General features: G+C 45.1%; 1 protein-coding gene and 1 pseudogene across 1 annotated transcript; both read left to right on the top strand.

The window, feature by feature from the left end:
• The first annotated feature begins 19,513 nt into the window (after window positions 1–19,513).
• On the top strand, window positions 19,514–147,552 carry LOC144790876 (uncharacterized). The gene is made up of 4 exons (XM_078665530.1): window positions 19,514–19,931; window positions 135,396–135,571; window positions 144,324–145,508; window positions 147,502–147,552. The coding sequence occupies exons 1-4, from the start codon at window positions 19,514–19,516 to the stop codon at window positions 147,550–147,552; spliced, it is 1,830 nt and encodes a 609-aa protein (XP_078521656.1).
• Window positions 147,553–150,988: 3,436 nt separating this feature from the next.
• Window positions 150,989–154,693, top strand: LOC144790874 (serine/arginine-rich splicing factor 5 pseudogene; annotated as a pseudogene).
• Window positions 154,694–237,336: the final 82,643 nt, after the last annotated feature.

Raw genomic sequence — 237,336 nt, 5'->3', positions numbered from 1 at the left:
GAAATATAATATATGTCATATTTCATTTATTTATATGTTGACATATATATTACAATTTTGTATTAGTGTTGGCCAGGGCTTTAAGTGGGATGAAAAACTGGGGGGTCTCTCAAAGGGGCGTGGTCAATGTAATTAGGGGCGTGGCTTAAACACGTAAGGTAAAAATCTGTGCTTACCATAGTGTGCCGTCACAGCTCGACTTGTATTTTGCTGTTTCTGTCATTGCATGCAGGTTTATGATTCAAGTAACATCATACCTACAACAGTTCAGAATATTGGCTTTGCCAATGGTTGTTATTTGCATAAGATAAACAAGCATTTACAATGCAATGGTTTCGCCTTTGGAAAAGTTAGAGCTATTGGCATTGTAAATGACAACATTTGTATTTATGTGTTGGTTTTGAAAATAGATAAATAAATGGCATTGTCATTTACATTGCCATTAGCTTAATCTCTGCAGTCACTCTGCACTCCCTAGCACTCTGCACTCCCTACTCTGCACCCCCTACTCTGCACTCCCTACTCTGCACTCCCTACTCTGCACTCCCTACTCTGCACACTCACTTTGCACTCTGCACCCACTAGTCTGCACTCACTAGTCTGCACACTCACTACTGTGCACTCACTACTCTGCACTCTGCAGTCCCTACTCTGCACTCTGCAGTCCCTACTCTGCACTCTGCAGTCCCTACTCTGCACTCTGCACTCACTACTCTGCACACTCACTCTAAACACTCACTCTGCACTCTGCCTTGCATCGCCTTGTGCAACGTACAGACAACGCAACACCTTTTATAAATCCGGGCCTCGGTATTCAATTTTACACAGAAATCAACTCAGCAAACACATTCTGCAAAGTCTGCCTTCCATCCAACATAAACAGCTCCACGCCGACTGCTGCCCCACAGCATGCAAATTAAAAGGTCCACTGGATTGTGGAATAAGTGATTGACTCTGGACAGTCACCGAGGGAAAAAGGAACTCAGCCACGCTGTCTTGTGACCAGCACAACACCGGGGATGCAAAATCAGCAGAGCAATACTTCCGCGAAAAGAAAGCCGTTCAATTCCTGCCCGATTGTAGGAAGGTGCCCGATTTCATACGCTATCCCTTTTCCCTGATGCGGCGGATATGTAAGAGTGCTATTTGCGTTATATTGAAAAACAAATATTAATAGCGTGTTCTTCACTGAGGGGTCTGGAGCTTCACTGCTCGACTCCAGAAGCCCCAAACTGATCCGCCGAATGCACACTCCTTATAATATTTCAACCACACAGTCGAAAACGCTCTCTGAAACTCACGACCGAGATAATACAACCTCAATAAAAACAAGAAAAGTGAAATGGCGCAGCCCACCCCTGCTCGGAGTAGGGAGCGGGTTGGGTCTGCGTCCTCACAGGGAGAGCGAGCAGGCTGGTGTGACGAAGGATGCCGGCCTGGAAAAAAAAAATTACATCCGCCCACCGCCGCATGACGTGGTGGAAAGTCTAAAAATCTCAGGAACGCCCATGAATCTGCTCGCAGAATGACGAGCAGATCTCTGTTCCAATGGCTAGCCTCCGTTTATGGAGCTAGCCAATGGAACAGAGGGGCGGGACTATACACACATACTCTAGACAAAAGATTTCGCCTGCGCGAAACGCTGCTTGCGCAGCTTTCGACAGGCGAAACCTAAAAATAAGGGGTCACATCCAGAAAACGAGAATAAACCACGACTTCCCTGCTTAACTCGTGTGATCTTGGGCTACATGGCCAAAAGACATTAACATAACAAAGCCAATAGCTCTCCCATCAGTGAGACCTAGTATTGGCTTTGCCAATGCGCTTTAATTGTAAGAATAGCATATTGTTAATACTTGCTGCCATCCCTCCTCCCCCCCCACACACATTCAGCTGGTATTTTTCTAGGCAACACGAATACACGTCATCAACATAAAAAGACTGGGAAAAGGCTGAGTCAGCCTGCTGGGATTCGAACGCGTGCACTGCAGGTTGCACACTCATCTCGTGAAAGGCACAAACACCTGAATGCTGTATCTCGCTAGCAATGAAAGAAGCACAGAAGAGCAGAGGAATACATCACTTTTTCAGATCCAGGCTTTCTGGAGCGGTGGATGTAGGTCAGCGGTGCAATTTGAAGCCCTGGTTTCAGGGCGGATAATGCTCTCCACGTCCACATAATCCCGTGGAAGGAGCTGGTCCGATTAAAGACATTATTCCACTTGGGCCTGAGCGAGGGTACACGCAGCAGAGACGGGGTGGGGGGGTTGTAAAGAACGCCTGAGAGTGCGTCACAGAGCCAGGCTCGTGCCACGGAAACTGACGCTTGCTGGGCGCTAGCACAGTCGCACAACACCTTCCGGTTAATCAGATCTGTCTGTACCTGGCATCATCCTCGATTCTAAGTATTCAATGCAATAAATTGTATATTTTATGCAACTACTAGAAAAAAATGCACTGTGACGGCATGCCAGGTTCTGGATAATCGTGCCTCTGCAAGGCTGATAGTTCTAGGACGAAGTCAGTCACATGCAGCGTTCGAGGGAGTGTGCAGGTTTCGAGACAGCTTGCAACTCCTGAAAGAGGGTACGATTGAGGCGCAGCCAGTCATGTGTCCGGCTGGAAATCTGGACATTACGCAACAGTTCCCTTCTGAATGGCTTCTAGGGCTGGGGCCGAGCCATTCATATGTCCAAGTCACGGAGCTCTGAAGATATTGAGTCAGCCACTACCTGAGAATGGCTGATGGTTGGTCGCCCGTGGTAGTCTGAAAATTGTGTAATAGGCAACTGCCTGTGCAGGACAGGGAGGGCCCGAGGACGTATCTATCACTCGTCCACCTTGGGAACGCAGGAGATTCTGTGACAGGCTGCCGGCTGGTAGGGCTGGGGTAGAGTCCTTCACATGGCAGGCTCACCAGGCTGTGGTGGTAACTCCTGCGCTCCCTATAGGTAAGCCAGGTATAGTGCACTGTCTGGCACCACCGTGAATGCAGGGACCTAATTCTGTGCAGGGAGCCCTACATATGCAGCTCTGTATATGCAAGCGGAGGAAGGGTGGGGGAGGGCAGATTCTGGAGTACAGGGCTAATGGAGCAGCAGATGGCCCACTCTGTCAGCCTCCCATCCCCCGGCCACACCGCGGGCAGAGGCGGCCAACCTGCTTTAAAATGGGGGGTTTGTGACGACCTCAAGGGAGGGTCGGTGGTCATCTGCAATGCGATTGACCCCTCCGCTTCGAAGGGCAACCCCCCGGAGGAGGGGTACACGCGTCCAGTCCACGATGACTTATTCGAGAGACTTAATTGGTTACTATAGCGCCACATTCTGCGTTCCTGCAGCTTCAGAGCGCTTTGATGCAGCACAGTACATACACAGAGGCATCGTGCGTGTACCGGAAGGAAGATGAACAGACAAGGGGTAATTCGGGACAAAGCAGAATTGCATATACCAATAGCCCATGACAATATATACAACGCAAGAGCATTCAAGTGTCTCATGAAGGATGTGGTGTAGCTAGGCCTTAGGCCGCCCTTGGCACCCCTCCACATTGCTGCGGTGGCCGGATCTAAAAGCGGGGGAGTTCTGGCGATTCCTGTGGTCACAGGTAGGAGTGGGGGGCGGTCGTAACCCCTTGCTACACTCCTGATCTGGCTCTTTTCACACTTCCTCAGCAGTTCACGTATGTGTGCATACCTATTACATACTTTGTCCTCTGATTCTTTTAGCTTGCTATGGGAAACCTCCACCTCTCTTACTAGCTTTGAAGATTGAATATTCATCGTGTTTACATCATTCTCAATCCACAACAATCTCCTCTTTAACTTACCAAGCCCAACCCCTCCCTTACTACTTTCAGATTGTTAGGAAAGTTGTTATTTGTCCCCAAATTATTTCAAACATTCTAGGTCCACCAAGGTATCAGCAACAGCCCTAGGTTCAATGCAGCTTCTGCCATAGCCTGAGACTCCTCATTCTAAAGGCCACAAACCACTTGCCTCCCCTTTGCAACGCTGTCCATAATAGTGGCTGCCGATTTGGGGGGACATTAAAGCAGGCTGTGGGTCTCACCCCTTGCCAGCACAAGTGGTCATAACTTAAGGTACAGTCAATCTAGATGCCTCGTAAGGGCTGACATGTTACATCCACAGATCACTAGAAATATCTTCTTAGAAATTGCACTTACACACATGCCAACGATTTTGATAAGTTAGGGTGGTGCACTGGCTCTTCCCTTCCCAAACCAGACATTTATTATCTGGCTTGCCCGTCTCTCTAGCAGAAAGCAATGATGTGAAAGACTGCAAACTTTTTCTCCGACCAGAGCTGCAGTTCCTTCTGTCCCCATTAGGATATTTGACACGAGTTGAAGTCCAAGTAGGCGCTCGAAAAAGGTAAAACCGTGTTCTTTCTCTTCCGGACGGTGATGGAATTTTCTTTCTGACATAGTGCACTCTTTACGGATCTTTAAATAAGAAATAATTTAAATAAAAAAGCCCCTCGTAATATGACCTGTAGAGCACCAATCACAATAGCCTCGCTTCCCCATTGGCTCCTCTTCCGGTGCATCACTGACCCACGAGACTGCAGCCCTCCCTGATAAAATACAATGCATACAATGCAGTGGCAGCGCAGCTATGTGACCTCAGGGTTGACCATCCATCACTGACAGTAGAAGCACCCTTCCTAGACGGGCCCCTCCCCCACTACCTATTTTATTTTAGGAGTTTTATATAGCGCTAGCTGGACCCGAGGGTATCAGAGCGCTTTACATCAAGTAAATTATGTCCAAATAGGCAGTACATAATATATTCAAACACGGGGGTCGCTACTAAACCAGAGGGTCGTGTCCCCCTCTCTACAGCTACAAACCTGTTGAAAACAGACGTTTTTTATACAGGCTGAGACCCTAACTCTCAGCTGGCTATTCCTGAGTAAGTTTACATCGGATGGAAGCCACACTGGAGGCTCGCACCGCTCACCACGCGCCCCTGGAAGTGGAAAGACAGACACTGCTATGCACAAGTAGCGCCCACGGGCCGGTGCACGCACAAAAGTTGCGCGAACAGCTGCGAGCGCCTTACCATCTTGTTAATATCCATGGTGGGAAAATGCGCCGGAGTGAAGCGCGGTGACTGAAGCTGCACAGATGTGCTGTCCCAGCAGAGCGGCTCCTTCTCCCCAGCAGCCTGGTCTTTATCCCATCTGTTGAGCCCAGAGGCCCCGGAGCGCGCCCCGAAGCATCAGATGCGGGACGAGGGCGCGGGATGCCTGTCCCCTCCTCGCATGGGTACCGACAAGCGGCACCGACTCCCAGAGACACTGGGGTGTATTCAAGCGCCTCCTGCGAGGGGCTGCAGCTCTAGCCACTCGGGCCCTCTTCTTTCCTCTGGGTGGGTCGGTCCCTATGCCATTTGTGGAGAGGGCAGACCCCAGCGACGGCCAGCAGGCTGCTCCGTGCCAGCCTCAGATGCGGTGCCCCTCAGCACCGCGGCTCTCCTCTCCTCTCTGCCCACCGAGGGGGGCCCAGTTGGCATCTCACCCGCTGAACCGAAGGAGGCCGCCGAGGGTCCAAGCGTGGCCCCCTTGCACTGCCCCCGAGAGGGACCCGCTCACACGCCCATTGTCATGAACTAGCGGATGAGCCCCGACTGATCCCAAGATGCGGAGCATGCAACGATCCCTACGCTCCTCAGGGCGCCACGGATGACTGGCGCCTAGAAACCGCTCCCGGCGCTGCCGAGGAGCACACGGCGTGTCTGCGCGATGAGCCGCAAGTGTCAGTCGCCTGGCTACCCGAGCCCTGTCTGAGCGGTTCATAATTTAAAACTGTTCACTTTTTGCTTGAAGTCAGAAGACTTTGATCCACTAAATAGCTAAACATTGTTGCTATGCAAACAGAACGTTTAACATCTGCAAGATGTATAGGCACTTTTATTTACATTTAAATTAAAACTGAAATGCATTTGTATTATGTTTCTGAAAGGTGTGCGCTACATCTGCGGAGGGCTATTGTTTATTCATGCTGCAAAGCCTTTGAAATGTGCTAAAATGCTTCACACTCATTATAAAGATCCGCCACCCATGGATTAGGACTTTGATGTCACCAATCCTGCTTCAAAGGCTTCTTTCACTGCTATTAATCACAGGACAATTGTGTTGCAATTTGCACCATCGCTCGCACTGAAGTTAAAATTAATAGTAAGTACTACATGCTGTTGGAAAGCCTCTCACAAGGAGCCTTCTACATTTTTTGGGGGTGAGTGGATTCAGAAAAAAAACCTAACTATTCACACGTTCTTGTGTTTTCAAAAAGCTATTAGGTTTAAGAAGTTTGGGAGAAAGTTTTGTGAGCATATACAAACAAGTCAGGTCCCGGGCCGGCCAGCCAATCACAGCGCGGCCCGGGGATGACGTCACGGGGGTTTCCCGGGCCGGCAGCCAATGACAGCGTGGCCCGGGACAAAGGATATCCACATGCCTTCTGCGGATATTCACTGTGACTTGCAGTTAGCAGACGGCAACATTTGCAAATAAATAACAAACGCATGTTATTTGCAGATCTGGGGTACCACTGTAGCCCCCAAACAGTGTAAAGTCTCCATAGGCACTTAGGGGTCGTGGGATGCAGATCTCGACATGTCAGAGGCAAGTGTTTGATCGGGTTTTGCAATTAGTTGGTAGCTAATTGTAACCGCCAGCCCACTGCTAGGCAGATCATTTAATAACTATTGAGTATTGGACGGTTCTTTGCTTGGCTGGTGACATATCAAAGTAGCATGAAACTGAGTGCAGTCCGGAAACGCATTGCATTTATGCGGCACGTAGCCTCAGCGACAGAAAAGGGACAATTGTGTTGCAATTTGCACCATCGCTCGCACGGAAGTTAAAATTAATAGTAAGTACTACATGCTGTTGGAAAGCCTCTCACAAGGAGCCTTCTACATTTTTTGGGGGTGAGTGGATTCAGAAAAAAACCCTAACTATTCACACGTTCTTGTGTTTTCAAAAAGCTATTAGGTTTAAGAAGTTTGGGAGAAAATTTTGTGAGCATATACAAACAAGTCAGGTCCCGGGCCGGCCAGCCAATCACAGCGCAGCCCGGGAATGACGTCACGGGGGTGTCCCGGGCCGGCAGCCAATCGCAGCGCGGCCCAGGACAAAGGGGCGGGGCTTAAAAAAGCACCAGAAACGCCCCCGAATCGCGTTTTCAAGAGAAAGCGCGATTGACAGCCTCTGTCTCCCAATGGCTAGCCTCCATTTATGGAGCTAGCCAATGATAGACAGAGGCGGGTCATCACCCGACATAGAACTCAAGAGGTTTTGCTAGAGCATGCGTACTTCATACGCATTGCTAGGCAAAACCTAAAAAGCAGCAACTATGGCTTGTATATAATATTGAAAAAGCTTCCATTTAAAGCCCTGGTGACACCACTACAACGTTGCTGCTCCTGAGTTTCAAAAAGAGAAGGGAAATCCAGAGAAAAAATGACTCTCTAAAGGATTTCCCTTCCCCTACAACGCTCACCTGGCATGACGTCATGCCGTAACTTCTCCACCAGAGAGAAGTGAGCAATGTGAGCATGCGGACATGATGTGCCTGCTGTCACTACAGTCTGGTAAAAAAAGGCTGGCCTGTGAGAGGGCAATAAACAGAGCCTGATAGAGACCCGTTTCGAGGCCCCCTTTAAAAAACTGCTGGTGCTCAGCACCGATGTGACCCGGCCACCTAACCCCTTCGATGCTGATGACAGAACCGTTCCGTCATCAGTCACGGCTGAGCTGTGCTGATGACGGAACGGTTCCGTCACGACCGCGCCCTGTTCTGGAATGTCCAGCACAGGGCGCGGCTACGGCGCCGCGGTCAAGGTGTTAAAGCCCTGGTGTCGACACACAAACCTCTCCTAAATGATCATGGCGAAATCATTCCAAGGGCTGGGAACAGGAGTGGTGTAGTTCTGAAATTAACTTTGGTGCTCTCCGATTGCACATGTCAATAAAAAATGTAAATAATTAGCACTGAGGTGTTCTAATACGAATGACAGACACCAGTTATAGTTTGACATTTTATATAAGGAGTTAATAGACAAAATCCATGAAATGTACCATCAATACGTCTAGCAGCAAAGCATACAATTGGTAAGTAAAAAAGTACTTAGTAAAGTTCTATATGAAATCCAGCTCAGATTCACTCTTCTAAAGGTGAGAAATAAGGTTCCCAAGATACAGAGAAATACACATCCTTTTATAGTGCTTTTGACAAATACCTTCATACATCTCTACACAAGTACATGGTTCTCAGGATATGCATCAATGAGGAGCAAGAAGAAACAATTTACTGCAGAATACATTTGAAGATTCCCTCATAGTAGTATTACAATGGGTTTTAGTCATTCTCACAGTTTATTCAAGCCTACTAGTTGATTGATACATTGTACAACAATAGCCTGAGACAGTTGGGATGTCATTGGTTAGGCACACCGCTCAAAAAGTCTCTGGGACCGCTTTCCGTTTAAGGTGTAAAGGTCGCAACTCTTTATTTAGAACAAGAAACAACAGTAGTAGTGATCATGCAGTGTATTATGACATTGATTCAAGATGGAGTACAGTGTAAACACAGTTTAGGTTAGCGTCAGCTCGGTTTCTAATCCATTTAAATAAGGGAAAGAAAAGCAGCTCTCACGTTAATTATATCATTTATATAAGTATATAAGTAAAATATACTATGCATATTCATTTGATAATTTGAATACAAGAAAATTGATTTTATATATGATATATTTGATGTATTATGTATTTAATGTAAAATTTAAAACAAAATATAAAAATCACCTGTTATGTAATTAATTACATTACTGATTCCATGCAAGTTTTAAAAAACATAGAGGCCCATGTGTAGGTGCCAATTTATAAAAAGAGCTAAGACGGAGATGTAAATATAAACGAGCATTGGGAAAGAAAATAGAACTCACCTCTATATTGCAAGTGCAGCGCTGTTGACTTTGACCATTTTATTTCTGTAAAGCTTTGTTTAAAAAAGAGAAAGAAAACATTTCAAAATATTGGAGGAAATGTTAATACATATCTTATTGCTGTACACCCCCTCTCTGAACCCGCCCTTGCTCTCCATGCATCAAATAAACCCTAATCTTTGAACAGCCCCTTTAACTCCGGCTACCTTGACCTGGTTAACTCTCTGTTTAGAGGAAGTATCTAAAGCCGTATCTAAGACAACATTAAAGTTGCCACCTATAACCACCGACAAAGGAAACTCTCCTATAGATAAATGGAGTGTCTCCATAGGGCCGAGTCATCACAATTTGGACCATAGAAACCCATACATGTAAACACGATCCTATCACATCTAAGCTTTCCAACTACCGACCTGCCGTCAATATCAGTTTTATACTCCAACAGCTCTATCCCAGAGTTTTTCCTAATTAGCAAGGCGACACCTATGGATTTGATTGACTGATCAGTGCATGCCATCTGCTGTGTCCATCCCTGGCTCCCAAATAATACTGTTTTACTTTCTGCCAGGGTCAAGTGGGTCTACTGCAAAATTAGAATCTCGACCGAGCTATCTCGAAGATATTGCAATATTAATTATTTTTTATATTTTGTACGCAGCCCGTTAGCATTCCAGGTAATTATCTAAATATCCTTTATTTACTCACTCGATAATGTTGTAAGTGCCTCATCTCTCACACCATCCCTAATATAAGTACTAATTTTGTCTTATTTCCCCATTGCCTACCACCCAGTGCTCCCCTTCACCCCACCCTCTAATCCTTAGGGGAACTCACCCCATACTAAATGGCATGTTCCTATATGCCCCAATGGATCATTGTATGTTGTGGTGTTATTCAAACTATTATAACTGACCTGTGAGGAGACTTGCAGAGACTGACAATTACTTGCTCATCTGTTAAGCTGCATGCCCTTTTTAACAAGATCATCAGCCTGTTCTGTCTTCTGCATATTGAATATTTAATTCCTCCACATTACTTTTAAAAAACCCGTGAACTTTAATTGAACCTTTGCACCTGCCTCACCACCTCATCCATCCTCTGCCCTAGTTCCCACTGGTTCAGTTCTATTAGACTGCTTATATTTAATCTGATCTTATATGTATGCTCTCCAATTATTAATGCTCATGATTTAAGCACCAAACCTAATATCTGTTCCTTAATAGCATATGACAGATTGTTCAAGGGGATCTTCCTGGGTTTCTTCTCCCCTCTCTTTAGTTTGAATGGATCCCTGTGTACCATCTGGATATCCCTTTCCAAATGTATCTCCTGCTTCTTTTAAAGGACTCCTTCTGTAAGAAGTGATTTCAAAGCCCCTTATGTCGGTTACCCTCTGCCCCCCTGGGACATTCATGATTCTCAAATTGTTTCGCATATATTTAACAAGGACCCCCTGAGTACACGAAAATGAGGTTCCTAGACCAGGGAAAAATAAGCGATTGATATGTACCAATCTAGGCAACAAAGAGAATAGGAATTTGGAAGGGAACTGAGCTACAACGTTGGTTTTTGCTAAAAAATCCACAATTTATTCAGAATTGACAAAACACATACAATATCACATTTCAAAATCAATATCAACAATAACAAATTTTACACAATAAAAAAATCAGAACATCATATAAAAAAGATCCAATTGTTTATATGGATACATATAAGGTTAAAAAAGGTTTAAAGAGAGTGTGGCAAGTTATTTCTCTACGCGCGTTTCGGCGAACCAGCGCCTTCTTCTGGAGCAGCCACGAAAATTTCTAAAAGGAAAATTATATACAAGGAAAAATTATACATAATATCAAATATATTCTTTAAAGCACGGTTTTAAGACATGCAGTTTCCAAATTCTAGCATTCTAACAGTAGTCTCAGTTTTTCCTATTTACATTAGTCATAATATTTTGACATATCCACATTTTTGATTTCGTTTCCTTGCTTTACTGGCAGTGACAAAATTGAAAGGCATATGAAGATATAGTAACAAATACGGGAACCTATAGTTAGAAAAAGCTGGCGAATATTATTGTGGAGCCATGCGATTCCAACTATAGCATGCATTTACAGGAATTGATACACTGTGTGGAATTAGTGATTCCGAAGGTCGGAATCCAAGAACTTTAAAAAGGATATATAATAGGAAGTTTCTAGAAATAGTTGTGAATAGACTTCTACGTTTCGTTAGATGTTAAGATGTATCTCACAGTTATAAGCCACTTATATGGAGATAGAAGATTATATATAGAGCCCAAATGGCTATAACTGATTCTAGGCGAGAGGTTATACTCTCCTATTTTTTGGAAATAGATGGACTTATACGTTTCGTAGAATAAACAGATGTATCTAATAATTGTAAGCACTTACATAAAAACGGAGGATAATATATAAAGCACGATGGTTGAATCTGGTTCTAAGTGAGAAGTTATACTCTCCTGGTTTCCGGAGATAACACTATAGACCAAAAGAAAACAAGGGGGAACAAGGTAATGTCATATATAAGTCAATGGTTAGTATCTCGAAATCAAGGTATTTATAATGATAATTTTTACCTATTTCAATTTGTGTCCTGGATAGATTTCCAAGTTCAGTCTTTGATATTTGATGCTTTTAAGTCATAGTTTTTTAGTTTTATATTTCCTATAAACATACATTTTGAAGTTTTATGAATTTATTTTAACTAAATATGTGCAGAATTCACGTTTTCTCTACACATTATCAAGTGAAGTCGATTAATTACCTGAAAGATTTAATAGAATATCATTTAATCCCGCCGACCGGAATCAATGAAAGAATCAAGAGAGTGCTTGGTTACTTGATATTACGGTAATGCAATCCTCATGATGTGGGGATCTTGTTAAAGGTAATCTCCTGTATGTTAAAGGGAAATATTTTAAAGTGAATGTTTATTTAAATTTGAAACAACAGAAACTTAGTTAGTTTTTGTCAATGCAATAACATATAAGCTTTGGTTACCTTATTGATTTACTTCCAATAGGGTTGATAAGGTAAGGTTTAAAATAACTCCCTGTCTGAAAAATAAAGAAAAAGAGGGATAAAGTTGAAACGACTTGTAAATATGAGTAGTCAGTCAGAGGTGAGAATATCACACTAAGTGATGAGAAGATCTTACCCAATCGAAATTAACAGGGCTCTCGATTTCCGGCGGCGGGATGCGGGGTTTCTGCAGTCTTGTCAGGATCGATAGTACCTGGATGCGCCGAGAGTTGCGTTTTTATACTGCGACGAATAGGTCGATTTGGTTCAGCTGTGCTCCGTATAGAAAGAAGGAAAGGACTTACTATTGGGCGCGAAATTGTTTCGACCAGAAAGATTTTCCAATCTCTCTAGATCTTATATAAGGTGTTGATTCTGCCCGTATCAATGCCAATATTCCAAGTAGTTATCTCTAAGTTCGCTGCTCATCTTGTTCTTTTTTGCCTCTAGAGCTGCAGTTTACTGTGTGACATCACCCAACTCAGCCTCCAAAGGCTGACACATACTTTAAATGTCTCGTTGATTAGTTTCTGAGACGCCAAATCTTTTCTGAATTTCCTTTTGTATGCCCAGTAGCAACCCCTCCAGACTCAATGGTGCCAGCCTCTTTCCCTCCGTCAGTAACCTTTATGTTCCCCCTCGCAATGCATGCAGAAGGATCCATCTCTGTGCTTTACTCTGACAAATAGTCCAACACTTCATATCTTTTCTGCTGTGGCATACCATTGTAAACAGCACCTGCACCAGTCCCAGAAGTCACCAGATTCTGGGTATCTGCACTCATATCACAATGGTAAATGATAACTGTGGCAACAAGGACACATTATCTGCTGGTTATAGGACTTGCGGAGCTTGTAGAACTTGCCCATTAATCAACGCTCCTTGAGGCTCAAAACTCTTTCCAGAAGCATTCTCCTGGGACACGACCTTAAAGAAGGAGTTTAGAGAGGGTGTAGTTATCACGTTGACATTTTATTTTGTTTTTGCTTTACTACTCCCCCCCCTTGCTGACTTAACGTTAAAGACCACCAGGAGTTCTTCTCTTGGTGTGAGCCTTAGGAGTAATGGGCCTCACTACTTGCAAGGGTTGAGCAATTTCGAGGTACTGGAATGTCTCACCCTGTTCCCCCCCCTGTAACTGAGGTACTCTGGCTTGTACAGGATATTTTTTTTTCCTGAGAAACGCCTACCTTTTCAATCTGAGAAGTGGGGGCTTTTTCACTGTTTCCAGATAGCTCAGTTGCTCCCGTAACGATGATACTGCCCTTTGACTAAGTTTTCAAGTCACCACTTCCAAATCCCCTAAAGAAATAACATCTGCAGGGGGAGACAGGACAGCTGAGGCCCGAACCATGAAAAACCGATACCTTGAACCTGTTCTACCTGGTATGGCTCCAAGGTCCAGTAATGCTCAGGCACCCCTGCACTGCACTACACTCACTAACCAATGCGGCGATGTATCAATGACTTCCCGCAAAGTTGAAACTGGCATCAGCTCATGCTCAAGTTTCATGCTCCAGTACCTCTGCCACACCTTACTGTCCCCTTCATACACTCAGGGATCCCTAGCTTCCCTTGGCCATTGTCTCCTCCTCACAGGCATAATTCACAACGGGGTATTCTCTCTACAGCAAAAAGTATCATCGTTACGCAAGAGTTAATTTGATTTTGGTAGACAATATTTGGAGAGACAAAATCATAGGTGCAAGGCATATCCTGGTGCACTATTCAGACCATTCAGCTGTTGAGCTAACTTTCAGATTAACTGAGGTGTTAGTAAAGAGTAGGTGGACGGTAGATAGAACACTATTTAGTGATAAAGTGGATGTGAAAAATCTTAGAGAGCACAGTAGATTATTTTTCGAAACAAATAGAGGTACTGCATCTTTAGTTAATGTATGGCTACACTTAGGGCTTATATAGGGGACATTTTGCGTAGAATAGCCTCATATAAGAACAGGCAACTAGAGAAGGAAGTTAGGAGGAAAGAGCAGGCATCATGAAATTAGGGAGGGTGATATTGGGAATAGATTGTAGAGTTGAAGCTCGGACTATGCGTGATAAACTGAGTGAAAAACCAGAAGAACTGAGATGTCTGCTTGAGTACAGGGTAAAAGCAGAACACCTGGCCTCTCAATTAGTGTATTATCAATATGGAGAAGCGAGTGGTCCACTGCGTGCTTGGAAGGCAAGAATTACATCAGTAAACTGAAGGTAGATGAGCAAGGAAACACCTCAGTTGATCACACATTTATACAGGCTGTCATTAGGGAATATTTTATATCATAATACACAGAGAGTAGTGAGCCAGACGGCAGGGTGTGGGAGAATGGTTGAAGGATAAACAGTTGTTATCTTTGGAAAAGGAGGTTAGAGAGTCCTTAATGGGGGGGATAACGGTAGAGGATGTAAATAAGCAGCAGGTAAATAAATTGAGCAGCGGAAAGCTGCTGGCCTTGATGCTCTTCTGGCAGAACTCTATAATGTCTTGAAAGAGGTGCTAGCTCCAGTGTTAGTGGAGATGTTCAATCTTATATATAAAGGAGGTGAAAATACCCTCCAACTGGAATGAAGCCACCATCAATATGATTATAAAACCTAATAAAGACCCCAAAAAGGTTAAGTCCTGATGGCCAGTATCCCCGTTGGACTGTGATTATAATATATGTTATGGGATATTAGCAAACAGATTGGTAAAGGCCACAGCAACAGTTATACATTCAGATCAAAAGGGGTTCCTTTCTAGAAGACAACTGTATGGTCTCACCCATCAGTTGATATCAATTACTGATCTTTCAGATGTAAGAGGGGATTTGTTGGCAATGGTTACATTGGATGCTGCTAAAACATTCAATAGAGTGTGCTGGGTTTATCTATGGGAGGAAATTAAGGCATCCTGGTTCACCTCCCTACTAATTGAGACGGGTAAACAATATATAAAGAACCATCAGCTAGGATCCTGGTTAATGAGGTTTTAGCACGCAGATTTAAAATTACTAGAGGGACTTGGTAGGGCTTTCCCCTTTCATCAGTTTTGTTTGGCTTATACATAGACCCTGGGCGCAGGCTTTTATGAAAGATACATATATTGTGCCCTTTCATTCAGCGAATCATGAAAAAAAGGTGGATTTATATGCTGACAACATTATCCTTTACACAAAATACCCAGGGAAATGGCACCTCAGAAGGAAGAGCTAGCTGCTGAGTTTGGGTCATTTTCAGGGTATGAAATAAATACGTCAAAAACTGAGGTAATGGGTTTGAACATATCAAACTATGGAGGTCTTGTGCAATCTAGTTTTAGGTATCTTGGTATCATAATCATAGAGAAATTAGAAGATTTGTCAAGCATTTATTTTAGGAGTGTGATAAGTGAGATCCGTGTGGTGCTTAATAGATGGAGAAACATCCCCTTGATGATATAGGGTCTTACAAACTTGATTAAAATGTGGATACTCCAGAAGTTGACATATTTGTTCAACAATATACTGTTATCTTTCTCAAATGACATTTTATCAAAGACTCAGGGGATGATGAGCACTTTTGTACGGCGAGTAAAGGAAGCAGACTCAGCTGTAAGAAGCGTTGAATGAGATTGGATAAAGGTGGTTTATCCCTTCTCCATCTGTGGATGTATAATGCAGCCTACCAATTCAAAATTTGTAGAATACTTCTTTCTCGACCTAGCAACTAATGTAAAGGCAAAAAGTTATTAGCCTTACTAGAGAATAATGAGCAAGAAGGGTTCTTATACAAGCCTGGAGACCTGAGTTTTTTTAAAAGTGCGACTAAAAGTTCTCATAGCCGCCTTGAAAGTTTGGCATCGCATGAGGAAAATCTTAGGGATCGATTATTATACAATGTACGCCTCCATTTGGGATTCTCCCGGTATCCCAGACTGTTTGAAAGACAAGTTTAGCCTCCCAATAATGGAGGCAGGAGTGTTACACTGGGGTCAGTTGAAAGATTTGTCACAATTACTGCCATGGGAGGCATTAGTAAATATCATAGGAGGGGCAATTTCTAGATTTACATTTTATAATAAATAACAAACGATTAACAAAAGGGTCTAAGGGAAATTTAAAGACCTGCCCAGAATAATATCCCCAAAATTACAAAGCTAACAACAAGAAAAACTGGGGGTCTATGTTGGAGCTACAAGTACTCCAAAAAAGCTACAAACTCCTATCTAAGTGAGTTGGCGCTAACAGGGCTTAATATGTCTTACTGTCTACATATGTAACAGGATAAACCTAAAAACTGGACATAATTAGATTGTTGGTAAGACCCATACAGAGAATTACTGGATTCCCATCAAAGTTAGATGTAGATCAAATGTTCTCATTTGGTCATCCAAAGTGGGATGGTATGTCCCTTGATCAACGGGACTAGTCCATTACCCCAACTCATTTGGGTCAAACCCTCAATCGCTGTAATGACCATGAGTAAAAAATCGTGATGGGATCATGTGCAGTGCAAAAAAATAAAAAGTGGTGAGTTAAAAAAGGGTAAAGAGACAATATAAAAAACTTTCATGGAACTGTCCTTTCCCTCGCTAAAACCAAGAACAGTGCAAAGGAAGCAGTCTAACCATATAACTGCATGTACTGGGCCAACATGTTTCAGCCAGTAGGAACAAGATTCCACGGCTTTCTTCAGGGCCAAAGTTCTAAACGTTTGCGACTGCAAAAAAGTGAATCTTAGATCAATTTGTAAAGGATATACGTGAATTATCCAGTTTCATGTTCCTCTGTATCAACTGGTGTATCTTACATCTATAAAGAAAACAAAAAATTATATAAACAATATGTCCTGTTTAAAGGGAAATCCTGTATATGGCTCCTCATAAGTGAGCCAATATACTTATCAGATGTTACTCACCCGAATTTTACAGGGAGTGTACCTCCCCTCTCCTGGGACCCAGCTCAGGAAGAAAGAGGCCCGCTCTGTGGACAGGATTTCCCTTTAAACAGGACATATTGTTTATATAATTTTTTGTTTTCTTTATAGATGTAAGATACACCAGTTGATACAGAGGAACATGAAACTGGATAATTCACGTATATCCTTTACAAATTGATCTAAGATTCACTTTTTTGCAGTAGCAAACGTTTAGAACTTTGGCCCTGAAGAAAGCTGTGGAATATTGTTCCTACTGGCTGAAACATGTTGGCCCAGTACATGCAGTTATATGGTTAGACTGCTTCCTTTGCACTGTTCTTGGTTTTAGCGAGGGAAAGGACAATTCCATTAAAGTTTTTTATATTGTCTCTTTACCCTTTTTTTTACTCACCACTTTTTATTTTTTTGCACTGCACATGCTCCCATCACGATCGTTTACTCATGGTCATTACAGCTATTGAGGGTTTGACCCAAATGAGTAGGGGTAATGGACTAGTCCCTTTGATCAAGGGACATACCATCCCACTTTGGATGACCAAATGAGAACATTTGATCTACATCTAACTTTGATGGAAGTCCAGTAATTCTCTGTATGGGTCTTACCAACAATCTAAGTATGTCCAGTTTTTAGGTTTATCCTGTTACATATGTAGACAGTAAGACGTATTAAGCCCTGTTAGCGCCAACTCACTTAGATAGGAGTTTGTAGCTTTTTTGGAGTTCTTGTAGCTCCAACATAGACCCCCAGTTTTTCTTGTTGTTAGCTTTGTAATTTTGGGGATATTATTCTGGGCAGGTCTTTAAATTTCCCTTAGACCCTTTTGTTCATCGTTTTTTATTTATTGTTTAGAGCAGCTGTGGGCTGCGGGTCTTTCCTAATGAACTACACTTTAATAGGTAGTTAGCGACTATGGACATTGCGTGCTTTACTTTTGAATAGTGAGTCTTCTCAGTGAGGTTTTTAGGTCTAAGCTCCCTCGGAGTACTGGGTCATCTTCCCTTATCCTAAGGATGGCAGAAATAAGTGGCCTAGCCTATGATGACTCAGTCTTTCAATCTATACTGGACAGTATGCCCAGTATTTTAGAAGTCCTTCCAACACCCAGTGGAGGCACAACTGATGACTGGGCTAAGGTTCTGACACTTAAAAAATCCCATTCGCGCACATCGGTGCACGGCATAGCCATGGCTGAGTACTTGAGGGCCAGCTGTGCCCCGCCCGGTTTAATAGTGACAAACGCTCCTAGGCTATTCCTAAATGATAAAGCATTTTTGAAAGATTGGTCACTTATTGCGTGGCGGTGCACCCGCGATTGGCTAATTTTAATAAGTAGCACGGCCAAGCGGGTGGCTGACCAAATTCTTATTGAGATACAAGTACTAGAGGCACAGATAAAGACTACTATTACATCTACCGTGTATAAAAAACAACACGATGAATCTAACAAGAGCAACATTGAATTCAGGGATTCTATTTTGCAGCTGAAGATTGACAAATTTAAAAAAGATCTGTCAAAGTTTAAGCACGAGCGTGTATACCCTTACACCAGTGACTCGTACCAGGCACCTGAATTTAGAAACAATGGAAATAGATATGGGTCCAACTATTCCGGTTCCAGCTCAGGATCTGACAGTGATCCAGATCCATCTAATAATCCTCCACCTATGATGAGAGGCAGAGGCCGATCACAAAGATTTCAGAACTATAGAGGCCAAAAAATGGCACAATTTCAACCCTGGTGGCCACCTACTCCCTGGGGACAATTGACGCCTCCTCAATTCCCTTTTCAACCACAGATGGGATCTTTTCCAGGCTATCAGTCCAACTACGGGAATCAGCCTTTTTTATCGCTTGGCCCATGACGGACGCGAGGAAAAAGAAGAAACGCTCAGCCCCAAGTTCATTGGGATGAGTCGTTGGGACCACATGCGGGCACCCGGAGCCACACGAGGAGGAACTCTGCTCAGACAGGGAACGAACACCTCCCAGCCTCGTAGTGAATTTGCGCAGTAAAATACTGACTACCATTGAGGAGACTGTTCTAAACAAAGGGCTCGGTTATGTCATGACTAACCAGGGGGACCCCTCTCAAGTACAAGTGGAACTGGCCCAGTTTTTTCGGAAACCCCGACTGCATTACTTCTTTCGAGACAAAGTCACTACAGTAGACCCTCCTATTGATGAGAAAACTGGTCTCAAAAATAAATCAACCTTTGAACCTCCAGCTCATTTAATACCACCTCAAGCAGTTACCTTTGAAGAGGCTGTAAGGGATGACATCGACAGATTGTGGAATACTCCAAAGAATCATTTCAATAATCTGTCCAGGTTGGAACATCAAGCCCTGCGAGCTCTTATACAAGATTCTTCTATCACAATTAAGCCTGCAGATAAGGGCGGTTCTATCGTGATACAGAACACCAACGACTATAGAACAGAGTGCCTACGTCAGTTGGGTGTTCAAACTATAAACCTCTGACGGTGGATCCCACTGAGAGGTTGACTATTGAGATTAAGATTTTGGTTGAAGAGGCACTTAGTGAAGGCTGGATTACCAACCACGAGGCTTTGTTTCTTCAGACCTCATATCCCACGATGCCTTACTTTTACACTTTACCTAAAGTGCACAAAGCCCAGAGACCACCGCCTTGGAGACCTATTATATCTGGTCAAGGCTCACTTATGGAGCCATTATCTGCATTCGTGGACCATTTTCTAAGGCCTATTGTCCAAACCATGCCCACGTATTTGAAAGATACGACGGATGTCCTGAGGGCTATACCGGAGATTGAGTACAACGCCGAGACAGATTATCTAGTCTCGTTTGATGTTGAGTCGTTGTACACATCGATTCCTCAAGATGAGACCCTGGACACCATTCGGACTATCCTGAGTGAAACTGTGTTGGATTCCATTACTCCAGTTCCCTTTATAATGGCCCTGGCTAAGCTAGCAATGAAGGAGAATTTCTTCAGATATGAGGACACCATCTATCTCCAGACCTCGGGGACCAGTAAGGGCAGCATTTTCGCGCCAAGTTTGGCGAATCTTTATGTCCCTACTTTTGAACAGCAAATCGTCTTGACACCGACTAACCCGTTCCACCCTTACATCAAATGGTGGAAGAGGTATATAGACAATATCCTGGTGGTATGGAGAGGTGATCGGGAGTCGATCCTTTTATTCCATCAGTGGCTCAATACTCAAAATCAATATCTGCGATTCACAGTGGAGATTGATAAAAATAGATTATCTTTCCTAGACCTCTCAATTTATGTTACTGAGACTGGCCTGGAGAGTGAATTGTTTCGCAAACCCATGGCCAGGAACTCTCTGTTACTATATGAGAGCCAACACCCCAAAGCCCTCCGAGACAATTTGCACTACGGGCAGTTTCTCTGAGTGAGGCGCAACTGTTCTGCCAAAGAAACATTTGTGAAACATGCACAGGTTTTGTGTCAACAACTCTCGGAAAGACACTATCCTAAAAAACGAATTAAACGCTCTCTCAAACGAGCAACCAACAATAATCGACAAGCGCTCCTTGACCCTCCGGTAGTTAAACCACCTCTAGAGCGTATGAGTTTTGTTAGTACCTTTAATACCAGATCCAACCAAATACAACAGATTGTGAGGCGACATTGGAGGCTCTTGAATGCAAGTAATGATAAAATTGAGCCTCCTCTATTCGCCTTTAAACGCTCTACGAGCTTGCGTGACCAGTTGATACCAATTGGCACCCTTTGGGATTTACCAGCGCTGACAGGGCATCACCCTTGCGGATGTTGTTCTGTCTGTTTGCAGACAACTCGTTCATCTCAAATTGACATAGGGACAGACCGCCCATGGGTACAGAAACAATTTACTAATTGTAATAGTACCCATGTTATTTACCAGGTTACTTGCCCCAGTAACATCAAATATGTGGGTATGACCACCCGCAAGGTACGAACCAGGATGCTTGAGCACAAAAGTGCATTTAGGTGTAAAAAAACTGTATCCAAACTCACTAAGCATTTTGTAGATTTTGAGCACTTGGAGACGGATTTTATGTGGACCATTTTAGAGAAACCACATATTCCGTCCCATATAGGCGATGTTTCAAATTTTCTGTTCTTAAAAGAACAGAAATGGATATATAGGCTGTCCACCAATACCCGGGGTCTTAATGATGAGATCCCCTGGGCGATCCTTAAGTGAACCTTGGAGTACCCACTGTATATGTTAGGAGTGGTGAGTGATACTAGTACCCATCTAGTGCTGGCTGCGTACTGGATCTACCCAACAGAATTACTTGTTTCCAGTAAGGAGTTTGTAGCTTTTTTGGAGTACTTGTAGCTCCAACATAGACCCCCAGTTTTTCTTGTTGTTAGATTTACATTTTACCAGCTATTGTCTTGGTAGGGTAAAAGCAAAAGCGCAATCAGGAATGAGTGGAGTATGAAGAAAGACCATAAGATCCCACACCTTTAAGGAAGAAGGTATCGTTGAAGCGCTAGGAGCTGATAAAGGTGGATGATAAGAAAGTGAAGATCCTGGCTCCAACTTGGGAAGAATACTTGCAGACGCCAGAGCAACTAAATTTAAATATATGGCCAGTATTATTGAAACTTTGTTATACTCCTGTGAAAAGCTGTAATCTTAAAGAGGAATTATTTCTATACTCTTCCCAGAATTTATATGACGCCAAGAAAAAAGAGTACATTTACGAGAGAGGAGGTTTCTAGATGTAGGAAGTGCGATGCAGAGAATGCCAGCGACATTCACATGATATGCCCAGCATTAACAAGTTTTTGGGTAGAAGTAAGTTCTAGCTTACCAGAGATCTTGGCCAAGCAATTAAGATAAGCGTGTATCTTATATTCTTTGGTGTGGATCTTGAAATTGCAAAGGCCCTCTCAAAACTGAAAATACAATTATTGTTTCATCTTATACTCTTAGCAAGGAAGGAAATATGTAGGAAATGGGTGCAACCTCATCCCCTGCCTGGCCAAGATTGGTTAGCGGCTGTTGAAAAGACTAGTAGACTTGATCCAGGTCTTAAGCCTCACAGCAAAGAATTTGGAGATGTGGTCACATATCTTGAGGTGATGGCCCAGCCCCCTTAGCCTGTAACATCTGTTGGTGAGTCCTATGATTAAACCATGATTGGTGGGACCAGTGAGGCTCCAAAGGAAGGATACCCTAAACATTTTTTTACATCTTATGATATCTCAAACACTTTTCACTCAGGAAATTCTGAACTGAATTAAAAAAGAATAAGGAAGTGTCAAAATGTAAATGGAAACAGTTTCCAAGGTTACATTTACTTTCCACAGGATTCAGCCATTTCACTCCTCTGCAGTGATCTACGGAAAAAGAGACTGAGTGAGTGGAGCAGATGGCCCTTTCCCCAGTGCCATGAAAACCTGTGTGTGTCAAACCTTGTGTGTAATGCAATTTGTGGAATGGAGGAGATGAAACAAAACAGCCCTTTTCAGCCATGTCCTAGCAAAAATATCTCAGTGGCTCTAAATTTACAGACAAACTGGGAGGTGTGGGGAGCAACACAGCGTGGGGGGGGCATCTTGAGAGGTTAAGCACCACAAGATGGAAGGAGCTGGCAAACACTTCACTCTTATGGAGTACTGTATGAAAACAAAAAAAGTGAGCTCCGTAAATATGAACAGTGGAAGGATAAAAGTCAGCCAAACAAATGGATCGTAAAGGCATTATGCTCTAAGGAGTGGGGGAAAACACTAGAATAGGAAGGCAAGTCATAAAAAAAGAAGCAAGCAAATTAGATTGTTAATAAAGCCAACCAACACTAAGCAGCAGGCAGGGTCTGAACCCGCTGTAAACGTGAAACACGTCTTTCTCAATCAGACAACGTGCAATGTCTGGTAGTGCTAAGCGTAAAAATAAGCAAATATAATTTCCGCGTAAAGTTGTAATGCATTGAGGATATTTTAAGTGCAAGAAATCTAATAGTATCATTGTAGGTTAAAAACTGTGGGGTCCCCAAAATAAATGTAGATTGTTCACTTGTGTCAACAGACCATTAAGTGTTCTATTGTATTGCCATTACATACCACCTCATACCACAGATGAGGCGCCAAAGCACATAAGCACATGGGTAGCATGGCACAATGGCGGGGGGTGGTGCTTAGGAGGAAGTGTGTTGAAACTGCTGTGTGGTGAAGAAAGGGGTTTGGTGTAATGCATTAGTGACCAGAGTTATATCTTTTCAGTCTAGACTTAGTGAGTTGAAAACTTATTCAGCACTTATATGTGTTTAATCTACCCTAGTTATCCAAATAGTATGATATCACTTTAGCAACAGGTTGCACCTAACATGTCACATCCCCTTGTTTGAGTCAATGTTGTTTTACCATGCTTTTTGTAATTTTATGTGAGATTGTTCTGAATATCTTTCATGTAAGAAATTACCCCAATATCTTGTCACTGAATTACCTCATGTTTTATATTTAGAAGCAACATGCACAGGGAATCGCAGCGCTAATCTCATTTGTTATCTTTGCATCATTGATTATATTTTACATGCTCTCCTTCTTTGTTCATGTCAGTAATTCTTTTTCAGACTTCCCCAATTGTATTTGTTGGGTTAATAACTGAATGATGTCATTGTTATGTTGTAGAGACACACAGCTCGTGACATGGATGCAGGCAACAGCACCATCCTTAGATGTATTTCATACCCTCCTACAGGTGCTGATAAACACTCCCTTCATGCACGATGGAGTAGAGGAAGTGAGATGCACTCTGTAGTGTGATGCGAATCCTCCCAAATGCAAAAACAGTTTTTTAAAGTCTCACGTAAAAAACTGCTTGAGATGCTGATGCTAGGACGATGAGCGGAGTTATCTCACAACGTTATGTATTAGGTTGAGGCCATGTTTACAACCTCAAAGAAAGGGATCCAGACTAAGTCAATGAGAAATCAATCAGGAGAAGGAACCCCAAGATGGACTTCGAAGAGATACAATATCAGTATACTGAGGAAACACATGTATTATCAACCATTCAAAGATGAGAAGGGTCCAAACGGAACAGCACTAAATTCTAGTCTCGAATCCAGGCACTGGGAGCACACTAATATACACAAACACTATGGTCAATGTATTTACCCTCGTACAGTATAAGCAGCACAGACTTATGCTGGCGCCAAGTGGTACCAAGACTTGCATAGTTGCGCATGGGAGCTTAAAGCTAATCCTGCTGGGAGGATGCTTGGAGACCACCATACAGCATGGCAACCTCCAGGTGAATGCTTTCAGCATGAAGTGTACACCAATGCGAATATAGCAGCCTAGTCTAAAACTATAGCTCACTCTTTCACAGTTCAGGGCACCTCAGCGCGCTCTCTCTCTCTCTCTCTCTCTCTCTCTCTCTGTCTCCCTCCCTCTCTCCCTCCCTCTCCCTCCCTCTCTCTACTTCTCCCTCCCTCTCTCTCCCTCTATCCCTCTGTCTCCCTCTGTCTCACTCACTCTGACTGTCTGACTCCCTCTCACTCCCTTTCTCCCTCTGTCTCACTCCCTTTCTCCCTCTGTCTCACTCACTCTGACACTCTGACTGTCTCACTCTCTCTCTCTCTGTCTCAATCTCTCTCTTTGTTTCCCTCTCCCTCTCTCTGTTTCCCTCTCCTTCACTCTGTTTCCCTCTCCTTCACTCTGTTTCCCTCTCCTTCACTCTGTTTCCCTCTCACTCACTCTGTCTCGCTCTCTCTCCTTCCCTCTCCCTCCTTCCTTCTGTCTCCCTCTCTCTCCTTCCCTCTCCCTCACTCTGAGGTCTCCCTCACTCTGAGACTGTCTCACTCCCTCTCACTCCCTCTCTCCCTCTGTCTCACTCCCTCTGTCTCACTCACTCTGACACTCTGACTGTCTCACTCTCTCTCTCAATCTCTCTCTCTGTTTCCCTCTCCCTCACTCTTTTTCCCTCTCCCTCACTCTATTTCCCTCTCGCTCACTCTGTCTCCCTCTCTCTCCTTCCCTCTCCCTCCTTCCCTCTGTCTCCCTCTCTCTCCTTCCCTCTGAGGTCTCCCTCACTATGAGGTCTCCCTTCCTCACTCTGTCTCCCTTACTTTGTCTCCCTCACTCTGTCTTCCTCACTCTGTCCCCCTCACTCTGTCTCCTTCCCTCTCTCTTCCTCTCTCTCCTTCTCCCTGTCTCCCTCTCTCTCCTTCTCTCTGTCTCCCCCTGTCTCTCCTTCCCCCTGTCTCCCTCTCTCTCCTTCCCTCTGCCTCCCTCACTCTGAGGTCTTCCTCTGTCTCCCTCACTCTGAGGTCTCCCTCTCCTTCCCTCTCCCTCACTCTGAGGTCTCCCTCTCTCCTCCCCTCACTCAAGGTCTCCCACACTCTGAGGTCCCCCTCTCTCTCCTTCCCTCTCCCTCACTCTGAGGTCTCCCTCTCTCTCCTTCCCTCTCCCTCACTCTGAGGTCTCCCTCTCTCTCCTTCCCTCACTCTGAGGTCTCCCTCACTCCGAGGTCTCCCTCTCTCTCCTTCCCTCTCCCTCACTCTGAGGTCTCCCTCTCTCTGAGGTCTCCCTCTCTCTCCTTCCCTCTCCCTCACTCTCAGGTCTCCCTCTCTCTCCTTCCCTCTCCCTCACTCTGAGGTCTCCCTCTCTCTCCTTCCCTCACTCTGAGGTCTCCCTCACTCCGAGGTCTCCCTCTCTCTCCTTCCCTCTCTCTCACTCTGAGGTCTCCCTCTCTCTCCTTCCCTCACCCTGAGGTCTCCCTCACTCCGAGGTCTCCCTCTCTCTCCTTCCCTCTCTCTCACTCTGAGGTCTCCCTCTCTCTGAGGTCTCCCTATCTCTCCTTCCCTCTCTCTCACTCTGAGGTCTCCCTCACTCTGTCTCCCTCCCTCTCCCTCCCTCCCACTCCCTCCCTCCTTCTCCCTCTGTCTCCCTCTCCCTCCCTCCCTCTCCCTCTGTCTCCCTCTCCCCCCTCCCTCTGTCTCCCTCCCCCTCCCTTTCCCTCCCTCGGTCTCCCTCGCCCTCCCTTTCCCTCGGTCTCCCTCTCCCTCCCTTTCCCTGCCTCCCTCTGTCTCCCTCTCCCACCCTTTCCCTCCCTCTGTCTCTCTCCCTTTCCCTCCCCCTCTCCCTCCCTCTCCCTCCCTCCCTCCCTCTCCCTCTGTCTCCCTCTCCATCCCTTTTCCTCCCTCTGTCTCCCTCCCTCCTACTCCCTCCTACTCCCTCTCCCTCCCTCTGTCTCCCTCCCTTTTCCTCCCTCTGTCTCCCTCCCTTTCCCTCCCTCCTACTCCCTCTCCCTATCCCTCCCTCTGTCTCCCTCTCCTTCCCCTTTCCTCCCTCTGTCTCGCTCCCTTTCACTCCCTCCTTCTCCCCCTTCTCCCTCGCCCTCCCTCCCTCTCTTTCCCTCTGTCTCCCTCTACCTCCCTTTTCCTCCCTCCTTCTCCCTCCCTCTCTCCCTCTGTCTCCCTATCCCTCCTTTTCCCTCCCTCTGTCTCCCTTCCTTTCCCTCCCCCCCTCTCCCTCTGTCTCCCTCCCTCCCTCTGTCTCCCTCTCCCTCCCTTTCCCTCCCTCTGTCTCCTTCTCTTTCCCTCTCTCCCTCTCCCTCCCTTGCCCTCCCTACCTCGCTCTCCATCATTCCCTCTCCCTCCCTATCCCTCCCTCTCCCTCCCTTTCCCTCCCCCCTCCCTCTGTCTCCCTCCCTCTCCCTCCTTCCCTCTGTCTCCCTCCCTCTGTCTCCTCTCACTCCCTTTCCCTCCCTCTGTCTCCCTCTCTTTCCCTCCCTCCCTCTCCCTCTCCTGCCCTTTCCCTCCCTACTTCGCTCTCCCTCCCTATCCCTCCCTCTACCTCCCTCCCTCGCTCTCCCTCTGTCTGCCTCCCTTTTCCCTCCCTCCCTCGTTCTCCCTCCCTCTCCCTCCCTTTGCCTCCCTCCCTCTCTCTCCCTCTGTCTGCCTCTGTCTCCCTCCCTTTCCCTCCCTCCCTCTCCCTCTGTCTCCCCCCCTTTCCGTCCCTCCCTCCCTCTTCCACCTTCTATCTCCCTCACTCCCTCTGTCTCCCTCTCCCTCCCTTTCCCTCCCTCTGTCTCCTCCCTTTCCCTCCCTCCCTCTCCATCCCTTTCTCTCCCTCTGTCTCCCTCCCTTTCCCTCCCTCCCTCGCTCTCCGTCCCTCTCCCTCCATTTCCCTCCCTCCCTCTGTCTCCCTCCCTCTACCTCCCTCACTCTCCCAATGTATGCCTCCCTTTCCCTCCCTCTCTCGCTCTCCCTCCCATTCCCTCTCTCGCTTTCCCTCCCTCTCCCTCCCTTTCCTCGCTCTCCCTCCCTTTCCCTCTCTCGCTTTCCCTTCCTCTCCCTCCCTTTCCTCGCTCTCCCTCCCTCCCTCTCCCTCGCTATCCCTCTGTCTGCCTCTGTCTCCCTCCCTTTCCCTCTGTCTCCCTCTGTCTCCCTCCCTCTCTCACCCTCTTCATCTCACCCTGCCTGTGTGTGCCTGGGCTGAGACAGTTTCCGGGCACACTCACACACACACACAGCCACACCCGAGCACTTCACAGGTCTTTAAAAGACCATTAACATGTTAATGAGGCTTTGTTCACCTCTTAGTGCCCCTGCAGCTCCACTCTGACTATTGCAGAAATCGCCCGGCCCCCACAGAGCAGCAGTCTCTGCGTCGCGCTGGTGCAGGGGTGTTTGCTGACACTCTTTAAAAAAAAATATTTAAACACGGGTACAATGTCTGCAAAGTCCGCGCGCCGCCAGGGAAGGCTTGCCGGGCCGCTGGCGGCCGGCCGGCCGTACTATGAGTACCCGTGCTCTATATCCTACAATGAGCACAGAGAGAAATAGAAAAATAGAAAGAGAAAAAAATACCCATTTTGACAGGGGAATTACCTTCCTTTTAAATATTAATATCCCACCCCTATGTCGGCCTTGAAGTCCACAAGGTAAGGGCAATAGCATTCAATGACATGTATAAAATTAATGTTACCATGTCCCCGCAGTGACAAGCCACGAAAAGCTATTGTCACTGTGGAGGACTCCAGTTGGCCTATGAGGAAAACTAGAGAACATATTAATATACTAATTCTGTCATCTTGGGTTTGTGAAAAGATAGGAAAACAGTTCAACCACCGTTTCCAATATTGATTAAAATCCAATTCAAAGGTCAAGTTGTATTTGTGCTAAGTATTTAGAAAAATATGACTTATAGAAAGTGGCCTTTTCCCTACCTGAAGCACCTAAAGGCTCACTTGCCTTAGCCTGCCAACAGCTGCCCTGTCAGTGCTTGGCCTTAAAGAGGTGTGAAAACTGCTTCCAGACCAGGATAATGGCTTAGGCCTGGTGAAAGAGGGGCCTGGATTTGGGGCAGGTGATCCATATCAGCTCAAGATTAACACATTGGGAGGTTCCAGGAACTACATTAACTTGAAAAGGAACAGAGGTGAAGCCTGCTCATTCATAGTTTTGTACAAGAGGAATCTTTAGGAAGGGGGAGCCTCTGTTCTTTTGGCCTAGGTAACCAATTGAGCTCCAGTCCAGTTTGAGTAGGAGCTGGTCCGAGAACCAGTTTAGTGTAGCTTAGGAGGATTGTACTGCTCATTTCCCTAAACACACCCCTCCCTGGCACACAATCTTCCTCCAAGGTCAGAAGGCCCGTGGTATCTTAAATTTCACTTAGAGTAGTGCATTCTGGTAAAGTTTGCTGTAAGGGAAACTGGATGTGCTTTTGATTAGGGAGTGTCCAAGAATCACCCCCACACACTGGATAGTGAAATCTACAAAACTGCCATCTTACCCATAGCTACTGAGAATACTTTCTGGATCTATGGAAGAACAGTAAAAAGACTACACCTGCTTTTTGAGACCTGTGAGGAATACAAAAGGCATGGATCTGCTCCTGCTTGTACCTAGAACAAATAAACGGACTTCAAGGCTCAATTGGCTGACCTGTGTGACCACTGGGTCACGAAATAATACATGGGGTTGTGCCCAAGACGGCAATTGAGTGAGACATGCATTGTCTCTGCTCCAGATACCCCTGGTCCTTTCATGCCAAATAACAGCACTGGAACCTACCTGCATTGCCTCCTCTTACCAGGACGGCTGCCCAGGAGTCTGCCAGAGGCAGTTGCTGATCCGACTTCCGGACTTGCAGCACTTCAAAAGAGGCATTGAGCTCTGGCGTTGAGATAAGCCCAATCGGCCCGCCATTTTGAGTTTCAGGCTTAGGCTAAGAGCTCGACCCGGCTCCACTCGGAGCCCCTGGGGAATAACTGACGCCATCCCATCACACCACTCGCTGGGGGCACCTATTGGCTACTGCACTGCCCCAGATCAACTGCCTCCCTCTTGCCAGCCCCATGGGCCCTCCAACAGATGGCCTTAGCCTTCTGCAGCCCCGCTTTGTGACCTGGAGTAGAGGGGGCTGGGCCTGGTATGACCCCACACCACAGCTGGTCAGTTTTGCGGCCTGGACCCTGGCAGTGTGAGGTCATTTCTGAACCACTGGGGCCAGACATTGTGAAATGTGACAGGGGCACGGAGACTCTCTGGGTTCAGGCCTGAACTGGATAAGACAAAAAGAAAAGGAAATACCTGCCAATAATGCTCAAGTATAGGCCTAAAAATGGTCCTTACATAATTATACTAATCCCTGAATCACGCGAGTTACCATAGAGTTGTAATGGGAACTTAAAAGTTATAAAGTAGTTGATTCAGGACACTTCCGGATGGACTACGGAAAAACCCTTTTAAACTAGGACACTAGAATAGTCAATACCCACGGGAGCACCGGAGTACTCGAGTTATCTCACCTAGGGAAGCCGGGTGCATAGGTGTCTTTTTGTGTCGGGTTTCGTCGCTGTTTCCTATGGAGAGCTGCAAAGAAGTACTGCAGGCGACCAGGAGAAAAGTGTCCGGGTGGGTCCCAGGGTGGATCGAGGATGTGAAGAACCTGAAAGCAGAGGGGACAGAGTCTGGGTCACTAGCCAGTGACCAGGAAGGAACCAGGAAGGAACCAGGCGATGTTGAGTGCAGTCAGGTGAAGAAGGTGAAGCTTGTCTCTGCAGCCACGATGACCAGGAGCTGGATGCGAGCTGTCCCACGAAGGATCTGGATGTCTGCGGTGTCGGTATCTGGATTGGACCCAACGAGCCTTGGCAAATGCAATCCACGCAGGAAGAGAAGATTGGCTTCAGTTCAGACCAGCTAGGTCTGGGGAGCTTCTCCTTTGCAGGGAAGCTGGAGCATGCCCGGAGAAACGAGGCAAGCAGTGTAGTTTTCAAAGAAACTCTTCGGAGGGCTAACTAGCCAATGGGCTAGCAACCGGGAAGACGCGTCGAGCTGAAATGCAAGAGCGAGCCCCACGCGGCACTCGTGGAATGTGGAGGGCTGAGCTTCGGTACAAATGCTGCTCGGGTCTGGGGCTTCTCAAACCCCAATGCACAACTTCGAGGGTGCCTCAGAAGCTGCACAGTTAGCAAAGAGCAGGTGGTCCAGGGTGTCCGGTCCCACGTCTCTCGTGTCCGCCACGGGTTTCAGCTTTGCTGTGGATCGGAGTCAGAGAAGTCTGGAAGTCCAGTTCCTGAGTCGATAAGTCTTCGGGTTCCGGCAGGAGCGTCGACCAAGCAAACCGGCAAGTTACTGGTGGTGCCTGTTTGCACAGGGTGGTCACTCCTTGACCACAAGGGAGTTGTCTTCAGTCTTCCAGTCGATATGGAACGTCGAAGGTCCAAGAGTTTTGTTTCAGAGTTTCTTTCCAGAAAAATCTAATGTCTCTAGACACAGCTCCTTTCTTTATACTAAACTAAGGGGCTGGATTACCTGCTAGGTCCCTCCTATGGGCAGAACCTGGGAAGGGGGTGGTTACACCCCTTTCCCTTTGTCCAGTTTCGCACCAGAGCTGGGGCTGGAGTGCCCCAGCAACTGGTTTGAACCGGGCTATGCATGGAGCACCTTGTGTGCCCCAGGCAGTGTCTGGAAAAGCATCTTTCCATTGAACCCACCCTGCCCCAATAGACTACAGGCTGTCTGGGGAGGTGCTAGCACCTCCCTCGACAGGAAACCTATTGTCCAAGCCTCCCTTGCCGGAGTTTGGTCCAGCTGCAGGAGGTCAGACTCGTGTCTGTGGCAGCTCCATCAATTTTGTGATGTTGAGGCTCTGTTTAACTTTAACCGGGTAAAGCAGTAACTACATGTCTTCTCCCTCTAGAAGGGTGGAATGCTACCCCCGCCGCCAGCACTGGCGAGGGGGGGGTAGTATTCCAAAGTGTTTGACACCTTACACAACATGTTTTGATAAAACCAAACCAAAGTTAGCATTAACCGCGAGGATTATAATGCACTTAAGAGTATATGGTATGGCTATATCATAGAACAGCTATAAGGAGATGGTTCCGAAAGCTGCAGAAGGGCTCAGCTCATGCTAGAGCACCCTCTCACATAAAACCAAGCACTCTGCCTCCAGGATTGTTAAGATCTGCCATAGGAGTGACATATAGGTGCACATGTGTTTATATATAAGGTAGATATAGATATACTATATCTAAGTAAGGGCTGATTACACCACCTTACCCCAACTGAGTGATCAGTCAGTGGTGTCAGTTTGGATGGCCAGCCAGGGGTGGCATAATACATGCTGCAGCCCCTGGTAGGCCTTGGATGCACCTATGCCCTGGGTACCTATGGTACACTATACAGGGGCTCACAAAGGTGACCCAATCCCAATTAGGTATGTACCTAAAGTACATGGAGTCCATTTTACAGAGAGAGCAGATAGCCTGGGGCCCTGAATAGCAGGATCCCAGGCCAACTAAGTCGAAAACCAGCTAAACACTAGGCAAAAAGTTGGGGTAACCATATAGTCAGATATCCACCTTCCTACAGACACAATGGCACCATATGCTTAGCTACCCTGCCGACCGGTCACACGTATGGGACCTTCCAACCTCCCTTTCCCCTCACTCTCTCACTTTGTGAATAGTCAGGGCAAATTATTGGGCCATGCTGGACTATGCCATACTGCTTACTGGATCAGGAAGAACCAAATGCTTAGTATTATGTTTATCTTCCTCACCTCCCTCAACGTATTGGGCTTGAACTTATCCAAAAAGGGTAAGCAAGTCTGGCATTATCTTTCACAACATGACCCAGACGTTATCTTTCTCCAGAAAATGCACCTCCTTGGGATAATTTTCATTGTATGGGGCATCCAAAATACCCCCTTCGCTTCTGGGCGCACACCTCTACCAAAACCCTTAGAATAGCTATCATGAGCAAAGCTGACTTTTGCTCTGAGATTTTAAATGTCACCAAAGACAAGGCAGGGTCCTTTCTGAAAATGAACATCCTAAAGGGCACTCACAATCTAACCCTGCTTAATATTTATACCCCCAATCAAGCGCAGATTCCTATATATGAGTTATACTCAAGAGCAACTTGCTGATTTGGTGGGAGACTTTATCATGGGTGGGGACTCTAAACTTGAATGGGACCCAGAATTACGCCGCAGTGCTGCCTCATACCAGGGCACTGGCTCAATGTCCGCTCCACTTAAACAGGAGCTTATGGAGCTGGGGTTGGTGGACGCTTGGAGTTATAGACACATCAACCCAAGAGATAAGCTTTCTATTACCATGTCCATGCCTCCTATTGCCGTATTGACTATGTATTCCTTACACACACTCTTCTCAGTGACCTTAAATCAGTTGCCATCTCTGATATCTCGATATCTGATCAAACACACGTGGAACTCATCTTGGCCAACAGCAGGTCTTCTCAGCAAGGCCCCCCATGCTGGCACCTTCCCCTGAAGCTATTCAGAGACCCAGTGAACATGAAAAAATACAAAATGGAATTGTAGAATTCTTTGAGCTAAACTCCCTCCCAGACATGCCTCCCCAAATATTCTGGGATGGGTTCAATGCCTCGATCTGAGGTTTAATTTTGTTCATTTCCTTTGTCAAAGCGGGGGAATCCCAATTCGTAGAGGTAGGCCTCACAGCAGAGACCAAAACCCTTGAACAAATCAATCAGACTACTTCCACCAGTTTCAACAAATTGCAGCTCACACTGTTGTGGGGACAGCTACGAACCCTTAGGAATAGTAAAGCATAGTGTTTACTCCAAACCCTGAAACAGAAGTACTTTGGGGGTGGAACAAAGTTGGCTACCTACTTGCTCATAAACTATGCCATCAACATTTTAAAACCCACAACTCTAAAATATGGATGAGAGACACGACCTGGGTGACCGAACAGTGGACAAATAGCAAGCTTTTCATAACTATTACCAAAGAGTTTGCATGCAGGACAAAATTCCTCAGGCCCTGATAGATGCTTATCTGAGTGAATGCAATTGGGTTCCAATTGACCCTCGTCATGCTGAAATCCTAGATGCTCCCAGCCAGGCGCGCAACACCCATTGGGATCACGGGGCTTCAGCCCCCCCGTCGTGTTTGTCAGCCCAGGCGAAGACAGCTTCGGGGGCTGGCGAGCATCAAATTGAAGCCGCACCTGAGTACTTGACAGGTCTTTAAAAGACATTTTACTTGTAAATGAGGCTTTTGTTGTGCGTTCACCCCTTCTAACAGCCACTCTGCCCGTGGTTGGAAGAATCAGCCCCCCGAAATATTTTCCAGCCCTTCCCCCCCCCCCCCCCCCCCCGAAATTTGGCTCTAGTTGCCCGCCTGCTCCCAGCAGCTTAGCAGAGCTTCAACGGGCCCTCAGGGAGCTTACCATTGGAAATACTCTGGGCCCTAGAGGTCTGCCCATAATCTTTTACAGAATGTTCCTCTCTAGCCTCCAAGATCGCATGCTAATCCTTTTAACTCACTCAACCAGGACAGTGGTTCTCCCTCACCATGGCTGCCACAGAAATGACCCTTATACCCAAGCTGGGGAAGGACCACCTGGTTGAAAAGTTCCATTGACACAACATCGCGGCCTGCCTTATCTTGCTAGATGCACAGGAGACATTTGACAGGGTAAGATGAAACTTTCTCCACGCAGTTCTGGGCAAGTTTTGACTAGACCCTAGAATGATAGCCAAAATCATGGTGTCCTACGTAACTGTGACAGCATCCATTTGTCTTGATGGACAGCACACACAGCCCATCCCACCTACTGAAATGTGATTAAAAGGGGAGGAAAAGAAGAACACTGGTACCTAAGTAAGAGAAATTACTAAGGAGTTACTAGGGTGAGGTAGTGTGGCAATAACCCAAACCTAGAAAGGAAACTCTGAGCTTTATGTTTTTTTTCTTCTTCCTTTGTTTGGCTTATTAATTTCCACACACAATGTTCGAAACATGTGCATGGAATTGTGAAGGGATATAGTGAAACGGTGAGAAATAAGGTGTTAATAAAGAAAAGAGAGAGAGAAATACATAACCTATATCCCACAGAAAAACCTACCTAGATCTTCTGGTTGTGTCCCAAAGGTGATGGTGGCATCAATCCTGCGAACCTGAGAAAGAGAGGAAATAAGTTAACACCTTCTCCTGAGACAACATCAGAGCGATACAAGGCAACATGAACTTTCCTAACAATTTTTGGGGGGGTTTTTAATACCTCTTGTTTTAGAGCCACATTATAAAGCAATCATTTGGAAATCTGACGAGCCTCTGCAGCATTATTTCCAGCTATCCCTCCACATGCTTTTTCTCTTAAACATTTACAAATGTATTTTGTATTTTTGTCGTCTTGATGTCATTTTGCAAATTACATTTTTTTCTCTTTTTCAGAATTTCTGTGGCATTTTTATTGTGTTTTGCTTTTCATTGTTTAACAGTTTAGATACTTCTAAATGCTTTACACATATTCTCTAAGTTAAGTCTGTCTTCTTTGTGCATAGCTACCAGGGAATGAGCTCGGGTTTAAAATACTGAAACCTTTGCCTGGGCCTAAAAGTTTAGTAACTGTATTACCTTTGGTGGAGTACCATTCACTCGAATTAATAATTCACTTTGTTACAATTAGCATCTTGTTTAAGGCCATAATATTACAATGTGTTTTGCCTAATCCGTTTTTCTAATATTCAGTCAAATGATCACTCTAAAATGGATTCTCATTTTGAAGATAGGATAGGTGTTGGTAATTTTTCTATATGGATATCAGCAACACAATGTGGAAACCAGGCACCACATCAGTCTAAAGAGACTCAGCCACAAGCAGGCTAGCAGGTGTCATGGTGTTCCATTGACCAAAAGGTATCCTCTTGGTAACACTGGTTGCAGTTCACTTCATCGGTTTATGACTTGTTTCTGCTTAGCTTAAGTAGAATCAAGATCCTTGTGTTATTCTCCTGTTTCCACGAGTGTGTGATAAACTGATTCTTTCTATAAACGCCAAAGAGCATTTCCGCTCAATGCTCCACTTAACTTTCACTTGTCTCCACTATTGACTGGTAACGCCTCCAAGCAGAATGCTTAGCGAGATAATAATGAACTCTTAGATTAGTTAGGCTGAGTTGGTTAGTAAAGACCTTTGCCTCTATAAAATTGTACACACCCACTCTCCTGTTTATAAGGGCCGCAGAAACTCCGGAACTCACTTGTGTGCGCTGTTAACACTTCATACTCCTCAACGTTGTATGTGGCAATAAGAGGTAGGAATGTTCGCTTGCACAATTAGGGGCTCATGTATAAAGAAGTCATGCAGTGCAGTGCAGCGTCACCTTGCTGCGCTGCACTGTGTGACAGGGAAAGGGCAAGAATGCGCCGTATTTAAGGCAATATGGAGCATTCCTGTTTTTTCACATGCACTGGTGTTCTTTTGGCTGCCTACCACCATGCAATCACTCTTGCACCATGGTACAAGGGTGCCTGCGTTAGCAAGATTGTTTTTGTGCAGGGAAGTGCACATTCCTGTACAAAAACAAGGCATGCTCCTCTTTCTATGTGGGCTGCATAATGCAGCCATATTTCTCCTTGTGATGCCTCCCCTGGGAAGGCATACATTTTTGGTGCATTCCCAGGTTTACAAGTTCTTATAAATCTGGAAATGCATCACAATCCACGAGAGTTGCATGGGAACGCCCACGCAATGCCCATGGAATGCCTTACCAGGACATAGTAAAAAAAAACAGTGATTTGCGCTGCTTAGCGTTACTCAAGATTTATGAAGCCACTCAGAGCTACACAAAATGGCTGTATGTGGCTCCAAAAATCTGACTTAGAAGATTGCGTCACATATGTACCACATTGCATGGTGCAAACACGATGCAAGCCTCTCATAAATATGGCCCTTACTACTTAGCATAGTGTGGATCCTGGTGATTAGGTCTGCGGATAAACAGGAGAGAATAAGTGCAGAGTTTAGCTAAGTATTAATGTTGAAAGGCACCAATACTGGGCGACTGCCGATGCTGCCATCTCTCAAAACTTTGTGGTCCTTTGCACTGCGCCCACGCAAAATACAGCTATAGTGTGTCTCTGTACACTGGACATTGCTTTATCCACTGCTCGAGCCCCACTCACCGAAACACACTAATAGACATAGCTATCTTCTTGTGTACTGTGTGGTGGCACCAGTGGCACAGCAAAGGTACCACGGGCCCTAGCGCAAGCACAGAAAATAGGTCAGACTACTAGTACGGTTGTAATTTAGAGCAATAATCAAGGTTCAGTGGGCCCCTCATACCTCCGAACCCCTGTGCAACTGCACCTGCGGCACCACGATAGTTACTCCCCTGGATGACACCTGGGCTACTCTGTCTTCACAAGACAGCTCCAGGTTCCAAAGCCCCTAATCTTCAGTAAGCATTTTGGTGGTATGGGTGGGCTGCTTGTGTGAGTCCTGGTCTCGCGAGGTTGCAGTTGAGGATTGTGATGCACAGAGAAGCTGCAACGATTATTTGACCCAGATCACCAGTTCACATTTTATTGGATATTGTAATATTGCAGGCTATGTGGCTAGGATGGGCATGAGAAACTCTCAAGAGGCCTCTTAACTTTTAATGGCAATCTTTTTTATATATTTTTAAAAACATTTATTTATTGCCATTTAAAGATTCAAATACAGTACTACACACTCTACAGTTTTAAACTACGCCTTGAGTTCCTTGTAAGGCAGGAACACCGCTGTCGTGAGTGGCCAAGGGGAGGCTTGGTCACATTCTATGGCTAAGTGTGGCTGAAATGGGCTAGAGTGAAGCCAGTATTGCTGAAATTGAGCCTGTGCGCATAAAACATAGAGTTGCATGTCGGATGTGCCCAAACCCCCCTGCGAGAGTGGCAACTTGAGGAGTTCATAAGAGTCCTGTGGCTGTCTGCCCGCCCATACCAGCAATATCAAATTTGACTGTGGGCACTTAAAGAACTGTGTGGTGAGTGGGACATTTATAAAAAAGGTAAAGGTACTTGGGGAGTATATCATTTAGCGATAGTGATGTGACCTCCTATAGATAGCTGGAGTTTGGACCATGCACGGATTGTGGGCCTCCAGTCAATCAATTGCACGACCATAATTGGACCACCACAATACCTCTGGATCTCTGCTAAGCCATATTCTGTCTGTTGCCCACTTCATCGGGTATTCTGTATGAAAGGGCAATGTAGTCTCTGTTAGGGGAAATAGAACAGACTTGGAACAAATTATGGCAACACCGGAGTAGGCCCCGAATCGCACAACCTTACATGTCAGTGGGACCAAGTTCATCGGGGGAGCGCATATATAGAGGGTAATATCGTCTGCGCACAGCAATACAATTAAACCCCTGGATGTCTAGCCTATACCCCTATTTGTGTGATACTGACAGAGCCTATCTGCAATTGGTTCCATGGCAATGGCGAACAATAGATGCGATAATCGACACCCTTGCTGAGTGCCACATTAATCTGGGAATGGGTCAGAGATAAAGTCTGTTTAGTTGCACTCGAGCAGTGAAGAGAGTATGTAGGAGCTGAACTTGTTTAATAAACTGAGGGCTGAAGCAACGGGAAGAGATAGGCTCATTCTAAAGAATCAAATCCCTTAGTGGCATTCAAGAGCGCAGTGGCTGCAGCAATTTGAGGGTGTATATGTACAAAGATTGTGTAAGGTAGATTGACTGGGAATCAAACCTGATTGGTCCAGTCTCACTATTAGCGGCAGCTGGGGTAACAAGCATTTTCCAACCCTTTTGGCGCATATCTTATTATCTACATTTACTAAACAAAGAGGGTGATAAGAGTTGGTCAAACTTGTTTGTCCGGTTTTAGCAGTGTTATAATAACTGTTTCTCCCAGTGAGGGGGCATCCAGAATCCATGGAGGCCTGATACATCTCCACCAGGTGTGATACCAGGAGTGGGGCATACTCCTTGTAAAAGGCTATTGTCAGACCATCGAGGCCTGGGGCCTTATCAACAGGTAGGGTCATGATTACTAGGAAAAATTCCTACATCATTAAGGGTGAATCCAAAAACTCCCAATGGGAAAGGTCCAGTCATAATAGTTGTATGGTGTCCAAGTATGGCTTGAGTTCATCTGAGCCAAGTATCGGGGTGGCAGTATACATTTGAGTATAAAAGGAGGACATGACGCCCAGAAGTTCAGAGGGGGAAGAAATGAGCTCGGAATCTGCATTCCAAAGCTCTGCCACACATGCTGAAGAATGTGATTTACGAAGAAGCCCTTTCAATGTTTTACCCTGGCTGTCTCGTTCACCGTAGTGGCACGCCTGAGCCTCTTTGTCCAGGTAGTGTGCATCCCATGTCACCTGCTCTTGATACTCTGATAATTTGTCACAGATGCTATCCAAGGTAGAGGGGCCTTGTGAATGAGAAACCTCTAACCCTAAAGCACGAATATCAGCTTCTAATTTGGATAATGTCCTGCGGATCGCTTCGATTATTCCAGATTGTTTAGCAATGCAGACCCCCCATATTACCACCTTAAAGAACCCCCATAGTGTGGAGGGTGACCTCACTGATCCAGCATTATGCTCAAAGTAATTGATAATGGCCATTCGTACCTCGTCCCTGAATGCCACATCTTCTAATGCATACGGTGGGAGACGCCAGGTGAATGCTCAGGATAGAGTTTGGGGAATTTTGCACAACAAGTTTACTGGTGCATGGCATTTGAGTTTCTGACTTGGTCCAGTTTTGAGCACCTTTGTATATCAACCAAAAATCAATTCTGGACCATGCATTATGGTGGGATGAGAAACATGTGGCCTCACGTGCATCGCAAAGTATGAGATGACAAATATTGTGTTGATGATTATCGAGGATCAGTGTGTTTGGCTGCCTGGATGTGAGAGGGTCTAAAAGTTCCCGAACAGTCCAGACAATCACCATCCCATATCAGAGGCCCAAAATCGAATATTTGCTGCCAAACTTTCAAGAAAACCCCCAGATCATCAATGTTGGGCCCGTATATTGCGACCATGGTCATGGGTTGCTTGTAGAGTTTACCTATGAGAAAAACATACTGTCCATCTTTGGTGCTAAGGGAGTGATGTTCACTAGGGGAGGCCCCTCCTCAGCGGTATTGTGACTCCTCTGGCTTAGTTTGAATACGCAGAGGAGCGGGTCTCTCCACACCAGCATGCGCAGAGCCCAGGTCTGGAAACAGTGACCAAGTGGGTCTCTTGTAGAAAACAAATGTCAATATTGTGGCGGTTGAGGTAAGTGTGTACCAGTCTTGTCTTTCTGCAGTCATTTAGTCCATTTATATTCCATGTGAGATAAGATATAAAACCTATATTATCTGACGTTGTCTAAATCTGAGCTGGAGAGGTATGTGCATTATAATATATGGTGGGTCTGTAGTAGCTGTAATCATAGGGTGCAGGAAATGAATCTTGAAACAGAACAGCAGAGCATGACTTTAAGCGAACAATACAGTGTAGGACCCAAACCACCTCCTACCCACTCGGAATGAGCAAATCATATAACCCAGGAATCACCCCTCCCACCACAACTCCCCAATCAATATATGAACTGTCCCAATGTGAAAACGTAAACTTTCCCCCACCCACAACAACCCCTCCCCCCTAATCAGGTTGTGACATTTTACCCGCCCCACTACCTGACTACCCGAAAAAACAAAAACTAAGGTCTAAAGGAACAGATTATAGTAATAATACAAATTGGTGGTAGTGTCCTCCCCAATGAGGAGAAATGTCCGCACATAAAGTGACACAATTCCAAATCACAAAAATATTCGTGTAGTTAAAGTTTAGATTTTAGTCAAGGTTCTTAGGTGCTTCTACAGCCTGATGCACACCCACCACCAAGAGTGTTAAATGGCACACAAATGTACCTGACAAAACAGTAAAGGAACAGGCTACTAAAGCACTCTATGAGGTATCAATTTAGTATGGTCTAGGAAATCCTAGATATCTCGTTTGAGGAAAGATAGTCCCTGAGTATTGACTGTCATAACCATTATGTCTATAGATTCAAATCAAAATCTTGTATCGAATAACACCAAATTCAGGGATCCAGACAAGATGTTCTTTCAGTTCTTTATTGAGAATCCAAATGTGTAAAAACTTCCCAGCTCACACCGCCGACACGTGTTTCGTCTCTTACTGAGACTTTTTCAAGGCAAGAGTAGTATAGAAACGTCCCCGAGTTAGAAAACGAAATGACGAATCCTCCAAAGATGGTACCACCTTCTAGACTGTTGAGTAAACAACAGTCTGGCTAGACAGTGCAGTTCTTGTATAAAGTATCAGGTGGGGGAAAGTAGTATTCCGAATTGTTCCATTCAGTAAGGTTCAATAGAATAAGATGTACGTTATAGACCCTCAGTCGATTGACGGCGGCCGCTCTCTTCTACTATTCGGGATTCTCTGTTTAAGACTTATCATGGTCTAACATTCTTACTATTGACTGAAAGGGGACCCCGTCTTATTACACGTTTTAGTGTACTTTAGGGGGCGTGATACTTACAGGGCCCCATATTGGACAGGGTGTCCATACCCTTTTCTTGGTTTACTTAAACTGGGGGTCTATAACGTACATCTTATTCTATTGAACCTTACTGAATGGAACAATTCGGAATACTACTTTCCACCACCTGATACTTTATACAAGAACTGCACTGTCTGTACAATGTTTTTTTTTAAATGCAAAGATTTGGCAGTCTACAATATCTAGGAATTCTCCAAGACTGAATGGCCCATCCACCAATGGTCAGAAGGTAACAGCATTCCTAAAGACCCTCTATGAAAAAACCGAAGATAACTTGGAACATTTTACCTGAGAGGCAGTGGCAGCTGGTGGATTTTAAAAGTGGTGAGACAGAAATTATAACCAGAGGATAAGGAACAAGCAAAGGGAGCAAGCTGGAACTGCATACAGGATCAGTCGGGGGTTCTCACCTGTAGGATGTCGTTTTCTTTTAACACATTACAAAATATAAAAAATAGCATATAAACAAGCACAAATGAAGCAGTTTTTTTTAGGTTTTGCCTAAATGTCGCTTGCGAAATATCTAGTGATAAAATAAAAATCTTAAAAGGGGCTTAGAGCTCACCAATTACATACCTTTACTTACCATTGGTTGGCGCCCACGTCACTCTCATTTCCTGTCTTCCTATTAGTCATCGCCTCCTCCTGCTTCCAGCTTCCTGCTCGGCTTCATGTCTTCATCCTTGCTGTGGAGCTTAGACCAAGTACTGCTTCTGGTGGCCAGTGTCCTTCCACTGGCCGCACACTTGTGACATACTTTATTACTTATTTATTTTTACTTTCCAGTGTCCACATTCTGTTTGTTGCATCCCCGTCCCTAGTAACACCTAACTTTCATTGCTACATGCCCCTTCCCCGTCCTTTGCTTGGATGTCCCTTCCACCAACTCGCTCCTGTCACTGCATGTCCCTTCCACATCCTGTCGCTAGTTGCCTCTCTCAAGCCTGCATCCTAGCTTGTTTTATATAGTGCAAAGTCAACTGGACAGGGGCAGGTGGCACAGGTAACAGCGGTGGTGAAGGGAAGTGGACAGAGGATGGGATAGGGAAATTAAATAAAAAATAAAATAAAACCACTTAACTTGCGCTCGCCACATCGCCGACTCAGATGTTTATTTTGTTTCACTTTCCCTATGCCTTTGTCTGTCCACTTCCCAAACCACCAGCCAACCCCGCACTGGCTCACCAGCTCTGTTACCTGTGCCGGCCGTGCCTGCGACTGGAATGACTTGGAGCACTTACATGAGCTCAAGTAACATTCCACAAGGATACATTAATCTTTGCAGGCACGAGGAGATTAAGTGATTTGCCCAAAATCACAGCATGTTGAGCTAGCGCCAAGACTCGACCTGGTTCCCCAGCTCCAAAGTCAGCAACTCTGGCAGTAACGCCGCAGCCACTCCATGGTCAGTGTTTCAGATAGCTATACTTTGACATGCTGGTAACTGCAATACGCATTTGTTCAAAAATATAAAGTATTAAGTATAGGGAAAATAACAATGTTAAGTTATTTGTGCATGCAAATGTGGTTGGTTGCTTTCCCGTCACTACCTCCATCTCACTGCATGCCCTTTTCCCCTCTGGCCTGTCCTTCCCACCACCTCACTCTCATCAATGCATGCTCCTTCCCCAGCCCCATTGCTTTTTTTATATTCATTCATTCATGTTTATTTCGATACACTGTATCATAAAAGTTACATAAAATAACATAAAATAACACGGGTCATACGAGGGATCATTACCTCATTCCACTATCATAAATGGATATAATACAGCCATTAGGATTCATAAGAGGGAACAGTCAATCATATATAAAAGCCATCCATAAATAATTTAAAAAGGCACAGTAAACTCATATTTCTTAAAATTACGATCTGATCTTAACAAATGTAAAAGATAATTACTACAAGGCAATAACAGTTCTCAATAAAATCCTAGAATTTTTCACCAACTTTTTTTCTAATAAAATTCACTGCTAACAAGAACCTGCTAATACCAAAGACGATGACCTGGCGTGAATCTGTTTTTAAAATTCTTTCTGCTTCTCTACATGTTCGCACACCTATGTTTATACAAAGGGGTTTGATCCATCTTTTCCTTGGAGTCATATAAGCTGGGCAGAAAACAGAACATGTGAAGTATCTTCCCTAGCCTTCCCTGTGCTCATCATGCATTTACCATCGCTATCATTAGGCCACCTTGCTATGCATGGTTTCAACATTAATACTCCGAATCTAAATTTTAAGTACAATGTTTTCGCCAACGGTGGATTTACTTCATTTAGGAATGATTCAAAGCTGGGGTTTACTTTAAATAAAATAAATTCATTTTTTTTATATGCAAAGTCAACCAGAAAGACTTGGATCCCCTTACATTACACATTCATTTTTATAGGCACAGGAAGAGTAAATGATTTGCACAGAATCACAGGATGTTGAGGCAGCAGCCCGACTCGAACCTGGTTCCTCAGCTCCTAAGTCAGCAGCTCTGGCTGAAACCCCGCAGCCTCGCCGTACTCACTTCCACTTACCTACAAATTGACACACAGGTAACTGCAATGGGCATTTGTTCAAGAATATAAACTGTATATTATATATAGGAAAGGTAACAATTTAAACGTGTTTGTACGTGGATTGATTAAAGTACAAAAACGTGCTTTGACGTGATCTAGCCACATCATATAGCTTTTGTTTTTTACTTTAAGCCATGTAGCACAGCAGCTCGCACTGCTGTGCAACATTTAAAAACACATTTACAAAGTCAATAGATCTTGTATAGGTGCAATATAATGGCTTTGCCAATGTTTTTTTCTAATTCTAAAGTGTAATACTTAAGACTCGATATTTATTTCAAACGAAATCCTGACCACGATATTGTGGTAGGAAACATCGTAGAACAAATGTTGCGATTCTCAGGTACTAGTACTACCCAAAAAGAGCAAAAACAAAAACATTTTTGTCTCTAATTCTTTCTTTCTTCCTCCCCATAAATTAGATGCTGTATACTTACTTTCTTTGTCCACTTGTACATTATTTTCCTGGCTGACTGCCTTCCCCCTATCTCTGCTCCTCTTTCACACAATTCTAAAGGTCTCCCAGCAAGAATCCATCGAGCGGAGGAAGTAAACTTTGGACTGGGAATGATAGCATTAGTACGTTGGGCAGTGAGCTACCAAGTCAGAGGCCAAGTTAGCATTGCTGGCTCTGTACACAATTAGTCGAAACTGCATTTGAAGAACACTCACTGAAATAACTTGGCTGACGTTCCACACTCCAGTTTCTTTGATTGGAGGAGCTTCCTGCAGTGAAACAGTACGATCTGCTATGGGATCAGATTGATCCTGTTACTCAAGAGGCAGTGGCGGCTGGTGACATTTGAAAGTAGTGGGGCGAACAATTACTGTCATACTAAAATTAAAGAATTGCGGGCACTCAATACCTGACAATATGTCTAGTGGTACAGTACAGTCTGACTCTGTCAGGACCGGAAGTCCAGTTCTGACGACGCTCCGCCGCCTAAGGAAACACATAACAAAGAGGCCCCAGCCTCCGTTTTCCGACGGTGCGCCCTTGCCGAGTCCCAGATATTGGCTGCCAACTCAATTTCTCATAATGTGAGATCATTATCAATAACTTATTTACTGGATAATTAAGTGACAGAAGGGGGATATAATTACATCAAATGCTTTCAACTTTGGCGCCTCTGTGAAGCTGCTAATTGCCGCATTATCCGAAGGAACCCTGCTGCCCGGGCCTGCCCATCATTTCAATTAGCCGGGCCGTTAATATTCCGAGCCTTATGGTAACTGCCGGGCCCTCTTTCCGCTGCCTGCTGTAAAGTGGTGATGTGTTTATGGGCTTTCAATTATCCATTTATTAACAATATAACTCCGCATGCATTAGCCCCGCGCTCCGGTCTGCCTCTTGTACAGTTTTATATTGATTCGTTTGCACAGTTCACACGCTGCTGCGGCTGCTCCCACATTAATAAATCAAAGGAAATGAGGAACAGTGAAGCAAAGAGATTTGCCTAATATCACACAAAGCTGCCCTGTAACGTCCCCTCTGCCCTCTTTCCCGCATGGAAGAACCGCCACTGAAAGCACTACAACAACAACAACAAATATATTTAAAATAAAATAAAAATAGTAAACTTACCATCCGTAGAGACTCCGTCCCGACTTCTGCCGCCATGGTTCAAGTCCTGCAGGCAGCACGTCATCAGGAAGGCGGCACGGCAGACAGCCTCCTTCTCCACCGCCGCAGGTTGATTGGTGCGGCCGGCTGCCCCAGGCTACGTAATTTTCTCTCCGTATGCTGCTGCTGCAGCATACAGAGAGTCAGGGACTGGGTGCATTACTCGAGGGCAGGGGGGAGTGGCTTGGGGGAGTGGCTTTCCCACTGTAGTTAATACTGTCTGTCTGGGCGGCCTCAGGCTGCCCAAACAGTCAGTATTAACAACAGTGGGCAAGCCACTCCCCCAAGGCACTCCCCCCTGCCCTCGAGTCAAACTCTAAACCAGGAAGTTCTACTTTCTCGCCGTGCGAGAAGGCAGAAACAATGGTAGTTATATTAACGGCAATAACTACACTACCATTTGTTTCTGCCTTCTCGCACGGCGAGAAAGCAGGGGGGGCGGCGCCCAAACGCCCCCATGGAAGAACCGCCACTGTCAAGAGGAGAGGATGTAGCCTTGGCTAGAGCTGCCGACTTTGAAACTGAGGAACCGGTTTGACCCCTTGCATCGGCTCAGCATCCTGTGATTCTGGGCACATCACATAATCTCCCTGCCCGTAACAAATATGAATGTCTCCTTGTGTAACGTAACTGGTGCTCATGTAAGGCGCGCCAATACATTTGAGTCGAGTTCGTGCCCTATAAATCTACAAAACAAGCATTTACAATGGGGCTCGCAGCATTAAAGTTTGAGTTATTGGCATTGTGTATGACAATGCGTTGCATAAAATGTTTACCAAACTTTGAATTGGTGAGCAGTGAGAGTGTGTGCAAGAGTATGCTGTTCTTGAAAGCAGTGTGGTAGAGAGTGCAGGAATTTGGGTAACCTGAGCAATGTGGATGATGCACCTCACGCACGGGGCTGATGCAGTTATTATTCACACAGCTCTAAAGCGCTGTATTCACCCCTCCAAGAGCCTGGAAGCGCTTTATTTCACCTAGGGCTTAGGAGCGCTCTACTGGCTAGAGCCGGTGCCCACCCATCTTCTTTGCTTTAAATTGCTGTCTTTGGTCCCTGGAAGGTGCCCACCCATCCAGGGACCCTGTGCCTCCCAGCGGCTGCCACGCCGCATACGTGGCTGTATTTTATTTAGTTCCTGGGAGCCAAACCCGAGATTGTCCCTGCCGCCGCCCGGCCCTCAGTAGGAAGTCAGGCAGGCCGGGGGCGGGACCGAGGGACAACAGGAACTCACCGAACTTCCTCCGGAGGAGATGAGCCCCGCCCGCGGCACCAGAGCAGCTACCGGAGGAGTGCTGAAGGGAGCGAGGCTCCCGCCTGGAAGAGAGAGTCTCGCCGGTGCAAGAAGCCAGGTGACAGCCTCCAGCCTCAACAGGAGTCCCGGTGAGTGCGAGCATCAGGAGGGGGGTCCCAAGTGTGATGTGTGTGCCCGTATGAAGACCTTTCTAAGAAACAGTCCTGAGGTTGTATTTCAAGGGGTCCCAAGTTAGCGCATGCGTGTGTGTTACAGCAGCTTTCCAGGAGACAGGAGCTGGCTACAGCGAGCGCGTTCTCGTGCGCATGGCCTGCACAAATAGACTTCTGGCAGAGGAAATGCGCGCGGCCAGGTGCTGTCTCCTGGAAAGCTGAGCCGGTAACAATAGGGTCTCTGGCGAGACCGCGCTTCGCGCGGTTAACGCCACAAGCCCTAAAAAAAATAAAAGAGTTTAAGTGGTCCCAGAAGAGTGTGCTCATGCCAGTCACAAGTGAAAAGCCAAAATGTATCAAAGCGAGCACAAATAGCCGAAACGTAGAAGTGGCTCTGCATTGTGAGTGCTTGTGGAAAAAAAGAAGTACAACATTATTTATAGTGAGCACTGTGTGCTCTTGGGAACATGACCCCAGTCAGACCAGATAATGGAGTGAATAAAGTCTGTTCCACCTCTGAACGTTCCACCCATTCATAAGGGAGGACACAGTGGGGTGGCCCACCGCGTTTCTGCTACATTTTTTCCGTTCCAGAGGCAAGCTTCTTTTATTTGTTCCCAACATGCAATGCACAAAGTGTGTTTATTATAAATGATTCTGGACTTCTTTTTAATTGCGTGAAGACTGCAGTGGAGGGTGGTACTGCTTTGGCTGGGAGGAAGGGTATCTTAAGTTTTAGGAGTGTTGGCCCCCACCGACAGGCAGGAAAATAGGTATATGGAGTGGTGAGAAAAAAAACAATCTATGAAGGAGTGCATCTTGTCAAGTAAGAGTATGGACCTTTGCTTCATAATTACTCATTATATAATATTTGCATCACACCTGTTTTTGGTGCACAATACATGTGTTTCTGAATATTTCGAATTCCATAGTGCTTTAATCATCTACAAGGCATCACGCCTCACATTGTATTTAACTGTACACGAGATTCTACTCTACGGAGTGGCCACAGGCGACAGGTGGGCGCTGAATAAAGCATACTAATAGAATACAATAACATATATTATACACTATTCTATTCATGGGAATTTGTAGAGTGCATGGCCACCCATCCTAGCCTCCCAGTGCTAAAATAGCTTACAGATAGCATTCCCATCTGGCCATTTAGTTAAAATGTTTTGCAGTTTTAAGCAGTGGAGTAGCGGGGGTGGGGGTCTGCCCCGGACGGCACAGGTTTTGGGGGCAACGACTTCCCCTCCCTGACCTGGGATCTCCAGCACCTCCCCCGCTCTTTCATACGGCCGCCGAAGGTCTAGCTGCACCACTGGTTTTTAGCAATTTTCTAAATTGTTGTTCTGACTCTGTTTTCCTTATTTGCAGAGGAAGGGAATTCCAGAGTTTTTGGGTCAAGAACACAAAAGAGCATCCTCCATTCTTTGGTCTCTTTATTCTTGGTTTTGTAAAGAGTTTCTGGCTGGAGGAGAGCAGCATTCTTGTAGGATCATAGGTAATTAGTAGTCTTTGGATCCGCTTAGGACCCTTCTTCTATGTGACTTGGTGCGCGCTGCAGAACTGAATTTTCTTGACTATTGGGAGCCAGTGCTGGTTTGCCAGAGCTGTGGTTACCAACTGGTATTTGGGGATTTTCTGTAGTATGTGCCTTGACTTGAAGTATTTTTATGACTGCCTTGGAACTACCCAAGTATCTGGAGTTCCTGTAATCAAGAGGTGAGAGGACTAGACCTTGCACTACCACTCTACATGATGGGTCAGGTAGCCTTCTAAAAAACGTTCTCAAAGATCTTACTAGGGCAAAACAAGTTGCAGCTAGTGTTTTTTTTGCCTGTGTTGCCATTGAGGGCTTGTTGCCTAGCCAGAAGCCTGGCCTCTTGACCTCCACCTTAGGGATGGGTTGCTCTCCCATAAAAGTTGGCCAATTGAGTGCCATCCATCTGGCAGTGTTGTTGCCTAACACCACAACCTCAGTTTTGTCCTCGCTTAGTTTAAGACTGCTGGATGCCATCCAGTCTACAATATTTTTTTAATGTTTTTTGACACTACACGTTTCGCAGATACATTTTGCTAACAGATTGCTGAACCTGATTGTTGATTTCGATTGCTCTACATAATTTTGTACTGCTCTTTATTACGCGGAGTAATCCATCAGATCCATCACCTGATATAGTATTCCCACTCCATCCGAACTTATTTAAACATTTTATTTGTGAAAAAAACATTCTTTGTGTTGTCCCTCTTTTCCTGCACTGATTGTGGACATGGTTTTCTAGCTTCATTCTGATTAAGCTTTCTTATTTTTACAGTGCATTCAAGCTGGCGCATGGGGCAAGTACCATCACCCAGTGTATTTTTCGCAAGGGTTCAGCAAACATTTTGCTATATAATAATATATGTTAACATATGATTTCTCGTGTTTTCTGAGTAAAAGAGCATTACTCCACAATGTCCAGGAGATTCATGTTTTTCTGGTGTTATCTTTAACACCAGAATACTTTTTAGGCTAGTGCGAAAACATAAGTAATCCCGGATGTGAAACCTGGTTTAAAGAATAAGAATGGCCTGGAGTCTAAATATCCAACTGCAGTACTGCCGCCCCCACAGCAACTGCAAGAACCCCAAACAGCACCAGAAGCATGAACAGAAGATTGTTCCATTGGGGCCTTATTTCTCAATGACACTGAGAGGAAAGAAGGAGTTGATCAAGTTGACAAAAGTACGTTGTATGAGGGAACCACGCTACCCTCATCACCATGGTCAACTATCCAAATTGCAACCACCCACTCAGTGTCAGCAGCATACTGTTTATGGGATCTTAGGCAAGAACAAGGGAATAGACAGAAAGTTACAATACCCCCACCCCCCACTTTGAAGCAAAGCTCTTATGGCACCATGTAAGAACGTGCTTGTCTCTTCCATCCAAGCATCTATTAATTCATCCTTCCATACACCCACTAATCTCTACCATTTGATCTTTACAATCTATCATCCATTCAGTCTTTCATCCATCATTCAGTCTCTCACCATTTCGTCCACTGATCCGTCCACCCATCCATATGCAAACCTATCTATCCATCTTCAAACATATCCATACATCCATCCTTCACTCATCCGTCAATGCTTTCACTCCATCCATCTTCCCTTTCACTTCTCCATCCATCCACCCTTTCACCCATCCATCCTTTCACTCATCCATCCACCCTTCGACCCATTCATCCATCCACCCATCCTTCCATCCATTTACCCTTTCACTCATCCATCCATTCTTTCGCTCACTCATCCATAAACCCTTTCACTCATCCATCCATTCACTCTTTCACTTATCTGTTTGTCCATTCTTTCATCCAGCCATCCATCTACCCTCCCTTTCACTCATCCATCTAACCTTTTACTCATCCAGCCTTACATCATCCATCTTTTTGCTCACCCATCCATCCACCCTTTCACTCTGTTAATTCATCCAAGCTTTCAGTCCATCCAGCCACTTTCTCACTTATCCATCCATCCTTTCACTCATTTATCCTCCCACACTTTTGTGTTAATTATAAGCCTTTGTCTGATGAGCTGCAGACAGAAGAGGCCCATCAAGAACTCCACTCCTGCTGGAGCTGGTAAAGCAGAGGGGGAGAGGCTGCGGGGGAGGGGGAGGTTGGTGACGCCCCTGGGCAAAAACATACAATCTGTGGGTTGGAAACATCTCTAGCCAAATGTGCATAGAAAAAGAGGGCAAACCCTCAATAAAGTGCTATGGCAGCACATGGGTTGATGCAAGTTAGGTCACTGTGTCTCACTTCCACACCTTAGGTCATCTGAAATCTGTAGGATGAATTTACGTATGGGTGCAAACAGCTTACAAGAACACTGCTCTTTGTAAGGCGAATCATAAGACACTCTGAATGCAAGCCACAAAGTTTATAAATTCAGGCATACAGGCTCTGGCGAGTACCCAACCTACAAGCTGGGGGCTCTGAGGCAGCGACTGGTCAATGCCAAAATGTGGGCCATCTTTTTCAATGCACATTGACATTAATCAATGTTCCTAGCATCAGTGATAAAAAGGATAAGGAGATGTCACAAAGATTGCCTGCCTGTTATAGCAGCCTGGTGAGGAGGGATTGTGTCACAGCCTAATATAGTTTAGACACAATAATACAATACTACTGCAGGTAATATGCTTTTGAGCACAGCTAAAAACAAACTCAGAGAGATGTTTGTTAGACCTGGCACCATTGGTATGGGTCTCCCTTCCATTTGTTTTCTGGTGCCTCCTGTGTTTTTGCTATGTTTTTGCTGGTTTAGATGCTTTGGGCACTTTGCCACTGCTATTCAGTGCCAACGTACAAGTGCTCCCTATTATAATTCATTGTAATGGATTAGCGACTCCATGATTGGCTAGTTGATTTACTTATCAGACCCTAGTACAGTGCACCATGTGTGCCCAGGGCCTGTAAATCAAATGCTGCTGGTGGACTTGCATGACTGATTGTGCCACGCACAGAAGCAGCTTGTAAAATGTGGCTCAAGCCTGCCATTGCAGAGCCTGTGTGCAGTCTGGGATTGCCATGTCGACTTGGCAAGTGCACCCACTTACCAGTCCCTAAACCTTCCCTTTTCTGTATGTTTGTCACCCCTAAGGTAGGCCCAAGGTACCCCTGTGGGCAGAGTGCATTGAATGTGAAAGGTAGGACATGCCCTGATGTGTGTGGCATGTCCTGATAGTGAATTTTAGCCAATTTCGTTTTTCACTATTGCAAGGCTACCTGTTCCCATAGGCCAGAATGGGCAGTTTGATTATAACATCTTATAATCCTAACTGACCCAGGGAACAAGGTAGGAAAACAAGTTTAGCATGCCGAAACTCAGAATGATAAAATACATCTTTTAGTGTGGGTGATTTTCACATTCTGTGTTTGAAAATACCACTTTTAGAAAGTAGGTGTTTTCTTGTCTAACCATCCAGTATGCCTCTGCTAGGTTTGTGTATTCCATGTCTGGTTTGTGCGTGACAGGGGGCTGGAGAGGGTCATCCATTACAACGCATGCATTTACAGGGCAGTCATTACAACGCATGACACTACAACGCACACCACTACAACGCATGTCATTACAAAGCAGTCATTACAACGCATACCATTACAACGCATAGCATTACAACATATAGTACCCCTACACTATCCAACACTTACCCTACTGTTGCACCCCCTGGAGTTAGAATAGTAATTTTTACCCCTACACTATCCAACACTTACTCTACTGTTGCACCCCCTGGAGTTAGAATAGTAATTATTACCCCTACACTATCCAATACTTACCTTACATGCAAAGTAATGTTATGCGTTGTAATGGTATGCGTTGTAAAGGTAGTATGCGATGTAATGGAATGCGTTGTAAAGGTAGTTTTTAAAAATTTGTTGTAAATGCATGCGTTCTAATGGAATGCGTTGTAATGGATGTTGCGTTGTAAAAAATGCGTTGTAAAGGTAGGCGTTGTTAAAGTATGCGTTGTAACGTCATACATTCGTTCTGAAGTCTCAGGGCCACAAAGACTTCACCACCAGCTCCCCTGAATTCCCTTGCTGGGAATTCTACCTGCAGTGGGGTGCCTGCTGTTGTTTTGGGCCCTCTGGAGTCTGCGTGACGCTGGGAGCTGGAAGCACGACGCAACAAGGAAAAAGCGTGCCGCTGCCAGAGCAGTTGCCGTCGCACCGCCGAAGAAGGGTGCCGCAGCTGTTTGCCGTCGCATTGCAGACGAAGCATGTTGCATCACCAGAGAAGCATGCCGCCACTGCAGAGGTTGTCGTCGCATCACCGGAGAAGCGTGTTGCAGGGCTTGTTGCGGCTCCAAAGTTCATTGATTTCGCCGCACGGCCATTAGGCATGCACGCATTGCATCCAAGTTGTCGCATCGCATTAAAGACGCCATTTTGTTGCATCGCACCGGATCCTCGCGAGGCATCGAGGCACCATCTTGTCGCATCATAACCGGAACACAGTAAGAAACAGACGCTGCGCCTCCTCTCCGATAAGAAACAGACACATCACCTCCCATGCGCTGCAGTAAGGAACAGGTGCGCCGCCTCCTCCGAAGCAAGGAACTGACGCACCGCCTTCCCTGTGACCCTTTTGTTTATTTTGCGTTACGCATCCAAGGTACTTTGAGAGTAAAGTGTTGCATTTACCATCTACATTGAACTAAGCTATTTCTACCAAGTCTTATTTTTTAATACTGTATTGTGGATTTTTGTTGCTCGGTCTTATGTTAATTCTAGATAAAGATTAGTTATTTTTCTAAACTGGTGTGGTGTCCATTTGTACTGATTTCACTGTAGTACTGTATGTGTTCACAAATGCTTAACACACCGTCTCTGAGATAAGCCTGTCTGCTTGTGCCAAGCTACTAAGGGGGTAAGCAGGGGTTATTTTAGGAGTGTATCCCCCTTTCCCTGACTAGAAGCAAGGGTCCTTATTTGGACAAAGGTGCAAGCCATTGCCAACTAGAGACCCCCATTTCTAACAATGTGGAATGTTGATCTGCTTCCTATTACACTGTGAAGGCCCTAGACATCATGGCCTACTGTTCTCCACTATGGAAGGGACCAAGGCAAAATATTTTCACTGTGACAGAAGCTCCAATGCACACCAGCAGGTAATCATGTAGCTAGGATACCGTCAACGTGATCTCCCTCTATGCAGACGACGCTCTGTTCTACTTGACCTCCCCGAGTGACTCGCTCCCCGCTTTACTGCGGTTGCTGGACCGCTTTGGTGCTGCCTCGGGGCTGCACATTAACCCTGGGAAGTCCCTGATTTTTCCTCTGGGGGGATGTGCTGTCGACCCGGGAGTGAGCCTCTCGTGCCTGGGGCTGAGATGGGAGTTGGAGGCCTTCGGTATCTGGGCATTCAGGTGGCTTCGACTGACGAACAACTGCTGGTCCGCAACGCTGAAAGGGTGCTCCGCTTGAAGAACTGTAATCTTCATTCTCAGGGGTCTCACTAATACAAAGAACTTGGCACAGAAGCTGAAATATGAAAAGACATCTTTATTAAACTTAATTAAATGAGACTACGTCACACAGGAGCCTTAGCAACTGATTGAGGCAGTCTAAAGAGTACAGAACACAGAGGCCTTTATATGCTTAGGGTTACAAACTCAGCACAAACGTAAGGGGCAGTCCTAGCTTTTGCAAGCATGCAAAATACCTAATATGGACATACAAGATCTGCAAAATATTAGCCAATAGGAAAACATTCAAAACAAGGCATCATGTAACCAGAACGTCCCCCTTAAGTGTGTGTTCTGCCCAACCCATAAGTAAATCAATTACAGCACCTATAGGTCAATCAGTAATGGCAGGACATGTCTGTATGCAGTTAGGCCAGCTGGTGTCTGAGATTGGTTTTCAAAACAAGGACAGAGGGGGTTTTCAACACGTTGCAGTCCAAAGGGCAGAGACACTTTAGACATAAACAGAAAGAGGTCAAACACTCAGGACACACAATTCGACGCGCTTTAGCCATTTATTTCGTGAATAGCGCCATCGCTATTCACTAACAGAAATTGCACTAATGGGAAAACCACATAGACATTTGAACACACGTTTAACCCACAAGTCAATACTCAGGACAAAAGAAACGGACAGCCCACAGACTGCACTGAAACCAAACCATTTGTAAATACTAGTTGTAAGTCATATTTACAAGAAGCGCTTCTCAATTGTGTTCCAAAATACTGTAAAAACAGCCCAACAGACTGATGTATGTCCAAGAAGCGAAAATACACTCAATTCACTAGCTTTGGCTGGCAGAACACCAAAAATCGCTCTGCATATCTTCATTCATAAAATTGCACAGAACAAAGGATCCTTGTATGTATTATGTCCATATTTTAATTCCCTGGGGATGCAGAATCACCAAGCAAGAAATATGTTTGTATACCTAAACCTATTTAGGTATTCCTTCTAGGAGAGCCGGCTAATTAATTTCACATCACATCACATTGATACCTTCCAAATAAAGCAACACATTCTTTGATGTGAGCTTGAAAACAGGCATGCCAAAAATACTGCAGAATATAAAGGTATTATAATCAAAGTAGTGCTTAATGTACTTTTTGTACGTGCACCGTTCAACAAAACCAAATAGAGAAAAATCTCCTCATTACCTGTCTACACAAATTGCAATTCGCATATACAAACCTATACAAATCCAAAGTTGGCCAACACAAATTCCAAAATTCCAAAGCTACAGCAAGCGTAACTAAACTACCTTACTTTTACCAATCAAAAGGTTGTCCAAATTCTAACTGCCAAGTTCTAAATGACCTAACGGTCCTTTTTTTAGAATACTCACGCCAAAAAGGTTCTCAGTCAGGAGTGACATCATGTGGAGGATCAAAATCAGGAAGATCAGAAATATACTGGGCTGCAAAGACAAAGAATCTCCAGAATCCTTGTGCACAGAGTAGTAGAGTCCTGTCCTGTCCTCCTCAGTAGATTTCAGTCTCCTGACAAGATCACTCCTTCAGAAAGTCACTTCTCTGATGAGGCCCTCGTTGTTGAGCGCCATTTGAAGAACTGTAATCTTCATTCTCAGGGTTCTCACTAATACAAAGAACTATAGGTCAATCAGTAATGGCAGGACATGTCTGTATGCAGTTAGGCCAGCTGGTGTCTGAGATTGGTTTTCAAAACAAGGACAGAGGGGGTTTTCAACACGTTGCAGTCCAAAGGGCAGAGACACTTTATGAATAGAGCAGCCTGTGTAAAGGCAACACAAAATGACGACAAATGTAATATGGAGTCAAAATTAAAGAACCTCACGCTCTTTGCACCAGTCTGTGTTCTTCTGGAATGCGCTCCCCCTTTCCCTCATGGGGCAGTTAGCGGTTGCTAAAATGGTGATGTTGCCTAGAATATTGTACGCCCTGCAAAATATGCTATGCCCGCATCCCCCCCGAATATTTCGTACACTCAACTCGCTGCTCACATCTTTACTCTGGGCAGGCGGACGCAGTAGGGTTGCGCTGCATACTGTGGTCCGGAGCTGGGAGGAGGGAGGCCTAGAGGCCCCGAGGTTTGACCTCTACTATTACGCAGCCCAGCTCCTGCCAGCCGCAAAGTGGTTCACGGACACAGATAACTGGGAGCTGCAGCTCCTAGCGGGCAGAGCGGACAAGAAGGCTTTGCAGGTGGCTTTGATGCAGGGACGGGGGGCAGACGATGCCCTGCCTTATGTGGTGCGCCATGCGGCGGGTACCTGGCAGCGGTTTGTTGAGAAGGTCTTGCGGCGGGCCCCTTTTCACAGGGAGCTACCGGTGTGGATTTTGGCCCCGGTGCTGCTGATGGAGGAGAATGGCGAGACGGCGGGTGTGAGACTCTGGCGGACCTTTATAAGGACGACTCCTTTGTGTCCTTTGAGCGTGCTACGGAAGCCTTTGACCTAAGCAGGGGACAGTACCTGCACTACCGGGGACTCCGGGAGATGGCACGGGCGACCTGGCCCCAGTTCCCGGAGCACCTCCGTTGACACACACCCTCAACATCCTCCTTTCCTGCGGTAGAGGAAAGCGGCTGATCTCCTTATTGTACTCAGCAATGCGACGGGACTCAGCCTCGCCGATCGTGCCGTCCTGGGTGGCCTGGGAGGCGGACCTGGGGGTGGCCCTGGAGCCGGGACGGCGCAACCGTATTGGGCTCCTGACCCGGAAAGTCTTGTGCAATGCAAGGTTTAAATTGATCCACTTTAATTTTGTGCATCGCACCTACATGACCCCGGTCTCCCTGAACCGAATCTCTGCGGATAGGCGGGACGACTGCCCTAGGTGTGGGGTGGAGAGAGCTGGATTCTTCCACTTGGCTTGGGAGTGCCCGCAGGTCGGGGGATTCTGGGGGGAGGTGGTGGAGCACATTGGCCGTGTTACGGGCCTTCGGATTGCCCTGGATCCGCTTCATTGTCTCTTGGCCCTGGTACCCAAGCCCAAAAAGAGGAACTTGTCCTACAAGTTCCTACAGTTGCTGCTGGTATTGGCAAGGCGGCGCGTGGCTATCACTTGGATGGGGCAGAGGGTCCCTGAGTTGTCCCTATGGCTTAGGGATGTTAGAGAGTGGTCCTTGGCTGAGGAAACTCACATGCAGCGCACACGCCGTGATGAAAGGCTTCAGGAGGACCTACTAGCTTGGAGGATGATGTGTGCGGAGGGGTTGCCTGATGATGACTCGGATGCCACCAGTGCCGAATTGTTTACCCCTGAGGAGTCTGGGTCCGAGGAGGATGTGGCGGGAGGAGGGGAGGGGGGACCTGTTTCGGAGTAGTGACCTGATGGGCGCGCACTAATGTTCCCTATTGTATAACTATGTGATTTGTCTTGATTCCCAGAGGATTGCTTATATCTGTGATGTCTGCACCCTATAGGGCCACGCGGAGGTAACCTGCCTTTTTTTGCACATACTCTGTTAACGATGCCATGTTTGGGGGGGATTTGTTCTGTTGCTACATGTTAGAATGTGTCTATATTGGAAAACTTATCTGTACTGAAGGATGGGAGATGGGATCAATGGAAGAGGTAGGGGGGAATGAACGTAAAAAAGCGGATATTAGTGATACACGTGTTCTTTATGCAATAATTCTGTTTCTCCCTGTGGCACTTTCCGACTTTACACCGCCCGGCCTCTGGGATGTGGGCCTGGTGGCTGTGTATTATCCTGTGTGTTGACTATGGTCTTTTTCATCTCCCAGTGCCTATGAGTAGTTATGTTTGACTATGTCTTCCATGTTTTCCGCAATAAACATATTTAAAAAAAAAAAATCATGTAGCTAGGATATGCACTAATACAATCAAAAGAGACACGCTACACATGGCATGAACACGTGAGCAGGAGAAGTAAACACAAAATGCACGAAGGACCCCATTACTAGGTGCACCTTACTCCTATCTTACTTCACAATTACTCCAGAAAGTAATGCAACAGAGCTAAACATCAGATAAACAGATGCACAAAACACTAGATAGCTGTTTTCTTGTTGAGGTTGTGTTGTATGGGTTGTTGTTGGGCATTCCACAATGGATGGCATTGTGCCAAGGGACAATAGATTCTCAATTTCTGCTTGAAATTGTCTACTCTGGAAGAAATAAGGCAAATACTTAGAAGCAAAGAAACCTCCTTAAGGCGTCATTCTTCTTACACTATGCATATTTCTCTGCACTGCAACCTCAATTATGGTAGTGAGCTTACACTCAAAACTGCTCTACTGCCCCTCTAGTTATTCAGTGCATTATGGTACTTTCCATTTTTCTACTCATGCTATAAAGAGTTTCAGTATATTACAAAAACCAGACTGTAGTGATGGTCCTTTCTCGTAGATACAAAATTACATTTCATATTTGCTATTGCAGATTTCAATGTTTTGTTGTTTATATAATTTCACATATCGTACTTCCAGTCATCTTGAAGCCTGTGAAGTTCTCTTTTATTCCTTGAGTTTTCCTTATTTTTATATATACTTTATTTGTTTCTCTTTTGTTATACCCTACATCCCCTGTGGAAGTTCTTCCCCGTTCTTTTCTTGTTTCACCATTGGAGGTTGTGCTACAGAATCCGTATGGGACTGGCAAGGGAGAGCCTTCTACTGCCGCTGTACGGACTTTGAGATATTGAATTTGCTGTACGACGCTGGAACTTTACAATTCTTGCTCTGCATGCGTTGTGCTTTTTTTCATAACTAATTTTATTGCTTTTCTTGCCTTCAAACAGCCCAAGGGGCTACATATAAATATATGTATTCTGGCATATAATGGCATTGCAATGTCTCAGACGATGCCTATGATCCTCGAATGGCGTCTGATAACGAATATCACCCAACTCGACCGTGTATCTGCCCTTCCACATTTATGGCATTCATAATTACCATCGAACGTTCTAGCTGAGTTCTGTTTTTTACCTATTGAAGGGCAGTGGCCTGCTTTGCTGGCTGTTAGCAGAGAGCCCCAGGCTTTCGGGTTTCCTCTACAGTGGGACCTTATTCCACGTGCTGGTGATGTTTATTACACCAGTTGAGCTAACCATATGTTTTCTACATTTCTCATTTGAATATGAACCTAAAGACTTGAACTTGTGATTTGTAATCATACAATTGTATTAAACTTGGAGTACCTATTAGGGTCTCACTGAGAAGCCCCTGCTGGCTCCACTTAGTAAACCCCTCCACTGGCAGGCTGTTCAGTGTCCACCAAAAAGCAGCTGCCATCAGAGCATCAAAAACATTCCCTATTTAAGGCATGACTTCTGATGCTCTAGTGCTTTCTGCAACCACATTGAAAGACACAGTAGTTACTGACAGGAAACATAACAATGCCCACTTGTGCAGGGAGAGAACTTCATGTGTGCCATGGCCATTAACTTTTTTATTTTGCTGAAAGAAATCCTCACTCTGGATGCTTGTTTCTGCAAAACAAAAACAAAATTATGAAGATCGACCACAATTTCAGTTTTGCAAAAAGAGCTTATACTACCCTGGTGCAGGCACTTCCGCTAAAGTGATTTCTGCTGACATCAGGACATGGCAGGTATCTATACATTTTGCAGGCATTTTTCATCTGGAGATAGAAGGCAATGACCTCCGCCGATCTGGCGGGACCTGCAATGTGGTCTAAATGAGCTTAATGGCAAAATGACTATTGAAATTCCACAAATAAAATGAATAAATATATTTTGTATGTTGAAAAGCCTCCTTGAGTATTATGTTTCCCTGACAGAGTACCAACGAAAAGCACAGTGCAACAAAGCTTTGTAAAGAATTGTATTGACAAGTCAGTGATGCGGATGCGATGCGGCCAGTGTGCAGCCTTCTCAAGACGTAACCCCTCCCAGACGTGCGAGTGACCGCCTCCACTTATGGCCTTCCTCAGGCACCAAACCTACCCCCCTTTGGGTAATCAGAGTCAGGGCTGGTGCATAACGGTTGCAGTTTATTTGTAAACCTGAAACATAAACAACACATTCTTTTCACCATCTGTATGCTCCATGATTTAACACAATATCATCTATAAAACATCACATTCTGATGTCTTGGTTCCTCGCTTCTTCCAGCACATCCATGGGCATCCGCAGAAATTTTTCCAGGGGGGGGCGCTAACCTGGCAAATGAAGGGACGTGGCTAATGTTAATCAATAGGGGTGTGGCTAAAATGGCAGACAATCAGGATCGGGTAATGCTCAGGCCAAGCTGAGAAAAAAAAAGTGGCGAATTCTGCATTTGAAACTGGACAACAATTAGAGCACACATATGAACCCTAATATTACACCCTGCCCCCTTAAAACTCATACATTCCCTAATCCCTGAAATTAGCCCCCTGGCACCCCAAAACCCATAACCCATACCCGCCCTGACCCCTAAAATTGTCCCCCTGGTACCCCAAAACCCATACCCGCCCTGAACCCTAAAATGTCCCCCCTTGCAACCCAAAACCCATACCCACCCTGAACCCTAAAATTATCCCTGTCACCCCAAAACCCATACCCACCCTAAACCCTAAAATTACCCCACTGCATGCCAAAAGCTGAACGCTATGGGGCAGATTTACAAGCCCCTGCGCCACTTTTGCGTCACTATTAACATGGGAAAAGTGTCGCAAAAGTGGCCCAAGGGGCTTGTAAATCTACCCTTACAAGCTTACACTACATTCGCATATTCGTAGGGGACTGTCCTCCTTGAGGTTTCCATGCATGAGTTGACGTGAGGTTTAAAAGAGGGGTGAACAAGGGATTGAAGACACTGAGTGGTGACCGTGATGGGGCAGACATTTAATGCAGTTTCCTTTACAAATAGGTTTATTGTACAAATCTAATTTGACAGACTCGCAGACAGCAAATGCTGCTGCCTTTCCATGGTGTCTGAAAGTTTTTTTCAGGAAGTTGGGTCAACGAGCTGATCGGGTTATTTTCTTCCTTCATGTGGTGGTGATGAGTGGGTTGCAGGGCGCCTGCACATGTCGCCTCTGTCATTGGTAGCCCCCTCCATCTGAACGCCAAGGATCACCGCCCCCCCAACCACCGGCACCTGGAGGGGTCGCTGTGATGCCTAGAGTGACCAACTAGCATGGGTGCAAATTCAGGAGAGTGAGTGTAAAAATTCAGGACAAAGGGTCAAAATTCAGGACAAAAATTCAAGACATGAGGTCAAAATTCAGGACAAAAGGTAAGGTTTAAAGACACATCAAAGAAGGTTGCGCAATAGTATATAAATAAGTAAATAGACAACCACTAAAGTACAAGTGAAAATAAGTTTATATTAGGTTGAGACAATTGTGCACTTCATGGTTTGTCAGTATACGCGCAGCTTTAAGCAAATGTGCAGGTCTTTTTATGGTAACAAAACCGGCCCCACCTTTCCAGCTCCCAGAGAAAACGCCTGATGCCCGTTCTGGCCTGTCTGGTCTTGATACCACCCTCCAATGGCGCCCCTCATCTTCACATAGACCCGCTCTGATGTGTATTTAATTTCTTGTATAGTTCTTCTCATCCCAAATATGTGGGGCAGAGTTTTGGAGTGCGTTACAACACACACATATTATATAGAGACAATCACTCATATAAATGAGAAAGTCAATATATAGGAAATGTTGCTTAAGATAATGGGGCTTACAATGTGTAATCATACTTTCATCCATCATTCAGTCTTTCACGATTCATTCTGTCCTTCCATATGTGTGCTGATCCATGTCCATATTCATCCATTTACAAACCTATCCATCACGTTTCCTTCCATCCATCTGTACACTCATCCATCCACTCTTCCACACATCATTCCATTAACTCATCCATCCAGCCATTCACCTGTTCAGTCATCCATTTACACATCCCCCTTCCTCTTTCAATTCCCCTTTCACTTAGCCATCCATCCTTCCATCCACCCACCCATCCATCTACTCATCCACTCATGAATCCATCCATTGAACCTATCATTCATCCATCCTTTCTCTCATCTATCCACCCTTTCACTCCTTCACTCATCTATCCATCCTTTTGTCCATCTACCCGCCCTTTCACTCACTCATCCAGCCTTATATCCACCCTTTCACTCATCCGTCCATCCATTCACCCTTTCACTTATCAATTCATTAATCCACCCTTTCACATATCAATTCATCAATCCATCCATCATTTCACTCATCCATCCACCCATTCACTCGCCCGTCATCCACCCTTTCACTCATCCATCCATCCATCCATCATTTCACTCATCTATCCAGCCATCCATCCATCCACTCATCTCTTAACTTACTTACTCACTCACCTTTTCACATTAATTATGAGACCCATCAAGGACTCCACCCTCACTGTAGTTCCTAAAGTAAGGGGTGGGGTGGAGCAGGGTTCACTATGCCCCTGCACATAGGCAATCTGAAAAGTGGAAGGCATGAGTCATGCATGATGCGCAGGGCCTTGACGTGGGGCGACTGTGACATGGTGTTGTTTCCAGAGCTTTAAGTGGGATGAGAAAACTAGGGGGTCTCTTCAAAAGGGTGTTTGATGTACAAAATGCGTACCTTAAAACACATAAGCTAAAATTCTGTGCTTAATATAATGTGCCGCCTGACTGGTATTTTTGTTGCTTCTGTCATTGCATCCAGATATATATAATACAAGTAACGTTACACTTAGAACAAGTAACGTTACACCTACAACAAGCCAGAACTATTGGCTTTGTCAATGGTTGTAAGTTGAATAAAATAAAAAAGCAGCAACCATGGTTGCTGTACTAAAACTATAATCCTTTCCTTTCAACTTCTTTCACCGCCTTCCTTTGGCTAAGTGGATTCTCACCTAGCAGCAGCATGGGCGTTTTTGCACTTCCATGTGACAGAATGCCCTGCCCTGGACCGAGGCTGGATGAGGCCACCACATGCTGTGCCAGCCCAGACTGACCCATTGTCATTCTGTATGGTGCAATCAGCCCCACACAGAATGATAATGGGCGGGGTGGGGCTGCTCTTGTGCTCAGAGGAGTGCGAGGCGCCCCATCAGGGAGTTGAGGCCTTTTGCAGGGGAACAGCTCTGTTCCCTGCAATGCTTAAAAGCCCCGGCGTCAGGCCTCACTCCTGGATGCATTTGTATAGATGGGCTTGCGCAGGGGGGGGCAAGGAGAGGCACTCCAGGGGGGGGGGGGCAAGTGCCCCTCCTTGCCCCCCCCTGCGGACGCCCATGAGCACATCCAGCCGCCCAATGTGCAACTGCGCCCCTACCCCCACCCCATTTTGGTATCTAGCACTTGTGGCCTCCTGGCTTCCCTTGCTACCGATATCCGAGTGGGTGGCTGTCATGCCCGACCTGGGCAGCTAGTGCCGTGGCCGTCTCGGCAAACCTTAAGCTGCCCATTTGTCGGCATCCCCCAGTGTTCCCTTCTGAAAGGCATCCCTAGGACTCTGTTTGTATGGCTCACCATCCAGGGCTAGTGGGCTTTCTAGTCTGTTCACATTCATTGTGCTGTTTCCGCTGGCCTCATTGCTCTCTCCCAACTTGCGGCTGCGTGGTAGTTGGGTTTGCCAATGATGAGAGATCAAGGTAGGCCTTCCTGTCCCTTGTCCCCTTCCTTTATCATAGCTTCAACCCAGGTGCCTCACTCTCATTGGGGGGTTCAAACCCCTACAACCAATAGCCTGCCTGCTTTTTCCTAGGCTCCTGGCTCCTTTCGCAGGCGTTTGCCTCCGTGCTCTGGCAGACCCTGCCCTCGGGAGGCATTCCTCGCGGGCCCTTAATGCCCAGGCTTTGCCTTCCCGGCCCACGCCATGAATCTAAGGCTGAGTTTAGAAGAATTGTCTGAATGAGTTTCTGTTAATGATAGACTTGCTGAAGAACATCTTTTTGCACAAGTAACATCCAGTACACATGTGACATAAGAAGGGAGGCCAAGTGAATGATGGTGAAGAACTTTCTCATTTCGGAAATTAAATGCTGTCTTGTTTACATGCAAACCCCCCTCCGCCTCACCCCAGTCAGGTATTTGAAAGGCAATTGTGAGTATTTATGGACCTCATTTTTAAATATCGATTTTATTTGAGGTTATAGAAGGTTTTTCACAAACGTGTCACTCCTGTAAAAATTCCTTTCAGTGTGGCCAAAAACGGATTGATTTGGTTGTCTCGACTACATTCTCATATGCTTGCGTAGATTTGATCTACTGGATTGTGCCATGCCAAGACACTTTATGACCATCAATGCTGGTAATAGAGAATATCCTACGACGAATATTCAAAACAGAAAAGTCATTATAGCTATGTTGGTGTTTCCCAGCAGCATTGATGGCTAATTTTCAATGTAAAAAAGATAAAGAGCTGAGCTATAATGGCATAATGGCATGGATTAGGTTTTGGGGGGCTGAAAGACTTAGGGTAAGGGTTAAGTTTGGAAATGGGGGCAGGAAGAACAAAACAATAGTTGTTGGTAAAGGGCTAGAGAATGGACTAGGGAAAATGATAATATAAGGTTTTGGGTGGGTTAGTTAAAAAAGGTTATTGAAAAAACGTCAGGGTTAGCATTAGGATTAAAGTTAATCAGCCTGATTCATGTACAGGCCGTTTTGCGTGGCCCTAATAGCGAATCATAGCGACTCGCTATTGAGGACACGCAAAACGGCATTCATGTAGGAATTGCTAATTAAATAGCGATTCCTACATGTTCTTTATTTGCGAGTAGCAATTTGCTACTCGCAAAAACTCCCCATTCATTCCTATGGGCCAAGAGGCCCATAGGAATGAATGGGGAGTATCCCTTAATTGCGAGTAGCAATTTGCTACTCGCAAATAAGATAGCGATTTTAAGGGTGCCAGGGGTGTCCAAAGGACACCCTGTAGCACCCCTAAAAATCACATTTGAACAGGTGTTGCGCACACACATGTCCAAAGGACATGTGTGTGTGCAACATGCAACTTAGAAAAATGCTTTTAAAAGCATTTCTCTGAGTTTTTGCTATTTACCGAGAGGTCTGACCTCTCGGTAAATAGCGGCCCCAACAGTGCTAAATCGCAATTTCTTGATGTGTCATGAATAGCATTTAAGGAATCTCTAATAGAGATTCCTTAAATGCTACTCCTCGCAAATATGCGAATTCTTACATAGCTATTTTTGCATTTGGGATTGTGAATACCAAATGCAAAAATCGCACTCGCAAAGGGCCAGATTCTCAGAATCTGGCCCTTTTGCGAGCGCTATTGGCTACATGAATCAGGCTGAATGTCCCCACATCTTTGGTCTACAAATGCATAGTTCAATCTGCTCAGAAACATACTTTGGGTACCTATGAAGACCAAAATCCACCCAAATCCCTCTGCCTCACATACAGAAGTTCTTAGAAGGTTCACACATACCTGCCCTATAAAATTGAAGGCTATACACCCACTTTACCACTACGTTTCAACCAAGCAAACCTGCTTATAGTCCCCAGGACCAAACAAAACAAGTATTTGCAATGCAATAGGTATTGCATTTGCAAGAGTTTAAGCTATTGGCATTGTAAAACACAATGCCTTTTATCTGTTTTGATAATGAACACATAAATAAAAGCCATTGTCATTTACAATGCCAATAGCTCAAACTCTTGTAAATGCAAGACCTATTTCATTTCAAAGAAGCTGCCACGATTGTCCTGGGCTGCTTAGAAAGTGAAAACACACATGAAGTGCTGAATGTTGCAGGAAAGCATGTTGCGCCTGCAGTAGGTGAAACTCATTGAAGAAAATAGTGCATACAGACTAAATAAGACTTACCGTGTTACAACAGAAGTAAAAGGGCCAGTCCTCATGGGAGGTTACAAATGAAGACAAGGCGGTACTAAGGCGGTACTAAAAGCCTAATAACGAATCAGAAGCCAACATTTACAATGGACAATTACACAAGCCAATGAAAAATATGGGAAGAGAGTGGACGGAGCTTCAAGTATATACTCGAATACAGCATGCCTTGCAGAGCAGCGCATGCGCTGCCCAGGCTCAACCTAAAAAGCATAAGAATTAGGCTCTTCTCAATTGCTGGGCCTTGCCTTGGGAACAAACTTTTCTGGTGTTGTGTCATGACATTTAGTGCAACATGTTCTAACTCTCTTTCAGACAGGAATACACACCGTTAATGCCCTCTCTAGCAACACATCATGTAAGTGGAGATTAATGTAATCCAGACCTAATGGTATACGTAATGCCATGAAACTGTATGGTCAATGTGACCCACATCCCAAGACAGGGACATGTGAAAACAAATGCAATTGCCAACATTATTTTGCCTAATGATAGCCTGCTTGCAGAACTAGCTTGAAGCAATCAAGTTATGGAGTTTGCACCGTTCAAGCAAATAAACATAGTGGGCGCTAGGATGAGGGTAGCAAATGCCCTGTCGTACTGTAGGTCCCCGCTGTGGGCGTAATGTTGTAAAAGACATTGTAAAATATGAAACTGTTGCTGGAGTCATGAAAAGGATAGGGCTATGGAATCATGAAATCAGTATCAAAGTAATTTGGTTTAATGACATTCTTTGTCATGATATAGAGCCACAGTGAGAAGCAATACATGAAGAACAAACTCGAGGACATAGTTATGTCAAACTGCCTCCAGATGCTCAATTCTCCCAGGCTACCAGGATTGATTCAACTGCTAGTGTGAATTATGGGTGCAATTGTATCTATGCTTCGTTAAAAATGTAAATGCATATATTGATATGTTGTGCTCTACCTCAACAATGGTTCAGATAATGTTCCTAATGCCTTCCTATATTTCGCTTAGGCGCAGTGCAGCCCAAAGTTAATCGGTGGCCCTATGTTTGTTTACTTACTCCTCATGTTACCCTGTGAAAATGTATCCAAGTATTCTCATATTATTATATATTCACTTATGCTGTCACTACCTCATTACTGTATCAGCCACTGACACTGATACATTCACTTATTCTGCTTACATACTGCCATTCGTGTCTTCCTCAGAAAAGTATTGCTATTGGTCCTCCTTATACCCTCTTACGTATCGCTGATGTACTGCAGTTTTGCCTGAATGTCTATCCTAACATGTTTTACGTAATCTACATATGTGCTACCATGTATACACTGTGAAGCGCTCTGATGCTCTCGGGTCAAGCTAGCGCTATATAAAACTCTACAATTAAATACATAAAAATAAAATAAAAGAACTTTTGCAATGTGCACGAGCTCAGCATATCTGTCGAACTCTACATTTGCATCACATTAAGGTTTGCCAGGGAGTAAGTGGCGTCATAGTAGTGAGGCGGAGAAGTCTTGACTAATTGTAAGACAGGTTCTCTCGCCCTTGTCTCTAGAAGAACTAACCAACACCACAAATTATTAGTTACTTCCAGTGCACAAAACATGTCCATGCAGGTAGTTATCATGACACTCCCTTTTTCGCCGAGTTACAAACCTGCAAACGTGAATGCAAGCCTGGAATATCATAGCTTCAGAAGCAGTGTGAGGTAATGTGGGAACTTCTGCGAAATGTGCTTTTGACAATGGGGCAATAAAGCTGTATGCAAATCGATGAGACTGGGATCGGCTCAAGAGGTCCCAGACAGAAGTAAATCAACAAATTTGTGGTGGTTTGCACAAAAACTTCCAACAGAAAGCCTGATGAGGTGCGGCCATAAAATATTTTTCCTCTCCAATTAAAAATTTAATGTGGGTGGAGTAAGGGCAGTCTGGGTCAGGGAACACAGTGAATAATTCTCTGTAGGGAAGCTGGAGGGCGGATGCCATTGGCAGCTGACGTTGACTGCGGCAGAGGCTGTGGCGTTGCGATGGTGCTATGAACCTTGGTGAAAAGAAGGAAAATTAGCCCTCAATCTCTCGTTGAATATTAAAACAAAACAATAATCATAGTTCAGTGGGCCCTGCAGGGCTCTGAGCCGCGGTGTCTCTGTACCTGCTGCACCAATTGATAGCTGTACCCACAGGCAGAGTCACTATGTTACTGATACATTTCCTGTCAGCGCCTACCCTTGAGCTGAGAGTAAGGCTGGAGCGAGGGTCAGTCTCTCGATGGCTGTATCTGACAGTAAACTACGGGGCATATTTACAAGGAAATGATGGAGAGCGGCACTGCAGCAAATTTCCAAAATGCAGGGCTGCACCGCATTTACAAAAAATAGCTTCCTAGTGCCAACACAGACAACCTTGCGCCCTAGGGCATGGGTGCCTGCGTTGCAGGGAATGATTGTTTACGTGCAGGAAGGTGTTCCTTCCTGCACATAAACAATCAATAAATGCTGCATTTTGCAGCACATATAGAAGTAGCAAATCACCATTATTTAATGATTGTTTATGTACAGGAAGAGCCACCTTCCCTCACATAAACAATAATGAATGACGTTTTGCAGCACACATGAAAAGGCAAAAATTAGGAGAAATAAAAGTATTTCTCCTCGTAGCGCCAATCTAACTCCTACTTTTTGTTGGCATTAGTTTTTGGCACTGCCTCAGGTTTACAGATCCGTGTAAATCTGGGTCATTTCAAAAAGTAATGAGTGTTGCGGTGCAACAGCCAATGCACGCCCTTTTCATGCAGACAACTGCGTGAAAGGGTACCATATTTACAAAGCACCTACGTCTCTTTGTAAATATGGGGCAGGGCATTGTGCCACAGGAACGCCAGCAAAAGTGATACTCCTTTGGCGCAATCTCCTTATAAATATGTCCCTAAGAGGCATAATATTACATTAAAATTCTCCAGCGCCAAAACTGGTGACATTCCTAACATGCATCTTAAGCTGGGTATCTTTCTGATATTGGGGAGTTGGACCTCCTTCATAGATGGGGCGGGTCCTGCTGGGGCTTAACAGGCACGCCCTAATCTACCCTAGCCCTGTTGGTCTATCAACCGTATTATCGTGTCAAAACAGCCAACCTTTGCTTGGAATGGAAAACTGTACCCAGGGGAGCCCATGGAGACGAGCTCGGTGCCTCAGGCCTCAGGAGGCCTGCTGATTGCGCGGCAAAATGAGTTATCTTCCTCGAGCGTGAAGTAATCGGAGCTCAGCTTATGCTATGTCACACCCATTTGTGGTTACTCATCGTGACTTGTTTGTTTCAGCTGCTCGCGAGGACCTTGTATGAGTCGAACCTTCAGTTTGAAACGGTGTGTGAACGTTGGAGGAAACCGAAACATTTTCTCTGCGAAATGTCGTAGGTGTGAATTAAGTTGAGGGTTTCCTCACTGACAATTTCCCAGATTACTCAATTTAACTCAACTCTCCCCAGACGCTCAGGGTAAAGTATCCGGAAAATGTGAACAAAAACACCAACAATGCCTCTTCTGTGCCGAACTGGCTTTTAGACAAACCCTTTTTCATCACTGCCTGGTCATCTGATCCAGGGTTTCATAATACGATTTTAGAGACGGGGAGATTCAAACAATCTCTTCGCAAGCTAGAAAATAGTACACACTGGATGCAGAAAGATCACGTTTTGAGAGGATAAACTTTGCCTAATAGTCCCCCACGTGTGGTCCTCACCTGGCCAGATCATAAGGCAGCGCTGTGCTCGTACAGCGCCTCTGTTGCGGCCTAGCTAGGTCTTTGCTGCAAGTACTAACAGTTTACAGGGGTTGTTCGCAAGAAGTGGCAGGAATACTGCCTCATGAATATTCATGAGATAGGATGCGATTTCGCATTCATTTTAAAGACGTGCAAATGTAGAGAAGGAGGCCTGAAAAGGACAGCAGACCAACAAGGCGCTCGACCTCGGACCTGGGGAACTTGGTTCGAATCTCGGTAACGACGCTAAAAACCGCCTGTGATTCTGGGCAAATCACTTAATCTCCCCGTGCCTGAAATGAAAGTGTGTCCTCATGTAACGTAACTGGTGCTATGTAAAGCGCTCTGATAACTGATTCGGTTCGGTTCTAGTTCGCGCTATATAAAAAAAAAAAAAAATTACTAACAGTCATCGGAAGTCCGTAACCAAACCATGAGTTACCTCTGCAAGAGTAGTCTCAAAATACTTGTACATTTTCTTTTTAGTGGAATAGACTATCACCTGCAACTTTCTTGGTCTGTCATTGTTGATGTGACAATTCACACATATATTTGCAGAATATTTATCACTTTTGTCAATTGGAAATTGGGATTTTTGCTTGCACAAAACCTGCCACGCTCTTTTTCACATCCAAAACCTTGTAGCACATATGATTCAGAAGTAACGTGTGTCACTTTCTATTTTTGGTCCATCGCGTTGCAAACTACTGTTATCTGGCACTTTCGTCCAATTGGTTTAGTAGAAGTCATCTGAGTTTACAGCTCACAGAACGCATTAGGATGCTTAAATGAAAACGGAGGACTGATAACATGCATGTCAATAACACTGAATCACAGTATCACCTTACTTTCCCTTCTTAATATATGTCAGGATTGTGATCAATGTGTTACAAGGCCCTGATGGGTTACAAGGCCATACATCGCAGCGCAGGCCACAGGGAAGGGAGAGTTGTCACTCTTGTTAATGATTCAAGGCATTTACAGGCCCTACATCTTTCGGCGTTCTCTTAGGCAGAGCTTCTTGGATTCTCTGTGTAGTTCTCAGGGTCCAATATCCTTGGCGGCCTTGTCTCTTATCACCTTTTCGGCACATTCACACATTTTACAGTCCATAATTGATTTTATTATGTCTCTGCTTCTCTCTCATTCCACCATTATACTTTTGGGGCACTTCAGTTTATGGGCCGAGACGAAAGTAAATTTGTATGCCGCAGATCTAATCAATTCCCTGGAGGTGGTTGGGCTGGAACAGTTCATTGTCAGTCATATGCATGAGGAGGGTCATATGCCTGATTTTACAGTTGGCTTGGAATATCTGGTTACTATATGCCGCATTCTGCCACAAATCTTATCAGATCATTACGTGATCCATTTTGTCATGATCTCATTGTTCGACTCTGGGATTATCCAAACCCTGTGCTGAGTGATGTGTTTCTGGGCTAAGCTAGATACGGATGCTCTGATGAATTCATTAGCCGAGACCAATCTTATGTTACCAGCTGATATGGCGGTGGATGGTATGGTGGAGGCCTTCAATCAGTGGATGAAATAATTTCTGGCTGTGGTCACCCCCAAGAAGTGTGTATTTTATCTGAATCGACCAACGGCTCCCTGATATATTGATATGCTAAGAAATACTGAGACTAACTGTAAAAACTTGAAAAATTGTGGCGCATCCTTTGCACCCATGAAGCTAAAGTCATGCTCAATACTCCTCTTGTAAAAAAGCTCAATGCCACTACTAAATCCATTTGTTTTCTCTAATGCAATTCTCTCTTCATCAAATCATTCTTGTAAGATCTTTGCTATTGTGCAATCCCTGGCCAACCCGAGGTGTGTGACTCCAGCCATAGTACATTCTCAATCTCCCTGTCACAACCTAGTCTCCTATTTCGAGGATAAGATCACAAATGTCATGAATAGTCTAGAGCTTACTGCACCTGGGTCTTCCCTGGCCAGCTATCAAAGTATAGGCCAGCAAGTTCCGCTTCCCCCTATGTGGAACCTGCTATCACTGCTCCTAATTGAGGGCTTGTGGCCAAATATCTCCTACCAATCCTATCCCCTCGAGAATGTGGCAACTTCTCACTAGTGTTCTGTGCGATGTTTTACACACTATTTGTAATGTATCTCTGACATCTAAGATAGTCCCCGCTGAGTGGAAGAAAACCTGGGTGGTGCCACCATTAAAAGAGCCTATGAATGATCCTTCCACTCTCAGCAACTTCCATCCGATTTCACTGCTTCCTTTCCCAGCAGAAGTCTTGGAAAACTATGAATTGAGCCTAGTCAGGTTTTTTGCTTATTCATGGAAAGGAAGCAGTCTTTCCCTCTGTCGGAAATTGCCCATTCTATGGTGCTTTCCCTCAACATTTAGCTTTTCTCCTTCACAGTTTTCTGCCGCTCTGGAGCTAGCCTTAGGTCTTGAACACATTTGGCACTGCCGTGGGGTGTCAAAGTACTGTGCTCATAATATACATACTGTGGATCAGTGTATATATGAATGGCTGATTCGAGTTAGCTGCAAGTCCTTTGTCATGGTTAACCATTGGGCGCAATGCTACGCTCCGCCCACGGAGTGTACGTAGTGCTGCCTACTTCGCATTTTGCAAAGTAGGCCTAGTAGGCAACACTACGCACGCTCCGTGGACGGAGATAAGTTGCCCGCCACCCGCCTCCCTCCCGCCCTCTTCTACATACCTAATTTCAGCTAAAAAATACTTGGAAAGTATATTAAAGGCACTTACCTGGTCCGCGGCGTCCCGGGGCTCCCTCTTCTCTTTCGCGCCGCGTCTTTCATCCAAATGCACATGCGTGGCCGCCCGCGGCCTCGCATGCGCATTTGGATGGAAGACGCATCGCAAAAGAGAAGAGGGAGCCCCGGGACGCTACGGACCAGGTAAGTGCCTTTAATATACTTTTCAAGTATTTTTTAGCTGAAATTAGGTATGTAGAAGAGGGCGGGAGGGAGGCGGGCGGCGCGTAGTGGGGCTACGTGAAGTGCGTGGGTGGGCGTAGCTTCATGCCCACTTCGCGGAGCTTCGCGTAGCCCCACTACGCATACTACGCCCACCCTTAGTCATGGTGTAAGAACAATACCAGGGACATGTATCTTGAATGTGCCTCTGTGGGCATTCCACACTGGTTGTGCTATCCACAGAGGTTCCGCATCGATTGTGCTACAGTTTGGCCCTGGTGGGGCCTGTGTGCACAGGTTACTGTTACTCAACTTGGCATTTACAAAGCTGCTTGTCAAGGTTTTGCATGTTTCGTGCTATAACGGAGTTCCTCCTGGTGACAGGGTGCAGTGTTGTGAAGAGGTTGGGCAGGTGTGTGTATGTTTTACCTACCAGAGTCGTGAATGACACCAGATTGTGCGTTCGGTGCGGTGGGGCCTGATTCTCTAATTGGATTAGCATGAGGGGGTGTAGGGAAGGGCTATCAAGCATTATTTGCTACTAGCACAATAGTAACAGTATAGTGTTTGGTTTCAATGAGTTCGTAATGGTGAATGCTCTCAGTTAGTAGGAGTGGGTTCAGAATTATGGTGGTGGGAATATCACTTTCGGAAAATAGGCATTTCGATGTGCATGGCTCTGTGTGCCTGGTGACCTGTTTTTGGAGTCACAACTGGATGCTATGAGGAGAGCCACATCTGTGTATTCCTGATAGAGGACCATAAACTAGGGGCTCACATGAAACTGTAGACCTTTGATTCTCAAGGGCCTTTCCAGGATGGTTATGTGGGGGGTGGAATTGGCACCAGCATTCCAAGGGGCATGGTCTTCCAAGGGGCCCCACTAAAGATTGTGATCTAACCTCCCGGGGTAGTATGGCAGAAAGGACAACATTTAGAGAGGGTTTTGCATTTCAATGGGGGCCTTTTGAACTGTTCATATCTTCAAAGGCCATGGTAGGTATAAGTAATGGGGCTTCGACCTCCAAAAGTAGAGACACTTTTGCATTTGGAACCATACTACCCTGGTTCGATACTGGGGCGTTGACGTGAGGAATCATTAGGGCAGGAGGGACTGCAACTGGACTATCCACAGACTTGTGGTGGCTTGGAGCTTGTCGTCCTCTAGGAAGGAGACTATCACTTTGTGGTTTTTACATGGGCGTTGCTGGCCTGCAGCTAGTGCCAACTGTCATGGCCTGGGTCTCGAAGTACTCTTAAAGGGACAGTGAGCTGGCCTCCTGTCCACGAGGTCCCAGGGACAAAACGGATCTCACTGTCTCAATGAGATTGTAAGGACCACGCTGGGTGTGGTGGAGACAGGTAGAAGTGATTGTGGTTTAAACAAGGGCCATCCTGACATACACCATCATCTCACTGTGCAAGAACAGTGTGCGCAGACCAGCAACCATCTGAGGTGCCGGACGTGAGGAGTTCAAGGAGTGTAGAGGAAGCTTGCAGAGACCAAGGGAGCCGTGCTTGCAAACAGGGGACCTGTGCCCATTTGTGCTCCAGAGCGTGTGGTATTAGAGGGGTGTTGTGGGATCCTGAGCCAGGAGGTGAGACTGTCTTCAGCCTCCAGATCGGGAGGACCACAGTGCATGACATTGCGGCCTCTGTCCAAGGTTGTTGGCTCCCTCTCCCAGGACCCACGCCAATGGGTGCTTTGTTGTGGAAAACATCGGGACAAGACTCAAGGGGTCTTGGGTGCCTTGTAGGCGTCTGCAGCTGACTGTCAGGAGTCTACGGCAGGTCACACCTTCACTTGTGGGGAAACATTTCTCCAGATGTGGAAGCGCACCGGCTTTCTGGGTCACAACCTGTGGTCTACGGGGGGATAGCGATCCCGTACTCCTGCAGGTGCCGTCAGGTGCCTGGAGGTCTAATCTGGATGAACAAAACTAAGGGACTGTTTCTATCAATGATAGGTGGTTCCAACTGTGTAGTCAATAGGGCTCCAGCAGGGGCAACTTATATCGTTGGCTAGTGGAGTTAAGGGACTGAGAGGCTGGGTCATGAGGAGTAGTTATAGACTGATGACTGTTTGACCTGTCTGCAATGGTAAAGTCAGACAATTGCATATAACTTTGAAGTGTATATACAACGTGTGTTTCATTTTGATTTCAATAGAGAGGTTTGACAATTGCATATAACCGTAGAGTGTATATACAATGCATATCTCATTTTAATTTTAGTGTGTTTGTGTAATACAAAGACAAGTGTTTTGATACATATGTTGTGGAGTCTTTTGTGGTGAACTCAGTGTGTTGCAAGGGGGTGTATTGTACAAATACTTTACACTTGAGCCCTGAGGATAAGCCTAGCTGCTTGTTGCCAAGCCACCAGAGAGTGACCACAGGTTATCGGACAAGTGTATTGCATTAATCCTATATATAACAGGGGATTCTGACTGGCTACAACGCATCTTATCCACCCTGAAACCCCAGGGTCTAACAGTCTCTGTTCTTGAGGATTCAAGAAGGCAGCAGATCAGGGCATCCTTATTGTCCTAGTATTATTACATTGTTGGCTGACTTTGACACAGTCTCCCATGAGATCTTGTTATCAAAGCTGGCCGAAATAGGCGTTGAGGACACAGCATTGAAATGGTGCAGGTCTTATCTCAATGACAGAGCTCAACAGATTTCTCTCCCTCCCTACTGCTCTGGGTTTGACCCATCAAACCGAGCTCGTCACTAAGCCCTACTCTCTTTTATCTATTTGAGACCACTGGCTCAGCTGATGAGCGATCAGGGAATCGTCTTCATGAATTATGTGGACGACACAGAGCTTGTCATCTCGTGGCTTCTGCTGTGCCTGCTTGTTACGAAAATGTGCATCTATATATTCATAACATCATGAGCTGGTTATCCTTAAATGTCTTCACATTCAATGGGGGCAAAACTGAAGTACTCTTCTGCACTAGGAATACAATTCCTCACCAACTTCCTGTTGACTTTTGGCCCTATCAAGCCTCTGCATCTTTAGCTGTCAGGAACCAGGAGTTCCATTTTGAAAGCGATTATCTTGGCTGTTCAAGTGAACAGGTTATCCACCTGTTTTTCACTTTTGAAAATACTTCAGAAGATATAACCTTTACATCCAACATGCCGACCGTTGATTGTTCAGGTCACAATCGTAAATCGTTGGACAAGGGAAGCTCTTTATTCCTTAAAGCCTCTGACTATCTTGTTAAGCAAAACCAAAGGGGATGATGGACGGAGTGTTGAACATTGGAAGCACTCACCCCCAGTCAACAGATTTGGGTTTAATCCATCATCATTCTTTAGCTCTCTCCGCCACCCCAGTTCAGACATGGCCAAATGCAAATCAGTCTGACCCTGTGCTTCATGGGAACAGTCCAGCCCGAACTGCCAAGCCATATCTTCCTTTGACCGGAAACAAGCACCTGGGACCGGTTTCTGGCTAATCAGCCATCATCTACCAGGCTAGCTTAAATCCAGTGGCAAAGTGAGCAAGGTATCCACGTCTGGAAATATCCTGCCAACTTAGGGCGAACAAAGCAAAACTAAAGGAGATGATGGACAGAGTGTTGAACATTGCATGCACTCACCCCCAGTCAACTGATCTGGGTTTAATCCATCATCATTCTTTAGCTCACTCCGCCACCCCAGTTCAGACATGGCCATGCTGAGGGCGGCTGATTAGCCAGAAACCGGTCCCAGGATGCTTATTTCCGGTCCAAGGAAGACTCTTGCATAGCACACAGCAATGTTGAAAAAATCGTCCGGTAAGATAAAAAAGGATTTTGAAGTCCATTATCGCCATTTAAGTTGTAGTTTGGCGCCGTTAAAGCGGCGACAATTTTAACGCCGACCTGTAAATATGCCCCTAAGTTTTGTAATGTCGAGAATCCCGTCTCCCGTTTAAATAGGCACGAAGTATTTAGTGAAGTGCATTGTGAATCGTGAAGCAACACCGTCTAATTGTGATCGATAAAGAATTCAAACAGTTGTGTACTTCTTATCTTATTAACGTATTATAGTTTATTTTGAACGCATTTAATTGGAGGCATTGTGTATCTAGGCCGCTCTGCTCACCTTGTGTAAACACTGTGGCGAACAGAGTTCACAACTTGAATTTTGCTTTGGTTCTACAATGCAGACTGTATTAAATTCAGCCTTGATTTTTTTATCGGCAGAGTGGACAGCAGCCTCCATAACTTTAAAAGAGAAAGAGAAACAATGTGAGAGAGAGTGAGAGAGAGAAAGAGAGAAAACGACATTAAAAGTGTGAGAGAGAGAAAGTAATAGATGGAGCAGGAGAGGTAGTGTTAATACTGACGAAAATCTTCGTAGCTCACCTTTTTGCCTCCGTTGTGTGTCCAAGCATGTGCCGGTTCATAGTGCACCCTCAAGTTTAGTGATTTGAAAGATAGTATAGAGTTAGTAATTGCACACTACATACAACTGCACAAGTATATTTCTGCTTTATGTCTTTGCACACCCAGGATACTGTATTACATCAATTTCCACTGCAAGGAGGTGTCTGTGCGCTCTTTTTCTCCCAGAGTAGTATACCCCAAGCACTCACACTGCATAGCGGTGAGTTCTCATTATTGCGTACCCAGACTGTTGCACCCCATTGACTCCCAGAGTCCGGAGGTGAGTGCCTTTTCTTGCGCACCCAGGGGCAGATTTACAAGCCCCTTGTGCCACTTTTGCGTCACATTTCCCATGTTAAAAGTGATGCAAAGGTGCCGCAAGGGGCTTGTAAATCTGCCCCTCAGACTCTTGCAACCTATCCATTCTCACTGCCCGGAGGTAATTGTATATTCCTATGCAGTCAAGCTGCTGCACAGTACCCACTCTCTCCGCACACAGGTGACTTCTGGTTGCTTCGGAAACAAGCTTCTTTGCTTACCTTGTGCCATTGGTGTGATTCAAAGAGGGTGCACCACGTGTCGGAGCAGCCTTCTCAGACATAGTTACGATGGCCATGCATCATTGCAGAATCCTCGAACGTTGAGCTTTGCCTGTGTTGGGGGGCGCCAATTTGTGAAACACAACCTGTTAGATAAAAAGGAAGATAACATTGTGCGTCATTTCTTTATCAAAGGAGAGAGGAAGTGAGAGAGTGACTGAAAAGAATATTCGCAGCTCACCTTTCTGTCACCGGTGTGTCTTCCACCACGTGCCGGGACATAGCACTCTGAAGCTCTACATCTAAAAGATAGTAAAAGAAAGATGTTATGATTGGTAATTGTTACTATCTTAATGTGGAGTAGAATTACATCGCCCTTTCACACACCTACCCTCCCGCATTAAAAATACAACTATTTTTACAGTTCCAACTTGTTTAATAGGCATCGATTTATGAACAATTAGTATAGTAGTAATGTTTTTTATCCGGTTGGGAAAGCAAGTGGTGCGCAGTGATACACGTTTTTCAATCATCAAGAGTGGCAGACATTTGACCGATTATAAAAACTTTACTGCTATTGGAAAAAAAATACAAATGGAATAAGATACGGTATATAGGACTGCGTACGCCTAAATCGGTGCGTCGCCTTTTTGTATGCAGTCTGCTGCACCCCATCTACTCCCTCCACTGCGCACCCAGGCCTCACTGCTCACCTTTTCGTGGACAGGGCACCTTCTACATCATGCAGTCCCGCTCTGCCACCAAGAAGTCTCACATATGGTGCTGAGTCTTGATATCGCTATAGCTAAGGACATACTCGTGCTCCCATCATCATCGCAGGTTGCTCACACGCTGAGTCCTTGCGGTACCACTAACTCAGTGACCAAAGAGGCCACGCTCGTAGTGGTGGGCCCCCCTGCTCGATGGTTCAGGCCTACCTGAGGCGTCCGAACCACTAGGACGGGCCATCACAGCGCTTGCGATGGGAGCAACTCTAAAATGGCTTGGAGCAGGTGCGCCCCATCTTTTTCTTTTTTATTGGTAGGGGCACATGTGTAGTGACGGTTGTGCTGGATAGGTGTGGTGTGGGTGTATACCAGCCATGAGGGAGTGTGTGTGTGCCATTCTGACAACTAGACTTGGAAGTAAGAAATCACTGCAATAAAAATCTGGGCCATGTAGCGTTCTTGTATTTTCCTGGAAGCGTAAGCGGAGTGGGCTGGACTGACGTATGCCAGTGCTGCGCGAGGCTGTGAACGATGACTCCGGAGCTATGGGCGTGGTTCGTCGTGAGCTATATGAAAAATCAACTGATTCGGGTGTCCATGTTGTAGTGCTGCTGTCACCTGGGTCTTACATGCAAATGTGTCATTATGTCTGTAAAGTCCCACAATATGGCTAACATGGAAGGTACGGGGTATCATTGACCTTATATTCATCCATAGTTACACATATTAAAGATGGTGGACATGACGCATTTCTGCGAATACAAATGTTTGTTGTGCATTCAGTGGAGTGTTTTAGCTGTAGTAATACAGTGCTGTGAAAGGTTTAGGTTGCAGTTTTTGGCACATGAAGGGCAGATAATATATATACGTATGTGGTCATTCAGGTATACTGTCGAACTTGGTGCTGGAAATCAGTGTTCGAGGCTTGGAGTCGCGTCCACATCCTGTTATTGTAGAGTAATGACGTAATCTACGCGTGCCTGAAAATGTACTGTAAATACGGTGCTCATATAAATTGTTGATATAGTTTTGGGTCGACTTCGCGCTATATAAATATGCTAAAAAAACAAGAAATGGCACGCACTTCTAAATTGACTATAGAGTATTTTTTGCAGTATTGTAATGATCCACTTTTATACATTCGTACTTGTAGAATGAGTGAGAGAAAGTCATTTAATCAAGTTTTTGTTACAGGCAGAGTTAAGATGGTTGCATACGCATACGCTGTTTATAGTACAATATAATGTGGTAGGGCACAGGAGCAGCATTTCAAAAACATAATAAGTACACAGACAGATAGATAGTTGAAGTGGGTACGGGCAAGTGTGCTCGACTCCATTTTTGGTAACAAGCAGAATAGTAATCATGATATCATACACAGATATTCAATTATAAACGGTTTATCACTTCTGCTGTACAAAGGTAATAGCACTGTATGTGAAATAATACACAGAAGATTCTATCGTAAAGGGTTCATGAGTTGTGGTGCACTAAGATAGGATTGCTTTGTGTGGAGCCTGCGATGATGCGTGGTTCAGGCAGAGCGCACTGGTAAGAATGTCTTTTGGCAACTGAATTTTACCTTAATAAGGCCACGTGGCGATTATTTAAGATGTACTGAGTTAGTGGTACGTATGGTGCTCAGCGTGTTGCCTACTGGACTGCATCATTTGTAATCACGATTGAAATAAAAGATGAAACATGTATGGAATACATTGTCCAAATATGTATGTTTCAGGGACATTATTCTTCCAGTTGTGACATGTGGTGTCCACAGTGTAGACTACCATTGAGTGTGTCTTTGCACTTGCAGCGTGAATTTTGTTTTTCAACTAAACCTAGGACTGATATAAAATACGTTTTTGAAGGAAGGCTAGTAAAGGGATATTGTGTAAGTTTCAGGGATGTTATACTTTGTTTGGTACTGCACTCTATAAATAATGAATAAAGAGTCAGTTGAATTCTGCTTGAATGTCATGTGGGGATGAATTATTGTGCACTGAGTTACTAGTACCTTTGGGACTGAGCGTGTACATAACCTGTGATGATGCGTGGTCCGGGCAGGCCGCACGGGGACAAATGTTTTTTGACTACTGAATTTTGCCTTAATAAAGCCGTGTGGCGATTATTTATGGTGTACTGAGTTAGTGGTACGTCTGGTGTTTAGCGTGTTAACACCCTGCGATGATGCGTGGTCTGAAAGGGCTGCACTCAAAGCATTGACTGTTGCATACTGGACTGCATGTACTTTGAGGGGGAAAAAAAAGTACCATCGATGGTTATCAATTCTTCAGCAACAAAATGATCAGAATCAGATGATTCTTCCAGTGGTGTAGCTGTTTTTGTCTCCAAAAAAGAAATTCAGGTTTCCAATGAAGAGAAAGTGAGGTTCAAATTGTGATCTGTGCTGTCAGCAGTGTAGATTGCCATTAAATGTGCCTTTGCACTTGCAGCATGAATTTTATTATTCAACTAGATATATAACTGATATAAAAGAAGTTTTTGAAGGAAGCATAATAAAGGGATTTTGTATAGGTTTGATAGGTGTTATACTTAGTTTGGTATTGTACTCTGCAAATAAAGAATCAATAGTCTATGTAATTGTGAGTTCTGATTACTGCAGTGAGGGCAGGAGGCAGCGGTTAGCAAGAGCCAACAGCCACGTGGCGTTGAGTAGAGCTGCACAGTATTGGTAATTTAGCGTGTGTGCAACCAGCAATGATAAGTGGTACACAGAGTTAGTGGCAGCTGAAGCAACAATGTTAATAAAATCAAGTTTTCTTATAAATACTTTTTGTCCTTTTACGGGACTAAGTTGCAGTAGATCTCCAAAAACTATGATATGTTTTTATTTAAATAAGACATCTGAGTCAATACGGCTATAGTATAGATTCAAAGCTGAATTGAAGTTGTGAACTCTGCTGTCCTCACTGTAGATCGAAGGCAGTAGTCAGCAGAGATATCGACGAATGATTTTTGTCACTTATTTTAACAAAATCAGAACACATACAGTACAATTGTCTCTGCATTAAATAAATCAAAGTTGAATTCCCTACTGTCCGTAGTGTACATGCAAAGCTGAATTCAAGTTGTGTACCCTGCTGTCCGCTCTGTAGATGGAAAGCAGTAGTCAGCACAGATGTCGACGAATGATTATTGTCACCTATTTTAACAACATTTAAATACATACAGTACAATTGTCTCTGCTTTAAATAAATCAAGGCTGAAATTCCTACTGTCCGTAGTGTAGATGCAAAGCTGAATTCAAGTTGTGAACCCTGCTGTCCGCAGTGTAGATTGAAGGCAGTAGATCTGGTCCATTAAATGGCGCTGGGAAGAGGCCCCTACTAGGGATACAGTAGGGTTCTAGTAAGAGGGCAAGAAGTAGCACAGTGCTGGTAAATCAAGGAATAAACCGGGTGCAGCAAGAACTTCCCTGAAACATATGGAAGCGTGTTGGAGGTGTGTACATTATCCTGTAACTTCTGAGAATTGCAGTGTAACTCACTCGAGGCGAGGACACATCATTTACATTCTTTCGAGAATTATTTTTTGGTTTTTGGTATGACCCATGGGTTTTTGTCAATAATATGTGAGACGTGGATTGAACATGCTAACAAAGAATGGAGGGAAAGTTGACAAATTAAGATGGAAAATATAGTGCTACAAGTCCTTTCATTTTAAAACAAAATGCAACCTCACACTTCAGCCACAGAATGTTATCTGCAAAAGAGTATGTGAGACTTTTAGGAAACGTAACGGAACCGGTAAAATGGAGCCTATTGCTCTATTTAGGCCGTCAAAGGAAGTCTAATAGGTGAGGGTTTCTCCTTCAGCCGCGAGAACACGGAAATTGAAAGCATTGATATGTAACGTTGCCAATGCCAAGGCGACAGTCAGATATAATAAATCTGCCTTTCCAGGCTGTTGCCGCCTGCTGCTAAATTCGATATGAATGAAGGCTCGCCATCCCCTCATTCCAAGACATGCCCTATCCGACAGTCTATTGCACGTTGTCTTGTCGAGACCCCTCCTCCTCGGAACCCTTCTTCACACCCTTGATTGGGTGCATAATGGCGCCGCCGCCGCCCGCCCTTGCATTTTAAATCACTGAGAGAAAGGAAAATGAAAATATATGTGCGGATATTAAAAAAGTACTGCTGATTCACGACGAGGCTTTTCGCTTTCGCATTTACAGTGCCATCTGCTGCTGCATTTCTGTCAGACTGCTTTTCCGGTCTTGAATTCATTCTTTGTAATAATTTACAAATCCCTTCCTGCTTGATGCTTTCAGAAATGTCTGTGCCCGGAAATTACCGCACATATTGTTTTTATTTACTGTAATTAGTTTGAAAAGTAAATTTACATAGGACCCAGTAAGTATGATGCCATTGCCACCCACCACCATACACGCACACCGGTCCATCCACAGCTCCGCACACACCACACACGCATTCAGTGAGTCAACTACTTATGTGCTTTCATCAGAACTGTCTGATGACACAGAGTCTCATCTCTCACACTTCGTCACCAAGAAGACAATGACTGCACAGGCACGACGAGTCACGAGTTCTGACCTGACGAGGTCTACGCGCTCACCTCACTCTCCTCGTGACTCTCAGCCACCCACCCACGCGTGGCGGCACCCCCATTCTCGTGCGCGGTAAGTCAGCCAATCCTGGCGCAGCATTAACATCGCCACTGGGCCAGGATTGGCTAAAGAGCAGGGCTAATACTGCCCATAATGAGACCTGGCTCCCCCGGGTCTCTGCCTGTGTGAGTGCTAGGGGAGGAGGAGGAGGGAAGGGGCTACTATGTGTGTGCGCATGCATGGGCAAGTCATAAAAATGACTTGTCCTAAATGCGCCCACACTGCTGCTGCCCTCCGCTGCCACGCTGACGCTGCTTCTATCTGCCAGCCTGCCAATCATTGCCGCAGGCCCACCCCCCACACCAGTCCTTCCGCGATCGTGATGACGTCGGTCCCGACCGACCTCAAATGCATTATTATGATTGTCGGCAGTGTCGATAATGGTAATGGGTATGCGCAGTGTCAGTGACGGTCGTCCATGGCTAGTGGGGCAACGCCCCAACGCCCCCAATGGACGCCCCCATCCGGCGTTGTACCGCTGAGCGTAGAGGTCGCTTAGGCACGTAGAGAGCGAACCGCTTCCTAAGATAGGTGGGACCCAGACCGTGCAGAGCCCTATGGGCCAAAGTGATTGCTTTAAACTGCACCCTTTGGGCCACTGGGAGCCAATGTAATTCCCGGAGAAACTGCCGCGCGCTAGATCTCGAAGGGGCATTGAAGAGAAGCCTGGCTGCGGCGTTCTGGATGATTTGAAGCCTGTGCAACAAATAATCAGGCAGCCCCAAGAACAAAGCATTAGCGTAATCCAGTCTGGACAGGATCAGAGCACAGGTGACCGTCTCTTTAGCTGCTCTCGAGAGGAAAGGAAAATTTTCTTAAGTGTTTTGAGAGTGCCAAAGCAGACCCGTCAGTTTTTTTATGTGGTCACTGAATCGGAGGTCCTCGCTAAACCAGATACCCAGATTTTTAGCTGGCCCTGCTTTGGGCACCGGGCAGGGGTAGCCCGGGGGCCACACGCAGATTTTAAAGTCGTCCGGGAACTGGCCATAGAGAAGGACCTCCGATTTATCCTCATTACATTTGAGGGAGGCTTGGGCCAGCCATTGAAATACTGAGGCCAGACACGCCTGGGCGATGCCAGTATTCAAGTTAGAGCCACCCCAAGTAAAGAGAAGCTGCGTGTAATCCGCGTACGCTATCACCTTAGCGCCCATCTCCTCTGCCAGGCAGACTAGCGGCGTCAAATAAATATTAAAAAGAAGGGGGCTGAGGGTAGAACCTTGTGGCATCCCAGTAGCCAGATTTCTTACAGAGGAGGTGCAGGAGGCCATACAGACCTGTTGTGAGCGGGAGTCCAGAAAGGATTCAATCCATTTCCATGCCAGGCCAGAGATCCCTACAGCAGAGAGCCTGTCCAAAAGCCGCTGGTGGGGCACCGTATCGAAGGCGGCAAAGAGGTCAAGTAAGATCAGGGCTGCCCTGCCGCCCCCATCTAGACACTCTCTAATGGCCTCCGACATCTCAACCAGGGCAGTCTCCGTACTGTAGGAAGATCTAAATCCTGACTGGGCTGGGTGAAATGCTCCTGATGCTTCCAGAAATGCCTCAAGCTGCCGGAAGTAGTGTTAGCATTGTAAACATTATTGTTGACGTGCGAGTTCCTTCCCTTATACATAGTTGGTTGCCACATCTCCGAACATTGAGCTAGTGTGCTGTTGAGGGGATATATTATTTTGGGAAGGTGTTGTCCTGTTTTGTGCTGCCTCTGAGGTAGTAGAGGGGGAGGGTTCAGGAGGGGTGGTTGTACTGGTGGTGGCGCTGTGTATTGTGATTTTGTTGGATGTCGGAAGTGAATAATTAGTAACTCTATCACATATTCCTCTTTAAATGTGGGTGTGAGTTGGATGTAATTCACACAGTACATAGTCGACGTCCTTACACTAGTTAAATGTTGATGTTAATGTGTTAGTGGTAAGTGGAACTATTGCCTGTTTTTTTAGGTAGCATTGCAGATTTAGCTTCGTGTTGAAAATATGGGGAAGTGGTGAACATTATAATTAGGAATTATCATAAAAAACTTTGAAATTCACTGAAAAAAACATAGGTTTCAGGCAGGTTATAGTTAGGAATTATCATTTAAAAAACCTTTGACATTCACTGAAAAAAACATAGGTTTCAAGCAGGTTATAGTTAGGAATTATCCTTTAAAAAACCTTAGAATTTCATTGAAAAAAACATAGGTTTCAGTGGTGTTATAGTTAGCTGGACATTTCACTCATACAAAACCATTGAAATTCCTCCGTTCGTTATAGTTAGTTGTACTAACTGTAACTCTCGCGCCCGCAATCCACTGGTGATGGTGTCAAATATTACATCATTAATGACATGGTTAGTGGCATCACTGATGACATCACTGATGACATCTCAAATTACATCACTGATGACATCATCCATGTGACAATTAAATAGACCTCATCATAAAGTACTATAACATTTTATCACTCACTGTAAAATACAGAGTACCATATTTGAATCCATTGACACAGCAATGAAAGTATCTAAAAACCCTCTCAGTGATTCCTAGATCTACACACACATCTAATCAATTAACTTTAGATTTACTCATACATGTTGTCAATGATCAATAGAACACTATCAAATATACGTATACACCTATAATGACATTACACACCAACACACATCCTATTCACTTATGCAGTTATCCTACTCACTTTTGCAAACAATGTATCATATTTACATTAACTCAACTACACACTTATACAAATAGCACTTTATTTATTCATATAGCTAGTAACTCATACTCAGTGTGTTATGAAATCACTATTACAAGTATACAGTTATCTATATAGTCACTCATGCAATCAGTGAGTTTTATGTATACTTATTTATATACAACAACTGTCACATACACTGCTTTTTATTTTTTCTACTTTGTTCGACATGTACCATTCAGAAATATATTTGTTCACCACCACACCCATAAAGATATCCACTCACCCAAACAACTATTATAACATGTAGTCTTAACATCATATACCTACTGAATTAACTATTCACATATCTTTGTGCAGTCACAGATCCCTCACCGAAACACACACACATTCACTCTCCCATACAAATAGTCAGTTAACTACTCAATAACTAATATAGACTTTCACGTAGCTAGTAAACAACTGGTGCAGCAGTTTACACAACAACTGACCAAGTAATACAGATATTCACACAGTTTAGTCACTATCCATTATATTTAGTGAGACACTATAAATTACTCAAGCAAACAATCAATCACACTGCTACTAAATCCTCTATCCAGATATTTATATATCCACTGATTCTTCAATGCAGATTGGTGTATATATAATACATATTTAAATAACAAACCAAAACACATTCACTGGGTGATGTTATCAGTGATGTCAATTGAGATGTCATCAGTGATGTCACTGACCATGTTATGAATGATGTAATATGTGACATCATCACCAGTGGATTGCGGGCGCAAGAGTTACAGTTGGTGCAACTAACTAAAACGGAGAAAATTCAATGGTTTTGTATGAGTGAAATGTCCAGCTAAATATAACACCCCTGAAACCTATGGTTTTTTCAATGAATATATATATATATTCACAGAAAAAACCATAGGTTATAGACCATATATAGTTAGGAATTAGCATTTACAAAACCTTGACATCACTGATGACATCACTGATGACATCTCAAATGACATCACTGATGACATCACTGATGACATCTCATTTGACATTACTGATCACATCACTGATGACATCCTTCATGTGATAATACGATGAACCTCTTCAGACTCTAATATAACCTTAGATACACTCAGTGTAAACAGACACTCACAGACTGTCACTCATCCATGGAGTTACTCACACACCTAGTCAGTCATGCAAAGAATCAATCACACCTCCATTTCCTCATCTATACAGTTATACACACCTTACTTATTCAAACATATACTAACACATATTTACTCTCTTATACAATCCCTGATACAAGTTCACAATGATCCATACAGCCACTCACACATTCACTGGCTCTTATGCACAGTTATTTATATATGTCAACTCACATGTACTGTGTTTTACATATGTACTTACTTTGACATGTAGCACTGAGATATCCATTCACTCACCAATACACTCATGCACACAGTCAACCGCCCATACAGCTGTTTCCACATGCACTTTTGAACCCATACATCTAGTGAATCAACTGCTCACACATCTATGCACAGAGTCATACACCTCCCAGCCACCCACACACACACTCAGTCTCCCATACAAATACTTGGGCAACCAATCAATAACCCATATAGTTACTCATATAGCTACTGATCAACATATGCAGCAGTTTACAGAACAACAGACATAATGATGCACAAATTAAGACAGTTTAGTCACTAACCCATGCACTCAGTGAGACACATTTAATCACTCACTCATACAGTCAGTCATGCACCTACTAAATCCTTCATCCAGACACTTATACATCCACTCATTCTTCAATATGTAAGACATATTTCAACTTTACAGAAACATACAGTCACTGGATGTTGTCATCAGTGATGTCATCAGTGATGTCATTTGAGATGTCATCAGTGATGTCATCAGTGATGTCATTTGAGATGTCATCAGTGATGTCATCAGTGATGTCACTGACCATGTCATGAATGATGTAATATGTGACATGATCAGCAGTGGATTGCGGGTGCGCGATATATAGTTAGTGCAACTAACTATATATGGAATTTCAATGGTTTTGTGTGAGTAAAAAACGTTTCTTAAATGCTAATTCCTAACTATATATGGTCTATAACCTATGGTTTTTTCAGTGAATTTTCAAGGTTTTGTAAATGCTAATTCCTAACTATATATGGTATATAACCTATGGTTTTTTCTGTGAATTTCAATGGTTTTTTAATAGCAAATATCAAAAGCTTTAAAATGTATTCTTCTTTAAATCAAAAAATATATTTTATATGTTTATTAATAATTTTTTTTTTATTATTATGTTTTGGTTCGCTCTTGGTCCGCGAACCGGGTAGCTTCCCGTTAGCTCAATTTGGTGCCGCGACTCGGTACGCGAACCGGTAAACGTTCCGTTTGCGCAACTGCCGCGTTAGAAATCAACATCGTGACGCGTCGCGGAAGCGCGACGTATCGCGTTGTCGCGTAATGCGTCTTATGACGCGCCATGTTAGCGCACCCGGAAGTGCTACGGTACGCGAACCGAGGCGCGAAGCGCAGCTCCCCGGAAGCGATCCGGGGCGCGTCGCGTAAGCGCGACGTATCGCGTTGCCGCATAATGCGTCTTATGACGCGCCGCGTTAGCGCACCCGGAAGTGCTCCGGAGCACGAACCGAGGCGCGAAGCGCAGCTCCCCGGAAGCGATCCGGGGCGCGGCCCGCAGCGCGTAACGTAAGCGTAACAGGTCATGTGACGCGTTAATAAAACTTTTTATTGGTTCATTTCACTTTTGGTTTCCTAATGATGTAAGGCTAGGTCATGTGACCTAAAAATAACACTTTTCATTGGTTTAGAACTATTTTTTTTCCAAAATGATGAAAGCCCCCACCTTTTTTCTCACTCTGCTTTCAACTTTGTGAAAGGAAGACCTATTTTGCTTACTAGAAAATGGCTTCAGTAGTAGCTGCAGCTGGTGCACCCCCACCACCACCACCACCTCCTAGGAAGAGAGGACCACCTCCACAGTTCCTTCCCAACACAGAGGAGGAAGAGGACGAAGAAGAGGAAGAGGAAGTACAGCCAAGACAGTTTTTACGTGAGGAGCCCCGGATATCTCACCACAAAAATAGTTTTATTTGGCAGTTTTTTTCTTTTCCTCAAGGCCAGAAAAAAGGGAATGCTCGCTATGTGACATGCCTCATATGCAAAGAAGATTTATCTAGAGGCACAGATAAAAAGTATAGTTACGGCAACTATACTATGCACCGTCATATGCAGAGGTGGCATCCACTGAATTACAGCATGGCAGAGATGCGTGACCTCCAAGACAACCCACCAACTCCTGTGGCCAGTACATCGGCACAGGTAACTCTGTCGGGGCCAGAGGCACGGGAAACAGTGCCAAACATTCAACAGAATTTTGTGCACATGAAGATAGTGTGCCTTTATTGTGGTAACCTACTCTCATGTGCAAATATGAGTATCAATTTGATAAACAGAGCATTTGAAAACCACAAGTGCTCAAAACGCCCCAAAAAATAAAAAAAAAATTTGCTCCTGTTGAGCCCTTTCTAATGCCTGTTTTTCATTGTTTCCCCCCCAAAAAACCAAAAAAAACATAAAATTGTTCAAAAAATACAAAAAAAACAAAAAATGTTCAGAAAAATAAAAAAAATATATAAAACAACAAAAACATAAAAAAAAGTTCTTTTCTGAACTACCTCCCCTTTATAAAAAAATTGCTAGAATGTTTAGCACTCTGGCAACCTCTATTTCTTTTGGTTCGCTTCCCGGTTCGCTCCCCGGTACGCGAACCGGGAGCGAACCAAAAAAAAAAGAAGAGTAAGTATAAGGGAAGTAAACAGAGAGTAATGTTAAAAGAAAGACAGCTATAGGGACTAAACCAGAGATACTGTTTAATAGATCTATTTACCGAAGAAAAGATGGAAGAGGGTATAATTGAGAAAAACAAAATAGATAAGGAAGTGAAAGAAAAAAAGGAGAGTAGAAGAATAACAAAGAAGAGTTTCTTAGAGAATGTGAGTGAATGTTCAAAATAAGATTAAAACATGTGGAATAACACAGAGAAAAAACAGAAAGCAAAAAAGAAGAAGTAACAGAAAAGGAATAATTGAAACAGCAAAGAAATGTAAATAACATAGGGGCATATTATCAACATAGGCGATAAAAGTTTCGCAGCTTTTATCGGCAGAAATGTGTCGCTAAAGCCGCTTTTGCGGCAGAAAACTGCCGCTAAAGCCGCTTTTGCAGCAGTTTTCTGCCGATAAAAGCAGCAATAATTTTATTGGCTGTGTTCATAATATGCCCCTTAGTGTGCTTCAACTACACAGAGAAAGCATAATGAACAAGTAGTGAAAGAGTGATCAGTCAGAGACAGTAAGAGTAATAGAGACGGAGTGAGTGAACAAGAGTGAGGAACTATGAGAAGAGAGGGACTGAGAAAAGGAGTGGAAGGAGTAGAGTAAGTAAGTAATAGAGAAAGGAATGAGGGAAGTAGCAAAGGCAGGAAAGTGAGGGTTAAAGAAATGAAGCAGTGGAACTAATAGTAGTTAAATGTGATAGAAATGTAACGAAAAGAGTACAAAACATTTACCTTATAATTGTCGTTAACTTAGTCACTTGTTATTTTTATACTTTCAATTTGTGAAAGAGAGAACAAACATTTGAAAAATATTAAAACATGTATTTAAAAATTAGAAAAGACAAGGGAAAAGATTGAAGGACAAACAGTTTTTCAACAACTTTGACACTTACAGAAGCCTCTGCTTCTCCAGGCCCCCTACACAGTCCTAAAAATATACATTTTAAACTAACAGTATCTTGATGCTGATGAAGTGAGGCCTATCTTGGAACATGGTGCATCTTTTGCACTGCTGTTGTCTCACAAAAGTGACGCAATGGCAGCGCAAAAGAGGTGCACAATCATCATAAAACTGTTCCTAACATTTTTAATGATTGTTTCAGGATGGCAATAAGGTGTGTCCTATCCAGACGTTTGTTTCAGGTGAGGCCTACTCAGGGTTGCAGATGAAATTTAGGCTTGTTGAAGAGTACAGAGGAGATAATACATGTGCAGGCCTACCAATAAAGTGAGTCATGTCCACTGCACTCTTGAACAAAGTTCAGACCTCCTCTGTTTCCCTGGACAGGCCTAAACTTCATCTGCACATGTGATTCGTAATGTTAGGAAACACAGGTAATGTATTTGAAAAACTTGCAATTTCTTTTGCTCATTTCACAATCACATCACTTGTGTTTCCTTTGGTTAGGTATCTCATTGTGCAGATGTAGTCTATCATATGAAAGACTACGTAGAATGTGAGCACTGTATGCAACAACTTTGACACTTACAGAAGCCTCAGCTTCTTCATGTCTACTACACATTTCTAAATGTATATCATAAATACAAAAAGTACAGAATTAATTATACATGTTAAATGGTTTATTTTTGCTGTTCTCAGAATTTATCAAATTTCACTAAAAACAGTGACTTGAAGGTATTCATCATATAACAGCGGGGAAAAAATACACAATCAAAATGATTGTGTTTAAAAAACCCATACAACATGACAAATCAGAAATCAGAACTCCTTAAAATTAACTTACTTTCCATAACGTCGAAGGAAGTCCTATGAACAGCTTACACTCTGTTGTGCTGTTATTATTTTCAGCCCGCCACTTTCTGAAAGAAAACTTCCATCGTTTTGAAAAATATGTTACATACAATAAATGACTTCTCGCTCTCTACCACACGTTTCCACAAGGCCAAATCGTGTAAGAGCCATTTATAACTCTTGGAATTCTTCTAAGCAAATCCCGTCATTTTGTATTTCCGCAACTTTCAGAAAGAAAACGTTCAAGATCACTTTCACCATCCTGGACTAGTAATATCTTACCCTTCTTGCTCACTCATGTTCTACATTTCCTATGACACTGACACTGATACTGCTTACTATGAAGCAGACTTACACTACCTCTATGACTACTACAATTATTTAATTCTCTACATCACTTTTAATCACAAAGCAATTTAAAAGAGTAGATAAAATTATATCAACCCCTAGAATCATTATAGGCCAGTTACCTACCCTAAATTCTCTTTTCTGAAAACAGAAAGTAAGAATATTTTTAAGTAAAAAGGCAACATTGTATCGTAGTCAAATAGGAATCATTTACGAAATAGCAGCTTTTTTACATTTTCAATAAGCTGTGTAATAAGCGGATCTTGTCAAAGGACCATCATGTCATATAATAGCTGCAGTTAAAAATGTTCTTCCTAAAATAAACGACTGTGTAGCCACAACATTTGTAATTAAAGTTGAAGACTTACTTTCATCAGGTTTATATAGTTGGAATTTTAAAATGACATTATAACCAAAAGTTTGGTCAAATAATCTAGACAGCATTGCAGACTTACATTACCTCTACTCCATGTTTTTATTGGCTGCTTGAATTAGCTTATAAAAAGAAACAGTTTTTCTGAACTCATTCAAAGTGCAGTTATTTTTCCATGACGTCAAGTGTTATGGTAAGAACACCGTTTGCTTTGGGAAATACTCTGTTGTCCTTTAACTAATCCGTGCCCACCACTTTCTGTAAGAAAACATTCTTTTTTTCCAGGAACTATTTAAAACTCAAAAATAACTTTTGACTCTGTACTACACTTATCCTCAAGGCCAAATTGTGTAGGAGCCATTAGAACCTCTTGAAATTCCTCAGAGCAAATCCTGAGATTCCTTCCCTAAAATTTTGGTTTTAAAAACACCAGGTAAGAATTTTTAAGGTCAAAAGGCAATTTTTTTTTGAAAGTTAAAACAGAATCGTTGCAGAATGACCAGCCATTTCTAGACTTTAAATAAGCTGTGTAATGTCCTGATGTTATTGAAGGACCGTCATGATATATAATTGCTGCAGTTATAAAAGTCCTTCCTGATATTGACAACTGCGATGCCACAACATTTTTAATTAAAGTTGTCAATTTTGTTCCATCAGGCCTACATCGTTGGAACATTAAAATAACATACTGGCCATATGTTCGTTTAAATAATGTTGACAACAATTCAGACTTACATTGGCTACACTCCATGTTGTGATCAGCTGCTTTTACTAGCTTATTAAAGGACACTGATTTACTCTCTGGCAAAGTTAAATATATAAATTTTTCTGAGTCTACACTAGTAGTACTTGATACCCTACAGTTCTCGCAGTCATGCTGCCATTGATAAGAAAGCCCAAACAGGTGATCTACATCTACACCTTCAGCATGCAATACATCAAGCATATACATTAAAAACTCCTGACAATCTTGCTGAATATTTTGAGAGAATTGTGTTTGACCTGAACATCTGTCTAACAGATTTCGAATTTCAGACACACTTTCTATTTTTGTTCTATCAGTGCTACATTTCTCTAACACAGAATTTAACAAACTGCAAAATCTTTGATCCGAATTGACCACAATCTCTTCTTTTACATTTTCTAGAGAAAACAAAACATTAACCACTACATTAGCATAGCAGTTGACACCAGAACTGTTTTCAAATTGAAAACCAACAACATCTTCAACAGAATCCTTTTTCTTTCTGCTTATAATTTCAGGTTCATCGACTTTTCGTCTTTTTGCTACAACCTCCCTACTATTGGTCACATTTCTTCGTTTCCGGCCTACCACACGTTTCTCAAACAAAGGATATTGAGGCAAATGTGGCGCATACTCTCTTCTCAACCTATTGTATTCCTTAAAACAATCTAGATCCGCACAAGTGTTTGTGACATCACACTCAATCAAGTACAATCCCGATAAAGTTCTGACTCGTGACAATGCCACATATGCCATACCCTCCTTGAACACAGAACTGCCAATATTCACCAATGCACTGTCTACACTTAAACCTTGCGATTTATGGATTGTCACCGCATATGCCAAGCAAACAGGAAACTGCTTACGGCGAACATATAAGTCTTTCACAAGCAAAAACCTAGCAGAGCAACGACCAATTAGCTGTACTTCCTCAATGCCATCAAATTTAATTTTTAAAAATTCAATTTCATCCCTATTTTTGTATTTCACAAAATCAACAACATTACCCATTGATCCATTTACCAGACCTCTTTCAACATGTAAATTCCTTCTTAAAATTATACGGCAATTTAAGCACACATTCAGAGTCTTTTCAAAACCCCCAGTTTTAGATATACTCTTCTCTAATGAATCCAATTTTGATTTCAAATTCTCAGACAAAATAATTGTTGATCCCATATGCTCTACTCTGTCAATAGCTTCCAGTTTCACAATCTCTTGGTTTTCTAAATACAACATTTTGTTGTTGAAGATGGCACATTCTGCAAGAGTTGGCATCAAACATATTCCAGATTTCTTCTCAGTAATTTTCTGAAAAATATTCTCAGGCACAACGTCTTGTTCTGGATACAAATTTGACTGTAATCGTGCATGTAAAGCTTCTTTCCCATGCTCGGTCACTTTTCCGATTCTAACATCTTGTAGAATATTCTTGTAATCTTCATCCTTCGCCTGACGCATATTTTCATGCAGTTCAGCATAATTGAAGTTTAACCATATATTGACGTTGCCAATGCTCCCTAGGCACTTCCTGGTATCTTCATGCGTGAGCATTTTGAACACAGGTTGTCTTTTCACTGGTGTCAGCTGCAGAAGATCTCCGAAAACAATGATGTGTTTGCCACCAAATAACACATCATACTCTGTTTTGAGAACTTCTTGCATTCTCAAATGCACAAAGGCAAGCATGACATTGGAAACCATGCTTACTTCATCAATGATAAGAAGTTTCATTTTCCTCAAGACTCTTGAAACTTCACAACAAGCATCTCCAGATAACTTGTGGTATTGTAATTTGTTATCATGCTCCACTGGCAGCATCAGTAGACGATGCAAAGTAATACCTTTAATGTTATGTGCTGCCAGTCCAGTTGGAGCGGTGACAAAACAAGACAGCGATGACTCAGTCCTTTTCTGCAAATAACATGAAATTGCTTTAATGAGGAAACTTTTTCCAGTTCCCGCTTCTCCACTCACGTACAGTCGGACAGGCTTCAACGACGTACATGAGCACTCTTTCTTCTCATGACTTAATCCATGATCAATTTGGTTGGTAACTTCGTCAAATATTTTCCTCTGCTCAACGTTGAGTTGTCTTTCCAAGTCTTCTAAGTTAACCGCATCCTCCTGAGCATGTGCCATGGCTCTTTCCACTTCATTCATGGCAGTGGCAGCATCATTTTCGATAACTGGTCCTCCTAGTGGATCCTGACTCAATGAAACAGAACTCTGACTGTCCTGAGAACTGTCTCTAGCAATCTCGGCTGCAATCGTTGCTTCCTGCTCGATTTCCGCATTCAACATTTCTAGATATTTGGGAAAAACAGGACATTCTATGGTCTCCTTGGCGACAGTGAAAGAGTCTTCGTAACAGAGGAAATCTCCAAGCAGTTCCTCTTCTGCACGCCAAGGCTTGAAAAGTTGCAAAAGTGCTAAATAGAAAAACTCTTTTTTTTCAGGAGATTCGCCACTCAATTTTCGATGGTTTACCAAGTGGCATTTTCTTTGCTTGACCAGACATCCCTCAGTTCCAATTACAGCATACACTCCTTTATCAATATCTTCTTTGATGTTCCTCTTGAATATGTAATTTTGTAGGACCTCATACAGACAAACATTCTCGAGGTGTCTGCTTCTATTTGGATAATATGTATCCAACATGTTGGTCTTCAAAATATCAGTACTGTTTGGCTCCTTTTCCGCCAAATACTCAATTTCCCGCACAGGTTTCAGAACTCGATTACGCGTTGCAGCAAGACCAAGACTCGCCCAAACGATACTCCTGGATTTGGTATAGAGACTTGCTGAAGACAACCGGTCAGAACATTCGTAAGCTCCGATTTCTCGATGTGACAACATCTTCAGACTGAAACTGTACAACTTCTTACTGAGGCTCTTTTCATGGGAAATATCCTCCCACATATCCTTCAATTTTGTCTTTTCTTTTTTGGTGATGTAAGATGTCACATACCGAGCCACAGCCATACAGTTATCAGCCACGAACTGTATATCCATGTTAGCATTCCACATGGACAAAATCACTGGGTTGTAGTCGTTGATATACTTGGACTCTTCGTTCCTTTTCAAATTGTATGTGTTTTTAGGTGATTTCTTCATCACATTATGTTGCAGTGAAGACATCAAACTGTTCACTCTTCCTTTAGAAATCACCGGTCGTGGAAAGGCGAAACGACATTTGGTGTAGAACTTGTCCTTGTTTCTGAATTTACGACGACAGTACTTTCCACAACGATGGCTTTGGAAGCGTAGAACTTGTTCTCTTAGGCTTTTGTCCTCCTTTGCGTTTGGAACAGCACACGTAGAATACTGTTGTATGAAACTCATCACTAAGTCTTCTGGATCTGTTCCAAATTTAGGTGCATCCTTGATCCACAGCAGCATATGTATATGAGGAGCACCTCTTGCTTGGTACTCCTTTCTCCAGAAGAAATCCAACACCTCTCCAAGAGGTGGATTTCTCTTGTTCATGATGAAAGACATCATAGCTTCAAATCTATGATTGAAGTACCTGCATACATTCACTGGATCCAAAGAGCACAGTTCTCCGGGTGTCTTGAATTCGATATTTTCAATGTTTCCATTTGCCTCTCGTAGAGATTCAAGTAAGTCTTCCCAGCCATACTCGGCACAGCTGAGAGTAAGGAACCATGTGGGAGTTCGTAAGTTCCTCAGCATACATTTTAAATCACCATGACGACGGTACCAGTACTCATTAGTACCACGCTGACACGCCATGAGATTAATCAGGTGAGAATCCAAAATACTGTCTTGCACATTGACTTTATCCATAAAGTCACTTGCCGAGATGTTTTGCATCTGTATACCACTTTTCAAGATGTGGTTCACTGCATATGACAGTCCAGACAGATCGCTTTCAAACAGGAGATGAAACAAATAGGGAATGCATTGTCGAAACCTAGGATCTTCTGCATACAATCGTAAAGTCCGGTATTCAGAAGCAGGAATTTTATGAGGTCGCTCATCATATCTTCCTCCTTGACCTGTTGAAAATAGCTGTGGGAAACACCGAGCTTTCAAACTTTCCTCCCAAACACTAATGGGACTCCCTTTGGCTTGTTTCATTTGAAACAACTCAATAGCATTCCCCATGACTTCCTTGGAATGCAAAGGATGAACACTATAATGTTCATATATTTCTTCACTTTTAGAGGGTTCTACTTTCTCAATTTGACCAGCACACAAATCGCTATCCTCTTCTTCACTTACTTCCTCTTCTGCAACATATACATTCTTATAGTACTTATTGTTTTTTCTCAAATACAATGTTGCCTTTTTGACTTTCCTAACATCCACTAAATCTTGCCATATTTTCTTACTCTTTGTCGGAACCCCATTAACTAAGATAACCAGAGGTTCCTCTTCCACTTTTTCTACTCCAATTGTATTAATGTTTTTCTTCAAATCTAGAGGCAAATAAACAACTCTTTCCTTTAATCCTCTCTGTAAATCTGATGGAGGCAATTTCCCTGTCTTTGGCTCCATTCTTACAATAGCCTGAAAGGGATGGATACTTTGAATCAAAATAGATTCATAAGTATTTAAATCCTTCAATTCAGAAGGAATCTCAACCAATTCCAGATTATTATGAACCGCTCTAGCAGGCATCTGGTTTTGATTTGATTTGTTACAACAATAAGTACACACACGTTGATCCAATCCCAAATCAAAACAATTTTCTACCATCAAGTATGTTGCGAAATCCTTCCATTCACTATTATTTTCCCTTTCACTTTTTGCATATAAATCCACTAACTTAGTCTGATTCTTATAATAAGTGCGTCGACAACACACACAAGTGAAATTAGGCCTCTCACTTGATTTCACCTGAAACGTGGCAATTTCCTTCTGAAAATTATCTGTACTGGAAACCTGTACACTATCTTCCACATTACCCTCTTCTTCTGGGTCAATTTCAACATTCTCCTCTTTACTTCCAAAGTAACAAAACTCAATTTCTTCACAAATATTCTTCACATCTATTTCAGAACCATGCAAAAGAGCAGTGCATAATTGTTTAAGCATAACTGCTGGACTCTTAGCATAATACAACATTCTAACTAATTTCCTCACTTTATTATGATGCACTGCTAGCATCCTGAAATGATGAAAAACACTCTGGCATACTCTCCTGGAAAGACAAGCCAGTGAATGACCATGCAAACCTGTCACTTCTCTCACTCTGCAAGGATCTAATTCTTGCAACAACATCATTTTCTGCTTCAAACTTTTCTTTTTAAATGTCCGTACAAAATCACAAAGCAAATTGATGGAATCCTGTCGCACACTGCAAATACTACTACACTTCCAGGTGTACACAGGTCCCTTAGGACGTCTTCCTAAAACCTCATTACCTAACACCTCTTCTGCCTCTGTTGTCACAAGTTTTTCTTTTTCAACTGGACAACCATCTTTCACCTCATAAGCTCGACCACTGGTGTCAACTGCATGCACCAAATCATTATCCTGGAAATAACTCTCCTCATTAAAAAATGCCTCACAACTTGAACTATGCATCCATTCTCCTGAAAAAACTTCACAAAAATTACTACGATTAACTATTCTCTTCCATCTACTATTTCTTTTGAAATCATAAATTGCCTTGTTAAGCTTCCTAATTCTATTGATTATCAAAATAAATAACTTTCGCTTAATTTCAAATGCCTGATCAATAACTTTCTCAACTTTTTTTTTCTCTTATAAAAAAACACTTTCTGTTGACCTTTCTTAATATTTTTTAACAAATTGCCAATTATCCTGTTGCGGAACATTCGTCTACGAATGTCCCTAAACTGATTTTTCCTTCTACTACCATGCACAGAGTCATCTCCTGCTCTAGCAGTAACATTTTTGATGTGCCTTCCCTTTTTTTGCATCACTTTTAACATGGCTTTGTAACACAAAGAAACACAATCTATTTGTAAAACACTTGACACAAAGCAACATTTTAAATACACAACTTTCTTCATAATTTTCTCCCTAAATCATACTATTCTCTATCTAAATTAAATGAATCTTTTCTCACCTTAGCAAATACTTTATGAGTTTCAAAACAGTCTCAGAAACACACCAATTTGTCTTTAGCAGAGCAAAAGGTATGCACTCCAGAGTCTGCAGCCATAAAAAGCACAGAAATGCTGTAATTCATCACACATATCTCACATGTCACCCAATCAAAACTCTTCCCTCACTTTTTTCAAATCAACACCCTTCCCCCCTCTGCCCTTTCTGCCTTTTTTGCATAGCAACCACCTCATGAAAGACCTCTGGTGTTTGCAAGTTCACACAACAATGTTTCAATTGAACTCTGAACTCTCAGTGCACCTGCGTATCCAGTGCAATGTTTCATTAAATGATTTTTTCTTGACCATTCAAATTACATCTTTGAAAGAACTCATCCATGCACCCTAACTTTCTGTTTTCAGCAATCAAAATCCACCAATCACTGCTACTGCTTCATTAACACAGAAACTCCACAGTTTTTTTCATTTCAAACTCTTATTTTTTTCAACTGCCATTTCATTGCCACACTTCATCTGACTGCAGCAGAACCTTCTCTCACCATGTTTTCTGTCTGGATTGTTGGACATAGTTACATCTACTGGGCTCAAAGGTATACTGATAACAGAAATTTACCTAACCTCAATTTACCAAATGTGGAAATTAAGTGGATTGGCCACAGAGGATTAAAATGTCACCAATTGATACCATTGGTGAAAACCTTTTTGCATTTGCCAAAACCTGACCTGTTAATTGTGCACTGTGGAGGTAATGACTTGGGCACTTTGACTGGGGTAGGTCTGGAAATGCTTTTAAAGGACACCTTTGAGCAATTTATGGCACTTTTTCCTCAAACTGCCTTGGTATATTCAAATATATGCCAAAGACAGAAATGGAGGTGGTCGAACCAATTTTGTCCACAAATTGAGAAATCGAGGAAGCATGTAAATAAGTCTGTTTCAGCTTACATGAGAGACCATGGAATGGGCTCCGTGTACAACAATAACTTGCGTTACTACATGCAAGATATCTACAGAGGAGATGGAGTTCACTTCTCAGATGAGGGGAACAGAGTTTTCATTCTGAATTTAAGACTCTGCATTGGTACCTACTTATAAGTACCTAAATCTACCATAAACCCAAAAGCTCTTCTCAGAGCTACCCTAACTATGATCACCATAAACAAATTTTAAATGTAACTTTTTTTTACAAATTTTCACCAAAGTACGCTCCCCGGAGCGCTACCCGGTACGCGCACCGGACGCTAACCGCGCGAAAATTTAAAAAAAAATGTTTTTTTTCGCACATATGGACCTCCTCAGCCACCCTCAGAAAACCTAGGGGGTCAGGATACGTCTACCGTGCCCCCTTCTACCCATTCTGAACATTTTTAGCCCTCCATCTTGTATCTCAATTCTACCGTAATACAAAATGGAGGACTCCCGTAACGCTGCCGGTTCGCGTACCGGGGCGCTCACCGGGAAGCGCTCCATTAAAAAAGGTGGGAAAGTAATTTACATAAAAACGACTGGAGACTCTTTCATCAAATATAGATTAGCTCATACTACATACCAATCCCTACCATTTTCACAAATTTGATAGAAATTCCATTTAGCCATTTAGCCTGTAGACCTCTCTAAATACCCTGAGGTAAATTACTTCACAAAACACATCTGAAATGTTGGAATTGACAACCAATTAAAATGTTACTTTCATTTTCTATTTTTTTTACCTGACATTTGATTGGTTATGTACCTGAATATATGTAAAAAAAGAGAGAGAAACACAGCCATTTTGACTACTACTTCCTGAACTACATTGCAAGATTATTTTCACTCACAATTTAAACTTGTTTTTAAAAGGTAAGATGTTATTTTATAAATTTGAAAACATTTTCGGATAGTTATATACTATCCCTCTGTAAGAGTTAGACATTGAGAAAGGCTTCTTTATTATAATTATGGATTGATTTAGGTTTCTGTGGTATAATTATGAATTTACTTAGGCTTTTTCACAAGCACTTTTTAATAGTACTACTTCACGCCAGAAAAAAGTACCCGTCTGAACTTAAACCCAACAGTGCCCTATCTCTACTGATATATTTATTTTTTATGCAAATTACAGCAAGAAAATGGAAGGAGAACAGAACGTTTCCTTTGAAATTGTCCTAGACATGAACAATGAGGAAATCATTGAACCCATTGACTTGGAATTCATGGATGAATCACGAGACCATGAACTTCTACAATGTGTAGAATCTGTGGATTATTTACTTCATTATGATGACGGTCAAATGTGGGAAGTTATGTTCACTCAACAAGAGGACATATCGGACAGTCAAATGTTAGACGTTCTATTAAATTTTGAAAAAGAATCAGAAAAATAAAATTATATTTAATATTAAAAAATTGTTTGAGTCTTTAATCATTTTTATATGTAATTCATAAAGTAGTACCAAATTGATTATAATGTAAAGTTACACTTATAGTATACTGTGCACAATTCCAAAAATAAATTTGTATTTAATAATCATTAATACTGCTACTTAAATAAAATAAAAATAAAAAAACAACAAAAAGAACAATCAATAAACATACAATATTTCAAAATATCATAGTCTATCATTCTTTTTTCCTTATAGTACGCTCCCCAGACCGCTTCCCGGTGCGCGTACCGGGCGCTCCCCACGCAAAAAAAACTAAAAAAAAATTATTTATTTTTTGCCCCGCGGGGCCCTTTTAAAGCCTCCACATCAAACCTAGGGGGTCAGGGAGGATCTACTATGCCCCCTTATAGTCATTTCCCCCTTTGTTTTGGCCTCCTCTTGTCTCTCGATCCTACCGAGAGACAAGATGGCGGCCGCTCCGGACTGTTTAGAATGTTGACAGACACCGGAGAGCCAATCAGCTTCGCTTCGCGAAGTTCCGTTACGCGTCAAGTACGCGAACCGGGGCGCTGCCCGGAGCGCGCTTACAGATATATTTTTTTTTTAACGTTAATTTCTCAAAATCCACTGGAGCACATATCTTGAGACCTAGCAAAGGCACATCGGGCTAACAGTCCCTACAATTTTGCCAAGTTTCGTGCAAATCCATTCAGCCATTCGGGCTAAAAGTGAGGCCAACCGCCCTATGGAAATTAACATGGGAAAAACGCGTTTTGGGACCCCCTTTTTTCTCGGCCCCCCCTTGACGAACCCCCCCCCAAATTTTCAGGGGCTGCTCAGAAACAAAATGTTCCATTTTCCTGAAAATTTCAGCCAATTCCGTCCACAAACGCCAAAGTTATTAGACATAGAATTTTCAAAAATCCCATAGAGAAAAAATCCTAACTATATATACCTACTGGCGACCGCCAGTAGGTAATATATGTATATATATATATATATATTACCTACTGGCGGTCGCCAGTAGGTATATATAGTTAGGATTTTTTCTCTATGGGATTTTTGAAAATTCTATGTCTAATAACTTTGGCGTTTGTGGACGGAATTGGCTGAAATTTTCAGGAAAATGGCACATTTTGTTTCTGAGCAGCCCTTGAAAATTTGGGGGGGGTTCGTCAAGGGGGGGCCGAGAAAAAAGGGGGTCCCAAAACGTGTTTTTAACATTGAGTTTTCCATAGGGCGGTTGGCCTCACTTTTAGCCCGAACGGCTGAATGGATTTGCACGAAACTTGGCAAAATTGTAGGGACTGGTAGCCCGATGTGCCTTTTGTAGGTCTCAATATATGTGCTCCAGTGGATTTTGAGAAATTAACGTTTAAAAAAAGATATATATCTGTAACAGCGGACCTGGCAGCGTCCCAGGACGCGTACTTTTCGCGCAACGGAGCTTTGTGAAGCGAAGCTGATTGGTTCTCCGGCGTCTGTCAACATTCCAAAAAGTCCGTAGCGGCCGCCATCTTGTCTCTCGGTAGGATCGAGAGACAAGAGGAGGTCAAAACAAAGGGGGAAATAACTATAAGGGGGCATAGTAGATCCTCGCTGACCCCCTAGGTTTGATGTGGAGGTTTTAAAAGGGCCCCGCGGGGCAAAAAAAAAACAAAATAATAATAATCGAACGGCTGAATGGATTTGCACGAAACTTGGCAAAATATTAGGGACTGGTAGCCCGATGTGCCTTTGCTAGGTCTCAATATATGTGCTCCAGTGGATTTTGAGAAATTAACGTTCAAAAAAAGATATATATCTGTAACAGCGCTCCGCTTCGCGTACTTTTCGCGTTACGGAGCTTTGCGAAGCTGATTGGTTCTCCGGCGTCTGTCAACATTCCAAACAGTCCGTAGCGGCCGCCATCTTGTCTCTCGGTAGGATTGAGAGACAAGAGGAGGCCAAAGCGAAGGGGGAAATGACCATAAGGGGGCATAGTAGATCCTTCCTGACCTCTTAGGTTTGATGTACCATTTTGCCAAGTTTGGTGTAATTCCGTTCAGCCATTCAGGCTGTAGACGTATGTAAATGTCCTATGGAAAATTGCATGGGGAAAACACATTTGAAAGTGTTGAAATTTAGAACCAATTAAAATGTTACTTTGGTTTTGTATTTGTGTGTGATGAAAGTTAATTGGTTATGTATATATGTCAAATGAGAGGAAACCACACCCATTTTGTGATACTACTGTCTGAGGTACATTTGTGAGGAATTTTTGGTGGTGAATTTCTGGTGTTTGATTTACACAGTACTAACACTTCTGCTACTTTTAAAAAGGTGAGTTGTTAATTTGTAAGGGGAACTATGTTGTACACTTGAAGATAATTTGAAAAATGTTTTCTGTTATTTATTTGCAGTCCTTCTGTTATACTAAATACTTGATAAAGTTAGTTTTATATTATGTATTACTAAAAACGATAAATGAAAGTGATTATTTTTTTCTGCAATTTACAGCAAGCAATTTCAAAATAAAATGGCTCACAATGAAGAGACCGTGGCAATTTCTTTTGAATTGTCCAGTACATTGATTGAAATTGAGAGCACCAATAATGAAATATTGTCACAAGGAGGACATGACTTGTATGATTCCATTAGATTGATTGAAATGGACAGCACCAAGAATGAAATATTGTCACAAGGAGATGACTTGAATGATTCCACTACATTGATTGAAATTGAGAGCACCAATAATGAAATATTGTCACAAGGAGGAGATGACTTGTATGATTCCATTAGATTGATTGAAATGGACAGCACCAATAATGAAATATTGTCACAAGGAGGAGATGACTTGAATGATTCCACTACATTGATTGAAATTGAGAGCACCAATAATGAAATATTGTCACGAGGAGATGACTTGAATGATTCCACTACATTGATTGAAATTGACAGCACCAATAATGAAATATTGTCACAAGGAGGAGATGACTTGATTGATTTTTTTGATCAATCTCTTGATGGCGAATTTATCGAGTGTTTGGAGACCATAGAGTTACAAGAATCATCATTGAAAACTTTTAATGAGGACATTGCTGATGAGGACATGTTACTAGTTCTTTCAAATTTAGAAAATTCTGAAGAATAAATTTATATTTAGAAATCAAAAATTGTTTGAGACATTATTCATTTTTATTTTTAATTTATGAGGTTGTAGCGAAGTGATTGTAGTATAAAATGAGACTTATAGTATAGAGTGCAACATTTTTATGTTACATGGTAAGTTTACTCATATTTACTTCCCTTCTGCCACTATATTATCTCCAATGTGTATTTGACATCTCTTCTTCATCTCCGGCCTCCTTTCTCTCACTGTGTGTCTCCGATGCATCTTATCGCTGCTATTTTGTGTAATTACAGAAGAGAGTAAAATAAAATAGTTCGGAACGTGAAAAGGGGGCAAAGTAGAGTACTCCTCACCCCCTAGGCCTTTTTAGGCGGTCCCAAAAGGATCAGTTTCTGCTTTCCTGAGAGATTATGGTATGAGTTCCATATACCACAATAACTTGCATTACAACATGCAAGATATCTATCTCCTATTACCAACTTTTGGAGATATTCGCGCTAAGCGCGAATATCTCCAAAAAGTAACACCTGCCCTGAGCAGTTCTTAGCCATGTTATCCAATGGGAGGTGGATAACATGGCTAAGAGCATTAGCTCGGTAATGCATGAATATCGCTGAGTTTTTAGCGATATTCATGCATTGCGGCCGTTTATTATCGCATTTGCGATAAACCTTGATAATAGCAAGGTTTATCTTCGATAATTTCTGACGATGCTTAGTGGTAAAAAATTGGTTGGTAAGCATCGTTAGCGATAAATATCGCTTAACTTTGGTAATATGCCCCAACGTCTGTTAACGTTCGATTCGAAGGAAATGAGGAAGTGTTGAAAAACATTGTCTGCGCCATCTTGCCTTTTTTGAAATGCCACACTTTTGTCGTGCACGGCAGCCATTTTAGATGTCTTGACCAGACCCACTCTCTGCACGCTGTCGATTCGTAGCATGGCTCCTCACCCACGCAAGCATCTTCCCTAGGCACTGGTCACCACCGCTCTCTGTTTTATGCATGGGCAATAAACCTCCCACCATCTGCGCTGCTCTTCCCTGAGAATCACACTCTGTGCCCGCCCGACACCTCCCTTTCGCCCTATTCACTACCGCACCCTCTGACACTCCTCTTTCTCTGTGTCCGATTGTCCAGGCTATCAGCTAGCCCTGCAGATGTAGTTTATGGCCCCAGCTGTAAAGAATCACCCCTCTTCAAAGGAGTTATAGTAGATCAAGGCCCACACCCGATGAGATCCGTCACACCACACGTGTTCCTACTATCTGAAAACCATCCTGTATTGTGATTGGGGAGGGGACCGAGCCTGAAGCGGAAGATTCCAGGAATGACTCTTTGTACATCAAAGTTTTTACAATTATGTGTCACATAAAAAATATATAGCACTCCAACAAAGTAGTAGGAATATAAAACTTTAATAACATATAAATATATACAAGAAAACAAAAACAGTAAAAACATTTAAACAACGAAGAGACCGTGGCAATTTCTTTTGAATTATCCAATAGATTTATTGAAATTGACAGCACCAATAATGAAATATTCTTGTCAGTAGCGGTCTGTTGTGCGAATAGTTCCAAGGCAGCAGAACGCGCTGAAATCTAGATGGCACGAAAGTGATGTCTAGTAAGTTGCCGCCCAGCAAAAAACGGCGTGGGGCGCCGCGGGGGTGAGTGAGTCCAGTAGGCACCACAGCTATTCTTACCGGCATTGCAGAATTACTGCTGGGGACAATGCCTGTGCTGTAGCAGGGTCACAGCAGAAACAAAAAGGATTCTGTTGAAGATGTTGTTGGTTTTCAATTTGAAAACAGTTCTGGTGTCAAGTGCTATGCTAATGTAGTGGTTAATGTTTTGTTTTCTCTAGAAAATGTAAAAGAGGGGGAGGCAGTCCAAAGTTCCGTTAAAAGGGCAAAGGAAAGGATCGGTGGTTTGAACTATCAGTCAAAAAGGGGAGGGGGTGCAATAATTTTTCCTACCGGGTCACACTGTGCTTTCACCGGAAGTGAGGTCTGCAGGATTCTAGTAATTCAAAGTGAGGCTGGCGCCAGCATGGGAGCGCCGACGTCCCGCGGATACAGTTTCGTCACTCCACGGGCGATCATGGCAGTCATTCCCCATCGGGGGTCGGAGACTCCCGCGGCTCCTCTAGAATCTTCAAGGTCGTGGAGGACTACGGTGGTGGAGTCAACCAGTGACCGGGCCATTTCTTTATGCTGGGCCCGCTCTTGCCAGGTCGACCGCCATTTTGAGAGTTCGGCAGCTACCGGCGATCGCGGGGTCACATGAGCGGACGGGCTCCACCCTGCCGGGCGAGACGTTGCAGCATGGCCACAGTGGAAGAACCCTTTTCCGGGCGCCTGGAGCGCTGAGGGTGCAGCTGGGAAGCCTCCACCTGGGGAGGCGGGAGAGGCCTGTTCGCACCGTCTCTCCCTCCCAGTGCACCCCACGGCGTCTCGCTTGAGATTTGTTATGGCCGGACCAGGCGATGAGGACGAGGGGGGGGGGGGGTCGGAGGCATGTGCAAGACATCCCCCCCCAGTGTTGTCGCAGCCATTATAAAAGAAAGAAGTGTCCCGTCCGTCTTCGGGCCGGGCTTCCGGTGGATGTCGGCCGGACGCCCCTGGCTCTGGCCCCATGAACGGGTTTCTTGGTTTATCGGCTGCAGCCGGATCCCGTCGGCCTCGGCCCCCCGACCGTTGGTGGTCAGACCGGAAGAGCATGTGGCGGGACTACCTGCAACTCTCAAGGGCCACCGCGGCCGGACTGGGAGAGAGAGGGGAGGGTCGAGGAGACATTCCCCCCCCCTGCAACTGTTCAGCGCTGTAAAGGCAATCCCCTGGCCGGGTCCCGCTGGCCTCGGCCTCTCCTCCGGCTATACCCTACGTTAGGATCTCCTGGCCGAGGCGTGGCAGCAGGACCTGCCTTATATGGGCTGCTCCCGGCTGGGCGTAGCCGGAACCCTGCCCCACCTTGGAAGTTTCCAGAGTGGGGGTGGATGTTCTACTGACTTGCATTTTCCCTAGTCTATCGATTTTTTTGGCGTGGCAGGCGGTGGGACAGCGAGGGGTGATTTGGTTTCTCTTACTGTTTTTCTGGTCTCTCACCACTGGCATATTTTAACGTTTTCTTGTTTCTAGGACATTAATAGGTTTTATCATTACGTTATGTTATCGTTTCTTTGTTCGTTGTTTAATAAAAGTTCATGTTCATCAGTGGCCAACTGATTTTCGTTTTCCTATTTTTTTCTTTCCAGGTTGTTTCATGGTAAAGTTTCTGTTAACAGGATACAGTGATCACTTCGTTATTATTGCATATGTCCTTTTCACTAGGGGTGCTCTCTGGTCGGGCCAGATGACGTATCTCTAGTAAATGGTCCGGGTGAAAAAGGTGCATCAATCAGTGGGGAGTAGATAGGCATGACAGATTACAACGGGGGAGAACGGTCCGCATTACGTACCCTTTCACTACTTGCAAAGATTTTCCTACGTTTATTTGCAAACAGCGAATACCTCCAAAAAGAACTAATTCCCAAACAGTCAATGTTCGGACAATCAATCAATCAATGAGGAATGAAATAGGTACGACGTGTTAAAGGCTTGCGTTACCTACCCTTCACTATCTGCAAAGGGAGAGAGAATATTCCTATTCTTCCTCGTTTGCAGGTAGAGAAGATCCTTAAGAGAATTAACTTCGAACAATTCAATGCTCGATTGAAACAATCAACAAGGGGTACTGTGAACACAAATGAACGCCGCTTATATACATACGCATTGCTATTTTCAACAGGTTGTTCCTAATGTTTCTATTTTAGCGAGGTCAAAAAGAGATCCCATTAGTGGCCTACTGATTTTGCTCGATTCCTTTTGTTTTTTTACACGATTTTTCGCTATCTGCAAAGACTAAACAGAGTATTGCGACTCTGTGCTTGTTTGTAAATAGAGAATGAACCAAAGAGAACAATCAATCAAATGGAGAGAGAAGCAGGCACGACGGATTACAAAGGGGGCAAAGGGCTGCGTTAACTACCCTTCACTATCTGCAAAGAGAGAGTACTCCTAATAGAAATGAGGGGTGGGGGGCAGCATTCAAAGCAGATCAGTGTGCATAAACACGAAAATGTTTTTACTTACCACGTACTTGACATTCGACAGCTTATGATATTTGCTATTAAAAAACCATTGAAATTCACTGAAAAAACCATAGGTTATAGACCATATATAGTTAGGAATTAGCATTTACAAAACCTTGAAAATTCACTGAAAAAACCATAGGTTATAGACCATATATAGTTAGGAATTAGCATTTACAAAACCTTGAAAATTCACTGAAAAAACCATAGGTTATAGACCATATATAGTTAGGAATTAGCATTTAAAAAACCTTATTTTACTCACACAAAACCATTGAAATTCCATATATAGTTAGTTGCACTAACTATATATCGCGCACCCGCAATCCACTGCTGATGATGTCACATATTACATCATTCATGACATGGTCAGTGACATCACTGATGACATCACTGATGACATCTCAAATGACATCACTGATGACATCACTGATGACATCTCATTTGACATCAATGACCACATCACTGATGATATCATTCATGTGACAATACAATGCATCTCCTCACACTTTAATATAACCTCTGTTACACCCAGTGTTAAATACAGAGTATAATTTTTGAAACCATTGACACACCAATACTAGTTACTACATACGCACTCAGTGATTCCTATGTTTACACACACATTCACTCATTTACCCATACAATCATTCATACATACAATCACTCATCTTTACAACACTATCATATGCACTCATACACCTATACAGACTCTCACACTCTGTCACTCATCCATGGAGTTACTCACACACCTAGTCAGTCCTGTAAAGAATCAATCACACTTCCATTTTCTAATCTATACAGTTAAACATAGAGCACCTTACATTTTGAAACATATACTAACACATAATTACTCTCTTATACAATCATTGATACAAGTACACATTGATCTGCACAGAGTCACACACCTCCCAGCCAGCCACACACACACTCAGTCTCCCATACAAATACTTGGGCAATCAATCAATAACCCATATAGTTACTCATATAGCTACTGATCAACACATGCAGCAGTTTACAGAACAACAGACATAATGATGCACAAATTAAGACAGTTTAGTCACTAACCCATGCACTCAGTGAGACACATTTAATCACTCACTCATACAGTCAGTCACGCACCTACTAAATCCTTCATCCAGACACTTCTACATCTACTCATTCTTCAATATGTAAAACATATTTAAACTTTACAGAAACATACAGTCACTGGATGATGTCATCAGTGATGTCATTTGAGATGTCATCAGTGATGTCATCAGTGATGTCACTGACCATGTCATGAATGATGTAATATGTGACATCATCAGCAGTGGATTGCGGGTGCGCGATATATAGTTAGTGCAACTAACTATATATGGAATTTCAATGGTTTTGTGTGAGTAAAATAAGGTTTTTTAAATGCTAATTCCTAACTATATATGGTCTATAACCTATGGTTTTTTCAGTGAATATATATATATATATTACCTACTGGCGGTTGCCAGTAGGTATATATAGTTAGGATTTTTTCTCTATGGGATTTTTGAAAATTCTATGTCTAATAACTTTGGCGTTTGTGGACGGAATTGGCTGAAATTTTCAGGAAAATGGCACATTTTGTTTCTGAGCAGCCCTTGAAAATTTGGGGGGGGTTTGTCAAGGGGGGCCGAGAAAAAAGGGGGGTCCCAAAACGTGTTTTTAACATTGAGTTTTCCATAGGGCGGTTGGCCTCACTTTTAGCCCGAACGGCTGAATGGATTTGCACGAAACTTGGCAAAATTGTAGGGACTGGTAGCCCGATGTGCCTTTGCTAGGTCTCAATATATGTGCTTCAGTGGATTTTGAGAAATTAACGTTCAAAAAAAGATATATATCTGTAACAGCGGACCGGGCAGCGCTCCGGTTCGCAGACTTTTCGCGGTACGGAGCTTTGTGAAGCGAAGCTGATTGGTTCTCCGGCGTCTGTGAACATTCCAAACAGTCCGTAGCGGCCGCCATCTTGTCTCTCGGTAGGATCGAGAGACAAGAGGAGGCCAAAGCGAAGGGGCAAATGACCATAAGGGGGCATAGTAGATCCTCGCTGACCCCCTAGGTTTGATGTGGAGGTTTTAAAAGGGCCCCGCGGGGCAAAAAAAATAATAATAATAATAATCGAACGGCTGAATGGATTTGCACGAAACTTGGTAAAATATTAGGGACTGGTAGCCCGATGTGCCTTTGCTAGGTCTCAATATATGTGCTCCAGTGGATTTTGAGAAATTAACGTTCAAAAAAAGATATATATCTGTAACAGCGCTCCGCTTCGCGTAACGGAGGTTTGCGAAGCTGATTGGTTCTCCGGCGTCTGTAAACATTGCAAACAGTCCGTAGCGGCCGCCATCTTGTCTCTCGGTAGGATCGAGAGACAAGAGGAGGCCAAAGCGAAGGGGCAAATTACCATAAGGGGGCATAGTAGATCCTCCTTGACCTCTTAGGTTTGATGTGGAGGTTTTAAAAGGGCCCCGCGGGGCAAAAAAAATAATAATAATAATAATCGAACGTCTGAATGGATTTGCACGAAACTTGGCAAAATTGTAGGGACTGGTAGCTCGATGTGCCTTTGCTAGGTCTCAATATATGTGCTTCAGTGGATTTTGAGAAATTAACGTTCAAAAACAAGATATATATCTGTAACAGCGCTCCGCTTCGCGGAGATAAAATTATCTCTGTATTACCTAGCTGTTGCTAACACCAGTTAGCGACGGCTAGTAGGAGATAGCGACCATCTTGGGCCCCACTTTGCATGTGAGTGATATTTATCACTAATGACATGCAAAGTGGGCATGCCAAGATGTTAGCGACTGGAAACAGTTGCTAACATCGCTATCTCCTATTACCAACTTTTGGAAATATTCGCGATAAGCGCGAATATCTCCAAAAGCTACCACCTGCCCTGAGCAGTTCTTAGCCATGTTATACAATGGGAGGTGGATAACATGGCTAAGAGCATTAGCTCGGTAATGCATGAATATCGCTGAATTTTCAGCGATATTAATGCATTGCGGTCGTTTTTTATCGTATTTGCGATAAACCTTGATAATAGCAAGGTTTATCTGCGATAATTTCTGAAGATGCTTAGCGGTAAAAAATTCGTTGCTAAGCATCGTTAGGGATAAATATCGCTTAACTTTGGTAATATGCCCCAACGTCTGTTAACGTTCGATTCGAAGGAAATCAGGAAGTGTTGAAAAACATTGTCTGCGCCATCTTGCCTTTTTTCAAATGCCACACTTTTGTCGTGCACGGCAGTCATTTTAGATGCCTTGACCAGACCCACTCTCTGCACGCTGTCGATCCTTAGCATGGCTCCCCACCCTCGCAAGCATCTCCCCCAGGCAGTGGTCACCCCCGCTCTCTGTCTTATGCATGGGTAATAAACCACCCCCCATCTGCGCTGCTCTTCCCTGAGAATCACACCCTGTGCCCGCCCGACACCTCCCTTTCGCCCTATTCACTACCGCACCCTCTGACACTCCTTTTCCTCTGTGTCCGATTGTCCAGGCCGGTCCTAGGGTATCAGCTAGCCCTGCAGATGTAGTTTATGGCCCCAGCTGTAAAGAATCACCCCTCTTTAAAGGAGTTATAGTAGATCAAGGCCCACACTCGATGAGATCCGTCACAGCAGACGCGTTCCTATTATCTGAAAACCATCCTGTATTGTGATTGGGGAGGGGACCGAGCCTGAAGCGGAAGATTCCAGGGATGACTCTTTGTACATCAAAGTTTTTACAATTATGTGTCACATTAAAAATATATAGCACTCCAACAAAGTAGTAAGATTATAAAACTTTAATAACTTATAAATATATACAAGAAAACAAAAACAGTAATAACATATAAACATTTTTAGGGAAAAACAACGAAGTAGCGGTCGGCTGTGCGAATAGTCCCAACGCAGCACAACGTCCAGATTTCACTGATTTCAGAATCCGGCGTGGGGCGTCGCGGGGGGTGGGTCATCAGTAGCAAACTGTTGTGCGAATAGTTCCAAGGCAGCAGAACGATGGCACCAAGGTGATGTCCAGTAAGTTGCCGCACTGGTTTTGGTATCCTACAATGCTGCTCCGAATAACGGCGTGGGGCGCCCCGGGGGAGGCGGCGTGAACGGGCCTCTCCAGGTGGAGTCTCGTCTGTTGTAGTGGGGCGCCCCTTTACCGTTTCAGTTGCCATTCCGTCCGCTTTTGGTCCACTGTGTCAAAAGCCGCAATTCAGCTGAGTTGCGCCCACTCTTGCGGTGCAGCGATAGGCGGCTGTCACAGGATTCTCAAAATGGCGGCAGGCTGTTTCCTTTTTGGGCCTGGTCCACTGAAATGGCCCTGGGACACCTTGGAAATCGGACGCTTGTCTGCTAGGTCTTGGACCCCATTCTCGAAAGCGTCCCCTCCGCCTTGAGGATTCATCAAAAGTTTTGGGGGCCCCCGACTCCTGCAGGCTTCTGGTGGGGAGCGGCTGCCATGATTGCTCGCGGAATGACTACGACGGAGCCACGAGATGGTGGTGCTTTCATGGTGATGCCAGCTTCAGTCTGAAACATCCAGAAACAAGGTGGGGCTTTCATCGTTTGGGGAAAAAAAAAGTTTTCATCCAATGAAAAGTGTTGTTTTTAGGTCATATGATCAAGCCTTCCATCATTAGGAAACTAAAAGTAAAATGAACCAATGAAAAGTTTTATAAACAAGTCACATGACCTGTTATGCGGCATAGGGTATAAAATGCGGAGAAAATACGTTGGCACGTGAGGCGGCGTCAGTAGCGGACCGATGTGCGAATAGGCCGAAGGCAACACAACGCGCCAAGATCCGGATGGCACCGAGGTGGTGTCCAGCAAGTTGCAGCACTGGTGTGGCCATCCTACAATGCTGAAAGTCGGCGTGGGGCGCCCTGTTGGCCTGTGAGTTCGCGTCAGTAGCGGACCGATGTGCGAATAGGCCAAAGGCAGCACAACGTGCCAAGATCCGGATGGCACCGAGGTGGTGTCTAGTAAGGTGCACTGGTGTGGCCATCCTACAATGTTGAAAGTCGGCGTGGGGCGCCCCGTTGGCCTGTGAGATGGCGTCAGTAGCGGACCGATGTGCGAATGGGGCCAAAGGCAGCGCAACAATGTTTTCTGAATAGAAGACACCACAAGGCGCTGAGATGCCAAGATCCGGATGGCACCGAGGTGGTGTCTAGCAAGTTGTGGCACTGTTGTGGCCATCCTACAATGGTAAAAGTCGGCGTGGGGCGCCCTGTTGGCCTGTGAGATGGCGTCAGTAGCGGACCGATGTGCGAATGGGGCCAAAGGCAGCGCAACAATATTTTCTGTATGGAAGATACCACTAGGCGTTGAGATGCCAAGATCCGGATGGCACCGAGGTGATGTCTAGCAAGTTGCTGTACTGGTGTGGCCATCCTACAATGCTGAAACTCGGCGTGGGGCGCCCCGTTGGCCTGTGAGGTGGCGTCAGTAGCGGACCGATGTGTGAATAGGCCGGAACCAGCACAAGGCGCCAAGATCCGGATGGCACCGTGGTGGTTTCATAGTTGAGAGGCACTTCATCTGCAGTGGGGCGCCGAGATCCGGATGGCACCGAGGTGATGTCTAGCAAGTTGCTGTACTGGTGTGGTCATCCTACAATGCTGAAACTCGGCGTGGGGCGCCCCATTAGCCTGTGAGATGGCGTCAGTAGCGGACCGATGTGCGAATGGGGCAAAGGTAGCGCAAGAATATTTTCTGAATAGAAGACACCACAAGGCGCTGAGATTCGGTTACCACCGAGGTGATGTCTAGCAAGTTGCCGCACTGGTGTGGCCATCCTACAATACTGCTCCGAATAACGGCGTGGGGTGCCCGAAGGGGGGGGGGGAGGCGGCGTGAACGGGCCTTCCTAGGTGGAGGCTCGTCTGCTGTAGTGGGGCGCCCCTTTACCGTTTCAGTTGCCATTCAGCTGAGTTTCGGCCGCTCTTGATGCTACAGCGACAGGCGGCTGCAACAGGACTCTCAAAATGGCGGCCTGTTCTTTGGATTTGGGCCTGGTCTACTAAAATGGCCCTGGGACACTTTAGAACTCGGACGCTCGATTTTTTTTTTTTCCTTTCCTGTACATGCAAAAAAAGGTAAATTCCCGGTACGTTACACGCTTCATCTGCCACGATGTACTCTCCAGAGGAACCGAAAAAAAATATAGTTATGGTAACTATACCATGCATCGTCATATGGAGAGGTGGCACCAATTAATTATAGTGCTGCATAAAAGAGAGATTTGGAGGAGAACCCCCGACCTGCCAGTACATTCATCAAAGAAGTGGCACTGACAGCATCAGAGGCAAGGGAAATGGTCCCAAATATTTAGAACTTTGGAAAGATTAAAATGACATGTTTAGATTGTGGCAAATTAATTTCATGTGGACAGATGAGTGTTACTCTAATAAATACAGCATATGAACATCATCATAGTCGATGGTTGGTAGAGACATTTTGACTATATCCTCGACCTGCCCGTCCTCGCCCAAAATGGCGCCGGAATAAATGGGACTCGTAACTCCTTGTTGTGTACTGGTTGCAGAACCTTGAAATCACGAGATACGTATGCAGTTTTGAAGCATATGGCGGGCGGGGACGAGAATTGATTGAATATTTCGACATCCCTATTGATATTAAGTTCTGATGTGTTATTGATTACTGTACTATTGAAAGTTCGAATTAACGTCACCCATGGTACTTGCCCGCAAATGTATATCTAGATAATTTTATTGTAACTGGCCCTGTCGTATTTTAATTATAAAATGTACGTCCACCGATTCCGCAACTGTTAGACACCTTAGTTCTTGCAACCTAATGGCCCGCCCGTTACGTTCCTCTACAGTGTAAATGTCTACTCATCATATACGATTACAGTTTGCTCCGTGGCCGGCCCACGTGGTTATAGGCTCGTATTTGTATAATGAAATTTTCACAATAAAGGTTTTTAAAAGAAAACATGGTAGTAGTATATACATTGGTAAAGTTTTTAATAATAGTCACTGTTTTAGAATCATTAAAAGGCAAGTGAAATAAAGCAGACCAATTACATGAAGGGTAAAAGGTATAATACGCAGGAACGCAGTAAAGATAAATGGTCAAGGGCTGTTGTGTTTTCTACTCCTGCAACATAAAGTGATCGATAAGAATCTCATATTCAGGCGTATCGGCGACTAAGACAGCAGGTCGACCCTCTTTTGCTCAACGGCTCCGTCATGGGACGAAGAAACGCTCTTTTTCTCGAAAAAAGAATATATTTTACTTGCAGGACAGTTGTAAATTTTCCGGGAAAGTACATTAGCCTGGAACATTATAACATATATTTAAGAAAAAATAATGTTCGGAAGTAATAAAAAGCGTAATTTGTAGGTCATATGACCAAGCCTTTCATCATTAGAATAAGAAAAGTAAAATGAACCAATGAAAAGTTTTATTAACAAGTCACATGACTTGTTATGCTTACGTTACGCGCTGCGCGTCGCGCCCCGGATGACTTCCGGATGCGCTAACGCGGCGCGTCATATGACGCATTACGCGACAACGCAGGTCCAGAATATAGTCAAAATGTCTCCACCAACCAGCGGTCGGAACACAACCCCTTTCAGCAGGCTAAATAGTTCTGTTAAATGACAACAGAAGGGACAGGCAACAAGAACCATCAGTCAAAGAGGGGAGGGCTAGTTCTTCTCTACCGGGTTACATTGGGGCGCTACCGGAACTGATCGAATTGGTAGTCTACAGTGTTTCTGGATGTTTCAGACTGAAGCTGGGGTTAGCATGAGAGCACCACCATTTCGTAGCTCCGTCGTGGCCATTCCGCAACCAATCATGGCAGCCGCTCTTTATCGTTATTTTGGGCGGGGTGGGTGGCGGAGCCGAGCTGTTTTGCAGCCATCATTGTGTGGAGTTCAGTTCATCTCACTAGTTTTGTATTTGTCATGAGGGGTGGTTCCTAATGTTTCTATTTTAGCGAGGTCAAAAAGAGATCCCATTAGTGGCCTACTGATTTTGCTCGATTCCTTTTCTTTTTTTTTACACGATTTTTCGTTATCTGCAAAGACTAAACAGAGTATTGCGACTCTGTGTCTGTTTGTAAATAGAGAATGAACCAAAGAGAACCAATTCTAAAACAGTAAATGCTTGGATAACAATCAATCAAATGGAGAGAGAATCAGGCACGACGTATTACAACGGGGGCAAAGGCCTGCGTTAACTACCTTTCACTATCTGCAAAGAGAGAGTACTCCTAATAGAAATGAGGGGGGCACCATTCAAAGTAGATCAGTGTGCATAAACACGAAAATGTTTTCACTTACCACGTACTTGACATTCGACAGCTTATGATATTTGCTATTAAAAAACCATTGAAATTCACTGAAAAAACCATAGGTTATAGACCATATATAGTTAGGAATTAGAATTTACAAAACCTTGAAAATTCACTGAAAAAACCATAGGTTATAGACCATATATAGTTAGGAATTAGCATTTAAAAAACCTTATTTTACTCACACAAAACCATTGAAATTCCATATATAGTTAGTTGCACTAACTATATATCGCGCACCCGCAATCCACTGCTGATGATGTCACATATTACATCATTCATGACATGGTCAGTGACATCACTGATGACATCACTGATGACATCTCAAATGACATCACTGATGACATCACTGATGACATCTCATTTGACATCAATGACCACATCACTGATGATATCATTCATGTGACAATACAATGCATCTCCTCACATTTTAATATAACCTCTGTTTCACCCAGTGTTAAATACAGAGTATAATTTTTGAAACCATTGACACACCAATACTAGTTACTACATACGCACTCACTGATTCCTACGTCTACACACACCTTCACTCATTCACCCATACAATCATTCATACATACAATCACTCATCTTTACAACACTATCATATGCACTCATACACCTATACAGACACTCACAGTCTGCCACTCATCCATGGAGTTACTCACACACCTAGTCAGTCCTGTAAAGAATCAATGACACTTCCATTTTCTTGTCTATACAGTTAAACATAGAGCACCTTACATTTTCAAACATATACTAACACATACTTACCTTCTTATACAATCATTGATACAAGTACACATTGATCTGCACAGAGTCATACACCTCCCAGCCAGCCACACACACACTCAGTCTCCCATACAAATACTTGGGCAATCAATCAATAACCCATATAGTTACTCATATAGCTACTGATCAACACATGCAGCAGTTTATAGAACAACAGACATAATGATGCACAAATTAAGACAGTTTAGTCACTAACCCATGCACTCAGTGAGACACATTTAATCACTCAGTCATACAGTCAGTCATGCACCTACTAAATCCTTCGTCCAGACACTTACACATCCACTCATTCTTCAATATGTAAGACATATTTAAACTTTACAGAAACAAAAAATCACTGGATGTTGTTATCAGTCATGTCATCAGTGATGTCATTTGAGATGTCATCAGTGATGTCATCAGTGATGTCACTGACCATGTCATGAATGATGTAATATGTGACATCATCAGCAGTGGATTGCGGGTGCGCGATATATAGTTAGTGCAACTAACTATATATGGAATTTCAATGGTTTTGTGTGAGTAAAATAAGGTTTTTTAAATGCTAATTCCTAACTATATATGGTCTATAACCTATGGTTTTTTCAGTGAATATATATATATATATATACACAACTCTCTTCAAATAGACCAGAATTGTGCCACATAATCAACCTGGCGCTTCTCAGCATTTAATGAGATGTACGGACAATTCCCGGTAATGTTGGTGTTCGAAATTTACAGCTCAATACACTGTGCCGGTCCTGTCTATCTAAATATATAGTTAGGTCAAGATCACACAGCATTGTGGCAGTATCACACAGTGTGCATCTGGTATTTTAAAGCACATACCGTTATGAAACAGCACTTGTTCAATTTACATCAATGGCCCATATTCACATACCATGTCACCAATGCCCAATAACCCCAATAATCCTATGGTCACAAATGCTGTACTACAGAGTTGTGTAATGATGACAATTGTGCACAGTTCTTCATCTGTCAAATTAATTGTGGTGATCATTTGGCATGGTCTCATTTGGCCCATCCGTATGCATACAGCAAACTGCATGGATACCCAGTGTGTATAAGAGAAAACGAGGATGGAGCCCTTCAAATGAGGATTACTTGAAAACTGTGGTGCAGACATCACCTCGTAATACAGAACCCACTGTATACCTGGCAGTATATTGGGAACACAGGAGAATTTTTAGAGACATGCATTTCAATAATGTTATTTTCCAGTTAGATTTGTTCAGAATGAAGGGAAAAGTATGAGGAAGTTAAAATATAATTTTAAGCTAAAAATCCTCCACCTACATCATGTGTTTTGCCATTAGGGTCTAAGTGATGTTTTCTATCAGCTTACCCTTATCTTTTCATAGGCTGTGTCCTCTATGGTGAAAAAAGCGCTGGGGGGCAAAGATCTGAAGTGCCTGAGCCAAAACCACACACCACTGGAACAAAACAGAATATCTGTGGTTCAGTACCACCCAGTATTGGCCTAAATCAAAGCGACTGCTTATGATCACACCAGGAGGGCTAACAATTGCACAGTGTTGACCAAGAGCACACATGCCTTGCCAAAGACCACACCCTATGAATCAAATGTCACACAGTACTGAACCAAGATCAGGAAATGCTGGATCAACATTTGCGAGGGTCATAGTAGGAGTCAGGCTATTCATTGTCTTTATAGGCTTTGTGCCATATGTGCAGAAGGAATTTGCATACACAGGAAATTTGAGACTATTAACAAGGGTAATGCAAGGGCAAATTAATACTTGACAGATGGCAAAAGTGTCTTTATAATATATTTATATTATATATAATATATATATATATATATACTTTATACTTGATATACATTGTTGCACTGTGTAGTTTATTTGCACATGACCTGACATGTCCATTATCTTCCGTGAATGTTTACATCAGCATATTTGCACATTCGTATATCACAGTCAGAGTTTACTCAGACATATGAAATTGTTCTCTACCTGTAAAATGTATATTAGCGTATTTGCACATTTTATATTGATGCCACATCAATGGGTGCAGGAAAGTGTTGTCGAATGTTTTTACAGATATGCCTGTGTGTTTTCTAGATCAAATTGATGAATACCTGCACTTATTTTTCTGATTTAAAGCACTGACCACACCGCACCCATATTGTGCAACACATACGTTGCTTTCAAATGAATCTTTCAAACAAGGTCTAACTTGTTTGAAAGATAGACCTTGGCCTTACTCCATCCTAAAGTGGATTTTAGACTCAGTCGGACTCCTAAAGGTGCCTCTGAAAGCTTTTGGGCTGAGTCAGTGTGGGTTATAAGTCCCTCGTATTCGAGTTCTCACTGACTTTGCTGCGCTTCACACTCTTTAACGCAGGACCAGGAGAAAGGGATCCATGGAACATTTTTACCATAATCACTAACTGTAAAATGAATTCCATTTATATTTTTATATGTAAATATATATTACCCTGAAACTCTGACATAAATGTGGCCCTCTAGAACCTAAGGTGGACAATTATATCCTTTCAGAGACACCTGGTTTATAATGATATTTTTTCCATAGGACAATCCATTGCTGGGAATGAAAAAAATAATTCATTTCCGGACCTTGTGAAATGCCTGCATTCAGTACCTGTTAACACGAAAAAGTTGGCAAAGTAAAAATAACCTAAGACAAACAAAAAAAGGCAGCGTAGCATGAGGCAGCGTTTTCCATTTAGAAAGGTGTATTGGCACACCGAAATGGCGCAATGGCAGAGGTATCCGGGAAGTAAAGGCGGTTCCCATGAATAGCTAATCGTGCATAATAACCAAGTGGTTGATAGGCAACACGTCTGTATAAACTGGGCAGTTTGGTCATTCCCATAGCTGTCAAGTGGGACCATGTCATTTATCAAATCTTCAGCCAGTTTGAATTTTTAGCGAAATGCACAAGGCATGGTGGCCTTCTTTAGTGCATATTTACAAACCTATCCACATATAATACCTTTTTGCAATCTGCCTGTTACACATTCTTTGCAGCAGGCATGTTAACCCTCTGCATTCTACTTTATGATGAGTAAAAACTGCCACTATGCAAAGCTCTGATCTCTTTCCAGCAGGAATATTAATCACCTCAGTTCTCCTGCCATTTTTATTGGTGTCTGAAAACTGTTGGGAACACACAGAACTCTGCAGCAGGTGCTTTCAAAACCCATAAGTTATTTTTAATCAAGGCACAACCCAGCACAGCAGGTTCCTTGCACTGGTCACACCACCTTAAAACCAGCCCTTGTTGCTGTGGCCTACCAGTACTCATTTTTGGGAACCAGCACTTATTTTTCTCATCAGTCATTTACAGAGAGCAAGAGAGGGGGAACAAACAAAGAGGAAAGTAGGAGGAAAAGGAAGACAGAAAAAAACATCACAAAGGCAGAAAGCAGGAAGCTGCACGAGTAAAATAAAGTGGCAGGGAGTGTCTGATAGTAGATTAAAGAGGCATGAGGTGGATTCCAGACTATGCAGCCTTAGTATTTGGCATGCAGACATTTAATAAGGCCAGCAGCGGGCTTCTGAGCAGTATTTTGGGCACAGATATTCATTCTTTTACAAATTAAGCACTAACTCACACAGGTCCTGTTTCATAAAGCATGTACGGGTGTTGATATTTCATCGGTAGTCTAAAACCAGCTGCCAGAGAAAAGGAAGCTGAACGTTTTTTCAAATGCTATAGATGAATATGGGACATAGATTTGAAATGATACTTTGGTTTTGTGGAACTCCCAGTTACTTACCAGTTATCTTCATTACTCCAAGTTCTACTCTTCTCCGTCACAGTCCTCACCCAGTGAGCTCTAGCTCTCTCCTCCAGACGTATCACAAAGATTTCAAACAATTGTTTCCTATTCCTTCAAGATGTTGGAACAGTCGCTTCCTATCACCTGGTATGAAAGAAGACAAGAATGGAACTCACATCTTTTAATCCTAAACATTGTGAAGCTGACATAATCCCCTCAGAAGGGAGGGATAGGAAACTTGGACTGTGTCGGGGAAGGGTAGAACTCGGAGTAGAGGAGATTACCAGTATGTAATTGAGCATTACCTCCGTGTCCCTCTTCCCTAGCGAGCCGATACGGAAGCAAAAGCACATGTATTCACAAGCAAAACAATATTTCAATGAATGCAGACAAACCTACATTATTTCATATACCTTCTAGCTGTTGAACAAAAGTACAAAGAAAATCTCATCATTGATTGTTCACAGCACTTAGAACAGACACTCCAAAAGCTGCTGTACTCCTACCACCCAAAGTCAACTTACAGTGATTCACAAAAGCTGTTTAAACACACGTAGATATACTACAAAAGGTCTGTATTGTAGGCCCCTTGAATACTGCCCAGGAGCCTGCCACACCTCTGGTAGACCTTCCCTGGACCACCCCAGATATATTTTCACCTCTTGCGCCGTAAGCAGATATAACTGTGCACTTCAGCCATCTACACCGTATAGCAGTTGAGGGCCTCAACCCTTGGCCAGCAAGACCAAAAGTAAGAAACAGAGAATCTATCTTTCTGAAATGCTGAGTCCTCCCCAAATAGATTGCTAGTGCTCTGCCTGTGGTGGTGAGCCTCAGCAAGGCCTACCAGTGCAAGGGATTCACCCTTCTCTGCACAGAGTCTTCAGACCAATAGGAAGAAGCTGGCACAGAAACAACTGGAATGGAAAAGACAGAGTTTATTAAACCTCATGAGGTGGAACTACATTCACACAGCACCCTTCGGTAATGCATGAAGTCGCACACTGACTGGAAGGAGCTTGGTCCTTTTATACCACACAGGGGCAGAAAGGAAGGCGGTAAAAGTACAGAATGCTGGTTTCAAATACATACAAGGTCATACAGAGAGTGTGCTGGCAACAAGTGGGAGAGGCTGACAGTTAGCTAATTCTGGTGGACACATCCTGACAGTTACAAGTTGAGGACAGCTGTAAGCTCAACTGAGCATGTGTGAAGCAGAAGAGGCTAAATATATCTCGTCTCTAGGCAGATTTCAAGAGCAGTTAACAGGAAGGAAGGACAGAGCACATGGCGAGCACATGGCAAACAAAATGGCTGACAGAAATACAAAATGGATTCCGCAAAATGGACAAGATAGTCTCTAAATACAAGATGTCTTCTGCTAATGCTTAGCCTAATCGCTGCCAAATTACAACAGACGACCCTTTCAGCATTAGCTGAAGACATTTGTATATCTGGGGTAATCTAGATATGCATCCTGTACATTGATGCTCATCATCTCAGCTATTTCTTTAGCTAACATTTGCTGTGCTTTTATATCTGCAATATTTCTTTTGGCAGGTGTACAAGCAGTGATGCACATGGAGCAAAGCATAGGACCACATTGTATACAAGTACATCATGTAAATAGTATCACCAGTAGTATACATAGAATAGTCAGTAGTTTCCAGCCCCAAGTAGCAAAGAGTATCCATATCCAGTTTGAAAATGTCCATGTACCAGTCTCTGGGTGAATTTCTGCAGCAATCTTATGCAGTTTAGAGATTGCATCATAAACTGAAGGTGAGTGATCAGGTATGAAACCACAGCAACTGCTACCGATGATGCGACATGCACCACCTCAACCAGCCAAAATCACATCTAGCACCATTCGATTTTGGAGTGCTACAATCCTCGCAATTTGTAGCTCCTCTGTAATGTTCCCAAGTGCCATTGCTGTTTGATTGGTGACAGCTTCCACAACACAAGTTAATCGCGTTATCTTTCTGCTATTCAATGCAGCACCCACAAAAAAAAAAAAATTTGAAATCGACATATTGTTGCAAAGTGGTATCTGTCTGGTCAACTTCATCTGTACTTATTGTTCGTTTATATCTATTCTTGGAAATGTCATGTTACAGCTTTAAATTCAGGTGATATGATGGAGGGGCCAAGAACACGGGTGGTAACAAAAATGATATGTAACATACCCCGGACCACCCAACAGGTAATTGATAGTATCCATTATTACCACATACAAAATACGAATTATGCGAAGATGTAAAACTACTGTTGTTAGCTCCTTCAATAATCAAGTCAAAATACATTCACTCCGTCCTACTGGAATTCTCCAAAAATAAGCGCTAAAAAACTTTCTTTAGTGGAAGACAAGGCTCGGCTAGCAAAAATAAGTCACGGCTGGATGACCTTGCAATCCTATGTCCAGCTGATTCCACAGCCGTACCTAACCTTAACATTTACTGCACGTACAAAACTAAGCTTCTTAAAATTAAGAATGGGACTCATCAACTTGTCGTGTCACTTGCCAAAATGGAAAAGAGTCAACGGCCACGAATCCTGTCGACTTTGTGGGAAACACAAAGAAGACATCACACACATCCTATGCCTCTGCCCAAACCTGTTGCATGAAAGACGATTCCTCTTAAGGAAACTTCGGAACAAAAATATGGTTAGATCATGCAGGGCAGCAGTTCTGGCATGCTTTGATCCCCGGAACACCGACCTAAACTGTGCCCTGGTCAGGTTTTTGGATCAAGCAGAAAAAAGAGTTCGTGATGTGATCGATCCAAGTGACCTTCCATCAGCATAATATTTGCTACTTTTATTTACACTGGACTGGAATTCGCACTCCATTTTTTACATATGTACACTTTTAAATATTTTTTATCTTTTGTAACTTGCAAAGGTTTTTTAAATCAAGCAATAAAGTTTGTGTTTGTGTTTATCTACTGGAATTCTCCCAACACTACTTATACACAGTTCTGCTTTAGCTCTGGTCACAGAAATTACAAAAAAGTCCATTGTCTTTAATGTTCCTCATATTCGTGAAGACATATGGTGTCGAAATATTGTCCGGTTGGTACTCTTCCCATTCCCATTTAGTCCCTTTAGCTTGAGGATAACCATCTTCATCTTGGTAGCATAGTTTATTCAAATGAAAGATAATTCGACCTACTGAGGGCTTTCCGGAAGCAAACAAAAGGGCATACCAAGCTTGACATGAACCATTATGGGAAAACGGTAGAGGAATAAAAGGTGTTCCTCCTTTCTTTTGGTGTGCAGGTATCATTCCACACACCCAATAGTTGGTAGCATTCGTGGCATTGTGTGTATGATGCAACATCTGAATGAATGAGTTATTTAAATAGGATTGTCGATGTTTCTGCTCATGGTAGGGAAGTGTAAAATATTTATGTTCCACTGAAGCTGGAGTTGTGGCAACAAGAAGCTGTCGAGCAGGAGCCACTTTCTCAACAAACCAGGTAAATATCGCCATAACCACCAGGGCAACAACAATCCCTACAGCACAAATAATTATTTTGTTATTAATTTCAGTACCAGCGATAATTGATCTTCCTAAAAACTTGTTGAAAACAATAGTTGGAGCTCTTATCCATTGGGCAGCCGCTGATTTCTTCACCGAACATCAAGACGGGTGTCACTACACTACGCAGGGATGATCCCCCTCCCCCTTGTCATATCGGCATTCCGTTTCACTAACCCAGGGCGGTAGCTCAACCAGTCTTTTCCAACACTGCAGATTCTTTCCTCGGTCTCAAGTGGTATCGCGATGCTCCAGGAATCGTGTGGTCCGGGAAGACTTCCGCAGATTTGTCAGGTGAGATAGCTTGACCTTTCTCAGTCTCCAGAATCTCTTGATGGTCGGTCAGCACAGCAGGTTCCACCAAGGCAGGTGACACACGCTTACAGTGTGTGCTGTGGACCTAGTTCTTTTTGTTCGTCACTCGAATTGCTGTCCTTGTAGTCAGAAGCACCTGCTCCGGACCTCGCCACTTCGGTTCCAGGCTGTTCGATCTATCGAAGACCTTGACCATCACATAGTCGCCAGGACGGAGTTTGTGGGCCTCACCAGTAGATCTGTCAAGAAGCGCCTCTCGAACCTGTTGATGAATCGAAATCAAACTGTTGGTTAACTGTGCCAAATAATCATTCATCAGAACGCAAGGAACATCATGTATGGGGCGTGGATTAGGAACTCCCCAGATATTCATTGGTCTCCCAAACACCACCTCATAGGGGGTAAGACCTGATTGTGAATGTGGTATCGATCTTATGGACAACAATGCCAAAGGGAGTGCATCTGGCCACTTCAAAGACGTGGAAGCTAGTATTTTCGCCAACTTTAGTTTCAAAGTAGCATTGTACCTCTCCACTAATCCTGCTGATTGTGGGTGGAAGACTGTATGGAATTTCTGTTTGATCCCTAACCCTTTCAGGACATGCTCAACAACTTGCCCAATAAAATGAGGTCCGTTGTCACTCCACAAAAGCTTACAAACACCATATCTATGGAAATACTCCTTCAGAAGCACCTTTGCTGTAGTAAGAGCAGTATTATCCTTCGTAGGGTATGCCTCTATCCATTTACTAAAAGCACATACCACCATTAGGACATATTTTAGATTATTGCAGCGTTCAAGTTGGATGTAATCCATCTGCAAAACCTCAAAAGGTTCGGTTGGTGTAGCAAACCCTTCTGTAGGAGTTCGTGTCCCTTTTCCAGGTTTATACTGCCAACAAATCAAACAGGACTCTATAACTCTTTTAGCTGTGCTGGCAATTTCAGGATGCTCTCAAACTTGTGTAAGCAATTTAGTTATTGCTAGAGCTCCAACATGTGCCAGCCCATGTGCCATTTGAACCATAGGTTGTAAGTAGGCTGCAGGCAATTTTCACTTATTCATTTCTTTGTTACGCCAGCAACCCTCATCGTCTAACATTCCTTCTTTAGACCATTGCTCAAGCTCTTCCACAGAAGCAGATCTCTGTATATCCAGTACTTCCTCTCTAGCGCCATGCCAACACTCAGCTTGTGATTTCACTACGTACATAGATGTAGTGCTTCGTTTCACGAGCTACGCGATCTGCAAAGGCATTGCCTTGTCCTATTTTGTCAATGATTTTCTTGTGTGCGCTACACTTCATAATAGCAACTTTCTTTGGGTATGTAAGCGCAGTCAAGAGGTTATGTACTAATTCTTTGTGCATTATCTGCATCCCGTGGGATGTAAGAAAGCCTCTTTCCTTCCAGAGTAGGCCAAAATCATGAACCACTCCAAAAGCATAGTTCAGCTGGTTGAGCCGACTTCTGAGGTATGCGAGCAGTTTCACTACTGTCTCAAGTGTAGTAATTGCGTAGGAGGCTGAAGTCGTGCCATCTGGTAACTTCAAACAGGACCCATCAACCCACAGTTCCCCATCTACATCTGGAAGGGACGTATCTTGCAAATCGATACGACCCTTTGTCTGTTCCTCAGTAAGGAATATACAATCAAGAGGTTCCTTTGACTGGGACTGAGTCACAGGATATGGCAACAAAGTAGCTGGGTTCAGTGTCGCACACCTCTTCAAGGTAATATGAGGTGCTAACAGTGTCAATTCGTATCCTGTCAAACGAGCACTAGTTAAGTGCTGTTTCTTAGTCTGATTCAAAGGGGCATCTACTGCATGGGGTACTAGCACCAACAGTTTGTGTGACAAAACTATTCCTTCACTCTGACGTATGGACACAGCTGTTGCTGCAACTGAACAGAAGCATCCAGGCAACGCACAAACAACAGGATCAAGAACGGCAGAAAAGTATGCACAAGGACGCTGTTTGTCCCTGTGTGTCTGTACTAAAACTGACAATGCAGATCCATCTTTCTCATGTACATAGAGTGTAAAAGCTTTCGTGTAATCTGGTGTGCCTAACACTGGTGCAGAGCAAAGAGCTTGTCTTAACTGACAAAAAGCATTTTGGCATTCATCTGTCCATGGAAGGGGGAACTGAGTGTTTTTAGTCAGAAGCGCTAGCAGGGGTTTAACAATGTGTGAAAATCCCAATATCCATTGCCTACAAAACGAAGTCAAACCAATAAATGCACGGACATCTTTCTGTGTGGAAGGTACTGGGGTGTCTAAAATTGCTTGAATGCGATCTGGTGTCAATGCACGGCCCTCCTTAGACAGAAGGTGTCCTAAATAGGTCACCTTTGGTCTACAATATTGCAATTTCTTTCGTGACACTTTATGATGGTGTGTAGCAAGAAAATAAAGAAAAGACAAAGTACACTCTTCACATAGTTCAGGCGTATCGGCTGCCAACAAGATGTCATCGACATATTGTATGAGAGCCACTCCTTCAGGTAAAGTAAAGGAATCAAACTGTCTCTTCAATGCTTGACTGTAAATACTAGGACTCTCAGTATAGCCTTGAGGAACTCTACAAAATCTATATGATCGATTATTAAAAGTGAACCCGAACAAATATCGGCTATCAGGATGAATAGGGATCGAAAAGAAAGCGTTCTTCAAGTCTATCACAGAGAATGTAGTTGCTGTCGGAGGAACCAAAGTAAGTTGTGTCGTTATGTCAGAAACCACAGGGTACTGCAGTACTACACTCTTGTTGACTTCTCTCAAATCGATGATAAATCTATAAATCCTAGTGTCAGTATATTTTTTCAAAATGGGAAGAATCGGACTATTGCAAACATTGTAAGGAACTTCTTCAACAACCCCCACCTTAATCAAATCTTGTACAATACATGTGAGTGCTTCTTCTCCTTCTCGAGAATTTTTATACTGAGGCAGTCTTGGCAATGAAGCACCCTCCTTGACACTAATATGCACTGGCGGAATAACCATTTGCCCTACATTTGTGTCTGAAGTTGCCCACAAACTACTAGGGAGTGAGGCTAGTGCAATGTCCTCTTTAACAATACAAGATCTCTCAATCACAGGGTAGATGTTAAAAAGCAGGGTCCTCACTTAGCCCCCTGCTTTTTAACATCTATGTGACTCCGCTGGTGTATCTGGCGGAGTCCCTGGGGGCTAAGGTGATGGCCTATGCCGATGATACACAGCTCCTTTTCTCCTAGAGACGGGGTGATGACTCAATCAGTGTGGTGCAGCACTGCCTCCCATCTGTGTTTCGTTGGCTGGCAAACGCACAATTGAAGTGCAATGAAGAAAAGTCGGAGGTACTCCTGTTTGGCTCGTTTCCAGAGGATTTCAGAGCCAGGTTGTGGCCACCTGACTTTCCCCGCCCTATGACAGGGAAGGGCCTCGCCAAAAATTTGGGAGTTTGGTTCGAGGAAAACCTAAACTTTTCTACCCATGTGAAGAAGCTTACAGGGACATGTTTTGGTACCCCGAACATTCTGAGAAAGTTTCTCCCCCTCTTGCCAGGTGGTGCCAAAGAGACGGTTGTCAGGGCCCTGATCCTTTCCCGCCTAGATTATGCTAACGCCCTCCTGGTGGGCTGTCTGGGATATCCGACAAAGAAACTGCAGGAAGTTCAAAATCCGGCAGCCAAATTACTTCTGGGACTCTCTCCAAGTCGGAGTTTTCGGATCTATCTACGTCACCTGCATTGGATCCCAGTTGAGTCCCGTCTTAAATTTAAAATGCTGTCCATTGTCCATTGGGCCCTGTACGGGCTTGGCCCGCTCTACCTGCAAAACCGATTTGCCTTTTATAAACCTTCTAGACAACTGCGATCCTCTGACCAGCTTCTAATACAGAACCCTCGCTTTAACCGCCATAGGTTGGGAGGGAGCTGTTTCACTCTCAAAGCAGGCCTAGCTTGGAATGCGCTTCCGCTGGCACTTCGGAGGGTGCAGGACCCTGTGTCCTTTGAGAAGAAACTAAAAACGTTGCTTTTTTGAGGTCCTCTGTTTGGAGTGTTGAATTCTTTCTGGAGTCAGCGCTGGGATACTTTGAGTAGCTGTGCGCTTTACAAATTTAATATAACATAACAGTTGTCATTCAAAATAACCTGTACTCCTTCTGCAGAACATCGTATCGTAGCCCTGAAATATTTAAGCATATCAAGACCCATAATATTGTCTGGTGTGTTTGGAGATAGCAAAAACGGACATGGAGCAGTAAACTTATCAACATGGAATGCAAGTGGTTTCGACAATGGGCTAAGGGAAGGTGTTCCATCGAAACCTATCGATGTAATGGTTAAGCCAGACAGAGGAGCCCTTGGAACCAATTGTTTGGAAAAGGTGCTACGAGTAGCACCTGTATCAACCAGAAACTGATCAGTAGAACCCAAAACATGTGCTGTAACATAGGGACCCCTCTGATCTACTGGAACTTCAACTGATTCCTTACCCCATCCTAGGCAATCCTATGCATAAGCAGAATCTTGAAAATCAGAAGGCACATAGTCGGTCATTCGATATTGGTTCCGTCTATCAAAAGTGTTAAACCCATCCTGTCCACGTGTATTAGCATCAAACCTAGCGCGATCATTCGCGCTTCCTCTAGGCCCTGAATATCCTGAGCGATTTCTCATTTGTCCCCGACCACGTGGACACTGCTGAGCACGCAGTACTGGACAATCAGAAAGCCAAAGTCCAAATTTCTTACAGTACGCACACTGGTCAACAGACAAATTCGAACGAGTATAGGAAGGAAAGGACGAACCATAAGACCCACGTCCGCCTCTATCATTACTTCTAGAAGGTGGGCCATAAGCTTGAGCCAACATAACCTTTGTTTTAAAATCTTTATACTTTTTTTCCTCATTACTTTTAGCTTCTAATTCTTGTTGCTCATAATACTGAGCCATGGTTAGGAGAGAAACCGGAGAAGAGGTAGTCCATGAACTCTCTCTGACCTTTAGGCGACTAGCTATTCCTGGCAAAAGGTTTGCGACATATTTGTCAACAAACAGATGCCTACCCGTGTCATCTGTCAATGACTGGCCACTAAAATCGTGGAATGCCTCCTCAAAGCGTGTAAAGAAATCTGAAACCCATTTGTCTGCCTTTTGCTTACACAACGCTAATACAGTCCAATCTATCTTTTTAGGGGGAATAATCGTATTTAACTTAACTAATATAGCTGCCGGAAGATTTAAAATTAACTGACACGGTTTCTGTGCAGGTTCTCTATCTTCATCTAACTGCTCTAAATCTTTCCATAATGCTCCAAATGTCGCACGGTCATCAACTTTACGCACAGTTCTCCACCTATCAGGTGGTAATATTAGTCCAAAAAACAAATCAATATCAGGCAAAGTCATAGTACAAGAGCTAATTGCACCCTCAACTTCCTCATAAAAGGCTGCTGGATTCTTTCGCGGATCAGGCAATGCATTTTTAAGGGCCATAACATCTGCTCTCTTCCAAGGAATGTAAACCCAATTAAAAATAAAATACCCTTTAGCATCTACAGAAGTCTTATCATCATTTGTACCCGTTCCTTTAGGAGGAACATATAAAGGCGCGGCTTCCCGCATGGGTTTCACAATAATTACAACATTCTTATCTGTTTCAGGAGTAGAAGTTCGTGCCATGCTAATTCGGATGTTTGTGCAGCTGCGCCTGCTGCCTTTTTCTCTTCTCGCAAACGGGCTGCTTCAACACGCAGTTTAACCAAGCATCTGATCGTGTCAGCCACCTGGGAGAAGACAAAAAGACCTTCACGTAGTCTTTTACAATCAGCTGCTACATCATCGGGCTCTATTTTTATCGAATATTTTCTAAACCGCTCGATAACCTCTGCGGCAAATGTATCGGTAAAATATATTTGCTCCCTTTCCTGCCAATCTTTTATGCTATCTAAAAGTTCAGAAACAGTGGCAGTACTACGAACGGCTTTACTCGCAGCAGATCTAATCTGAGACACACGTTCAGCAGATAACATCGAGCGAGTTTCTCTAGCTTTGTTCTGGTCTGTAGGAGAGTTCTCTTCTGACTCATAAGGAGCAGAACGAAGAGTATACGGAGGTGGACAACGATCTAATAATAGAGAATCATCTTGGCGTTTATTAAGAATAGGATGAATAGGTCTACGGACAGCGTATTGGCCATTTACCTGTAACAGACGCTCCCCATCTTCCCTTCTCTTTAATTTCTTTCTTTTTCATTTCTAATGCTTTCGCATGGATACTCTTTTGTTGTTCTTTTTCAATCAAGGCTTGCTTATCCTTCATTCGCTCACGCACTTCTTTCTCCCACATTCGCACACAGTCAAACATATCTGGCCTAGCCTTTGGCTTAAACATTTGTTGCTCCACATACTGAATCTTTTGCAAATCAAATGACCCATGCATAGGCCAACGCAACTCAGGATCTTTACAAGTATATTTATTCCATAATGTGCTGTACATTATGGAAGAAATACCATACTTAATATACATGTCTTTATTAAGCGTCCCCTCCGGGGGGGCTGGCTGTGCTTCGTCGAGTTTCAAACTGGTACCACTACAAAAGCAATACATCCTACGAAGTGTGCTGGAAACAGGCATGCCAAAAATAGTGCAAAATATGCAGTATTATAATCAAAAGTATCGCTTAAGGTACTCTTCGTACGTTGCGCCGTTCAAACAAATTAAAATAGAGAGAAAAATCTCTTCATTACCTGACTATATGTATTGCAACACATATATCTATTTATCAAACGAGATTCAATATTGGCCAATCGTACAAAGCCGCAGTAAGTGTTACTAAACTACCTTACCAATCAAATGTGTCAAAACCAACAGCAAGTGCCGCAGAACGGCTCTTACCAATCAAATGCTGTCCAGGTTCCAACTGACAAGTTCTCAAATCGACCAAATGGTCACTGCACGGCGAATCAACAGAAGAGATCTAGGTTGAGGACCGGCACCACCTGGATGGTCAGATCAGAAAGAAACCAAAAACGCTGTGGGTGCCAAGACTCGAGTCTCCTCAGGCAGCGATCACGTCCAAAGCGAGATATCAATCCTTCGTCGCGACCAGTCCTTCGGGCATCCGAGTCGCCGAGTCGCCCCACGTTGGACGCGCCAATTTGTGGAGGTGAGCCTCAGCAGGGCCTACCAGTGCAAGAGATTCACCCTTCTCTGCACAGAATCCTCAGACCAATAGGAAGAAGTTGCCACAGAAACTGGAATAGAAAAGACAGAGTTTATTAAACCTCATGAGGTGGAACTACATTCACACAGCACCCTTCGGTAATGCATGAAGTAGCACACTGACTGGAAGGAGCTTGGTCCTTTTATACCCACACAGGGGCTCAAATGAAGGCGGTACAAGTACAGAATGCTGGTTTCAAATACATACAAGGTCATACAGAGAGTGTGCTGGCAACAAGTGGGAGGGGCTGACAGTTAGCTAATTCTGGTGGGCACATCCTGACAATTACAAGTTGAGGACAGCTGTAAGCTCAACTGAGCATGTGTGAAGCAGAAGAGGCTAAGTATATCTCGTCTCTAGGCAGATTTCAAGAGCAGTTAACAGGAAGGTAGGACAGAGCACATGGCGAGCACATGGCAAACAAAATGGCTGACAAATACAAAATTGATTCCGCAAAATGGACAAGATAGTCTATAAATACAAGATGTCTTCTGCTTAACCTAATCACTGCCAAATTACAACATACCCACATCCAATATATGTAAATCTCACTTCTCAACTGAATCAGGAGCTGGACTGTCACGGGGTTCCTGACTGCCCCGTACCGGGCGAGGATCTTAACACCTGTCCATTGCCGCCCTACGTACAGGAGACCTGCGGGCCCTTTAACGCGGCATGGGCTTTCCCCGAACCTGGACCTACAGTCGGAGCGTCATCACGCCTCGACCAATCGGACCCAGGGGAGGAGTTCATTACGACACACCAGGAAGCAGACGGCGCAAAGCTGTACGCCGCAGACGGTGAGGAGAAGGAGTCGACCAGCGTTTGTTCCGAGGTGCCCAGGAGTCGGGAGGGAGAGAAGCCGGAGGACGACATCAGCAAGCCAGGAGGCCACCGGGAACACAAGCCTCCCCTCCGCACTTCAGGAGAAGTGTGGCTAACCAAGGTACGGGACCGGCTGAGGGGTCTCGTTTTTGCACGGCGAGGGAGCGGGTAGGGGCGGGTCAGGGAGGTCACGGGACGGTGTGTGCGTGTGGTCTCATAAAGTGACCCGTAAACCCCCCCCCCTCATGAGCACTAGCCTAGACATATCCGACCACTCGGTGACAGTCCCTGGTGATCCCCCTCACTCCCTGCCCCCTACCTCATACCCAGAGAAGTCGGTGAAATAAGTAACCCTTGTTTTTTTTTTTCTTTTCTCTTCTGCTTACAACCCCCCTGGAGTCTCCTATGGATGCCCGAGGTCAGGTCTTCAAAAGAGAGAATCGCGAAGCCAGGAGAAAGTCCATATCCATGTAAAAGACTTACTAAACCTCGGATGTTGATAACCCTGTATTGAATACGTTTTGGACTGGTGAATAAAACTAAGTACCAACTAAAGAAAGCCACTGCGTAGAGACTTGCTTCTTTATGCCCAAAGCCCCCCCCCCTGTCAGCAAACCTCACAAGTGGCGAGCCAGATAGGAGTCATAAGTGTGGGGGAGGGGACAAACCATCATCTGATAAAAGATGGAAGCCCTCATTCAACAAATGAAGGAAGGACAGGAGAAACTCGAGTGGGCCATAGGACAGACCGCTCAGCCTTCACAGCTGCTATTCAGAATTAATCTGACAACCTACTGAAATTAGCTGAGGGCCAAACTCAACTTATGCCTGTCATAGGACAGGGGAGAACCAATGCCCCCCCTCCCGGAACGGTCGTACCCCTTCAGAAGTTTACACCCGGGGACGACCCTCTGGCATTCTTTTTGAATTTTGAAAGAGCCGCTAGAGCCAGTGCATGGCCCGGAGATAGGTGGCCTTTCTACCTCGCCCCTCTTTTAACGGGGGAGGCTCAAGCCGCTTACCAAATGGTCAACAAAGACGGAACCACAGCTTATGCTGTAGTAAAACAGTACATCCTAGATCGTTTGGGTGTAGATGAAGAAACGCATCGACTTACATTTTTACAAGAAAGAGGAGCCCCCGGAGATTTACCCAAGACTCTTTTTTACAAACTAAAGGCAGCAGCGGATTTGTGGCTTAAACCTCAAGAAGAGAATATAGATGAAGTAATGAACAAGATATATCTTGAACAATTCCTTGAATCACTCCCTTACGGGACTCAACGTTGGTTGAAACAACATGCCGGGCTGACCCTCGAACATGCTATTGAAATGGCCACTTCATATGTTCGTGCCCAGGGACGTCCCCCAGTGAAGGAACCCGAGAAAGGCACCAAAATTGTGCCAGGGAAACTAGACCAAAAGATTATAAAACCACTAATAGAACCGTCACGTCTACGTTCTCCCAGACCTGATGTCCCCCCAACTGCAGGCCCCCAATGTTATGAATGTACTGGGCGAGGATCTTAATACCTGTCCATTTCCGCCCTACGTACAGGAGACCTGCGGGCCCTTTAACACGGCATGGGCTTTCACCGAATCTGGACCTACAGTCGGAGCGTCATCACGCCTCGACCAATCGGACCCAGGGGAGGAGTTCATTACGACACACCAGGAAGCAGATGTCATGCCTCAAGCCCCCTCCCAGTACGCTGTCCCTTTAATACTGTGCACTATTTAAGATCCCTTGACCCAGGGAGCGACGCTTCACGTTCTTGCGTCTAGCTCCGTTGGGTCCGACTGCGTCCTGACTTCCTTTGCCTGACTTCCGTTTCCAGTGACCTGTTTTTCTTCCTGCTCGAGAGAGTCGTCCGGCTCCGAGGGTTCATATTCGAGCCTCCGCGACCTCTCTCTCTGTGTTTACAAGCGGTTGTCATCTGCGCTTGTTCCTTTAGACACGGACCGTGTCATTTTCCGTTTCTTTGTTATCCCCGTTCTTTTGGTGTCCCGCCCGGCGGCCGGGTTTGACTCCGCCATCCGGCGGGATTCCTATTCCTTCTTTGGCCCTCTTACCGCTCCGCTTGTCTGCCGGGCTTGTTCTCCGCAGACGAGCCGGGCTAGCCCTTCCCCCCATATTTACCTACACCGGAGTGCTCCGCTGGTCAGCCGGGTTTGCTTTCCGCTGGCGGCCGGGTTATTCCCGCTGTATAGTATTAGTCAGTTAGTGTCCTTCCCCACCTTGTTTGTATTTCCCCTGCCCGTACCTACTCCCTGCTTTCCTTGGGGTTTATTAATACCTGTGGAGTACCACGTGTTTGGTCTTGGATTCTTGCGTGGACCATTGTGGATCGGGCTACAGCTACACGTCCCAGAATCACGGTAACAGCGCATTAATGCGCTGCACATGTATATTGGTATATAGAGACTGTATTGTAGTGTTTGAATTCCTGTTTTGTTTGTTATAGATGTTTCTCCAGCTACCAGGAATATTGGCAACCGAGTTATTGCATTCTCTCAAACCCTTGGGGTGTGCTTCTGGGATGTTAAAACAGAGACCAGAGTGAGCAATATATTTAATCGCTTGTATTACCAGAAACATAAGAGACACTAGATTTATGTATATTCTGCCTTCTTCACTGCAGCTCCAGACAAATCCCTTACCAGAGGTTCTTCCATATCCATTCAGGGACATTAACACATATCAATCTAGGTATGAAAGGTTATTATGCATAAATGTGAATTTGATTGTCCTATTCAGACTCAAGAAAATACTCCTTTGCATTGCAGTCTACCTTGTTGCCAAGCCCTCAAGAAGGTTGTTGAAACATCCAGTCTGAAGACCTCATCACACAGTTGTTACCCCCAACCTTTCCTTGTTTTGTCTCCCTGTTTTCCCCTGTTTGCCTCTTGTGCTCTAGTGTTCAATAGAGTCAGAAGGCTGCAGGGGAAGGCTGTGGATTATTCTTCGGACTCCTGACGCTCCTGCGGAATCATCTTGTATCCTTTACAGCAGACGGCGCGAAGCTGTACGCCGCAGACGGTGAGGAGAAGGAGTCGTCCAGCGTTCGTTCCGAGGTGCCCAGGAGTCGGGAGGGAGAGAAGCCGGAGGACGTCATCAGCAAGCCAGGAGGCCACCGGGAACACAAGCCGCCCCGCCGCACTTCAGGAGAAGTGTGGCTAACCAAGGTACGGGACCGGCTATGGGGTCTCGTTTTTGCACAGAGAGGGAGCGGGTAGGGGCGGGTGAGGGAGGTCACGGGATGGTGTGTGCGTGTGGTCTCATAAAGTGACCCGTAAAACCCCCCCTCATGAGCACTAGCCTAGACGTATCCGACCACTTGGTGACAGTCACTGGTGATCCCCCTCACTCCCCGCCCCCCTCCTCATACCCAGAGAAGTCGTGAAATAAGTAACCCTTGTTTTTTTTTTTCTTTTCTCTTCTGCTTACAACACCCCTGGAGTCTCCTATGGATGCCTGAGGTCAAGGTCTTCAACAGAGAGAATCGCGAAGCCAGGAGGAAGTCCATATCCGTGTAAAAGACTTACTAAACCTCGGATGTTGATAACCCTGTATTGAATAAGTTTTGGACTGGTGAATAAAACTAAGTACCAACTAAAGAAAGCCACTGCGTAGAGACTTGCTTCTTTATGCCCAAAACCCCCCCCTTGTCAGCAAACCTCACATGGACACAGAACTGTTAAAACTATCTCTACTGTACAATGAATTTGGGATGCTACTTAAGGAACAAAGCCAGGCCCTGGACGTGAAATTACATTGTCCAGAAAACATTGTGGAAAGTGTTCAGAACACAAAAATGAATCTAATTCTACTGCCCTCATTGCAGAGGAAATGGAAATTCCCACTAGAACGCAACAATTTTGCAGTAAGGGACTTTGGCTCTGCAGTCTCCAAAAAGCTTAAACGGATTACCCTGTAAGGCTTGCAAAATGAAGACTCCGACAAAGAGGTCTTTCCAACAAAAACATCTAAGTAATCTTACCAATAGTGGAGCCACATCCACAAAATCTTGATTCAAGAAGGCTCTCAGCGCTGCCCATTAGTCCCTCAATGTTGATAGAGCGAGATCCAAATCAGAACCTTATGTACGAAAATCCAAAACCAAAACTGGATTAATTGCTAAATCTGAGGACTGTCTTTTCTTATACCAAGAATCAAAGTAGTCCCAATGTCGAGAGTACACCCTTAAAGTTCCTGGACACCTAGATGACTGTACCAATTATGCCACCTGTGGAGAACAGCCTTTGCCTTCCAATTCAGCCTCTCAATAACCAGGCCCCCAACCTGAGTCTCTGACATGAAGGGGGAACAGGACGTTTCAATGGATAAGGATCCAATGGAATAACCAAAGGAGAATCATCTGAAAATTGGAGTAGGGTTGGAAACCAAGGAATGTGGTTCCAATTGGTAACAACCAGGAGAAGTAAAGCCTTATCCTCCTTCACTTCTGTACAACCCTTGGAATCAGGGGTATGAGAGGAAAAGTAAGCATGGGCGTAAAATCCGTTCCGCTCGCGGATTTTGCGGATTTTCGGTAAATTCGCAGTCCGCGAACTCTCTCGAACTTACCGAAAATTCGTAAATCCGTGCGAAGCGGATTTTTTTGCTTGGTCGCACTTGCCAACTAGAATACTATACAATTTCGCGGGAGTAAACACTCGCGAAAACGTAGATGCGGCGGGCAGCGACAATCTCGCAATTGCGAGATTGCAAAATTTGCAATTTCGCACAAGAAATCCACCAGCAGGCAGCATAAACCTTGAAAATTATGATTTTTATTAGAATAACTCCTCAGGTTGACATTTGCCTGCACTTTTTTTTTGCAAGGAGTCCATTTTTGGGGGGGGGGTGGGAGGAAGGAAGTGCCCCACAGTCTCCAACTTCCTGTTCATGTCCAGCAGGCTCCTCTCAGTGCTTTCTTCATGTGCTGGTCACTTTGAGTTGGATCTTGACCTGGAAGCACTCAGCAGGTGCAAAAGTTCAAACTCATCATTAGTAACCATTCCCTGTAGTGCTTCCTGAGGGGCCCCTCCAGAGTTCAGTTGCCTACTTGCAACTATTCTATGACCCTGCTCTGACCCTCACAGCAGGCTCAGAGAATAGCTACAAGTATACAACAAAGGTCCTGTTAAAAAAATTACACTGCAACAGAAAGCAATTACAGATAAGGAAGCAGGTGCCAGGGATCTTGACCTGGAAGGATTACTTTTTGTGGATGCTGCTGGATATTTGGATTTTTGCAAAACTGAAAGCACTCAGCAGGTGCAAAAGTTCAATCTTATCATTAGTAACCATTCCCTGTAGTGCTTCCTGAGGGGCCCCTCCAGAGTTCAGTTGCCTACTTGCAACTTTTCTATGACCCTGCTCTGACCCTCACAGCAGGCTCAGAGAAAGCAATTACAGATACGGAAGCAGGTTCCAGCCAGGAAGTTCAAATTCAGTAACACATTAATCAGCCCCTAATTCATTTATGTCAGTTGAGGCAGGGCAGGTGTCCTTTTCGCCACCTATTAATCTACAGTGATGAACTAGAGGGTGGCATGGGTGAGCAAGAGGGTGGCATGGGTGAGCCAGAGGGTGGCAGTGGTGAAACAGAGGGTGGCAGTGGTGAAACAGAGGGTGCTGTGATGAACCAGATGTAGAAACAACATGTTTGCGACCGTTGCTACCCGAAAAGTAAGTTCGCGTTTGCGAACTGGTACAAAATCCTCGCGAACTGGCAGAAATCCTTGCGAACACAAAAAAAAAATCCGCAAATTCGCGAGAGTTCGCGGATTTTGCGGATTGCGAATCCGTAAATACGCAATTTCGCGGATTGCCAATTCGCAAAATCCGCCCATGCTTAAGGAAAAGCATACAACATGCCTTTGGCCAAACATACTATTTTGCACATATCTTCCAATCCTTTCAGAGAGGGTGTAATTGTGCAGAACTTGGGAAGAAGAGCATTCTTCTCCAAAGCAAACAGATCCAACAGATGAAGAGCAAATATCATCACCAGCTGTTGGAATGTCTGCATCAACAAAGACAATGCTTTTACAGATGGAAAGATTCTGCCGAGATGATCTGCTGCTACATTCTCATTTCCCGGGAGGTAGACTGCCTTCAGAGCCAAAAAATGATTATATATCCAAAGACAAGTCTCCTGTGCTAGAGAATTTGATGACTGTACCTGGCAACTTCCCTGATGTTCAAGTAGCTCATTACCATCCTGTTGTCTATCCTGATCAGGAAGCAAACTGTCTGCTGATCAGGAAGCAAACTGACAGAGAGCCAATTGAACTGCCTTTAGATCTCTCCAATTGGAAGAAACCACCCTTTTCTGGGGAGACCACTGTCTCTGAACTAAGAGGATCCAGAACTTTTCCTCAACCCAATAGACTAGCATCTGCGGCAGTTACTTTGGTTGGACAAAGCCTTAATGGAGATCCCTTCAACAAAATATCCTCCTAAAGCCACCATTGCATCAACAAGGGAGTACCTTGGAATATCCTTATTGTACTTCCCTGACCACAGATCTCAAAGGAATAGGATATTATTGATTAGAGGATATAGATGTACTCTTGCCCAGGGAACCAACATTATTGTAGCAGACATCAATCCTTGCACACACAAACGCTCCCTGGCTGGAGCAGTCAGTTTCAATAGAAGATACAACAAGGCCATTCTGAGTTTCTGAGCTCTTGTCTCTGGAAGTAAAACATTCTCTTCTATGGTATTGAACTGACCCTCAAGGAACTGAAGAATCTGGAAAGGGATCAGTAGAGACTTAACCTAATTTAGAAGGAGACCATGGCTTAGCACAATCTTGCAGACCTCTAGGACGGGCAGCTTTGTTTTTGAAAATGAAGATGAACAAATGAGCCAATAATCGACGTATGGAAAAATCTGAATGCCCTTTTTGGGAATGAAACCCACCAAAAATGCCATCACCTTAGTGAATACCCTTGGAATCGAAGAAAATCCAAAAGGCAGTACCTGAGATTGATAATGGTTGTTTCCCAAACAAAAACAAAGGTACTTTTGGGATGCTGGAAGAACCGGCATGTAGAGGTAAGCATTGTAGGGATCTATAGACACCAAGAAGTCTCCTTTGTTCAAAAGGAAGGATGAATTGAAGTGAGATCCATTTTAACCTTTATGTGGGGAATGAACAAGTTAAGTGCCTTGAGATCTAAAACAGCATTGAACTGGCTTGACACTTTTCTGATCAAAAACAAATTCAATTTTTCTCTCTGTGAAAGGGAACTTGAATTATCTCTTCTTTGTCCAACAGTTTTGTCGTGGGAATGAGCCTTGCCTTTGCACTGTGTTAAGTTGACATGAGCTTATTAGAAGTTTAATGCCATTTTTCATTTCTGCAGCCTTTTTGCACACGGCACACGTTATTATAAATGTTTAGAGTTAAGCAAAGTGGTTTGCTTCGCACGAGAATAGTATGTTTTTCTATACTAGCAGCCTTGCTTGGTAAGCTTTGTCTGAACAGTGAGTGCAGAAGCCTGCAAGGTTATTTCAACACAGTGGTTGTTGTTCGGACTGATCAGCGCACGTTCTAGACATAATATATATGCAGCTGTGGCCACCTCTTATTTTGGCGCGTTTAATAATGCACTGCGCAGGCATGATCAAAAACTCTTGGAGAGCGTTCGCATGCAGAGAGCTGGTGCAGAAACTGATGTGATCCATTTCTGCTAGGACCAGAGGTATGGAGCTGCCCTTGAAATCCCAAGAGACCTTCTGTAGATATAAAATAACCTACTAGCAAGGGAGGGTGAGATATTGGTGTATTCTAACCTGTTTCCATTTAGCATTGTAACATGCTTTCTCCCTTTGTATTTTATGGAATAGTAACTATGCTGATAATCTTGTTGCTTATAATATGTCTGCTTGTATTAGCTAAGATACTGCGCATGAGAACACGGCCTTATAAATAAATATTTCAAACTAGCTCATGTCTCTTTTTACTTCCTGTTTTGAACAGGTATGAGACTATAATGAAAGAGTGTTCATGTGTTCCACATTGCCTGAGGTATTCTAAGTTCCATGTTCTGGTTTGTCTAATCATTGGGGTTATGGAAGTACCAATGAGACACTCACTGCTAGTCTGGTAGGGGATTTTGGCTACTAAGGTGAGATTTTCTGGTACACCCTAATTCACTGAGGTTCCAAGTCTCTATGTACAGTTCTGTGTATGAGCAGAATCCCTGCTACATGGCGCCCATATGATGGTGGTCATATTAAATGACGCTTGAGTAGTACTTCCATCAGTCCTTAACCCCTTCGATGCTCATGACAAGCTCAGCTCGTCATGAGGTATACCTCTAGGGTGCTCATGACGAGCTGAGCTCGTCATGACCACACCCATTAACATTATGGCCCAGCACAGCAGAAGGATCTGTCAAGCAACCAAGGTGTTAACCCCTTCGCTATTGTTTCCGGATAACAGTAGTGTTGGACAAACCTACCTATAGTTACATAGGTCTTTTCAAGCTTGAATCTTTCAAAATGGTTTCCTTTTGAATTACTACCCAGTTGTGCTACATTGTGCCTTTGCTTCCCTGTGTCGCAATGGCTGACATTGACATACCGCTGCATAGTCGCATTGCGGTACGCAACCATTTGCAAGCTTATAATGTCGGCTTGGAGGGCATGGCAGTTATTTTCATAGTGAGTGCTGAAGTGGCATACCCTTTTGAGATTTACTACTCATGGGTGACGATTCCCGCTGTGGATGCGGCTACTCAGGTGTTTCACAGGTACTCACACACCCGTGTCCGGGGAATATATTCCATATAGGACACAGGAGGTTCTGATTTCTGCATGGCAGCACCGAGTTTGGTTTAATGGTGCCCTTCCCCATAGTTTAACGGCAGTTAGATTAGTTCCTTTGTCCATCCCAGGCGCTTCTTGGCCTGTGTTGGCTGGATTTACCCCGCATCCTCGTGCGGGGACTGTCCCCGTTGCTGAATTGAGGCCCCTATATAACTCTGCGATCAGTGTTATCAGGGCCCTGGTTCAATATATCACCCGCAATTTCCCGGGCGGGGCCCCTGGAGTTGCGGCCCTTCCAGCTGGACCGACTGGAATGAAGCTTAGTCCCGTGATGGTCAATGCAGTAATGGGCAAGCGTCCCCAAGTTAAGGATGATATGCCTTTCTGGCTTGCCGAGAAATTTGACCAGCTGGAGGCAGTTTTTCCTACTTCGAGTCCCGTGGAAAAACACAGGATTCTTACAATTAGTTTACCCAAGGACTTGGTACCGGAAGCCGGTGACTGTGAGTCATGGGGTAGGATTTTTGCGGCAGTGTACACGAGATGCTTCGGCACTCCGTCAATGGCTGTATTTTCGACGGTCATTAAGCGTGTTCAAAATGAACACGGACCTGAGGCTGCGGTTGAATTGGGAATGAGACACATTTGACGTAGTTTCCGATCTCGTCCTTTCTAATATAAAGGGAGATGCAGTGAACTTTCATGTGGCTAATGCCTTGCGCGATGTCCCCGATGCCGACAAACCCCGACAGTTACCGAGAATTGTTACGGCGGCTTACAAAACAGTTGGCCGCAATAGTTTAGGTGTCAAGCCCTTTTCTGCTAAAGATAAAAAACAACCTCAGGGTTCAAAGTCTGAATCGGACGTTCAACCCACTGCTCCAAAGAAAAATTGGAACAGAAATAAAAAAACAGGGGTAACAGTAACAGAAACAGGAGTCCCATCCCCCGTCACCAGTGCCTGCGTCTACTGAGCGCCTTTATGAGTTGCGCGACTGCACTACGATTAAGTCGCCTGATAGGTTCCAGGTTCCTGATCAACGCTCTCCTCGTTCTTTACAGGACACATCAGCCTCTTTTCGTCCGGTGGTGAAAGTGGCGGAAGAGGTAGGGGTGGCCAGCAGAGTCGTGTCCAGCCCCGCCCGAAAGACCGAAAAGGCAATCAGGACGATTCTTCACAGAAAAGACCCCAGTTTCAGAAAAAGTAAGTTGCCGCTTTAACAGCGAGATACGCCACAGATAATGAGAACGCAGCTTCGGAATCTGACATGGCGCTGACGTTGTTGGACAGCGCGGCGGATATTACCATAGTGTGAGAGGCCCTGCGTCCACTGCTGAAGGTGACACCAACTGACCAATATGTTGTTGTAGAGACAGCTGATACCAGAGTAGCTCCCCCTGATAGGCTTTATGAAATAGTCCTTTTAATTAAAGGTAACATACAACGTACCATAAAAGGGATATTTTGGGAAAATCTTACAACTACCTATGATATTTTGTTAGCGGAGGCTGACCGGCCTCCACCTTTTGTTCTCCCAGCTCCGAGAGGGGAGGAGGTAATCCTCCCTAGTTTCGCCCACAAAGGGGCCCATTAGGATGGCGGGCGGATTGCCCCCACCAGGCAGGCGGGGGCAATCCGCCCGCCATCTGCACAGAAATGACCCCCCGCCACATTAGGATGGCTGGGGGTCCGCGGCAGACGGAAAGACCGTCCGCCGCTTTTCCGCCTCGGTCACCTTGCGACCGGGGCGGAAAAGGTCTAATATGGTGGCGGTGTCTATCAGACACCGCCAGCCATATTAGGATGGGCTTTGGGGAATGCCTTTCCGTGGCGGCAATGCCGCCATGGAAAGGCATGTGGAGACTCCCTGCGGGGGCCCGTTGCAGGCCCCCTGGGACTCCGGGGGGGTGCACAAGGGGGGTACCCCCCACCTTTCAAAATGCAACATGGCAGGCACCGCGCGGTGCCTGTCAGGTTGTGCTTTGAAACACACAACATGCTTTTTTAGCATTGCGGCGGGCGGTGCTTTCAGCACTGCCCGCCGCAATGTAAAAAATGCGGGATGCACCGCCACTGTGGCGGGTGCATCCTAATTCCGAGGACGGGACCCCCGCCCCTATGTCGGGCTGTCCTGTTGTCCGACAGGATGGCGGGCGGACAAAGTCTGCCCGTCATCCTAATAGGCCCCACAATGTCTATGGAGCATGCGCTGAATTTTGCAGAAAAGTGGGATAAGGCCCGTGCGCTGGATCTGTACCGTACTCACTATAAATTTCCCCCGCACCACGAGATTCCCTTACGGTCTATGCCACAGCCTCAACCTCAATATCCCATCCGGCGTGAAGCTAAGGCTTCCGTTGCGGAAATCCTTGAACAATTAGAATATCAAGGAGTAATTGAAACTTGCGTGTCACAGATGAATAACCCTCTTTTTACTGTGACCAAGCCTGACGGTTCGTACCGTTTGGTATTGGATTACCGGCATTTAAACCTTACATTGCCGTACCTGTGCAGTACAAAATACCCACGGCTCTGCTTTAGTGGATGGTCTTGTGCGTAAAAGGTTTAAAACGACACTTGACATATCCAACGTTTTTTTGGGCCACAATCTGTCTGGTCTAAGTTACCAATGGACCCGTTTTACCAGTGGCGGCAAACAACGCCAATTTAAACGCTTGGCCATGGGATATAAGAATAGTCCGGGTGTGCTTGCTGCCCGCATTGTCTCTCTTTTGGAGAGAGTGGACCCAGATGCGTGTTCGTATGTGGATGACATCTATCTCACAGAGAGCAAAATTTGGACGCATCTGTGTCACGTTGACCGCATAATTTGTAACTTTGCGGACTTCGGTTACAAATTCAACTTTGCAAAGTCTCACATTGCAGAGTACACAGTGTTGTTCCTGGGCTACGAGCTCAACAATGAAGGTCGAGGATTGGCTCCTCACTTCTTGGAGAAATGCGCACAGTTGCGCGCTCCTACAACACTGAAAAAGTCACAGTCCTTGCTGGGTTTTTTAAATTTCGGGCGTACTTACATTCCCGAATATGCCCAGCGTATCAAGCCTTTGTATGCTTTGATACAACCTACTTTTACCAAATCATGCTGGCTGCCTAAACATTCAGCCATTTTGCATTCTTTGCAGGCTGATCTTCTAGAATCTAAATTTTTACTGACTCGTGATAACCACACCAACCTGGTGATAAGAATCATCCCTGGGGCGGTGGGTTTCACTTACCTTACTTTTAACGAAGGTGACACAGTACCTATCGCTTACAAGTCACACTTGTACACTTTGGCTGAAATGCGGTTTTCCACTGTGGAAAAAGTTTTGACTGCAGTGCAAATGGCGATTCTTAAGGAGCGTGCACTGTCGAAGGGAAAACGCATGTTGGTTGTTACCCCGTATCCTGCACTAGAGGCAGTGACGAAAGCCAGTGTACCAAATTCTGAAGCTTTGCACCCGAGGTGGATACAATGGGCTGCATCATTGACATCTCCGGATGTCACGTTTATTTTTGATGCCTCCTTACAGTCACAAGAGTTTTTGCAGTATGAGTTTGTTCATCCTGCGCCAATGACTATGCGACCTTTGGAGGATTTCCATTGTATCATATACACTGATGGTTCAGCGCGAGTTGCCCATGGGTCTAAGCATGCATACGTCTCAGCTTGTGCCATTGTGGTAGGTACCATGGTGAATGATGAGTTCAAGTCAGATGTCGTGCATACACAGACATTAGGTGACTGTACTGCACAATTGGCAGAGCTTCGTTCTCTGATGCTTGCATTGGAGTACGCTGATCCTAGTGTGACGACCCCTATTGTGAGTGATTCTTACTACTGTGTCCAGTCTTACAATGAGAACCTGTTCTTTTGGATTCAGAATGATTTTCGTGATTCCAAGGGTAGCACAATAAAACATAAAATGATCTGGGTTCGAGTGGCTGAGCTTAAAGAGCAGTTGCCACTCGTGTATGTAATTCACTCTCTCGGTCATCAACGTTTGGGAGTTCACTCTGTTGGCAATAGTTTGGCCGATGAGGCCGCGAAAACAGCAGTATCCACATATTTGGTTGCAGCAATTACACGTTCCAAAAGTAAGATTGATGATGACATGTTGGCGGCTGTTGGCGCTACTGAGAAGGGAAGTAAATATCCTAAGGGTTTCCCTTCAAAGTATTCATATCACTTAAGTCCTGATAAAGTTCCTTATGTGAAAATACCGGACGTTGGTGAAAGACTTATTCCCAACACGGACCACAGGTCCACACTGATTACAGCTGCCCACGAGGGTGTTTCGGCTGCACATTCAGGCATTTCGGCTACGGTATCTCAGTTACAACAACGTTTGTGGTGGCGTGGACTGTACAAACAGATGCGTGATTATGTCCTTCAGTGTGACATATGCCAGCAGATTAAGCCTTCAACTGCTACGCGTCCGCCTCAGACACAGTTGTAGATTTCTAACAAACCACTTGGTTATGTTTATTTAGATCACTGTGGTCCTTTTTCCTCTGATACTGCGTATAACTACATCTTAGTTGCAGTTGATTCTTGCACATGCTTTGTGTGGGTGTGGCCACACCACAGCGCTGATTCACGAACTGTCATAAGAGACTTACGTATCTTTGTAGGGATTTTTGCCTGTGGCACCTTCCATTCGGATCAGGGTCCTGCGTTTGCCTCTAAGGCGTATTAGGATGCCATGACTTCGTTGGGGGCCCAAGTCAAGTTTTCGTCTCCATACAGACCTGAGGGTAATAGTGTTGTGGAATGAATGAACCGAGATTTAAAACAGTCTTTGACAGCTAGAGTTATAGGCACTGGCAGGAACTGGCTGGCCCACCTCAATAGTGTGCAACAAGCACTTAATAACCTCCCTAGAAGGTCTCTGGGTGGGCGGATCCCATACGAAATGCTCTTTGGTATCTAAATGTTCGTCCCGGACCTTGATGGTCTAGACCAGGCGGCGGTTGCTGCCTCCTTTGACGTAGATAAACATTGTAATGTTTTACATGATCTACAAAAGATGAGAAACTGTCCTGCAAAGGAACACTTGCCCTCCACATCTGATTCCAGTAGTTGGCTGGCTACCATGAGTTGGAGAACTGGTTCGAGAGAAGATCGAAAACAAGGAAGAATTTGGTCCCTCACATCGAGCTCCAGTTCCGGTGCTTGGCGCGAAGGGCACAAGAACAGTCATTTTACCACCACTTCCAGGTCGTAAAGAAAAAAGGTACATCTCCATTGACAATGTCAAACTACACAGAGTGGCCGATTCTTCTTAGTATTACTCCGGCGGTCTCATGTCCATCGATTTTGAGAAATTCCGTTTTGGCCCCGGCTCCTAACACCAGGCCTGACGTTGCCCTCCAGATGCCTGCAATTTCCAGTCCTTTGTAAAGTTCTCCACCTGATGCTCACCTTGATGAGACTAATATACTTACCCCACTGACTTATTGATGCCTGATTTGCAAACTGGCTACGGAGTCCACATTTTCCTTTGACACTGACTCTCACACATCGAAGACCCCTTCATAGATTTCTATTTTTGCATCATAGTTTAGAAAAAAAAATTTGATTCCTCCTTGGACCCACATTTGGTTGGTGCTTTTTTCAATTTACTTGTTCATGTCCATTGGATTTGTGGTGTATTTTTTCTGCCTTGTCAACGGACACTATGTTAAAGAGAGAACATGCATTTGACATATTAACGGAACATTGGCTCTCCATTCCTCATTACACAGATTGAAGAGGCCCCTGGCTTTTGTTAACATAACTGCTTGGCCCGTCTTAGATGAGATTGTGTGGGATGCTATTAGATTATTAATGTCTCAAATGTCCTAAGGATTTCTATGGGGGATGTGATTAAACAAAATATACGTTCTGATGATTGGGATGTTCAGGCCGTAGAAGCTTTGTTTTCTGATTTGAAATATTATGCTGCCTTTGATGCTGAAGATTTGTATTTAGATTCCGCAAATTATGGTGATTTGGTTTGTTACCAACACTTTGGCAATCGCTACCTGCATAAGGCTAACACCAGGAGAAATATGGTTAATTATACACAATGGAAACATTGTCCAGCTCCTGTACAAGGCAGTTCCACTTCTCTTTTGAAGAGGTTCACTTATTTTACTGATTTTAATCAGTCAAATCCTAATGCATTTTATTTTAAAATGACCGAAAAGTCCACTTCCAAAGTTAGACTTACCCACACAAAATTATTGTATTAAAAGTCCTTTTTATACCAATTGGCTGTTGGGGCTACGAGCTGTGGAAAGATACTATTGATCTTAAATCTGTTTGGGGTTCTACAGATTGGCAAGTGCAAGGCATCGAGGCTTAGCATCGTGCATGCCTCATCCTGAACCATATGTTGTTTTTAAATTCTACAATTTCACAAACAACTTGCTTTGGATTGGCTACTACTAAAAAATTAAATGCACCTTCTTTTTCTGAATTAGAAGAATATTCCGGGTGGAATAACGATACCAAGTTTTCCATCAGAGAATTACAGACTCTGTTACGGAATTCTTCCTTTAACATATCCAGTTTGGATCCGAAGGGTTGGTTGCTGTGGAACAAAAGTGCTACTTCTTGCCAACATCGTTTTCTGGGTTTAGCTCCAGGCTACACACAGGTCAGACTGGATCCCCGTTTTGAAAGTGGCCATTCTGTGACTACCTATCCTGTAGGCAAATTATGTCAGAGTTGGCTCAAATATTCCACTTTGGCGTCAGTTAAGCTGCATTTATCTAAATTGACTGACGATGTTGATCTGAATGATTTTGTGACAGGCCCGGCTTCCAGCAGATCTAAAAGATGGATATATCCTAATTACAACGAAGTCTGGAAACTGTCCCAGATTGAGGCGGCTTCCCGCATTAGAACTATAGATCAAGCAAATTTAGAAAAAGTGCTAGCAGTTGTAGATAACAGCTTTAACACACTTTCTTCCTGCATTTACACATTAGATAATATTGTTTCATCTGTTGTTGATATTGTGCAAGAAGATGTGTCTGTTTTGTACCATGGTCAAAATCAATTGCATTCTATTATGCAGTTTGCCTGGACCTTGCAGACCTTAAAATCTGGGAAAGTGCCTTGGCACTACATGAATACTTCATCATTATTTGCCCCGTTTTAGTTGACTGAAAAGCAACATTTTATGACAATGAAAGATGCACCATTTTCTATGTTACACATTGAAAAGTTAGAACCGTTACCTTTTTCTGTGGCCGAAACAAATTCTGCCACATGGCTTATCCATGGGTTAATAACTTTGCCTTTTCCCCTTTTCAAATTCGAGGCCTGTTTGAAGTATTATGCAATTGGCAGGTATGAACCTCTGGGCACCGCTTATCTTCATGAAGCTTGGTCATTACCGTTTACCTATAGGTGCCTTAGGGAGGGAAAAGAGGTTTACTTAAATGGTGAGGATTGCACTACAACACCAGATCACTCATTAATGTGTAGGAATATCCAATTACATGGCTCTTGTAACCAGAACGAGACGAATTTAGCCTGTATTTTGAAAGGTACACCAGCCCCTGCTATCATTCCCACATTCACATTACTGGCAAATGGGAGTTATTTGCTTTTAAATAATGAAGATTGTTGTGGGATGGTAGCCGGAATTCCTTACGTGGTTACGGTCAGTGAGCGTGTAGTTTGTTGTAAAAATTTAATGTTTCCGCCTCCGCATGGGAAGCTTGATGTTTCCATCTGGCCGACGATTCCTACCTTGAAAGCAAAGTTCAACAAGATGAGTCGTATAAGAGCTCTATTGTCTCAGAAAGAAGTCGCCCTCACATCTGCTCGTGAAACATTTGTCCTTCACGTGGCAAACACCCGCACAGAGGTGCATGCTTTATTAAATACGGATTTGCCCTTGCATTTCGGTAAGTTAATTCACACTCTCTTTAATGCATCCTCCACCACGGGGTGGCTCACTTTTTTAAAGTTGTTAGCAGTGGCCTTGTGACTTCTTTTCAAACTATATTTGGTGTGTTCCCGGCATTTTTTCATTCAATTTTTTCCAGCCTGTTTGGTGGATTTCCCTTAATGCTAGCTCTGGTCGCAGGCGTACTTCTGTTGTTTTGTTTATTTCAAAATGGATACACGTCCTGTGTTGCGAGAAGATCTGTCACGACTGTTGCTGCTCCGCAACCGAATGCTTGAATATTATGGAGCGCTGCCTCTTGCTACATTGAGTGCAGCTTATGGATTATCGTTTTGATTTTCCTTTTTCACATGCATCCAGCCTGTCTTTCATTGCCTGAGTTGCGATTTCGACTGGGCCCTGGATTTGTGTCTCTGCAATACGGTGTCTCCCAATGCGGATTATGATCAGCTTATGAGCCCCTTAGTTGCTCCTAAATTGCTTTGTTCTGGTGGAGGGATTATGGCCTTTGCAGCGATGCATGGATTCCTGGGAAGTTGGAATGTTTTCACAGCGGCGAAAGATTTCTTGGCACGCAGCTTTATTGAAGAAACACCGAGTTGCCCTCTGATGGTGCTAGAGGCTCCGGTAATTGAGGAACATGTATGTTCTTTCCCTTTGCTGAATTGGATGGCTGAACGGGACTTCCTATCGGAGGCTGTTGCTACATATTTTGCATATACATTGTTCGAGTGAGATGTGTTATCGCTTCTCTCTCTATCACATGACCGAGGTCACATGTTGGACATTGGATATAATTTTTTTTTTTTTATTGTTTTTCTCAATTTCACTTTTTTCCACTCAGCCCTATTGGCTTTCCTATTTCAGTTGCTAAAATTGACAATTTATGGAATTTGTTCCCATTTTTTCACTGTGGCAATTTGAACTTGGTTCTGACTATATTTCTTGAACTCTGCTTTCCAAAATTGCCCCTTTTTCTTATCCGTGCTCGGATCAAAGGAGGGTGTCATGGGGATGAGCCTTGCCTTTACACTGTGTTAAGTTGACATGAGTTTATTAGAAGTTTAAACGCCATTTTTCCTTTCTGCAGCCTTTTTGCACACGGCACACATTATTATGATGTTTAGAGTTAAGCAAAGTGTTTTGCTTCGCATGAGAATAATATGTTTTTCTATACTAGCAGCTGTCTCTGAACTAAGAGGATCCAGAACTTTTCCTCAACCCAATAGACTGGCATCTGCAGCAGTTATTTTGTTTGGACAAAGCCTGAATGGAGATCCCTTCAACAAATTATCCTCCTAAAGCCACCACTGCATCAGCTGAAAAACAAGGGAGTACCTTGGAATCTTCTTATTGTACTGCCCTGACCAAAGATCTCTAAGGAATAGGACATTATTGATTAGAGGATATAGATGTACTCTTGCCCAGGGAACCAACATTATTGTAGCAGACATCAATCCTTGCACGCTCAAACGCTCCCTGGCTGGAGCATTCGGTTTCAATAGAAGACACAACAAGGCCATTCTGAGTCTCTGAGCTCTTGTCTCTGGAAGTAAAACATTCTCTTCTATGGTATTGAACTGACCCTCAAGGAACTGAAGAATCTGGAAAGGGATCAGTAGAGACTTAACCTAATTTAGAAGGAGACCATGGCTTAGCACAATCTTGCAGACCTCTAGGACGGGCAGCTTTGTTTTTGAAAAAGAAGATGAACAAATGAGCCAATAATCGACGTATGGAAAACTCTGAATGCCCTTTTTGGTAATGAAACCTACCAAAAAGCCATCACCTTACTGAATACCCTTGGAATCGAAGAAAATCCAAAAGGCAGTACCTGAGATTGATAATGGTTGTTTCCCAAACAAAAACAAAGGTACTTTTGGCATGCTGGAAGAACCGGCATGTGGAGGTAAGCTTTGCAGAGATCTATAGACACCAAGAAGTCTCCTTTGTTCACAAGGAAGGATGAATTGAAGTGAGATCCATTTTAACCTTTATGTGGAGAATGAACAAGTTAAGTGCCTTGAGATCTAAAACAGCATTGAACAGGCTTGACACTTTTCTGACCAAAAACAAATTCAATTTTTCTCTCTGCTGTAAGGGATCTTGCATTATCTCTTCTTTGTCCAACAGTTTTGTCATGGGGATGAGTCTTGCCTTTACACTGTGTTAAGTTAACATGAGCTTATTAGAAGTTTAAATGCCATTTTTCCTTTCTGCAGCCTTTTTGCACACGGCACACATTATTATAAATGTTTAGAGTTAAGCAAAGTGTTTTGCTTCGCACGAGAATAATATGTTTTTCTATACTAGCAGCCTTGCTTGGTAAGCTTTGTCTGAACAGTGAGTGCCGAGGCCTCCAAGATTATTTCAACACAGTGGTTGTTGTTCGGACTGATCAGCGCACATTCTAGACATAACATATATGCAGCTGTGGCCACCTCTGATTTTGGTGCGTTTAACAATGCACTGCGCAGGCATGATCAAACACTCTTGGAGAGCATTTGCATGCAGAGAGCTGGTGCAGAAACTGATATGATCCATTTCTGCTAGGACCAGAGGTATGGGGCCGCCCTTGTAATCCTAAGAGACCTTCTGTAGATATAAAATAACCTACTAGCAAGGGAGGGTGAGATATAGGTGTATTCTAACCTGTTTCCATTTCGCACTGTAACATGCTTTCTCCCTTTGTATTTTATGGAATAGTAACTATGCTGATAATCTTGTTGCTTATAATATGTCTGCTTGTATTAGCTAAGATACTGCGCATGAGAACACAGCATTAGAAATAAAAATTTCAAACTCGGTCGTGTCTCTTTTTACTCCCTGTTTTGGACTGGTATGAGAGTATAACGAAAGAGTGTTCATGTGTTCCACATTGCCTAAGGTATTCTAAGTTCCATGTTCTGTGTTGTCTAATCATTGGGGTTATGGAAGAACCAATGAGACACTGATTGCTAGTCTGGTAGGGGATTTTGGCTACTAAGGTGAGTTTTTGGTACAACCTAATTCACTGAGGTTCCAAGTCTTTATGCACAGTTCTGTGTATGAGCAGAATCCCTGCTACAGTTTCTTCACTGGGTCTCTTGGAAGATAAATAATACAGAAAAACACTTGAGGAAGCATAGTGAATTCTATCCAATATCCTTCCTGAATAGGTTGTAACACCCATCTGTCTTGAATAGATTGTTCTCACTATTTCAGGAAAGTATTCATCCTTCCTCCCACCAGAAGGTTCAGTGATGTTCTGGCGTAGTCCGTATTTCTGGGATGTCTGAGACTGACTCATTGATCTAACATGCTGAGACCAGAGCTTGTCAGAAGGAGGAACTCCCCGGCTGCATCCTATATCTTTAAAGGGCTGATTCCCAACTCTGAACTGAAAAGACTGACCAAATGCTCTACAAAACCGTCTATTTTTAGAGGCTTGTCTCACTGGCGGCAGTAGCTTCTTATCTTCAGTCAACTTCTTCATTAGATTATCCAGCTGATCATCAAACAACTTTGGACCTGAGAAAGGAATCTTCATAAGCAAATCCTGTTGTGAGGCATTGGCTTTCCAGGGTCTCATTCTTAGCTACTGATGTGCTGCTATGTTGGAACCTGCCGCAGAAGAAGGCACAATGAAGGTATTATGAGGTATAACCAACAAAAATCGAATTTGCCCATCCACAATCAGTCTGAGAAACATCTCCTCCCTTATCCTCAGCTAGCATCTGAATGTCCTAAATTAGGGACTGAACAGTGTAGATTGAATAAGCTGCTGTCTGAGTAGCAAAAGTATTGGCTGCATAGGCTCTCTTCATCACCAAATTTACTTATCTATCTACTAGATCAGATGGAGACACTTCCTCAGAAACTATGGAGCCCTCAAATGAAAGACCAGCCATCAGAGAATCCACTCTGGCTATCGATGGGAAATCCTCCAAGAACCCCTGCAATAGGTATCTCTTGGCTAGGAAAAGTTGAACGTTATGTTTGTTCACCTCCTTCCTTTCTGTCTCCAGAACCCTCTTAATTGCTTCATGTGAAGGACAGGTTTCTGGATTATTTTTATTGTAATGTGAAAAAAAAACATTTTGCTTAATCAACGTTAGGATGGTCAGGAAACAATGTATTCAACCGTATATGCACCAACACCTGTTTAAGGTCAGTCCCTTGGATGAATCTTCTGCTGACCTTCTAATCCAAGTCCAGATCCTCAGGATCCAAATGAGGGAGTGCCCTCTTTATCTTTAAAAGCCAAAGCCACCGCCTCCTGAATCATGTCTTGCAGATCAGCCACAGTAGGAATAGAGACAGTGGGCTCCTCTGAAGCATACTCCACAGGATGTGTCTTACTTGAACATTTCTTCACCTTCACACTCTCCATCTTGCACTTCAGCAAAGACCATCTCCAGAAGCTAAAATGTATACCCCTGCTGGGGATAGAAATCAAATGCCTGTAAAACTTATCTTTGTACATCCTGGAGATAATAACTATAGCTCCCAACAAATCAGAAGGAACTAAATGACCAGGAAGCAGCGTTCACAACAAATCGGTAACCACCAATCAGAATTCATGTTCCTTAACCACTCTGAGGCCAGAAATATCAGGGGAAGTAGTACCTGAACTTTCCCCCGCACTGGCATCAAACGCTGCCCCACAAGGTGCGAGAATCCTGCTGTTCACACCATGGCTCCGCGAAAGCAGGAGCTCTGATTAGCATTTTAATAAAAATGAGTAGGATTAGCAGACCCTACTCCCAAGCCATAGAATTAGTCATGAGGCCACTAAAGCAGGCTCTCTAGTGCAGGAAATATAAAAATTACAGTAAATAATGTGAAACGTATCTGCGCTCAGAGAAAGCCTTGCAGAAGAACACAAATAAAGTATGAGGTCAGTTCTTGACTCATTCTACTTTAGGAAACAGCTGTAATGACATCTTGGAGGGATGAGAAATAATTGTATGAGAGCTTGTTTATACGTCTGGAGGGAAGAGCTAGAGCTCGTTAGGACTGTGACATTACATTGAAGAGGGACGTGGAGGTATTTTGGTGATCCTAGAGATGTAGATGATGCTGTCTTTGAACTGGATGGAAAGGAACTGTGCAGTGAAAGTAACGTTGGAACTAGCGCCAGAAGTGGTGGCGGAGGCATGAGTGGGATGAGGAGTAGGAAGATACAGAGGCCGTTTTAGCAGTAGTAGTTGTTGCCCATGTGGTGGTGAAAGGCGATCTACTCCACCTGTTGGGACTGAAAATCTTACAGTATAAACTTGTTTTCAAGAGCTAGCTAGCAAGATCTCAATGAACTTTCCTTTGCTGATGCACACAGACCCAAATTAAATGAAGGGGTTGTTGAGTTTGCTTCTTACAGTGACTTGAAAACTGCTATTGAGAAAATGTCTGGGAAAGAAAGAACTTAAAGAAAGATCATGTACTGGAGTAGGTCTTGTTCATGCAGCAGAAGCTCATATAAATCTCGAAGCTAATCTTCCTCTAGAAGCCCTACATCTAATGCCAGGTCACGAAGCAGAAACCGTAGCCGAACCTATAGGAGCAACTGCAGAAAACAGAGCAACCACAGAAATCAGACGATTGTTTTTTTTTTAACAGACATATAGACATATATTCAGTCATGTTGGTTCATAAAATTCCAATTCGTATGGAGTTGAAATTGAACTACCTCATTAATATGCCTGATGTAGGTTCCACACTGCGACCCACTACGAATAGCTGCCATGACAGGGATGGTGGCCTGATGGGGCCAACAGACCACCATAACTGTGACTGCTTTTGGATAAAGAAATCTTTTTTTTTAAACACAACTCTTTTTCCTTAGGGGAAAACAGGATACATTGAAAAAAATAAAAGTCTATAAAACTTTTTTTCCCCAAGTAAGCTATGGTCCCAGAGACAACTGCTGTTAGACATGGCATCCTTGGTGTGGGTTTCCCTTAACAAATTGCCTTCAGACGTCCTGTTTTTCACGACTTCTTTTTTGCTGGTCTGTGGGCAGAGGGCTTTACCACTGCTAACCAGGGCTAAAGTGCTTGTGCTCTCTTCTTAAAACATGGTAACACTGGATTATACTCAATTGGCATATTTAATTTACTTATAAGTCTCTAGTAAAGCACACTACATGTGCCCAGGGGCTGTAAATTAAATGCTACTAGTGGGCCTGTAGCAATACGTGTGCCACCCACTTAAGTAGTCCTTAAAAACATGTCTCAGACCTGTCATTGCAGCGTGTTTGAATGCAGTTTTAAACTGCCATTTAGACCAGGCTAAGTAACCCATTTGCCAGGCCCAAACCGTCTTTTTTTAGTACATATAAGTCCCCACTAGGGTAGGCCTTGACAGCCCAAAGGGAAGAATACAATGTATTTAAAAAATAAGACATGTACCTTTAAGTTTTAAATGTCCTGGTAGTGAAAAATCCTTATATTTGTTTTCACCACTGCAAGGCCTACTTGTCCTTTGGCATAACATTGGAATTATCGTATTACATTTTAAAAAGTGAAATTTCCAAATATGAGAAGTTAACCAGTTCATGTTGGTGAATCTGAAATCCTAATTTAAAATCCTAATTTATGGAGAAGTTGGATTTTAAATTACAATTCTGAAAGTGCCACATTTAGAAAGTTGCCATTTTCTTGCCTTAGCCATTTGGTGTTTGTAGCCTTTCTCTGGGTTACATGACTGGGTATGGGTGACAGTTGAGCTTTGTGAATTCTTCCTAGACAGCCACACACAATAGGAACTTAGGTGTGACTGGATGGGTCATCACTGGCAGGATACGTGAAGAATTTGGGCACAGCACCAATTAAACATGAATGGGTTGTGTTCTGCCTCCACAGAAAGGACTGCATAACCCCTGTAGTTAGTAGTCCGGAGCCAGGGCCAGGAAGGCAAGGCACCTGTGCACTTCAAAGGCAAAACCAAAACTGGTCCCAGGATGCTTGTTTCCAGTCCAGGGAGGACCTGGCCTGGTAGTTTGGGCTGGACTGTTCCCATGAGGCACAGGGTCAACACTGATTTGCATATGGCTGGGTCCAAACTGGGGTGGCGAAGTGAGCAGGTTTGTAACACAGGCTCCCACAGCCCCTGCAGTGCGGGGGGCCCCAAACTTCAGGGGGCCTCCTCGGCACTGCATTCTGGCCAGAGAGCTCCTGATTGAGCTCAGAGGGGCCCCTCAGCGTACCGTGCAGGGAGGCCCCCTCAATTTTCATTATGCCAGTTGGAAGTAAGCTAAAGAACGATGATGGATTCAACCCAGATCTGTGACTGGGTGAGTGTCAGAAAAGTTTCACAACTCCATTCATCACCTCCTTGTGTTTTCTTTGTTTGCCCTAAGTTGGCAGAGTATGCCCAGATGTGGGTCCCTTGCTGACTTTGCCACTGGATTCACGCTAGCCTGGCTTATGAGGGGTGTTACCTCGAAAACCGGCCACAGGATGCTCGTCTCTGGTCCAAGGAAAACCTGGCCTGGCAGTTCGGGCTGGACTATTCCCATGAGGCACAGGGTCAACACGGATGTGCATATGGCTGGGTCCAAACTGGGGTGGCGAAGTGAGCTAAAGAACAATGATGATGGATTCAACCCAGATCTGTGACTGGGGGTGAGCGTCTGAAAAGTTTCAGCACTCCGTCCATCATCTCCTTGTTTTTCACTTCAAAGGCATACATGTAGAAGCTTCTCCCCACTTCAAAGACACAACTGTGTATTAATACTGGACTTCAGGCACCAACTCTTCAGTATATTTCAGGACCAGTGAATTCTGCCAGGAAGGACTTCTATGCTGCTACATGAACTGCCACTCTGCTGGACTGCTGCTCAAAAGCAACGGCTACCTTGCTATGCTTCCCCGCTGCCTGCTGTTTTCATGTTTTTTTAGTTTAAAAATAGAAAGTTATTGAAATGATATGGAATTAGAAGACAGAAAAAAACTCATTAAATATATCATTACAAATATGGAGTGCAAAGAATTATCAGGAACAAATGCATTAACTCTGTATCAACATACAAGCAGCCTATAATATGCTTGGGGAAGAAGAACTGAAGCTGCAACTTCATCTTGAACCCAGGATCCCAGAGAGACTCCAAGGGCTAGCCTGCTAGTCTCTTTATTTAAGCCTCAGATACATAAAAGACACCCCAAACAGCTTCTAACCCAGCTGTAATGAGTTCCTCACTCTCATGTAGTGCCTCTCAGCCACTGGACCCTTGGTGTAAATCAAGCTATTGGGTTCTTCACAACTGGGAACTGAGCTTGGCGCCGCTCACACCAACGTACAGCGCAAGCTGCTGCCAGCCTGTGTCTTTGCACAGCAGCATCCAGAGCCCCCGGTAAACTGCCAAGCGAAGCACCGGCTCGCCAAGCCTGCTCTTTGCATCATGCCAACAACTGTCCACAGTGCTTTCCTTGCTCCCTGCGACCCTCTCCAATATGAACGGGACTCTTGGCACAATACTTGAGGAGGCACAACTTTAGCGGGACTAACTTGGGAATGTATCCAACCAGCGCTCCATTGAGGCTGGCCTAAAGTTTTTGATTTTGATCCGGTCCAGGCAACCAGATAGAGGTGGTAGGCGTTTTCTGCTTTTAGACTTTATTTATAAAAAAATCACAAGATTTTTATCGTTTTTTTTGTTACCTGGTGTAGGATCTGGAACTTTCACTGTTGTACTGTTTGAGGTGTTGCACAGATAGTTCACAAATTGCCTCTAAGTTAAGCCTGACTGCTCTGTACCAAGCAACCAGGGGTTGAAAAAAGGTTAATTTGGGGTTTGCTTGTGCCTTACTCAGACAAGGATTGTGGTTGCTGATTGACCAGGGCTCACATACCAGTCAACAAACAGCCCAATTTCTCAACTGCCTACAGCTAAAAAATGTTTTTACATCATTGGCAGAGGAAGGTTTCCCTAGATGATCCCTTCCTGTTTGCAAATAATTTACCTCTTACTTTGAGGTGTCAGTAGCCTATCAATGATTACGAACGCAGTCGCAAACCAATGTCACATTTCATAAGGAATCATATACTAGAAGGAGCGGCCTAGGGGCACCCTTTTCAATTTCAGATTTGGTATGTACCCACAAACATTTTTTGTGATTTGATAATGACTTACCAAATCACAATTTGGGTTTCGAACATACCCAAAAGAGATTTTCCAATTCAGAGCCTTTGCGACTGCAAAATAGTTTTGAACATAAGGCCCCAAATTTCGGAAATCACCAAAGCTATAATGTAAAATCAGTGGCTCCTCCTTATAGCTCCTTAGCATTTGCATCAATCAGCTGTCTGCAGCCTGGCTCTAAAAAAGGAAGTAGGTGGCAATTAGATACATAGCATCTGTGTACTGATTCCAGAACTGAAATCTTGAAATCTAGTACCAATAGTAAAAGTTTGGAAATCATAAGTTAATAACTCTAAACAAATATCCCACTTTGAGACTTTAATGAAAACTCTCACGTCCACTTTAAGGGATTCACTTCCCGAATTTAAGGAACTTAGGATTTAGTACAGCATTAACTTTCCGTGTGGGGAGGTGCCACTTAATTCCAAGTTATAAAAACTGTATACAGTAAGAGTATGCTGTTTCGCTTCATTTGTTTCTGTAGGATTGAGTGTTGTTTTACAGCAACATTAACAAGCATTGGCAATTTGTCGGGCTTTAAAGAAATGTTGTATGGTAATGTGAAGCTTTACAAGTAGCATGGGAATGGATATATATTTTGTGGAAGCAAAGAGCTGCAGAATAATACTGGTGTAGATTTAATTGGTCTGGTGACAATTCCATTGCTAGTCCTAAAAAATCTATAAGTTAATGACAGCCCTCCTCACATATGTGCTGCTTCCAGAGAAAAACACCATAAATTATCTAGTTATCTAAGACACTTGAATAGCATTACCATGTTGTGTGTGTGACCCTGAAAGCTCAAGCTCATGCAGCTGGATGAATTCACGAAATGATCACAGCTATGTGGATGGAAAGCACTTTTTTGTAGACACACACAACTTCTGCCCAATCAAAACAACTATCCCTGGCTCCCAACTTGTGGGTGGAGCTAAAGCCCCTCTCTAGGTGGTTTTCACATAATTGTGTGGCAACAGCTGCACATTCAAGTCAGAAGGTAAAAAACATTTTCATTCAATGGTGCAGCAAAACAGAACTGGCCTAGACAAAGAGAAATGTTGCAAAACACCAAATACCTACAATGTGTAATGTATCAAAAATAACGTTAATGGTAAAATTAACAATGCGATTTTTTATATGTGGCATTTCCGGCGGCGATTTTGCTCTTTTTAGGTAGAGGGACTGTCGGCTTGTCCGTAGGCCAAGACCGGAAGTCAGGAGAATTATTGTTACTTAGAGTGGCTGCTTTATCCCGCCTCTCTTTTCGTCTCTCCTCCATTGGCTGGCTTGCTAAACGGAGGCCAGCCATTGGAGGAGAGATGTGTCACTCCGATTTAGCCCCGTCTTTTTCGGATTTGGGGGCGTAAGTTTTGCTGTTCTTTAGACAGTGACGTCGTCCGTCACTCAGGACAGCAAAACACGCCCGAATCCGAAAAATTTCGGAAGCTTGAGGCCACCATTTTGCTGCTGGTAAGGTTGAGGTAGGCTGCTCTCACTTTCCTCATTCCCGCCGTCTTTTTTCCCGCCCCCTCCCGCTGTCCGTGTCTTTGTTCCCCTCCCACTGATTGTGAATGCTAATAGGCGCTGAAGTATTACCTGGCATTTAAATTCGTTAGGCTGCTCTCGCTTTCCTCGTTCCCGCCGTCTTTTTTCCCGCCCCCTCCCGCTGTCCGTGTCTTTGTTCCCCTCCCGCTGATTGTGAATGCTAATAGGCGCTGAAGTATTACCTGGCATTCAAATACGAGGATTACTATCTGGAATAGAAAGAAGCGAAAAATAAAGCGATCATTTGGCTGTGAACCTGCCCGCATGAGAAGTGTTTATTTTTCTTTGCTAAAGGGGAAGCTGGTCTGAGGCCTACATAGACAGACGGAGGATAGGATCCCTTTACCATCCCTGTGAACAGCATCAGCGGGAACATGGCTTGAAAACGTCCGTCTTGCTTTTATAAAAAAAAAATTTAACTGGAAGGATGGACGAGAATCTGTGAGCGCTGCCAATCGGCACTTAGACTGAGCTCTCCAGGAGCAGCTAGATGTTCTCCTCAGAGTGCCTGCTCATCTCGTACACCGGAATGCCTATTGGATTTATTTAGTTTACTTTCAGCTGGAGGACATCTTAATCACCCCCCCATAGGATGCTGTGAAAATCAGAAAGGAAAACGGCACCATCTTTGCTTTTTCAGAGCTGCACTAGGTCTTGGATGAAGAGTGCTACTTTACCCTTTCCACGCTTGTCTTTTTTTCTGTTGTTGTATGTGTACTTTGAATGTTTCTCCACGCTTTCCTTCTTAGTTGTCAGCTATTTTCGTTGCTTCTTCTTTCCCCGCCCCGTTATTTGTGTTGCTGGCCCCATTCACGTTTGTAGTCTGTTTGGTTCCAGTGAGTGTTGGTGTTCTGCCTTTTAGTGCCCTGTTAGTGTGTAGCCGACATGCTGATTGGAGCACGTGTGCACGGCTGCTATTACTTGGCACACGTGTAGTAGTTGTTTATTTTCCATGCGTGTGGGCACTAGATGTGTGGGCCCGTGTTTAACCATATGTGGTCGTTTGGCAATGTTTATAAGCTGGAAAGACTGATAATTCAGTGGATGTGTGTGAACCTATATCTGTCGTGGGCATTTCCTCTTAAGTGTGTGTACTCTTTCTAGGACAGCTTTTTCTGTATGTAAACATGAGGTTGAGTACTTTGCCCATGTAACTAGATATTACTGGCCCATTATAAATGTTGCCACTCGCTTCCCTGTGAGTTTTATGTAGTCGATAATCTTACATTGTGCGAAGCAACGGTTATTTGACATTTCGGTTGTTTACGCAAATACATTTAACTGTCGTTCCTTTCTCTATTTATTGGTCCTCCAGACGTGTTTGTCTCCTTTAATCAATGATCGTAGTTGCAACTTCGTCAACTGGGGACACTGTGCTGCTGTTTTGCTAGCAGACCTTGTGTGTTTGAGTTGCTGATGTGATTGGTGCCCTTTCCCCTATGCAACTGTTGACGGAGAGCTTCTTCCGCTGTGTAGTTGTAAATAGTCGCTCCAGTCACCTGTGTTCAGGTGTAAGTAAAACTTGTCCAGCCCCCTACGTTCAGCTCTTAATGGTGGAATTGTGTGCGCAACCGTTAATAGTGACCCCCTCGCGTGCGTGTGGTTGTTAAGTGGATCGTCTCCTGTGTTTAGCTACTCTGCTTTCACCCCTCCCTCTTCCTCTCTCCCATGCTGGATGTGTCCAGGCCCCCGGAAGCAGCAGCTCCTCGTCCTCCCTGCGACCGATGAACATGGGGGACTACTATGACCCGGAGCACCCTATTGAGTAAGTATTTGCACCGGTGTGGCTGTTTCTGTCTTTCCCCTGCTTGTTTACTTGACCCTCTGCAGTCTGAAACAACAGTTTACGACGTGTTCCCAGCACTTCTCCCTCAGAAAATAACGTGCATGTGTGTGTTTTTTGGGCTGCGGCAATCATGCGGATGGTACATCCGCCTTGCCTAAAATCTGTCACCATATTAAACAACCTCGCAGTGCTTTGGGTCTAGCCAGCGCTATATACAACTTCGCAAATAAATAAATAAACATTCTCTGTCCTTGGCACTGAGGCCTCGGAGTCTCCAAATGCTGGTCGGAAGCAATCCAGACTGACCGGATCGTTACCTTTCCATCACAATTGGTTGGTTGGAAAGGTTTCTGAATTGGTCAGAAACATAGGTTCCTATACGGTTTAGGAGAATCCGAATGCTGTTAGAGCATTCAGACCGACATCGTAATCAGGCCCTTGGTGTTCAAACTATCTACCTTTACTCCTTCAATCTTTTCAATTGGTTCCTGTCCCTGTCCTTTGTAAATGGCAGCTTTTCATTGGTCAATAGGCTTAGTAGTCGCTCCTTAGTACCACCGTTTCTCTTCTGGTAACCTCCCATGAGGACTCCCCCTGTTACATGTGTTGTTACTTAGTAGGCTTTAATTACAGCCTCTGAGCACTATTTTTTCAAATAGCTTATCCCTGCCTACTGTTGCAGGCAGGACTCGCTCTCCCCAAATGCTTTTTTCTCTCCATTTTTCCAGTGCTGCACTCCTCTGCAAGTTTAATGGTGGCAGCCCTTTTATTTTCTTATTTGTTGGATGAACACCGCCGCATGACTTTATTTTATGTTTAATTACTTTTTTTTTAACATGACAGCACCTGTGGTATAATTTTTAACATCGCAAGCTAAAGCGTGGATGCTGCAATAGCTTCAAACATTAAGGCAATAGAAACAAACTTTTTCTGTAGTTTTACTTTTGAAAAAATCACAGCAGCCGCACTTTAGCTTTGAATATCAGAAGTTAAAGCGTGGGTGCCGCCATAGCTTCAAAAGTAAAGCAATAGAATTTTTTTTTCTATTGCTTTATTTTTTAAATAATCATGGCACCTGCGCATTAGATTGCATTGTTCAGATCTAAAGCACGGGTCCCACAAAGGTCTCGCATTTACACCACTTGCAGATTTTGTAAACACATAAATAAAAGGCATTATCATTTACAATGTCAGTAGCTCAAACTCTCGCAAATGCGAGACAGGCTGCATTGCAAATGCTTGTTTTTTACTTTAAACACAATGCAGGAGGGGCAGTGGGACGGATGGGGAAACAGCAACAACGCAGGATGAGTTTGTGGCAAGCAACAAGGAAAGGCAAGCAATGACGACAGGGCAACAACAATGACAGGGCAGTAATGATGATGGGACAAGCAACTGCAACAAGGACAGGCAAGCAATGACAACAGGGCAATAACAATGACAGGGCAGTAATGACGATGGGACAAGCAACTTAAAGAAATAAATAAGGCGAGCAGTAGAATGACACACAATGGAACAATGAAGCAGTACTTGGGGCTAGCTCCAGTAGGGACTTAGTAACAGGCATGCACGTACCAAACAATGGAGATCCTATGTACATTTGGAGGTGGGGGCCTGTGGTCACACATTTATACAAGGCTGTTAAAGTGAAGGAACCTCTGGTACCTCAAAGGCAGCTGGGAGGAGGATGTAGGTGATGAGCTCACAGTAGGGAACGGAATGACTGCTCTTAGTTGTGTTCAGAAAATCTACATAAATGCTCTGTTCAAATTACTCCAATTCAATTACTTACACCGGTACTATTGGCATCAGCCAGATTACATTCTATATTTGCTCTAGATGCACTAGGGTACAGCATTCTATCACATGTCGTGGCCCAGCGCCATGTTGCAGTCTTTTTGAAGTGAGGTAGCAGAACTGTTGATTGAATGAACTTGCAAACAGCTGATACAGCATATTTAAAAAAATCTTAATATACAGCATGTTATTTACAGACGACAGAGATAATCTAAAAGTACACATTGCACACGTTAGATATGGCAACACATGAAAATTAGACAAGTTTAGTAGAAGCATAATAAAAGTATGCTTTAAAACATGAGATGAAGAAAGCACATGTATAAGACAAAACTAATACATATAAATGAGTTGTAATAATGAATTTCTAACACATATGTTGCTTACTAATGTATATATATTTTTGTTTTAAACTGTATTTTATTAATTTTCCAATCACAATGAACAGAGAGTGCATTGGCATGAACAAAAAGGTATTTTTAGCAGGCAGAAATTGAAGACATGTGAAGCTCTACTAGCCTCAAATGACAATTTAAAGAAAATAAGACACATGCGGGCACATGCATCATTTGAAAATGCATTTGCAATGGGAGCGAATCGCAATTTTAGCCCGTTTGCGAATGCATTTTCAGTGTTTGGTATGCATTATCTGTAATGGTAATTTTCGCATTTTTAGGAATCGCAATTGTGTTTGCGACTTCTTAATTTTTCGCAAATGTTAAGGAATCGCATTTCTACAGTGGAATTGTGTATGCATGAAAATTCGCAAATAGCGATTTTTCTGGAATTCGCAAATTGCAATTCTTATTTTTAGAATGACTCTGACCTGGTGGTAATTTTTTTTTTTTTACAGAAACAGCTGTGATTGCTGAAAGTGGTATATAAGGGTTCCCAAAATGCTTTGCAAAATTTCACACAATGGCAGCAGTGATTGTAGTAGCGCTTAGGAGGAGGATAAGGGCAGCAGCTTTAAGGAGAAGGAGGATCAATGAAAGAATTTTTAGAGTGCGCATTACTTTGTTAGGACAGACAGAGGCTGAAATTTATGATAAATATAGGCTTAATATTGATTCTATTTAGGAGTTAATAGCAGATTTGGACCCTATTTTACAGAGACCAACACGTAGGACCTAAGCCATTCCTACCCATGTACAGGTATTGTGTTCTCTCCATCTCCTTGCTTCTGGATCTTTTCAGGGTGTCATAGCCAAAGCTGGTGGTGTGTCCCAGAGTTCCCTTTCCAGATTTTTTAATGATTTCTTAAATGCCATGTTACTAAGGATTAGGCATTACATTACCTTTCCAAGTTCTCAGCAGGAATTGCTGCAAACCAAATTGAACTTTTACAACATGGCACATTTTCCTCATGTCATAGGTTGCATAGATGGCACGCATGTTCCAATTTGTATACCCTCAGAGAATGAGTAAATTTTTCGCAATAGAAAATGTTACCATTCTCTCAATATTCAAGCTATTTGCAATTCAAAAACAGTCATCACAGATTTGGTTGCTAGCTATCCAGCAAGTGCCCATGATTCCTACATATTCAGGCATAGTGCTATCTATACACAACTGCAGGCTGGCTTTTTTGGAGATGGATATTTGTTTGGTATGTATTTGAAATTATCAGTGCAAGTAGCAATTGGCATGATATACTTTACATGTCCCTGAATTTTTCTGTATTTCTTTTATAAATGCCACAGGTGACAGTGCATATAGTGTGAGAACATTCATACTGACACCCTATCTCAATCCAAGTACCCGCAAAGAGCAGCAGTAAAATCATGCACATATTGCAACACGCAATGTTATAGAGAGGACTTTTGGTGTAATGAAGTCAAGATTTCGCATATTACACAAAACAGGAGGAGCTTTGCAATACCGTCCAGATGTCTGCTGCAAAATTGTTGCAGTTTGTGCCATGCTGCATAATGTAGCCATTAAGAGAGGTCTTGAATTAAATGTAGAGGATGTGCTCCCTAACATTGATAACCAACCTCACCAACCTCAAGCAAGAGTACATGGTACAGATGCAGCAGAGGGGAGGAGAAGGAGGGCAGAAGTTACTGAACATTTTTTTAAAAAAAGGTATGACACTTACTTTTTTATGCTGATGCCATAAACTTGTTTTTATTACCTTGAAATGTAAAGTAAATGGTTGATTTTATTAACATCATAATGCAAGTTTAAAAAAATTATAATTTTGCCTTCTGCCTTTGGTAACAAACACATATTTACTTGAAGTCTTATGATGTCAATCTTCAGAGTAGCATGTTAATAGATTTCTCTACTGCGCACACCTAAAGCCTTACTGGCAACAATTACTTTTGCAATGTCTTTAGTGCTAGCTTTCCCCTTCTGTCTGTTGCTACGGCGTTCACACACTACAGAAGCATTTCCATCAGCATTCATTGTTGAACAAACTTCTGTGACTCCTGGTTCAAATGACTTTCCTGCTGTTGGCATTCCTTGCATGTTTTTGGCAAAACTTTGAAGTGCCTTCATCCCTGAGGTAATCTCCTCACAGCATTTACTCATGTCCCTCTGCATGCAAAATGCATGCTTATTAAGTTGCATAGTGCTGTTACACATCCTACTCATTGATCTGCAACATGACTGCATATTTAAGAATGATGTGCTAGAGTTAGATGATTGATGACCATGATGTTCCTGCATTACTGCACTTATGTTTTCTAAAGCTGCAGTCATGCGGTCTAATTTGTCTCCTGTCACCAGTTGGGATTTTTCCAGGACATTAGACATTTTACTGAGACACTTACTGATGGCACTGATGTTTTCACTAATGTAGCTAATTTTTCCTTTCAAAACCCTTATGTCTTTCCCCTGCAGACGTTGTACTTTCAAAAGCTTCCTCTCAAGAACAGTACCACTGGTGTCTTCATCTAAGTTGGTTCTATGCTGTGCTGGACGTGGCCTGCGCCTGAAGAAATGCTGCAATCTTTGTCGCCTTCTACCTTGTCTGGGTTGTGATGCAGGAGTTGCAGCTGAATTATCTCCAACAACTGGGACATTTGATGGCTCACTACTGTCTGAGTCTGCAATTTGACGCACTCTTTGCCTACTAATTCTTCCTTGTATTGTTGGAGATGATTGTGGATCATTATTATTTGTGGCTGTGCTAAGCAGTTCTTCAGTGAAAGATTCTGCATATTCAATGAAGTCTGTTTCCAGATCTGCATCTAGTATTAAGAGAATGCAATGAGTGTATTACTATAAGTGAAATGACTGTGAAAGTACATTTAATAAATTGCTTCCATTGATTAATAAAGGTGCATTAGGCCTGATAGCCTACTCAGCTTCCTGTGAAGTTTCTAATTGTTGCAACCTGTAATTGTGTTTTCAGTAACTTTGCAAGTTTGCATAGACTACAAGTCCCATGATGCACTGCATTCAGCAATCAAAATCACTTTAACACACCACCATCCCAATAACCTATAGAAACTCCTCATGCATTTCAAAGAAAGCATCTCCTACATCCTCTCTATATTTCAATGAAAAGCAAATGAGGGTTTTAAATAAAATAAAATACACTTTACCTTGAGAAGGTCCAGGTTGTGCAGCTATATCAATATCAATGACTCCAATCACTGCCTCAGGGGTAAGGGTCCCTTCCACAAGGTCCTCCAGGGGGGTATTTGGCCTGTCCCTTGGTGTTCCACCTCCAGTTTTCTTGGCACTCTTGATGCGGGTGGCTAACCTTTCTTTTGCACGACTTCGCAGGTCATACCATCTTTTTTGCAGGTTATTAATATCTCTACGTGCTACGCCCACAGAATTCACTTTAGCTTGAATGGCAAGCCAAAGTTTTCTTTTAATCCCCTCAGGAACCTTGAGGGACAGCTTCCCAAACAGCTGTTCCTGCCTTGCAGTCACTTCTTCTATCAACATTTCAAATTCCTTCTCGCTAAATTTAACTTTCCTCTTTCTGGCTTGTGGGTCTTCCAAAACATTTTCAGAAGCCATTTCCACAGCAGCAGTTCACAAACAGGCTCCTCCAGGGACAGAAAGTAGCTCCAACTGACAAAAGACACTCCAGCCTTTGAAAAAATGCACCAGGTGGCTGTAATTACTCTCCAGGCTCCCAGGCTACAATCACTATGAGATGCATCATGTGCGTGTTTTCGCTATTTGCGAATTCGCAATATGCGAATTCGCACATAAGAAATCGCAATTTTATAGCGAATCGGTAAAAATTGCGATTTTTACTGATTCGCATAAAAATAGCGAAACAAATGATGCATTACTTTTTGCGATTCCTTATTTGCGATTCCTTAATTTTCGCAAATAAGGAATTGCAAAAACAAACAATGATGCATGTGCCCGATGGATCCGAAGGTATCCCACAGCAGTATAGAAATAAGACCAAGCCATCAAGCTATAAGCTGATGAATATTTTGATGAAAAAGGGAAGTGGCCGAGTGATTTTCATGGTTTTGCTGAAATAGCACAAGTTAGAAAAGCCAGCGCAAAAATATGTAGTAATGAAATACAAGCTTGAGATTTCTTATCTTACAGCGATACTAGAGTATATATAGTTTATGAAATTTTGAAAACAAAATTCAAAACAATTATTGGAAAAACGTGCGTTTATATAACTATTGTGAAAATTGTGGCAGTGGGGTATTTCTAAAGCTAGCACTTTTTATGTAGCAATAATTTGTGAAAGTAGTCTTTAATTTTATTTGCTATATTCTATGTTGGTTTAAAGCTTGTTTTTTTTAAACGCCAGATGTTAACTGTGATGCAGTCTCAAAAAGCTATTTCTCTAGTGCTGATCTTTCCCCTGATTTTATACAATGGATCGTTCTTTCAAAGTGAAATGTTGCCTATTTCTCCCGTACATGTAGAAGCCCTGACATTTCTGCTATGCTTCTGGACTACCTACTTTGTATCTTTTTTTTTATACTAGGCTTGTGTGGACTCACAATTTCTCGTTTCCCATGACTAGCATGGGAAACGATCTTGATGTTTCAAGTGTCCAAGGTGACACAATGTGGACATGGACACGTGATAGTCTTTAGATGGTGGTGTGATGCCACCCCACTGGGTCGATCCTAAAAGATTTTTTATAAAAGAAGAAACCCTAAAGGAGAGGCATCGCAGAACACCATTGATTTTTGCATTTTGAAGCTATCCTATATTTTTCATTTTCCCATGCAAGAAGATGCTATGCTGACCGATTTTTGATTAACCATCCTCTTTTTTGGGATTTGTTGGTTCATGCTACAGTCGGTAGCTGATGGACTGAAACTTCTTTGTCGAACCATTTTCCTATTTTGCCATTCTTTTGTTTATGATAAATGGACTTGACCTTTAATGGACTGATCCCTTTTTCGATTTGTCTTAGGAACTGAGCTGTCAGACGACACACTATTGCTGTGCCTTTATGGTGGTAGGACTCGAACTCTATAGCTGACTTTGATGTATAACCATCCCAGATGCTTGCTTAAATGCTTGGCATTTTTTTAAATACATGTGATATTCTTAACGGAACTGCTCATGAAGTAACTTGTTACAATTAATTTTGGCTCTTTAATACAATAACCTAATTAACTCTAGCTGAATCTTTTATTGAGTCCTGTTTGATTCTTCCATTCGACTTTACTGTGTTTTAATGACTTAATGCATTGTGGGAAGAATCATCGAGCCCTGTCAGAACATCAAGTGTTACTTCTTTATTTTGCATTGTAGTTGCAAAGCTTTTGGTTTGCATTATTTTGACAAGACTTAACTTCTTCAGGAGGTTAGGCCTTCCTGTTGCTATTCTTTATTACTCCAGCCTAGCCTTAAGAGTGGAGTGCCTAAATTGTATCTCTAATCTGTTGGTAATCAATTAATGGTCCTCATTAGAGGGCCAACCTGAAATGTGGCCACTCTATTTCCCACCCCACCTATCGGCGGAGAACGATTCATCAGAGGATCATTGCCTCTGTGGTAGATGGAAATGCTACGAACTGTCTAATCGTAGAGGGCCCAGTACGGCTAGAATATTTAGTAGATAAAGCGTATAATAAATAATGAAAGCACCCTTCAGGCTGCAACAGCTTACACACACACCAAGAATATGCTTATTTGGTCATATGCCAAGACCTAAGGCATACATAGATGGCAGTCAATTTAGTGCCCTGGCACTAGCAATGGCCAAAAAAGCCATTGCAACTCAATGATAATTTAGCTGCGCTCTTGTGACTACCAAGTGACACTGAGAACTGAAGTTCTGGGCTGGGGAGGAGGACTTGGGGAGGAGCCTCCTGAGCTACAAAAAGAGGCGAGCAACAGGAGTGTCAGGATGGGATTCCGTTCAATTGAAATTAACCTCCAAGTCTCCCAGGAAAACACTATGACAGTCTCTGAACAATAGTAGGAATGAACTGGTACATGACTCAATTGTTGTTCGAGAGAGATGTGCGGCCTAACAATTCTGTATTCTGGCTTAAGACTTTTTTTGCACAGGTCAAGTGACCACCAGTGTCTGTCAAATATGCTTGATGTAATGTGCTCTACTCTGGTCAATTGTTCTCTTGTCATTAATTCAAATCTCCACCTAGGGAACAATTTTGGTCTCGATTTTGGTTCTTGTGTTGCTTTGCACTGCACTATGGATTATTAAGAAATACGCTGAACACCATCTGCATAGGTCCCTTTCCAGCTCCTTTTCTTTAAGCCTTAAAAGGGCCCAAAGTGCAACACAAACTCCACCTTCGAAAAGGGAGTACCTCTGACCTGAGGTCATTTCATGGCACTTCATCTGTGATTCCTCTGCTTTCGCCCCTGTGGAAAATGTGTTTGTTGGGGGGAGCATCAGGTTGAAGCGAAGTGAGTGTATTTTGCATTAATATGGAAAGGACAGTTTGCACAAGAGACTTTTTTTTTAATCTGTTTATTGAACAGCTGGTATAATACACATGTGGTCCCCTATCCAGGGATGTAACAGATAGTAAGGATTACTGACAGCAAACATTTTTCTTTTGTTTTTTATCCCACTGCAAACAATGCAAGAACTGCCCTCAAAACAACCCACCACCCACAACCCCATGACCCCTGGTACTATAAATAATAACAAAAAAGAAATTAAAAAAAGAAACATTGACCTCCATACAACCATCTCAATACAGTCGGCAGTGATACAACATATGGCAGTCCCAAGAGAAAAGATCAAAAGCCTCGGAAGACATCAGCTATATTACATCCGGGTTACTCAGAAGGTACACAGAGAGTGGTGCCCAAAAGTCTTTAGGGCGCGATGATTCCGGCAGTTCCTCAGAGTAGATCTCAAGTTGCTCCCTGCAGTGGAGCAAATCGCGGACCCATTTCTTCAGTGTTGTGGCAAGTTTAGAGCCCCAGCATTGTGCCACTGCTCTCTTAGTTAGTGGTGACAAAACCAGTTTACGATTGCAGGGTTTGAGGGACTTTACCCAGCACAAACAAGCAGACCTCAGATGCGCATGGCACCAGTTCCAACACCACCTTCGGGAGCAGGTTCATTACCTTTTCCCAGAAGCTACATATACTTTTACAATTCCATGCCAGATGCAACAAGCATTTGCAATGCAATAGGTCTTGCATTAGGAAAGTTTGAGCTATTGGTATTGTAAATGACCATTTTATTATGTGTTGGTTTTGAAAATAGCTAAATTAATAGCTTTGTCATTTACAATGGCAATAGTTTTAACTTTCGCAAATGTGACACCTATAGTATTTGTAATGCAATATGTGTTTTATTTACGTGACTTAGATGTATTGATATTACAAATAACAATGGCTTTTAATTTTTTTTATGATACTTAAATAAATGCTATTGTAATTTATATTGGCAATAGCTTAAACTTTTGTAAATAACTTTTGTGAAGATTATGTTCAGTGTATTTGATTGTGATGAAAATCTAAGAACAGAAGTGAAATATTAAAATCTTTTTGTGACATTTGTAATAAAGCTTGAAACATTGAGAGAACATATTTAAACCAGTTGTTGAATGGTTGCACAGATTGATGCTGTGGTGGCGCTGAGTGATGTTGTGGTGGCGACGAGTGATGCTGTGGATAGATAGAGTGAGGGCGATAGATAGATAGAGTGAGGGTGATAGACAGATAGAGTGAGGGCGATAGATAGATAGAGTGAGGGCGGTAGATAGATAGAGTGAGGGGCGATAGATAGATAGAGTGAGGGTGATAGATAGATAGAGTGAGGGTGATTGATAGAGTGAGGGCGATAGATAGAGTGAGGGCGATAGATAGAGTGAGGGCGATAGATAGAGTGAGGGTGATAGATAGAAAGAGTGAGGGCGATAGATAGATAGAGTGAGGGCGATATATAGATAGAGTGAGGGTGATAGATAGTTAGCTAGATAGAGTGAGTGAGGGCGATAGATAGATAGAGTGAGGGCAATAGATATATAGAGTGAGGGCGACAGATAGAGTGAGGGCGACAGATAGATAGAGTGAGGGTGACAGATAGAGTGAGGGCGATAGATAGAGTGAGAGCGATGGATATATAGAGTGAGGTGGCCTTGTGGTGGACGTGGTGGTGGTGGACATGGTGGTGGTGGACGTGGTGGTGGATATGGTGGACATGGTGGTGGTGGACGTGGTGGTGGTAGTGGGTGTGGTGGTGGACGTGGTGGTGGTGGAGGTGTGTGTCGTGGTGGTGGACATAGTGGTGGTGGTGGAGGGTGTGGTGGTGGTGGACGTGGGTGTGGTGGACGTGGTGGTGGTGGACATGGTGGTGGTGAACGTGGTGGTGGTGGATGTGATGGATGTGGTGGTGGTGGACATGGTGGTGGAGGTGGTGGTTGTGGACGTGGTGGTGGAGGTGGAGGTGGAGGTGGAGGTGGTGGTGGGTGTGCTTGTGGATGTGGTGGTGTTGGTGGTGGACATGGTGGTGGACGTGGTGGAGGATGCGGTGGTGGTGGACGTGGTGGTGGTGGACCTGGTGGTGGTGGACGTGGTAGTGGTGGACATGGCGTTGGTGGTGGTGGATGTTGTGGTGGTGGAAGTGGTGGTGGACATGGTGGTGGTGGACATGGTGGTGGTGGACATGGTGGTGGATATAGTGGTGGATGTGGTGGTGGACGTGGTGGTGGTAGTGGATGTGGTGGTGGTGGACGTGGTAGTGGCCTTGTGGTGGACTTGGTGGTGGTCATAGTGGTGGTGGTGGACATGGTGGTGGACGTGGTGGTGGATGTGGTGGACATGGTGGTGGTGGACGTGGTGGTGGCGGTAGTGGTGTTGGATGTGGTGGTGGTGGTAGACATGGTGGTGGTGGGTGTGGTGGTGGACGTGGTGGTGGTGGACATAGTGGTGGTGGGCGTGGTGGTGGTCGACATAGTGGTGGTGGGCGTGGTGGTTGTGGACGTGGTGGTAGTGGACGTGGTAATGGTGGACGTGGTGGTGGTGGACCTGGTGGTGGTGGATATGGTGGGGGTGGTGGTGGATGTGGTGGTGTTGGTGGTGGTGGATGTGGTGGTGGACGTGGTGGTGGTGGACATGGTGGTGGTGGACATGGTGGTGGATGTGGTGGCGGTGGACGTGGTAGTGGTGGACGTCGTGGTGGTGTAAGTGGTATACGTGGTGGTGGTGTACGTGGTGGTGGTGAACGTGGTGGTGGTAGACATGGTGGTGGTGGATGTAGTGGTGGTGGAGGTAGACGTGGTGGTGGTGGACGTGGTAGTGGCCTCGTGGTGGACGTGGTGGTGGCCATGGTGGACGTGGTGGTGGATGTGGAGGACGTGGTGGTGGTGGGCGTGGTGGACCATATACTTGAGAAGGGGATAGAAGGAGTGAAGATTCTATGTTAACTATTGCTGGTGCATGCTATAGCTGACATCCCTCTTCTTAAGATGTCTTAGACTGAACAATAAGACTCTACCGATCCAGTTGCAGTCGGGTTCTCATAGTGTTTCTATTAAGAGTGCCGATACATTCAGCCAGCGGATGATTGAAGTGGGAGGTGTGCACCCTCAAGGTTGATGGTACATGGTTTCTGCTAGTTGTTGTTAGAGTGAGGTGGCCTTGTGGTGGACATGGTGGTGGTGGACGTGGTGGTGGTAGTGGGTGTGGTGGTGGACGTGGTGGTGGTGGAGGTGTGTGTCGTGGTGGTGGACGTAGTGGTGGTGGTGGAGGGTGTGGTGGTGGTAGACGTGGGTGTGGTGGACGTGGTGGTGGTGGACATGGTGGTGGTGAACGTGGTGGTGGTGGATGTGATGGATGTGGTGGTGGTGGACATGGTGGTGGAGGTGGTGGTTGTGGACGTGGTGGTGGAGGTGGAGGTGGAGGTGGTGGTGGGTGTGCTTGTGGATGTGGTGGTGTTGGTGGTGGACATGGTGGTGGACGTGGTGGAGGATGCGGTGGTGGTGGACGTGGTGGTGGTGGACCTGGTGGTGGTGGACGTGGTAGTGGTGGACATGGCGTTGGTGGTGGTGGATGTTGTGGTGGTGGAAGTGGTGGTGGACATGGTGGTGGTGGACATGGTGGTGGTGGACATGGTGGTGGTGGACATGGTGGTGGATATAGTGGTGGATGTGGTGGTGGACGTGGTGGTGGTAGTGGATGTGGTGGTGGTGGACTTGGTAGTGGCCTTGTGGTGGACTTGGTGGTGGCCATAGTGGTTGTGGTGGACATGGTGGTGGACGTGGTGGTGGATGTGGTGGACATGGTGGTGGTGGACGTGGTGGTGGCGGTAGTGGTGTTGGATGTGGTGGTGGTGGTAGACGTGGTGGTGGTGGGTGTGGTGGTGGACGTGGTGGTGGTGGACATAGTGGTGGTGGGCGTGGTGGTGGTGGACATAGTGGTGGTGGGCGTGGTGGTTGTGGACGTGGTGGTAGTGGACGTGGTAATGGTGGACGTGGTGGTGGTGGACGTGGTGGTGGTGGATATGGTGGGGGTGGTGGTGGATGTGGTGGTGGATGTGGTGGTGGACGTGGTGGTGGTGGACATGGTGGTGGTGGACATGGTGGTGGATGTGGTGGCGGTGGACGTGGTAGTGGTGGACGTCGTGGTGGTGTAAGTGGTGTACGTGGTGGTGGTGTACGTGGTGGTGGTGAACGTGGTGGTGGTAGACATGGTGGTGGTGGATGTAGTGGTGGTGGAGGTAGACGTGGTGGTGGTGGACGTGGTAGTGGCCTCGTGGTGGACGTGGTGGTGGCCATGGTGGACGTGGTGGTGGATGTGGAGGACGTGGTGGTGGTGGGCGTGGTGGACCATATACTTGAGAAGGGGATAGAAGGAGTGAAGATTCTATGTTAACTATTGCTGGTGCATGCTATAGCTGACATCCCTCTTCTTAAGGTGTCTTAGACTGAACAATATCACTCTAACGATCCAGTTGCAGTCGGGTTCTCATAGTGTTTCTATTAAGAGTGCCGATACATTCAGCCAGCGGATGATTGAAGTGGGAGGTATGAACCCTCAAGGTTGATGGTACATGGTTTCTGCTAGTTGTTGTTAGAGTGAGGTGGCCTTGTGGTGGACGTGGTGGTGGTGGACATGGTGGTGGTGGACGTGGTGGTGGTAGTGGGTGTGGTGGTGGACGTGGTGGTGGTGGAGGTGTGTGTCGTGGTGGTGGACGTAGTGGTGGTGGTGGAGGGTGTGGTGGTGGTGGACGTGGGTGTGGTGGACGTGGTGGTGGTGGACATGGTGGTGGTGAACGTGGTGGTGGTGGATGTGATGGATGTGGTGGTGGTGGACATGGTGGTGGAGGTGGTGGTTGTGGACGTGGTGGTGGAGGTGGAGGTGGTGGTGGGTGTGCTTGTGGATGTGGTGGTGTTGGTGGTGGACATGGTGGTGGACGTGGTGGAAGATGCGGTGGTGGTGGACGTGGTGGTGGTGGACCTGGTGGTGGTGGACGTGGTAGTGGTGGACATGGCGTTGGTGGTGGTGGATGTTGTGGTGGTGGATGTGGTGGTGGACATGGTGGTGGTGGACGTGGTGGTGGTGGACGAGGTGGTGGTGGACATGGTGGTGGATATAGTGGTGGATGTGGTGGTGGACATGGTGGTGGTAGTGGATGTGGTGGTGGTGGACGTGGTAGTGGCCTTGTGATGGACTTGGTGGTGGCCATAGTGGTGGTGGTGGACATGGTGGTGGTGGACGTGGTGGTGGATGTGGTGGACATGGTGGTGGTGGACGTGGTGGTGGCGGTAGTGGTGGTGGATGTGGATGTGGTGGTAGACGTGGTGGTGGGTGTGGTGGTGGACGTGGTGGTGGTGGACATAGTGGTGGTGGGCATGGTGGTGGTGGACATAGTGGTGGTGGGCGTGGTGGTTGTGGACGTGGTGGTAGTGGACGTGGTAATGGTGGACGTGGTGGTGGTGGACGTGGTTGTGGATATGGTGGGGGTGGTGGTGGATGTGGTGGTGTTGGTGGTGGTGGATGTGGTGGTGGTGGTGGACGTGGTGGTGGTGGACATGGTTGTGGTGGACATGGTGGTGGATGTGGTGGCGGTGGACGTGGTAGTGGTGGGCGTGGTGGTGGTGTAAGTGGTGTACGTGGTGGTGGTGGACATGGTGGTGGTGGACATGGTGGTGGATGTGGTGGCGGTGGACGTGGTAGTGGTGGGCGTGGTGGTGGTGTAAGTGGTGTATGTGGTGGTGGTGTACGTGGTGGTGGTGAACGTGGTGGTGGTAGACATGGTGGTGGTGGATGTAGTGGTGGTGGAGGTAGACGTGGTGGTGGTGGACGTGGTAGTGGCCTCGTGGTGGACGTGGTGGTGGCCATGGTGGACGTGGTGGTGGATGTGGAGGACGTGGTGGTGGTGGGCGTGGTGGACCATATACTTGAGAAGGGGATAGAAGGAGTGAAGATTCTATGTTAACTATTGCTGGTGCATGCTATAGCTGACATCCCTCTTCTTAAGGTGTCTTAGACTGAACAATATCACTCTAACGATCCAGTTGCAGTCGGGTTCTCATAGTGTTTCTATTAAGAGTGCCGATACATTCAGCCAGCGGATGATTGAAGTGGGAGGTATGAACCCTCAAGGTTGATGGTACATGGTTTCTGCTAGTTGTTGTTAGAGTGAGGTGGCCTTGTGGTGGACGTGGTGGTGGTGGACATGGTGGTGGTGGACGTGGTGGTGGTAGTGGGTGTGGTGGTGGACGTGGTGGTGGTGGAGGTGTGTGTCGTGGTGGTGGACGTAGTGGTGGTGGTGGAGGGTGTGGTGGTGGTGGACGTGGGTGTGGTGGACGTGGTGGTGGTGGACATGGTGGTGGTGAACGTGGTGGTGGTGGATGTGATGGATGTGGTGGTGGTGGACATGGTGGTGGAGGTGGTGGTTGTGGACGTGGTGGTGGAGTTGGAGGTGGTGGTGGGTGTGCTTGTGGATGTGGTGGTGTTGGTGGTGGACATGGTGGTGGACGTGGTGGAGGATGCGGTGGTGGTGGACGTGGTGGTGGTGGACCTGGTGGTGGTGGACGTGGTAGTGGTGGACATGGCGTTGGTGGTGGTGGATGTTGTGGTGGTGGATGTGGTGGTGGACATGGTGGTGGTGGACGTGGTGGTGGTGGACGAGGTGGTGGTGGACATGGTGGTGGATATAGTGGTGGATGTGGTGGTGGACATGGTGGTGGTAGTGGATGTGGTGGACGTGGTAGTGGCCTTGTGATGGACTTGGTGGTGGCCATAGTGGTGGTGGTGGACATGATGGTGGTGGACGTGGTGGTGGATGTGGTGGACATGGTGGTGGTGGACGTGGTGGTGGCGGTAGTGGTGGTGGATGTGGTGGTGGTGGTAGACGTGGTGGTGGGTGTGGTGGTGGACGTGGTGGTGGTGGACATAGTGGTGGTGGGCATGGTGGTGGTGGACATAGTGGTGGTGGGCGTGGTGGTTGTGGACGTGGTGGTAGTGGACGTGGTAATGGTGGACGTGGTGGTGGTGGACATGGTTGTGGATATGGTGGGGGTGGTGGTGGATGTGGTGGTGTTGGTGGTGGTGGATGTGGTGGTGGTGGTGGACGTGGTGGACATGGTTGTGGTGGACATGGTGGTGGATGTGGTGGCGGTGGACGTGGTAGTGGTGGGCGTGGTGGTGGTGTAAGTGGTGTACGTGGTGGTGGTGGACATGGTGGTGGTGGACATGGTGGTGGATGTGGTGGCGGTGGACGTGGTAGTGGTGGGCGTGGTGGTGGTGTAAGTGGTGTATGTGGTGGTGGTGTACGTGGTGGTGGTGAACGTGGTGGTGGTAGACATGGTGGTGGTGGATGTAGTGGTGGTGGAGGTAGACGTGGTGGTGGTGGACGTGGTAGTGGCCTCGTGGTGGACCATATACTTGAGAAGGGGATAGAAGGAGTGAAGATTCTATGTTAACTATTGCTGGTGCATGCTATAGCTGACATCCCTCTTCTTAAGATGTCTTAGACTGAACATTATCACTCTAACGATCCAGTTGCAGTCGGGTTCTCATAGTGTTTCTATTAAGAGTGCCGATACATTCAGCCAGCGGATGATTGAAGTGGGAGGTGTGCATCCTCAAGGTTGATGGTACATGGTTTCTGCTAGTTGTTGCTACTTGTGTCATGGTGATGTAAAGTGTGTTCTGCATTGGATCATGTACAAACGGTTTGCTACACTTCTGGTATGGTGTCATCACAGATGTGTGCTGTACTATCACATTTGCAAGAGTGGAAGGGAGCCATGGCCATCCTGCACTGTATGATAGATACACTTGCTGAAGGCCTGTCTGTTGTGCATGTCTTGTTGGTTGTGTGTGGCCATAAGTTCTCATCAGCCTACGTTCCAGTGAGCTGGAAACAACGCATAAGACTCTGGTCTTATTCTGTTATCTATTTGAGGGAAAAAGAGACAGGCCCTCAGTAAGACTTCCTTCTCGAGCATGATAATACCGTTGAACAATCAAAAGAATGTTACCCATCAAGGACATGAAACCTAAATAATTGTTACAATCAGGAGATCCACTGCTAGATGAACACTGCATATAGGTGCTGAAAAGCAAAAAACTCTGCAGACAAAATTGATTTTTAAAACAGCACCCAAAAACAGGGGCGCCAGCCATCATGCCCACCAACTAAAAGATATGAAGATGTGCCCTCTGTTCTTTTAATTACAAATCAAAAATACTGCAATATAATCTGAAAATTACAGTTGTAAAAAAACATTATTGCCTTTAAAAAAAGTATTTAAATACCAACTCAACAAAAAGAATGGTCCCAAAATGATACTGCAGTGTTCTGACGCAACTTTAAAATCCCCATGCCTCGTGGATTATTGCTGTGACCCGAAATACCAATATAGGACCGTAAGCCCCAAAATACCAATATACGATCATAATGCCGTTCTCCATTATCCAAATAGAACATATATATATACGTATACACACATATATATATACGTATACAGGTTCCCAGGCATATATCTTGCACACGTGCACTGGCCCCATAGCCTCAAGCATGTAATGCATACCACGTACAGTATCCCAAAATGGCAGGAATTAGGACAGTAATTTGCAGATATGTAGGTTTTTGGATTGCAGAGCAATTACAATGTACTTACACCACTGTTCCTGTTAGGAACATGAAGGTCAATTATTGACACTACTGGCTTGCCCTAGCCTAGTGCCTTATCTACCCTACCCTGCAATCCCAGCACTGCATGAAAAACTAATCTCTGAGCATCATCTAAAAGGCCAATGCTTGGAAAGCATGAATACCGAAAGGAAAATTAGCCTATGAGATAAGGGTTGTTTATATCCAGAATGCCACAGTAATTAAATGAAAAAACTAAAAAGAGGTAGGGGTATGACGCTGCCAGGGTAATAAATAGTGTTTCATTCACATTGCCAACTTAACTGCACGGGCCCCGGCACTCCGCTGTAAATCATTATTTATGAACGATAAAATGGGACATTTGTGTATACACAAGTTTGGTAAATAGCGGCCCGTGACTGATGTGAGAGGGGGAGTTAGTCCGAGTTTTCACTCTCGGACCACACCGCGTGTCTGTTACGGGCATTAACGGCGGCTTCCAACACAATTACAGTTTACAGCAATCCGGCTGCACGTTCTGCCAACGTGAAAAGCGAAGCACTCTGTATGCAAATTAGACGGATAATTGAAACAAACTGTGAGACCACACCGATGCCGTGACAGAGACACATAACACCCGGGCACCACCAGTGTCCCAGAACTGCAACAAATGTGGGTGCAAGGAAAGAAAGCTTCCCTCCCCAAACAAGACCTATTGCATTCCAAATGTTTGTCTCTGGAAGCCATGAGATGGGCAGAGTCGTATTCAAGTCAGATGATTACCTTGGCCTCAACTGGTTGCGAAAAGGGGGTGACACTCTCCAGATGGATGCTGTCCATCGAAACAGGGAACAACAAAAATAAATCCTAGCACTCCGCTGGGCGTGTCTACAGATTAAACAAGCCCCAGGCTGAAAAGGGCGAGGGCAGTGCTCCCACACAGTATGCTGTCAGCAGACGGTGGTCTCAGCCCCTGCTGTCTATTGGTTTTGAAGCGCTTTGAGGAGGAGGAGGAGGAAGAGCTTGGCCATAGGGTACAGTTTTATTTCTGCCCCCAAGTCAGCCTCAAGCAGAAGACATGAAAACCACCAACTGTTGCTGCTAGGGAGACTGCACCACGGCCGGTGACAGGCAAACTTAAACCAGCACTTCCCAGGAAGAGGGTGCAACCTCACTTCATACACGGTGCCACATTGCCTGGGATATCTTCCTGGCTTCTGACCCGCATTACACTGCTTTCCCACACTTAGTATCATTTTTAACAGCACCAAGACGTTTTAAAAACGGGGTGGTGTAGGACGGCGCAGGATCATAATTAAAATAATGTTTTTATGAAAGTGCAGCTTTAACACAAGTGTGGCAGATAACATCAGTGATGTCTTTTATGGTGCTGCTGACTTTTGTCCCGTTTGTGCAACAAACGGTGTGTGCTTTTTTACACAGCACCGAGCAGCTGACATATGGAAGATGCCCCCGACACAGCACACGTTTAACACAGATTTGACACAGTGCAATGCAAATTATTGGAACAACGCAGATTACCTCCCTTGTTATGATAAAAAAATCCAGCTTGGGACAGAAAGCCTTCTATGAAACACGAGGCTGGCTGGTGAGCAGCTTCTGTAGGCTTTCAGCAAAAATGGTGTTACAAGCGCAGGTCCCGGGCAGAGCTGACTGACTGAAAGAAGCTTTTAGGGGCGGGGGAGCGGATCCCTTTGAAGCACGGCCTCGCGGCCATGAAAGAAGTGTGAACAGCAGGGATGTAATTAGGAGGGGGAGAAAAGCACGTGCACGGACACATGCACTCGTCGAAATCCGCCGCCTGGTTTAGCTTTCCTGATCCAACCCTATAATTCTCCCCCATCCATTCCTTGCGGAATGGGATAGGCGAGACCTAAAAAGCCCGCATCTCCCCGTCCACAGCGAACACAGCAGATGCTCTTGCGCAGACCGAAGTGCATCAACTGTAATAGGGTATAGTATAACTGGTGCAAATATTTAAAATGGATAATGTGGTGGTTACAGTTTGCCGTTAGTCGGCCTGTCAGGGCGCAGCAGAACCTCCACATATCTGGCAACAAAGAAGTACCCAAAAGCGCCACCCATTTATTAAATGAAGGGAAGTCACACTGTTCTCTTCCCCTCAGGGACGCATTATACAGCTTTGTTATCAGGCCTGCACGATCTGCCCCCCGATCTGCCTGCAGCGCCAGCAACGGCTTGGGCTCTTCCGGGTAATTGGGATATATGGATCTTATTGTCTGCCGCACACGCACGTAGGTGAATCCAAGCATCAATCCCTGGTCCTTGCCACCTTGTATATCAGAGAGCGATCGGAAGTGGTCATGTTTAATAAGGTGTCCTATGTGTGCAATTTCCACCGTGCCCAGAACTTTAAGAGTAGCCGGCTCTTGTGCGGCTGAAATACCTGGGTGCGATGCAGGCGGTAGTGTTGGGCGTAGATATACTGCAAACATGCACCCGCCGCAAGCATCTTCCACGCCCATGCAGTGCAAAGTGAGGGGTTAATTTCAGTCCGGGGTCCACCCCCACCCCCAGCCAAGCAGAAAGAGCTACCGGAATTACAGCATCAGCCTCAATAGGCACGTGCGGTTGGAATTTCAATACAAAGATAGTACAAGCACAGGTCAGGGGCCTCAAACCCACCTTGTTCAAACGGCAAAACCAGAACCTCCCAGCTACAACGCAGCTTCTTACCACCCCACACAAAGGATAGCAGCACTGATTGAAGTGATTGGAACAACGCGAGATTGAGGAGAATATGAATGTTAATTGGCTTTGCAAATTAAGTCTGGTTCTCCGGCTGACCCGTTAAGACCAGCGGTATTTAGGGACCCGTCATCCTTCGGTCTCCTACCGGTGCGTTCTCTGATCAATCTTTCGCTTGCTTCAGGTATGGTTCCCGCCAAGTGGAAACAGGCGGTGGTTACGCCCATCCTGAAGAAGCCTTGTTTAGATCCTCTTAAACCTGAGAACTACCGCCCGATATCGCTTCTTCCGTGGCCCGCGAAAGTAGCAGAGGCCCATGTGAATATGGCCCTCTCTGACCACCTCTCGCGGGCTAACATTTTGGACCCGACGCAGAATGGCTTTCGGGCTGGTCACAGCACGGAGACAGCCTTACTCTCCATGGTGGAACACCTGCGCACGGTGCTAGACTCGGGTCAAACGGCGGCGCTTGTTTTATTAGATCTTAGCGCCGCCTTTGACACCGTCTCGCACACGATTCTTCTTCAGCGCTTGGAGGAAGCTGGCATTGTAGGGTCGGCTCTCCAGTGGTTCCGTTCCTTTCTTGCCGATCGATCTTTTTGCATTGCCATTCCGCCCCATCAGTCCAATTTCCACCCTCTGGACCTTGGGGTCCCCCAGGGTTCCTCGCTGAGCCCCACGTTGTTCAATCTTTACGTGAGGCCGCTGGCTGATGTCGTCAAGCAGTGGGGCATGACCACGGTCTCATATGCTGACGACACTCAGTTAGCGGTCACGCTCAGCGGCGACTCGTGTTTGGATGCCCCAAGGTTCCAGAATGGACTCCGGGCGGTCGCCAGCTGGATGAATTCCAACTGTCTTCAGCTGAACCCAGAAAAAACTGAGATTATGATTATCGGCAAGCAGCCGGAACTCTGGGGTGACATGTGGTGGCCACCTGAACTTGGGACCACCCCGACTCCGGTAACGGAGATAAAAAATCTCGGGGTGTGGTTAGATCCGGCCCTTAACTTTGTCTGCCACACTAAAAAAACTGCTGCGTGCTGTTTTGGCATCCTGCGTGGGCTAAAACCAGTCTTAAAATTCTTCGATGCCTCGACTAGGCAGCTAGTGGTGCAGGCGACGGTGATCTCGCGGCTTGATTACGCCAGTTCCCTCTTGGTAGGGGTTAATCAGGCTGAAATCACCCGTCTGCAACGGGTTCAGAACGCGGCAGCCAGAGCAGTGGTAGGGCTGCCTAGGTTCTGTTCCATCACCAACACTCTGCATTCCCTTCACTGGCTGCCGGTTAAGCAGAGGATTCAGTTCAAGGTGCTTTCCTTGACCTATAAAATCCTCAAGGGCTCCTCTGCCCAGATCCTTATGAACCTTCTGTCTCTGTATGTTCCTGCCCGCTCTTTACGATCTTTGGGTCAGGAACTGGCAGTGGTTCCCAGGTTCAAGCTCAGCCGTGCGGGCGGCCGCTCTTTCCGAGTGCGAGCTGCGGCTCTGTGGAACTCCCTTCCTTTAAAGATCCGTGCACTGGATGATCTTCTTTCATTTCGTAGGGCCATCAAGACCTTCCTATTTCCTTAGCTTGTAAGTCTTTTTAGTTTTCTGCTTGTCAGTTGTGTTGTGTTGTTTACCTTGTCAAGCGCCAGGACGCCCCTTCGCTGGAGCAGCTGTGGGCGATATAAGCGCCCATAACATAACATAACATAACATAACATAACGAACAAATAAAGTAGTTAGGGCAAGAAGGTAATTTTGACCACCGCAATGCGGTCCGCTAACGACTGCTGGAGTTTGGCCCATCTCGCAGCTCGATCAGTAATGTGGGTCAGGGCACAGCCATAATTCTCAGTGATAACCACCTCCGGGTCCCTGTGCAGCCAAAACCCCAAATATTTTACTGGGTCGGTTGACCAGGCTAATGGGAAGTCTAGCTCCATGCACCATGTACCCAAAGTGAGCGGGCATACCATTGACTTTGCCCAGTTTATGCATATCTAGGAAAAGCGCTCGAATTTAATATACTCAAGTAGCAGGCCTGGAAGAAACGTTTCGGGTTCTCGGACATATAGCAGCATATCATCAGCGCACATTGAGACCATCAATGGACGCAGTCTAAATCTTAAGGCTGCCTGGGAGTGGCATTGTTGAAGCTTGCAGGCCAGTGGCTCCAATGCCAGCGCGAAGAGCATCGGTGACGGGGGCATCACTGCTGCGTACCCCACTGAATTGGAAACGCAGCAGAGACCCAGCCATTGACCCGTATCGTTGCAGCGGGAGCCTCATATAGTAGGTGTATCCATTTAAAAAAAAAAGGGACGGAGCCCTATTCGGAGTAAGACTGTGAACATAAACCCCCAATGCAATGAATCAAATGCTTTCGCTGCGTCATGCAGCACAGCAACTGCCTGAAAGTCAGCTTTGAAGTGATGCAAAGTGAAAAACACTGTACGTAAATTGTGCGGCGTCGACCGGGTAGGGACAAACCCCAACTAATCCGGAAGGACCAGGTTGGGGATAAGTGGCTGCAGCCTTGTGGCGATCATCTTCACCGATATTTTTGCATCGCTATTTATAATGGGAAGGGGACGGTAGGAATCGCACCGATCAGCAGGCTTATCAGGCTTGAGTTGCATAACCAGGAGGGCTTCTTTGAATGACGGGGACAGAGTGCCTCCATCCTACCCCTCTGCAAAGACATCCAAGAGTCTAGGAGCCAGGTCGTCCGTATAGGCCTTGTAGAACTCACTAGGGAGCCCATTCAAGCCCACAGCCTTACACGTGGGCAGAGACATAATAGCCATCTTTACATCCTCCACGTCAAAGGGCTGTGTGAGGTACTCTCTCTGGCCAAGAGGCAGCCACCCCAATGCGACATCATCTAAATAAGTATTTACATTGTCAGTTGATGCCTGCGTCTGGTTCCCATAGAGGGTGGAGTAGGAGTCTAGCAACCACCTCGCTAATTTCAGGGGAACTGTAGTGCGCCTGCCCATCCTGATCTAGCATTTCTGTGATATGATCCTGGCTGCGAGGAGCAGACAGTTTCTGAGCGAGCAAGCAAGAAACTAGAGCGACCTCCCTCCCCATAGTATTGAGCGGTGTAACTTCTAGACCTGTGCACTAGTTCCTGGTCCACTGTAGCATTGTGTTCCGTGACCCGCTCATGGCTATTAGCCAGAATGTTTGAGGTTGGGTTTTGGGCATACTTGCTCTCCAGCACTGAAATTTCATCCCCCAGTTTGTTTATACGCAGGCGCAGGTCCTTCGGGACACCGGGCTGGGTCCTCATGCAGACGCCTCTGATAGGGACTTTAAACGCCTCCCACAAAACCCCAGCACTGTCCACCGAGCCAGCGTTTTCTATAAAAAAAGTTACTGATAGCTGCGCCTACTGTGCATCTGAAAGCCTGGTCTGTAAGGGAGGAGGGCTGCAGCCGCCATTGAAATGGAGGGCGCTCACATGCCGGGACCTGCATCTCCAGCAGAACAGGGGAGTGGTCCGACAATGTTTTGGCAAGATGGCGTACGTCCAGAACCCATGTGCATGCAAGCTCCGAAAGAAGATAATAGTCCAAGCGGGACCATGTGCCATGCATCATGGAAATTTATGTACTTTCTTGAGTGCTCGGGTGTCGCATGCGCCAAACATCACGTACGGCTCCTGCATACAGGAACCCCAATAGCGCCTCAGAGGCCTGATTATGTCGCGCCAACCCGCTTCCCTGTCTTTGTAGGTGCCGTCTAGGCAGGCATTGAATTCACCCCCCCAAATCAACTCAGCTGGAGGTAATCTCGAAATGCGGCGCAAAACATCTGCAAAGAAGGAAGGGTCGTCGACATTAGGGCCGTATTCACCAGTAGTACCCCTGCGCCACCAAGGTGACCATGAACCTGCGCTACCCTGCCCTGAGCATCGGTCTCCGTGTGTAGCGCAGTGAATGGGACCCCTTTCTTCACCAATGTCATCACACCCCGGGCATAAGAGGTATATGAGGAAGCTACTCGCAGCCCAGGCCAGAGGGAGCCAACAGTCTTCTCCAAATGCTACGTAAGATGCGTCTCCTGCAAGAAGTCCACCTGGACATCTAGTCTGCCTAAGAGCCTCAGTACGGATCGTATCTTTTTAGGACTACTTAAGCCGCTCACGTTCCATGTAAGGAACTTTATGTTTCTGGCCTTGGAAGGACAAGCGAAGATGTAATCAGTCGCGCGAGAGGGAGCATGGAAGTCAAACCACAGAGGTACATTAAAATTAAAAAATGGGAGTGCCAACAGCCCACCCCTCCCAAACCTCCCACCCACTTCAGCAATCCAAACTTGCCAAAGCCATCCCTTCCCGAATTAAACAATCCCCAATATGGAGAAAAAAGTGAACATAACTTTTGTTGGGGAACACCCATGGGGGGAACACCAGAATGATACTAACCTCCCACTGGGTAGGAGGTGGCTGATCTGGGGCGAAGACATGTGCGAGGATATACTAACAGTGACCAAAGGCATCACACCTGAAATAAAAAACTCCCTCATGTCAGCCACCTTCCCTGAGAGCTGGAAGCACGCAGAAATCAGCGCCCTTCTGAAGAAACCCACAGCGGACCCCAAAGACCTCAAGAACTTCCGCACCATCTCTCTCCTTCCCTTCCCGGCTAAAGTCATTGAGAAGACCGTCAACAAACAGCTGACTGCGTTCCTCGAGGCAAACAACTCGCTCGACCCATCCCAGTCCGGATTTCGAGCCAACCACAGCAACGAGACCGCCCTCATCGCAGCCACTGACAACATCAGGATCCAGATGGACAACGGAGAAACAACCGCCCTCATCCTCCTAGACCTCTCGGCGGCCTTTGACACCGTATGCCACCGCACCCTAAGAAGCCGCCTCCTCAATACTGGGATCTAAGGAAAGGCCCTGGACTGGATCACCTCGTTCCTCTCCGACAGAACCCAGAGAGTCCGCCTCCTTCCCTTCCGCTCAGCAGCCACTGAGATCATCTGCGGAGTACCCCAAGGATCCTTACTCAGCCCTACCCTCTTCAATATCTACATGAGCCCCCTCGCCACCATTGCACGCAAACACAACATCAACATGTGGTAAATAAATAAATAATACCTCTATTTTTGACTAGATATACAATAACAGATAGCTCAATAAATAAGAGTCAAGATTCGAGGTAGTTGGAGTTTGCAGGTTTAATACAGCATAAAGGACAGGAACAGGACAACCTGCACGGGCAAGATCTGGGATGGCTAGCCACTTTTAATAACCGTGCACAAGCATATATAGTTAAACAAAATACATGATGTTCAATACAATAGGCGTAGCAGTGGGCAGGGCCTGTAGCAGTCGCGAAAGATAAGGCAGAAAGTAGGTGTAACAAGAGGCGTGAACAGGGCGTATACATAGACATGTGATGTAAACGTAACAGAATATGTCATAAATGGGGCGGAAACATGGAGGGGGCTACCTAAGGAGCCGGGACCTCTAACCTAGTGGTGCGCGCAAACTGACAATGACGTGTTACTAGGAGAAGCTGGGGGCTATGACTTCTGCGCTAGAAGAAGAGACTGAAGTCTGGAGAGTCAGAGCGACATGTACCTAAACACTATCTAGTATCTGATGTTTGGAGAACATGTTGATAGAATCCAAAAGTTATCAGAGTAAAGGCTAACAGATTCTAAGACTGGTGCATGCATTATTCTACATGTAGTGCGTGTTGAGGAATATTAAATGACCATTAATACAGTATTTCTCTTACATGGAGACATAAAAGCTAGACTGTGACGGAAACTATTGATGCGATTCAGTAGCTTAGGAATGCAGGGAAAGAGGGCTGGACTGATAACTGGAATCATAACATACTCTTGGCAGACTGGCAGGCAGAGCCAGGCCGAGCCGGGCACTGTGAGGCAGGAAGTAAGTGAAGGGTCAGGGATACAGGTGGGGGCTGTATCGCCCCTCAGCGAGGGTTCAGGAGACAGGAGCTGAATCTGAGTCCGGGCCCTTTTGAGGCCTAGAAACGGGGACTTTACAATGAAATAACGTGCACACTGAGAAACGTGGCAACGTAGCTTTACATAGGCCTAATATTCGTTGTATTCACGAAAACTGGGAACTGGCATACTAGAGATGGACACAACTGTAATTGCGTCTTTAATCGATCATGGGGAATACATATGCATATTAATCATGCACATATAACATAAGATGGGGAACACGTAGGGACACAGAACATGGCAAAATTTACTTTTCCACATTCCCTCCTTGTCACTACGTTTCCATCAGGAAACATCAATATTCATGATACCATCTATCATTTCATACAGTATCATTTGCTCGTCTCGAATTTTCTTGGAACGGGATTTAGGACGGGACTTGGGACTAGGAATACAAGAGGTAGCACAAATGCCGCAAATCGCAGGGCCACATTGTATACAGAGGCAGCAACTGAATATGATCGCTACTGCAATACCTAGAAAGGACAATACTTTCCATCCCCAGGCAGAAATTATACTCCAAAACCAACCGGACCATGTCCAGGTGCCTGGATTCTGGTGTAACTGATGGGCAATTTTATGAAGTCTGGTTATAGCTGAATAAACAGACGGCGCGTTATTAGGAATGAAAATGCAGCAACTAGATCCGATGACTCTACATGCTCCTCCTCTATCGGCCAGTATGACGTCAAGAACGAGACGATTCTGGAGCACGACAAATCTCATAGCAGATTGCTCTTCGGTTAAGTTACCTAGAGCAGAGGCAGTCTCATTCACTACCGCTTCAAGGGTTCTGGTTAATCTACGAATTGACTTACTATTCTGGACAGGTCCTATGAAGAAGAAGAATCCTCTATTGAAATCTGTATACTGTTCTAGAGCAGTTTCAGTTTGATCGACAATCGGGGACTCGATCTCCCTTCTATGTCTAATGTGTACTAGATGTGTGTTTCTATGATAATCGGATGGGGCTAGAAAAACTGGTGGCAGTAGGAAGGCAATGTAACAGGTTCCCTCCCAATCGAGGGGCAGACGAACATATGCGGTCTGACCACAAACAAAATAAGAATGACGTGAAGCTTTGAAAATAGATTTCCCACTGTCACTATACTCGACAATAGTAGTACAATCACTGTGTCCTACATGGACGGAACCATTATTTCTGACACATAATTCGCCTTTGACTGGTAGTACTGAAATAGCAGGTAAGTCTGGAGTAGGATCAGACTGAACATTCAGGACCATAAAATTCGAAGAATAATTACCCAAATTATAAACTTCATTTTCTAGATCTAACCCTGTTCTGTGGGGAAGACCTTGCTTGTCTGGAAAACATGTACTATTCAAAAGGGACATATCATTTGAAGATGATGTTAACATGGACCAGGCTCCACATGAACCATTATGTGAAAACGGATAAGGAAAAAGTGGCAGAACTCCCTTCGGTGTCTGGAAAGGGAGGAGTCGACCACACACCCAACAATTAGTGGCATTGCTGGTCTGGTGTGAATAATGCAACATACGGATAAATGTATTGTTGCGCATAGCAAGACGATAGGATAGTTCGTGAGGAGGCAGATCACTAAACGTGTGCTCTACTGTAGCATTAGAAAACTTATTTTCATGAGAAAATGGAAAACATAAATGAAATGCATAACTCGTGCAGGTAACCATCAAGCTTAAAAATAATATAAAACTTAGAAAAACGATACATCGGATTGAGTTTTGACTAACTCTCTCACTATGGGGGTCTGTTTCATACATGTCAGATACCTGTCTAACCGTTTCACCCAGGGGGACTTAGACAATTAAACTGGCTGACTTATTTTACTAGACCGGAGCTTCAGTTTATACTCCTGCTGCGGAGTTTTCTCTAACAGGGGAGGATTTGAGGCAAAGTCAATTGCGGGACAGTCCTTGATAATAGGCAAATGTTCAGGCTTGGAAGTGTCTATAGAAAAGTCGTTGAGCTGTTTAGGTCGTAGTCCGTGAAATTTCTTAACATGCGACAGATGCACCCAGCCTTTTCTGCCTTCCAACTTCACGGCTGTGCGGGTGGTCAAAAGGACTAACTTCGGCTCCTTCCAACGAGGCTCCAGCGGACTTGAACGATCAAAATTTCGGATTAAGACCAGGGTGCCGGGAAGGATCTCGTGTGGCTTGACTTCAGTATTGTCGGGAAATGCAGCGGCAACCTGTGAACGACAAGAGTGTAGGGCAGACATCAAGGAAGCTAGGTAATCTGTCAGCATATTACTGGAAACATCTGTAATACTTCGGGGTCTGGGTGTACCCCACACGTTCGGGGGGCGGCCGAATACGACCTCGTAAGGGGACAGACCTGATCTGGAATGTGCGATCATGCGCATATAAAACAAAGCGACTGGCAAGGCAACTAACCAGTCTACACCTTTTTCTTGACAGATTTTGGCAATGCGGATTTTCAAGGTTTGATTATGTCTCTCTACGAGACCGGCTGCTTCTGGATGGCGTACACAATGGAACTTCCACTGGTACCCTAACAACAGGGAAACGTGCTTCATTAATTCAGATGAGAATGGCTGGCCGTTATCAGAATACACGACCCTAGGGAGTCCATAACGGGGGAAATATTCACGAACCAACTGCTTGGCAGTGGTCGCGGCTGTGTAATCTGGGACTGGATATGCTTCTGTCCACCTGGACAAAGCGCATACAACTACAAGGACATACTTGAAACCTCGACATCGCTCCATCTGAATATAATCCATCTGGAGGACTTCAAAAGGGTGGTCAGGGGGCTGGAATCCACCTTGTTCCACCGGGACACTTTTACCTGGATTGAACTGGCAACCTATCATACAGGTACGGACTTTCTGCTTGGCTGCAGCTCGTAAATGCTTGTTAAACCAAATGTTCTGGATACTGTCTAACATGGCTTTTTCTCCTAAGTGTGCTGGACTATGTGCGGTATTGATAATGACTTGAACCATTGAGTCGGGGAGAAACCATGTGGCTTTTCCCTTCGTAAACCATCCCTGATCTGTCTGGACCCCTCCTTGTTCGGACCATTTCTTGATTTCTTCGGGAGTAGCATGTAACTGGATATCTATGACATCTTGAGTAGGGTCCTTAACTGTCATACAAGTAGTCTGATCTAGAGTGGATGTCGGTGTCTTGCTAACTGGTATGTCTGGTGTCTGAGCTGTAAGCTTGGCTGTTCGATCTGCTAGATCATTACCTTGGGAAATAATGTCTGTAACTTTCGTATGTGCTTTGCATTTCATGATAGCGATAGATGTCGGTAAATGTATTGCATCTAACAGAGCTTGAATAAGGAAACCATGCTGAATCTTGGTTCCATGAGAAGTCATGAAACCTCTCTCCTGCCAGAGCACTCCGAAGTCGTGTACAACTCCGAATGCGTAGCGTGAATCTGTGTAAATATTAACTTTCAGGTTCTTGGCGTGTATGCAGGCTTGAGTCAGAGCAACTAGCTCTGCTGATTGAGCAGACAGGGTGTCAATACGGTGTGTTTCAATAACTTCAGTGTCAGTAGTCACTGCATACGCGGCTACTAGTTCTCCTGTACTCGTTCTCATACATGAACCATCCACATAAAGTGTCAGGTTGGGATCTGGTAATGGAATATCTGTCAGATCTTGTCTTGGCTTTGTCATAGTGTTAACTACTTCCACACAATCATGTGTGGCAGGATTTGAAGTAACTGACGGTAACAGTGTAGCAGGATTCAGAATGTTGCAGCGTCTGATTTCTATGTGTGGCTGGAACAGTGTCAGTTCATAACCTGTCAAACGTGCAATTGTCAAGTGCTGAGTCTGTGTTCGGTTTAAAAGAACTTCCACGGAGTGTGGAACTTGTATTGTCAAAGAGTGTCCTAATACTATGGAATCACTTTGTCTGATAGCTAGTGCTGTGGCTGCAACTGACTTGAGGCACGCAGGCAGAGCCTGGGCTACTGGATCTAGTGTGCTCGAAAAATAAGCACAGGGCTTGTATTGTCCGGCTTGATCTTGTGTGAGAACAGATAATGCTGTACCATCACGTTCTGTGACAAAAAGTGTGAAAGGCTTACTGTAGTTCGGTGTAGCTAGAACGGGAGCTTGGCATAAAGCTTTCTTTAACTCATTGAAACTAAGTGTATGTTCAGATGTCCAAGGGAGGACAGTCGATACGGCTGCCTCCTGTGTCGTTAACTGTATCAGTGGTTTAGCTAGAAATGCATACTGAGGAATCCATTGTCTGCAATAAGAAGTAAGGCCGATAAAAGCTCGTACCTCCTTCTGTGTCTTGGGCTGAGGAAGACTCGCTATTAACTGGATACGGTCAGGTGTCAACTGCCTACCCCACTTGGACAGTAAGTGGCCTAAGTAGATCACTTGCTGGACACAGAATTGAAGTTTTGAAGGGGACACCTTGTGCCCCATCTCGGCTAGGAAATACAGAACTGTAAGAGATGCTCGCTCGCAAGCACGTTCAGAACGGGCTGTGATCAGTAGATCATCGACATACTGGAGCAGGGCAGTGTCAGCTGGCATGTGAATGTTGTCTAGTTGTCTCTTAAGTGCTTGACTGTAAATGCTAGGACTTTCTGTGAAACCTTGAGGAGCTCGTGTGAATTTATAGCTCCTTCCATTTAAACAAAAACCGAAAAGGTACTGGCTGTCTGGATGAATGGGGACACTGAAAAATGCATTCTTGAGGTTGATTACTGTAAAAAATATTGCCTCAGAATCAATGGCTGTCAATAGAGATGAGATATCTGGAACAACTGGATACTGGGGGATAATACATTTATTGAGTTCTCGAAGGTCAATCACTAATCGATATACTGGGGGTGCATTTGGATCAGTACGTTTCATGACTGGAATGATAGGAGAATTACATACATTGGAGTCAGTTTCTACAACTACTCCTTGAGCCATGAGCTCGTCAATAATTTTGGATAAGGCTGCTACAGCCTCAGGTGGCAATCTGTACTGTCTGATTCGTGGCAGGACTATACCTTGCTTAAGAGTCACACGATGAGGTGTGATTTGCATGAAACCAACATCAGTTGGACCTTGCGCCCATAGATGCTGCGGGACATTAGACAATCTCGGATCAAAATCTCGTAAAACATAGTGACCCTTGAAGTCACGTAAAAACAAACGTATTCCCTCCGGGGAACAACAAATAACTGCACCTAGTTCTTTCAGTGTCTTAATACCTAACAAATTTTCTGGACATGACTTCGTAAGCAATAGATCAGTAGTTCGGGACAATGGACCTACTTCTAGAGTAACTGGCTTTGATATCTCGTTTACAATAGGCTTTCCTGAAAATCCAAGGGAAACATTTCTAGAGCCTGAGAGCGGAGCCCCTGGAACCTCGTCGTGACTAATAGTAGTCCTACTTGCCCCTGTATCAATCAGAAACTTTCTGTCTTTCCCTAATACTTGACTATGTACATAGGGACCTTCTTGATCTACAGGAATCTCGATGAGAGGCAAGCCTACCTCCCTCTCTAGGCTGTTTCATGAATACGCTTGATACTCTGGATACTCTGTCTGTGCATACTGGTACATCTGCTGTGTAACATGCTGTGTTGCAGCGATAGGCTGCGGTGCTGTAACTGTCTGTTGTGCATTCTGTGGCTGAGAAGTCTGTGAAACTTGTTCTTGTCTAGGCGGACGTGGTCTTTCTTTAGTTTTACCAGTGGCTATATTGTGTTTCAGAACTGCACACTCGTTTATAAAATGACCTGGCTGTTTACAATAATTGCATGTCCCTTTAACGGGAGCTGCAGGATGACTGGCTTGATTCGGACCCCTCTTCTGACTGTCTTGAGGAACAGATTGTGCAACTAGTACTTTCATTTTCGTGTCTTTCATACGTCTTCTCTCGTGTTCTTGCTCTTCTCTGATTCTATTCTGGTGATACTGAAGCATCTGTAACATCTGGGACGGGGTACTAGCTTGCCATGTACTTTCGACTTTCAAAACTCTATTCTTAACTTGTGGCCTTGAATTCTCGACTAATTTAGTAACAAAAAGATGAGGGTATGACTCGCTACTCGTCTTCAAACCACTGTTTATTATAAAACATTTCTCAAATCTGGAATAAAAATCACTAGTGTCTTCGTCTTGTTTCTGTTTACAGGCTGAGATTGCATCCCAGTCTTCCTTTTTAGTGGCTAATAATCTAGGCAAACTTGTATTAACAGTTCTGGTAATTCTGTGCATTTGTCTCCAAGACCGGTACCTGGTACTCGTATCTTATCTTCAGCTTCTAGAGCCGTCCAATCGATCTTTTTCTCTCCCACCTCCCAATCTTTTTCCTTGAGTTTCTCATATATGCCCGCAGGCAACAGGACTTTTAACATTTTAATAATATCTGGATACGTGTATTCTCCCATACGGAGCATGTCTTTTAATTCTCGGTGGAACCCTGCTGGATCTTTGTCGTGACAGGGAATTAATTTCTTCATCTCTAAGAGTTCCATCTTGGTAACTGGGGTGTAAACAAATACTCGTTGCATTTCACCATCTTGTGTCCTAACTGGGTGTACTTCTCGTAACGGATGCTGTCTGTCTATGTAAAACGGTTTACTTTCTGGAGGTGAGACATGAACAAAATGCGGGTTCAGAAACGTTCTATATTTGTGGCGCTGTTCTAGAATGACACTAATTAAATCGGTACCTAAACCTTTCCATCTATACTGGAGTAACTCGTTCAGGATATCATGTAACGGACCTGGATCAGAATGTTGACCCTCATACAGTGTAATAAGGTGTTGGATCATATACATACCCACCAGTCGCTGCTTGGCTGGGGGCAATTTCAGAAACATTTGTGCCACTATTTCGTCTGGAAAAGTGGTAGAATCAGTAATCCATCGGACTGCTGATCGGGCTAGTTCTTGTTCATGCATAGTACTTAACTCACTATAACCAATTCGTGATTTCAGAATGTGATCGGTAGCTTGAAATACTTGTTCTAGAGAACCTTGTTCTGGTGCTGGATGATGAAAGACTTTCTTGTGTTCTAGGCGTAAATGTCGGTCTGGAAATCTAGATTTACCTACATACGCTATTCTGTCGGTATTCTCGTCGTCTACCTCTTCAGTAGGTGAGTCATTTTCTTTCTCGCTTACTTGTGCTGCTTTGCGTTGTTCGTGTAACCTTATTATTTCTTTACGAATTTTCTTGTACATACTCTCTATACTATTGAGTGTCTTGTGCTTACCCTCGGCTATATTATCACTCCACCTTGTCAGAACTTTCATTTCGATCGGATCTTTAGTCGGGGAATCTTGTTCCCGTATTAAACAATTGATCAGAAACTTTAATAGCATAAACTGGATCTCGGATTTCCTGAGAGACATGACTTCAGCAATACTTTCTGGATCTTGTCCTGTACGATTGAAACGATACATTCTGTCTAGATCTTCTTTCATATTCGGTAGGGTGACCAAATACTCGGACACCTGTCTTATACGTACGGAATATAGAACCATACTATCCTCGCCTGGGACTGGATCATAACAGCATTCAGTAAGAACTCGTCTGATTTCTGCAATGGACTGATATTTCGGCGTACGCTGTAACGCACGTTCATGTAACTCGACTGCTCCTAAACGTCTACTTGGCGGCGGGGTACCAGGAGGACCTCCTCCCGCGGCCCCTATACTGGAATCGTCGACTGATACTCTTCGTGCTGGCAGAGTGACTGATGTGGCGGGAATTTGTACTACGGGCTGGACCGGGGGTACCGTAACAGGTACTGCAACAGGTGCCCCGGTGGCTGGAAGACCATGAATTACATTATTTCCAGGAGCTGGTGGAACAGGATTTGCATATTCCGGGACTGTGTCGTCCAAATAGGACGAGAGAAAAATATCAGCTGCGGTCGGTTTGTGACGTAGCTTGGTCGGAACTAAGGGTGGCGGAAAATTACTGGATGCTTCCGGGGTTGCTTTTGGCAAGCCCTCGGCAAGAAGAGGATACATACCCTTAATGAGGGCATTCCTCTGTCTGTCTGACTGTTCGGTTTTAACTCGTTCACCTATTCCGATTAATTCCCTTTCTTGGGCTCTTTCTAAGGATTCTCTACTTAATTCTGACTTTCTGATTTCTTTTTCGGTTCTTTTATGAGATTCTTTGCGCCATAACTCGATGGCATCTTTCTGTGACTGTCTGGCTTTCTTTTTCCATAATACTTCTTCTACTCGCATGATGCACTCGGCATCCCACGTACCTGATACGGGCCATCTGTACTTTTCTTCTAACTGTTTGGTGTACTCCACCCATAAATCTAGATATAATATGGCACTTATGCCATGCTTTTGATACATAAAATGACCTGGACTGTCCCTAGGCGGGACAGGAACTGCTTCTTCTAACAGACCTTTTCTAGTTTTTAACTGACGTAATTTTGAGAACAGCGGCATGACTGAACTGTAGTCTAGACACAATACAATACACAATGAACACGATAATTACTGAAGATACACCACTTTCATACCACGACATTGAAATACATGAATGACATTTAAAATAACAGTTCTGACAAAATACTACCTGGAATACTGAAAACAGAACACATGAATTTCTCGAGAACAGAACAGACTAGAACAGAAACTAGATGCACTGCTAAAACAGTACGAAACTTACCGGTCTCATAAAGAGACACGTCAGGACCCGCATCCACCTAAGTGGACACTTCGTGTTGGATCTGTGTACCCAAACCCACGGACCAGAGACAATGCAATTGACCCTGTCTAGATACTACCCCAGCAACGGTACTCACCGGGCAGCAAGAACGGAAAGCCTCGGACTGGACTGGACTGCTACGACGACGGACGGACGAACTTCGGACTTCTGTTACGGGTGGGCCTCCGGATACCTCGGACCTTGGACTCTCGGCTTGGGCTCTGGTCGGGACTCGCCGCGTTCCTCCACCGCCTCGTCTGGATGCTGGACCGCAACTTCCGTCTCCTCCGTGGGCCTGAGGGATACTTGAAGCAGAAATATCTGCACGTGCACGGTATGGTTCCGTCACGGCTGCAGAGGATCAGGGGGCTTGCGTGGCTTCACCGGCGCGTGGGGAAAGGGCAAGTCCCTATTCGGGCGCCATTATGTGGTAAATAAATAAATAATACCTCTATTTTTGACTAGATATACAATAACAGATAGCTCAATAAATAAGAGTCAAGATTCGAGGTAGTTGGAGTTTGCAGGTTTATTACAGCATAAAGGACAGGAACAGGACAACCTGCACGGGCAAGATCTGGGATGGCTAGCCACTTTTAATAACCGTGCACAAGCATATATAGTTAAACAAAATACATGATGTTCAATACAATAGGCGTAGCAGTGGGCAGGGCCTGTAGCAGTCGCGAAAGATAAGGCAGAAAGTAGGTGTAACAAGAGGCGTGAACAGGGCGTATACATAGACATGTGATGTAAACGTAACAGAATATGTCATAAATGGGGCGGAAACATGGAGGGGGCTACCTAAGGAGCCGGGACCTCTAACCTAGTGGTGCGCGCAAACTGACAATGACGTGTTACTAGGAGAAGCTGGGGGCTATGACTTCTGCGCTAGAAGAAGAGACTGAAGTCTGGAGAGTCAGAGCGACATGTACCTAAACACTATCTAGTATCTGATGTTTGGAGAACATGTTGATAGAATCCAAAAGTTATCAGAGTAAAGGCTAACAGATTCTAAGACTGGTGCATGCATTATTCTACATGTAGTGCGTGTTGAGGAATATTAAATGACCATTAATACAGTATTTCTCTTACATGGAGACATAAAAGCTAGACTGTGACGGAAACTATTGATGCGATTCAGTAGCTTAGGAATGCAGGGAAAGAGGGCTGGACTGATAACTGGAATCATAACATACTCTTGGCAGACTGGCAGGCAGAGCCAGGCCGAGCCGGGCACTGTGAGGCAGGAAGTAAGTGAAGGGTCAGGGATACAGGTGGGGGCTGTATCGCCCCTCAGCGAGGGTTCAGGAGACAGGAGCTGAATCTGAGTCCGGGCCCTTTTGAGGCCTAGAAACGGGGACTTTACAATGAAATAACGTGCACACTGAGAAACGTGGCAACGTAGCTTTACATAGGCCTAATATTAGTTGTATTCACGAAAACTTGGAACTGGCATACTAGAGATGGACACAACTGTAATTGCGTCTTTAATCGATCATGGGGAATACATATGCATATTAATCATGCACATATAACATAAGATGGGGAACACGTAGGGACACAGAACATGGCAAAATCTACTTTTCCACAAACATCATCTCCTATGCTGACGACACCCAACTGATACTCTCCCTCACCAAAGACCCAGACACCGCCAAAACCAACCTACAGGAAGGAATGAAAGACGTCGCAGAATGGATGAAGCTCAGTCGCCTAAAGCTGAACTCAGACAAAACGGAAGTCCTCATCCTCGGACAATCCCCATCTGCCTGGGACGACTCCTGGTGGTCCACAGCACTGGGCTCCGTGCCAATACCCACGGACCACGCACTCAACCTGGGATTCATCCTGGACTCTTCCCTCATGATGACCAAGCAAGTCAACGACATCTCGTCATCTTGCTTCAACACCCTGTGCATGCTCCGAAAAATCTTCCGATGGATCCCCACCGAAACCAGAAAAACCGTCACCCAGGCCCTCGTCACCAGCCGACTGGACTACGGAAACGCCCTATACGCAGGAACCACAGCCAAACTTCAGACTCAACTCCAACGCATACAGAACGCCTCTGCATGACTCATCCTCGCCACCCCTCGCCACAGCCACATATCCACCCACCTGAAAACCTGCACTGGCTCCCCATCTGCAAAAGGATCAAGTTCAGGCTCCTCACCCACGCACACAAAGCGCTACATGACAAAGGCCCTGAATACCTCAACAACCACCTCTCGTTCTACACCCCCACCCGCCAGTTCCGCTCCGCCAACTTCGCCCTCGCCAAAGGATCACAGTGAACTCCTATAGCATATATCAATCAAAATGGAAAATAATCAAGGAACGTACTTCATCCCCGTACCAAGAATCCAACACATAAATGCTGATAACTGGAGAGATTCCAGTAAACAGTAACAGCCACCCGACAGCCCCGCCATGATCAGCATTACATAGAAAGGGGAGCGACACATCTCAGTACATTAAATGTGGTCCAGGCACATCTAGAAATTTGAAGTCTAGGCCAGGGACTGGCTTCCCAGACACAATCAGATTATGCAATCAGAATTTGGCCAAGCTGCCCAGTGGTGCCCACTATCGAAGTGCAGGCCCAGTAACATTGTCATAGCTCCCCTTCATCCTGATCCACAGGCGTCACAGACCTTCTCCTCTTCAGCTTCTTGACGTGCTCCTTTGCCGCCTTGGGAGATGTGAACATTTTATGATCCCCTTCTGGTTCCACCCGTAAGCGGGCTGGATATAGCATGGCATACGGAATGCCTTCAGACTGCAAGAATGTTTTAACTGTGCCAAACTCCTGCCTCGCTGACTGGACAGCCACCATAAAGTCAGGGAAGAAAGACAGTGTGTTCCCCTGGTGAGTAATCGTGCCCTTTTCTCTTGCAAGCCTCAAGATGGCATCTCGGACCCAATAGTTCAATAGGCGAGTGATTATAGGGCGAGGCGGGCGCCAGGAACAGGCCTTGCAGCCAGCGAGCGATGGGCGCGCTCTACTATAAACATCGGAGAGAGATTTTTAGGGCCAAATATGTCCTTGCCCAGGGACTCAACAAAGGTCTCCATCCGGCCAGTGTTGCTAGATTCAGGAAGGCCTGTGACGCGGATATTGTTGCTGCACGACCTCGCCTCCAAATCTTATGTTTTTTGCTTGGATGAGTGCTAAGACTTTTTCCATGTGAAGTGCCCTGTCCGTCACCTCGTCAAGGCCAAGTTCAGTTGTGGAGACACGCTGCTCATGTTCCTCCATCTTTGCATTCTGCTTCTCTAGTTGGGATGGCATGTGCTCAAACCTGTTGTTCACCGCCACCATAGTCCCTTCAATAGATTGGAGACTCTTCTGCATGGCGAGCAGAGTTGCATCCAGCATGGGGGGCCCTCTCACTGGGCATCTGCCTCAGAATCAGAGGCCGCCCTTTTCTGTGATTTAGTGGATTTTCGCACCTCAAACGTGAGGCGAGGCTGTCTTGTCAGTTCTGACCATATCTGCTGCTGACAAAATAAAGGAGAGTCCCTGAGGCTCGAGCCACGCAGCTAGCAGTTGTAGTCGTGGCACTTTGCAGGCACAGCAACACACTCTCTGGGGCACAACCCCTCCCTGGGCAGCTCAGATTTATCAGGTTCAACAGCGAATCTGTCACAGGTGATATACATTGCACCAGGCACAAGAATTATAAGCCTGATAGGCGATCCATCGCAGAGCAGCCCAGTCCACAATGCTGCCGCTGTGTGCACCAGTACTGCTATACTTCCACAGAGTCAATGCGCATATGGCCGCGCCTTCAGCCACACAGAAAGCCCAAGGGGTACCCGGCCTGGATGATATGAGGGGTCTCAAGAAAAATCAACTAGAGCACACCATAACGGGAGGCCTCCCAGATCAATCCGGTATATGGATGCCATTGCAGGGCATGCAGGGAGAAACGAGTGACACTACGCTTCAGCCACACTCACAGGCCGCAGCTTGCAGAGCGCAGCTGTCTGCTCCAGCCCCCACCCACCACCGCAGCTGAGGATTAGGAGCCTGGTCGTTCCCCACTGACCACCGCCTGCAGTCGGCTCCTTCAGCCTTCCGTTCCTCGAGCGCAAACACAGCGGGGGCCTGGCGCACCTCCAGTCAAGCACCCTGCCCAGTCTGCATCAGTCTACGCAGCGAGGTAGGCCTCAGATCTCCAGGCACCTTAGAACGCAGCAGCTGCAGTCCGGGTCTCCCCTTCGTAGCACAGCAGGTTAGGATAGCAAGAATCTTCGCCGTCCTGGGCTCCTTGAATGCGCACCTCAGCAGTAACAGCAGCCCCAGGGCTCGGCTGGCTGGCGCGCTCCGCTGAAGGCCCCCGGTCAGTCACAAAGGGCACAAAAGTGAGTCGCCTTCCCCTTCGCTCTCGGGTCACACTGGCAATCGGACCAGCCCACTCTGATCGGCAGGATTGTTACCGGCAGATTAACTAATCGCCGGCCGCGCGTAGAGTAGTTGCGTGGGGAGAATCTTTGTCAATCTGCGGCGGCCGCCATCTTGTCGCTCGTCAGGCAGAACGCAAAGATCAAGCTTTCAACCGCCACACTGCTAGCAGGTAGCCAGGATTTCTCTGCAGGTTGCAGAGTGCTAGCGCGATGTGGGGCAGTCGTTTACAGGCATTGATGCTGCAATATTAAGCCGATTTTAGGCGGAGGTGAGCTCAGCCAGGCCGAGCTGCACTAAAGTGCGGCCATATTGCCTGCCGCCTTCTAGTGCCCCTCCTTGCACAAGAGATTTGACGCAATTATGTGGTTCCTGTAATTTTAGGAAGCATGGCTGGATCCTTTTCAATGTTGGATAGGGCACACTTTAACTTACCTTTGTTCTTGCATTTAAGGGATGTCCTTTTGTTCATAGTGATGAATTGTAAATTTCTGCTTATTTGGAAGTGGGAGCGAGTGTTGTATTGGCTGGCCCGTAAAACTTTCCCCATCATCCATTATTTAGCTAAACTGTCATAAGTTGATGGTTTTAGTTTTTTCTGTGTCTCTGCTTTTGTTTATAAAGACATTTTATTCGCTTTGCTTGTCCTTTTTGGGGTTTTTTCCTGAGATATATATTCTGTACTCCATTCCTAGAGCAGAATGTGATCCTCTGTCTTGTGATTGTGGCCTACGATTGATATTGTGCAACGGTAACAAAAAAAAAAAAATGAAACATTTAGTTTACTGAGTAAGAACCCGAACATAAGAAGGGCAAGCTTTTAGCCCTAATGTCATAACTGTTTAGTCAGAGGGCATACTGAAATCAGCCCTCTGCCAACAAACAGATGGCTGCTTCCTTAAAGTGAATGTGTTTGTGTTAGACTTGGCATCCTTGGTGTGGTTTCCCCTGACTTTTTGCCTCTACCTCCTGTATTTTTGACGGTACGCTGGATTTCGTTTTTGCTGGCTTTGATGCTTTGGGCACTTTGCCACTGCTGATCCGTGTCAAAGTACCAGTGCTCCTTGTGTAAATTGTTTCTAAGATTGGTTACCCGTGATTGGCACATTTGATTTACTGGTAAGTCCCTAGTTCAGTGCACTGTGTGTGCCCTGGGCCTGTAAATAAAATGATTCTAGAGGGCCTGCAGCACTATTTGTGCCACCCACATGAGTAGCCCTGTAAATGTATCTCAGACTTGCCACTGCAGTGTCTGCGTGCAGTTTTAAACTACCATGTCAACCTGGTAAGTGCACTCACTTGCAGTGTATGTAAAAGGTAGGACATGTACTGGTGTGTTTTACATGCTCTGATAGTGAAATACTGGCACTTTCGTATTTCACTATTGAAAGGCTATCTGTCCCATAGGCTAACGTGGGAGTTGCTTTGTAACATGTTACAAACATAACTTTCCAGTGGGGCAAAATAGACAAATGGAGTTTAGGCTCTATGAACTCAGAATTTAATAACACATCTTTTTAGGGGATGTTTTTTAAATTATGTGTTTTAAAATTTCACTTTTAGAAAGTAGGGAGTTCCCTATTTAACCTTTCTGTGTGCCTCTGCTATTTGCATAATGACTGCCTGGTTTTGCAGTGACAGGAACAGGGGATGTGCTTTCACTGTAGACAGCCACACGGGGTTCAGGTGTGTCCTGCCTTTCCTGGGTGACTCATAGTTGGGCTGAATGGGCCTGGTCTGTAGTGAGAGTGGTGGGAGGAGTTTTCACTAGGACCTGAATAGGCAGTGTCTCCAATGCACAATGCTGTCTCCACCTCCTGTAGTGAAGCTAGGCCAGAGAAGACAGAACTGGTTTGTACTGGGCTCGGAGACCCTTGCCACAAAGAGAACAAAGAGAAAATGGGTTATAAGTATTGTACCTTAAACCCCTGAGAATTAGATCAATTCTGGACTCCAGAGGAACCTCTGCCGAGAAGAGCTGGAGATCTGTAAGGAGGAGTACTGCACATTTGCTGTATGTTGCTTTACTGTGTGGTGGTATGTAGTTTCTGCTCCTGCCAAGGAGACGACAAAGACTGGAAGTTTGTTGTGTACCTGCTTGAAGAAGAATCTCCAAGGGCCTTGTGTGCTGGCCTCTTGTTCTGGGACACGAAGGCTTCACCTGAAACCCAGTGACCAGCACCTAGACTCCTCTGTGGACTCTTACATTCAAAAGGGTGCCAATTCCAGTTCCTGGGCCCTGTGAATTGTGTGGTTGGTTCTGCAAAGCAGGAAAAACAACTCTGATGCCGCAGGGGGCACTGGTTGTGAAGTTCACGACGCGCCGCCCCGCCTGCACTGCTGCTCTGAGGCCCATTTACTCCTGCAGTTACTGGCCTTACCGATGCCAGCCCTTGCACCGATGCTATCACTGCCAGCGCCTGCATCCCGTTTTAGTTAACCAATGAGGGTAACTTCACAAACTGTTTGATGTTGCTTCGACTCACCGGAACCGATGCATCACCACCGACACCACCTAACTTCCCCTATCCTGGATTCAATGCCTCGCCCCCTCAAAGAATTGAAGTCTCACCTCCCCTGTGGGAACTAGGGAACCGGCTTCACTTTGACACCAATGCTTCACCTCCATGATGCTGTGCATCGACCATATACTTCATTTCCAAGATTCTGTTCTTTGGGGGTCCGTGTGACTCCGTGCCTGACGCCGCATACCTTATGGTACGTGCCGTACTTTAGATTTGTGCCTATCACAATGTTGTACTAGCCCCAGTTGGAGCTATTTGTTTCTACAAGTGCTATATTTGAAATAACTGTTCTAACTGTCCTATTTTGATACGTGTATGTTTGGATTTTTGTCGTTTTGGTCTTGTTTGGTTTAGATAAAAAAACCTTATTTTTCAAAGCTAGTGTGGTGTCCAATTGTGATGTTTTCACTGTGTTACTGTGTGTTTGGGTACAAATACTTTACACATTGCCTTTGGGATCAGCCTGTCTGCTTATGCCAAGCTACCAAGCGAGGTGAGCAGGGGTTATCTAAAGTGTGTAACTCCCTACCCTGACTAGAAGCAAGGGACCCACCTTGGACAAAAGTGCATACATCTGCCAACTAGAGACACCCATTTCTAACAGTTTGTTGTTACCAAGCTTGACATCGAAGGTCGTAAGAAGAGGTGGCTTGATCTCACGCCGATGGTAACGGTAGCGGTGGTTCCTCCACTAAGGTGGAGGAGCGTCGCCCTCCCTACCAGCCTCAAAACCTCAAAAATAATACGATAATAAACGTTTTGTTTTTCGTTCAATAGCCGAATCTTGGGGGCGGGTCCTAATTGTGGGAAGTCATAGTGGGAGAGGCGCCAGGCTTTCACTGAAACCTCCATAAGGCGCAGGCTGTTAATACCTCGGATCCACCAGATACAATGAATCAACTGGCACAGAATTGCTCATTACAATGGGCGACGGGGTCCATCTCCTACTTGAGTATTGAGCTGGTGCCGACATTGCAGGAGGTCAAAACTCTTAATTACCAGAACCTGCTATGGCGGGTGAAGGCTGATTTGGTTTGCTGGAAACCCTATTCTCTGTCTTCGCTGGGATTAGTGGCACCTCTGAAAATGACAGTTCTACCCAGGATTCTATTCCTTTTGCAGTGTATCACTCTGCCGCCCCAACCAGGGATGATATTATTCTTACAAGAGCTGATACAGCACTTTGTTTGGGCCAGCGGATGCCCTCGTTTTAAAAATAAGCTTCACTTGCGTCCTCCTGCGGAAGAGGGCCTGGGTAACCCGAGCTTACTCCATTACAATCAAGGGACTCAGCTGCACTACCTGGTCGAATGTTGCAGAGCAGAGTCGGATAAGGTGTGGTTATTTATGGATCAGGCAGTTGCCGGGACTTTGCTAGGGAGGATTCAGTTTCTGCCTTTTGCCCACAGACCACCCCAGGCCTCTATCTGTCCCCGATAACTGGGTCGATCCTGTGGGCCTAGGATAGGTAGGTGATACGGAGAAGTCTTTCATTGTTCCCCTCCTTCCTAACCCCTGTAGTAGGGAACCCGGATTTTACACCGGGACTGAACCCAGCAGAGTATCGGATCTGGCAGGAGGCTGGATGCCACTCTATTGGGCATTTTTCCAATGAGGAAGGTCTCATACCTTTTAATAGACTTAGAGAATATCTTGCAATACCTGAAAGGAAGAAGCTACACTATCTCCAAATCAGACACTGAATCATGCAGCCCTAGGTCAAAGTAGAGGCACAGAGATACTTGACGAGGTTTGCAAAATGGCTTCTCACCAAACAAACAGAAAATCATCTCATCTTGCACTTGTACGCAATGCTACTTCCTGCTGCACCTGGCCCGAAGTCCCCTGTACAGCTCCACTGAAAGGTGGAACTAGGAAGACAGTTAACCCATAAAGAGCACCAAGATATATAGTACAGGGCGTGACAATCAGCACAAATATATCAAGCATAGAGACTGCTACTAAAATAGTGACCTATTGGTGTTCAGGGCTGGCTACTCTGCTAAGACGGAGAAGCGTCACCCCACTGCTTTAAGAGCATTGCAGAGGAAAAGTAAACATGATAATAACATGACAACATTATTATGATTTTATTTTACCGTTCCTAGGTGCGGGAGGGTCAGGCCAGAGCATGGGCCAGGGGAGGAGTGGTGTGCACACTCAAAGTGTGCATGAATGTTTGACCAGGCGTCTTGGGCCAGCTAAGCATTTATTCGCAATTTGCATGTTCTGCACCAGGCTGCATTTCACAGCCTGGTGGGGAACATGCACCGGCTCCCTGTCCCCATCTGAGCGCTGAACCACGCCACTCAGACCAATCACAACATTGTAATGCAGCATTGTGATTGGCTTTTGGGAACTTAGGAGAACAATACAACACTAGATTGCAGTGTTGTCATTGGCTTAGGGAACCTGGGTGCTTCCTGCTACGAGGAGAGGTGTCGGAGAGATGACAGCTGATGGTGCGACCAGAAGGTAAATCTGCTTTACTTTTTGTTTTTTTTATTTTCTAGCTTCCCCAAACCCCCCATCTCCCTGTCACCGTTCCGTACCAGCCGCCACTGCTGGACAAAGCGCGGACTAGCATAGGACGGCCCGCCATTATGGCAGACGCCCTAGTTCCTGGCTAGGTAGGAAAGGGGGGGAAGGCCGCATCAGCAATGATGCGGCACTCCCCCGCGTCTCACCCAATCAGGCAGAGGTTCCCCCCGCGTGAACCGGAAGCGCTTCAGTGCTTCCAGGGCACCGCGCATTGTACGTCCAGGGAGTCCGGTCTGGACTGTATTCCCCGGGTGCTCCCTTTATAAGTGGAAGCCAGGGAGCGGAACAGTCTCTTGTTCCTGCTCCCCGCACTGAGCACGTCATCGGGCCGGCTGCGGCCCATTTAACTTCTTTTTTGTGTCCTATCCAGGTCTGCGTGTCGAGCTGTTGAGGCAGCGGGAGCGGTGTTTTTGATCTTTTTCTTCCCCTACAGGTGCGGTGGAGCAAGGAGAGCGCCGCCAGACACCCGGGACCCGGCGGAGCGTGGCCGAGAGCGGAGATCGCCACGTAGAGCCCAGCAGGAAGTGCAGGCAGCAAGGAGGTACCGGCGGGTGTACCGGTGTACAGGTAGCGGTGCCCCCACGCGAGGGAGGTCAGTTAGCGGCAGGCAGTAGCAGCGATCGCGCATTGTAATTAGATACGGTAACTGCTGCTGAATCCACGAGCCCTCCTGTGTTTCGGTCCTGCAGGGGGGGACCTTGCAGTTAGACAACATTGTGGGGGCATTATTTGTATCGAGCCCTCCTAGTTTGGCATTCATTTGTGGACAACATTGTCGGGGCATTGTTAGTGGGGCATTCACTCTTGGACAACATTGTGGGGGCATTATTTGTAGCGAGCCCTCCTAGTCGGGCTTGCAGAGAGGACCTTGCCTGCAAATAAGCACAGCAGGGCATTGTTTGTATTGAACCCTCCTGGTTGGTCCTGCAGAAGGGACCTTGCCTGCAACTAAGTTCAGCAGGTTGCGGACTTTTTTTGTAGCGTGTGATTCCCGGGTGGGGGGGGCATTTATTGGGTAGTGACTCTGGGCAATAGCTCGCTTACCTTCCATGGTTACATATATTGGGCGTGCTTTTTGTGCATAAGCAGGGACCCTGTTCCAATTCCCTAGGCAAGTCAGGCGGGGGCTAGATATTGCCGACAGTAGGACACTGCGCAGCGAAACTTGTGTTGTGTTTTCTCCCGCAGTCCCATCGCCTATCCTTTGGGTTGGACGCCACTCTTCTTTGCCCGGAAAGGTGGTTGGCGATCATTTGGACTTCCTCAGCAGCCCCGGCCAGCCAGCAGTTCATAGCTTCTGGGAGCCATAGAGGGTTTGAGCGGGCGGCTCGCCTGAGCCTACTGGGCTAGCCAGTAGGTCTTGGCTCTGGTTGCGTGACTGCAGTGGTTGGCCGGAAGCGGCTACTGCTTGGAAGTAAGAGGTGGCATAGTCATCGGTTGCTGGTACACGCGTGTTGTAGGTTGCACATGGCCAGGCACACAAACAGGACATGCATTCGCCCTATCCCGGAACATAAAACGCTCTCACACGGAGGTGATGCTGGAGTCTTTATTGCCGCAGGTGCAGGCCATGGGGCAGACCTTAAACAGGCTGCAGAATAAGGTAGAGGGACCTGAGGCGCTAGAGGGAATGCACCGGCGGCCTATTGTGCCACCAAGAAATTATTCACCGCCCCCGACCAAAGCGGAACAGGCGCAGACCGAATGGTAAGGGGAGAAACGTGGTACCCGCGGTGCCATTAGAGGGCCAGGCTATCCCACCCATGCCCCTTCAGGGGGAAAGGCCCATTGAGCTTCCAGAATGCCAAGCCATATTTCCTCTGCCCCCACAAGGGGAGGGGGTGGGGGTAAACATACCAGTTCAGCCTGACATAGCAGCCAACCTGGCGGCAGTACTGCCATGGCTGGAGACAGTGGGGAACTAGTCCCATGCTGCGGGGGCATCCTCCTGGGACGCGATTGAGAGGGCAAAGAAATTGTTGGCCGAACTGTGCTCAGGGCAACCAAAGGAGCAGCCGACAGTACCGGCAGGGAACGCGACGCCCGCGCCCGTACCCCCGGTTCCCAGTGGCATAGTCGTCCCATTGGGGGCAACACCCTCGGACACAAGACCAGCCCCCAGTGGCGAAGGCAATCCGGTAACAAGCAGCAACGCGAAGGACCCGGAGGAGCACAAGAAGGCTGATGCGGCAGCACCAGCAGGTACAAATGTGACTTTAGCGCCGCTGGGTGTTGGCGAGATCCGCTCGGGGAGGGAACGTTTGGGGCGGCATCTGTCTACAGAAACTAGGGAAAAATCTGGAAGGGGAAATATGTCAACATGTTTTCCCTCCTGATTGATGAGGAAGAGAGGAAGGAGGCCAGAAAAAACAAGGAATGAACACATCACAGGGAATGGGCCAACATTCTACTGAAATGTAGGGTGGAGGAGAGCCTAGCGAATTGGATCCAGGGTTTTTCCACCAACATGGCTGTCATGCTGGAACATTTTCCAGGAATGGGGCCCGAAATGGCAACCTATCAGAATAGGATCACCCTCGCCCACGCAACGAAGGGTGGCGAGGGGTGGAAGGATTATGACAAAGATTTTAGGAGAGCGAAAGCTCAGGACCCAACATTGAGTGGGACCAAACTGACATGTTTTTACATTTGAAACATCTGGTGCAGGGCCCAACCAACAATGTGCGGGGACCCGTATCTGACAGCGGGCGGTTTAGCCCTTTAGGCCAAGCCCCACCGTTAGAGCGGGGGGAGTACAGCCAAAGCAGGGAACAGAGGGAAAAAAGGAGTCTGTTTTGACTTTAACAAACGCTCTTGCAGTAGGGCACCTGGCACTTGAAGTTCAAACACTCCTGTGGGTACTGCGGAAGCGCATCTCACAGGAGGGACTCGGGACATCAGTGGGTGCTCCATTACTTGGATGACTTTCTGTTTCTGGGGGCTCCAGGTTCTGGGGAATGCAGGGCGGCGCTGGAAGGATTCTGCACCCTCATGCAAGAGTTTGAAGTGTCCTTGGCCTCCCCGGTAAGACAGTGGGCCCAAGCACCACAATTGAATTCTTGGGTATTGAGCTGGATTCTGTGCGGGCGGTGTCTATATTACCGAATGACAAGGTCAGGGACTTTGAGGCCGCTTTGGATCATTGCCTTAACAAAGAGAAGGTTACACTACACCAGTTGCAGCAAGAGGTCGGGCAGTTGAACTTTGCACTACGCATTATCCCAATGGCGCACCCTTTCTCCCGCTCTATCGCACACGCCACATCAGGCCTTAAAGAAAAACATCACCACACCAGAGTGTCCAGCGAAGTCAGGTAGGATATGCGGTTTTGGAAGGCATTCCTGCGTGATTTTAATGGCAGAGTGGTTTTGCCCGGCCCACCCGTGTCCAGCCCGGAATTGGGCCTGATGACCAACGCTACAGGCAGTGAAGGCTTTGGGCCTATTTTGGGGTGCGACTGGGTGGCACAGCGCTGGCCCGACTGGTGGAGAAGTTCTGGGCTCACCAGTAACATAAATTTCCTGGACCTTTTCCCAATCTTAGTAGCACTGTCCGTCTGGGCGGATGCACTGAGGAACCAGTCAGTGATATTCTGTTCTGACAATATGTCGGTGGTGGAATGCATAAACAATCAAACTGCCAAATGCGGTATGTTGCTGTGTCTGCTAAAAGAGATTGTGTTACATTGCATGAAGTTGAATGTCCTTTTCAGAGCCAAACATGTCCCGGGGGTTCTGAGCCATGCAGCTCACGCACTGTCTCATTTTAAAATGCAGGCATTCAGGGCACACATCCCAGAGGCGGCGGGCCACCCTACACCTTTCCCAGGAAAGCTTTGGCAACTTGGTGCCCCAGAGTATCGCGCCTCGTGGCAGCGAGTCTAGCGCCAAAAACCAATAGTGCTTACGAAGGGGCGTTTGGTTCTTTTTGTCTTTTCTTAGGGGAACAATGGGAGCGCAAGTGGCATGACCATGAGTCTGTGGTGGCATACCTTGCTTTCATGTGAGAGCAGGGGTGCACAGTGGCAGGGTCGAGGAGACATATCGCAGCCATACTATGTTTTGCCAGAATTAGTGGAAAAGGAGATCCCACAAAGAATTTCGTGGTACGTCAGGCGCTAAAGGGATGCCAGCGTTTACAGGGAGGGCAACCAGGTGTCAGGAGACCCATAGATTTAGAAACATTAGGGAAGCTGGTGGGGGCACTACCAATGGTTTGTGCTTCACCCAGCGAGACGGTCCTTTTTCAAGCTGCATTTTGCCTGGCATTTTACGGGGCTTTGAGGGTAAGCAAACTGGTTGAGAAGAATAAGAGGGATTGGCTAGGTGGCCTTCAGGCAGGACAAGTGAAAGTAGGGAAAGATTTGGTGCTGATCTCCCTCTTTAAGTCAAAAATGGATCAGGAAGGTATGGGAGACAGCGTAGTTTTACACAGGGCAAGGGACATGATATGCTGTCCAGTATACAAGTTGGAGGCCTTCATTGCCCAGAGGGCTCAGGTCTCGAGAGGGCCTCTCTTGATGCATGGAGATGGGTTACCACTCACAGTGTTCCAGTTGAAGAGAGTCATGCTCCTGGCATTAAAAAACGCCGGGTTAGACAGCGCGGATTTCGGGACTCATTCATTCAGGATAGGGGCGGCCACCGAAGCAGCGGCAAGGGGACTGGGTGGTGAACGTGTAAAGAGGATCGGTAGGTGGTCCTCCAACTGTTACAAGAGATATGTGCGGCTGAACATGCTCTAGCCCAGGCGTAATTATCAGTTTCCTGACCGCGATTTGCTGTACCCCTGTCTTCCTGTGACTAGAAACGGGGGTGGTCTTGCACTAAAAGATGGTAATTTCGTGCTGTTGTAGTACTCATGTGTGGCAGGCCGGCGTGGCAATGCATTTACCTTGCCTCTTATTTCCACGTTACTTGCAGTTTCTTCATCCTGTGACTCAGGGGAGAGGACTGCATCCACTACGCACAAACCTAAGAAGCTACCGTAGAACATGAAGCAGCAGACACCAGACGAACAACGGGGTGGTGGCGCAAGTTCACTCTCGCACCAAGAAACCAAGAGATCTGGGTGGTAGGACATTCATATGTTCGCCGTTTGAAGAATTTCTTTACAGGATCTGTCAGGGATAGGGCAATTCAAATGGGGGCTAAGGTGTCATTTTGTGGACAGGGCGGTTTGTGCGTTTTGCAATTCAGGGAACTGGTGAACTACGTTTTGAAAACAAGCATGGGACCACCGGCGATCTGGATCCTGCATCTAGGGGGCAACGACTTGGCGCGACTGGGTAGACGGGTGCTAGTGGAAGACCTGCTCACAGAGGTAGGGTGGTTAGCAAGACAGTGTCCTCATTCAGTAATAACTTGGTCCTACATGATTCCTAGGTTTCAGTGGAGGGGGGTGGCGAGTCGGTCAGGGTGTTGAATCACGCGGTTCAACAATAAATTTGATAAGTTGTTCAGGACCCCGAGATTAAGAACCATAGGACACATGTACATGAGGGGGGAACAGTTTTTCCTACAGGACGGGGTGCACCTTTCGCATAAGGGGAATCATGCATTTATGGAAGACATCTTAGCTTGGGTGGAGAGCTTGAGATGCAGTACGGGACCTTTCTAGTGCGTGAGGGGGAGGCCATATAGGCGGTCAACTATGCTGGCCTGTGGCGGTAAGGTCAACATTGGTAAGCCTAGTCTGCGTTCCTAGCGGTCAGCACCATGTAACTCCAGGGTTAATGACAGCTGATACGTAGACTGTCAGGGTGCGGGGGCCAGGGGAGTCATCCTTCCCAGTGGGCCTGGGGCCACCCCGCACGCGCTTGTGCATCAAGGCGCAGATATGCAGAAGTCTGCAGCCCCCCTAAGGGAGTACAAGGCACAGGGCGTAGGGCAGGCCAGGGGAAAGTATCCACCCGATTAGATGTACCCCCTGCGCAACCTTGCTCCGGGAGTAGTATTGGCAGTACTGTGGGGGGAGGAAGCTGCCAGACGTTGACTTTGCCGTAGGCTCTAGAGGGGACACGCAGAAAGTAAAGTCATGCATTGTTAGATTTACGGTAGGAGTGCCTTCTGTATTAGACTGTGTTAAGGTTAGCCCTTGGAACAACATGTGTCTACCAATGAACTGTACTTTCTGCGTAATTTTCTGTAATGAAAAGTTTTAAAATGTGTTTGTTAATTGTTAATAAATACGGCCGGGGGGGTTACACCCCCCTAATCCAAAAACTTTATATAACAATCTTGGTGTGGTTTCCAATCCTGTGTGAATGGGGGGGGAAGGGAGGATATATCCAGAAACCCCCAGAGTTGGTAGTTTGTAGTGATAATAGGGGACCTAGGTAAGTACCAGACCATATGGCATTTGACCCCCATTTGGCTGAACAGAGGTAACCTGACCCGCAGTGCTGACTGCTGGCGGTGCTTCGCTGCCCTGGCACTCTTCTCCACATTCTGTGGGATTGCCTTAAGCTAGCTCGCTTGTTTGAAGAGATATTAACTGAAATTGATTCACACTTTCAGACTCAAATTTCCCATGCTTCGGCCAAAACCATTTTGGCACTTCCCAACGTCCTTACATACCCACTCTCAGTACGCTGGAGACGTCACATTAGCTTGGGTCTTGGGGCAGCACACCAGACAATTCTGGCACACTTGGGGGCAGAGAGACTACCAACATATTTAGGATGACTCCACCGCATTTGGCATGTACTGGGGATGGAAACACTTACGGCTCAGGGGGACTCCTATAGAGACTTGTGGCAACCATATATAACCCTCCTCTCTCCTGAATTTAGAGTGCTGACCTGTCCCTGCCTCTTGAGATCATGCCGTTTGACCAAACCGATCCATACACCTGGGATGGGGCTTCCACCCGGTAATTCTTTCCTTTTCAATTTTTGCTCTTTGTTTTTTAATATAGCTGTGAGTTCCCCGGGAGGGTGGAAGGGTGTGGTGGGAGGGAACGTTCGTCGGAACGGTTTGAAATAGTTGCACTGTTTCACATGAAAGATTGTCATAACTGATATGCTGTTGAAACCGAGGAGCTTTGTGTATGAGTACTGTTGTAACAATAAAAACAGATATGAACCTAAAATAGTGGTATTCATTATTAATTGTCTAGGACAGGGCTGTCCATGTTGGCATAGTATGGACAGGTTTATGCTATATACATGGATACCCAGATAAAAGTATATTCGATTAATCTAAAGAGAACTAATTTACATAGACACATAAAACCCTGAAATCCAGCATTCGAATACTTTATTGTTGGATTAATAAAAATCATTACAATGATAGACATGCAACAATAAAAACGTATGTCAGACAGTTGCTAAAATATTTACACAAGTGGGGCAATTGAAAAGAGCATTAACTGAGTTTCTGTATTTTACATTATTTCCTCATGCTCTTTTAAAAGCGAGCCTAGATGCGGCCATTTAATCTGAACAACAGCAGACCCTTACAGTATGGCCCAAATTTATTAGGAGTTCTCTTCCCACCCTCCTTCAGCACGCTGCCTTAGCTACCTGGTATCCAGTAGAGGTTCTTGGCTACCCTTGCCTACCACGCAACCCAGCACAATTTCCTCCGCAGCGTTTGTCGCTTCCACACCACCCTGCCCGCTACTTTCCACCCACTATCTCCTCTACAGTGACTGTCCTCCACATCCCGCATCCCGGTCCACAACCAGGACCCCTGTGACCCTTCCCACAAAAACCTCCTCAGGGACTGCCCTCCCCCCTTCCTCACCGACTCTCCTCCTCCCACCCCTCGCTTCATACCTCGCTCCCCCACGAGGATCACACACTCTCCCCACATATCTCCTTTTACGATCTCCCCTATTGTGCTACCCTTATAATGGAGCCCGCAGGCACACACTCCTAAAACATCATTTACCCCTCAGACCTCACTGAAAACGATTCAAACATGATTTTATAAAACTGCACCCTGAAACACTCTTTGCCGATCCCTATTTTTCTACACACAACGGGATTACTACCACAGACCTCATTCTCCACACAAAACGAAGAGCCCAATGGAGGAAAGCATTCCTCACCTCACTCTTGATCTCTTCTTTGAGGAAAACCATGCATGGCATTACTTTATACATTTCGCCCTCCTAGCTCTTCCAGGCGACAGCAACCATCACAATTTACAATAACGGTATTATCCTTATCCAAGCCACAGACCGCAATCATTCTCTCACGGACAACATCTTCCCTACCATCAAAAACTTAGTGTCCCAACCTCATGTGGGTTCCCACTTTCTATCTCCTTCCAGTACCATCACACAATGAGCCTCCTTACCCAACCATCCCGACATCTTAGACCCACAACCCCTCTGCCACCTTCCTACATGTCCTCCCCGTCCTCCACTGGCGTCTGACTCTTACGTTATCCACACCCAGACAACCCCCCCTAACCTCACACCCTATCATCACCCCAACATCCCCACACATGCGATCTCCCAACACGACCGTCACAGCACTTGTCCCATCATCGGATACTGATCCCTTTCATGGCATGACGATAGCTACCCCCACCCTAACACCAACATCTCTCTTGTCTCAACTTCCTTGCACTCTTCTGCTATTCCACCCAAGATCTCTCCCCGTCCTAGCCTCCCCACACGAAGCCATGCCTTGCCACATGTCCTGACCTTTCAGGAACTTAACAACCACGCATTATCCTCTGAGCTCTCCATGCTCTCATCTACCCTCACCACTCCTACATCACAGCCAGCCCCCCCAACTTCTCAGCCACCTACACCCCCCAACATCCCGCTGGTCTCTCTACCTATACCCTTCAATGATTCTCATCTGAAGCACTCTCCCCTCAACATCCACCCCTCCGTAGTCTTAGGCTGACACAGGTCCTGTCCTCACACTACCGTGATGACAATACGCTACAGGATGTGCACTCCCCGCCCCCTATGTCCCTCTCCCCACCCACCTTACAACCACCCTCCCCCTCAAATCAGACCTCTACACCCCCCACTCATCCACCCTCCCACACAATACTACCTCCAACATTAGACTTACCCGCACCTCTGCAGCCCCCCTCATGCAGTACACAGCCTGCTACCTTGGTCACATCTGACCCCGACCTTAAATTTGAGGAAATAATGTTGGCTCTACTCCAGATTATAAAGGAACTCCAATCTCTCAAGGATAGGATAGCCAACCAACCTGGGTGTAAATTTTCCGCAAGAGCATTTAACCTACACTACTGTTCACACCACTTAACTCACACCCCTAAACTCACTCCACCCACTCAGAATTCAGTTCCCCTCCTCAATACACATTCTCGTCCTAAGCGAAGCATCAACACGTTCTCCGAGAGCGATATACGAGCTCTTCTTCAATCCTACACACCCTCTACCAATAATTGGATTACCGCAACTCAGTTGACCATCCCTACTCTCCACCCCAACCCACTCACTCAGAGTTGCCAGACACAATAATAGAGGGATCGTCGAGAGCAACCTCACACACGTCCATCTCACTCAAGATCCCTCCTGTTCCCTCCTTACTCCCCGGCTCAAATGCACACTCCTAAACTGTAGATCGGCTTCCAGACATGCTGCTGACATAGCTGAGCTCATCCTTTCACAAGAACTAGACCTGCTATTGTTAACTGAAACCTGGCTAACTGATTCCTCCACCTCACTGATGGACATTCTAGTTCCCCCAAACTTTGACATTATCAGATTAGACAGAATAGGTAAGATAGGTGGAGGTATAGCCTGTATCCATCGTAGTGACATCACTGTAATTAGAGCCACATCCCCGGTCCTCTCGTCCTGCGAATACCTCTGCCTAGACATTAGCAGCAACGGCAAACAAGCATGCTCACTGCACATCATCTATCATCCACCAGGTGACAATCTCATCTTCTCGGAACAACTCATGGATATGATTTCAACCAACAATGGTATGCAAAACAACCAAATATTCCTCTGCGATTTCAATCTCCATTGGAATGACAACAACGACACAATTGTCAAATGCCTCAGAAGCTTCCTGGATGATCTAGCCCTGACCCAAACCTGCATTGGCCCTACACATAAGAAAGGTTCAACCCTGGATCTAATAATCTCCAAAACTGACGTCATTCAAATGGAATCGATACAACCCTGTGACTGGTCTGATCACCGCCTCCTTACCTTCCTTATCAAGGAAACAGTCAAATTTAACTCAGTTCAGGACACGAAACCAAAGATCTGGAAAAGAGACTTGAAACAACTCAACACAAACATGCTACCTCTCTCAAGCTACAGCCTTCTATCGACTCCTGCTGGCACCACGGACGTGCATGATCTTACCAACCACTACCTTAACTCGATGACCGCAATAATCAATGAGGTTGCCCCTCTTCAACTTAAGAGAGTCTCCACTAAAGCCTCAAAACCTTGGTACAATAGCCTACTCAACAAAGACAGACGATCTCTCAGAGTTGCTGAACGCAATTGGAGATCTGTCCCGTCGACTTTTCACCTCAAATTACTAAGGAAAAAGAGAAACGCCTATTACAAGAAGATTCATCGCACCAAAGCAGACTTTTTCAAACACCAACTAGACGAAGCTAGAAATCGCCCGAAAAAACTATTTGAGCTAATCAAAACGCAATTTAAGGATGCCCCTCAATGGCTACATGATGCCGCCCAATCGCAACCCAACTGTGAACAATTCTCCGCCTTCTTCACTCAGAAGACCCTCAACATCGAGAACGATCTCTTAAAGGACTGATTACTTTATTCAGTGCCACTTTCACAAACCCCCTCGTCACCACCTACTACCAAACTCCAAATCCCTTCAAATTGTGTCCCAAAGAACAATGCCGCTTGGTCGTCCTTTGACATCTACTCGGAAGAGGCGTTGGGTAAGATTCTAAATGCCTTGAAACCTTCCAACCACCTCATCGACCCTCTCCCTGCTAACGCTGTTTAAGACCTAACCCCATGGCTGCTTCCGCTTTGGACCAAAATCATCAACAGTTCACTCCAACAAGGTTGCATTGCAGATTCCCTCAAAGTTGGCCAAGTCTCACCCATCCTTAAGAAGCCAACAGCTGACCCCACGAATCTTAACAACTATCGTCCTATATCCAATATCCCTACCCTGGCCAAACTGCTTGAAAAATGCATACTCCACCAACTAACAAAACACATTGTTCTCTTTGCCCTCCTTGACAACCACCAATCAGGCTTCAGAGCGGGGCACAGCACAGAATCAGCCATGACGCACATTATTGATGATGCACTTCAAATCCTGGACCAGAACGGCTCATGCCTACTCATCCTACTGGACCTATCCTCAGCTTTTGATACGGTCAAACACAAAAGTTTGCTGGACCTGCTCAGACTGAGGGTGGGTCTTTCAGGACCGGTGCTAAACTGGTTTACCTCCTTTTTTCATAACCGAACACAACAATTCAAGATTAACAACACTCTTTCCAGCCCAGTTCCAGTAAGCCTGGGAGTCCCTCAAGGATCCTCACTTTCCCCGACATTGTTTAACTTGTTCATGGAGCCGCTCACCAAAATTCTTCAAGCGACTAACGTGCAATATCATATGTACGCTGATTATACACAACTGTATCTAAAGATTAACACCTTAGAAGACATTAAACAGCTTAACTCCACACTCATGAACACACAAACATGGTTGGCAGAAAATCATCTCCAACTGAAAGCTCTAAAGACTGAATTCCTCCTTATAGCACCCCCGCAAAAATCCCTTTGTTGCAAAACTTAATCCAACATCTCACTGCACTTAACATGCAGCCAACTATTGTGGACTCAGCAAAATCACTGGGAATAACTTTGGACAGCAATCTCAGCATGCAGAAACATGTCAGCAACGCTACAAAGGGAGCAAACTTCCAGTTAAACATTCTAAGGAAGTTGAAACTATTCTTACCAGTCAACTACTTCAAACAGGCTGTACAAGCGCTAGTTATCCCGCGTGTGGATTATGGCATTGTCTCTCTATGCGGCCTCCCAAAAACGACTACAGCCCCGCTTAGAGCATCAATAAACTCTGCAGCAAGACTCATCACCGGTTCGAAAAGTTCCCACATCTCCCCTGACCTAAAATCCCTGAATTGGCTCCCGTTCGAAGCAAGAACTCAGCTAAAAATTGCCTGCATGACACATAAGGCCTAACACCACAAGGCACCCATTTATCTCGCACAGAAATTGACAATCTCTGGTGGTTCAAGGTCTTCTAGGGGTGCAGATAACCTGCTTCTGAAACCTCTAAGATTTAATAAAAGAAAAACATATAAACGAACCTTCTCTGGGATGGCGCCTAGGATTTGGAATTCTCTTCCCCCTGAAACCCGATTGAATTCTTCTTTCGTATCTTTCAAAAAGGAAGTAAAAGCGATTCTCATGGCAAAAGTTACTTGACCACGCTTCCCGGCCCTGAAACTTTTTCATCCGAGTCTCGCTGTTTATGTTCTTGGAACAACTATAATCTCATGCTTTGGTATTTCTACAACTCTTTCTGTGTGCTTTGTTTTATTTATGCTATGCTTGTTCACTATATTGGGTCTTGCTATTCATATGATATAATCATCTTTGTTCATTGTAAAGCGCACTGATATCCGCAAGGATCTTGTTTGCGCTCTATAAAGCCTTCTAAATAAATAAAAAAATTAATTATTAGCGTCACGTATAAATAGCAAGATAATAAGAGGATATGATTTTTAACAATAAATAGTTATTTAAAAACCTGAAATCCAGCATACATCCTGCCCTTCTAGATCTACGTTAGACACATCTGTCTAAGGGATGATTCTGGATTCATTTGCAGACAAATCTGAAATTAACCACTACCTGCATAATATTAAGGAGCAAATCAAGACTTAAAGTCTGACTTATAGTTGGGGCTGCAGATTTTAAGTCCACCAATTTAGCAGAATGTTTACCTCCTGCATGGTGAAAATAGTAATTCTGACCCTCACGAAATAGTTCAGCAGTGATAGTTAAGGTATCTCAACTAAAACGGCTGTATTGTGCATGGGAGGAACCTCATTGAAGTAGAAAGATAAAAACAAAAAAATCACCAGTGTCTTTCACAGCTGGGGCAAATTCTGCCAAAAATGTGAGAACTGAAAATATAAAACCGAACACATCCCAAAGTGAAGGCAAATGTAATTGACCACATATATAGTCTCCAAAATAGACTTAGGGGGTCTTTGAAGCATGGTAGTGACAAAAAAAGTACAGATTTGTGAAAGGATGCCACTCTCTCTTTCCGCGGCAGACTTTCAGAGAGGTATTTTCATCAAACACGGTGGTTGCCATCTTCGATGGGGAAGGCAATAGCCCACCCTTTCTGGCTGAGTTACCCCAGCACCTTGCCACGCCTGATTGTGGAATACCTACACACAAAGCACGATTTCCACTAGTATTATGCTATAATTCGTACATTCGGCCCTTGCTTTCTTTAAAAGCATGCGGACTTCTTCCCTAGATAGTTACTGTAAAGTTACTGCTTAAAATGTGAGATCCAATCCTGCTGCATAAGCCTTTACTCTATATCTAAACCTCTTACCTACCAACTCTTAATGGTCAGCAGGCTCGTGAAGATTAATTACACGAATCCTATCAGCGTCAGAGATTGGACACAAACATTGCTGCACAAAAAAAAAACATATCACACAAAATATTTCCAAACTGGCAGTGATTGAAGTGACAAAATATGTGGTCTTGCATCCCCACTGCTAAATGAACCGAATTAAAAGAAGATTAAGGGGTCGAGGAACAGTAGCTAATACTCCTGAAAGTCAGCAAATAAAGGTGGGCTGTCATGCAGAAAAGCACAGTTTATACGGAGTCTTTTCATGCCTCATTTAAAAGGAGCACTTTCATCAGTCAAATAAATGTGTAAGAAGGCCTAAGACATTGCCTTCAAGCAACATGAATCTAATCTGAACCTGTTTTTCTTCATTCCCTTGCAGTCCTGCCAACTTTTGTGCTTGAGTTCTGTATTGTTTACATTCCACTGAAAGAATGTGGTGAAGTAGAGGAAAAAGCCCACTGCGCCTTCAGTTATTGCCCGAGGCATTCATTCACAGATATATTACATGTCAGTCACTGGTGGGCATGTGAAAGTAATAACTAAAGATCAAGCGGGCTCCATAAAGATTAGCTTGTTTTTCAGTAGTACGATGATCCGGTAATTAAATCATTGCAACTGATAATAGTGATAATATCGTCGCACACTTAGAAGACAGTGCTGTTTTATGATGTGGTGTTCCTGCATTTTTTATGACTTTAAATCCTAAACTCGGTTACTGCTTCCACGGTTTTTTCTCTCACTGACCGACTTTTAATAAAGGTCTTGCGGTTTCCCGACATTTTTCTAATCGATACAAAAAGGTCCCAATGCACAATCACGAAGCTTTTCCTACTCTTGTTTGTTCCTCTCCTGGCACAGCCATGAAACACTTCTCTTCTGCTGCTTTTTTCCTTCCTCTGCACAGTCATAAAACTCTTTCTATTCCTGCCTCTTTCCCTCATTGGCGCATTCTCTCCCTCCCACGACCAGAAACTTAGGAGCTCTCCTTAAACGCATCGTGCATTCAAACTTTTCTGTAATACCTAAAACCACCCTCCCCTCCTCCATTCGTTATTGATAATTCAGTATTAGCATCCAGGTGATAAGTACTAGCAACAGGCTTAAATAGCATCTAACTGGGTTATCATATTGTCTCCTCATTTCTAGACAAAGTCATCAATTTGTTTTAGCAGAATATCGCACAACTCGTGAGACTTGACAGAGAAACATGAATCTGAACCTGTTTTTCTTCATTCCCTTGCAGTCCAGCCAAATTTTGTGCTTGAGTATCTGAGGCCTTTTATTCGACAGGACATTTCCCTGTGGGCTGGAGCCCTTGCAGGCCGCTTTGGAAAGCCCAGCATCGCTCCTGGTGCCTCTCTCACTTTCCCCAGCTCCCCGAGGTTCATTGCAGCAGGCACAAAGAGACTACAAGAGAGAGAGCTGGGGTGGAGGTAGAGAGAAAGCGATCAGAGAAGCAGAAGAGCGAGACAGAGGAGAAAAGGAGAGGTCGATTGTGGATGGATGAGAAGAGGAAGACTGCACAAGTTGAAGGGCGAGGGACTGGTTGGAGCATTTTTGCCAGGGCTGCTTTGATTTCCTAGTCCGGCCATGCTAATGGATAACTATTAGGTTAACTCAGCGCCAGGTAGCAAGCCATTTTTTTATTTGTATTTATTATTAACTGTTCAATTATTATTATTATTATTATTATTAAACACTTATATAGCGCACAGCTACCTCCAACGGAAGTGTCCCGGCGCAGTTTCCTATAAAAAACGGATAATTCAAATCATTACAGTAAAAAAGAATAAAACTGGTAAGTGAAAAATTGATCTCATTAAAACTATAATGGCTGCCGGTTAAAAAGTTTTTTGTGCATGTATTATATCCCCTCTCCGCTGCACCTGCTCAGGCTGCCAGCACCGGGTCTTTATCATAAGTCCTTGCACATAGTTTCTTAGACAGCTGCGTAGGCCTTAGCGGTTTTCTGCTACAGGAGTCTGTGGATCTTTCTCATTGTCCCTTCCATTTCGAGCCATTGATGTGGTGCTGTCTCTTTAGGACCGGTGAATAGGATCACCGCTCTTCTCTCATTTGAGGGGAGGCTGCATTGTCCCCCTTATTATACCTCGCTGGTGGCCCTGGTTTGTTTGTGATCGTTTGCTGCCTTTAAAGCTATTCTAATCAGATTAATGAATTTCCCAAGACTCGCCAAGGTCATCGTGGTTATTCTAGACAAGCACAAGGCTAATTCTTCGCGGCATGTCTTATTTCCCTTGGTGATGCAGACTGGGCGGAGAATTAGATGACGTTCGTTCGTGCAGGAGGGGCAGCAACATAAAAGGTGAAGCCAGGAATTCTCTCGTGTAGGGGCACAGTCTGCAGGTTGTAATTACCCCCCTTTGAGACCATGCGGGGTTAAATTAGGTGATTCCTAGAGTACACAGTCTAATGGAGAGGATTTTGGTTCTGGCTTGTGATGTCAGGGCCTCATTCAGATAGGGTTGTGCCTTGCCTACCGTGTAGGAGCTGTTCAGCGGGTCTAGGTGGGGGCTAAAACGAAGGGATTTAAGATCCAGATTGAATGAGATTTTGCGGACTTGTCTGTTTATGGCTTTTTTCCATGCATTTAGTGGGATTTCTGACAGTGGTATGCTCTTTTCCTCGATCTTTAAAGTCTTGAGTGCTTTGCCAAGACTGGTGTGCCATGCTGATCTTGGCCACTCAAAGATGGCTCTCAATTAGTGTCTTAACCCCTTCTGTGCGGGGGTAATTGCCCCGCTGTGCTGGGGGGCGGGGGGCGCGTGCAGCGCCCCCATGCTCATGACAAGCTCAGCTCATCATAAGGCACGGCGCTTGTGTGCTCATGACGAGCTGAGCTCGTCATGACCACACCCGTTCCCGTGGAACGCTCAGCACAGCAGAGGAATTATCCCCGCGTGTGAGCGTTCCACGGCTCATGACGAGCTGAGCTCGTCATGAGCACTGGAGCGCCGTGCCTCATGACGAGCTCAGCTCGTCATAAGCATGGATGAGGTTAAGGAGTTTATTGGGGCCCTTATAAACCTTAAGTATAGTTTTATGATCTCCCCTTGGCACATCAAGCCTAGCCTTACCAGCCCTAGCTCCAATCTTAATCTTGACTTCCTTGCCGACCTTGGGATAGCAATCCATCTAAACATTACTAATCTTTGAATGCAAAATCACTCATGAGGCCTTTCAATGACCTATCCGCCATTATTAAATGGCACTGTTGTCACCCTGCACTGCCAATCATCAGCTGGTGGCTGTCTCTAAAAATACTTGTGCTCCATCATGGTTTGTTAATGGCTGCTAGTACATGTGGGGATTTCTACAGTGCTAGCCAAGCTACAAAGGAAAATATATTACTTGAGAATGCCTTCCCAATCCAGAAAAGAGCAACCCACTACTGTACCGAATTCAAATGGACCCTAATAGGCATATTTATTAACAAGTCACGCATATTTAACATAATACATTGCATTATTGTCTTTTACCAGCACTGGTGCACGATGTGCTGGCTAGCGCCAAAGCAGGACCCTTGCACAATGGTGTCAGGGTGCCTGTGTTGTAAGCAGTATTGTTTTTGTGCAGGAAGGTGTCCATTCCTGCATACAAACAATCCCCTGAGGCATTTTCCTCTTTCCATGTGTGCTGCATAATGCAGAACACAGCACACATGGAAAGAGGCAAAATGAGGAGAAATACAAATATTTCTTCTTGATACACCTCACCTGGGAAGGCGTAGCATTTGAATGTATTCCAGGTCTACCGGTAATGGGAAATCTGTGAATGCATCAAAATCCATTGGTGTTAAATGGGAAAACCCATGCACCACTCAGGGAATACCTCCCTGGTGCAGAGTAACGCAGAGCAGTGATTTGTGTTGCATTTTCTTACTTTAGATTTATCAAGCCACTCATGGCCAAGCAGGGCCTACTTGTAGGTTCTTTGGTTCACACACCATCGTTTCAGCAGAATAACACTTGCTAATTTTGTCCACCTTCAAAATAGCAACGTAAACTATTTCGATCTCTGCAAAGTGTCTAGATATCCTCACTAACTGGTGGCACAATACGCACAAAACATACCTGTGCCAGTGTTACCTTCAGAGCAGCTGAATCCAGCTCAGTGAAAAGATGTTTTAACACTAGCACATCATGACAGCAAAACATGAATGCAGAAAAAACAGTTTTAGGGAAAGAACTATACTCAGTTCAATACTTTAAATGGTGCTCAATTTTAAAGGGAAATTGGTAGTGTTGTGTGTTTCCTGCATGGCCCAGTTTAGTCTTTCCTATGTTAGCCTAACTGTGCACGTTGTAGGCCTTACTTTAACTTTGCACACGTTAATATATAAACACACTTGCTTTTGTGTCACGCCACAGACAAGGTCAAACAACTGTGTCCCTTGTTATTCTTTTTGGCCAGGCACTATCACCTACATATAACACAAGAATTCAGCTGTTGTTTATGCACATACATATCTTGACATATAGATAAGCACATGAACCCTAAAAAGACACATGGATCGAGAGTTCTGAGACAAGTACACGGTGTCTGCTGAGATGTAGAACTTCCATATGTGTATGCTAAGGTACAGGTTCTGCCAGTAATCCCAGAGATCTTTGATATATAATCATTTAGCTTCAGTAGCAGGGGAGAGGGGTTTAGGGTCTTCTGTCCAATAAAATGACAGGGCCTTTTATGGTCTACAGATTATGAACCATGCTAACAGTATCTATAGGATGCGCCGAAACCTGCATTTTGCTAGAACTAACAGGCAGTGCCGTCTTATGATGTGGTGTTACTGCATTTTTGATGACTTTAAATCCTAAACTCGGACACATTCACGAAAATGCGCTTACTGCTTCCACGTTTTTTTTCTCTCACTGACCGGTTTTTAATGAAGTCCACGCAGTTTCCCGAAATTTTTCTAATCGATACAAAAAGGTCCCAATGCACAGTCATGAAACTTTTCCAACTCTTGCTTGTTCCTCTCCTGGAACAGCCATGAATCACTTCTCTTCTGCTGCTTTTTCCTTCCTCTGCACAGTCATGACACTCTTTCTATTCCTGCCTCTTTCCCTTATTGGCACATTCTCTCCCTTCCACGGCCAGAAACTTAGGAACTCTCCTTAAACGCATCATGCATTCAAACTTTTCTGTAATAACTAAACCCCCCCCCCATTCGTTATTGATAATTCAGTATTAGCATTCAGGTGATAAGTACTAGCAACAGGCTTAATTAGCATCTAACTGGGTTCTCACATTGTCTCCTCCTTCCTAGACAAAGTCATCAATTTGTTTAAGCAGAATATCGCGCAACTCGTGTGACTTGACAGAGAAACATGAATCTAATCTCAGCCTGTTTTTCTTCATTCCCTTGCAGTCCAGCCAACTTTTGTGCTTGAGTACCTTGAGGCCTTTTATTCGACTGGACATTTCCCTGTTTTGGCTTGAGCACTTGCAGGCCGCTTTGGAAAGCCCAGGGTCACTCCTGGTGCCTATGTCACTTTACCCAGCTCCCCGAGGTTAATTGCAGCAGGCACGAAGAGGCTTCAAGAGAGAGAGCTGGGGTGGAGATAGAGAGAAAGCGATCAGAGAAGCAGAAGAGCGAGACAGAGGAGAAAAGGAGAGGTCAATTATGGATGGATGAGAAGAGGAAGACTGCACAAGTTGAAGGGCGAGGAGCTGGTTGGAGCATTTTTGGAAGGGCTGCTTTCATTTCCTAGTCCGGCCATGCTAATGGACAACTATTAGGTTACCTCAGCGCCAGGTTGCAAGCCATTTTTTTATTTTTTATTTATTATTAACTGTTCAATTGATTAAAATCATTACAATAAAAAAGAATAAAACTGGTAAGTGAAAAATGGATCTCATTAAAACTATAAAGGCTGCCGGTTAAAACGTTTTTTTGTGCAAGTGTTATATCCCCTCTCTGCTGCACCGGCTCAGGCTGCCAGCACTGGGTCTTTATCATAAGTCCTTGCACAGAGTTTCTTAGACACCTGTGTCGGCCTTAGCGGGTTTCTGCTAAAGCAGTCTGTGGATCTTTCTCCTTGTCCCTTCCATTTCGCGCCATTGATGTGGTGCGGTCTCTGTAGGACTGGTGAATAGATTAGGATTTGAGGGGAGACTGCATTGTCCCCCTTATTATACCTCGCTGGTGGCCCTGGTTTGCTTGTGATCGTTTGCTGCCTTTAAAGCCATTCTAATCAGATTAATGAATTTCCCAAGACTCGCCAAGGTCATCGTGGTTATTCTAGACAAGCACAATGCTAATGCTTCGTGGCATTTCTTATTTCCCTTGGTGATGCAGACTGGGCGGAGAATTCGACGACGTTCGTGAGGGAGGGGCAGCAGCATAAAAGTTGAAGCCAGGAATTCTCTCATGTATGGGTCACAGTCTGCAGGTTGTAATCTCCCCCTTGCGAGCCCCTTGCGAGCCCATGCAGGGTTAAATTCGGTGATTCCTAGAGTACACAGTCTCATGGAGAGGATTTTGGTTCTGGCTGGTGATGTCAGGGCCTCATTCAGGTAGGGTTGTGCCTTGCCTACCGTGTAGGAGCTGTTTAGCGGGTCTAGGTGGGGGCTATAACGAAGGGATTTAAGATCCAGATCGAATGAGATTTTGCGGACTTGTCTGTTTATGGCTTTTTTCCATGCATTTGGTGGGATTTCTGACAGTGGTATGCTCTTTTCCTTGTTCTTTAAAGTCTTGCTAACAGTATTTTTAGCATGCATTTGTTTTCTAATTGTGGCACATATGCTGAATTTTAGAGCACAATAGTTTACATACATATTCTAAGCGATACAAAAGGGGATGATGGATGGAGGGTTTGAGCAAATCAAACACTCACCCCCAATCAACTGATCTGGGTTTAATCCATCACCATTCTTTAGCCCACTCAGCCACCCCAGTTCAGCCATGGCCATATGCAAATCAGTCTGACCCTGTGCCTCATGGGAACAGTCCAGCCCGAACTGCCAAGCCATGTCTTCCCTGGACCGGAAACAAGCATCCTGGGCCTGGTTTCGGATTCATAATCCTCATCAGCCAGGCTATCTTGAATCCAGTGGCCAAGTGAGCAAGGGACTCACGTCTGAGCATACCCTGCCACACTTAGGGCGAACAAAGCGATACAAAAAGGGATGATGGACGGAGCGTTTGAGCAAATCAAACACTCATCCCCAGTCAACTTATCTGGGTTTCATCCATCACCGTTCTTTAGCCCACTCAGCCACCCCAGTTCAGCCATGGCCATATGCAAATCAGTCATCAGGGAAGACATGGCTTGGCAGTTCGGGCTGGACTGTTCCCATGAGGCACAGGGTCAGACTGATTTGCATTTGGCCATGTCTGAACTGAGGAATTTTGCGATTCCTTATTTTGCCATAGCATTTAAGGAATCGCAATTTTGCGATTTCTTAAATGCTATGTATGTAGCATTTTTGGGTAGCGGATTTTGGTTAAGAATTCGCAAATCACCACCAACTTGTAGTTGATGGTAACTTGCGAATTCTTAAAAAAATGCACATTTTTGCATTTTTGAAGGTGGCATGTGATGCACACACATGCCCATAGGGCATGTATGTGCGCCATATGCACACACATGTACATTTCAGGGGTGCAGCAGGGTGTCTTTGAGACACCCCTGCACCCTTGAAATAATTCTCAAATTGCGATTAGCACATTGCGAATTCGCAATTTGAGAATCATTTCGCAATCATTCCTATGGGCCTCCTGGCCCATAGGAATGCACTGGAAATTATTCCTTAATTGCGAATTCGCAAAATGCGAATTCACAAATAAGGAAGCTTAAGGAATCGCAAAAAATTAGCGATTTTCTTCATACATACCATTTTGCGATTCCTAAATAGCGATTCCTTAAAAATCAATATTTAGGAATCGCAAAAGAGTTTGTTGATACATATGGCCCTTAGTCCCTACATGCTAAGGTTCTATGGTTCCAAGCATAGTTCTGTTCTAGAGCAGAATCTCTGCAAAATGGTGCCATCAACTTTTGGTCTGGTACTTACTTGCGGGAACACTGAGTAGTGTGTGTACTTGTTCACAATACCCTTCCACCTTTTTTGTGAGACGTCCATGGTGTTAGGGATTTGTCCTCCACAGTTTTTAGGGAAGACCTAGTTCTGTTAGTTTTTCAAGCTTGAATATTAAAAAGTTTATAGCCCTCATTTTGCTACCCTTCAAATGCATCCTTAATTAATTATGGCACAGCCCATTGTTAATCATGTTTACTACTGTTCGGCAGTTACTCAGCATTTACTACACCAAGGAGTACCTAATGCAGGTGCCCCTTTAATTTTTGTTGTTGAGGTGGACGCAGTGCACCGCTTTGAAGCTTTTTATTCCTGGGTCACTGTTACATCTGGGGGTCTCTAGTTGGCAATGGTTATCACGTTTGTCCAAATAGGGACCCTTACTTCTAAGTCAGGACAAGGGGATTAGTCTCCTTAATAACCCCTGCTCACCCCCTTGGTGGCTTGGCTCGAGCAGACAGGCTTATCTCAGAGGCAGTGTGTTAAGCATTTGTGAATATACACAGTAATGCAGTGATAGCACTACAGATGGACACAACACAGGTTTTATAAAAATAGGTATTCTTTATATAGACTTAAACACAAGACCACAAACGACAAAAATCCACAATACTATACTAAAGGTTACTTAAAGGATGATAAAAGTCTCTTAGTTCAAGTTGTTGGTAAATGCGACAAAGTTCTCAACAAAGTTCTTGGATGCGGCACGCAAAGTAAACAAAAGGCTCGCAGAAGGGGAGCTGCGTCGGTTCCGTGACCCGGGGAAATGGTTGCGTCCTTCCTCAATGCTTGCGCAGAGTAGGGGACTCGTCGTGAGCCTTACCGGTGCGGAGGTGATGCGTAGATTCTCGACCTGTTGCGGTGCGCAAGATGGCGCTTTGATGCGATGCGATGCCGATGCGACGATCCAGTTGAGATGCGAGAAGATGGCGCCCTTGATGCGGCGATGCGGCGATGCGATGACGATGCGATGATGCCCTGGCAGCCTTGCGACGACTCTGTACTTTGGAGCCGCGACAGGCCCTGCGATGCGCTTCTCCGGTGATGCGATGACAGCTCTCTCGATGCGTCGCGCTTCACCGGCGATGCGACAGCAGACAGCTTCATTTGGAGATGCGACGAACTCTCGCTTCTCCGGAGATGATTTCAGCTGCGGCGGCGACACGCTTCTTCTCGATGAGTCGCGCTTCCAGCTCCCAGCGGCACGCAAGAGACTGGAGTCAGAATTCCCAGCAAGGAAATTCAGGAGGGAGCTGGGGGTGAAGTTGTTGGCCCTGAGACTTCAGCAGGAGGCAAGCACAGTTGAAGCCCTTGGAGAATATTCTGTAGATCAAAGTCCTTACAAAGTTCCTTCTCCTTTCCCTTGGCAATTAAGTAACCACTGCAGGCCAACCGAGCAAACAGCACACTGACAGAGGGGCAGTCCAAACTCCTGCAGCTTCTTTGGTTCTTCTCCTTGGTATAAAGGTTTCTTGTTCCAGAAGTGATCTAAAATCTGTGGGACTGGGTCCCAATATTTATACCCCAAAATCCTTTGTTCTCTGAAGGCAGAGAGGCCTCTGCCAAGTTCAAACCAGTTCCTGAGCACTGTGTTTACATGACTCTTCTCTTCCTTTCACTGTGCAGGGCAGAAACATCTGACGCCCCACAGGAGGTGGCGCCAGCACGGGAGGGAAGATGCAGCTCTGGAGCACTCTGTTGACAGGATTCCTCTGCTCCTTTCACTGTGCAGGGCAGAAACATCAGACAAGCCACAGGGGGTGGAGCCAGCATTGTGGAGGGAAGGCCCAGCCCTATTCAGGTCCCAGGTGCACTCTCCCCCTCCCATCTGGAGGTAAATCTCCCTATTCACCACTGGGCTGTCCCGGGCTGTCTCCTGGAATTTCCCCAGCCCTGTCACACACAAATTCAGACAAGGAATACACAAGTCAGCAGAGGATGGCTCATATGGTTAGGCAAGCAAATACCTACTTTCTAAAAGTGGTATTTGCAAACACAGAATGTTAAAATAAACTTTACTAAAAGATGTATTTTATTATTCCGAGTTCAGGCATACTAAAATCGAATTTCTACCATGTTCCCTGAGTCAGTTAGGATTGTAGGGATGTAACAATCTTCACTGCCCATTCTAGTCTATGAGAACAGGTAGCCTTCAATAGTGAAAAACGAAAATGGGTGTAATTCACTACTAGAACATGCTACACACATCAGAGCAGGTCCTACCTAATACTTACAATGCACCCTGCCCTTGGGCCTACCATAGGGGTGTCTAATAGGAAGCAAAGGGAAGGTTTAGGGACTGGCAAGTGGGTGCACTTGGCCAAGTCGGCATGGTAGTCACAGACTACACACAGGCCTTGCAATGGCAGGCCTGAGACACACTTTACAATCTGCTTCTGTGGGTGGCACAACCAGTGCTGGAAGCCCACCAGCAGCATTTGCTCTACAAGCCCTGGGCACACATGGTGCACTGTACTAGGGGCTGACAGTAGATCAAGTAAGCCAATCATGGAATCCAATCAGTATATCAATTTAACATAGGGAACACTTGCACTGTGGCACTGATTAGCAGCGGCACAGGGCCCAAAATATACAACCAGCAAAAATAGGTCAAAACAGAGGAGGCAATCCAACAAAATGGAAGGGAGACTCACGCCAATGATGTCAGGTCTAACACGTGTCCCCTCCAGCTGAAATGTGGGGAGAACTACCCTTCCTCTTGGGAGTTCTCTTCACTAAGGTGGAAATCAGCGTTGGCGTGTTCTGCCCCAGGGCGGTGTTCCACCGTAAAGTCCCTACCCTGTAGGGAGATGGACCACCTCAACAACTTTGGGTTCTCACCCCTCATCTGCATCAGCCATCAGAGGAGCCTGTGGTCAGTCTGAACCCGGAAGTGAGTCCCAAACAAGTATGATCTCAACTTCTTCAGCGCCCAAACCACAGCAAATGCCTCACGCTCAATTGCACTCCACCTCTGTTCCAGTGGAAGTAACCTCCTACTGATGAAGGCTACAGGTTGGTCAAAGCCCTCTTCAGTAATCTGTGATAGAACAGCCCCCACACCATGCTCTGAAGTGTCTGTCTGTACAATGAATTCTTTTGAGAAGTTGGGTGCCTGAAGCACGGGTGCTGTGCACATGGCAGTCTTCAGGGCATCAAAAGCTTTCTGACAGGTGTCAGTCCAGTTCACTTTCTTGGGCTGCTTCCTGGAAGTCAGCTCAGTCAAAGGTGCAACAATGTTGCCATACCCTTTGACAAACCTCCTGTAGTACCCCGTGAGTCCTAAAAAGGCTCTCACCTGTGTCTGAGTCTTTGGGGGTTCCCATGCCAGGATGGTATCAATCTTGGGTTGTAGGGGCGCCACCTGGCCGCTTCCTACCTGGTGACCCAAGTACACAACGGAGCCCTGCCCGATCTGACACTTACTTGCCTTGATCGTGAGGCCTGCCTTGCGCAGTGCCATCAACACTTCCCAGAGGTGCTGCAAGTGTTCCTCCCAACTAGCGCTGAACACTGCAATGTCATCCAGGTAGGCAGCACTGAAATCCTCCAGTCCAGCCAGTACCTGGTTAACCAACCTCTGAAAGGTGGCAGGGGCATTCTTCATCCCAAAGGGCATAACGCGAAATTGGTAGTGCCCATCTGGTGTGGAGAATGCTGACCTCTCCTTAGCCCCATCGGTCAAGGTGATCTGCCAGTACCCAGACGTCAAATCAAACGTGCTGAGGTACCGTGCAGCTCCTAGCTGATCAATGAGCTCATCAGCTCTGGGGAAGGGGTGTTCGTCGGTCCTGGTGACTGAATTGAGCCCTCTGTAGTCCACACAGAACCGGAGTTCAGGTGTTGCACCCGGCGAGGCAGCCTTTGGGACCAAGACCACTGGGCTTGCCCAAGAACTGTTGGAGGACTCAATGACCCCTAAAGCAAACATCTTGGAGATTTCCTCCTTAATGTAAGCCCTAACCTTGTCAGTCACTCTGTAAGCCTTGTGCTTCACAGGAGGACTGTCACCAGTGTCCACATCATGGATGCGCCAATCAGTGACACCAGGAACCAAGGAAAATAGATCAGAGAATAGCCCCAACAGTTGGCGACAATCTTGCTGCTGATCAGGGGTCAGTGTGGCAGAGAGGCTAACACCACCCACTGACCCATCTTGCTCTGTTGCAGACAGGAGGACAGGAAGAGGCTCGGTCTCCTCCTCCATTCCATCATCTGTCTCTAGGAGCATGCCCACTTCGGACCTTTCTAAATGGGGCTTCAGGCGGCTAACATGAAGGACCCTCAAAGGGTTCCTTGGAGACCGCAAGTTCACCAGATAGGTGACATTACTCTTGCGCTCCACCACCTCATATGGACCAGTCCACCTGTCTTGGAGCGCACAAGGCTCCACAGGGGCCATGACCCAAACTTTCTGTCCAGGCTGAAGCTCAATCAGAGTGGCATTCTGATCGTACCACTGCTTCATCTCTTCCTGGCTGCCTTCCAGATGCGCCTGAGCGAGATCCCTGAAACGCCTGGTTTGGTTTCTGAAGGCCAGCATGTAGCTATATACATCCTGGGGAGGTTTCCTGGGAGATTGCTCCCAGCCTTCCTTTACCAAACTCAAAGGTCCTCTTACCGGGTGACCATACAAAATCTCAAAGAGGCTGAACCCTAGAGACTTCTGCTGCACCTCTCGGTAGGCAAACAGAAGGCATGGCAAGAGGATGTCCCACTTATGCCTCATTGGTTCTTCAAGACCCATGATCAGGCCCTTAAGGGTCCGGTTACATCTTTCAACCAGCCCATTACCTTGTGGGTGGTAAGGAGTGGTGAACTTGTAGGTAACACCACACTCCTTCCACAGAGACTTCATATAATTGGAAATGAAGTTTGTACCTCGGTCAGACACAACCTCTCTGGGGAACCCCACACGGGAGAAACTCCCCATCAGTGCACGTCCCACCATGGGGGCCTTCACTGTCCTGAGTGGAATGGCTTCCGGGTACCGGGTAGCATGGTCCACCAAGACCAGGATAAACCTGTTACCCATGGCTGTCTTGGGGTCCAGTGGCCCCACAATGTCAATGCCAACCCGTTCAAAGGGGGTACTGACTACAGGAAAAGGTTGGAGCGGGGCCTTGTGCCTCCTTCCACTTTTCCCACTTGCCTGGCAAGTTTGACAAGCCCTACAATGAGTATCTGAACTCTTTCTCATCTGGGGCCAATAAAAGTGGGAGACAAGCCTTTCAGAGGTCTTGTTCTGCCCCAGATGACCAGCTAATGGTACATCATGAGCCAAACCCAGTAGGAAGGCTCTGAAGCGCTGGGGTACCACTAGCACCCGGGCTGACCCAGGCTCAGCAACCTTAGGCTTGCTATACAGGAGACCATTCTCCCAGTAGATCCAATGTGATCCAGACTGATCACCTGCTGCCTGGTTTGTGGCCTGTTGCCTCAAACCCACAAGAGAAGGGCACATCTTTTGCTCTTCACAAAATTCCTCCCTGGAGGGACCCCCTTCTTGCTGCCAATGGGTCAGCTCAGGTAGGTTCCCCAGTTCAGAAACTTGCTCACCAGTGGGTTCCAGGTCATCCCCCTCACGGTCTGCCTCCTCCTGGACCGTGGGAACAATAGGGGCTGGTTTCCCATGCCCCTGACCTCTTCTCTTTAAGGCAGATTCCTGGGCCCTACTTTCAGGCTACAGGGTCTCTTGAACACCCTTAGCTGCCATAGACCGAGTGGTCACACATGCCTACTCAGGCAGACCCAACATCTCCAAATGTGCCTTCCTCTCCACCTTAGCCCATGGGGAGCTTTCTAAATCATTGCCTAACAGACAATCAACAGGCATGGACAGCCTCACAGCTACTTGAAGAGTACCAGAGACCCCCCCCACACTCAAAGGTAACTTGAGCCACCTTGCAATGGCTGTCTGTGTTGTCAGTGGCAACAACTGGGAAGAATGCATGAGGGACTACCTGCTCCTCAGAGACCAAGTGACACTTGACAGCTGTCACACTTGCTCCTGTGTCTCTGAGAGCCTCCACTCTATGGCCATTGATGGTCACCATCTGCCTATATTTTTCAGTGTTATCAGGCAGCTGAGTTTTAGGGACCATCTCAAAATCTCCTAATGAGACAAGGGACATTTCTGCGGGACCCCACCCACCTTGGGCACCGATCTCTTCCCCACCCAGGGCTACACTGGCCATCTGACGGGGTGGTACATACTGTCCTTTCTGAGGACACTGGAGATCATACCAACGGTGTCCCACCTGCTTACACTGAAAGCAGGTAACAGGCCCCCTATGAACAGGTTTACCTGTTGGGGGTTTTGACTTCTTTTCAGGGGGAGGCTGGGAACCCTTACCCTGGTTCCCTTGGGAATTACTTTGGGGACCTTTTTGGAACTCCCTCTGTTTACCCTTGTCCCCCCCCACTCTTCTACTGGGGACCCTGCCCACCTTTGGCGGAATCTCCCACAAGACCCTTGTGGACCCTGGTACTGACCCAGCGGTCCGCCTCCTAAGCAAGCTTTCTAGGATTAGTCAACTTGCTATTAATAAGGTGCTGGCATAGCTCTGGAAAACAATTAGCAGATAAGTGCTCCCTGGCAATCAAATCATAGAGAGCTGAAAAATTATCAACATTGCTACCCCTCACCCAACCATCCATGGCTCTGCAAAAGAAAGGCACATATTCTACCAAAGTGGTTCCCCCAGTGTCTTACAATTCCTGAACCTCTGTCTATAGAGCTCTGGAGTTAACCCATACCTTGTCATCAGTGCTTCCTTCGTGTGGTTATAAGACATCCTATGCTCTTTGGGCAGGTCTAACAAAGTGTCCCTACCTTCAGTGACAAAGCGGCCCCACAACCCCCCCTCCCCAATCCTTCTCAGGGACCTGGTGGGCCAACATTGCTATCTCATAGGCTGCAAACCACTGACCAATATCTTCACCTTTGTGAAAATCTTTGATGACATCCTTGGGAATATGTACCCTGCCTTCTGAAGGCACAGATGGTGCGCAGCCACCAGAAGAATTGATCTCTAAGTCCTTGGCCTTGATCTCTAACTCCCTCAACATTCTCTCATGCTCCATTCTCATTCTCTCTCTTTTCAAAGACAACCTGTTATTCTCTACTTCCCTCTGACCCTCCATCTTAAGCTTAGCTAACTCCAGCTTCAGTGCTCTATTCCTCTCCCTGTCTTCCAGTTGTCTGGGGGACAGGTCTTTGGACGAGATGCTGCTGCCAGGTGGGGACGGCACCCCTCCCCTGGCTGGACATTCTAGCCCATCATTTTGCCCATCTGTATCCCCAACAGGCTCCACAACAAGATCAGAGATATTTCTGGCTTCTACCCAGGCCCTCAGCGCCTTTTGGTAGTCTTCCTTTTTAGAAATGCCTGGTGTAGCAACTTTCAATTTCCTGCAGAGATACTTGAGCTGTTTCACAGTGTAGGTTTCCAACCTCTCTTCCTCAAAAACAAGATACATAGATGCAACAGATGCTGGTTTACTCATGGTAGTAAGAATTGGGAGTCTTTAGAAAAAATAACAGTTCCAAGGAAAAATGATTCTATAAAAAAAAAGTATGTGGTCGCGTTTGGTCTGCACTCACTAGTAGTGTTCACCAATACTGTATATGAAACACAAATGCAAAGTCCAAATCCTCACCGCTGACCACCAATGTTACATCTGGGGGTCTCTAGTTGGCAATGGTTATCACCTTTGTCCAAATAGGGACCCTTACTTCTAAGTCAGGACAAGGGGATTACTCTCCTTAATAACCCCTGCTCACTCCCTTGGTAGCTTGGCACGAGCAGACAGGCTTATCTCAGAGGCAGTGTGTTAGGCATTTGTGAATATACACAGTAATACAGTGATAGCACTGCAGATGGACACAACACAGGTTTGATAAAAATAGGTATTCTTTATATAGACTTAAACACAAGACCACAAACGACAAAAATCCACAATATATACTAAAGGTTACTTAAAGGATGATAAAAGTCTCTTAGTTCAAGTTGTTGGTAAATGCGACAAAGTTCTCAACAAAGTTCTTGGATGCGGCACGCAAAGTAAACAAAAGGCTCGCAGAAGGGGAGATGCGTCGGTTCCGTGACCCGGGGGAACGGTTGCGTCCTTCCTCAATGCTTGCGCAGAGTAGGGGACTCGTCGTGAGCCTTACCGGTGCGGAGGTGATGCGTAGATTCTTGACCTGTTGCGGTGCGCAGGATGGCGCCTTGATGCGATACGATGCCGATGCGATGATCCAGTTGCGATGCGAGAAGATGGCGCCCTTGATGCGGCGATGCGATGACGATGCGATGACGCCCTGGCAGCCTTGCGACGACTCCGTACTTTGGAGCCGCAACAGGCCCTGCGATGCGCTTCTCCGGTGATGCGATGACAGCTCTCTCGATGCACTGAGGAGAGAGACCATTGAGTCTCCCCCACGTCCCTGGCTTCGTAGAATCCTACGATAGCAACACTGCCGTAATCGCGCGGCGTGAGTACATTTTGGTCATTGTACCTGGCGTCTACCATTAAGGAAGACTCTGTTGTGGGCCCCCGATTGAAGCTTACAAAGCCACTTAATTAAGGCCCCAGAAACACGAAGGAGATATAATCCCCTAACAAACGCCTGAATTAATTCTAAAAAGGATACGATAGGCGTCTGCAATTCAAACAGGCACTATTTATTACAGTCCTGATGATGATCCCGTGCTATTAGGAGCTGGGGGATCGAAACGTCGGCGAGTTAACAGTTCTATAGCTAACATATTTATACATTGCTCTGTAGAGACTGTTTGTTGAAACTTGTAGAAATTATCTAATAATGTACAAGCGACAATTGGCTCCAATGTTCTTTGCCTGTTAAAACTTTCTCCTGACTTTCTTCTATCTTTCTCACTACTCGCTTTCTCATTTTGGGTTAGGTACAGGATTGTGCCCTATTCAAACGTATATTTGTGACCTCTCCTAGGTCAATTGACAATTCATTGATTATTAAAATGTCCTCACCCGGCTGGGTGAAGAAAACTGATTATAGCACTGATTTCGGTCTATATTGATCTTTTGTCCATTGCTGAACTATCCTTAGGACCTTTGTTTTACTGAATAGCTCTCTCGATGCGTCGCGCTTCTCCAGCGATGCGACAGCAGACAGCTTCGATGAACACACGCTTCCAGGGAGATGCGATGAACTCTCGCTTCTCCGGCGTTGCGATGATTTCAGCTGCAGCGGCGACGGGCTTCTTCTCGATGCGTCGCGCTTCCAGCTCCCTGCGGCACGCAAGTAACTGGAGTCAGAATTCCCAGCAAGGAAATTCAGGAGGGAGCTGGGGGTGAAGTCTTTTGGCCCTGAGACTTCAGCAGGAGACAAGCACAGTTCAAGCCCTTGGAGAATATTCTGTAGATGAAAGTCCTTACAAAGTTCCTTCTCCTTTCCCTTGGCAATGAAGTAACCACTGCAGGCCAACCCAGCAAACAGCACACTGGCAGAGGGGCAGTCCAAACTCCTGCAGCTTCCTTGGTTCTTCTCCTTGGCAGAAAGGTTTCTTGTTCCAGAAGTGATCTAAAATCTGTGGGACTGGGTCCCAATATTTATACCCCAAAATCCTTTGTTCTCTGAAGGCAGAGAGGCCTCTGCCTAGTTCAAACCAGTTCCTGAGCACTGTGTTTACATGACTCTTCTCTTCCTTTCACTGTGCAGGGCAGAAACATCAGGCGCCCCACAGGAGGTGGAGCCAGCACAGGGAAGGGAAGATGCAGCTCTGGAGCACTCTGTTGACAGGATTCCCCTTCTCCTTTCACTGTGCAGGGCAGAGACATCAGACAAGCCACAGGGGGTGGAGCCAGCATTGTGGAGGGAAGGCCCAGCCCTATTCAGGTCCCAGGTGCACTCCCCCCCCTCCCATCTGGAGGTAAATCTTCCTATTCACCACTGGGCTGTCCCAGACTGTCTCCTGGA

This window comes from Lissotriton helveticus, chromosome 11 (assembly GCF_964261635.1).
Source record: "Lissotriton helveticus chromosome 11, aLisHel1.1, whole genome shotgun sequence".
Lineage (NCBI taxonomy): Eukaryota > Metazoa > Chordata > Amphibia > Caudata > Salamandridae > Lissotriton > Lissotriton helveticus.
This window is presented reverse-complemented; position numbering and strand designations above follow the sequence as displayed.

What these genes read in the sequence shown, in the direction of transcription:
- LOC144790876 (XM_078665530.1), top strand. Translation starts at nt 19,514, where the DNA reads ATGCCTTACTTTTACACTTTACCTAAAGTGCACAAAGCCCAGAGACCA. An exon ending in TCTCCAGACCTCGGGGACCA is followed by an intron (nt 19,932 to 135,395) that starts GTAAGGGCAGCA and finishes TATCCTTTACAG; the next exon opens with CAGACGGCGCGAAGCTGTAC. An exon ending in GAGAAGTGTGGCTAACCAAG is followed by an intron (nt 135,572 to 144,323) that starts GTACGGGACCGG and finishes CATTCTTTGCAG; the next exon opens with GCTGATCTTCTAGAATCTAA.